The 288,358-nt window shown below is 44.2% G+C and overlaps 1 protein-coding gene and 1 non-coding gene across 5 annotated transcripts; one reads left to right on the forward strand and one right to left on the reverse strand.

Annotated features, from left to right (window-relative positions):
• Positions 1-29,764: 29,764 nt before the first annotated feature.
• Positions 29,765-210,901, reverse strand: ATP10A (ATPase phospholipid transporting 10A (putative)). 4 transcript variants are annotated; one of them, XM_037016467.2, is made up of 22 exons: positions 210,294-210,901; positions 140,760-140,964; positions 93,993-94,078; positions 85,259-85,365; positions 84,746-84,877; positions 69,115-69,245; positions 67,278-67,530; positions 64,371-64,588; positions 62,547-62,741; positions 61,436-61,994; positions 50,958-51,061; positions 50,763-50,889; positions 47,710-47,894; positions 42,672-42,999; positions 40,138-40,214; positions 36,876-37,001; positions 33,758-33,958; positions 32,039-32,119; positions 31,857-31,961; positions 31,369-31,399; positions 31,212-31,236; positions 29,765-31,072 (listed from the first exon to the last, which is right to left on the reverse strand). In XM_037016467.2, the coding sequence occupies exons 1-22, from the start codon at positions 210,755-210,757 to the stop codon at positions 30,454-30,456; spliced, it is 4,359 nt and encodes a 1,452-aa protein (XP_036872362.2). In that variant the 5' UTR covers positions 210,758-210,901; the 3' UTR covers positions 29,765-30,453. The 4 variants fall into 4 exon arrangements, with proteins under 4 accessions (XP_036872362.2, XP_036872360.2, XP_036872359.2 ...); XM_037016465.2 differs by having other exon boundaries at positions 31,212-31,399; positions 33,758-33,844; positions 210,294-210,900; XM_037016464.2 differs by having other exon boundaries at positions 31,212-31,399; positions 210,294-210,900.
• Positions 103,990-104,051, forward strand: LOC118972063 (U7 small nuclear RNA). The gene has a single exon (XR_005060872.2). It is a non-coding gene; the product is annotated as a U7 small nuclear RNA (small nuclear RNA).
• Positions 210,902-288,358: the final 77,457 nt, after the last annotated feature.

The raw sequence follows: 288,358 nt of genomic DNA on the forward strand, positions 1-288,358 counted from the left end.
GATGAGAGCAGAAATTAGGGCTGGGGAGGGGAGAAGCAAGGTCCCTTGCTGTCAGTTATTTGGGCCCCCGAGGCCTTCCCGAAAGAGGCCCTTCATGGGTGGGGAGCTGCCAGCACCTTATCTAGTTAGACTGCTAGTAGCTCCGTTCCATAGCTGGTGCTGTGCTTACTCGGGATGGACATCCTTGAGATGGATGCAATCAGAGCTTCATGTCAGGCACTTGCGCCATATGAAATGTAAGAAAGAGACAAAGATTCCAACATCATGGCGCTTCACAGTGTAGTAGGGGATGAGAGATAAGGACCAAAGAGCATCTTTATAAAGGTGAATTGTAGAATTTACTAGAAGGTGATGGTGGCTCTGGGGGAAAAAGTAAAGGCTGAGCAGAGCAGGGAAGGTGGGTGACAGGTGAGTGCTACCCAGAGTGCAGGGGCCGCAGGGGCACAGAGGGTATTGGCCAAGCGGGCATCTGGGGCCTAACATGCCAGCAGAGGGAGCAGCCCCTGGTGCAGGGGCACACCCTGCTAGGGAGGGGCTGGGGGAGCCTCCAACCCTGGGGAGCTGGGGAGGACAGAGTGAGGGGCTGGTGAGAGGGGGAGGGTGCGGCACAGGTCGTGGGGGGTCCTGCAGGCCCTCCAAGGACTGTGGTTCTTGGGAAGAAGTGGAAGCCCTGTCAGGCCCTAGAGGAGAGCAGGGATGTACTCTGCTTACATACTCCGCAGACCGTCTGTTGGGAAGGGACAGTGGGGCAGGAAGACGGTGCAGGGGTGGGGCGTGGACAGAGGCGGTGGCACCTGGACACATGCAGAAGTGGAAGCAGCAGGACTTCATGAAGGATTAGGTGGGGTTCGGGGAAGGAAGGGGTGGAGGACGACTCAGGGTGTGGGTCTGTGATCCCAGGAAGAGTCTGGACATCACGGGAAGGTCCCTTGTCACTTCTCCAGGCCCCAGGTTGCTGCTGAGCCAGGCGTGATGCTCACTGCAGGTTCAGCAGGGCCCTCTGACATTTCCAGAGCTTTCCTGCCATGGTCAGTGGCCAAAGTCCCCTTTTGTAGTGGGCTTAGATGAATTCAATGTCATAAATTAATTGAGAATTTGAAAAGATGATAAGAAAACTGGGCCATGAAAGGCAGTTGCTAGTGGAAACTTCCAGCCCTTCCAGCCTAAGCCATCCCCACCACAGGGGCAGGTGTTCATTTTAATGTGAAATGTCAGCCGTCAGCCACTGTCTCAGAGGGGGTGAACCTTCCATCTTCCAGATTTTGGGGAAGGTTATATTGAGCCTTATGGAAACTACTTCAGGTGTAGATTTAGGAAGTCTACCCATGAAATGAAAGTAAGTCTATGATACTGTATCCCTATGGAACAGATTTTGATAGATGGTGTGGAATCTATTGTCATAAGGTGAATTAGGAAAACATCCAGTTTTATTCCCTCCTGCGTGTGTCTCCTTTACTGTCACACAGAACACTGCTGACACCTCTGTCACCAAATGTGTGGAGGTTTTTCCACAAACCAAGCAATTCTGCAACATGAACTAGGTGTTCTGCAGTTTCACTCAATTCTGACGCTGTTTACCTGGAAATAGCATCAGATCCCGCAGGTTAAAGGCTTAGTTCTACAAGACTGTTCCCACCCTTCCCCCCTTCAGATGCCAATCAAAAGTAGGTTCTCAGGTTACCCAACTCTTCCGTCCAATTTGGTTACAAATCAGAGGTTCTCATGGCCTCCTCTTTAACTTTAATTTGTGAGAATGGCTCATGGAACTCGGGGAATCACTAACTTACATTTACCAGTTTATTAAAGGAAATGATTAAGGACACAGATGAACAACCAGCTAAAGAGATTCACAGGGTGGGGTCTGGGAAAGTCCTGAGCACAGGAGCTCCTGTCCCTGTGGAATTGGGGGTGTGTAAAATGTAGACAAAATAGAATTAATCTTGACAATGAAAGTAAACTGAAATAGAGTCAGGGGCCATTAAGGAGACAGGGTCTGTGCATGTCCTCCTCACCGAGACTGATTGTTCTCAGAAGAATGTTGAACTTTACATTTTTCCAAACCTTAAACATCTGGGTAAATATCTGCTGTGGGCTGTTGCCTAGCGATTAGTCTTAGCAACCACTTATGTATAGCTAAGTGCAGGTTATAATACTTTAGCCAATTGTAACTCTTTCACAGTAATTCATGGAAAACCTCTCGGAGTTCCCCTTTTTGCCTTTAAAACCCTAAACTCTTTCCATCTTTGAAGCATACATTTGAGCTTCCTCCCAAATCTGTATTCCTGGATTATAATCCCTAAGACTCCAAATAAACACAATTAATTGCTTCACAGTTTTGCCTTTTTTTGATTGACAGGTACATCACCTTCCCGGTATGTGTCTGTTTACCAACCTGGTCACTTTCTTGAACCTCTTACTTTTGGGATTTTTTTATGGAAGTGTTCTCACTAGGCATGATCAATTAATTATTAACTCCATTTCCAACCTTTCTACCCTTGCTGGAGAATGGGCAGGGGTAGGGTGGAGTGGTAGTGAAAATTCCAGAATTCCAAATTCTCGTCATGCCTTCCTCCTTCTGGTGATCAGCCCCCATCCGGGAGCCCAGCCAGAGTCTCCTGGTTAGAACATAAGATGCTCCTAGTGCACTGATCACTTAGGAATTCACAAGGGTTTTAGGAGCCCTGTGCCAGGAACCAGAGGCAGAGACCAGTGTATATATTCTCTACTGTGTCACATAAAGCAAATGCATTTTTCAAAAATAATTTTGCAATTTTAGTGTAATTGGTTTCTTTTGTCATGAATGGACTTCATTTTATATGCCTAGAAACATGAGTCTGAGAAGGAGTCCACGGTCTTCACCAGACAGCCTAGGGGACCCATGGCACAAACAAGCTGAAGTCCCAGCAGGGCAGCTCTCCCGCCTCCCTCAAGAAGCACACAGGTCTGATCGCAGCCCCCATTTCCCCCCAAGGCCAGGACCACTGTGCTGTTCTAGGACCTGCCGACAGACTGCCAGTCCTGTCCCAGCACAGACAACCCTGAACACATGTCTGACAAGCCCTGACTTCAGCAGTCCATGCAAACGGAGGAGTCCCAGCATTTCTCCAGGTGGGGCTGAGAAGCCCCCATTCCCTAGAGAGCTGAAAGACCCCACTCTCCCCCAGAACCAGGAGGCAGCCTTAGGGGCTGGAGGTGGGAATGAGGTGGCCTCCACCTGAGCAGCCCCCAAGGGACAACTCTGATGGCACAGGATGTAAGCTAATCATTCCTGCTGCCCCCTGGGTGAGAGACTAGATGGGGAGAAAGACCAGATTATTCTAAGAAAATCAATGCCATTTGCTAGGCATAGTTGCATAGGGTGCATATGCTATATTCAGCTGTGTATGGGACTGGAGTCCTACAGGGCAACCGTCCACTCCAAGCTGCCATGCCCCTTCCTCCTCCACTGCCGTCAGAGCTAAGGGCCACGCGTGCCCCTGCCTCTGACTGAACTCCCCTCGGCATCCCTTCAAAGCTCTTGGTGGCATGGGCGACACATCTGAGATCAGTCACAGTCCCACCCTGACTCTCTGACCCTTGGGGTAGAAGACACCCTAAACTTTTCCAGGATGGAGCCCAAGAATGAAACCTTGCACTGAGAACCCCAAAGGGGAGCCCCTCAGCTTGGCATATACTTGATGCTTGGCAGACATTTGTGGAATGAGAGAACAGATGGATGAGGGAATTGAATTAAATAGTAGGTGCCACATGAAATTAGAAATAATGTGTGGCCCACCAGAATGCCCTTTGTAAAAATTAATAAAGGGAAATTCACTAAAGTGGAGTCTAGAGCCTAGATGGGGGAAAAATACAACTCCACGTCAATCACAGGAAGCACTGTCAGTTAGAGATGCAACACAAGGAGCCTCCAGTGCAGGCCCTGCAGGGGGAAGACGTGCCCTGCATCTGCCACCAGAAACCGACTGTCCCTGTGGCCCAGCCCATGAGATGCCGTTACCACACGGAACTCATGCTTTTCTCCAGTGGACTTCGATTCAGAACAATCCCTCCCGGCTTCCTCCTTCCCCACAGGGTCCTGTTCCTCTCCTCTGTCTGTTGGGCTTGCCTGTGGTTTTGCTGTAGCTTCTGTCCCCCAAAGTGCAATTTTATACTATTGCCAAATAAATTTTGCTGGTTTTTGCTGGTTAAGTAACTGACAGTTTTATTTTTAAGGTTAACACCTTTAAAGTATTTACATGATTTTAATGTACTTTGCCCACAATTGAAGATGACAATTGGTATGTCTATGTACAAATAAAAATTAATATTCTCAACTTGTATGTGGAAATTAATGTTTATTAAGATTTTCACTCTTCAACCCAGATACCATGGTGTGAGATAAGGCTCACAGGCCAGCCTGCCTGGGCTCAAATCCCAGCTCTGCCTGTTACTGCTGTTCAACCTGAGCATGTTTATTACCCTCGCCAGGCCTCAGTTTTCACCATTTGCAAAATGGGAAAAACTGGAATATACCTCACAGGCTTTTGTGAAGGTTAAGTGTGCCCATCTTCAGAAATCACATAGATGGAAGTCAGGTTCCTAATGAGCATATTTGTAGATATTACCTAATTTAGTTTTGAAATGTGTGGTAAGTGACTGACCTAGTAACTGATCTAGTGGTCATAGTGGATCCCCATCCCCTCTCCACCCCAGCAGTCTGATTCCAAAGCTTAGAGGTGTTGATAGAGATGAAAAATGCATGTAAAAACATATTTAGATCTGGGAATACAGTTGTTTGCTCCTCATGTACATGTGACTATAAGAACCAGAATGCCTGTCAGACTTTTGTACATCTGCTTCAAGAGAAACAAGTGAATATCATCTCCATTTTAAGCATCTTAACTAAAGCCACACTACAGAGTACTTATTGCCATGTGTGTGTGCACACGTGCATGCACACATGTGTGTTTTGGAGTGGGGAGTTCTGTAAAAACTTTTCTATGGGTTCCTAAAGGAACCTTCTTCCTGGGGCAACCCTTCCCATCAGTTTCCTGGATTATGCCTCTGGAGAAATGGAACTTTTTGCCGAGGATTCCCACCTGGTCTCACTAGCACCCATTGTGTATATAATAAGAGTACGTTTGCCCATTTACGGGATGCTTACCAGCGGCAGAGTTCCTGGTCAGTCATGAATTGAGGTCTGGGGCAGGGGGTGGAGAGGAAGCAACCATTATCTCCTCCCCTCCGCTCCTGGTATGGTTGGTCAGGCACTGGCCATTCATCAGGGACCTGCCCTCAGAGGTCCTCCCAGGCCACGGGCAGAGGAACTAGTAAGCGCCACAGCCAGGGAGGCAGAGCTTGGGAGCTGGGTGAGGAGTGGGCGCTGGGAGGCACTGGGTGGCTGGGAGCGGGAGATGGGGCCAGTAAAAGACACCCTTTCATTCCCAACCTTTCGACCTTGTTTTCCTTTGTTCATTGAATTTGTAAAGAACTTGCCCAGAATGTTGGGGCAGGGACCCCCTCCTCCTGGAGCCACAATGCATAATAATCTGCTGTGCTTGTAAATTAAGGACACATGGAGACACTTTTTAAAAAAGATGATTATGATACATGTCACATCATATATATATTCAGGAAAATATGGGCCAGTTGTCTTAAGGACTACATCCTCAGGTAAAGAGATCTATCTCTCTGCAGTCCCTAGTCTGGGTCTCTGTGTAGTTCCTGGTCCTCGTCAGGTTTGGGAATCCTGTCAGAGCAGAGCAAGAGAGGGGGGAAACCACTTGAGGCTGTCTTGATTACTTCCCAGGATCCCCAGCAGGGAGGTTGCCCAGAGAAAACAGTAGATCTGCATGGCTAGTCCATGTGAGAAATTCAAGCTGAAAATAGCCCAGCCTCAGGAAAGCACAGATTTTCATCCAGGATCTTGCATGGCCTTTAGCAGAACTCTGTGCACAGCACAGAAGGAATTGCAGACACCAGAGGCTTTGGTCTATTATGATCTGCACACTGGAAATTACCAATTTTCTTTTAACTCCAGTTCCTTCTGATGCAAACTGGAATATGCAAGTGAGGAAAGCTCGGCCACCCAAGGGGCATCTCCTCAGCTTTGTGGCAGGGAGGACCTCTCTGCCAAGCCCTGAAAGGTGACCTGGCTCTATGCGCAGCACTCGAGCAGAAGGGTCACATGGACTGGACTGTGTCCCGTGGACTCCCTTTTAAGGGATAACTATGCAGCTGTATTTTTAAGTGTAGCCAAGAATCACATTCCTTTTTCACACAATGGAATGTAATATTATACTTCTTTTAAGAAACATGTATGTTATCTCTGCAACAAAATTGCATGGTTTTCTCCTAGGACATGATTTAATAAAAAGAGACCAAAGAAAGGACTTTGGGTAATCTCTATAAACATCCACTTCTTCAAGGTACATCCCATATGGAACCTCCTGTTATTGAATCAGCTAATAAGTGCTTGAGTTGCATGTGTGTGGAAAAGCTAGAATTTTCAACATTGGGCTGGTGGAGTATGTGTCCTTATTTATAAAGAAAAGGTAAAAACCTGAGAAACATATCTGTACTTCCAGATATGTTGTGAAATGTAGTTGATGTTTCATATCAAATATCAAAATGATGTTGATTAGTTATAAAAGTTATTTTCAATTAACTATGAAAAATATTGTGTCATCTATCAGATAATTTCTTCCTTTCTCTCTCTCTCTCTTTCTCTGTCACATACACACACTCACACACAAATACACTTATGGGATATTGGAGAAGGAAACATCCCCCCTTGGTGGGAAGGTGGGGAGAAGGGGGACACAGACAAGTAAGAAATGCTCAAGATAAGGTGATAATCAATACAAAGGAAATGAAGTGTGTGTGTGTGTGGCAGGCAGAGGGTGTGTGGGAAGGTCTCTCGGGGTGACACGCTGCAGTGGCTGGAAGCCCTTGTGGAGCTACCCCAAGAAGGTGGGAAGAGCTCTGGGATGGGCCTTCAGGTGCGCGTGGCCCCCAGGCGGCTCTCCTCGCAGACTGGGGTGGGTGCCCCTAGATTCCTTTGAGATGAGGTGGGACTGGGTCTTGTCTGGGTCTCCATGGCCAATGTGTCGTCCACTTCTGTGGGCCACCACTCAAGACAGAGCTTGTGGATCCTTGGTTCCCTCAAGTTTTTTAGAGCTTCCCACTCCAAGTAAACACATGTGCTGTCGTGTTTCTTCTATTAGATGAAGTCTCAGCCCTCCCAGATGTGGGGCGGGATTTAGGAGCCCCAGCTGCTCAGCCGGCAGGAGAACCAGCCTGTGCAGACGCTCTGAACTCTGGTTCATAATCTCGTGCTATGAAAATACTATAATCTAAAACTGTATTCTCCAAGGTGCGTTTCATGTTCTTTTTTTAATTTTTCTTTTTTTGTGGTAAAATACACATAGCATAAAATTTACCATGCTAGCCATTTAAGTGTAGAGTTTGGTGGTCTTATAATGCATTCTTGTGCAGCCATTGCCACCATCCATCCACAGAGCTTTGTCATCATCCCGAACTGAACTCTGTACTAATTGAATTCTAGCTGCCCCTTCCTCCTCCACCCAGCCCCTGGCAGAATGTTTTACTCTCTGTTCTATGAATGTGACTCCTTTAGGTACCTCATGTAAGTGGAATCAGACAGTATTTGTCCTGTGTCTGGCTTATTTCACTCGGCACAATGTCCCCAAGGTGTGTCCTCCTTGCAGCATATATCAGAATTCCCTCCCTTTTCAAGGCTGAATAATATTCCACTGCATAGCTGTTATGAACCACACTTTGCCTATCAATCCGTCTGTGGAAGGACACTGGGGTTCTTTCCACCTTTGACTGCTGTGAGTAATGCTGCTGTGAACACAGGTGTACCAATACCTGTTTGAGTCTTTGTTTCCAATTCTTTTGGGTATATATCTAGAAGTAGAATTACTGGACCATATTTAAATTCTGTTTAGATTTTTTGAGGACTCTTCATATTATTTTCCACAGCAGGTGCACCATTTTACGTTCCTGCCAACAGCACACAGGGATCCAATTTCTCCACATCCTTGCTATTCTGTTTTATTTATTTTTTTGTAGGTGTGAGGAGGTATCTCATTGTAGTTCTTTTTTAATTGAAGTGTGGTTGATATACAATATTATATTGGTTTCAAGTATGCAACATAGTGATTCGACAGTTATTTACTTTATTAAATCCTCTCCCCAACTAATATAGTCACTATATGTCAACATAAAAAGATGTTACAGCACCACTGACTATATTCTCTATGCTGTACTTTCTTCCTGTGACTAATTTATGTTGTGATTGAGATTTTGTGACTCTTTAACCCCTACCCCTATTTCATCTGCCCCAACCCCTCCCCCATGCTAACCACCAGTCACTTCTCAGTGTCTACGAGTCTATTGCATTGTGCTTTTGATTTGCATTTCTCTGATGATTAGCGATGTTGAGCACTCCTTGACTATTGATATTATGAAATTTTAATATGATTACCAAAGCAATGCACAGAACTCTCATAGGTTATATTTTGAAGTGTAAGTTGAGGATAAGGGAAACCCTGGTATTTGGGAGGGAGAAGGAGACCCTGAGGCAGATGAGATGCCACTAGGAGCTTTGTGCAGAGAGAGAACAGGTTTAAGAGCTAATCTGTGGTTGTCAGCCCAGCACACATGTGCAGGAATACATGCTCGGTCCCACCATGGGGTGGGCAGGACAGAAGAAAGGCCCACAGGGACCGTGGCTGGAGCAAAACACAAGGCCCACACCAGACCCCCAGTGGTGGTGCTAGAGGTGTTTAGAGGGGCTGTCTGTCCCCGCAGTCAGCCACAAGAAGGACCTGCAATCCTCATTCAACCTGGAGGGGCAGCCTGCTGCCCTGAGTGAGGTAGGCCCAGGCGGATTGCGCCCCTGCCCTCCTGCAGTGCTGGGTAGTGGTGGAGGCCCACCCTGCTGCACATTTCCACAGGAACCCCTCAGTGGAAAATACAAACAAGAACGGAGGGAGGGTAGAGCTTCTCGGATGCCTGTCTGGCCAGACTTCCACTCCTGGCAACACCAATGGGACACGGCTGAGCTTCAGCAAGAAAAGAGATACATTCCTGTCAGGATGGCCCTCCTTTGGCCTCTGATGGGCTCTGCAAGCTCTCAGATCATGGTTCACACAAGACTTTTAGAATCATGCACACATGGGGCTGGACAGTGGAAGAGCAGGTGACCACGCAATCCCAGCTGGACGGAGCACCTCCGCGGCCAGGTGGGGCCTGAGTCTGGGCTCCCAGGGCCTGCTTGCTCTTTCTTGTCTGCCTTGGCTCAGTTCTGGAGTTGCGGCATTAGAAAGTCTCAAGAATAGTAAGTGCTTAAAATACTGAGCTCTCTTGTCCTGGTATTTAAAGCAGGGAGGTCTCTTGGCGTCTTTAGGGAAAATGCACCCTTTCTGTTGGGGTCCTTGGCCCAGCTTCAGGTGACTGGAGCCATCCTGAAGTCACCTGTATGCTGTGGGTGTGATGGCCCACATGGCCCACAGATATTTTGTAGCTCCAGTGGTTGGCTGGTTGGTTTTGGTCTGGGAAGTGTGCTGCAAGACAGAGGGTCACATGCCCCTGGGACAGTCACTGTCCTTAGACTGATGAAAAACCTCAAGGTGTTGCATCAGCCTGGGATGTTCTCTGTGGAACCTGATGAGTTAGTGCACGTGGGCATGAACCTCATGACACCCTGACCCATCCGCAGGGCCAGAGGGGCAAGAGGCGGCTCACAGTGTCCCCTCAGGGCCTCTGGGTGAGGAGCCCTCCCATGCAGCGTGTCTAGATGCTGTTCCGATGTGGGCCAGGATTCCAGGTGGTTTTCCAAACAAAGAAACCACTGCAGCCACTTACACCTAAAAGCCCAGGAGTGGGTTCTTGGTTATAGGCCCTCAGCTCACATACAAAGTGGAATTCAGAAGAGAAAGAAGCTGGTAAAACATCTCTACATATCCTGGCTGCCTACCCAATGTTTGGACTTCTGTTTTCAATAAATGGCTAATGAGTCACACCAACCCTTCCTCTGCTTTATTAAGTGTCTGTGTCTCTGGCCAGGTGTCCTTAAATTCATGGCTTCATCCCCAAAGCATAATGGATCAGCCCTGATGGCCTGGAACATTTCTGAATTTCTCTGTAAGTGGATTTTTTGCTGGAGACAGGGCAACTAGTATATCTTGTGTCATCTACTATTTTTTTTGTCATCTAGCTTTGAAAGGCAAGATACAGAGTCAAAAATCTCTAAAAATGAAGAGTAACCTCTTTTAAGATAATTAAATTATAGACTAGGAAATACTGAATTTCTGTGGTAAAATGCTAATTTGCCTGGAGTGTCATAGGGGGCAGCTTCACTGGAAGTATGGAAGACAAGGTAGAGGATGGCCCCTCTCTTTGTGAGCACGGCCTCCTCCCAGCCAGGCCTCCTCCCAGCCAGGGACGACCCTCCCCCAGCCAGGAAGGGTGGGGAAGGGTGGGAACCAGAGAGGTGAGCATTTCCAAGGACTATCAGGATATGCCAGTTTAAATAAGAACTGAGCATGACAGATGGTTCTTGACCTCAATTTACCTAAATGCTGATTTAAAAGACTTGCTATATAAACACATACATGGAATAGCTGTTTAGAGTAAATTAAAACAACAAAAAAATAACTGAAGAAGATGTAAAACCTAATTATACGGAAAACTTAAGAGTCCCTCAAAATCCACTCTGAGTTGAGGTGGTGGCTGAATTATGCTGACCCACTGTGTGAGGGATGGGAGCACAGCTCAAGTCATTTATAAAAGCAGTGAATGGGCCACTTTGCAGAGTGGGAGCATCAGCAGGTGCTAGTCTGGACTGGGTGTGGTTGAGGAGTTTTTTCTTGGTTTTACTTATGCTAACTGATGTCTTTACCATATTATAAACCTTTCCCAGAGGCCTCCAGCTGTGTTTTTATGAGGACAGGGAGAAAGCAATGCCATTCTAAGTGTCTTATGAACAGGGCATCACTATTGTTTCAAAACACTTGCTTCAAGTTAGATATAAACTAAGTTCAAATTGTTCAAAGGAGCTCAGTGCTCATAAGAAAGCAAGCAGGTGGCAACTGTGTTGAAACTGTCCAGGTTGGGCTAAAAAGGAGTCATGACATACAGATCCTTCTGAGAAAGATGCTCCGGACCTGTGTAATCGTCCGTGGGATGGAGATGCTGATTCAGGGCAGGAGAGAAGTGACCCTCACTGAGGTGATTTATGTTCTCAGACAGATGTACAGAGGCTGGGAGGGAGGTGAGCAAGCGCTGTCGTCCTCTCTGTGGCTCGTTCAGACAACCGAAAGTCGTCATGTACTTAGAGAAAAAGAGCTGGTTGAGACCAGGCTGATTTCATAATCCATGAATGGGTCCCAGCCCAAGCACAAGACCTGTGCCCCAGACAGGGCTCTGCTGCAGTGTCAGGACGGACACGTGAGTCTGTTTGCCTTTGAGGACAAGTACAGATATGGAGATTATTCAGTAGAGATGTAGAAAAAGCAGGTCGAGGGTGAAGCTGAGTTGCAGTGCTGGGGCCAGAACACTTCGAAGGTCTTGGGCAAGGGGCTCATGGGGCCCTGCTCCTTGGAGGCACAGGCAAGGGGGTGAGGGCAAAGCAGAGCCAGACGGGTGGGGAAGGCCTACCTCCCTAGAGGATGGGAGTCAGGACCCAGGACCTTCTCTGCACTCACTCCTCTCCCAAGTCTCTGTCCCTGCCTCTCTCTGCTCACTGTCCACACCCTTCGTTCCTCCCTGGCCTTGCTTGGCCTAATCCACTTCTGGCTGAAACAGAGGCGCTCTGTCTACAGGACATAAAACCGCTATAGACTTAGAGTTGGGCCTGGAATTCCTACTTGCTTCGCAGTCACAGTTACAGAAACAAGTTGCTCAGGATATTTCTACAAGCACTGTATTTTCTCCACCTGTTCTATTGATTTCTGAGAAATAACTACTTTGATGTTTACTTCAGACTGTTTACCTGGAAACTGTTCCTTGATTTGGGACTTGGTTTGGGTCAGGATCCTCTGAGACTGTGATTGGTGAGTAGCAAGTCTCCTGGGAAGTACTCTAGAGCGCCCCCTATGGGAGCCTGAGGGAAGCTGGACTGGCAGTGACCCACTGAAGTGTGATAATATGGAAACAAAGGTCTTGGCTGGTTCCACAGGGAGCTTTGGAGAAGGGTTGATCCTTCAAAGCTGGTGAGAATTGAGGTAAGAGTCCAGACCGTGGTAAATCCACATAAACCAAGAGGCAGGTTGAAATCAGGGAGAAAATGTAAGCCTGGAGGGTAGTCTCTTTAGCTGAGGGCAATTTCTAGAAACGGACTTAGCAGAGAGTTGTTGGTACTGACACTGCCAGGATCTGGGGAGTAAGTGCTGCCGTTCTGAGAAGACCTGGGGTGTCTGGGCAGCCCACCGCACACCTATGACAGTAGCTCAAATTATCTGACTTTATTTTTTTAACCAAGGATGGCCTATCCTAAAAGTGGAATTCTAGTAATCAAAAGACTTCATTAATAACTTGCTTGGACTAATGTTCCAACTAGAAAGAAGCTTCTAAGTTGGAAGTAACATTCGTGGGTTCACAGTTACTCTCTGTCTCAGCCAAGATCAGAATTCCAAGTTTGTGACACCCTATGTAGTTTCTACCTCTACACCCTGCTGTTTTTCAGTGAGTAGGATTAAAAAACAAATGCAGATGAAGATGTCCCCAAAGCCTATATATATTGTGTGATGGGGCTCATGTTTTGGTTTAGCATATATGTATTTATAATATAAATAATATGTGCATAATATAAGAGCATAATATGTGCCAGGCTTTGTATTAGGCACTTGATTATATGTAATTAAACATAGAGTAAATGGTTCCTATCCTTTCCATCACAAAGGAGCTTTTTTATTATGTTTCTTCATTGGACCCTATGTTTTAAAATCTATCATTTTGAAAATAAAAGCTGATTTTTAAAAAGTAGCAATTTTGATTTCCATTATTAATAAAATCCACATAAAACAGTCTATTATAAATTCATGTCAAAAGTAAATATATTTAATGTGACACTTGACTTTACAGCTTTATTCCTGGAAAGTATGTATTTTCTAATAGGCTTTTTTGAAATATTAGAAATAACTTGATTTTCCTGTTGTTATATTCTCAGGTAGGGAATTCCCAGGTTGGCAACCATTGCTATAAAGTATGGCAGAATTAATATGCTACATAAACACCCACTCCATACACAGGAACCTGTGAAGTAATAATGTTGTTATTTAATGTAGGTAAAGTAGGCTAATTGCAGAAATTGGGAAATTAAGGGGAAATTACCCACAATTTTGTCACTTTCATAGTCTATCAATCCAATTTTTTAGCATATTTATCAATATCCTTGTTTCATATTTTTTTCCATAACACTCAAAAACTTTGCTTTTGTATATGCGACGTCTCTGCAGATTTCCTCAAAATATATCCAGTGCTATTCACTTGTGTTGCTTCCAAATTTTCACCAATAAATATAACAGATGAATATATTAAATGCAAATAATTGATTATTTTCTTTAGATTTAGTCCCTAAAGTGAAATTATTGGATCAAAAAGAATAAGTTACATTGAAGGTATTTTGTTGCACATAGCCAAGTTTCTTTCCAAAGGATTTCCCATTCAAAAATATGAGTATTCAATTCATCAGTCTTTGGTCAAATAGTGTCTTGATATTTAATTGATCAGGCAGTCGTTTGTCTCATATTTCATCTCTTCATATTTCTTACAATTTTCCCCAGTGGGGTTGGTCTTACAATTTTGACTATCATTTAATAAACAGAATGTTGAAAAACATTTTACTCTAATTGACTGATTTCTTCTTTGGGGATTTTATCTATCATTTATCAGTGGGAATGTAATCTCTCCTGTTAGATTTCTTCAACAAAGCCCTGACCTGGGACTGACTATTGGGATCCCAGGGTCTGGGTGGGATTGTAGTCATGGTCCCATGCTCCGAGGGAATGCTGGTGTGTGGAAAGAATTCTGGGCAGGATTTTCCATACCACCAAGCAGTTCTTGGATACCAGCTGGCTGTCCTAATATTCCACCCAATTCTGATGCTATCTACCTGGAGATAATGTCAGATCCAACAGATGAGGGTACAGTTCCACAAGACTGCCCCACTTTAGATGCCAATTGCAAGCCCAAGTTGTCACTGGTGCTTCTGAAGGACTGGCTATACACCAGAGGTTGCCACAACCCCCTCCTTGCAGTTTTGATTAATTTTCTAGAACAGTTCACAGGACTAGGAAATCAGTTTACTCACTAGATTACCAGTTTATTATAAAAGGATGTAACTCAGGAACAACCTGATGCAAGAGATGCACAGGGCAGGGTATGGGGACAGGGACTCAGAATTCCCATGCTACCTCCAGGTGCACCCCTCTCCCTGAATCTCACTGTGTTCACCAGTCCCAAAGCTCCCCAAACCCATCCTTTTGGATTTCTATGGAAGCTTCCTTACACGGGCCTGATTGAATAAGTCCTTGGCCCTTGGTGACTGAACTCGATCTCCGGTCTCTGTCTCTTCCCCACAGGTTAGGGTGGAGGGTGGATGGTGTGGGATGGAGAGAGGAGAAGGGCTGAAAGTTCCAGGCCTCTAACCACGTGGTTGGCTCCACTGGCAACCAGCCCCCACCCTGAAGTGTTTTCCAAATCACCTCATTAATATAAATTCAAGAGCAGTTTAAAGGGGCTTGTTATGAATATCAAGACACCTTTATTATACTCATCACATGAAATTCCAAGGGTTTCAGAGCACTGTGCTATGAATGAGGATGAAGATTAAATATATATTTTATAAATCACAAAATCACAGTGAACCTAAGGGAAGATTATAGCAGCAGCATACTTGAGGGTCCAGGTTGTTAGTTCCAGATAATAATACAGAACAGTGTTGCCTACTCCAAATAGGGCAAATGAGAAGCCAAGAAGGTTGAGATTGGAGGCATCTAAGGACAAGACTCAGAGGGGCCCTGGGAAGCAGAGGGCTAAATGCCCTGAGCCGAAGGGCAGGCAATACTCCAGGATCTGCCCCAAGTGCCCAGGGTGCCACCCTCTCCAGAAGTTTGATGGTATTTGACTTCAGTTTCTTTTAGTTTTACCATGGCTTTTGAGTTTGTAAACATTTTAATTTATTTGGACTTTACTGGTATGGACATAAGGTAATTAATTATTTTCCACATTGCTGACCAATTGCCAATGAGATTTAATAACTATATCTCGTTGATGCTTAATCTTTTAAAAGCATAAATTAAGTTACTCTATGTAATAAGATACATTCCTGTGATTTCTAGTCAGTTCTGTTTATGTATCTTTTCCTGCATTATTATTACACTGTTGTAAGCATCAGCACTGTAAGATATTTTACTATTTGGTCTCTCTACTTTGTATAGAATATTCTTTGGTGTTTTTGCCTGTATATCTTACCTGTTAAACTCTAGAGTCATTCTGTTAATTTAAAAAAAGATGCCTAAGCAAAAAACAAAAAAGAACCAAAAATTTTTAAAGGCTATAGAAATTGTGTTTGGAAAGCAATAACTTGATAATACTTAGTTTTCTATCCAAGAAATGAAGCAGGCATATAGTTAAGACTTTGGTAATGTCTTCCTAACTCTGTTAAGTTGTCTTTATACTTACTGAGATTACATTTTAGCATTTAAATTTTTGTTAGTATTGATCTTTGGGGGAAAAAGATGGCAGTGTGATAAGTGAGGCAGAAAACTCCTCCCAAAAGCACATGTAACACAAAAATACAGCAAATACAATTAATCCTGAGACTTACCCAAAGACTGTAGAACAGACTGCGTACATGTGGGGAAAAGAGAAGATCTCACAGAAAAGGGTCAAGGAGCAAAGCTGAAATCTGGTGAAGCCAAGCCCTCCCCCACCCCAGCTCATGGGTGGAAGAGAAACGGAGCAGGGAGGGAGTAGAAGCCCAGGACTGCTAAACACCCAGCCCTGGAGATCTGCTATGGAAACATGAACCCACATTACATGGTGCTTTGGAGATTAATAAAGTTGCAAAGCAAAGACAGGTGGAATACTTGAAGAGACTGAGATTTTACTCACTTGTGGAGAACAGGTATGCACTACTGGCCTCCCAGGAAAAAAGAAAGGTGTAGAGTTTTAAAGACCTCCCAGCAGCAAGACAGGTGCTAAAAGGGCAAATATTATACAGAGCTTGCTGCTTAGGAGAAAGGGGAGGTGGACAAAACCTTCCTGGCATGCTCAACCCAGCAGGTTGGGAACTCCCAGGAGCCTTGACACTACATCCTCCTGGCTGGCAATGCACTCTCGAATCCCCCACTGTGATATGCAGCCTGCCACTCCTTCCTTCCAGCAAGCACCAGTCTGCACACCTGCTGTCCCCACCATTGCACCAGGCCACCCAGAGGGTGGCTCTGCCTACAGCAGTTACAGGGACATAATGCAGAGGCACCTTACTGCATGGTTGGCCCACTGGACCTGGCAGGGGAGGCATGCACTGCAGCTGGGAAGCAGGAAAGAACTCTTACTTCCCAGCAGGCACCAGTGCTGTGCACCTGCAACCCCTGCCATTGCCCCAAGTGCTTGGCAGCTCCAGAGGATGGAGCTTCAGGGCACTAGAGGGTGTTGTCTACACAAAATTATTATTCCATAGGAATCACTAGAATAATGAAATGGCAAAAAAAATTTGTACAAATAAAAATTCAGTAGACACCAGAAAGAGGGCTAAATGAAACCGAAATAATCAATATTCTTGATAAAGATTTCAGAATAAAAATCATAAACATGTTCATGGAGCTACAGAAAAATATTCAATATCTCAGGGAGGACTTCAAGAAAGATAGATGCTTTGAACGATACAGTATCTGAAATGAAACATACAATGGTAGGATTTAAAAGTAGATTAGATAAGGTAGGGGAGACGGTAAATGAATGATTTTAGAGAAGAGGAATACAAAGAATCTGAGGCACAGAGAGATGAAAGGATCTCTAGGACGAAATAATAATAAGAGAACTGTGTGACCAATCCAAACGGAACAATATTTGCATTATAGGGGTACCATAAGAAAAAGAGAGAGAAAAATGGATATAAAGTGTCTTTGAGGAAATAATTGCTGAAAACTTCCCCAATCTGGGGAAGGAAATAGTCTATCAGGTGATGGAAGTACACAGACCTCCCAACACAAGGGACCCAAGGAAGACAGCACCAAGACATATATTAATTAAAATGGCAAAGATCAAGGACAAGGACAGACTATTAAAAGCAGCCAGAGAGAGAAAAAAGATCACATACAAAGGAAAGCCCATCAGGCTATCAGCAGACTTCTCAGCAGAAAGCTTACAGGCCAGAAGGGAGTGGCATGATGTATTTAATGCAATGAAACAGAAGGGCCTGGAACCAAGAATACTCTACCCATCAAGATTATCATTTAAATTTGAAGTAGCACAGAACTGATCATCTACATTTGCCCTCTCACAGCACTAACTTATGTTTTCTACCTTTATCTTGCATCTACCTACCACTTTAGCATTTTATTAAAAAATAATAATAATAATAATAAGGGAGTAATGTGGGATTCACATATAAATCAAGTATAAAAATCAAATGAATAATCATATCTGACTTGATTGTTTATAGTTCATAATGTGTGATCAAAACCGAAAGTTTCTGTGATATGACTGCCCTTGCACTGTTCACCATGTAAGAACTTATTCACTTTGTAAGACCTTGTTCACCATGTAAGAACTTGTTTGTTATGCTTCAGAAGATTGGAGACTGCTGAGATATAGGCTTGGGGTTGATTAATGACTGTGCATTGAGTCCCCTATACAGAATTTTATTGTTGTTAACAACCATTTGATCAATAAATATGAGAGATGCCCTCTCAAAAAAAAATTTGAAGCAGGGACTAAACAATTTCCAGATAAGCAAAAGTTGAGGGAATTTACCTCCCACGAAACATCTCTACAGTGTATTTTGGACAGACTGCTATAGATGGAAGTGCTACTAAGGCTAAATAGCTGTCATCAGAGAAAATAAAACCACAGAAAAGGAAGCAGACCAATTAATTACTAAGCAAACATAAAATTTAATTGACTACCTTAAAGTCAGTCAAGGGATACACAATGAGTACAGAATATGATGGCTAAAATATAAAGAATGGAGGAGGAAAAAAGAACTTTAGATTGTGTTAAAATAGCATAATAAGGGAGTTAAGTTAGACTGTTAGATAGTAAAGAAGCTGCCTTTGCATATTTGGTAACCACAAATCTAAAGCCTGTAATGGCAATAAGTACATATCTGTCCATAATCACCCTAAATGTAAATGGACTGAATGTGCCAATCAAAAGACACAGTTACGGAATAGATAAAAAAAAAAAAAGACCCATCTATGTGCTGCCTACAAGAGACTCACTTGAAACCCAAAGACATACACAGACTTAAAGAAAAGGGATGGAAAAAGATATTTCATTCAAATAATAGGGAGAAAGAAGCAGGAGTAGCAGTACTGATATCAGACAAAATAGACTTCAAAACAAGGAAAATAACAAGAGACAAAAAGGACATTACATAATGGTAAAGGTGTCAATCCAAAAAGAGGATATAACCATTACAAATATGTACCCAATATGGGAGCACCTAAATATGTGAAACAAATACTAACAGAATTTAAGGGGGAAATTGAATGTGATGCATTCATTTTAGTTTAGGAGACTTCAACACACCATGCACTCCAAAAGACAGATCAATCAGACAGAAAATAAGTAAGGAGACAGAAGCACTGAACAATGCATTAGAACAGATGGACCTAACAGCTACAGAACACTCCACCCAAAACAGCAGGATACACATTCTTCTCACACATTCTTTTCAAGTGTGCATGGAACATTTTCCAGAATAGATCACATAATAGGCCACAAGAAGAGCCTGAGTCAATTAAAAAAGACTGAAAGTGTGCCAACCAGCTTCTCAGACCACAAAGGTATGAAACTAGAAATTATGCAAAGAAAACAAGCCCACAAACAAACAAAGGCTTAATAACATGCTCCTAAATAATCGATGGATCAATAATGAAATTAAAACAGAGATCAAGCAATATATGGAGACAAATTAAAACAACAACTCAACAGGCAAAAACCTGTGGGATGCAGTGAAGGCAGTTCTAAGAGGAAAGTATATTGTAATATAGACTTACCTCAAGAAACAAGAAAATCCCAAATGAGCAGTCTAAACTCACAATTAATGAATCTAGAAAAAGAGGAAATGAGGCCCAAAGTCAGTACAAGGAGGGACATAATAAAGATCAGAGCAGAAAAAAATTAATTTGAGAAGAATAAAACAGTAGAAAGAATCAATGATACCAGGAGCTGGTACTTTGAGAAAATAAAAAAAAATAGATAAACCCCAGTCAGACTAATCAAGAGAAAAAGAGAGTCTACACACATAAACAGAATCAGAAATGAGAAAGGAAAAAGCACTATGAACACCATAGACATTTAGAGAATACTAGGAAAAATTATATGCTAAGAAATTTAATAACCTACAAGAAATAGATAACTTTCTAGAAAGATACAACCTACCAAGACTGACCCAGGAAGAAACAGAAAGTCTGAACAGGCCAATTACCAGCAATGTAATTGAATTGGTAATAAAAAAAAAACTACCTAAGAACAAAATTCCTGGACCAGATGGCTTCACTGTTGAATTTTATCAGACATTTAGAGAAGATCTAATACCCATCCTCAAGTTTTCCAAAAAGTAGAAAAGGAGGGAATACTTCCAAACTCATTCTATGAGGCCAGCATCACTCTAATACCAAAACCAAAGACACAACAAAAAAATAAAATTACAGACCAAAATCCCTGACAAACATACATGCAAAAATACTCAACAAAATATTAGCAAACTCAGGGGTGGAGCCAAGATGGTAGCGTGAGTAGGACAGTGGGAATCTCCTCCCAAAATCATATATATTTTTGAAAATACAACAAATACAACTAATCCTAAAGAGAGACCAGAAGACACAGGACAACAGCCAGACTACATCCACACGTGCGAGAACCCAGCACCTGGTGAAAGGGGTAAGATACAAGCCCCGGCCCAGCAGGCCCCGAGACCCCTCACCCCAGCTCCCAGCAGGAGGAGAGGAGTTGGAGCGGGAAGGGAGAGGGAGCCCAGGACTGCTAAACACCCAGCCCCTGCCATCCGCACCAGAGCGCAGACACAGTGCATGCGTGGAGGGCTGGAAACTAGGGAAACAGGGCAGCAAGACCTCTGAGCGGGTCCCAAAGTTGATGCCCCTGTGACAAAGAAAAGCGAGGGCTTTTTGAAAGTCTTAAAGGGACAGGGATGCAACAGTTGGATGGAAATAACACAGGTCACAGTCCAGAAGCTGGAAATTCCAGGGAAACCCGGGCACACTAACCCCCTGGGCAACAGCTCTGAGAACCCTCAAGGAGGTAAACAGCCAAACAGTCCCCCATCCATTACCCCTCTGGGGCACAGCCATAGCAGAGAAGCAGCCTGTGGCTGGTCACACCCTCAGCAAGGGAGCTTCCTCCATACCGGCCGGGCAAGACACAAAGACCCAGTCTACACGCAATTGTGCAACACAAGCCACTAGGGGTCGCAGTTGTCCCAGTAAAGAAAGGCCAGTAGCAAGTGGAAAGTTTGGCTCTCCCAGCTGACAGTCAATAGCACCTATCAACATGAAAAGGCAAAAAAATTTGATCCAGACAAGACTAACCCAGACAGTTTTGGCATCTGCTACATCTCCCCCTGAGAAGGAACCTGGGGAGATAGATTTAACCAGTCTTCCTGAAAAAGAATTCAAAACAAAAGTCATAACCATACTGATGGACTTGCAGAGAAATATGTAAGAACTAAGAAAGGAGAATACAGAAATAAAACAAGCTCTGGAAGGACTTCAAAACAGAATGGACGAGATGCAAGAGACCATTAATGGACTAGAAAACAGAGAACAGGAACGCAGAGAAGCTGATGCAGAGAGAGATAAAGGATCTCCAGGAATGAAAGAATTCTAACAGAGCTGAGTGACCAATCGAAAAGGAACAACATCCACATTATAGGGGTACCAGAAGAAGAAGAGAGAGGAAAAGGGATAGAAAGTGTCTTTGAAGAAATAATGGCTGAAAACTTCCCCAAACTAGGGGAGGACATGTCCTCTCAGACCAGAGAGGTACACAGAACTCCCATGACAAGGGATCCAAGGAGGGCAACACCAAGACACATAATAATTAAAATGGCAAAGATCAAAGACAAGGACAAAGTATTAAAGGCAGCCAGAGAGAAAAAAAAAGGTCACCTACAAAGGAAAACCCATCAGGCTATCATCAGACTTCTCAACAGAAAACCTACAGGCCAGAAGAGAATGGCATGATATATTTAATGCAATGAAACAGAAGGGTCTCGAACCAAGACTACTGTATCCAGCATGATTATCATTTACATATGTAGGAGGGATTAAACAATTCCCAGACAAGCAAAAGTTGAGGGAATTTGCCTCCCACAAACCACCCCTACAGGGCATCTTACAGGGACTGCTCTAGATGGGAGGACTCCTAAAAAGAGCACAGAACATAACACCCAACATATGAAGAAGGGAGGAGGAGGAATAAGAAGGGAGAGAAATAAAGAATAATCAGACCATGTTTATAACAGCTCAACAAGCAAGTTAAATTAGACAGTAAGATAGTAAAGAAGCTAACCCTGAACCTTTGGTAACCACAAACTTAAAGCCTGCAATGGCAATAAGTACATATCTTTCAATAATCACCCTAAATGTAAATGGACTGAATGCACCAATCAAAAGACACAGAGTAATAGAATGGATAAAAAAGCAAGATCCATCCATATGCTGCTTACAAGAGACTCACCTCAAACCCAAAGACATGCACAGACTTAAAGTCAAGGGATGGAAAAAGATATTTCATGTAAACAACACAGAGAAGAAAGCAGGTGTTGCAATTCTGGTATCAGACAAAATAGACTTCAAAATAAAGAAAGTAACAAAAGATAAAGAAGGGCATTACATAATGAAAAAGGGCTCAGTCCAACAAAAGGATATAACCATTATAAATATATATGCACCCAATACAGGAGCACCAACATATCTGAAACAAATACTAACAGAACTAAAGGAGGAAATAGAATGCAATGCATTCATTTTAGGATACTTCAACACACCACTCAGTCCAAAGGACAGATCCACCAGACAGAAAATAAGTAAGGACACAGAGGCACTGAACAACACGCTAGAACAGATGGACCTAATAGACATCTACAGAACTCTACATCCAAAAGCAACAGGATACATATTCTTCTCAGGTGCACATGGTACATTCTCCAGAATAGACCACATACTAGGCCACAAAAGAGCCTTAGTAAATTCCAAAAGATTGAAATCCTACCAACCAACTTTTCAGACCACAAAGGCATAAAACTAGAAATAAACTGTACAAAGAAACCAAAAAGGCTCACAAACACATGGAGGCTTAACAACATGCTCCTAAATAATCAATGGATCAATGACCAAATCAAAATGGAGATTCAGCAATATATGGAAACAAACCACAACAACAACACAAAGCCCCAACTTCTGTGGGATACAGCAAAAGCAGTCTTAAGAGGAAAGTATATAGCAATCCAGGCATATGTAAAGAAGGGAGAACAATCCCAAAAGAATGGTCTAATGTCACAATTATCGAAATTGGAAAAAGAAGAACAAATGAGGCCTAAGGTCAGCAGAAGGAGGGACATAATAAAGATCAGAGAGGAAATAAATAAAATTGAGAATAAAACAATAGCAAAAATTGATGAAACCAAGAGCTGGTTCTTTGAGAAAATAAACAAAATAGATAAGCCTCTAGCCAGACTTATTACGTGGAAAAGAGAGTCAACACAAATCAACAGAATCAGAAACGAGAAAGGAAAAATCACGACACACCCCCCAGAAATACAAAGAATTATTAGAGAATACTATGAAAACCTATATGCTAATAAGCTGGAAAACCTAGGAGAAATGGACAACTTCCTAGAAAAATACAACCTTCCAAGACTGACCCAGAAAGAAACAGAAAATCTAAACAGACCAATTACGAGCAACGAAATTGAAATGGTAATCAAAAAACTACCAAAGAACAAAACCCCCGGGCCAGATGGATTTACCTCGGAATTTTATCAGACATACAGGGAAGACATAATACCCATTCTCCTTAAAGTTTTCCAAAAAATAGAAGATGAGGGAATACTCCCAAACTCATTCTATGAAGCCAACATCACCCTAATACCAAAACCAGGCAAAGACCCCACCAAAAAATAAAACTAGACCAATATCCCTGATGAATGTAGATGCAAAAATACTCAATAAAATATTAGCGAACAGAATTCAACAGTATATCAAAAGGATCATACACCATGACCAAGTGGGATACATCCCAGGGATGCAAGGATGGTACAACATTCGAAAATCCATCAACATCATCTACCACATCAACAAAAAGAAAGACAAAAACCACATGATCATCTCCATAGATGCTGAAAAAGCATTTGACAAAATTCAACATCCATTCATGATAAAAACTCTCAGCAAAATGGGAATAGAGGGCAAGTACCTCAACATAATAAAGGCCATATATCATAAACCCACAGCCAACATTATACTGAACAGTGAGAAGCTGAAAGCTTTTCCTCTGAGATCGGGAACTAGACAGGGATGCCCACTCTCCCCACTGTTATTTAACATAGTACTGGAGGTCCTAGCCACGGCAATCAGACAAAACAAAGAAATACAAGGAATCCAGATTGGAAAAGAAGAAGTTAAACTGTCACTCTTTGCAGATGACATGATACTGTACATAAAAAAACCCTAAAGACTCCATCTCAAAACTACTAGAACTGATATCGGAATACAGCAAAGTTGCAGGATACAAAATTAACACACAGAAAACTGTAGCTTTCCTATACACTAACAATGAACCAATAGAAAGAGAAATCAGGAAAACAATTCCATTCACAATTGCATCAAAAAGAATAAAATACCTAGGAATAAACCTAACCAAAGAAGTGAAAGACCTATACTCTGAAAACTACAAGTCACTCTTCAGAGAAATTAAAGGGGACACTAACAAATGGAAACTCATCCCATGCTTGTGGCTAGGAAGAATCAATATAGTCAAAATGGCCATCCTGCCCAAAGCATATACAGATTTGATGCAATCCCTCTCAAATTACCAGCAACATTCTTCAATGAATTGGAACAAATAATTCAAAAATTCATATGGAAACATGAAAGACCCCGAATAGCCAAAGCAATCCTGAGAAAGAATAAAGTAGGGGGGATCTCACTCCCCAACTTCAAGCACTACTATAAATCCATAGTAATCAAAACAATTTGGTACTGGCAGAAGAACAGAGCCACAGACCAGTGGAACAGACGAGAGACTCCAGACATTAACCCAAACATACATGGTCAATTAATATTTGATAAAGGAGCCATACAATGATAAAGGACATACAATGGCGAAATGACAGTCTCTTCAACAGATGGTGCTGGCAAAAGTGGACAGCTACATGTAGGAGAATGAAACTGGACCATTGTTTAACCCCATATACAAAAGTAAATTCAAAATGGATCAAAGACCTGAATGTAAGTCATGAAACCATTAAACTCTTAGAAAAAAACATAGGCAAAAACCTCTTAGACATAAACATGAGTGATCTCTTCTTGAACATATCTCCCTGGGCAAGGAAAACAACAGCAAAAATGAACTATATTAAGCTGAAAAACTTCTGTACAGCAAAAGACACCATCAATAGAACAAAAAGGAACCCTACAGTATGGGAGAAGATATTTGTAAATGACAGATCTGATAAAGGCTTGATGTCCAAAATATATAAAGAGCTCACACGCCTCAACAAACAAAAAACAAATAATCCAATTTAAAAGTAGGCCGAGGAACTGAACAGACAGTTCTACAAAAAAGAAATACAGATGGCCAAGAGACACATGAAAAGATGCTCCACATCGCTAATTATCAGATAAATGCAAATTAACACTACAATGAGGTATCACTTCACACTAGTAAGGATGGTTACCATCCAAAAGACAAACAACAACAAATGTTAGCGAGGCTGTGGAGAAAGGGGAACCCTCCTACACTGCTGGTGGGAATGTAAATTAGTTCAACCACTGTGGAAAACAGTATGGAGATTCCTCAAAATGCTCAAAACAGACTTACCATTTGACCCAGGAATTCCACTCCTAGGAATTTACCCTAGGAACGCAGCAATGAAGTTTGAAAAAGACAGATGCACCCTTATGTTTATCACAGCACTATTTACAATAGCCAAGAATTGGAAGCAACCTAAGTGTCCATCAGTAGATGAATAGATAAAGAAGATGTGGTACATATACACAATGGAATATTACTCAGCCATAAGAAGAGGGCAAATCCTACCATTTGCAGCAACATGATGGAGCTGGAGGGTATTATGCTCAGTGAAATAAGCCAAGCAGAGAAAGAGAAATACCAAATGATTTCACTCATCTGTGGAGTAGAAGAACAAAGGAAAAACTGAAGGAACAAAACAGCAGTGGAATCACAGAACCCAAGAATGGACTAACAGGTACCAAAGGGAAAGGGACTGGGGTGGATGGGTGGGTAGGGAGGGATAAGGGGGGGGAGAAAAAGGGGGGTATTAAGATTAGCATGCACAATGGGGGGGTAGGAAAAAGGGGAGGGCTGTACAACACAGAGAAGACAAGTAGTGATTTTACAACATTTTGCTATGCTGATGGACAGTGACTGTAAACGGGTTTATAGTGGGGACCTGGTATAGGGGAGAGCCTAGTAAAAATAATATTCTTCATGTAAGTGTAGATTAATGATAATAAAAAAAAGAAAGAAAAGGGGATTACTCCCTGATAGGATAAAACTAACTGTAAATCAACGATTAATGCATGCTCTAAATATCCTTAATTTTGATCACTTGAAGGGTGTCAGATGATCGGCTATGGAGGTACATTTTTCTGATAATATTCCTTTCTCTTAATAAAAAAAAGCAGTTCCTGTGTGGTGACCTCCAATGAGTTCTAACTAATGGTATAAAGGACATATCAAAGTGTGGGCAAAGGGTCTGTTTGTGTTTATACAGAGGATCAAAGCCTAATTGGGCTTCCCAGAAAATGAACTAAGATACGATATGAAGAAGAACTTCCAACATCAGCACTCTCTGGAAGAGTCATACCAGAAGATGATCATCAAAAAACCTCAACAGAGATCCAGGAGCTGGTACAGTTGTAGCTGTATTCATCCCATTGGTTCCTGGACTTGCCATGGGAATGAAGAAGGAGATATCTAAGCTGGCCTGTGCATACAGTAAAACAACAAATTTGACTGGATCTATACTGTCGGAACTCAACCAAGAATTAGGAGAAGTGCAAGTTGTAGCGCTCCAAAATCTTACAACTACAGACTATCTACTGTTAAAAGAACATATGGGAAGTTAACAGTTCCCAGGAATGGGTTGTTTTAACTTGTCTGATTTCTCTCAGACTGTTCAAGTTCAGTTGGACAATATCCATCATATCATAGATAAATTTTCACAAATGTCTAGGATGCCTAACTGGTTTTCTTGGTTTCACTGGAGATAGCTGGTAATTATAGGTCTGCTTTGGTTATGTAACTGTGTTCCTATTATGTTAATGAGTGTGCACAATTTAATTAGTAGTTTAAAACCTATACATGCTTAAGTTACTCTACAAGAAGATATGTGAAAGAAATAATCAATCTTCCCATGTTTTCTTCTGTCTGCTACTTCTATAGCTTTTCTTCTTCCTTCCTAATTACAACCCTTAAATAGAATTCGTGCCTCATATCGAATTTACCGAGTATCATAACTCTTCCAAGTGGTAAAGATACCTCAAGACAAAGGCTGAGCATAGAAGCCACAGGGCATAAATCTGCAAAGAAGTAAAAAGCTAACCTCTTCAAACAATATTGCTTCTGTCTCACTTACCAACTTTACATTTCCCTGTATGGCCCCGGAAGATGACTGGTTAGCCAGAGACGGATAAGATTCCTCAGGGGAGGAACAGCCTAAGACAGGCAAAGTCACAAGGGGGCCATCAGGTGAGAAATTGGGGGTCAACAGAGGTGAGGCTTAGAACCTCACCCCCACTGTTTTGACAGAAATCTCCTGCATCTGTGGATGTTTTATTGTCCTTGTCTAGCTTGGATTAACACTTAGTCTACAGGCACACACCTGATCATTCACATTTGCTCTCTTACAGCACTAAACTATGTTTTCTACCTTTATCTTGCATCTACCTACCACTTCAGCATTTTATTAAAAATAATAATTATAATAATAATAATGGGGGATAAATGTGGGATTCACATATAAATCAAGTATAAAAATCAAACAAATATTCATATTTGACCTGATTGTTTATAGTTCATGATGCGTGATCAAAGGCAAAAGTTTCTGTGATGACTGCCCTTGTACTGTTCACCATGTAAGAACTTATTCACCACGTAAGAACTTGTTTGTTGTGCTTCAGAAGATTGGAGACTGACGAGAATTAGGCTTGGGGTGGATTAATGATTGTGCATTGAGCATTGAGTCCCCTATACAGAGTTTTATTGTTGTTAACAGCCATTTGATCAATAAATATGAGAGATGCCCTCTCAAAAAAAAATATTAGCAAACTGAATTAAAAAATACATCAAAAAGATCATCCATCATGATCAAGTGGGATTCATTCCAGGGGTATAAGGATGGTACAATATTAAAAAGTCCAGCATCATCCACCATATCAACACAAAGGACAAAAATCACATGATCATCTCCATAGATGCTGGAAAAGTATTTGACAAAATTCAACATCCATTTATGATAAAAGCCCTCAACAAAATGGGTATAAGGGGCAAGTACCTCAACATAATAAAGGCCATATATGACAAACCCACAGCCAACATTATATTTAACAGTGAAAAGCTGACAGCTTTTCCTTTAAGATCGGGAACAAGACAAGAATGCCCACTCTCCCTACTTTTATTCAACATAGTACCTAGCCACAGCAATCAGACAACACAAAGAAATAAGATATATCCAGACTGGTAAGGAAGAAGTTAAATTGTCACTGTTTGCAGATGACATGATATTGTACATAAAAAACCCTAAAGAATCCACCCCAAAATAGAACTAATAACTGAATTCAGTAAAGTTGCAAGATACAAAATTAAGACACAGACATCTGTTGTATTCCTATATACCAAAGATGAACTTGCAGAAAGAAAAATCAGGAAAACAACTCCATTTACAATTGCATCAAAAAGAATAAAATACCTAGGAATAAACCTAACCAAGCAGGTGAAATATCTATACCCTGAAAACTGCATGACACTCATGAGAGAAATTACAGAAGACACCAATAAATAGAAATACATCCCATGCTAATGGATAGGGAGAATTAATATTGTCAAAATGGCCATCTTGTCTAAATCAAACTACAGATTCAATGCAATCCCTATCAAAATACCAAGGACATTCTTCAACGGGCTAGAACAAATAGTTCTAAAATTCATATGGAACCACAAAAGACCCTGAATAGCCACAGAAATTCTGAGAAGGAAGAATAAAGCTGGGGGCATTATGCTCCCTGACTTCAAGCTTGACTACAAAGCCACAGTAATCAAGACAATTTGGTACTGGCACAAGAACAGACCCATAGATCATTGGAACAGAATAGAGAGCCCAGATATAAACTGAAGTGCATATGGTCAATTAATATATGATAAAGGAGCCATGTATATACAAGGGGGAAATGACAGCCTTTTGAACAACTGGTGCTGGCAAAACTGGACAGCTACATGTAGAGAATGAAACTGGATTATTGTCTATTACAGTGGGAAGGAAAAGATCTCATTCACCCATACAACACCAACACAAGAAAAACATTTTTTTTAGATTAAGGTATCATTGATATATAATCTTATGATGGTTGCACATGAGCAACATTGTGGTTTCAACATTCACCCATATTATCAAGTTCCCCTGGTCCCACTGCAATCACTGTCCATCAGTGTAGTAAGATGCTATAGAGTCACTACTTGTCTTCTCTGTGTTATACTCCCTTTTGGTTTGACTGGTTTGCTGTCCTGTTCAGTGAGTCACATACGCTGGATAACTAGCCATTCCCTGGTATGCTATCCTCAGGCTTAGTCCTGACATCCTCCACCCTCTGTACACTGCTGTTCTCAAGAGATGGGCAGCCACAGGGGCCCTAAGAGCACATCGTGCCCATTTCATATCTCAGGCTGAGCAAACAGGCAACTCAACTATTGGCAAAGAACAGAGGGCTCTGAAGAAGGAATGCTAATATGATGCCTTGGATTTAAAAAATTCTTTCCCCTCCTTTTCTATGTTTACAGGGCAGAAATAACAACACATAGGACAAATGCCTAAAGATACTGAACAAGCTTAGCTTCATGGCAGGAAGGTCCTGGTGGGTACTGAGGGCCTGATCAGGGCGCTGAGGGGCGACACGGGTCAGCCTCGGTGTGCACCTTGAATGCCACTCAGCTGCCTCCTTCAAGGTGTCTACAAGGACTCACCGTGAGGAAGTGCCTGCAACTCAGAACAGGCTTTGCCAGGTCACATGCTAATCACTTCACACAACAGTGGCACCGGACACACTTTCTTTGCAAAGTAAAGGCTGTTTATTGCTTGTTATGGTTTTGACAGGCAGACCCTACACAGGGACTGTGGTAACCACAAGGCGATCTTTACGAAATGCCTGTGTAGAACTGACCGACGGCGTGAACCTCAAGTATGTTTCTCGAGGTCTCATTTCCCTTTTCCTGGGTGGAGGTCCCACCCTTGCAGGTTAGTGGAGACAGACTGTGGGGATTTACGGCTAGGGGCCATGCTTCCCCTGCCCTGATCCCTGTCCCCCAAACCCATCAGCTCCCCCACTGCTGTCCACACCTGCCTGGGCTCCCCATGCTCACACACATTTACACACGGGGAAAGCAAAGGTCACCACGTTGAACAAAACCAGTTAGACTGCATTTTCTTATAAAATGAGATGAAAAAATAAATCTAAACACACTTTTCAAGTGTCACTCTTCTTTAAATTTTCATATATGTTAAAGCTCTTTTTTTTCTTTTCAATATACTCTACTTAGAACTTTTAAAAAATAAACTTTCTTTTTTGGTACCTTTCATTTCCTGCGTTAGCTGTGGAAATATATAAAATACATCTCACTAGAAATCTGTGCAAATAATAAACATAAATAATATTAACACCTATGTTATTTTAAAAAATTGGCCATTTCAAGGTTTTCACTAATACTGCCATCAGTTGCAATGACCAGAAGATGCTCCTAGAAGTAGTCCGTGGTCTGCCCATGATGGTCACACAGGTCCTGTTCTGGCTGAGGGGGGCTGGGCAGGAATTCGCCCTCCTGCTGGTCCGCCTGCAAGCTACTTCTGGAGAGCTGTAAGACACTGCCCAGCCCACTGACCAGTGACAGGGAGGAAATCCAGTTGAGTGAGCTGAAGCTGGGCAGGCTGAAGATGGGTGACAGGGGGACTGCCCTGCTGGTGCTGGTGGGATTCATCTTGGGGTCCCCAGGACATCCTCCCAGGACAGTCTCCCCTGGCCTGTTAGCCCCGGGGGCCTGCCTGCTCAGTCCCTGAGGCAAGGTGTCCTCCCTCAAAGGCACAGTCATGTCTACCACGCTGGGCTCCCCAGTGCTCTCTGGGGAGCAGGCTGGCTGTTGTGCATGCCAAGACACCTGTGAGGTGCGGTCCTGAGAGGGGACTCCAGACATACTGATGCTCTTCTGTTTGGATGTTTCTGTTCTCGGTTCTCCCGGGAGCTGTCCCTGAGCAAAGGTCTCTTTGGGAGCATTGCATTTCTTGGGGGATCTCTTGGCCAACTGGCGCCCCAGCTGCAGCTGGGTGGGGAAGAGGCTCCCCTGCAGTGCTTTGAAAAACAATCTGGAAAGAGCACATAAAAACCTGTCAGCTGCTGTGGGTGGTGCCCTTGAGCTTTCTAAGGCTCACGAAGTGCAAAACACAGCAATAACAATGCTCAGAGCTCATGTAGGACTTGGGGGACGCTATCCCTGATACCCACCTGGGCAGCAGTGCAGCAACAGGTGCTATGAGACAAGTCAAGTAAAACATGGGGTCGCCCATTAATGCTTGCATAGTCCAATAAGGGTTGGATGGAGGATAACACGTTGCACAAGAAGCATTGTAAATCAAAGCCACAGTGAAAAATAAAAGGATACTGAAGCCACAAGCTATCCAGTTGAGCCAGGTCTGAGAGGGAAAGAGAAAAACAGGGCTTTTATTTGAACAAAAATGCACTGGTCATCAGGGAGTGGGTGTCATGTTTTAAGGGCTTAGTGAAAAAGGGCTAGTGATATGGACAGCCACTGGGGCTTAGTGAAGCTCCAGGAACCTGTAGACCAGCCTGGATGCAGGTGGAGAGATGCAAGTCAGGGAGTGAGGGGAAGGAGAGAGGAAAAGGGGTGCATGTGGTGAAGGAGGGCTAAGGCACTCACTGCTGCCATGAGAAGTGTCTGTGGCAGCTGCGGTAGCTCCCTTACCAAGGGCTCCAGCACATGTGGCCAGCCCGAGGGTGCTTTCTTTCTATCTCAGGGAGGCTGGCTTGCTAGTCACCTGTCTGTTCAAAACACCTTCTAGACTCATGGAATCTGTGTGGAGGTGTGGGACCACAGCATCAGCACCTCTGGCCCATGCCCACAGCTCTTACCCAGGTCCTGGTTTCAATACCCAGGTGCAGCAGGAAGGTGAACAGTGCAATCGCAGTGATGGGCGTTCCCCAGGTAAACACGTCTGTGTCTGAGTCATAATAAGCCTGCAAGACAGTGGCATCCCGTGTGTGCCGGTCACTGGAGGAAGCTGACAGAAAGCCTGTGTCACGTGCCGACTTACCAGGTAAGGAATGAAAAAGCAAACCAGGCTCTGGAAGGTAGCGTCAGCCATGTTCAACCAGAAGGTATGTGGCCGATATTCCTGAGACACAAAAAGAAGCACAGAGATCACGGGGAAGCACCCATCTATCTCTTCAAATGACGCCTTCCAGTACGCCACGATGCCATGAATGTGTAAGTCAGGCACCCCAAGGACACTCGGTAATTCAGGACGTCAGGAGGGAGACATGGAGGGCCAGGACGATGCACAAAGCCTGCAGCTGAGATGCTGACTGAGAGCATCTGCCTCAATGGGTCTAGCTACAGCAGCTCTAGGCCTAGGGCAGACAGATAAAACTGCTTTCTGCATCCTACGAGGGGGGATTTCCCTGGAGCAGGAACAGCACCTGAGAGTCCGCAAACCCGAGTCCCTCTACTCCCACCTCAGCAGGGTTTTGCTCCTTTTGCTGGTGTGTCCCTTAGAATGTTTCCTAAAAGTGAGTTTTTCAAAATTAGATCACCATGTGTCCCAATGTTAAAATAAAAAAGCTACCAAGGGCAAAAATGACCAAGACAGGGACTCTTCAAGTCTTTATTATCTGTGTGGCCCATCGGCAGCTGACCAGGCTGAGCTCCCGAGCAGCGGGTGCAGTAAGGGCCTCGGGGGAGTGCAGCGCAAGCCGGGCGAGCATTCACTCCTCTAGGAGGCTGTCCGCCACCTGACCGCACAGGATGAACTCTGGGTCTGGGCCCACACCGCCAGGGAGAGGAAGCCCAGTTGAGCACAGGGACTCCCCCGAGGTGGCGGGTGACAAGCAGAGGCCTCCCTCATCCCCTTATATATAGCTGCCCCCACTCCGTGGGGCCTGTTTTGGTGGGAACCCAACGCCAACACAGGTGACCAGAGGGAGTCTACACGGAAGTGAACAGATTCTGAATCGGAGACTACCACAGAAGCCGGGGGCTCCTCCCCTACGCACACATACAATGATTCCGACTAGCTGAGACAAGATCATAACTGGCATTTTTTTTCTATATTTCTTTAACTGAAGTATAGTTATATAAAGTATTATATTGGTTCCAAGTACACACTGCAGGGATTTGAAAGTTATATACATTATTAAGTGCTTACTCCAACTAGTGTAGTTACTATCTGTCAACACAGAAAGATGATACAGAACTAACTGGCTTGCTTTACCGGCTGGCTAGGAAGAGCTGGTAATTAGCACGTCAACCTATATGGTGTATTGATGTAAACATGTACTTACATCTGTTTGTATTCGCTCGTTCTTTCAACTGTTTCCCTATGGGTTTATCTTCTCATTAATTCCCATTAATTCCCTGTTTCTGGGGGCACTTTAGAAAAATCCCTACTAGGCAGCAGTGCTCTGATCCCAGGTGGCTGATACAGACTCCAGGGGGGATCTCCTTGGGCTCCTGGAGTCTCATAATGTGGACACAGTTTTCACCTCACTATCCTTTTTAAAAACCCTTAACATTTCTTTTTAGCTTTTTTGAGGTAAATTGATACATAAAAACCACACACATTTAACGTGTACACCTGGTGGGTCTGTAGGAGCCCATGCCTCACCTGATGAGCTGCACTTCAGGTAGGCAAAACTCATTTCTATCTCCCACTGGTCAGATTCTAGCATGTTAGTTGGCCCCAGGGTGTCCACTTAAAGGGAGGCGTGAGTCCAGGAGGACAGGGGGCAGAAGGCAGGGTCGGGGGCAGCCTCACCTCCATGTTCTGGCCGCTCCTGTACAGCTGGGGCTGGGTCAGCAGCATGTTGGCCGGCACATCCTTGTCCAGCACCCCAGTCACGAGCTGGGGAAGTGACGAGAAGAGCAGATTAAAGAAGATCAGGTACCACTGGTCAATCATAGCAGATGCAGAGAAGCCACAGTAAAACTGGAACCAAAATAGGAGGCCTACGAACATCTGCAAACAAGAAAGAAAGAATGGGAAGAAAAAATTTGTAGCTGTGCTCGCAGATTCTCAGCCAAGGGTCTAAGGGTTTTAGATTGACTGGCAAGACTAAATTCATAGGCAGAGATTTCCTCCAAAGACAGCCCTAGGCTTCTGCCCTCCACCTGTCCCGTCTCCTTCCCTTTGAGCATGAAGGGCCAACACAGGGTGGATGGCAGCTTAGTAACTACCTTATGCTTATTAGCTGTGCAGCCTGGCACAGATCATTTAACTCCTCTCTGCCTGGTGTCCTTGTCCGTGAAATGGGCAGAGCAGTGGCGCTGAGCTAGGGGTGCTCATGAGGATCGATGAGCTAATGCACGGAAGTGCTCGCTCGGGCTCCTCACCTGCAGCAGGTGCTCGCCTACAGTTTGTCGGTCACTGTCAGTAGCACAGCGATTTCCCTTGTTAGGGGCTCAAGAGTCCCCCTTTAGAAAAAAGGAAATTGAGATCCAAGACGTTAAATGACCCAGCTGTTCGTGGGTCCTGGCCTGGAGGACACGGAAGGTCCTAAGGTGGAACGTGGAGGAGCTTTCTCTTGGCACCACAGGGAATGGCCTGGGCTCTGGTTCTGGAGCTGCCGCTGTCTGCCCTTCAGCCTTGACTCACTCACTTAACTTCTCTGACCTTTGGTTTCTTGGCCTGAAAATGGCTTGTTCTGAAGATTATACAAAATGACACACAACCTCCCCGTCTATTTCAATCTGTGACTGCAGCTTTTCCCTCCATGGAGAGAACCGACGGGCTCGAAGTTTCCATCCACCTTCCTCCCCTTCTCGTGCCCACAGCCGATGTCTCTCAGATGCCCCCACAGGCTCGGCCTGATGAGTCACCGGGGAGCGAATGGAGTCGAGAGAAAGACGAGGAAAAGGACGATAACCGAGAATTTTTTTTCCTGTAATACCAAAAAGCCTTCTTCCCAAACCACTGTTGCCATGGGAACGTTTCTTCTCTGCTCTTATTGGAAAGGAAGGCCAACTTATACCTAAAACTAATGAATTTCTCACTTTGGGAGGCAGAGTGATTATCTTTGAACTTCTCAAGTAGATTAAGTGTTTATTAACAGAGGCCTTGTATCTTACTAGGAATAAAAACAGGTACCCCTTTCTTTTCATCTCCTTTGAGAACAGATTTATCATACCAGGCAGGAGGTTGTGCCCAGCCAGGTGGGCACTCTGACACTCCTTTGCAACTGAAATGCCTTCCCCTTACTCTGAGAAAATTTCACTAGAAATTATGGAGAGCTAAGCTCAACTCCCATGTTTTGTTTTGTTTTGAGATGAAGAAAACAAAATGCATTGAAAGCACATAACTTGCTCAAGATCACACAAGTGATGAATGACAGAAACAGGGCTGGGCTTCCACCCTGCCCAACTCCACTCACCCTTACTCAAAGCACCCATCTACCCCTTCAAGAGCCAGACCTCTAGGTTTGCAAATGTGCACATGGGGGCCTCAGCCTGGGGGGCAATGTCAAGTGGTTAGAAAAAGGGGGCCAATCAGGCAAGGACTGGGGCGACAAGACACAGCCTTCCTTGGATAGGGACCCAGGCACAACCTAATATGAATTAATTTCTAGGCCCCAACCTATCAAATTAGATATGCCCTGATTAGTTCTGAGCACCTGATTATTCACTAGAAACATTACAGAACACGTGGGACAGGAGGGTCTGGGGAAGGAAAGGTAGGTCTGACCTTCCAGAAGAAACAAGAACATGAATAAGAGGCATACTGATGGTAGTTTAGGATTAGCAATGGAGACTTTTAAATGGATTAGAAGAATAAATACACCTTTCCATTTATTTTATTGTTTTTCAGAGAAGTATTGGAAGACCTTGACACTGGAGCTGCGCTCTTCAATGTGGGAGACGTGTGGGACTTCCCTGAAAGGGCGCTTACCCCACGAGTTTATTTACTTCTCCTTGTTTGGACATTCAACCACAAGCTACCAGGAGCAAGTGCACCACAAACAACCCAGCAGCTTCTCAGCAGAATGTCTGTACCTCACTCCCGAGCAGGACAGGCTCTATAAGGGCCACAGCATCTGTCCCCAAGGGCTACAGAGAAAGACGCCTGTCCACCAAGGACTTGGTAATGAAAGGACTCTGAGTTAAACATCAGGGTCCACACGAAATGGCTCAGGGGCCTGGATCAGAGTCAGGCCTGGACATGACCCAACAGAAGGGTCAGCTACACACCAAGCTGGCCAGAAGGGGTGCATCTGCCAGCACGGGAGAGGGTGTGGCAAGCCATGCTGGTGGCCCCTTCCTGCCAGGCCCAACCCTGAGCCCTGACCAGAGAATTCACATGCCTGGCCAGGGTGGCATGTCTCGGCAGAGGCCATTCAATATTGAGATCATCAGTAAGTTCTCTCCTTAGTCCAGGACCACCAATCATACCCTGCTCATCCTATGATTTCTCTGTCTACCTAGAGAAAGCATGGATTAGAGGACTCCTGTCTGTGCCCACCTCAGTCATCCACGCCTAGAAATACATTGACACAGTGGTCACGAGCACAGAAGCTGGAGTCAGGTGGGCTGGGCTGAATGTGGCCTTGACGGCTTACCAGCTGTATGACCCTGTGACAACCGCTGGACCTCCCCATTACTCTATTTCTCATTTAATGCACTCAGTGGGCATTCTTGTCTGATCTACCTGTTTCTACAACCTTCGCCCTTAGAGGTGCAATTACCTTCCTGTGAATGAAGCTTCTGAGCCTATAGGGTGCAGGGTCAGGCCAGGCCTGGGAGAAATTCGTGAAGGTCAAGGGGATGGAAGTGATGGGAAGCCATGGGGTGGTCTGTTGGCTGCATTCAGGTGATGGCCCTATGAATCTCAGGTTGGGCCTTTTACTAAAAAACCCGAGAGACTGGCAGCAACGAATACCCACTGTGTTTTTGTAGAAGAAGTACAGCACCATGTTGGCAAGTCGGGAATAGCACCAATGTCCATGAACGATTAAGAGTCTCTCGAGGTACCGGAATCTCGGCACTGCAAAGTCACTGGCCATCACTGCCTTGAAAGGGAGAGGAGTTCGTTATTGGTGGCACCTCAGATCACCTAAGGTCTCTTTTATCTCCCCAAATACCAGGCAAAACACAGGTGGAGAAATCCAGTTTGAATACAGCATGCATGTGACCAGCCAAGGCTCGCTTTGCCGTTGTTTCCCTTAGTACTTCCCTCAATCAAAAAAATGTCATCTCACTAAGCACTCTAGTTCAGGGATATCATTCTATAGCATTTACATAAGATCTCAAATATATGTAATATATGAATTTTTAAAAGTTCCTGCCTTTTCCATGCTTTGAAGAGGCCAAAACAAAAACAAATATAGAGATGTATGCAGGTTCCTTGTTTTCTCTAACCTGGGATGTTGCATTCATCTAAATCATATTAGGATCTCAAGCCAAAGGTGAACAAAAGCTGCGCCTTTTGTATGTATCAGAGATAGCCAGCTGTCCTGGGACGTCTCTTTTGGGTTGTTCTCAGGACCCACAATGATAAGGAAGGCCAGGCTCACAGCTCTGCTGGCCTCCATGTGACCCAGTCCCAGGTCGGCCACTGCAGCGCGTAGACATCGAGAGGAGGGAATGGGGACAGCAGGTTTCCTCCAAGGACAGGAAAGATGCCTGGGGCCAGAAGCTTCCCGTCACTCATTAAGCATCACGCTCCACACAGTTAAACTCACTGGGCCCAACAAATATGTCAAGATGTCACTTTTTGTGCCCAGAATAACTTGGAACCCATCAAATCACTTTGGAAAATAAAGAACAAAGAAAATGTCAGGAAAAGATAGGTTTCTGCTTATCTCCAGAGGATTACTCCACACATAAATATAAGTTCGCTTTTAAAATTTAACTTGTTTCCCTGTATTCAAATAACACCTAGAAAAGAGTAGCTCCTGCTCAGTCATTGTCCTTTCTTAGCCTGTCTGCTTTTTGAACCAAACATTAAGGATTTCCAAGCAAAGACCATCTCTATACCTCCTCCTGTGAACACAGAGGGGTTGGAAGGGCTTCGCGTATTCTGTGATCCCTCCTTCATTTATTCCATTATTTACCCTCTCAAAAAAACCATTTATTAAGACGGTCTGTTGCCAGGCATAGACCCAGAGACACAGGTACCATCAACATCATCCCTGTCCTCACTGAAGTCAACCTAAAAACTCAAAGGGATGATTGTTAGAAGTTAAGGAAAGGCCTGTGAAGTAGGCCCTTGGCTGTCTGAAGCAGCAGCCCCATCCTTGAGGAGACAGATAAGCTCCTCCTATAGGGCTGCCTCCTCAGCCTCAGCCACTTCTCCCATCTCCAAATCTAGGCCCCAAACCCACTGCTTGTCCTGTCAGGGTGGCTTCCCTGTATGCTCCCAGCTAGGTTAGATCCCCCTGGGAAACAGCCAACACAGAAACTAGTGTTTCTCTTTCTTAGCATGTACGACAGTCAGGACTATTTGCATACACTGAAAATTCGTATCTGTCTCCCTGGCTTTTCTGGACATGGCATGAAAGCTAGACTCACAGACATCATGCTCATCCAATATCCCTAGTTGCCAGTCAGTGCTTGGCTCCATGGGCTGCTCATAAACACAGGGGACCAGATGAACCCACAAACAAGTTTCTTAAAGATGCAGTATCTCTTTTGCTCCCTCTAGATCCCCACCTGGGACAACCTTCCCACCTGGGCTGAGCTGGGAGCTCCAAACAGACTCACTCAGCCTCAGTGACTCAGCCCAGAGACCTAGGGTCCCTGGTAGCATGGCATCCTGCACCACCTCTCTCCCAAAGGGCTCAGTGCAGTGTCCCTCTGAGTACTGGACTGAAAAAAATGCAAGCTGGGTCATAGTCCCCTGGATAACCTGGGCACTTAGAACAGGAAGAAAAGGCATTCAGGCCTTATCACTGATTACATAATGCATCTTCAAGGAAGTGTAGCTTCGAATAAAGATGCATCCAATAACGCCCTGCCTAGAAGTTATGCCAACTCAAAGCTGTGTCTCAGTATGTGCCCTGTGGCTTGGCTGTTCCCATCATCTCTCACAGGACTCAAATCATAGATCCCTCCAACTCCTGCCCTGAGGATGTGAGTGGTGACCAGCTCAGTCCCTTCCCCAGTCACCTACTCGACCTTTCTGTCTTGCATACAAGACATTATCAACTTGATATTTCTCCACATATATGGTTTACAGGCACTGTACCAGTCAGCTTTCCACTCCAATTAGTAGATATACAATGGGAATAATGCCAAAAAGTCAGAATGAATGAACTGTGTGCATGGCGATGCGAACAGGCTAGGTTGGCCTGACCCGGACTCCATTCCCAATTCCACGGAGGAAGGAAAACATACAAGTAACATCACACACTGACTCAGGCCAGAGGAGGGCAGGGGGGAGTAAGAAATGTGCTGAGGATCCCAAGAGGGAACCACTGGGCTTCTAGCTGGGACTTCCTCACTTACTGTTATTTAATATCAAGTATGAAAACTAATGAGCTTTTCACAGGCCTGGCACATGCAAGTTCTCAATAAATAATTACTGATTAAATGCATCAATACATGAATCAACCAATGACTAAATGGTGACCAACATCCTATTTTTTTAAGAAGAAAACTGGAGAAATTGCTCTCTAATCTCCACTAAGTCAAAAAAATGTTATGATTCAAAGTTAATCAAATGTCAGCCACTGAGGTACTATATCTAAAAGTAGTACATTTCTGATGAACTCTTGTTCAATATCTGGGTCACATGTTGAGAAAAATACAGTGACACATGAAAAATACACAGAAGACCTTTCATGTGAGTCAAGCTGGCTATATTCCATTTTTAGAGTGATGTCAGGCCAGTGGTACTGCAGCAGAGCTGACTTCTCAGATGGTATCATTAGTGTTCAGGAACAGTTAAAAACATCTTCCAAAGACGAGTCATAAACAACCGAACAGAAACTATGACTCACCTAGCCTTCTGTTCCACCTATTTCACAAAAATAAACTTAAAGGCACGGGAAGACCTATTTACTACACATTGCTTCCTAAATATGAAGTCACCTTGCATCTTATCTTCTACTACTGGCTTAGCAGAAGGCGAGCATCAGTTGTATTGAAGGCCAACCCTTCAGCTTTGTCAGTCAGAGCCCACAGGATACCCGGGGAGGCCTTTACCTGCATGCCCTCCTGGCCCGAGATCCCCACACCCACATCGGCCACCTGGATCATGCTGACATCGTTGGCTCCGTCTCCTAGGAACAGCACAGGCAGGAAGAACCGTTTGAGTGGAGGTACACAGAATCAAATCAGCTTGATGGATCTTCACGGGTCCCCATGGGACTGAGTCCTGGGAACGGGCCACGAGGAAGAGCAAGGAAAAAGCAGTGCTGAGTCGGTCCAGGAGAATTGAGTTATAGAGTCAGAACAAACACAGTGAGAGGTTGGAAACCACAGTCACACCGAGACATGTTTCAGGAAGGAGGCTGGTGTGGTTGCCTTTTTATTCAGCACTCACTCTACGTTACTGGCTCTTGACCAACAGAAAGCTCTTACTGTGGTGTCTGGTGCAGTGAAAGATGCTTTTGTCACCCTTATCATCGTTATTCACTGAGCTATGCCAGTCTTTATCGCATATACAGCACGTCAGCCAAGGCTATTCCCATTCATACTCCCATAAGTGGTTTTCTACATTGAACAAAAAAGGTTAAATTCTGCCCCCCAAACTGGAGATTACCAGTTTTGCCTGCTGATTACCAGCTAGCTTATTAGCTCTTATGCTCACCTTTGGGACTTTTGAGAGTGCCATAAAGAACTTCTATTTATTTAAACTGCTGATAGAAAATGTTTAGGAACACAGAGCATTAGGTCAGACTTCTTGATATCTTTGTGGAAAGGCAAGCAGAAGCTCAGAGTCATTGCTACTCTGATAGTGACCATTTTTGGAAGAGGGCAGCAGAAGGGTCCAGTCTTGGAGCACTGCCACGGTTCAAACATGCAAAAAGTACAGATATGCAAACGTGCAGTGATTCATATGTAGCTAAATGATGTCTCTCAACTATGGTTTTTCTGTTATTTATTGCACTGGGCTCAGCACAGTGATTAGTCAGTATCTGCTGAACTAGAATTTTGTGAAGCAGTAACTCTGCAGCTTCTCCTAAAATGTTCCATTCAAAATGAGTGGTAGGCAGATATGTTTTCTAAACCATCAGCCGCTGGACACCCAGGACTGGGTCACATTGATGCTTTAACTCTTGGTCAAATAAATGAGCTAAACTTCTGAGGGGTCATTACTTCCCCTTCCCTTTTGAGATTCTATTTTCTTTTTTCTTCTCTTTTTAACCAGCCAAGGCTCTACCTCCATTTTCTTAAGTGAATACCACACACCAGTGATTCACTGGTTGGCCCATGTGCTAACAGGCTGTAAAAATGTGGCTGATGACTCACGTCTTACAAAGCCTTACCAGGGGACACTGTCTTCATGTTACCACTGAGGACAGGAGCTCAGAGGAGCCAGGCAAGCAGTGAGAGTGCAGCTGCAGCCTGCAGACCCCTCAACCCAGGGAGACACAGGGGCAAAGGCAGTCCTGAGGCAGTCTCCCTTGGGAGGGGTCCACCCCAGAAGAGCCGCCCTCCACCCCTCACTCCCTTTAGTGGCTCCCGTGGCCCTCAGGATGTGCAGGGCCGACTCCACAGGGACCGTGCCCAGGCTCTACACTGGCCTTAACTCTGTCCCCATGCGGCATCCTGTGTGACAGGGAGGCAATCCCAACAGCAACAAGGAAAGGCCATCACAGACCTTGCAGAAAATACTGTAATTGTTATTGATTGGCGAGGATGCTTTATTTCAGAGCTAACTCCCACCTAGGTAGAGATTCTACATGCAAGGAACCAAACTGATTTCCGTGGACCATGGGAATCACCTCTGCCCTAGGCTCCCGGCCATTCTTCCCCCTCTCAGCAGCAGGTGGCACTGCTGAGTCCCTGAACCTGAGGGGTGACTGCCTGGAGGCAGCGGTGGGCAGGGATGGTGACTTGGAGAAGTGAGCACCATGCAGCCCTGGAGGGAGCCCTAGAAGGTCTCTGGGCCAACAGTCTGTGAGGGAAAACCACCATTAGATGCACAGTCCTTAAGGAAATATGTGAAATTTAGCAACTATTCTTATTTTAAGATGGATTTACTTAATTAGGTGCTTGTCTTGGAACTGTCAACACAGTTTGGCAATGGGAATTCTCATCCCCATCTAGTCTCTGGGCCCTTACGGCATTAAGAAGCCTTGAACTCCAGTATCTCAGGGCGACTAGGAGAGCCTGCAAAGGGCCTTTCTAAGCTGGCTTAGGATAATGCTTAGTTCACAGGGCTCTGCTGTGCTGTGGCTGCCTGCGATGGGCAGATTTTGTCCCCTGTTTCCAGGGAAACAGTATAAACTCCATCTTCTTGAACCACCAATGTATTACAGGCCTTCTAATAGGTAGCTGTTATTGTTACTACTATATTTTGTGGCTTTCAAATCTAAGCTTTGTATTTGGAATGGGCTGTCTGTTATATTGGGTGTGGTTTTACGAATAGGAAAAAGAACACAGAAGCATTTTCCCACCTTATGACATAGCATGGAAGGGGCAGAAATTCAAGGATGCCTTGAGAGAAAGCAGTTGCATGAGACAGAGGCTGCTTGTTCAAGGGGGCCCTGACTTGCAGGCTGGATACTTGCCGATGGCCAGGGTCATGGCCTTGAGCTTGCTCCTCACCAGCTTCACCACCATGCTCTTCTGCAGGGGTGTCGAGCGACAGCAAAGGACTGACCGGCACTGCTTAGCGAGGAAGAGAAACTTGTCCTCCAGGTTTTTCTCAAGGGCGTAGGCCAGACTTCTCCCGTCGATCACGAGGCTCGGGATGGGGCCAGAGGTGGAGGGTGCAGGGGGAGGGCAGAGGGGGTATAACCCCATGCTCACAGTGCCTGTGATCTTCTCAGGGGTTCTGTGGGGGCTCCTGGACTGCATGTAGTGTAGGCACTGGTCCAGCAGGGCTGCACATGCCTCCTGGAATGGACACGAGAGGACAGGGCAGCTCAGGAGGCTGTGCCACAGGCCAGGGTACCCTCCCCAACACACCGGGCTCTGACAATGTCCGGGGCACGAGGCTGCGGGTTCTGTCCAGGAGGCCTCTCTCCTGAGAGTAGGAAGTTAGCTGAAGAAGATGGCTTCTCACTCAGAAGGGAATGAGTTGGTGTGGGGTTTCTGCAAGGTTTCCCTTGAGTGCCCACTGCACTGGATGGGGTTGGATGGAACGTCCTGACTTTGGGAGACCTGACCGCACTGTGGCTCAATTGCTGGCTGGTCAGGATGAAGGAGCCTTACACACACTTCTCCACAGTTCTCGGAGGCCTTTACTCTGTGTTCTTGTTTCCTAATGAGGTACCAACAATAGGATAAAAAGCTCTTCAAAAGGTTTTGTTAAGATTAGTCCCTAAAGAAGTATAATTATCAGTGTCTCCCTAAGCTCTCCAGTTGACTAGGAAAATGAAGAAGTTAAAAATAAAAGCATAAGTAGTGAGGCTTTTAACTGGCAAGTGCTTCCATAACAGTATCAGAATTCCAGTAAAAAACAGAAGAATGTAGTGGGGAACCCACTGGGTCAGAGAACAGAGGGATGGCTGTTTCTAGGCACAAACACACTCTGGGGAGCTCAGGTGGTTCCTGGTTCACTACGGACAGTGAGCCCACCGGGCTGGTGAATACTTTCCTGAAAAGATCATGGAAATCCAGTTGTGTTCAACAAGTGCTTATTGAGGACCTTTTACATTTAGGAAAGTGAGCGAGACTACAGAAGAGAAGTCTGAGAAACCACAGTTGTTGGACTTGGGACAATAGGTAGGCAACCAGATACACACACACACACACATGGGTGTGTGCACATGTATGCTCATGTATGGGCATGTACACACATACATGTGCACACACACCCGTGGCCGCAGCAAGTCACAGACAAGCATGTACACGAGAGGCATGCAATATGAAGAGGGAGAAACCTGCGTGCATGGCAGAGCTGGGAGCGGTGGAGACTGGGAAGGACTGGAAGAGAATGTGGGCCGCATTGCAGCAGCACCATGAGTGGATGGTCCTAGCACAGAGCACTGGCAAGGTGAGTTGGTGCAAGCATACCCGCGCCTGCCTGCCCCACTGCATGCAGCTATGCAACACGGGCAGAACTGAAATAGCAACTGTTTGAGGCCTCTGAAAGTAAATGGTAACTGTCAGATTAGAGAAGAAAACCGGCATTCGGAATACACTGAACAGGTGTGTGAGTTTTACATTTTCACTCTGGCGGCTCCTGGGCTGGAGCTGAGCCAACAGAAAGCCTGGCAGTGGTGCCATGGCAGGGACAGAGCCCCAGGAGAAGCCCTCTAGTTCTGGCTTGGGGAGTGGAAAAGAGGACTCCCAGGGCTCACAGAGACACAGGAAGTCCTGTTTTGATTTGCTTTTTCCCCATTCCCTCAAGCCCCGCCCTAGGCAAGTCCGCTACATGGCAGTGGAGGACCAGCAGTGGAGCAGGACTGTGTGCTGCTGGCGGCTGAGGGGGATGCGCCTTCCCTCCGGCTGTGGCCCTGTGACGGCGAGGTGACGCCGCCTTCCCACCCTCCCCCAGCGTGGCTTGGATGTAGGTGTCGGCACAGAAGTGCCAAGCAGAGCAGGGTAACTCAAGTCCCAGCTTTCTTGCCAGAGGACTGGCAAGGGAGTCCCAGAGAGTGCTGGACAGATATCTAGAGGGGGGAGCTAGCCTAACAGACCCCACAGTGTGGTTATTTCCTGGGGTCACCCATTCATGCGCATAATCCTAAACAGCATGATAAAGACTTCTGAGCCTTGAACTCTGGATAGGCTGTCGCCCAAGTCCCAAACTGACCTCAGGTGTTAACAGTGCAAGAGATTCACCAGCTGGTGAAGACACGGAACTGCCACCACAGTCAACACCCAGGGACTGTCAGGAGCAGCCTGAACCCAGGGGATCAGTTACCTAAGAAATATCCACACTGACAGAATTTAAAAGTGACCTGAGTGTCATTCAAAATGCCCATGCTATGACCCAAATTTCATCAGTATACAAAGAACCAGGGGATTCTCAGTGCATGTGGAAAAAGGCAGGAACACGAGCCAGGGCCAGCTGACACACACCAGAATCGTCTGACAAACACTCTGCAGCAGCCATTATGAAAACACTCCAAAAGTAAAAGTGGATATTCCAGAAATGAATAGAAAGGAAGTCTCAACAGAAAAACAGAAGAGAATATATATAAAGAAGAATCAGAAATTTTCAAACCCAAAACCACATTAACCAAAATAAAAAAGCTCACTGGATTCCAAATAGTTTATGTAGCTCCCCTGACCTCTAGGAGAGGGAATGTAACTCCACACTCCTTACGCGTGAGCTGTGCAGTGGCTTCCTTCCAAAGAGAACAGTACAGAAAGGGTAAGAAGAAGTAAGAAGAAGAAGAAAGGGTAAGAAGAAGCAGTAGACAGAATGACAAACAGCATCAACAGTGGTGCCTCATGTTGACAGAATATGCCCTCGATATGATGTGATGAAATGATAAAAATGGCGCTTTAATCAAGAACAGTATCAGGAAAATCCCCATCTGAGGGCATTCCACAAACTATCTGACCAGTGCTTCTCAAAACTGTCAAGGTCATCAAAGAATGTTTGAGGAGCTATTACAGCCAGTAATAGCATAAGGAGACAGGGTGGCTAAGTGTAATGTGGTTCTGGGTGGGATCCTGGAACACAGAAAGACAATCTGAATATTGTAAGGATTTTTGTAAGTAATAATAATTGGTTCACAAATTGTAAAGATGTTAATAGTAGAGAAGATTTGGGTGTGGATTATATGGTAGTTCTCAGTACTATCACCACAGTTTTTCCTGAAATCTAAAAGTTTATTTTTTAAAAAGACTCACTAAATGGACTCAGTAGCATAATGGAGATAACAGAAAAAAAACTCAAGAGACCTCAAAGAGCAAGAGAAATCATCCAATTTGAATGAGAGAGGAAAATTACTGAGAAAAAGCACTGGCGTCTGCACCAGCCGCAGACCTAAGATTCATGCTGTCAGCCTTCCAGAGAAGAGGAAGCGCAGCACAGAAAAGGTGTTGGGAGAAATAGTGGCTGAAAGCTTACCGAATTCGGTGAAAGACATCACACAGCAGATTCACGACGCTTAGCACATCCCAGAGTATAAAGCTAAAGGAATTTGTACCCAAATACATCATAAACCAACTGCTTAAAACTCAAGACAGAAAAAAAAATCAAAATCAGCCAGAAAAAAACAATTCATTAGTGGCAGAGTAACAATGACTCACATGACTGTTGATTTCTCAGTGGAAACCACGGTGAAGAAAAGTGAGAGAATTTGTTGTCAGCAGACCTGCTCTAAAGGAACTGCTTAAGGAAGTTCTTCAGACAGAAGGGAAATCATGTTGCAAGCCGCTTGGAGTATCAGGAATGAAAGAGCAACAGATGTAAATATACGTGTAAACACAGCAGACTAGGCTTTCCTGTTGAGTCCTTTTAATACACTTTTTGATTGAAAGCAAACATTACAATATTATCAGATGAGGATGTCTATACATGGAGCTACGTCAGATATCTACAGTTTCTTCTTATCACATGTCTGCATTCCACTTGAAGTAGCAGAATACTGGTTCTAAGTAGCTGTGGCCACTGAAGTATGCACACTATAATCTCTAGGAAAACCACTAAGAAACCTAAGTGAAGTGATGTTGTCAAAACACAACAGACACATTGAAATGGAATACTAAAAAGCATCCAAAGAACCCAAAAGAAAGTAGGAAAGGAAATGGAGGATCCAAAAATGGAGAAAAATTCAGAAAACAAGAACAATGTTAAGACTTGTAAAAAAACCACAGGACAGCAGAGTTTTGGTGAAGGAGTAGACCCACAGATCAGGGGAACCGAATAAAAAGTCTAGAAATAGATCCACACAAATATGACCAATTGATTTTCAACAAAGGTATAAAGACAATCCAATGGAAAAAAGACAGGCTTTCAACAAATGGTGCTGGATTAATTGGATAGCTAATCGTAGAAAAATGAAGTTTGACCCAAACCTCCCACATTATATAAAATTCTACACAGAATGGATTGTGTCTAAAGGTGAAACATTAAACTATATGCCTTTTAGAAAAAAATATAGGAGAAATCTTCAAAGTTAGGCACATCTTTATATGACATGACACCGAAAGTTTCAAATGGGAGCCCACAGCAAGGCCTATGAGCAGAAGACACTGCCCACATATCTCAGGATTTAAAGAGGTACACGTGACTGGCTGACAACCTCAGTGCCCATCAGGGCATCCACACGACACCTCATGCCACACCGAGGACGTCAGTGTGGAATGTACTGCTGCCCTGCCTCCATGTGGCCTCATGACAAAATTTTGTCATATTGCTGACATAGATAGTAAGGCAGGAACAAGCAGGTTGACCTTTGCATTCATAAAGCCTGGATATGTGTTTCTTTCGCATGAAGAAATGCCAGCAGATTCCACACGTTGAAGGTCATGACAAGCATGTGCTGGGTGCTGGAAGCGCAGCACAGGTGCAAACAGGGGCTGGGGGCAGAGGCCCATCTCACCGTGGGTACCAGGCACAGGAGGCATTCCTGCTGAGGTATGCCCTGGGGAGGGGTGGGCTGAGGCTGCCCCAGCAAAGCAGGGCCTCCCAGAAACCCTTACCTGGGATTCAGCATTCAGGGTGATGACCTCCTCATCATGGTCCAGCAGTTTGCAGGCATACGCAATGTTGATGGCTGTTTCCTGTTTGTCCCCGGTGAGAACCCAAATCTGCAGGCCTGCCTGACGCAGTTTAGTGATGGTTTCGGGAACTCCATCCTGCAGGCGGTCTTCAATCCCAGTGGCACCTGGTCAAACACACAGCGGCGTGGGTGAGCCCTCTACTCACATGCCCCCTGACCCAGAAGTGTGTGAATGGCACACAGCAACACAGACGAGAGGCTGGCCCGGCCCGCACCCTGGGGCCTCTGAGGTCTGTCTCTCTGGGAAGCACTATGATGACTCACTCAGGACAGTGGGGGACACTTTCAGCCTCTTGACTTCATAGTCGAGAGTCAGCTGGAACAACTGTGAGGCCCTAAGCATAATTATATCTACAAGAAAGCACCCGCAATGCTTTCTGACAGGCAGCTAACTTTTAACTATACAGAAAACCGGGAAATAAGGCTTGTGGAGGGATGGTGGGAATGGCTGTGTTCTCGGGGATGAAGAAGTTCTAACATTACCTATTCCCTGCACGCTTTCTAATGAATGGCACTCACATTTGCTCTTGGCAATACCGCAGCTGTCTTGACAGACCACACAGGCCTGTGATTTCTTGAAAACATTATCCTGAATTTACTTTTTCCACAAACAAAATGAATAAGAGGTGGGATTCCCTGTGTGGGTCTCCATATATTGGGGTAATTACAGCATTCACTGCAGAAAGGTGCTCTCTAGGTTGGCCTGTTTTTCCCTGCTTCCAATTTGATGAGATGGGCTCCACCTTCTCCCTAGAAATGCGGCATTGACTGAGGGGTCCTCATCAGCCGTTGCTCTTTCATGTCATCTTGCTCCATGTGCTGTATGGAGTGAATGTTCGTGTTCCCTAAAAATTCATATGATGGAGCAAAGGCGAGTGAGGTGAGTTAGCTCACCCTGGGCCAGCATTCCACACATGGCATTCTCCTGCTCCAAACCTCTGAGCTGCTCATCTGTTCTAGACTAATACTTCCACTGTGGGGTGGTGCTTTGTGTAGCTCAACCAGTTATCCACCCTTCATTAGACAGTGACTTCCTGCAGAAAGGCCTCCTGTCTCCCCATCTTGGTATCCTGGCCACTCAGCCAGGGCTCCTTGATAAATGTCCACCAAAACAGAAAGCAGGACAGGTCTCCAAGATATATTCCAGTCCAGAAGGAGTCTGCCTATTTTTAGGGAAAGCAAAACACTTCAAAATAAAGCTTCTTTATTTCAGGAGCTCAACTGGCCAAAGTACTGGGCCCCCTGCTGGGTCACTGCACTGACCCTATCCTGCATAATGTGCAGGTTTGAGGGAAACACTGAATGTTACGGAACTCAGAATACAGTCATGGAAGGTATGTCTGTCTCTGCATGAACTATGGCTGAGGATAGAGAGTAAATCCAAGGGAACAGTCCTGTTAACATGATTTGGAAGCAGAGTGGCTGTCTTCAGCTCTCCCAGGTAGCTTGTTTGCAATATTACTTGACTTTTGAGTAAATGACACTTTCTTTAAAGCATGCTCCTTAGAACCTTGAACTTTGAGTATGGTAACCAGGGTAGGTAGTAGGGTTCAAGCTGGAGCCACCATGCTTCACTGCACGCAGATGTCAGGCAGCTTTAATGGGAGGGGAGATTTAACCCACTGGGAAGTTTCAGATGACATCTGGGGAAACCAGAAAAGGGAGTGAACAGAACGTGGCCTTTGCACTTAGGTTCTTGGCCAGAACATTATGGAAAAGGAAATTTCAACGACACCGTGTGCCTGATGATCCATCCTTTGAGGTCCTCTGGTGTCACTTAAGATAAGAACTTGAATGTAAAGTTTTACCTATGGGTAGTTGCTTTGGGATATTAAAAATATAAGTGATTTACTTTGTATTTCTCAGAAATGAGTTGGAGGGGCTGGCACACAGTTGTGGGTGAAGCTGTGGTGAATGTGAAGGTGCTGGGTCTCCTTTTCTCTGGTTCAGGCTGCAGCATTTGAACCACAGATACCCAGGTTGCAGGCGATCTAAGTGTTAACCACTGGCTTGCAGGAGGGAGGCTGATTTGCTGCATTTGCCCCTTTCTGTGGTGCAAATACACCCACGGTGACTGATTTCAAGCTATCAACAAGCATCAAAAGGCTATGCAGGATTCATGAAAATTTATGCAAAACAGAAACAGTGACAGCAAACTTCCTGAAAATTTATCCATAGGCTCTTGGCCAATGTATGGACTGCTGCCCACCATGGGAAATCGAGTGGCTCCTTCACTGACCTGTCTCAGAGCTATTCTCACACACTCGTGGAGAGAAGCATCTGATTTAGGATGACAACAGAATATGGCTGAGTCAGAATTATGAAACTTTACTAGTCACGACACTGATAAAACCATAGTAGAAAAAGCTGGAACAGGGATAACGTGAAACTACTTTTAGATGTTTACACAGTTACCCAGGTAAAAATTACAGAATCCAAGCCAGGAAGTGATTCCTGTGAAAAAGATAAAGGAAGGTGAGTTGACCTCAAGTTAGGTATGTGCCTGCAGTGTACTCAGGCTGTCAAAAACTTAGGACACGTTAACAGAGATATAACATGGGGGCCAAGGGAGGTGATGGATGCCTGACCACCAGAGTAGCATTTCTGGGGTCCAGGAGTTTCTTTTTGCTTTAGGGGTGGGAATAATCCTTTCATGCATCAATTATTGCAAAATCTTGCTCCTTATCTTGATTTTGGTGGGAAAGCAAGGTTTAAAGGGGAGAAGTTGGGTGCCATCATAGGTAGGGTACCTTGTGGGGTGGCACATGGAACGACACAGAAATGGGCCATGGCAAGAACATTCAATCAAGGAGGGTCCCACTGGGGGCCACTCTGGCATCAGGCCAGGAGGTTCCTTACTAAACCCAGAGTGTGCAGAGGTACCACTGACTGAAGCCCAGTACCTCCCCATCTGAGATGGGCTTTGCAAATTGCACACTACTCCATGTAACAGATGCACGTGAGCATAATTACCCAACAGGTGAAGATTGGTCTCCAGGCGAATGGCAGACTGAAAAAGGAGCTCCTCGCGGTTTTCCAGGGAGGACTCTGCTTCTAAGTGGCTTTGCAACCAACAGGCATACTCTTCTTTACTTAGGACCTAGGGGAGATATGCTGCTGAGTGCTGTGTAGATGTGGGCAGCCCTTGCCCAGGCGGCTCACACTCACCCTCTTGGCAATGCACAAAGTGCGCAGGCCTTCCACTGCATATAGGTTGAGGTAATTCTGAGTCTTGCTTCGGATTTTCTTCTGATGCCTTCCTCTGGCATCATCTACATTGGAGTAGAAGCAGAAACCAGCATGAGGAAGGGTCCTGGGAATGCCCTAGCCCACTCTGAAGATGCCAGGGAGCTCTGTGTGGTGCTGAAAAACTCTGTGTGTGACTGCTGATGGGCTGAGAGCTCAGCACCACCTCAGAGGAGCTAACTAGGATGCTCTTCCCACTCAGCTTCCAGGCTAGCTTCACTTGGAAAACAGCCACATTTTAAGGTCTCTAAAGTTGTCACACTCAGAGAGACAAGAAGTAGAATGGTGGTTGCCAGGGCTGGGGCCTGGGGAGAAAGAGGAGTTGTTCAAAGGGTAAAGAGTTTTAGTTTTGCAAGGAGAGTTCTGGAGATCTGTTACATAACAATATGTTTAAAAATGGTTAAGGTGGCAATTTTTATGTACATACATTAAAAGTTTATTTTTAATAATTAAAATTAAAAAATTAAAATTAAGAATACAATTTTTTAAAAAGCTAGGAAATTAGTTGTCAGCTAGCAAAAGTTCTCCAAACATCCACCCTTTTCTGATTTCTGTAGACACAGATAAGGAGAAGGCTTGTTCCTTATTATAAACTACAGAAGTGCTGACTTTGAACTTTCTCCAGCCATGGAATCCACAAGGTGACATACACCTTCTTAACTATAAAATCTTCTTGGGTAACAATTATGAGTGGGAGCGCAGAAGGGCAGGAGCTTTTGTGTGTGATCAAAGTGTGTTATGAGTATGTTTCAGGGCCAGTGAGGAATACATGGTCCTCACCTTTCTGCCTCACTCTAGTTGGCTGCAACTAGGTCAGAGAATTTTCTTGCAATGAATCAATCAGCAAAGTCACAAGAACATCCTTTCCCCATGATTTACTCCAAAATCCTCCAAAGAGGAACACCTGGGAATCTGAACTACTAGATTTATCCCATGTCTGTTTCGTTGCTTGTAAATAATACACACTCATATTCATATAACATTTAAAGTAGAAGTTAGTTGTTATTTTCAAAAACCTCCTATTTCAGACTGTTTCTATTTGTGCCTTGTTGAAACAAGAAGTTTGTATAAGTAGAACATCATTAAGAGTGATCTGTCATCCCTTTGTCCAGGAGGTGGACATACAAGAAGTGTATATTCCTCCCATTTATGAAAAACTGTCCTTGAGAAAAAGGCAATTCCTATCCCCAAAACACCAGCAGTATTGCCAGAGAGAATATTAAGTGCCCAAATATCACATAGAACATACTTTTACTAAAAATATTATGTGTTGCTTAATCTGAAATTCAAATTTAACTGGACATTCAACATATTTTGTTTGATAAATCTGGCAATCCTACTTACCAGTGGTAAGACCCCTGGTCTGGGGAAGGTTTTCTACTATTTGAATCAACCTCTTATCTCCTGAACGTGTGATCTACATGGAAAAGGCAGTGCCCCCAAGGGGCCAAAGATTGGTTCTTGGGAGCAAAATGTATTCTTATGCATAAAAGCATGGATATATATACAGTACATAAACAGAGGTACAGCATATCTATGCATTAAAATGACATGGAGGTGAGCCAAGATGGTGGTGTGAGTAGAACAGCAGAAATCTCCTCCCAAAACCACATATATTTATGAAAATATAACAAAGACAACTCTTCCTAGAAAAGAGACCAGAGGACACAGGACAACATCCAGACCACATCCACACCTGCAAGAACCCAGCGCCTCCCCAAGGGGGTAAGATACAAACCCCGGCACAGTGGGACCTGAGCACCCATCCTCCCAGCTCCCGGCGGGAGGAGAGGAGTCAGAGCGGGAGGGAGAGGGAGCCCAGGACTGCTGAACACCCAGCCCCAGCCATCTGGACCAGAGCGCAGACACAGTGCATGAGACCGGCGCCTGGGGACAAAGAAAAGTGAGTGGATTTTTTTTTTTTTTTTGCGAGTGCTTTTTGGAAGTCTTAAAGGGACACGGACCGCAAAACCGGACAGAAGTGTCCCAAGACACTTAGTCCAGCAGCAGGGAATCTGGGGATGTCTGGTACTCTGACCCCCTGGAGAGCAGGGAGCAAGGAGGCCCCTCACGGAGATAAATAGCTTCCCAGCCACTCCCCCTCCAATGCAGCTCCACCATATCATAGCAGCGGCCCATGCCAGGCCATGCCCACAGCAACAGCGGAGATAAACTCCATAGCAGCCAGGCAGGAATCAGAAGCCCTGTCTGAGTGCAGCTGCCCAGCACAAGCCACTAGAGGTCGATGTTCTCCCAGGAGAGGAAGGCCACAAACCAACAAGAAGGAAAGTTCTTCCAGCCATCACTCGTGCCAGCTCTGCAAACTATCTCTATCACCATGAAAAGGCAAAACTACAGGCAGACAAAGATCACAGAGTCAACACCTGAGAAGGAGACAGACCTAAGCAGTCTTCCTAAAAAAGAATTCAAAATAAAAATCATAAACATGCTGACAGAGATGCAGAGAAATATACAAGAGCTAAGGGATGAAGTCCAGAGGGAGACTACAGACACCCGGAAAGAGATTACAGAACTGAAACAAACTCTGGAAGGATTTATGAGCAGAATAGATAAGATGCAAGAGGCCATTGATGGAACAGAAACCAGAGAACAGGAACACATAGAAGCTGACATAGAGAGAGATAAAAGGATCTCCAGGAATGAAACAATATTAAGAGAATTGTGTGACCAATCCAAAAGGAACAATATCCATATTATAGGGGTACTAGAAGAAGAAGAGAGAGAAAAAGGGGTAGAAAGTGTCTTTGAAGAAATAATTGCTGAAAACTTCCCCAAATTGGGGGAGGAAATAATCGAACAGACCATGGAAATACACAGAACTCCCAACAGAAAGTACCCAAGGAGGACAACAGCAAGACACATAATAATTAAAATGGCAAAGATCAAGGACAAGGAAAGAGTTTTAAAGGCAGCTAGAGAGAAAAATGTCATCTATAAAGGAAAACCCATCAGGCTATCATCAGACTTCTCGAAAGAAACCTTACAGGCCAGAAGAGAATGGCATGATATATTTAATGCAATGAAACAGAAGGGCCTTGAACGAAGAATACTGTATCCAGCATGATTATCATTCAAATATGATGGAGGGATTAAACAATTCCCAGGCAAGCAAAAGTTGAGGGAATTTGCCTCCCACAAACCACCCCTACAGGGTATTCTAGAGGGACTGTTCTAGACGGGAGCACTCCTAAAACTAAACAGATGTCACCAGAGAAAATAAAATCACAGCAAAGAAAGCAGACCAACCAAATACTAACTAAAGGCAAAAAAATAAAATCAACTACTCACTAAAAGCAGTTAAAGGAAACACGAAAGAGCACAGAATAAAACAACCAACATATAAAGAATGGAGGAGGAGGAATAAGAAGGGAGAGAAGAAAAGAATCTCCAGACAGTGTATATAACAGCTCAATAAGCGAGCTAAGTTAGGAAGTAAGATACTAAAGAGGCTAACCTTGAACCTTTGATAACCATGAATCTAAAGCCTGCAATGGAAATAAGTACATATCTTTCAATAGTCACCCTAAATGTAAATGGACTGAATGCACCAATCAAAAGACACAGAGTAATAGAATGGATAAAAAAGCAAGACACATCTATATGCTGCTTACAAGAAACTCAACTCAAACCCAAAGACATGCACAGACTAAAAGTCAAGGGATGGAAAAACATATTTCAGGCAAACAACAGAGAGAAGAAAGCAGGGGAGATAAAGAAGGACATTACAAAATGATAAAGGCCTCAGTCCAACAAGAGGATATAACCATTCTAAATATATATGCACCCAACACAGGAGCACCAGTATATATGAAACAAATACTAACAGAACTAAAGGGGGAAATAGACTGCAATGCATTCCTTTTAGGAGACTTCAACACACCATTCACCCCAAAGGATAGATCCACCGGGCAGAAAATAAGTAAGGACACAGAGGCACTGAAAAACATGCTAGAACAGATGGACCTAAAGACATCTATAGAACTCTACATCCAAAAGCAACAGGATATACATTCTTCTCAAGTGCACATGGAACATTCTCCAGAATAGACCACATACTAGCTCACAAAAAGAGCCTCAGTAAATTCCAAAATATTGAAATTCTACCAAACAACTTTTCAGACCAGAAAGGTATAAAACTAGAAATAAATTCTACAGAGAAAACAAAAAGGCTCACAAACACATGGAGGCTTAACAACATTCTCCTAAATAATCAATGGATCAATGACCAAATTAAAATACAGATAAAGGAATATATGGAAACAAATGACAACAACAACACTAAGCCCCAACTTCTGAGGGATGCAGTGAAAGCAGTCTTAAGAGGAAAGTATATAGCAATCCAGGCACACTTGAAGAAGGAAGAACAATCCCAAATGAATAGTCTAACATCACAATTATGGAAACTGGAAAAAGAAGAACAAATGAGGCCTAAAGTCAGCAGAAGGAGGAACATAATAAAGATCAGAGAAGAAATAAACAAAACTGAGAAGAATAAAACAATAGCAAAAATCAATGAAACCAAGAGCTGGTTCTTTGAGAAAATAAACAAAATAGATAAGCCTCTAGACAATCTTACTAAGAGAAAAAGAGAATCAACACAAATCAACAGAATCAGAAATGAGAATGGAAAAATCATGACAGACTCCACAGAAATACAAAGAATTATTAAAGACTACTATGAAAACCTATATGCCAACAAGCTGGAAAACCTAGAAGAAATGGACAACTTCCTAGAAAAATGCAACCTCCCAAGACTGACCAAGGAAGGAACACAAAAGTTAAACAAACCAATTACGAGCAAAGAAATTGAAGCGGTAATCAAAAAACTACCCAAGAACAAAACCCCGGGGCCGCACGGATTTACCTCAGAATTTTATCAGACACACAGAGAAGAAATAATACCTATTCTCCTTAAAGTGCTCCAAAAAATAGAAGAGGAGGGAACACTCCCAAACTCATTCTATGAAGCCAACATCACCCTAATACCAGAACCAGGCAAAGATCCCACCAAAAAAGAAAACTACCGACCAATATACCTGATGAAAGTAGATGCAAAAATACTCAACAAAATATTAGCAAACTGAATTCAAAAATACATCAAAAGGATCGTACACCATGACCAAGTGGGATTCATCCCAGGGATGCAAGGATGGTACAACATTCGAAAATCCATCAACATCATCCACCACATCAACAAAAAGAAAGACAAAACCCACATGATCATCTCCATAGATGCTGAAAAAGCATTTGACAAAATTCAACATCCATCATGATAAAAACTCTCAGCAAAATGGGAATAGAGGGAAAGTACCTCAACATAATAAAGGCCATATATCATAAACCCACAGCCAACATTATACTGAACAGTGAGAAGCTGAAAGCTTTTCCTCTGAGATCGGGAACTAGACAGGGATGCCCTCTCTCCCCACTGTTATTGAACATAGTCCTGGAGGTCCTAGCCACAGCAATCAGACAAAACAAAGAAATACAAGGAATCCAGATTGGTAAAGAAGAAGTTAAACTGTCACTATTTGCAGATGACATGATATTGTACATATAAAACCCTAAAGACTCCACTCCAAAACTACTAGAACTGATATCAGAATACAGCAAAGTTGCAGGATACAAAATTAACACAGAGAAATCTGTGGCTTTTCTATACACTAACAATGAACCAATAGAAAGAGAAATCAGGAAAACAACTCCATTCACAATTGCATCAAAAAGAATAAAACATCTAGGAATAAACCTAACCAAAGAAGTGAAAGACCTATACCCTGAAACCTACAAGTCACTCTTAAGAGAAATTAAAGGGGACACTAACAAATGGAAACTCATCCCATGCTCATGGCTAGGAAGAATTAATACAGTCAAAATGGCCATCCTGCCCAAAGCAGCATACAGATTTGATGCAATCCCTGTCAAATTACCAGCAACATTCTTCAACAAACTGGAACAAATAGTTCAAAAATTCATATGGAAACACCAAAGACCCCAATTGCCAAAGTAATCCTGAGAAAGAAGAATAAAGTAGGGGGGATCTCACTCCCCAACTTCAAGCTCTACTACAAAGCCATAGTAATCAAGACAATCTGGTACTGGCACAAGAACAGAGCCACAGACCAGTGGAACAGACTAGAGACTCCAGACATTAACCCAAACATATATGGTCAATTAATATTTGATAAAGGAGCCACAGACATACAATGGCGAAATGACAGTCTCTTCAACAGATGGTGCTGGCAAAACTGGACAGCTACATGTAGGAGAATGAAACTGGATCATTGTCTAACCCCATACAGAAAATTAAATTCAAAATGGATCAAAGACCTGAATGTAAGTCATGAATCCATAAAACTCTTAGAAAAAAACATAGGCAAAAACCTCTTAGACATAAACATGAGTGACCTCTTCTTGAACATATCTCCCCGGGCAAGGAAAACAACAGCAAAAATGAGCAAGTGGGACTACATTAAGCAGAAAAGCTTCTGTACAGCAAAAGACACTATCAGTAGAACAAAAAGGTACCCTACAGTATGGGAGAATATATTTGTAAATGATAGATCCGATAAAGGCTTGACGTCCAAAATATATAAAGAGCTCACCCACCTCAAAAAACAAAAAACAAATAATCCAATTAAAAAATGGGCAGAGGAACTGAACAGACAGTTCTCCAAAAAAGAAATACAGATGGCCAAGAGACACATGAAAAGATGCTCCACTTCGCTAATTATCAGAGAAATGCAAATTAAAACCACAATGAGATATCACCTCACACCAGTAAGGATGGCTACGATCCAAAAGACAAACAACAACAAATGTTGGCGAGGCTGTGGAGAAAGGGGAACCCTCCTACACTGCTGGTGGGAATGTAAATTAGTTCAACCACTGTGGAAAACAGTATGGAGGTTCCTCAAAATGCTCAAAACAGACTTACCATTTGACCCAGGAATTCCACTCCTAGGAATTTACCCTAAGAATACAGCACTCAAGTTTGAAAAAGACAGATGCACCCCTATGTTTATCACAGCACTATTTACAATAGCCAAGAATTGGAAGCAACCTAAGTGTCCATCAGTAGATGAATGGATAAAGAAGATGTGGTACATATACACAATGGAATATTATTCAGCCATAAGAAGAAAACAAATCCTACCATTTGCAAAAACATGGATGGAGCTAGAGGGTATTATGCTCAGTGAAATAAGCTAAGCGGAGAAAGAGAAATACCAAATGATTTCACTCATCTGTGGAGTATAAGAACAAAGGAAATACTGAAGGAACAAAACAGCAGGGGAATCACAGAACCCAAGACTGGACTAACAGTTACCAAAAGGAAAGGTACTGGGGAGGATGGGTGGGTAGGGAGGGATAAGGGGGGGATGAAGAAAGGGGGTATTATGATTAGCATGCAAAATGGGGGGGAGGAAGAAAGGGGAGGGCTGTGCAACACAGAGAAGACAAGTAGTGATTCTACAACATTTTGCTATGCTGATGGACAGTGACTGTAAAGGGGTTTATAGTGGGGACCTGGTATAGGGGAGAGCCTAGTAAACATAATGTTCTTCATGTAATTGTAGATTAATGATAACAAAAAAAAGAAAGGAAAAGGGGGATTACTCCCTGATAGGATAAAACTAACTGTAAATCAACGATTAATGCATGCTTTAAATATCCTTAATTTTGATCATTTAAAGTGTGTCAGATGATCAGCTATGGAAGTACATTTTTCTGATAATATTCCTTTCTCTTAAAAAAAAAAGCAGTTCCTGTGTGATGATCTCCAATAAGTTCTTCACAATGTTATAAAGGGCATATCAAAGTGTGGGCAAAGGGTTTGTTTGTGTTTATACAGAGGATTGAAGCCTACTTTGGCTACCCAGAAAATGAATTAAGATACGATATGAAGAAGAACTTCCAAAATCAACATTCTCTGGAAGAGTCATTCCAGAAGATGATCATCAAAAAGCTTCAACAAAGATCCTGGTGCTGTTGCAGTTGTAGCTGCATTCATCCCACTGGTTCCTGGACTTGCCATGGGAATGAAGAAGGCGATATCTAAGCTAGCCTGTGCATACAGTAAAACAACAAATTTGACTGGATCTATACTGTTGGAACTCAACCAAGAATTAGGGGAAGTGCAAGTTGCAGCGTTCCAAGATCTTGCGACTATAGACTATCTACTGTTAAAAGAACATATGGGATGTGAACAGTTCCCAGGAATGTGTTGTTTTAATTTGTCTGATTTTTCTCAAAATATTCAAATTCAGTTAGACAATACCCATCATATCATTGGTAAGTTTTCACAAATGCCTAGGGTGCCTAACTGATTTTCTTTGTTTCACTGGATATGGCTGGTAATTGTAGGTCTGCTTTGGTTATGTAGCTGTATTCCTATTATGTTAATGTGTGCACGCAATTTAATTAGTAATTTAAAAACTATACATGCTTATGTTACACTACAAGAAGATATGTCAAAGAAATAATCAATCTTCCCATGTTTTCTTCCATCTCCTACTTCTATAGCTTCTCTTCTTCCTTCATAATTACAACCCTTAAGTAGAATTCGTGCCTCATATCAAAATTACCGAGTATCATAATTCTTCAAGTGGTAAAGGTACCTCAAGACAAATGCTGGGCATAGAAGCCACAGGGCATAAATCTGCAAAAAATAAAAAGCTAACCTTTTCAAACAATATTGCTTCTCTCTCACTTACCAACTTTACATTTCCCTGTATGGCCCCAGAAGATGACTGGTTAGTCAGAGACAGGTAAGATTCCTCAAGGGAGGAACAACCTAAGACAGGCACAGTCGCAGAGGGGTCATCGGGTGAGAAATTGGGGATCAACAGAGGTGAGGCTTAGAACCTCACCCCCCCTGTTTTGAGAGAAATTTTCTGCATCTGTGGATGTTTTGTTGCCCTTGTCTAGCTTGGATTAATACTTTGTCTATAGGCACACACCTGATCATTTACATTTGCCCTCTTACAGCACTAAACTATGTTTTCTACCTTTATCTTGCATCTACCTACCACTTAAGCATTTTATTAAAAAAAAATAATAATAATAAGGGAGAAATGTGGAATTCACATATAAATCAAGTATAAAAATCAAACGAATAATCATAATTGACCTGATTGTTTATGGTTCATGATGCATGATCAAAGCCGAAAGTTTCTGTGATGACTGCCCTTGCACTGTTCACCATGTAAGAACTTGTTCATTATGCTTCAGATGATTGGAGACTTGAGAATTAGGCTTGGGGTTGATTAATGATTGTGCATTGAGTCCCCTATAGAGAATTTTATTGTTGTTAACAACCATATGATCAACAAATATGAGAGATGCCCTCTCAAAAAAAAAATGACACAGGTGCATGAGGAGGAAAAAATATCTAAAAAGGCTCAAGGGGGCAATACTAAAAAAAGAGAATTGGGAAATAGTGTTGTAGGTGATTTAGCTGCAGGGATTTAAATTTGACACTCCAAGTCATCTTATTCTTGACTACCATTTACTCCTTATGTTGTGATAACATTCTTAGAAGGTGATAACATTATTCCAGATTCTGATTGCTCTTTGAGCAAAGATGTGTCTATCTGCGGGATGGTGAAATTAAAATAATGATAAAGTACTTTATTGTCTAGAGAGTTGAGAGGAAGGCTGTGCTTCAGGGAAGGGTTCACCTGCAGAGCCACTGCCTTTAACCACATTGGTCAAAACAAAGCTGAGGGCTTGAGAGGAGGGAAGGGTGACCAGGGTCACTAATGTGGCCCAGGCCCTTCCCCCCCAAGCCCCAGAAGCATCTGTGTCTGGAAAGAGGTGTAAGCTCTTTTGCTCAATGAAGATCCACCCTCTATAGCAGTCATTTTCAAACTCCTCTTTCTCAAACCAAACGTTATATGGAACTCTAGTCCACACACACAGGGACCACGGTGCTGCCGCTCTGCCTGAAGCTGGGATGGAGGGCAGCAGGTGGGAGGCTGCAGTCCCCACCCCGGGGCCCCACTGCTGCCTGAGGCAGCTTCACAAACGAGCCCCAAACCGTGGCCTGGGCCTCACAGCTGCCCTGGGCCAGGCGACCACAGGGCTGAAAGGCACGGAGGAGCCCTCCCAAACTGCTAGTCCGGAAGTTCTTAACCTTCACTGTCCAGATTTAAAACAGGACGCTGGGCCTCCCTCCACAGCCCCACAGCCCCCTGCTCCAAGGTGAGCTCGGGCCCAGGCCTCCGGGCCCGCCTTCTAAGGAGGAGCTGGAATCTGGAGAGCAAGTCCCCCATGGGAACGGCTTCCAGAAGGGGTCCATGACAATCCCTCTACCAGTGGGGAGGGCTGGGGGCAGGCTTGCCCTCTTGGGGCTCCACCCGGCACGGGACTGGTACCTGGGGAGCAGGGCAGCAGGAGGTCCATGAGCACCGAGTCGGCCCCCTTGGTGTAGACGCTGATCTCGTCGGTGAGGGGGTGCCGGATGACCACCGACATCCTCTTGCGGACGGAGTCGAAGCCCAGCGTGTGCAGGAGCTCGAAGGTGAGCCTGCCCAGCTGGGGCAGCTGCACCGACACGTGGTCGGGCAGGCGGTCCACCAGCGCGCAGCTGTAGGCCCGGGCTGCATACACGAGCGCCGCCTCGTCGGGGCTCTCGGCCTCGTAGCGCAGCTCCGGTGCCTGCCCGCGGGCCGTGCGCCGCGAGGCCCCACTGCCCGGCTCGCTGATGCCGTTGCTGGCGAGCGCCACGGGCTGGCCCGGCCGCTCCTCGGGCCCGAGCAGAGCGCTGTCGCGGGCCGGGCCGGACAGGCAGCCAGAGCTCGACTTGTTCGGGCCCCTGTTGGCAGCCAGGCTCCCGAGGCCGTTGCAGCCCGCAGCCCGGCGGCTGGGCGTGAACCTCCGGAGGAAGTCTTCTATGGTTTTCACGGGGGACTTCAGCTCAAACCTCACCCTCACCTGCAAGAGAAGCAGGGGTCGGGGGTCTGCTCAGGGGGCCTGAGGCACAGATCTCCCATGTCTCAGATTTCGGGGGTATGCATGGAATGGCAACCAGACCATCCTGCCCCTTTGTCTCTTCTACTTCACTTAAACAAAGGTCATGCAATATTCATTCCTTAGGATATGAATTATAGTTATCCTTAAATTTTCATAATTTTTCCCATGTGTCCAATGTTATAAACTACAGTAATAGCCTCCAGAAAAATCAGGTACTTGGTAAAGCAAGGCCCTTAGGACCAATTTTGATAAAGGTGCTTTTTCTTTATTCCTGTAATGACTTTACATATGCTACATATCTAGGCAGGAGATACAGGTAGGCACACTGGAGCTCCTGCTGGCTCCAAATACGCTGAGTGGTGATTCTCGCTAATGTGTGGGAACAGAGATGCATCCAGAGACATGTTCATTTGCTGAGGGTGGGTGATTAAATATCTGTTCTCTCTGTGGAATTCATGCATGTGTGAGGCGCACACCTCAGAGGTCAAGGGCCCCAGACCCTCCAGAGCTTGCCTTTTGTCGTGGCTGATCTGGTGATGTGACTACTACCGTGTTGCAGATGGTGAGCGCGATGAAGAAGTCAAAAACGTCAGACAGTTCGGGTGAGAGGTGGGCCAGCGGGTGCTCCCGGTGCCTTGCGATGGCCAGGCACCTGTCGCATTCGCTCACCTTCTCAAACAGCTTTGGGTCAGGTGTAATGTTTTTCTCCTGAAGAAAACAGAGGCCGAGGGGTGAGTCTGATCCAGGCACCTGCCAAGTGACTCAGTGCTTCCACTATTTATATACATTTTGACTTTATTCTAAGCTGTAAACACACTTTCATATAACCTTTATGACTGTATAATGGTAAATTATGTAAGATTTTAATTGTATAAGAATATACAACTTACACATGAAACAAAATGCATATATTCTTATATTTACATATAAGATAAACAAGTTCTTATAAAATAATACATCTAAAATGTATGTTGTTATAAAATAATATATCTTACTCAGAAAGATTTGAACAAAACACATCTGTATCTGTTAGATACAGTTTTTGAAACATATGATCCTGCATTTCCTTCCAGTCTTTTTTCTCTACACTTACATTATACATAACCAAATATTTTATACATTTCCTTAGGATATATACCCAAAAGTGGAATTGTTGGATTATATGGTGGTTCTGTTTTTAACTTTTTGAGGAATTTCCATACTGGATTCCATTGTGGCTGCACCAATATACATTCCCACCAACAGCACACAATGGTTTTCTTCTCCCCACATCCTCCCAACACTTGTTATCTCTTGTCCTTTGGTGGTGATGTTCTAGTAGGTGTGTGTTGGTATCTCATTGTGGTTTTGGTATGAATTTGATTTGATTTGCCACCTTAAACTTATACAATGTTATATGCCAATTGTATATTCCCATAAAAAACATGATACATTCACTGGCAGTTTCCATTTTCAGCAAAATATTTTGTCTGAACTTTTATAGGCTTTTAAGAATGATTTGAAAACGCAAGTTCTAACAACTTCAGAATACATGTACCATAATCTGTTTGAACATTCATTTATCACTGGATACATTGTCTTCACTGATAGATTTCTGTGCACAGAAATCTTTGACTGAATCACAAAATTCCTAGGTCAGAAAGTTTGAGCATTTCAAATAACTCTTGACCCACGTTGCTGAACTGATGTCAGGAGAGCCTGTAACAGCCCTCCTCCTGCCAAGTCAGAAAGCCCTCCTCCCATGGGTGCCATATAAACCCACCAACCAACCACAATTCTAACTGCCTCGATTTGAGTGGCAGCTTCTGTATGGTTTCGAAGGATACAGAGAACGAGGCTGCCACAGAGGGAGCAAATGGGTTCTTCCTTTCTGTTCATTTGGGGAGTGGAAGGATCTTTTAGAGTTTGTCACTCACTCGCTCCTGGAAATTTCCCTGCCTGATGAGAATGGTCCACAGTCATCTGGACAGCTGACTAGGCAAGGGAGAAAAAAGCTTCAGTGGCTTTGGGCTCATCAGATTACTTTTTTTTTATTTGGCTTTGCTTTGTCACAGTTGTCATCCTGCTCTGATATTTGATTTATTTTGTTTTGCAGGATGCACTTCCTCTCCGTCACCCTGCTGGGTGGCTTACCAGCAGGCCTCCAGTCTTGGAAGCCATGGCAAAGGGGGCATGTTGATGTTTTGGAACAGATACAATGTGGGGAGAAGGTGGATGCTGCCCAGGAAATCCCCCATGACTGTGCAGAGCCAAAGGCCCCACACTTCTGAAGAGCAGGAGAAAATGACAGGAAGGGAACCATGGGGATGACTCAACATGGGACCGAAGGGGGCTCACCATGGGGCTGCTGAACGCTGTGTGCTGGGACAGCACGCTGGCCTGCCTGGCCTCGGCCCGGCTGCCCGTGCGCCGGTGGGACCTGGTGCTCTGGCTCCTGGGCATGGCGCGGACGCTCTGGTGGCTCCCGGAGCTGCTGCGCTGGGGCAGGGAGCCCCCTCTAGGAAGCACCTCCTCCTCCTCTGAGTCCGCCTCCTGGTACCGGGCCAGACGCTGGGCTGCGGGGAGAGGAATGGTGGGGACACATCGGGAGGAGGCTGGGTAGGCAGAAGGGGCTGACTCGGAGCCCTGGGGGCCCTCGCTGTCAAGGGGCAGGACTCATCCAGCAAAGGTCCCACCGAGGGAACCCAGGCCACGCACTGCGTCTGCCTTGCAGTCACGCAGAAGCAGTGCTTCTCGGCGGCGCTGGTGGTGCTTCCCTGTGGAGGTTCCTTTTCCAGGGCCAGTGGGTGGTGGCTACTGTCCGACTCACCCTGTGTGGATGAAGCGCTGTGCCAGGGGGAGGCTCATAGTCCTCCTGGGGCTGCACAGCGTGGATGAACACCGCCAGGGTTTAGGCCCAGCCGGTAAATCTCCACTGCAGACAGTCATGCCCATGAAAGCTTGAGCCCTTAGGCATGCTGCAGAGCCAGTCTATGGCTCTGTGTTCACGTGCATGCTCAGGGAGCCCCATCAAGTGCACCCTTGCTGCCGTTTCCTGCAGGTGGATGGCTCTGAACCCATCTTCTTTGCTCTGCCCCGTTAGTTCAACTTCTTGCATGAGGGATGCACAAGAAGCAGAAGATTCGTGCGGATTACTCATTCAAAAATAAGTCAAGGGCAGCCCAGTGCTAACACAAGGTATCCTAACGCAAGGGGGCCTGTGTGAGGACCTTAGAGAAAGGGCCTCTGACCTTGATTCACCCGGAGCATAGGTCTGTCCTGTGGGTCAGGCCTTATAATCATCATCTTTCCTCAGAAAGAGTTTTCTTAGGGATGGTATTTATTAGGGATAGAGGTAAGGAACAGAAAGCACCTGCTCTTGGTCACACGGCTGGGTAACTGGCATGCCTGGGTTCCAGCTCAGCAAGATCCTCCACATGTCTCATCCCCTCCTGGCTGATGTAATGCTTACTTTGGTGGCAAACTGATGCCAGGAAGAACAAAGCCCGGACATGGGACTGCCCAGCTCCCAGGCTTATGTGTTAGGAGCTTGGTGTCAGCCCTCTGAAGGGTACACCTGCCCGTCCAACCCCCCCACATCAGGGGCCAGATGTTAGCCCAAAGGAGTCATCCCTCAGGCCACAGCTGATGAATGACTGTGGTCTGTGACTGTGCATCAGTTTATGATCAGCCACGGCCTCAACAATGCCCTCAGTGTCCTTGAGGAAGACAAGGGCAAGGAGCCCACGGGGGCATTCACTGTCACCACGACACTGTCGCCACAGAGTTACACGCACCCACAGCCAGTTACATACACCCATGGTATATGTGAGCTGGGCTCAGCACTCCAAGCCACCCCCACCTGAATTCATCTTACTAACAAGATCTGAAAGCTCAGCTCATGGCAGGAACGCCTAAGACACTCCTGGCCCTGGGTGCACATCAATCACTGAGCAGCACTTCTTCAAAATACACAGCAGAGATGCGTGGCTGTTTCAGCCTCTGCCAGAACTGCTTTCCTGTGTCTTCTGGAGGTGGTTTATGGTAAGCGTCTGACAACTGTCAGAATCTTTCTGTAACCACAGTTGGGATTATACTCATGGAGCCTGAGGTCTAGTTTCAAAGGCTGCTGCTGACCTGACCTTTGACCTGACTCCTTTGCAACGAGGCTGAGTTCTGCTTTCAGGGAGGGGAGCACTTCTGCACATGTTGAGGAGTTACAGAAGGGGTAGTTGAGGGGGTGGGAGGCAGGTGGACAGACAGGATACTGTCACCAAGCATTTCTCTTGAGTGATAAATAAAAAAAATAAAGTGGTTAAGTTCCTCTGCCTTCTGTTAAATATGATTAGTTTTACATGGAGGACATTACTGGATATTACGGTAATTCTTAGTTTTATAAAACTCACAAAAATCCAACAAATCCCCTTAAAGAACAGCTTCCTAATGATGTTCACATGCTGACTGATGTCTACATTTACTTCTGTTTTTGTGGCAAGATTTCCTGATGTTCTCAGGCACAGCTACAGGATGGCAAGGGAGTCCTGGCTGCAGAGCAGGTACCCCTCTTAGGGGAGCAGTGGCCCCAGAAATGCTACTGCAGAGCAGGGACCCCTCCCACGGTGCCCTCTCTTGGCTCAGGCAGGCAGCTGGCTCTGGTCACAGCCTTGGCTTATGAAGCCGATGGCTCCCCTGTGCTTTCATAGAGGACAGAGGCAGTGAAGTGTAAGGAAGGATGGGGAGAGCAACTGCCTAACAAATCCAAAGGGAGGTGACATTTCTTTCCAGCTCCCAGAACATTATATTCCAAGGGAAAGAATGCGGTGTGAATTGCCCACTGCCCTTCTGAGAATTTTCAGCCAATAAGAAGACTGCTGGGCAACAAAATAAACAGAATCTCTTTTCCTCTTGGTGTGGCAAAGAGACAGGTGCCTCAGGAGTGAGCTTCTCCGGGATGCCCTCCTTTGCTCCCTGTCTGGCAGAAAAGGGGTGATTACACCGAGGCCCATGGCCCTGAGACTCTGCAGCGAGCAAAGTGCTGTTAGCAATGTGGAGATGCCTTTTCCTTAAACACCCCAGGCGTCAGGCTCCCAAGTTGCTCTGACAGCCCTCCCTTCTATGTTTCATGCTTCCTCAATACTCAGGAATCCCTGAAGTGTGTGTGTGTGTGTGCATGTGTGTGCGCCTGCGTGCGTGTGTGGGCACGCATCTTCGACCGTGCAGCTCTCTAGTCCAGCCCAGGGTGGTAGCTGCCACCCCCAGACTCACCATTTGCATCATGGGAATATTCTATGCCAGATACAGTGCATCTTCGGAAAACCATCTTATTCTCAGTTAAAGTGCCAGTTTTATCTGAGAAGATATACTGTATCTGCCCCAAGTCTTCGGTGATGTTCAGAGCTCGGCACTGCAGCTGTGAGTCTGTCTCTTCGTCGTATAATTCTATGTCCTGGTTAATGAAGTACACCTGGCATACTTTAACAATTTCAATGGACACATATAAGGAAATTGGGATCAAAACCTAGAAGACACAAGGCACACAAGAGGGAACAGTCATGAGGAATGGGGAACTGTGGAATTGGTCCAATCTGTTTAAATGACAATGACTATGACCGCAAGTAAGTAGGAGCCATACTATACCTTTAAGAGCTTAAATTTGTTGGTTTAGACTCAGTATTGGAAAAGTATTAGGATACTGGCAAAGTGTTTAAACTAGGGCAGCCTATGGTGCCACTGCAGAGCAGAAATCCACTATCGTGTCTGGAAGTATGGTAACCATGGCTTGGATAGAAGGAAGCGTTTTCATATTACTAAGCTGTGCTTGAGAGCAGCTAGGAAAGGAAAGAGAGAAAAGAGAAAAAAACAAAGAACAAACACGGTACAGTCAGAGTCCTCATAAGCAAAGTCACCTGGCGCCACAGCAGCCCTCGGTCCCCAGGCTGTCCCAGGGCCCCAGCAACAGGAGCTGCCCATCCCGAAGACATAACCCCACAGTTCAGGAGAGACAGTCTTTTCAGAGGCTGGTTTTGTGTTGAAGGATAATTTCTGTGATCTTGTACAATGCAGAGCAAAGGAAGAAAAGCTTTAAGAAGAAGATTCAGTTATACTTTGACAATTTAAGACTAAACTCTATGTTTATGGGCTCAGGATATTCTATCCAGACTAACTGGGTTCTCCTGGTAACTTAAGGATGGTAATGCAACAGCTACTGTACTACAGTCCTAACTCAAGCCTAGAACTTGGATTCATAAAAAACCCATTATTTTGGAATGTTAAATAAGGCTGTTTTCCACTGTATGAAGTGCACTTGCTAAAAGACATCAGAGCAGCCCTCCAAGGCGGCTGTTCTCTGTTCACTCTGTGTCCCTAATGACATTGGCAGTGGTGCCCACTGCCCCTTCTCCAGTGTAGCAGCACTATCGGGCTGAGGTTCTCAGTTAGTGATGGGGAGCTGTTCAGGGGGAGCACAGCAACAGGAGTAGTAATGATGAAACAGTAATAGTAATAACAGTTCCACCACCAAGAAAACTAATGCTGCATTATATGCAATGTGACAGATATCCTGAGATGAATCCGGAGCACAGAAAGTATATTAGTTGTCTACTAGTTGGATTCTTCAGAATGATGTCTAGAGTTGAGTTCTTGGCAACATACCAAAGCTGGTTTCTGGGTTTTGACAGTGCACCACAGGAATGTACTATATTCACATCAGGACAAATGGGTGAGGGACAGATGGGAACTCTGTACTATTTTTTTTTTTTTTTTGCAATTTGCTTGTAAATCTTAAAATCATTCTAAAATAAAATTTAAATTGTCTTTTTAGAAGTAATTGAATGGAAAACAAAACAAAAGCAATGACTGAAAACCAACCCCTCAATGACTAAGAATCTTAAAACAGCAAAAGAGAATTTTAACTTGAAAAGTACCCAAGAAAAGACCCTATACATAAATCAGGTGGCGAAATAAAACACAGCAACCCAGTAGGCAGGTATCTTGTGGTTTTTCTCAGATGCAGAATTTGTAGAGAATTCTCAGCAGAGTGTGATGACTTAAAGTTCTCATCAGAAAAGCGTGGCAGTTACCATACGGTGCTTAGAACTGTTACCTGCAGAACTATTATCGTGGTCAGAAAGGAGTACACTGCAGCTGTGACTGGGGATAAAGAGCTGCCATCGGATTCGGGGACATCAAATAATGGTTTCTTCTCTTGATACCGCCACATCCACAGTCCATGTCCTGAAGTAGCATTCAAAGAGAAGCATCATTCATCCATGGAAAAATAAGAACACTGCGAGAGCAAATTAGAGCAAACATTTCAGACTATTCCTCCGTGCAGGCTCATTCTTCTGTACTGGTGCCTTGCTGTGTAAGAAAGCAAAAGCACCCACATGACTGGCACCCACATTCAGAATTGTGGAGGTGCAGGGCCGTGGCCTCTCCCCCATGCCAGGCATTTTCCATTGTTGCATGGAACACCACTGCACAGAACACCACTGCTCTTAACACAGGCATTAGATGTGTCTGGCAGCTGCCCATGGGGAACCCCCAGGAAGGAACTTCCCAACGCACCTCTCACAAAACATGTATTGTCAGTAGGCTGTGGAAACTGCCCCTTACTGTCCCTTTGTATTCTATTTTTATTGAAATAGAGTTTATATACAAGATTATATTGGTTTCAGGTGTACAATATGATGATTTGACAATTATATACAATACTAAATGCTCACCATAAGCATGGTTGCTGTCAACATACAATAGGACTGACTAAATTCTATGAGGTACTTTTCATCCCCATAACTAATGTTTGTACCTCTTTATCCTCATCACCTATTTTGCCCATCTCCCCACCACACTACCCTATGGCAACCACCAGTCTATTTTCATGTTTGAGTCTCTTTCTATTTTCTTTATTTTTCAGATTCCACAAATAAGTGAAATAACATGGTCTTTGTCTTTTTCTGCCAGATTTATTTCACTTAGGGTAATACCCTCTAGTTCCATTCATGCTGTAGGAAATGGCAAGATTTAATTCTTTTTTATGGCCGAGTAATATTCCATTGTATATATGTACTACATGTTCTTCATCCATTTATCTATTGATGGAAACTTTGGTTGCTTACACATCTTGGCTATTGTAAATAATGCTACAATAAACATAGGAGTGCATGTATCTTTTTGAATTAGTGATTTCGTTTTCTTCAGGTAAATTCCAGGAAATAGAATTACTAGGTCATATGGTATTTCTACTTTTAGAGAAATCTCCATACTGCTTTCCATAGTGGCTGCACCCATTTACATTCCCACCAATAGTACAGTACAGGAGGGCACCCTTTTCTCCACATCCTCACCAATACTTGCTACTTCTTGTGTTTCAGATAGTGGCCATTTTGACTGGTATGAGGTCATACCTCATTGTGGCTCTGATTTGCATTTCCCTGATTAGTGATGTTGACAACTTTTCAACTTTTCATGTGTCTGTTGGCCATCTGTATGTCTTTTTTTGGATAAAGGTCTATTCAGGTCCTCTGCCCATTTCTTTCGTTAGATTATTTGGTTTTCTTTGGTGTTAAGTTATATAAGTTTTTTATGTTTTTGATATTAGCCCTTCTCAGATGTATCATTTGCAATTATAACTCTCCCATGCAGTTAAGTTGCTTTTTGTTTTGCCATGCAGAAGCTTTTTAGCTTGATGCAGTCCCACCTATTTATTTTTGCTTGTTTTCCTTGCTTGGGGAAACATATCCAGAAAATAATTATTGATGCCGATGTGCAAGAGTTTACTGCATTTTCTTCTAGGAGTTTTATGGTTTCAGGTCTTACATTCAGGTCTTTAATCCTCTGTGTTTATTTTTGCATGTCGTTTAAGACAGTGATCCAGTTTCATTCTTTTGCACATAGCTGTCCAATTTTCCATTTATTGAAGAGACTATCTTTTCCCCTTTGTATATTTTTGCCTGCTTTGTCATATATTAATTGACCATATAAGCATGGGTATATTTGTAAGCTCTCTATTCTGTTCATTGATTTTTGTGCCAGGACCATACTGTTTTGATTACTGTAGTATAGTTTGAAGTCAGGAAGCATGATACCTCCAGCTTTGTTATTCTTTCTCAAGATTGCTTTGGCTATTCAAGGTCTTTTATGGTCTCATTCAAATTTTAGGATCATTTCCTGTACTGTGAAAAAAGCCATTAGTACTTCTATAAGGATTACAAAGCATCTGTAAATTATTTTTGGTAGTATGGCCATTTTAACAATATTAATTCTTCCTACCTGTGAGCATGGAATATCTTTCAATTTATTTGTGTCGTCTTCAACTTCTTTTATCGCTTACTGACAGTATGCAGAGTACAGGTCTTTCACCTACTTGGTTAGACATGTCCCTAGGTATTCTATTCTTTTTGATACAATTGAAAATGGAGTTGTTCTCTTAATGCAGAGATTCTTGTATATTGATTTGTATCTTGTGACTTTACTCAATTTATATGTTAATTCTAATGGTTTTTTTGTGGAGTCTAGTATTTTCTAAATATTATATCATGCCATCTGAAAATAGTGAGAGTTTTACTTCTTCCTTACCAATCTAGATGCCTTTCATCTTATTTTCTTGACTGATTGCCATAGATGGGATTGCCAGTACTATGTCGAATAAAAGTGGTGAGAATGGGCATCCTTGTTTTGTCCCTAATCTTAGAGGAAAAGCTTTCAGCTTTTCACCATCGAATATGATGTTAGCTGTAGGTTTGTTGTATGTGGCCTTTATTATGTGACCTCTATACCCACTTTGTTGAGTTTTTATGACTGGATGTTGAATTTCATCAAATGTTTTTTCTGCATCTATTGAGACGATCATGTGGTTTTTATCCTTCATTTTATTAATGTGGTGTTATCACATTCATTAATTTGTGGATACTGAACTAATTTCATCCTTGGAGTAAATCTCACTTGGTAATGGTAAATGATCCTTTTAATGTATTTTTGAATTTGGTTTGCTAATATTTTGTTGAGAAAAATTTACATCTACATTAATCAGGGATACTGGTTTGCAATTTTCTTTTTTTATAGCATTTTTGTCTGCTTTTGTATTAGGGTGATGCGGCCTTGCAGAATTAATTTGGAAGCTGTCCTTCCTCTTAATTTTTCTGGAATAGTTTGAGAAGCATAGGTATTAACTGTTCTTTAAATGCTTGGTAGAATTCTCCTGTGAAGTCATTTGGTTCTGAACTTCTGTTTGGAGGTTTCTGATTATCAATTCAATTTCATCACTGTAATTGGTTGGCTCAGAATTTCTATTTTCTTGGAGGTGGGTTGTACAATTTGTTGGCATATAATTTTTCATAGTAATCTATAATAATCTTTTTTTTTTAAATTTTGGTATCATAAATCTACAATTACAGAAAGAACATTATGTTTACTAGGTTCCCCCCTTCACGAAGTCCCCCCCACATACCCCTTCACAGTCACTGTCCATATGTGTAGTAAGATGCTGTAAAATCACTACTTGTCTTCTCTGTGTTGCGCAGCCCTCCCCGTGTCCCCTACGCACTATACATGCTAATTGTAATGCCCTCTTTCTTTTTCCCCGCCCTTATCCCTCCCTTCCCACCCATCGTCCCCAGTCCCTTTCCCTTTGGTAACTATTAGTCCATTATTTAGATCTGTGTTTCTGCTGCTGTTTTGTTCCTTCAGTTTGCCTTTGTTCTTATACTCCACGTATGAGTGAAATCATTTGGTACTTGTCCTTCTCCGATTGGCTAATTTCACTGAGCATAATACCCTCTAGCTCCATCCATGTTGTTGCAAATGGTAGGATCTGTTTTTTTCTTATGGCTGCGTAATATTCCATTGTGTATATGTACCACATCTTCTTTATCCATTCATCTACTCATGGACATTTAGGTTGCTTCCATATCTTGGCTATTGTAAACAGTGCAGCGATAAACATAGGGGTGCATCTGTCTTTTTCAAACTGGAGTGCTGCATTCTTAGGGTAAATCCCTAGAAGTGGAATTCCTGGGTCAAATGGTATTTCTATTTTGAGCATTCTGAGGAACCTCCATACTGCTTTCCACAATGGTTGAACTAATTTACATTCCCACCAGCAGTGTAGGAGGGTTCCCCTTTCTCCACAACCTCGCCAACATTTGTTGCTGTTTGTCTTTTTGATGATGGCAATCCTTACTGGTGTGAGGTGATATCTCATTGTGGTTTTAATTTGCATTTCTCTGATAATTAGCGATGTGGAGCATCTTTTCATGTGCCTGTTGGCCATCTGGATTTCTTCTTTAGAGAACTGTCTATCCAGCTCCTCTGCCCATTTTTAAATTGGATTATTTGCTTTTTGTTTGTTGAGGCATGTGAGCTCTTTATATATTTTGGATGTCAATCCTTTATCGGATCTGTCATTTATGAATATGTTCTCCCATACTGTAGGATACCTTTTTGTTCTATTGATGGTGTCCTTTGCTGTACAGAAGCTTTTTAGCTTGATATAGTCCCACTTGTTCATTTTTGCCTTTGTTTCCCTTGCCCGGGGAGATATGTCCATGAAGAAGTCACACATGTTTATGTCCATGAGATTTTTGCCTATGTTTTTATCTAAGAGTTTTATGGTTTCATGACTTATATTCAGGTCTTTGATCCATTTGGAGCTCACTTTTGTGTATGGGATTAGACAGTGATCCAGTTTCATTCTCTTACATGTAGCTGTCCAGTTTTGCCAGCACCATCTTTTGAAGACACTGTCATTTCCCCAGTGTATGTGCATGGCTCCTTTATCAAATATTAATTGCCCATATATGTTTGGGTTAATGTCTGGAGTTTCTAATCTGTTCCACTGGTCTGTGGCTCTGTTCTTGTGCCAGTACCAAATTGTCTTGATTACTGTGGCTGTGTAATAGAGCTTGAAGTTGGGAAGAGAGAGCGCGCCCCACCCCCCCACTTTATTCTTCCTTCTCAGGATTGCATTGGCTATTCGGGGTCTTTGACAGTTCCATATGAATTTTTGAACTATTTGTTCCAGTTCATTGAAGAATGCTGTTGGTAATTTGATAGGGATTGCATCGAATCTGTATATTGCTTTGGGCAGGATGGTCATTTTGATATTAATTCTTCCTAGCCAGGAGCATGGAATGAGTTTCCATTTGTTAGTGACATCTTTAATTTCTCTTAAGAGTGTCTTGTAGTTTTCAGGGTATAGGTCTTTCACTTCCTTGGTTAGGTTTATTCCTAGGTATTTTATTCTTTTTGATGCAATTGTGAATGGAATTGTTTTCCTGATTTCTCTTTCTATTAGTTCATTGTTAGTGTATAGGAAAGCCACAGATTTCTGTGTGTTAATTTTGTATCCTGCAACTTTGCTGAATTCTGATATTAGTTCTAGTAGTTTTGGAGTGGAGTCTTTAGGGTTTTTTATGTACAATATCATGTCATCTGCAAATAGTGACAGTTTGACTTCTTCTTTACCAATCTGGATTCCTTGTATTTCTTTGTTTTGTCTGATTGCTGTGGCTAGGACCTCCAGTACTATGTTGAATAACAGTGGGGAGAGTGGGCATCCCTGTCTGGTTCCCGATCTCAGAGGAAAAGCTTTCAGCCTCTCGCTGTTCAGTATGATGTTAGCTGTGGGTTTATGATATATGGCCTTTATTATGTTGAGGTACTTGCCCTCTATTCCCATTTTGCTGGGAGTTTTTATCATGAATGGATGTTGAATTTTGTCAAATGCTTTTTCAGCATCTATGGAGATGATCATGTGGTTTTTGTCTTTCTTTTTGTTGATGTGGTGGATGATGTTGATGGATTTTCGAATGTTGTACCATCCTTGCATCCCTGGGATGAATCCCACTTGGTCATGGTGTATGATCCTCTTGATGTATTTTTGAATTTGGTTTGCTAATATTTTATTGAGTATTTTTGCATCTACGTTCATCAGGGATATTGGTCTGTAGTTTTATTTTTTGGTGGGGTCTTTGCCTGGTTTTGGTATTAGGGTGATGTTGGCTTCATAGAATGAGTTTGGGAGTATTCCCTCCTCTTCTATTTTTTGGAAAACTTTAAGGAGAATGGGTGTTATGTCTTCTCTGTATGTTTGATAAAATTCTGAGGTAAATCCATCTGGCCCAGGGTTTTGTTCTTGGGTAGTTTTTTGATTACTGCTTCAATTTCATTGCTGGTAATTGGTCTGTTTAGATTTTCTGTTTCTTTCTGAGTCAGTCTTGGAAGGTTGTATTTTTCTAAGAAGTTGTCCATTTCTCCTAGGTTTGCCAGCTTGTTAGCATATAGGTTTTCATAGTATTCTTTAATAATTCTTTGTATTTCTGTGGGGTCTGTTGTGATTTTTCCTTTCTCATTTCTAATTCTGTTGATCTGTGTTGACTCTCTTTTTCTCTTAATAAGTCTGGCTAGAGGCTTATCTATTTTGTTTATTTTCTTCAAGAACCAGCTCTTGGTTTCATTGTTTTTTTCTATTGTTTTATTCTTCTCAATTTTATTTACTTCTTCTCTGATCTTATTATGTCCCTCCGTCTGCTGACCTTAGGTCTCATTTGTTCTTCTGTTTCCAATTTTGATAATTGTCACATTAGACTATTCATTTGGGATTGTTCTTCCTTCTTTAAATATGCCTGGATTGCTATATACTTTCCTCTTAAGACTGCTTTTGCTGCGTCCCACAGAAGTTGGGGCTTTGTGTCATTGCTGTCATTTGTTTCCATATATTGCTGGATCTCCATTTTAATTTGCTTATTGATCCAATGATTATTTAGGAGCATGTTGTGAAGCCTCCATGTGTTTGTGAGCCTTTTTGCTTTCTTTGTAGAATTTATTTCTAGTTTTATACCTTTGTGGTCTGAAAAGTTGGTTGGTAGGATTTCAATCTTTTGAAATTTACTGAGGCTCTTTTTGTGGCCTAGGATGTGGTCTATTCTGGAGAATGTTCCATGTGCACTTGAGAAGAATGTGTATCCTGTTGATTTTGGGTGTAGAGTTCTATAGATGTCTATTAGGTCCATCTGTTCTAGCATGTTTTTCAGTGCCTCTGTGTCCTTACTTATTTTCTGTCTGGTGGATCTGTCCTTTGGAGTGAGTGGTGTGTTAAAGTCTCCCAAAATGAATGCATTGCATTCTATTTCCTCTTTTAATTCTGTTAGGATTTGTTTCACATATATTGGTGCTCCTGTATTGGGGGCATATATGTTTATAATGGTTATATCCTCTTGTTGGACTGAGCCCTTTATCATTATGTAATGTCCTTCTTTATCTCTTGTTACTTTATTTTGAGGTCTATTTTGTCTGATACTAGTATTGCAACACCTGCTTTTTCCTCTCTGTTGTTTGCATGAAATATCTTTCTCCAACCCTTGACTTTTAATCTGTGCATATCTTTGGGTTTGAGGTGAGTCTCTTGTAAGCAGCATATAGATGGGTCTTGCTTTTTTATCCATTCTATTACTCTGTGTCTTTTGATTGGTGCATTCAGTCCATTTACATTTAGGGTGATTATTGAAAGATATGTACTTATTGCCATTGCAGGCTTTAGATTTGTAATTACCAAAGGTTCAAGGTTAGCTTGTTTACTACCTTACTATCTGAACTCTCTTGCTTATTGAGCTGTTATAAACACAGTCTGATGATTATTTCTTTCCCTTCTTTTTCCTCCTCCTCCATTCTTCATATGTTGGGTGTTTTGTTCTGTGCTCCTTTTAGGAGTGCTCCCATCTAGAGCAATCCCTCTAAGATACCCTGTAGAGGTGGTTTGTGGGAGGCAAATTCCCTCAACTTTTGCTTGTCTGGGAATTGTTTAATCCCTCCGTCATATTTAAATGATAATCGTGCTGGATACAGTATCCTTGGTTCAAGGCCCTTCTGTTTCATTGCATTAAATATATCATGCCATTCTCTTCTGGCCTGTAAGGTTTCTGTTGAGCAGTCTGATGATAGCCTGATGGGTTTACCTTTGTAGGTGATCTTTTTACTCTCTCTGGCTGCCGTTAATACTCTGTCCCTGTCCTCAATCTTTGCCATTTTAATTATTATGTGTCTTGGTGTTGACCTCTTTTGATCCCGTCTCTCGGAAGTTCTGTGTGTCTCCGTAGTCTGAGCAACTATTTCCTCCCCGAGTTTGGGGAAGTTCTCAGCAATTATTTCTTCAAAGACACTCTCTATCCCTTTTTCTCTCTCTCCTTCCTCTGGTACCCCTATAATGCAGATATTGTTCCTTTTGGATTGGTCACACAGTTCTCTTAATATTGTTTCATTCCTGGAGATCCTTTTATCTCTCTCTGCATCAGCTTCTATGCGTTCCTGTTCTCTGGTTTCTATTCCATCAATGGCCTCTTGCATCTTATCCATTCTGCTTATAAATCCTTCCAGAGTTTGTTTCAGTTCTGTAATCTCTTTCCGGACATCTGTGATCTCCCTCTGGACGTCTTTAATCTCCCTCTGGACTTCATCCCTTAGCTCTTGCATATTTCTCTGCAGCTCTATCAGCATGTTTATGATTTTCATTTTGAATTCTTTTTCAGGGAGACTGGTTAGGTCTGCCTCTACAGATCCTTTCTCAGGTGTAACTATCTTGGTCTAGACCAGATTTTTTTGCCTTTTCATGGTGATTGCAGTGGCTATAGGCAGGTTGCGGGTGTGTCAGCTGGGAGAAGCAAGTCCTTTCCTGCTTGCTGGATGCCTTGCCCTTCTCCGCTGCCTGTGATGGCTATCTGCACTCCTGGAGCAGCCACCGGGTTATTCTCCTAAGCTGCTGTGGGCAGGGTGTCCGTCAGAGCAGCGTGGAGCCCTGTGGGGAGTGGCAGGCACGCCAGGTGCGCTCCTCTGTACTAGCGGCAACCCTGCCGGGCAGCTGTGTGATAGCAGCGGCCTTTGGGTCTGGCCTAGGCTGCTGTGCTTTGGGCTGGGATTCTGGCCGGCTCCTGGGAGCGCGCCTGCTCCCTCTGGCTCCACTGTCAGTGTGCGTGGGGCTTTTCCGCGCAGGCTTCTATCGGGCTCTGGCTTCACTGCCGCCGGTGTGCACGAGCCGCGCCCGGGCTGTTCGGTTGCGCCGCTGTGGGCTAGCCCTGCGGTGCACGGATCTGCTCTCAGTTCCTTCTAGAGCTTCCATCCCCAGTGCGCGCTCCCACTCTCCTGCTACTGGGCCCGTATGTCGGGGTCCGCGCCAGTTGGAGGAAGGACTGGCAGGATGCCTAGTCCTGTGAGGGGCTTCAGAGCTGCACTGCCTCTGTTTAGGGTGCCTAAGTTTCCCCGGTGTTCCCAGCTGCCGGGACAACTTCGTCCAGCTATGGGGTCCCTGTCTCTTTAATACTTGCAGAAAGCACTCACTTTTATTTTGTCTCAGGGGCACCGGTTGTGGGGTCCTGCCAACAGGTTTTGCTTTTCCGTTTCTCTAATATCCAGCACCCTGTGCACCTTGTGTCTGCATTCCAGGTGCGGATTTCTAGAGCTGGTTGTTTAGCACTCCTGGGCTTTCACTCCCTCCCCATTCTGACTCCTTTCTTCCCGCCGGATTTTGGGGTGGCGGAGCATTCGGGTCCCACCTGGCCACGGCTTGTATCTTACACCCTTTGTGTGATGCTGAGTTCTCACAGATGTAGATTATCCTGGCTGTTATACTGCATCCACTGGTGTCTCTTTTAGGAATAATTGTATTTATTGTATTTTCATAAATATATACGTTTTGGGGAGGAAATTTCCTCAGAACTACTCACGCCACCATCTTCCCATGGTCCTATAATAATCTTTTGTATTTCTGTGGTGTCAGTTATAATTTCTCCCCTTTTATTGAGTCCTCTCTTGTTTGCTTGATAAGTCTAACAGTGTACACCAGTTTTATTTTTAAAGGACCAGGTCTTAATCCATTGACCTTTTGTATTGTAGTTTTAGTCTCTATTTCATTTATTTCAGCTCTGCTCTTTATTAAATTTCCTTCCCTCTACTACCTTTGTGCTTTGTTCTTCTTTTTCTAGTTCATTGAGGTGTAGAGTTAGATTGTTTATTTGAGATTTTTCATTTCTTGAGGTGGGCCTGTATTGCTATAAGCTTTCTTCTTATAACTGTTTTTGCTGCGTTCCAAGGATTTTTGAACTGTTATGTTTTTATATTTTTATTATTCTCCAAGTACTTTTAATTTCCTCTTTGATTTCTTTTTTGAGCCGTTGGTTGTTTAGCAGCATGCTGTTTAGCTTCCACATGTTTGTTATTTTTCGTTTTTTGTAATTGACTTCCAGTTTTATATCACTGTGGTTGCAAAAGATGCTTGGTGTGATTTCAGTCTTCTTGAACTTATTGAGACTTGTTTTGTGTCCTAGTATGTGATCTATCCTGGAGAATGTTCTGTGTGCATATGAAAAGAATATGTATTCTGCTGAGTTTGGAAGGAATGTTATGTACATATTGTTAAGTCCATCTGGTCTAATGTATCATTCAAAGCTAGTGTTTATCAATTATCTGTCTAGATAAACTGATCATTGATATTTATTAGGATATTAAAGTCTCCTACTATTATTACATTACTGTCAGTTTTTCTCTTTATACATGTTAATATATGCTTTATATATTTAGGTGCTCCTATGTTAGGTGCATATTTATCATTGTTACATTTTCTTGCTGGATTTAGCCCTTAATCATGATGTAAAGCCCTTCTTTGTTTCTTGTTACAGTCTTTTTTTAAAAGTCTCTTTCATCTGACGTAATTATTGCTACTCCAGCTTTATTCTTCATTTCCATTTGCACGGAATACCTTTTTCCATATCTTCAGTTTTACTCTGTATGTGTTTTAAGGTCTGAAATGAGTTTCTTATAGGCAGCATATGATAGGTCTTGTTTTTTTTTGTACATTGTCATCTTATGTCTTCTGATTGGAGCATTTAGCTCATGTACATTTGAAGTATGATTGATAGTTATGTACTTACTTCCATTTTGTTAAATGTTTTCTGGTTGTTTTTCTCATTTTTCTCTGACCCATTCTTCTTCTCTTGCTTTCTGCCTTTGTGCACAATGGCTTTGTTTAGTGTTATGGCTGGATTCCTTTCTGTTTTGTGTGTATCTATTACAGGTTTTTATTTGTGGCTATCATGGGATTGTTATATAACATCTTATGTCTATCACAGTCTATGTTAGGTTGATGGTCGCTCAAGTTTGAACACATTCTAGTAACACTACATTATTTACTCCTCCTCCTCCACATTTTATGTCTATGATGTCTTCTCTTAAACCTTTCTATTTAGCAATTTCCTTAAATAATTTTTAGATGTAATTGATTTGACCACTTTTGTCTTTTAGCCTCCATACTAGCTTTTACGTGACTGATCTACTACCTTTGCTAAATGCTTGCTTTTACTGGCGAAATTTTTTCCTTTCATAATTTTCTTGCTTCCAGTTATGGCCATTTTTTTCCTCTTAAAGAAATCTATTTAATATTTCTGAGAAGGCCACTTTTGTGGTGGTGACCTCCTTGAAATTGCTTTTGTCTGACAAACTATCTGTTCTTCAATTCTGAAGGACTTATCTATCAATAATAATTCTACCTTTCTGGGCATTCTTTGTTGCAGGCTTCTTCTTTTAGCACTTTGAATGCATGCCACTCCCTTCTGGCCAATAGAAATTCTTCTAAAAAATCAGCTGATAGCCTAAGGGGTTTTCATTGTATATGACTCATTGCTTTTCTCTTGCTGCTTTTAAGATTCTCTCTTTACTTTTGATCTTTGACATTTTAATTACTGTGTGTCTTGGTGTGGACCCCCTTGGGCTTATCTTGGAGGCTCTTTGCTTCCAGGACTGGGATGTCTGTTTCCTTCCCCAAGTTAGGGAATTTTTCAGCTATGACTTCTTCAAATAAGTTTTCTATTCCTTTTTCTCTCTCTCCTCCTCTGAGACTTTTTATTGACTTATTTATTTATTTACTTATTTATTTTACTTTGGTATCATTAATATACAACTACATGAGCAATGTTGTGGTTGCTAGATCTCCCCCATTATCAAGTCCCCACCACATACTCCATTACAGTCACTGTCCATCAGCTTAGTAAGATGCTGAAGACTCACTATTGGTCTTCTCTGTGCTATACTGCTTTCCCCATGCCCTGCCCCCCACATTATGTATGCTAATCGTAATGCCCCTTATTCCCACTTATCCCTCTCTTCCCACCCATCGTCCCCAGTCCCTTTCCCTTTGGTAACTGTTAGTCCATTCTTGGGTTCTGTGATTCTGCTGCTGTTTTGTTCCTTCAGTTTTTTCTTTGTTCTTATACTCCACATATGAGTGAAATCATTTGGTAGTTGTCTTTCTCTGCCTGGCCTATTTCACTGAGCATAATACCCTCTAGTTCCATCCATGTTCTTGCAAATGGTAGGATTTGTTTTCTTCTTTGGCTGAATAATATTCTATTGTGTATATGTACCACATCTTCTTTATCCATTCATCTACTGATGGATACTTAGGTTGCTTCCATTTCTTGGCTACTGTAAATAATGCTGTGATAAACATAAGGGTGCATCTGTTTTTTTCAAACTGGGCTGCTGCATTCTTAGGGTAAATTCCTAGAAGTGGAATTCCTAGGTCAAATGCTATTTCTATTTTGAGCTTTTGAGGAATCTCCATACTGCTTTCCACAATGGTTGAACTAATTTACATTCCTACCAGCAGTGCAGGAGGGTTCCCTTTCTCCACAACCTTGCCAATATTTGTTGTTGTTTGTCTTTTGGATGTTGGCCATTTGATCTGGTGTGAGGTGATATCTCATTGTGGTTTTAATTTGCATTTCTCTGATGATCAGCAATGTGGAGCATCTTTTCATGTGTCTGTTGGCCATCTGGATTTCTTCTTTGGAGAAGTGTCTCTTTAGATCCTCTGCCCACTTTTTAATTGGATTATTTGCTTTTTGTTTATTGAGGTGTGTAAGTTCTTTATATATTTTGGATGTCAACCCCTTAGTGGATGTCATTTATGAATATATTCTCCCATACTGTAGGATGCCTTTTTGTTCTACTGATGGTGTCCTTTGCTGTACAGAAGCTTTTAAGTTTGATATAGTCCCACTTGTTCATTTTTGCTTTTGTTTCTCTTGCCTGGGGAGATTTGTGCATGAAGAATTTGCTCATGTTTATATTCAAGAGAGTTTTGCCTATGTTTTTTTCTAAGAGTTTTATGGTTTCATGACTTACATTCAGGTCTTTGATCCATTTCCAGTTTACTTTTTTGTATGGAGTTAGACAGTAATCCAGTTTCATTCTCTTACATGTACCTGTGTAGTTTTGCCAACACCAGCTGTTGAAGAGGCTGTCATTTCCCCACTGTATATCCATGGTTCCTTTATTGTATATTAATTAACCATATATGCTTGGGTTAACATCTGGACTCTTTATTCCACTGGTCTATAGGTCTGTTCTTGTGCCAGTGCCAAACTGTCTTGATTATTTTGGCTTTGTAGTAGAGCTTGAAGTTGGGAAGCGAGATACTCCCTCCCTGTTTCATTCTTCCTTCTCAGGATTGTTTTGGCTATTCAGGGTCTTTTGTGGTTCTATATGAATTTTAGAACTATTTGTTCTAGTTCGTTGAAGAGTGCTGTTGGTAATTTGATAGGGATTGCATTGAATCTGTGGATTGCTTTGGGCAGGATGGCCATTTTGATGATATTAATTTTTCCTACCCAAGAGCATGGGATGAGTTTCCATTTATTAGTGCCCTCTTTAATTTCTCTTAAGAGTGTCTTAGAGTTTTCAGAGTATAGGTCTTTCACTTCCTTCGTTAGGTTTATTCCTAGGTACTCCTCTGAGAATCTTATAATGCAAATGGTAGTCTGTTCGATGATGTTTCAGAGGTTCCTTAATTTATCCTCATTTTTATTTATTTTTTTCTTTCTGCTGTTCAGTTTGAGTGCTTTCCATTACTCTGTCTTCCAAATTACTGACCTGGTGCCTCTGCATCCTCTCATCTGCTGTTGATTTTCTGCAGTGTATTGTTCATTTCATTTATTGTATTCTTCAGCTCTGATTGGTTCTTTTTTATACTTTCTCTCTCTTTGTGGAAGTCCTCCCTGAGTTCATCCATTCTTCTCTGAAGTCTGGTGAGCATCTCTATGATCATTACTTTGAACTCTTTATCACATAGATTGCTTAACTCTGTTTCACTTAGTACTTGTCTTGGATTTGTACCTTGTTTTTTCATTTGGAACAGATTTCCTTGCTTCCTAATTTTGTCTGACTTTAGTTCTTTGAGACAAAAGGGCTACCTCTCCCAATCTGGAAGGTGTGGTCTTGTGTAGATCAATCCCTGGGCAGACTGCATGTGCATGGCAATTAGGGCTGGCTAGAGGATGGGTGAGTATAGACCAGGGGTATCCTAATGCTGGAGTTCTTGGGGCATTTTCCAGATGGCTTCTGGGTAGATGCCAGGCTGAAGACTGGTGTGGCCTGGGTGGACACCTGCCAGGGTCATGCTGGTCCAGTGGCTGGTGATGGGAAGGGCATGGGCAGGAGTAATTCAGGTGAGTGTCATGCTGGTGTCACAGTAGGACAGCTGGAAATCCAGCAGGTGTGTTTGGGTGTGTGCAGGAGCCAGGAGGCTGCCTGTTACATGTGGAGTATGTGATGGGGCCCTGCCCCAATTAGCACTATCAGTGTAAACAAAAGGAATGTAAACAACAGCAATCACTAATCCTTCAGATCTGAGAGAGAATTCTAGGTGATCCCCTGCCATTTAGTGGGTATTTTGGTTCTGAAAATCATCTTTCTTCACTTGCTGTCTAGTTGTCCTTCAAGGTGTATCTTTTTTCTTGTGCCCCAAGGCAGGTGAATTTGCACAGACCCCTCAGTGGATCCCTGCCTGCTACAGGGCCACACTGTGGGTGGTGCTCTCTCCATTATCGTGCCTCTGTCTCTCCTGCCGTTTTTATGTGTTCTCTCCATCCTTCTTGATGAAGGTGTTCACTCAGTCCTCAGTCCTTCCTCGGGAGGAATTGTTTTTTGAGTGTAGGTGTAGATTCAGTGTGTATGTGGGAAGATGGGGGTTCAGGCATTTCTACAATGCCCTCTTGGCCCTCCCCCCATCATCATTCCCTCTTTGAGATTCTAACATATCCTAGACCCTGAGAAGCCAATGGCAATGCACATTATTCCATCACCTGGGTCCCCACCTGTCTGAGAAGGGAAGCCCTCTGCATGTGCTGTACACCTGTATCTTTCACGACTGAGCTCTGAGACCATCTCACACCCACATGGTGTGTGATGGCAGCTGAGCAGGGGTCACGGTGAAGGTCATTTATCCAGAGGCTCAAAATACCTTGCTGTGAGGCATTCCCAAGGCAGCATGCTGGGTTTGGAGGCCATCAGAGACTGGGGAGCACCAGATTCCACATGCAACCTAGCTGCTAGCCCCTTCTTAGGATAAACATAATTTTTTCCCTCTTTTCATGGAGTTCTCAGTAGCATCTGTGTTTCTCCTGTTATTATCAATTCATCATCAGGTTACTAATACTTCCACTGGAATCATTACTTCCAGTGTGACTAAACCATTCTTCCATCCAAGAAGTTGCCAATTTGAAAAAACAACATTACTTTGCCAAGTGCATTTGTCTAGGAATCTCAGTGTCACATGCCTCGAGTTTAGGTCGGTGACAAATGTGTGTGTTCACTTTAGAGCACCGGGTCACAGCAGGTCATGGGAGGCCCGCCAGGCTTGTCTGGAGCTGCCCAGCAGTGCCCACTCATTTGTGACCCATGAGGAGACTTACCAACTGCTGAAAACAGAGACATACAGACGAGGAGGAGGACGCCCCAGAGCACATCACAGTTCATCTGCCTCTCAAGCCGGCTACGCTTGTAGCGAGGCCCACTGTTGTTCAGCAGAGCCTTGGTTTCGTGTCCTGCGGGTGGTGGGAGGAGGGGACGCAGGGGAATCAGTGGGAGGGACTGCACTGACCCACGGACTGAAGTCTGATGCTGCCAGCCAGTGATACCCGTGGGATGGGCTCAGTTGAAAAAGCAGAATATAAAATTAACCTTAGATATATAACTACCTCGGAGAAACACACAGAAAGAAAGAGGCTAAAAATGCTAAGAAAGAACACTTTTGATAGAGATATTAAGAATTTTGCTTCAATATGTCTGGTTGTCTGAATTTTCTGTAATGGGTATGTGTTACTTTTCTAATCAGAAAACAACAAAATAGGGGCAATGTTCCAGAACACACCACATGACATGGTGAACGAGCATCGTCAGTCCGCATGAGACCCAGCCACACCTACCTGCATAGATAACAATGCCGACGATGGCTTCCGTGTTCCTGATGGTGCACCCCCGCAGCAGCAGGTTTTCTTTATACAGCCCGGCCTTCTGCCCACTGTCGTGTATGCTGTCAAGGAACAGTGGGCACATGTCACGTGGATGCTTACATGCGCCTCACAGCTCAAGCCGCGTGTCCTCGGGGAAGGAAGGCCTGGACGCTGGACCAGGAGGAGGGCAGGAAAGCCCGAGCGCAGGGGGCTTGTCTCAGCGGACGTCTGCAAGAGCTGAGAAGGAGCTGGCACTGGCCAGGAACGAGGCTTCTAAAAGCACCGTGAGGGCCTGATGTTTGTTTACTTTCCCGATGGGCTTTGGAAAATAACAGGAAATTCTGGTGTCTGCCCCTGCCTTCTGACACAGGACTCCTGAAACCCTTGTAAACAGGGGTGCTAGGAAAATGTTCTCTTCTAATATTTAGGCTTTTACCCCAGTTCCTGGCACAGAGCTGCTAAAACTCTTGTAAATTCCAAGTGATAAGAGCACTAGGAGCGTGTTTTATTCAAATATTTGGAATTTGAGCTCTGTTGTCCCTGACACAGACTACCAATCCCTTGTCATTTCCTGGGTGATAAGAGTGCCTCTTGTTCTAATGACTCTGGGTGAGCTTGGATGGCTTCTAGATGGGGACTGGTTACCAAAGAGAACCAGCTGTGATTAAAGGCTTGGAACTTTCAGTCTACCACCCCCAAGCCTCTAGCGAGGAGGGAGGGGATGGCATGGAGTTAGTGACTGATCATTCCTACATGAAATCCCAATACTATGGGGTTTTGAGAGCTTCCAGGTTGGTGAGCACATGTTGCGAAATAGTGTGCCCCTTCCCACGTATCTCACTCTGTGCATGCATTCCATCTGGCTGCTTGCCCATATCCTGAATCACGTCCTTTTATAATAAACTGGTAAATGGTAAGTGGATTATTTTCCTGAGTTCTGTGAGCTGTTCTACCAAATTAGTTGAACCTAAGAATGGGGTCATGGGAACCTCTGACTTTAAGCCAATCTGTCAGAAGCACAGGTGACAACCTGAACCTGCAGTTGGCACCTGAAGTGGGGGCTGTCTTGTGGGACCGAGCCCTTAACCTGTGGGATCTGATGCTCTCTGGGTAGATAGTGTCAGAATTGAGTTAAACTGTAGGACACCCAGCCGGTGTTACAGAATTGCTTTGTGTAGGAAAAACCCACATCAGAACTGTGGCCAGGACCATGGGGATGGACCACAGCCAGAGAGGCACGTCTGGGGGCTGCAGGACACACCGGGAAGCTGGCCCAAGAAGGTGGCCACATGGCCTCACTCCCATTTCCCGCTCATCACAGAGAACACGCTCCTCTTCAGCACCTTGTGTTGTCACAAATACATAAATATTCCTAGAGAAAAGGGAATGGTTTTGGTTTCAGCAACATTTTCTGTACTACTGAGGATGGGCACATCATCACCCATGCTGGCCGGGCCTGCCTCATGCTGGGACCACACAGGGACAGGCTTGTTCCTGGAGCCTAAGGAACAAGTCACAGGGAAGGCCCTGGAGGCTTCCAGAACCAAAGTGCAGCTAAGCCTGACCTCCAGAGGCAGTGCCCCCAAGGGGGCCCCTGTGAGAAGTCACTTCATCCCACTCTCCGTGGACAGCCCTCTCCCTCCCTCCACACAGACGCACGGCCCCAAATCCTTTTCACGGCTCTTGAAGCTCACTAAGGACCCCTGAAGGTGTTTCCCTGCACCACCTCCCAGTCTGGTGCCACTGACCTGGGAGCAGAGATGGTCGGGGCAGGTGCAAAGCCAGAGGGGTTCCAGGGAAACAGCACCTCCTGCCACATCTGGACCCTGGGTCACTGGCATGAGGGGCAGAGCTGCCTCAACCTCAGACACAGCCCATGTTCTTCACAACCAGGGAAATGAAACAATAAAGTCAGGGCCAAAATGCATGCTGGTGGGACTCATTTCCTGCAAGCCTGTTACTTCACCAAGGTTCTTCTGCAAAGGAACCCATGGGGGGATGTTCAAACAACACTGGGCTGGAGGCCCCCTCTGGCAATTCCAGGACAGAGAAAGGTTTTGCTTTAAAGAAGATCCAAGACTGCAAACCTCCCTGCTGGCTAACACGTTGAGAGACCAGCACGTATAAGACATTACACACAAAGCACAGCTTCCACGCTGGAGTGCCGGGATGCCCACTGCCATGGTTCTCCCAGCTACAGCCTGACATGGAAACTAATTCTCAGGGACTGTGGTGAAGGATGAATTGCATCAGGCAAAGTTCCAGTTCTGCTTATTCAGAGCAAGAGATGAACTTGATAGAAACAAGAAAATTATTTTACATTAAGCTTTCTTTAACATGACCTTCACTTTTTAGCAACTACTATGCTTTCTGATCAGACCAAGTCACCAGCAGGCCTACGGGCCTATATGAGGACTATGGTTGCAAGGACAGGCAGTGGATGGAAGTAAATGGCCTCCTGAATGAATGGCCCCTGCATAAGAAGAGGGGGGAAGGCAGGTCAAGGCCCAGCAGGAAGGCTGACAGATGGGGCTTAGGGTGTAGGTTTCAAACCCTGCCTTGGACGTCTGAGAGGGAATGTCCCCACCGAGGGTGGGACAAGCCCACCAGGACCGAGCAGATGTGAGACCTGATTCCAGGAACACACACACAGGAACGTGAGCCTACCAAGCTGCCCTCAGCACCTACCCCCTTGTTATGGGTTGATGTGTGTCCCCCATCTGCCCCTGGAATTCATTTGTTTAAGTCTGAACTTTCAGCATCTCAGAATGTGACCATATTCAGACACAGTCCTTAAAGAGGGTAATTAAGATAAAATGAGATCATATGGATAGACCCTAATCCATGACGTGACCTTATGAGAAGAAGCTTGGACACAGAGACAGACAAGCATAGAGGTTAAGACCCTGAGGACACAGGGAGAAGTTGGCTGCCTGCCCGGCAAGGAGAGAGGCCTCAGGAGAAACCAGCGCTGCCAGCGCCTCAATCGCGGACCTCCAGCCTCCAGAGCTGTAGGCAGTGTTTCTGCTGCGTGAGCCTCCCCACCCGTGATCGGCATGGACACAGTGATACAGCCTTTGACATTTAATCTGAGCCACTTAGAAGAGCCCCACTAGTTAAGTCTCCAGGCCTCTGGACTCATCAAACCAATCTCTTCTAAATCAAAAATGTCCAAAAGTGCAGTGATGAGAGAGCCGTCTGGTGACCAGGGATCCTGTGCACTGGGAAGGGCCACATGCAGGCTCCCTGGGAAACGGCAGAGTTCACCAGATAAACATCCTGCCTGGCTCTTCTTTCTCAGAAGACGCTGTCTCCCTGCCAGCACCTGCTGCTGGTCATGGATCTTGCAAGTCAGAGCTTGTTTCAGCCCCGGCACGGGAGGGTGCTGACAGGGGCCTGCACCAGTGCAGCAATGCATCGGTTCGACACAGAGATGCAAGGAGTACTTGCTGCTGCCCAGGCTCTCCTGGGGCCACAGGCAGCGGGTGACAGATTGGGGACCTTGCACAGCAGCCTACAGCCACTCCCTCCACATAGCACATCATCTCCAGCACCCAGAGTCCTGGGCCCTCCTGCCTGCCCCACCACGGGGAGTGAGTCCACCAGACCTGGTCACCTGGACCAGCATCCTCGGGTACCCTTCTTGACCTCTCCACCCTCATTCTTACTTCCACTCAAACATCCATCCTAAGCACCACCCTCTCCCCTGGTTGTTTCTTGAACCCACCTCCTTCTTACTCCCTCTGGCAACACTCTGCTAATCCAGGCTTCCACCCTCCTCTGCTGGATCCTGCAACACAGCCCTTGCAGGCCTGGAAACCACGGGCCTTGGGAGCCCTCTGGCCCATTCCTCACACAGCCATCAGACCAGCCTTTCGGTATGTGTATCAGAACGTCACGTTCTCCTGGGAGCCTTCCACATGGCTCTTTAGGCCCCGGCTTGGCATACGCACAGCCCAGTCCACTTGGCAGTCCTTTGTGGGGGCTTCCTGCCCAGGTTTTAGCCCCAGGTACCCCGCATTTCATGTCTGGCCACCCACACTGCCTCCGGTCCCAGCGCGGCCCGTGCTGGTTCACTGGCTAGAGGAGCTGGCTTAGCTCACCTTGTACAGGAAGCTTCTCAGGAAGAGTCTCTGGGCTGAGCACCCCAGGCCTGGTAGCCAGGAAATCTGCAATGTTCTTCTGTTCTTCCTTATGTCCACTTCTAAATATGGACTCCTCATATCTTACTCCATTTTGCATCCCTGATGCCTACCTTGGTGCCTGGCAAATGCTGAGGGCTCCTTGCTCTTGGCTTTGGGTTGGGTCCCTCCAATGCGGATGTTGGAACAAGTCTGGGAAGTGGACAGGGGGTGGGCAGCTTATTCCCTGGCTACTCCAGGGACTGAGTACTAGGCTGCCTGCATCCAGGACCAGGGACTCACCCTGGCCTCTCCTCTCCCAGGACCACTGGGTCGCCTGGCGGTGTACTAACCCTACAGCTCCTCTAGCCCCGCCCACTCCTGTTCAAATGGACCTTAGCAAACAGATCCCCCCCCACTTATGTGAATCTGAGTGCCCCATCCTTCTCCTAAGGGGACTCTGACTGACATGGGTAGGGAGGAAGGAAACATGGGTAACCTTTGCACTACCCAACCCTGGAGAGAATTTTCTTTTAAACGATAGTCACTCAGATTTTTGTTTATCTAGGTTAGAGCAGAAATAACCCAACTGTGTGTTTTGTGTCGATGGTAGGTTTTCTTCAAATGTAAACGTCAGTTAAAGGTGCCAAGGTGAAATGGAAATATTTCAATTTTAGAGTCTAGTCGATGTGGTTACAGTTCATCCTAAAGCCTGGTCATCGGCAGTGAGGACAGTTTGGACATGTGCCCATGCAAAGCTCCATCCAGACCTGGGCAGGATGGAGGAAGGAGAGTGAGGGCTCTGCTGTTGGTAATGACCCTGCTGCCCCTCCCACAGGGTGACAATGGCCTTCAAGCATGAGACATCTGCTACCCCAACCAGCTTGCACGGGCTCGCAGTGGCGATGAGCACTCTTGCGTGGGTCCCCTGTGGTCACCTAAGGCTCTGAAGCATGCACACAGGAAGCTCAGATTTAGCTCTGCCCAGGGCTTTGGAATAAGAAGTGCCAATTGGAACCTGGCTTTACAATTGAAATATAATTTTCCATCGGATAACCAAACCAAAACTGCTTTGTTCTTTTGGGGTAAGTGAAAATGTTTGATTAACTGGTGGCTTCAAAGGCCACCTACCATATACCATGAAGTTGGCTAAACATGGCTGAGTGGAGTCCCCTTGAGCTCCCAGGGACCATGACACTGAGGTGCATGGAGCCAGTCCCCCTTCACAGGGGCCTCTCTGGGCTGTGATGCCTCCACCCAGGGGCCGAGGGCAGGTGAAGGGGCGCAGGGCACTGTTATTTCAGCTCCTAACTGAGGGTTTCATTCCTGCTTAACCCTGGGGATTGTTAAAGAACTATAAGCATTAAAGTATATGTGAATAATGAAGATCCTAACACTAATTTTAATAGCTTGAGACATATTTCACATACTGTAAAACTCACCCAGTTGAAGTGTAGGTGACTGGGAATTTTTTGTATATTCACAGAGTTGTGCAGCTATTACTGCCAGCTAATTTTAGTACCTATTCACCACTCCAAAAAGAAACCCTGGAACCATTGCTAGTCACTCTCCATTCCCATCCCACACCCGAAACCCTGGCAACCCCGAACCCACTTTCTGTCCCTAAAGACATTCTTATTGTAGCCATTTCATACCAGAGGCCTCGCCCACTATCACCCACGGGCTAACCCACTGCCTTGTATGAGACGAGGCATTCTAATCCAGGGCATGCCTGCCACGGATTCTTTCAGTCCCTTCTCATGCCAGTCCTGTGATCTCCAGAATTCGGAGGAAGCTGGGGTCCAGAAATGCAGATCAATTTGCCTAAGGACACTGACCGGGAGGGGATGAGCTGGAATTTAGACGAGACGCGGTTTTCTTGCTAACCCCAGCTTAGGTCTCCACATGCAAATGGCTCAGGCTGAATGAGGTTCAGGGTGGCTGGTCCAACAAGAGGAACCACTGCCGGCACAGAGGGTGGCTGGGCTCAGCCTGTGGTCCAGGTTTCTTAGGCTGCTGCACAACTCCCCCTGATGTACCTGCTGTGCCCCCACCATCGGGCATCCCTGCCATGCTGAGGATACCTGCTCCTGACTGCTGGATTTCTTTGTCTTCATTCCTTTGCTTTCTTCTCTAACCCTCTGTGCCATGATGGCCAGGCCTGTGCCCTCCCTTCACACAGGACCTCTAGACCTCGGAGGGTGGGAAAGAAGGTCTTCAAATCCATGACTTCAGTTCCTACTCTGAATTCCTGATCCACATTTTTTTTTTCTGTCAGCTGGGTCTCTCCACCTAATGTACCTGCCAGCTCCTCAAACTCAAGAAACCTCAAAATCCTATCTTCCTCCCTCCTGTAGCTCCTCCTGACACATTCACTGAGGGAAAACCATCTTCCCAGCCAAATTTTTGACGGGATCTTCCTCCCCTGGAAACATTCAAGTTCTCACCTATACCTCGCTCCTGACCATTCTCTCCCTGCTTTATAGAATCATCTGCAACAGCAATATTAATAATAGAAGCAGCCATAATAGTGGCCAGTATTTATTGAGCACCCCCTCCCCACTTCTGAAAGCATTCTGTGCATTAAATTAACTTGAAGTTTGCAGCAATGACAAGGTGAGGCCCTGTGATGCTCCACATTACACAGGTGAATGAGGCTGAGCAGTTTGCCCAAGGGTATCTAGCTGCAAGTGTGGGCTCCAGGGTCTGCTGGCCTCAGCACAAAGCCAGGTTCTTTAAGGCCCTGCAGCAAAGGTACTCGCTGGGGGGGGAGCCGAGAGGGGCTACCTCGGGGTGGGATCCCCTTCAGCATTGATGCAGCTCTAGAGCAGCAGCAAAGGTGTGAATAGTCGCTGGAGCAGAGCGGCATGCTTCAGAGGGACCCACAGAGACAGGCCACGGAGGACAGCCTGGAGGAGGGTGTCTACCCTTTCCTTTAGGCAGACTTGGCACCCCATGAGCAAAAGCTACCCCATGAGCAAGCACGTCCACAGAGCATTCTCTCTGGAGGCTGCCCTCACCACCCGTCCCAGTAGTTATGTCAGGGTCTTTGCATAGCAGCACGTGCTCCATGCAGCCAGCGTGGCTCTGGGGACTCACGGGCGCTGAAAATGGTGCTGTACATGTGAAGTGCTGCAGACTACGGGCCAACGAGGCCTGGAGAACACAGCCTAGGGGGCCACAGAGGCCAGAAATCCACAGCAGACCAGTTATGTGTGGGTAGTTGAATATTCTCCTCCTAGATTTCACATATTATATTTTAACATTTTTCTTATAAGTTCTATCCTCCGTTAATTGGTTCCTTGAAGGGATAACTTCCACATTTTCCAAGTTCCGATCCTCAGGCAATCTCAGTGGGTGACTGGGCCGTCTTCCAGCAGCACACGCTTCTCACCATGTGCCGTTCACACTTGTCACTCCTTGATTCAGCCCCACAGAATGGCAGGAAGCCCTCGGGTGCTGGGTACAGGCAACAGTGCTGGACATGCCAGTAATCAGAAGGTTCTACCTGGCACCAAATGCTGTAGGAGGTGGAGCACCCTGCCTCACCTGGGGGGCCACTCTGTGCCCAGACCTCTAAGCAGTGGACGGGTCAGCTGGCACCTTGGAGGGGGCAGTGGCGAGGACAGGGCCCCCGATTCTCTGCACAGCTTATATAGCTAAGTTGGGAGATGTGACGATGCACAAGGTCAAGCAGCGCATCGGGAGTGGACCTAAGGCCCTTCAGGTTCATGGCTCACCTCTGACTGCAGCCTGGCCTCGCCATGCAGACATGCCCTCTTTTCTCCCACTTGATTTTTTCCCAAATCAACTGACTACGACTACACACACACACACACACACACACACACACACACACACACACACAATTGTTACTGAAATTTCCAGATGTGCGTGAAAGTAGTGAGATTAGTGTATACTTCCCATTAGCCACAGCCCAGCTCCAGAAAGTACCGACATACAGCCAAGGCTGTGTCATGTGTCGACTTTTTTGTCTTTTTGTTTTGGCACAAGGGGCTTGATTATTTGACATATTATACTTACTTTTTGTTTATTTCCTGTCTTTACCTAAAATGAAATGAACCTAAGGATAGGAATTTTTAAAATCCTCATCAGTTTACTGTGTTATTCCCAGAGCCTTCATCAGGGCACCACACACAGCAGGTGCTCAACAAATAGTTGTTCAATGACTGAGTGCATAAACGGCTGAATGAATAAGTGAATGAATGAATGAGCTTCCACCCAGGCACCTCCCGTATGGTCTCTCTGCTTCCATTTAATGGGACAACATGTTGTCAACCATGCTTCCTTTTTCTCTTCCCCTCCCAGGATCCCCTAGAAGAAGGAAAGCTACGACTAGTCATCACAGGTGGCTTTGATAAGCTTCTGCTGCTGAAAAACCTTACAAACCAGTCCCATAAGCAACTACGAAGGCTCAGGTGCAGGGCAACATTCTAACAAGGCTGCACAACATAGCAAAGAATATTAAATGCAGGCATTGCAACCATGTGTGTCTGTGTATTCAGAGACACGTATGCGTACAGTTTGTCAGCAGGAGGATAGTTCAGCAGGTGTGCGATACTCACATGCAACCACGGAACCTATTCAGGTCGTTGTTTGGCTTCTCACACTCAATTACGCTGGTGAACGTCAAAGGATTGAATTCGGAGACCTAAAATAATAGCATGTATACATTAGAGAAATCTGGGCTTGAACTGTTCTGTTCTAAGAGACATTGGCTGTTCTGTCTCACATCCACGGCAAGGAAGTCTCATGGAAGAGGGGCTCTGCCCAGTAACCTCTGCAGAATGCCAGTGCTTCCTCACTTCTAAAACCCAGGACAGCTAACCACTGTGGAATGAACAACAATTAGTAGAACGGTAGGACTGTAGTTCTCATGCAAAATAAGAGAAGAGGAGCTAATAGCCAAGGAAGCACTTATAATTGAGAAGGATGAGTGAGTTTTTTAAGACAGACCAGCACCTTCCAATTTCCTATACAGATTTAGAAATGCAAACTCCATCTGGAAAATAGGAACGTAAGATATAATACCATTTCTTCAATGTGTGCTAAAAATTTTTCACAGATTTAAATAGTTAATATGTAAGCCAACAATTTAGTATTCTGCTTGATGAAAAAACTGACAGTTCATGACAAATTCTTTCATTTGGAACTTTGCCATTGACAGATACAACAGTGTCCTTCAACATATGAAGAGCTCAGGAGTGGAAAGAGGGAGAAAAAGGGAGGAAGGAGAAAGGAGGGCAATATAGGGAATAATCTTCAGTATAAGTGACGATAATTAATGAATTTGAAAAAATCAGCTTTCTTGATCAGGCTTATCATTCTCTTTTCTCTACTGTAAAGTGTAGCAACATAGTAAAAAGTTGACCTGTCTTTGAAAAGATGCTCTGCATTGCTAATCATCAGAGAAATGCAAATCGAAGCCACAATGAGATACCACTTTATACCAGTCAGAATGGTCACTATCCAAAACACAAGAAACAATAAGTGCTGGTGAGGATGTGGAGAAAAGAGAACCCTCCTATATTGCTGGTGGGAATGTAAATGGGTGCACCCACTATAAAAGCAGTATGGAGGTTCTTCAAAAAACTAAAAATAGAAATACTGTACAAGCCAATAATTCCACTTCTAGGAATTTACCAGAAGAAATCAACATCCCTGATTTTAAAAGATATATGCACCCCTATATTTATCACATTATTTACAATAGTCAAGATATGGAAACAAACAAAGTATCCATCAGTAGATGAATGGATAAAGAAGAGGTGGTACATATACACAATGGATTATTTAGCCACAGAAAAAAGAAATCTTGACGCCATGGATGGACCTAGAGGCTGTTATGCTCAGTGCAACAAGCCATGTGGAGAAAGACAAGTACCGTATGATTTCACTTATATGTGGGCTCGAAAAACAAAACAAAACAAAATGAACAAAACAGCAGTAGACTCACAAACACCTAGAAGTGACTGGTGGTTACCATGGGGAAGGGGTTGACTGGGTGGGTTGAAATAGGTGAAGGGGATAAAGAGGCACAAAATCTCAATCATAATATAAATTAGTCACAGGGATGAAAGTACAGCATGGAGAATATAGTCAACAGTTCTGTAGCATATTTGTATGTTGACAGATAGTAACTATATTAGTTTGGGTGAGGATTTAATAATGTACATAACAGTTGAATCACTATTTTATATACTTGAAATCAATATAATATTGTGTATCAACTATACTTCAACAGAAAATATCAAAAATATTGACCTGTCTTTGTACACACAGGCAATAACATCACACACAAAAAAGTGGTTAAAAATTACAGAAATGGCACATTCACTGTTGACACCACGTAATTATTCTACCCCAACTATGCAGTCCCTAGCACAGAATACAGTCTAAAGGTAACTTCACAAAAATCAGTTCTTACTGTTTTCCAGTGCACCATGTATATTAAAAGGATAACTCACTAGATTATAATAGTTCAATATAATAGCTGAAATTAAAATGCCCTTTTAAAAAGCTCTTCTTGAAGTGTCATTAGCTATCAGCTCCTCTCCTCTTGGACTGAAATGGCCTCTGGCTCTATTTTGAGAGAGAGGCAGTTTTTTAAGCTACCCTGTATTTATTTAAATCCATGTGGATTATCTTGAAGCCAGTTAGTTGCCTTTTCCAGGGCAGACATGTGCAGCTACAGCATTCGGAATGGCCATGAAGGGAATGAGCTCCTCAGCACACCAGGATTATTCTTGGCAGACATGGAGGGTGGACTTAAAATACTCTATGTTTATTATTCTTTCTCTCCAAGAAAAATTCACTGTGCATGGCTCAGAAATGGTAGGACATTCTGTCTCTGGGACATCGGAGCTGCATTTGTAATGTGCCTTGGGGATGTGCCTGCCACAGCACAGGATGCCTGGTTTCATCGGCTTCGTCTGGAATTGGGGGAGATTCTCAGGATATTTAGAACCAGGGAAATCATTAGAAACTGTAATGGGCTGAATTGTGTCTCTCTATTCCCAACCCAGAATTCATACACTTGAAGCCCTAACTTTAGAATGTGGCCATATCTGGATATCGGGTCTTTAAAGAGATAATTAAGTTAAAATGAGGTAATTAGCATGGGCCCTAATACAACCTAACATGTGTCCTTACAAGAAGAGGACAAACATGGCAGGTTGGCCTTTGGCCATTAGAAGACAAACAGAGGAGGTGGCCTTCTACAGGCCGAGGCGAAGGGCCCCAGAAGAAATCAAGTGGGTGGACACCTTGATTTGGACATCCAGCTCCAGAACTGTAAGAAAATAAATTTCTGTTTAAGCCACCAGCCTGTGATATTTTGGTTATGGCAGTTCTAGCGAAGTAATACAGAGACAATCTTTGAGTTTCTCATTAAAAAAGGGTTTCATATCCACAGCACACCTTTTGGATGGGAAAATTCTATTTACATTGATTGCTTCTAACTTAATCCTCAGTATAATAACACCCCCATTTAAGAAAGATATTTATTTATCTCTCCATCCACTCATCTACTCATCTGCTTCACTCCAAACTGGCTTCCAGGACACTCCCTAGTCCTCCATCAGACACTTTTGCCAACCCTGACCCCCAGAGCATGGCAGAATTAGGAGTTCCCAAGCCACCCTTCCATCCTGACCATGCTAACTCCATTTTTTAATTTTTTAAAGTGGATACACAGTTGTGGAAAATGAAAGAGATCTGGAGAAGGATGGAAGTGATAGTTGTATAGCAATGTGAATAAAATTAATGCCACAAAACTGCACACTTAAAAATGGTTAAAAAGGTAAATTTTGTGTTATGTATATTTCACCATAACAAAAAGTTTAGAAAAAGCAGATATAAACAAACATGGAGAACTGACTGTGGAGAACCAAATTACTCATCAAATAGAACAGCCCAGAAACCCAGGGATTTCATTGCAGATACAGAAAGCCCTGTGCACAGTAATTTCTGAGGGTGCCGCTCTGCCGCATCCTTGTCACTGTCATCAAGCCCGATTATAATGTTCCGATAGCTTGTTAACTGCTAGCGCTGCGCTAAGCGCTGTTCACCGCCATTTATAATACCACTGTGAGGTCCGTTTCCATACTAACTTTAATTTAGGGGGATTAAGGACCATGTTTAAAGTTGCGCCCAAGGTCAAGAGGCCTTAGAGTGATGGATGGAACTTCCCTGGCCTCTCAGACATCTGGTTCAGCTGTTGACACTGACCGAGACACCACCTTGCATTAACAGGAAAATGTTTATGTTTAATAAGCCACAGAGTATAAAATTGACTCTATGGAAATTTCTAAAAAAACTTTAACATGTCTTAAAGTTTTAATGTTTTCACAAATACACTTTAGTTAAACGTGTCCCAGTTTGACAGCTGATAACCCATTCCCATACTCAGCAGGGCCAGTGGGTGTGGAGTTAGCAGAGTTCACCCAAAGAGGGAGTGAAAAATCAGGGGTCCTGGGATTCGTGCTAGTTCTTCTGATGAACAAGTGTGAGACTGGCAAGTGAAGAGAGGACATTTAGACTTGGACCTCTGAGATCTCTGGAGCCCCATGAAGCTGCAGTTCCACAGAACGCAGAGGGGTTTCTAATTCACCCCTGTGCTGTCAGAGCGTCGCTACTAGGCGGTGCTGCAGAAGCGCTGCTGTCTAGGAGAGTGCCCTCAACATGCGGGCCCCCGGAAGCTGCTGGCCCTTCGCGGCATGACCGGTCATGACACACGAGCCTCTCGGGCCAAGTGTAGCTGATGACCCCACTCACTGCAGAGCCCACAGGTCCAAACAAGCACCTTACTGACAACAAAATGCTCATACTTTCTGCTGCTATACTCCAAGTACTTCTCAAGCTTTTTTAGACAAAATGATTTGACCTTTTTAAATGGAAAGGAAGAGGATGTGGTAATGCAGGGGAGACCCTCAGCCCTGACCTTGAATTGCATGTGTAGATACTGCAGCAGCCAACAGCCTTGTGAGCACCCCAGTGGGTAGTCCTTCCCCTCTTCCTTCCACAGATGCCCAGCACCCACCTCCTCCTGATGCTGGCACCTTCTCCAGGTATAACATGTATCTATATGGGTGCTGTGTCCCATGTTCAACCACCTGGGGGAAGCACTGTGTCTCATTCAGCAGTGCCTTGGCCACTGAATAAATGGTTGATTCACATTGTGTTACAATCTTCTTTTCACATTTGCATTAAATCAATTATTAATAAGTATTCAGTAAAAGCAAAAGTGGACTTCATCCTAAAACAATAGCAGTGATGTCTGAAAGGACGTTTGCAGCCCACTAAAGCTGACACCATTAGCTTTTATCATAAAATAGGTGAAATGACCCAGTTTGCATTACTTCCCGAATGGAATAAGCATGAGCCTCCAGCAGGGACCCTGCGGAGCTCTCCAAGTGCACATTTCAGAGTGAGGCTGCCTGTCTTGGTTTCTGGACAACAGGGTCACAAAGGAGCCTGACAAGAGAATGCACAGAGCACAGAAACACCGCCTCCTGTGTAGCAACAAGACAAGGAAAACACACACTACCTCTGTTTCTGCACCAGGAAGCCATGAAAATGCCGTCATGATGTTCCTGGTCACACGGACGTGAGACTGGGAGGTGGGGGGAAACCTCAACAACATTCCCCACGTGGAAGGCTGATTGTCCTTTATCAGCTGTTGGCCTCCAGAATGAAATCCCACGCTGACAGCGGCTGGGCTCTGCCCAGGGTCCTTGAACTGATCTTGTCGGCTGCTACCACTTCCAGCATCATTTCTGCCACTCGGAGGACTCTGGAGGGGTTCATGCCTTTCTGATTGGCTTCCTTTGCCCCCCCCACCCTCCTCCACCTGGTTGACTGTCCCCTGCCTTACAAAATGTGACAGTCCCCTGCCCCAGATAGGGAGGCAGGTGCTGCTCCTTCCAGCTTGCACGGCCCCAGCGCCTGGCTGGAGCTGTTTTATCCATCCTTCACTAGACCTCTGGTTCCCTAAGAACAGGAGCCTTGGTTCCCTTGAGACCAGCACAGAGCCTGGTGAACACAGCCCAGGGGTGGCAGATGTTTATTTTGCAAGTATCCCATGTACCGCAAGCTTCTGCAAAGACACAGAGCTCCACCACCGAGGTGATGACACCGCCAAGGACGGGTTGGCAGGGCTTCTCTGTGGTCCAGAAAGCACAGTCCTTTCTTTTGCAAGTACAAGTGCATTTCATTTGGTAGCAATATAAAATAATGTCTTTACAGTCTTTAATCTAGCTGCTTATTTATTGATAAAAAAATGAATGATATCCTAATTAATTTAGACAAAGCATTTTAGCCCAAATTGATGGAATATTTACTCTAACCCTTTTGTTTTGCATTTTTTAAATCCAATTTGTATTTACCACATTCCTTTCATGCTGTGGAAATTCAAAGGGTGGCAGAAAGGCTGATACTGAATGAGTGAATGTGTGAATGATTGAATGAATTCACTTATTCACTGCAAAGATTTTACTGCCACACCAATATTTTCAAATAGTCAACCTGAAATGGCTAAGAAATAGCCTGTTTCATCTACCCCCGTGCCTCCTGGCACATAGTTGGTGTTCAGTCAGTATTTATTAAATAGATAAAAACCTGAATGAAACTGTAGGCATTCTAGTACTGGTGGTGGGAGATGTCAAACATATAAGGACCCTCAAATCAAAGTAATCTCTTCTCCAGTCACTTTTATAGATTCAGTGTTACACTGGGAGCTTATGCCCTGATACAAATAGAATGCAAATGATCACAAAACACTTTTAACTAATATTTAGTTTACAATTGCAATAGTCGTGACTGTATTACTGAATGTGCCCTAAATATGTAAGTACATAAGTAGGTTGGCACTGCAGCCCATGGTACAGAACTGGATTGCAGGTAGCACAGCTCATGATAGTTTCTGAGTGCCACACCCCTTCCTGATGATGTCGTTGTCTCCAGGGAAACAGAGCTGCCAGGGACGGCGGGGTAGGCCTTACAGGAGGCCTCCAGAAGCTCAACACCTTGACAGCTCGGAGGCTGATCAAGGGGCATGTAGCTTGCTGCCTTCTTTTTCTAATTACAAACTTTCCTGTCGAAAGATCAAATGGACCTCTCTGTTTGAAAGTAGAAAGCCAGTCTTTCACTCATCAACTCTGATTTGAAAATGTAGGATCCAGCCCTGCCTTACTTTCCCCACGTTTTCACCCTTTGTTCCCTTGTCCCTTTGCTGGTTCATCGTCAAAAACGCAAGAAGACTTAGTTTAGATGGTGGCAAGAGTCAAAGGCTCAGAGTACTGGGTTTGGTCTTGAATTCTCAGCATCAGAAGTCGTTCTTTCCCTCAGGGCTACACCTTCCCAGGCTGTAATTGCCAGCAGAGCTCCCTCTACCTTCTGCTTTTCTCAAATGTGTTAAGATTATCTAAGGACAGGCTATATATTCAGACAGGAAGCAAGAAGAGTTGTTTTATATAAAATAAACTTCAAAGACTAAGTGGGGGCTCTTTTTAAAACAGCTCTCTTAAATGGACTTGTACTTAATCCAGTATGGTGCCAGTGCATGACACACGTCCAGAGCAAGGCTGTGTAGCTAATGTGCACTGCCAGGTTATAAGTGAGCCTCTCTACTTCACAGCCACAGGCCTCTTTGCTCCTCTTCCATCACTACAGCTGGGTGTGATGAAGGAAGCGAAGACAGGGCTGCAGTTGTGAGCCTGTCACATGTTGGAGATGACTGAGCAGGTAGCCTAGCAGGAGACATGGAGCTCTCTGTTCACCAGGCAGCATAGAAGGAATAGGACTTGCTGGGGTATTTATAATGAAGTGGACTATGAATGGAGGTCACAGCTGTAACCACATAGGACAGAAGTCTTCCTGCTAGTGTTAGAAGAAAATCATGGTGGAAGACATAATGTGGAGAAAATGGAACTTTCTGACCAGGATTCCCACCTGGTTTTAACAGGTATCCTGTTTGCACACCTAGGGGATGTTTTTCCAGGGGCAGAGTGGCTGGTCAGTCACAGGGTTGTGGGTCCAGGGTAGGGGTAGAGAAGAAACATCCATTCTCCCCTCCCTTCCCGTCCTGGTACCTAATTGGTCAGGTGCCTGCCAGTCACCAGGGACCACCCACAGAGTTTCTCCTGGTGCAGGAGCAGGGGCAGAGTAGCGGGGCAGTGGGAGAGCCTGGGAGATGTGTGAGAGGGGGTCCGGACGGGTGTGAGTGAGGGGAGGCTGGGCCATGAGAATAAATCCTTTAACTCTCAGCTTCTTGCCCTTGCCTTGATTTGGTCTCAGCAAATTCATAGGCGGACTTGCCCCAGGTGGAGAATCCCTCCTCCGGGAGCCACACACAGTAAGAAAAGGTCAGTGAAGGAGCTCCTGAACTAACCTGATGAGCGACTTGGACTGAAATGGCAGCAGGATCATGAAATTCTAAAGCACAACTAGACTAGCCCAGTCATTGGGATTCAAAAGAAAAACTGTCCAGCATTAATGACTGGGCAATTTAGACCAACATTAGGCTGAAGGCAAATAGAAACACTGGTGGAATATTAAACATACCTGACCAAACATACCATAGATTTAATAAAAAGGTAGAGAACAGTCAAACCAAGGTCTATAAAAGACAAAAGTAGAGGGAGTTGAGACTGGTTTTTGGAGTCTCTTTTCCCTTAAAGGGGTCTAAAGTTTCTGAAAAAGGTAGTTGAGAAACTGAGCATAACTAGAATGACAAATGTTGGACTTTAGGACCTGAATTAGTTTCTTCTTGTTGCTGTAACAAATTGCCATAAACTTGGTGGCCTAAAACAACATAAATGTGTTTATCTTTCAGCTCTGGAGGTCAGAGGTTGAAAATGGGTCTCAGTGAACCAATCAAGGTGGCTGTAGGGCTCCATTCCTTCTGGTGGTTCTGGGGGACAATATACTGTCTTGCATATTCCAGCTTCTAGAGGCCACCACATCCCTGACTCAGGGCTTCCTTCCACTTAAAAAAGTCAGCAATGCGAGCTGGGGGCTTTCTGATACTGCAGCACTCTGACCCACGCTCCCCTGCCTCCCTCTCTCACTTATAACACCCCTGTGATTACACTGAGCCCACCTCAATCATTCAGATAATTCAGGATAATCTCCCCACCTCAAGGACATCTGATTAACCATCTTAATTATATTTGCAACCTTCATTTCCTCTTGTCGTGCAATGTAACATATTTTCAGGTTCAGGGGATTAAGACATGGGAATCTTTGGGGGGCTATTATTCTGCCTACCACACAACTCACCATAAGAGAAGCCTGATAAACAGCTCTGGTTTTTAGGGACCATGAAGAACTGAATCCAAGAGAAAGAGTGAGTTTCTGTACAAACTACTACCTTAGAATCAACTGGGCCGATCAGAAAATCTCAACCCCTAAAAGTGAATTAAGGTGATTCCAGATCGCTAGAACCCTAAGATACTTGACAAAACAAACAAAAGTCCTCTCTTAATGATAAAAAAAAGTTATCATAGGCCTCAAATTACTGATAAAAAACATATTTCTTAGTACAATGTCATACACATATTCAAAGATAACCAGGCAATAGAGGATATAAGGCATCATACACTTAGAACTAAGAAAAGTAAGAGTAGCAATATGTTCACAGATTTTAAATGAACATTCTTGCTGTGATTCACGAAGCTAAAGACAAGACTGACATTTTGGGAGAGCTAAAAATTACAAAATATTAACATTTTTGTGGGGAAAGAAGAGTAACTGAAAAAAATCAATTAAAAGCTCAATGAATGGGTCAATAGCAGATCTGGTAATCTGAAGAGAGAATTAACTAGAAGAAAAACTAAAAGAAATATCAGGAAAAGTGTTTAGAATAAAGCATGGGGAGTGAGCTGGTGGGAAACAGCGTTGCAAATAAGAGACACAGGCAGAGAGGGAAGGCTAGCGTCCGTGCAGGTGGAGCCCCAGAAGAAAAGGAGAGAAAGAATTATGCAGGGGCAATATTTGAAGATATGATAGCTTAGAGTTTAGTAAATCTGATTAAAAATCAGCAACCACAGATCCAAAAAACTTAAGTAGGATAAATAAAGGGAGATTATACCTAGGCCCATGATGCTAAAATGCTGAAAACCAAAGGAGATAAAATCTTTTTTTTTATTAATTTTATTTTGGTATCATTAATCTACAATTACATGAAGGACATTATGTTTACTAGGTTCCCCCCTTCACCAAGTCCCCCCCACATACCCGTTTCACAGTCACTGCCCATCAACATAGTAAGATGCTGTAAAATCACTACTTATCTTCTCTGTGTTGCACAGCCCTCCCTGTGACCCCCAACACACTATACATGTTAATCGTAATGCCCCCTTTCTTTTCTCCCACCCTTATCCCTGCCTTCCCACCCGTCCTCGTCCTCCCCAGTACCTTTCCCAAAGGAGATAAAATCTTAAGAGGAAATTGAAGACATGTGCTACTGGCAGACAATAACTAAAGAAAAGACTTAATAGTGTTCCTCAACCAGAAGGAACAATGGCCCTGATAAAAGGGGTGAGATGCAAAAAAGAAAGAAGACAGTGTTACAGCTCTTTTAGAATTTGTCTAGTAGGTTTTCCAGTATTTTCTGGAGAACCCCCCCCAAAAAAAAAAAAAAAAAAAAAAAAGAAAGAAGAGAAACAAAATGGTAAATCAGAGGGTAAATATGAATGCATGGTACCTGCATTAGATAATAATGACAGTATCTTAAGAGATTTATAAACATATAGCATATGACTACAACAGCATATAAATCAGGAGGCATGTTTAATCTTTAATGTGACAATTAAAAATAAAGGAATGCACTTCGTACAAAAATGTACAAAACAACTGAAAAGTAATAAAACTCTCAGTCTAAAAGAATGCAAAAATGGAGGGAAAAGGAAAAACAGATTAGGCCATACAAAAATAAAAGATGGAAGCTTCACAAATGCACCAATATTAATATTAAAAGTAAATGAGAGTAAAATCATTTAATGAAAAATTTAAAACCCAAAACTCAGCAATATTTATAAAAAAAATACCTACAACATAGAGATCCCAGAATAAAATGGGAAAAGACAAAAAAGACATACCTGACAAAGCTTAACAAAAAGAAAGCTAAAAATAGTGTACCTGTAATTAGTATTAGATAAGGTGATTGAGTTAAAAAGCATTTACATATAAATATGCATTATATATAAAAGGTTAACTTGAAATGACAAAATGTTCAAATCATTAGGAAAATAAAAGTAATTATAAATTTATGTAATCTTCATAACAACTTCAAATTATAGATTGCAAACACTGACAGAAACAAAGGAGACATAAACAAATCCATAATCTTAATTGGGGAATTTTAACACTACTCTCTCAGTATCTGATAGAACAACCAACCCAAAACACAGAAGGTATAGAAAATTTGGACAGCTTTAAGAAATTTATCCTAAGGGACATATGTAAAACACTATAATCAAAACTGTAGAATACACAGTCTTTTCAAGGGCTCTCACAACATTTACAAATACTGACCATATTCTGAGCCATAAAGCAAGTAATATATTACAAAACAGAATTCATGTAAAATTCAATGAATCCAGAATTATCAGTAAGAAGAAAATTATTCTAAAAACTTTCATTTGTTCTGAAATTATGGAATACAATTCTAAATGACCAGTTGGTCTAAGAAAAAAAAGTTACAGAAGAAATTAGTACATATATTTCACTAAATGGTATCAAATATTATTATATTGAATTTACCACTTTGTAAATGCACCCTGTTGCATTATATACACATAACAAGCTAAAAAAGTCATTTTGCAGGAATATATCTCACCAGAGTGTGCAAGGTCTGTATGATGAAAAGTAAAGTATTCTTGAGAGAGAGTAATAAAGACACAATCTAGGCAGGAATGTATAATATTTGTGAATTAGAGGACTCAAGATTGTAACTCTCAGATCTCTCCAAATTTATCTATACATTCAATAGGATCACAACAAAAATTCTAACATCTTTGGGAACTTGACAAGTTCATTCTAAGAGAATGGAAATGTTAACAGCCAAGAATAGTAAAGATTCTTGAAAAGGAGAACAAAGTAAGATCTCTAGCAAGTATTAAGACTTTATCAGAAGGCTAGAGTAACTTAACACAATGCAGTACTGGTACAGGGATAGACACACTGGCAGAACAGGACAGAGAGGCCTGCAAACAGAGCTGAGCATTTATGGCCATCTAGCTCATGACAAGGGAGCAGTACTCTGGGAAAGGGATGCTTTTTCACTAAGTGGTTTTTAAATCATTGGGCATTCACCTGGGAAAAGAAAATGAAACTTAGTCCTACCTCTCATCTATAAAAGTCAATTCCAGATGAACTGTGGTCCTGCATTTGAAAGTTAAAAAGTAAAGCTTGAAGCAATTATAAGAGAATCTTCATGATACAAAGATAAGGAAATATTATTATTTAATAGTGACCAAGAGGGTTTAGTCATAAAGGAAAAGACTAACAGCCTTACGGAAACAAGACAAGCCCCTGGTCACCGCCCTCAGCGGCCATGGCTGCCGCAGGGACCCATTCACCGTCACTGGCCACGGAAGCGCCTAGGACGCCCTGGCAAACTTCCTTTCACCGAAGACACCATGAGAAGAGCAGAGAAACAAGCCACGGAGCTGGAGACAATAGCTGCATGGGGCTTTTGTGAGAGAATACATAAAGAATTCCTGGGAAATAACTACAGAAAGACAGATGACCTAGTGGAAATCAGACCAAGGACTTGAATAGGACAGTACCTATGAAATGGAAAAGAAAAATCCTTGGTAATTAGAAACTGCAAATCATACCACAATGAGATACCTCTGCAAGCTCAGTAGAATGATGATGATAAAAAAAAATACCAAGCGTTGGTGGGGAATGGTACACAGTGAACTCCCGCACACTGCTGGGGAACAGAGCTGCTCTGGGGGACAGTGCGGCATTGTCTATGAAGTTGCAGAGCTGTGGAAGTGGAATGGCCCCTCTCATCACTCTGTGATCTCATGGGAGGTCTGTGCCTCCTGTGAACTAGAAGTCTTGGTTCCTAGGGGAAGATGGGGGTGAGGGGAGAAGATTTTCCACCAGGAACCATTCCATTAACCCAAAGCTATACCTCTCACAGGCTCCTCGTCCCAGAACACCCACAGGAGGAAAAAAAAAGACCCTCATCATTATGAGGACAGAGAGCTGCTGCTAAGTCAGCGGGCAGGGAAGAGCATGTCTGAAATTAAAGGATTTGCTAGGGCATCTTGGCGTTTGCATGGCCGGTGACGATGAATGGGCCACTGCAGTAACCATGGCTGATGAGGGCACAGTGACCAGGAGCTTGTTGGGGACAGAGGACTGGGTCACCTCCCCCAAGCAGACGCAGACCAGCGGACCAGCAGGTTGAGATGAGGGGAATCTGGAATGGGTGGCAGAGGAGAGTGATAATGTATATCAGTTATGGCCTCAGGACCAACAATTGCCTTATTTTTTGTTTTCTAAAAGAAATTGTAATAGCTGCCACCTCGAAAAACAGATGAAAGGATGTTGTGCAAATGGATGAGGAAAATAAGCAGATTTGGGTGGTGTGTGGAGAGAAGCCACGTGTACGTCCTGAGGCTCCATCTGCCAAGCATGCTGCCTGCCCTCCACAGCCAGCACCTGCACCTCTGCTTGAGGGCTTTTGAGAACTAACACAGCCCACGCCACCATTACACGTGGACTGGATATGCTGGGGATTGATGTCTCCTGGGAGGGGCCCTCAACCAGGGAATGACAGGGGTCAGTGTATAAACATTCCAGTTCCCTTTCCCCCAAGGCAGGGTGCACGGGAGGCAGCTGTCTGCATTGTCTCCCCAAATTTAATAAATCAGCAATTCAGTGCCAATTGCCCACAGTGGTAATTTACTTGACAACACACCCTTTACCAGCTGCCTTCCCTCCCCATTCTTTCCAACTCCCACGTGTTTCCTAGAATCAGTCAACTTCTTCCAAACTCCTGCTAATGCTGATACTTTGACCTCTCCCATGAATCATGAATTTCTTAATGACATTTAAAATGGTGAATCCTTCCAAGAAGGTTTTCAATTTACTTTGCCCAAATCCATCAGAGGAATTGCTATCTCTGGCAGCTATGGCCTTATGAAGTGTATTTCTTAAAAACACTTCTTGAAAGTTGAAATTACTCCTTAATCCATGGGCTGCAGAATGAATGTGTTAGCAGGCAATAAAACAACATTCATCTCAGACATCTGTACAGAAAATGGAAATTTCCTGGCCAGGATTCTCAACTGACCCTGGCTTTCTCACTGCACATGTGCAATGCTTGCAGATGCATGATTGCACAAGTGTGGGCAATGAGTTGTTAACCGACTCTATAAAGAGCTCTGCCCAGTCAGTGCTCAGGGTTACGAGGTGGTAGAGAGGCCCAGGGGCAGACACAGCCTTGCTGCATGCAGACTTGCCCTGAGGCAGACAGGATTCTAGTGCTTGACCTGCCACTGCAAGAATAAAGCTGGGTATAAACCCTTTCACCCCCAAAGTTCTATTGTCATTTTTCAGTCTTACCAAATCCAGAGTAAACTTGCCTAGGGCTGAAAACTCAGGCAAGACAACTGGCATAGTTGGCAGGATTCGATGTATACCCAAAAAACAAGACAAAACAAAAACAGAACAAGCTGCCCTCATGGGAGGGGTACTTAGGCAGGCTGCCCCTATGGATGGCCCTATGGACACTTGAATATTCCCCAGTGGACATGTGGTCTGAGGTAGCTTGCTTCCTAGAGGACTGGGCCCTCCACAGGACTGGGGGGAGTGGGAGGTGGAGGTGACACCTGAGGCAGTAGAGGTGGTCCACAGGGAATTCCTTGGAGAAACAGAGAAACCACAAGGCAGCGGGAACCGTGGGTTGGCTTTTTCTCACAGTGTTAAGAAAGGCCATCCAGGAGAAGGATGCACTCCTGCTAGAGGAACAAGAAGCAGCAGCCTGATAATGCGAGCTGCGAGGTGCTACAGAGGAGGTAAAAATTTATTGATGACTGAGATGGTATTACTATGAGGTGCCGTGGAGATGGCAGAGGATGTAATGGCAGCACAAGAAGACACAGCACAAGAACGCAGGCTGTGAGGTGCTGTGGGAGAGGCAAACGACACGAAGGAGGACATACTCCTGCGAGAAGCACAAGAGGCAGCACGAGATCGCCAGCTGCAAGGCACCAAGGTGAAGGTCAGAGCTGCTGAACACTGAGCGAGCATCGCTGTGAGGCCCTGCAGAAAAGGGAAAGGGGGTTGCAGAGGAGGCACTCGGGAAAGCAGCGAAAGCTATCGACAGCCCCGCAAGTGGAAGAGGAGCTGGGGTTCGACGAGTGAGTGGGGGTGGAGGCAGCGCTGATGCGGGAGGCACTGGCCCCTCCTCTACTGAAAACCCTCCTGGTTGTAGTCAAGAAAATGAAGACACAGCAACTGCGGGTTTCTCTGAGAGAGGTGCAGCCCCCTCCCCAGGTCATGGAGCACTCTATGCTCTGCCCCTATACACAGGCTAAACTGGTGGATTTGGGCTCCTGGTTTTGGCAGAAGCCCTTGGAGTTTATATCAACTTGGCTCCTACGTCTTTGGGATGTAGAGATTGATAGTATCATTCTGTCTGGATCAGAGATGGGAAAGCTGGCTTCCTGACAGTTCATCCTCTCTTGCAGCAGCAACTGCAAAAAGCATATGATTTTCACCTGACCCTTGTCTGCTTGTCCACTGTGCACATGCAATGCTCATGGGTGCATGCTTGCACACAGATGGGCAATGAGTTATTATTGACTCTATATAAAAAGCTCTTCCCAGTGGTCTGGGGTTACGAGGCTGTAGAGAGGCCTGGGGCAGAGAATGGCTTCCTGCATGCAGACTTGCCCCAAGGCAGATGGGGTTCTAGTGTTTGACCTGCCCCCACAAGAATAAAGCTGGGTATAAAGCCTTTCACCTGCAAAGTTCTGTGGTCATTTTTCAGTCTCACTGAATCCACAGTGAACTTGCCAGAGGCTGAAACCCTCAGGCAAGACAACATCTCCATCATAGCTCATGGGTGACCAGGTGCATCGTCAATGAGCAAGTTGTATTTTAGAAAAAAAATCTTTTTTCCTGAGCTTAAAATATTCAGTAAACCATGTTGTAAGTACACATGCTGTCATCCAGGCCTTGTTGCTCCATTTATAGAGCACAGGCAGAGTAGACATAGCATAATTCTTAAGGACCCTAGGATTTCCAGAATGGTCCATAAGCATTGGCTTCAATTTAAAGTCACCAGCTGCCTTAGTCCCTTACAAAAGTGTCAGCCTGTCCTTTGAAGTTTTGAACCCTTGAGCCAGGCACTGACTTCTCTTGAGCTATGAAAGTCCTAGATGGCCTGTTCTTCCAATAGAAGGCGGTTTGTCTACACTGAAAATCTGTTGTTCAGGGTAGACACCTTGTTTAATGATATTAGCTCGATCTTCTGAATAACTCACTGCAGCTTCTACACCAGCACTTGCTGCTCCACCTGCACTTTTATGTTATAGAGATGGCTTCTCTCCTTGAACCTCATGAACCAACCTCTGTCTGCTTCCAACTTTTTCTCTGCAGCTTCCTCACGTCTCTCAGCTGTCACAGAATTGAAGAGAGTTCGGGTTTGATGTGGGTTAGGCTTTGGTTTAAGGGAATGTTGTGGCTGGTTTGATCATCTACCCAGACCACTAAAATTGCCCCCACATCAGCTATAAGGCTGCTTTGCTTTCTTATCACTCACGTGTTCACTGGAGCAACACTTGCAATTTCCTTGGAGAACTCTCTTCCTTTGCATTCATAATTTGACTGTTTGGCACAGAAGGCCCAGCTTTTGGCCTGTCTAGGCTTTTGAACATCCTTTTTCACAGCTTAATCGTGGTTAGCTTTCGATTTAAATCCAGAGACGTGTGACTCTTCTTTCACTTGAACACTTCCAGGCCATTGTAGGATTATTAATTGGCATTATTTCTATATTATTTTCTCAGCAGAACAGGGAGTCCTGGAGAGAGAGGGAGAGATGTGGGGAAATGGCCAGTTGGCAGGGCAGTCAGGACACATAACACTTATCAACTAAACTCCCTGTTTTGTATGGGTAGGGCCCATGGCACCCCAAAAAAGTTATAGTAGTAACATCAGAGATTACTGATCACAGGTCACGATAGCAAATGTAATAACAATGAAAATGTTGAAATATTGCAAGAATTACCAAAATGTTACAGAGACATGAAGTAAACAAATATTACTGGAAAAATGGCACCAATAGACTTGCTAGATGCAGGGTTGCCATAAACCTTCAATTTGCAAAAAGCGCAGTATCTGCAAATGCAATAAAGTGAAGCACAGTGAAATACAGTGTGCCACTAGTTGCGGCGTATCTATCTAAACAGATACTACTAGCAATGAAAGGAAACGACTTGTTGATACACAAACTTGGATGAATCTCAAAATATGTGTACTGAAAGAAAAAAGTCATAGAAAAAAGTATACACTAAATTATTCCATTTATAGAAATCTTCAGAAAATCCAAAATAATCTACAGTAACTGAAAGTGTATATATGGTTGTCCAGGGGCTCAGAGAGGGGTGGGAGAGGGTGATTATAAACTTTTCTGGATGATGGATATGCTCACTAACTTGGTGGTGGTGGTGATTTCCTTGGTATATACATGTCAGAACTCATCAAATTATCCACTTTAAATACATGCAGTTTATTGCATGTCAATTATACCTCAATGAAGCAGTTTTAAAATGAAAGGGCAGCAAAAGTTTGCAACTGATAATTAACTAACAAAAGATTTTTTTTCCTTGTGGCATACTAATTTTCCCTAACATTCTATTCTTTGAACCTTATAGAGCAGCTAAAAACAAATGCTTAATGAATTGCCTGTCCTCTTGAAACTATACTGTCATCTGACTTCTCCAAGACTATTTTCACCTTAAGTAAAGGAAAACTTCATTTTTTCATTCAACAAATATTTATTCAGTACTAATAAGTATCAGGCATTATTCCAGACAATAGGAATAAAATAATAAAGAATATAAATAAAAATTCTTGTTCTCATGGAGCATACATTTGAGTGGGAGAAGACAGACAATAAATAATTCACTACAATATATAGTATGTTGTGTGGTAAGGACTATTATGAGGGGGAAAACTAGGCAGAAAGGGGAGGGTACTATGAAGGAAAAGGAGTGGGTAAATTCTGCTTTTAATGCAGAAGTCACTGAAATAATCATTGGAAAGATGATATCTGAGCAAAGACTTAAAGGAGGTATGGGGTTAACACTGCAGATGACTCAGGGAATGAGTATCTTAGACAGAAGAATGAGCAAGTGCAAAAGCCCTGGGGCAAGACCATGCTGGCTTCTGGGGAAACTGAAAGGAGGCCAGTGTGGATTGGTAGGAAGTCAGCAAGGAAGAGCGTAGTAAGAGGCAATGTCAGAGATGATAGAGGAAGGTCATAAAGGGCCTGGCGAGCCATGAGGAAGACTGATCCACTTGAGTGAGAAAGGAAGCCCCTGGACGCTTCTGAGCAGGGGATCACTCTGACTGCTATGTGGAGAGGAGACTGAGTGTGCAAGGGGCAGAGAACAGGTGGAGGGCAGGAGGGGCAGAAGCGGGGAGATTGGTTAGTACGGAGACTTGTACAATAATCCAGGCAACTGAGGATAGAGGCTTGGTGCAGTGGGTGGAAATGGTGGTGGTAAAAAGCAGAGAGATTCAAGGCGTATTTTGAATACAGAGCCAAGAAAATCTGCTGACAGATCATATGTGTCATGTAGGAGGAAGAGGGGAGCCAGGGCTTTTGGCAGATAAAACCTTAAAGATGAAGTGGCCATTAAATGAAATTTGGAAAATTGCCATGGAACACTTCTTGTGGTGAAAGATTTGGTTTGGTATACTAATGGGTTGCGTTTGAGGTGCTAATAAGCTGTCTCCTTTATGGGATTAGTAGTAAGGAAGAGCAGAGAAAGAGGGTCTCACCTGAGCATAAAACGACATCAAGGATGATCATTGTTAAGGAGAAACTGATTAGGATTCGGTGATGCAGGCAGAGGGCGAGGCAGGTGAAGCCAGGCAGTGGTGTCAGGTCACTGACAGAGAGCGGCCAGCACCGAGGCCTTTGTGGGATTCCCTCAAGGGCATTCTAGGTGCCAGTGGAGGCTTGTGCTTGTGAGATGGAGAAGAGTGGGCAAATCTAGACACATTCAGGAGATAAAAAATCAGTGAGCTTGGTTGAAGTGCTGTAAGCAACCAAGGATGAAATACTAAGGTAAAACTCAAATAGGTTGTCAAATTTGTTCAGAAAGCAAAAATAGGAAATGTGATTAATTCTTGGTTATTCTAGAGAATGTTTCTTTCAAATCCAGGGACATGGCACAATATTCTAAATGACACGTGTAATGTCAGGTGTCTAAACAAGGAAGGGCAGCATTCACAAACTACTCCATTTATTTATATATGTATGCATTTTTAAGGACATGGGAAATGTCTGGAAGGAGATATTGCCAAATATTTAGTTTGGATAATGGGATTTCCCATGATTTTTTTCATTCTATTTACTTTCTAAGTTTTAATGACCACATTTTACTTGACAACTCAAAAATCAGAATATCAGTTTTGTTCTAGAAGGAGAATGAAAGAGGCAATACAGAACCTCTGAGGCCATTTAAGTTGGTCAAACTTGCTTGGTCACTGGCTCCATTTTTAAGCTCTAAGAAATCAAACACAAAGATTCCGCTCTGAGTAAAAAATCAGATGAAAATTCATTATTTTAAAAAATCATAAACAAGAAATACAAGTTATGTTTGCTGTGCAGATTAACTGAAAGTGGGATGTCTATGTCTGAATATTGTCTGTCATTACGGGGAAGAAGCAAGAAGAGAAGTATTTGTTGTGGCAAAGTGGCCTACAGCTGGGAGGCACCGAGGACTCAGGACCTTGGGAAGCCCTTGTTTTCCCTTGATTTGCATTTGAACTGATGCAGTCTTCAGCCTTCAATAAAATTTATTGCTTTGTTTTCTTGGTCTCAATGAAGCTACCCCAAATCCTGTGTATTTATCTTTTGCAAATTAAGTTTATTTTTAATATGGTAAATGCATGATTCTTTTACAGGCTGAATGGCATACTTTGTTGATGTCCCTGAATTTATTTGTTATTTTTTAACTCAATTTTAATTCACAAACAATATCCTATTAGTTTTAGGTGGACATCATACTGATTCAGTACTTTTTACATTTCAAAATGATCTCCAAAATAAGTCCAGTTACTGCCATCATACAAGTTTTACAATATGGTGTAATATGTTCCTTATTCTGTACATTACATCCCCATGACTTGTTTTTCTTATAACAAGAAGTTTGCACCTCTTAATTATTACCTTTTACCTACCTCACCTGCTTCCCAACCCATCACCCCACAGATAACCAACTGTTTGTTTCCCGTATTTACTTATGCTTCTGTTTTGTTTGATTTGTTCATTTGTTTTGATTTTTAGATTCCAAATATAAGTAAAATTATGTGGTGTTTGCCTTTTTCAGTCTGACTTATTTCACTTAGCCATAATACTCTCTAGGTCCATCTATATTGTTGCAAATGGTAAATTTTCATTCCTTTTTATGACTAAGTAATATTTCAGTATGTGTGTGTGTGTGTGTGTGTGTGTGTGTGTGTGTGTGTGTGTGTGTAACATCATCTTTATCCATTCATCTATTGGTGGACATTTAGACAATGCTTCCATATCTTGAATACTGTAAATAATGCTGCCATAAATATAGGGGTGAATATATCTCTTTGAATTGATATTTTCATTTACTTAGGATAAATACTCAGACGTGGAATTGCTGGATGGTATGGTAGTTCAATTTTAAATTTTTCCAGGAATCTCCATTCTGTTTTCCATAATGGCTGTACCAGTTTACATCCATCCACCAACAGTACACAAGCGTTCTCCCTCCTCCACATCCTCAACAACACTTAGTATTTCTTGTCTTGATACTAGCCAACCTGAAATCGTGAGGTGATATCTTACTGGTTGTGATTTGCATTTCCCCGATGATCAGTGATTTTGAGTTTCTTTTCACCTGTCTGTTGCCCATCTGTATCTCTGTTGAAAAAATGTCTGTTCAAGTCCTCTGCTCATTTTTCAATCAAGTTTTTTTTTTGATACTAAGTTGTGTAAGTTCTTTATATGTTTTGGATATCAATACCTAATTTGGCTATATGATTTGAAAATATCTTCTCCCATTCAGTAGGGTGCCTTTTTTGTTTTGTGGATGGTTTCAATCACTGTGCAGAAGTTTCTTAGTTTGATGTATTCCATTTGTTAATTTTAGCTTTTGTTGCCCTTGCCTGAGGAGACTGGTCCAAAATAATATTGCTAAGACTGACATCAAAGAGCTTACTGCCCATGTTTCCTTCTAGGAATTCTAGGAAATCAGATTCTACATTCAAGTAATTAACCCATTTTGAGTTTATTTTTATGTATAGTTTAAGATAGTGGCCAAATTTCATTCTTTTGTACATAGCCATCCAGTTTTCCCAACACTGCTGATTGAAGAGACAGTTTTTTCCCTATTGTATTTTCTTGCCTCATTTGACATAATTTAATTATGTATATGTGGGTTTATTTCTGGGCTCTCAATTCTGCTCCATTGACCTATGTGTCTGTTTTTAGGCTAATACCATTCTGTTTTGATTATTGTAGCTCTGCAGTATAGTTTGAAATCAGGGAACAGATCTCCAGCTTTGCTCTTCCTTCTTAAGATGCTTTGGCTAGTCAGGGCCTTTCTGGTTCCATGCAAATTTTAGGATTATTTGCCCTTAATCTGTGAAAAATGTCACTGGTATTCTGATTCTTTTAAACCATGAGCACGACATACCTTTCCATTTATTTGTGTCTTCAGTTACTTTCACCACTGTCTTTTCTGAGTACAGATATTTCACCTCCCTGGTTAAATTTATTCCTAGGTATTTTTTTTTTGAGGCAGTTGTTAATGGGATTGTTTTCTTAATTTTTGTGATAGCTCATTATGAATTATTAATGTATAGAAACACAACTGATTTCTGTATGTAATTTTGTAGCCTGCAATTTTAGTGAATTCATTTATTAGTTCCAATAGTTTTTTGGGGGAGCCTTTAGGGTTTTCTATATACAGTATCATGCCATCTGCAAATAATGACAATTTTACTTCCTCCTTTTCAATTTGGATTTTTATTTCTTTTTCTTGCTTAAATGTCATGGGTAGGACTTCCAATAGCATGTTGAATAAAAGTTGTAAGAGTGGGCATTGTCTTTTTTCTGATCACACTGCTGAGTATGACACTACATATGTTTCTCATACCAGCCTTTAGGTTGAGGTACACTCCTTCTGTACCCACTTTGTTGAGAGTTTTTATCATAAATTGAACTTTTGATTTTGTCAAATGCTTTTTCTATTTCTACTGAGATGATCATATGATGTTTATCCCTTATTTTGTTAATGTGGTGTGTTGTGTTGATTGACTCACAAATGTTGAACCATCCTTACATCCCTGAAATAAATCCTACTTGGTTGTGACATATGATCCTTTCAATATACTGTTGAAATCAATTTGATAATATTTTGTTGAGTATGAAAGGTATTTCATGCTCATGGTTTAAAAGAATCAATATTGTTAAATGTCCTTACTACCCAAAACAATCTGTAGATTCAATGGGATCCCATCAAACTACCAATGACATTTTTAACACGTTCTTCAGGAATACTGGCTTGTAATTTTCTTTTTTTGTGGTGTCTTTGTCTGGTTTTGATATCAGGTTAATTCTGGCCTTATAAAATGAATTTGGAAGTTCTCCTTCTTCAATTTTTCAGAATAATTTGAGTAATATTGGTACTACCTCTTCTTGAAATGTTTGATCAAATTCACCTGTGAACCACATGGTTTTGGACACTATACGTTATACAACAGACTTGCGTTTTGGTGTCAGTTTAACTTTTCTTTTTTCATTGCTGATTTTACATATTTGACCTCCTCCCCCATTTTTTCCTAGATGAGTCTGAATAAAGACTATTAATTCTATTTACCTTTTCAAACAACCATCTCTTAGTTTCATCAATCTTTTCTATTCTTTGTCACTACTACATTTATTTATCATTTATTTATCAAGATCTGGTCTGATCTTTATTATTTCTTTATTTCCACTAACTTTGGGCTTGTTTGCTGCTCTTTTTCTAGTTCCTTTAGGTGGACAGTTAGATTGTTAATTTGGGCTTTTTCTTATTTTCTTGAGGCAGGCCTGTATCACTATGAACTTTTTTCTTAGAACTACTTTTGCTCCATCCCCCAAATTTTGGAAAGTTGTTTTTCCATTTTCTTATGTCTCAAAGTATGTTCTGATTGCCGCTTTGATTTCTTTGTTGAACCACTGGCTGTTTAATAGCATGTTGTTTAGTCTCCATCTATTTGTGTTTTCTTCAATTTTCTATATATCAGAAAAGACATCTGATACTATAAATTTTTCTTAGATTTGTTGAAACTTTTTTTGTGGCCTAACATGATCTATCCTAGAGAATGTTCAATGTGCCTTTGTAAAGAAGGTGTCTACTGCAGTTTTTGGATAGAATATTCTATATGTATCTATTAAATCCACCTGGTGTAATGTGTCATTTAAGCCCAATATTTCCTTATTGATTTTCTGTCTGGATGATACGTCCATTGATAAAAGTGGCATATTAAAGTCCCCTAGTATTGAATACTTCCAAACTCATTCTATGAGGCCAGCATCACTCTAATACAAAAACCAGGCAAAGACACCACAAAGAAAGAAAATTACAGATCTATATCACTAATGAACACAGATGTAAAAATACTCAACAAAATGCTAACAGATCGAATTAAAAAATACATCAAAAAGGTCACCCATCATGATCAAGTAGGGTTTATTCCAGGGACGCAAGGATGGTACAACATTCAAAAATCCATCAACATCATCCACCACATCAACAAAAAGAAGGACAAAACCCACATGATCATCTCCATAGATGCCAAAAAAGCATTTGATAAAATTCAACATCCATTCATGATAAAAACTCTCAACAAAATGGGAACAGAGGGCAAGTACCTCAACATAATAAAGGCCATATATGACAAACATAAAGCCAACATCATACTTAACAGTGAGAAGCTGAAAGATTTTCCTTTAAGATTAGGAGGAAGACAAGGATGCCCACTCTCCCCACTTTCATTCAACATAGTTCTGGAGGTTCTAGCCATGGCAATCAGACAACAGAAATAAATAAAAGTATCCAGATTGGTAAGGAAGAAGTTAAACTGTTGTTTGCAGATGACATGATATTGCACTAAAAAACCCTGAAGAATTCACCCCAAAACTACTAGAACTAATAACTGAATTCAGCAAAGTTGCAGGATAAAAAATCAATACACAGAAATCTGTTGCATTCCTATACACTAATGATGAACCAGCAGAAAGAGAAATCAGGAAAACAATTCCATTCACAATTGCATCAAAAAGAATAAAATACCTAGGAATAAACCCAACCAAGCAGGTGAAAGACCTGTACCATGAAAACTACAAGACACTCATGAGAGAAATTAAAGAAGATACCAATAAATGGAAATATATCCCTTGATCATGGATAGGAAGAATTAATATTGTCAAAATGGCCATCCTGCCTAAAGCAATCTATAGATTCAATGCAATCCCTATCAAAATACCAACAGCATCCTTCAACGAACTAGAGCAAATTGTTATAAAATTCATATGGAACCACAAAATACCCAAATAGCCAAAGCAATCCTGAGAAGGGAGAATAAAGTGGGGCAATTACACTCTCTGACTTCAAGCTCTACTACAAAGCCAAAGTAATCAAGACAATTTGGTATTGGCACAAGAACAGACCCATAGACCAATGGAACAGAATAGAGAGCCCAGATATAAAACCCAAGCATATATGGTCAATTAATATATGATAAAGGAGCCATTAACATACAATGGGGAAAAGACAGCCTCTTCAACAACTGGTGTTGGCAAAACTGGACAGCTACATGCAAGAAAATGAAACGGGTTTATTGTCTATCTCCATATACAAAACTAAACTTGAAATGGATCAAAGACCTGAATGTAAGTCATGAAACCATAAAACTCTTAGAAGAAAATACAGGCAAAAATCTCTTGACTATAAACATGAGCAAATTTTTCCTGAATGTATCTCCTTGAGCAAGAGAAACAAAAGCAGAAATGAACACATGGGACTACATTCAACTGAAAAGTTTCTGTACAGCAAAGGACACCATCAGTAGAACAAAAAGGAATCCTACAGTATAGGAGACTATATTTGTATAAGACATATCCAACAAGGGGTTAACATCCAAACTATATAAAGAACTCACATGCCTCAACACCCAAAAAGAAAATAACCCGATTAAAAAATGGCCCGAGGATATGAATAGACAATTTTCCAAAGAAGAAATTCAGATGGCCAACAGGCACATGAAAAGATGCTCCACATCGCTAATGATCAGGGAAATGTAAATTAAAACCACAGTGAGATATCACCTCACACCAGTTAGGATGGCCAACATCGAAAAGACTAGGAACAACCAATGATGGCGAGGATGTGGAGAAAAGGGAACCCTCCTACACTGCTGGTGGGAATGTAAGCTAGTTCAACCATTGTGGAAAGCAATATGAAGGTTCCTCAATAAACTAAAAATGGAAATAGAAATACCATTTGACCCAGGAAATCCACTCCTAGGAATTTACCCAAACAAGATCTCAGATTCAAAAAGACATATGCACCCTATGTTTATTTCAGTACTATTTACAATAGCCAAGAAATGGAAGCAACCTAAGTGTCCATCAGTAGATGAATGGATAAAGAAGTGGTACATATACACAATGGAATACTATTCAGCCATGAGAAGAAAACAAATCCTACCATTTGCAACAACATGGATGGAGCTGGAGGACATTATATTCAGTGAAATAAGCCAGGCGGATAAAGACAAATGCAAATGATTTCCTTCATTTGTGGAGTATAATGACGAAGCAAAACTGAAGGAACAAAACAGCAGCAGACTCACAGACTCCAAGAATGAACTAGTGGTTACCAAAGGGGACGGGCGGGGGAGGATGGGTGTTGAGGGAGGGAGAGAGAAGGGGATTAGAGGTATTATGATTGGTACACATGGTGTGGGGGGATCACAGGGAAGACACTGTAGCACAGAGAAGACAAGTAGTGACTCTGTGGTATCTTACTACACTGATGAACAGTGACTTCAGTGGAGTATGGGGGCGGGGACTTGATCATATGGATGAATGTAATAACCACAATATTTTTTATGTGAAACCTTCATTAGAGTGTATATCAATGATTCCTTAATAAAAATAAATAAATGAATCCCCTGGTAATAGTATGTTGTTGCCAATTTCTCCCTTTATGTCTATTAATATTTGCTTTATCTGTGTAGGTGCTCCTATGTTGGGTGTATAACTATTTATAAATGTATATCCTCTTCTTGGATTGACTCCTTCAATAAGTAAGGATGCCCTTTGTCTCCTGTTACCGTGTTTACTTCAAAGTTTATTTTTCTGATATAAATGCTGCTTCTCCAGCTTTATTATCTCTTCCATTTGCATGCAGTATCTCTTCCCATCCTTTCACTTTCAGTCCATATGTGTCTTTAGGTCTGAAGTGAGCGTCCTGCAGGCGGCAGATAGATGGGTCTTTTTTTATCCATTCAGTAACCCTACATCTTTGGATGGAATTAGACCATTTACATTAAGAGTAATTACTGATAGGCATGTACTTATTGCTATTTTGATAACTGCTTTCTCATTGTTTTTATAGTTCTCTGTTCCTCTTCTATTGGTCTCTTCTATTGTGATTTGATAACTTTAGTGTTATCTTTGTGTTCATTTATCATTATTTTTTGTGTATCTGTTATAAGTTTTTGTTTGTGATTATCATGGGGTGCAAATATATGGTGGTCTATTTTTAGCTGACCGTCACTTAAGTTTGAACATATTCTAAAAGTACTACATTCTACTCTCCCATGTTTTGTTTTTGATCTCATATTTTACATCTTTTTATTCTGTCTATCCGTTAACTACTTACTCTAGTTATAGTTGATTTTACTACTTTTGTCTGTTAACTTTCATACTAGTTTTTTACGTCTGATCCAGTGCCTTTACTGTATGTTAGCCTTTACCAGGGAGATTTTTTTTATTTCACATATTTTCTTATTTCTCTTTATAGCCTTTTCTTTGCTGTTTTAGGAAGACCCTTAAACATTTCTTTAAAGGCCAGTTTAGTGGTCATGAATTCCTCTAGTTTTTACTTGTCTGGGAAATTCTATCTGCCCTTCAACTCTGAATGATAGCCTTGCTGTGTAGAAGAGTATTCTTGGCTCTAAGTTTTTCCCTTTCAGCACTTTAAATATATCCTGCCACTCCCTCCTGGCCTATGAAGTTTCTGCTGAAAAATCAGCTAATAGTTGTATAGGTTTTCCCTTGTATGTGACCATTTGTTTTTCTCTTGCTGTCTTTAAGATTTTTTCCTTATCTTTAACTTTTGCCACTTTAATTATAATATATCTTGATTTGGGTTTCTTAGGGTTCATCTGATTTGGGGCTTTCTGGGCTTCCTGGATCTTGATGTTTGTTTCCTTCCCCAGGTTAGGGAAGTTTTCAGCTATTATTTCTTCAAGTAGGTGTTCTGCCCCCTCCTCTCTCCTCCTTCTGGGACCCACGTAATGCAAATATCCATATACTTGTGTCCTCAAGGTGACTTAAACTGCCAGGGCAGCTCCAGGGTGAGCTGCACCAGGGCCCCCTTTGTGAGGCAGATGGAGCTGGGGCAGGCACAGGCAGGAGGGCCCCAGGGAATGCTGTGCTGGGAGCCCCTTAGGGCACTGGCTGGTGCTGGTGTGCATCAGGCACGGGGAATATCCTGGAGCAGCTCTAGCAGGCCGGCTAGAGTGCCTGGACCCTGTTACCGTCTTTGCTGCCAAGGGGGAGTGGGAACACCCAAGACGGCAGTCACTGGTGCCTCCAACCCCGGAGAGAATTCTGGCAGTTCGCCTACCATTTAGCAGGTGCTTTTGTGTTAGTAAATGGGCTTCCTTCCCTTATATTCTAGTTGCCCTTTGAACTCTGTTTTGTCCTGTGCCCAGGGCACATCAGTCTGTGCACAGGTTCCTCAGCAACATCCCTCCCTCCTGCACTTCCTGCCTTTAGGGGCTCCCATCAGCACTGGGTCTCCATCCCTCGTGCCCTCCCTGTGTGGTCTCCATGCCTGCTGTGGAGAAGGTGCTCACTCAGCCCTCAGCTCTTCCTCAGGAGGAATTGCTGTAAGTGTGGGTATCGATTCAGTGCGTCCATGGGAGGAGGCAAGTTCAGGGTCCTCCTGCACCACCATCTTGTCTCACCTTCCTGCTGCAAATCTTTTTTCTTTAAGAAAATAATTGCACCTCCACTTGTGCTTAATTGATTCTCCAGCAAAATTAACCTGTCCAGAACAAGGACTTGACTTTACAAGACTAAGTTGCTTGCACACAGAATTCCTGAAATAAATTATTTTCACTGGGACTTGACATCCTTTTAATTCTAGTTCATTAATCTAACATCTGCTTGTTTGTCTCTTGAATATTAGCAACCTGTGAGCTCGACTCGTCCCAGATCACAGCAGATGGTGGGGCTGCAGCTTGTAGCAACTCACTCACCCTGAGTCCCAGGCTACCTCTTCCCCTGGGCTGGCTCCCCACGGTCCTTCAAGTTCCTGCACTCCATCACCAGCTTCACTCTGCACCCACTGCCACTCCGTCTGAACCTTTGCATTGCCCACTGCTCAGCGTAGCTCCCTTTCACAACTCTCTGATACCCAGCCCCAGAAAGTGTTCACAGCACACCTGGTCCATTGCAGACCCACCTACCCATTCAATGCAGCACTGTTTTTTACTAAGCAAATGCCATGGGCCAGGAACTGTGTCTTAATTTGTCTCTAATCTTTACAAAGGAAAAAAAATATTCTTACTCACTTGAGACAAACAGACACTGGGCCCTAGAGGGCATGTAACTAACCAGCCCAGGGCAGTTAAATGGGAAGTCTACCACTTTTCAACACATCTTCCTCATCCTTCTCCTTCATGCCCCCAGGGTCAGTGTGCAGCTTGGTGGGAGTGGACAAGGGAGACCCCCACTCACAGAGACCTGCTATGCTGTGCGCTGTTCTCACACATGCCTCCCTTTGCTCCTCTGTGTTGGCAATGCTGGTGTCAAAACCAGCCCGCTTTGCTTTGCCAAGCAGGTCAACAATAGTGCTTAAACTGACTTGGAATGATGCCCCAAATCCCACGCCTAATTGGCTAACAACCCCTATTCTCCTGAACAAATCCTTAATCTTTGTAAGGATTAAAAGTCTGAGCAGGGAAAAGAATCCCCTTTGTTAACCAAAGATCTGAAGTCAGACAGTAATTCTTCTGTCCAAACAGCCCCACCTCCCTGCTTCCTGCCCAGGCGTCTGTACATCCCCCTGGGGGCAGCAGGGAGCTGTTGTCCTGTCTTCCGCAGGCAGAGGGCAGTGACTCCCAGCAACTGCTGGGCATGGAGTCAGTTGCTTGTGCAATTTACCCTAACCCCAGCCAGGTTCACTCTTACATGCAAGGAATAGAAGGAAACAGAAAGGGGTACACCCTGGTTCTTTGCATCTAAGGCTCCCGATGCACCCTGACAATGTCCATTTTCTCCAGGCAGGAAAAGCCCAGGTGTGCCCACACACCCATTCCACCTGTCCTGGCCTCCGGCAAGATCTACTAAGCAGCAGCAAGGAGGAACAGGTCTTCTGTTGATACTCGTTTTTAATCTCATCCTGAAGTGTTTCTACTCTATAACATAGTATATGATTACCTAAAGTATTAGTTAATATATTAGTAATTTGATCCACTAAAACAGCAATGGTGCAGACTAACTCAGAGAATTTATAAGTAAATAGGCATATATCAGGGACGATGTGTGCTCAGGCACTCGTTACCCATGAGAGCATATGCATGAGTTTGGGAACCACTGACCTCACTGGGAGGACTAAGGGCATGTGCAAAGGTAGGAGAACCCGAATGGGTATCCCAGGTGTCCCACGTACTAGCCGTGTGCCTGCCAGCAAATGGCTGCATCTTCCCATTACTGTGATCTGCATGTACAGTGGGGGTGAGGACAGTCCTGTCTCTTGTGGTGAGGGTAAGGGGGATGACAGGCAGGAAGTGATGAGCTCGGTAAGGGTGGCAGTGAAGATGAGGCCCCTTGTGGAGGGTCCAGCTCAGAAGAGCACCCAGAGAACACAGCAGAAGACAGGGTGAGTGAGGCTGCAGGGCACCCAGAAGAAGCCCCAGACAGGCTCTCAGGCCTTCTTTTCCTGGAGGAGGCCAAGGACACATGCAAGGTGCCCAAACTGAGGATGTCCAATCATTTCTGGAGCGCAGGCCCTTCTGGACATTAAGAACCATCCAAGTCCCTCCTTCTGCAGATGAGCACATCCCTCTTCTCACAACTGCTTGCTGACAACACTGTGACAGAGCCGGGAGCGTCCTCCCTGCACAGAAGGAGGTCCTGCTGCAGGGAGTCTGTCCCTGCTCCTTGCCACACTAGGGTAGGACCCGTCATTGCATTGACGGTGCAGAAGAGTCTTGCCCCTCGTCTAATTTAAACCTGCCTTGCCCAAGTCTGTCTTCTGTTCTATTCCTGACAGAACTGGACCTCTCCTGCAGAAAAAATGAGGTAGATGAGATCATGCCTCACTGAAAGCCAGGGCACTTCCTGCTGTGCGTTTCACTCCAAGAAGTGGATTCCATGACCCTTTGTCTCATCTGCTGTATTTGTAAAATGGGGTTAGTGATATAAGCAAACTTGTCAGGTTAAGGGTTACCTGAGATGCCACCCTGGGGGCCTGGCATGCAGTTTGCACACAGGTGGGAGCTGTGGCTGGACACTGGCATGATGCAACACAACTGCCTATTTAGCACTGCCCCCTCCCCCCACCACTGCACTGTCCCTGCCCTTTGTCATAAAAGGCCATCACAGCTGGGGAGCAGGAGAGCCTCCGGACCTTTAGGGGCAAATGGTGTTCACTTCTCGATAGGGAACAGCCATGATCTGGCAGAGTGGTGACTCAGTCGAGAGCCCAGAGCCACGTCACCTCTCTGCCCTGCCTCACTGCCTCCCGAAGCTGTTCCCCAAACTCCATTCCCTCACACTTCTCTGCTCCCTGGGGAGACCCTGGGATCACAGTGTTCCTCACAAGCCGTCAGTCAGGGTCAGAAGCAGAATGGTCCATGCTCACAGGGCAGTCGGGGTCTAAGCAGAAGTTCCAGAACGGCCTTCCCCCGTATTGCTCTTCACATTCTCTTCAAGGGAAACCCCACAAGGTACCAAGTAAATGCATGTGATGAGTAACTTTTCATGTCAACTTGACAGGCCATGGGGTGCCCAGTTAAACACCGTCTCTGTGCGTCACGATGGTTCCAGGCTGTATTAGCATTTCAATCAGTGGACTAAGCAAGGTAGGTGGCCGTCCCCAACGCGGGTGAGCATCACCCAGTCCTTCGAGGGCCTGAACAGAATAAAGGCCGGAGGAAGGAACAATTTGCCCCCTTTTTCCTGCCTCACTGTTGAGCTGGAACAGCCCAGCTCATCTGCCTTCGGACTGGGATTTATACCACTGGTTCTCAGGATTTCAGTCTCAGACTGGAATTCAGCCACTAGCTTTACTGGGTCTTCAGCTTGCAAAGGGATTTCCCAGCCTCCATAATCACCAAAGTCAATTTCAATAATAAATCTCTCTGTATATAGATGTCCACATATATAGATGTCTATATGTCTCTAATATCTCTAGGGACCTACCTATCTATCTACTGGTTCATTACAGATATTGGCTCGTATCTATAGAATACATATGTGTATAAATATATAGGTACTATATATATATATATAAATATATATATGGATAAAGTCATTCATTCATGCATCCATTCTTCTATCCATCCATTCCTTCAACTGGTTCTGCTTCTGTGGAGAGCCCTAATGCAATGCACAACCCTTTTAGGTTGTCACCCTTTCTGAGTACTCTGAGGCCTCTGCCCAGAACAGCCTCATGGTCCTGGGAGCAATCAGTATAAATCCAGCAGAGGTTGGAAAGAACAGTTTCTGTAAGTGTTTCCACCCTTGGTGATCTCTGCCAAAGATAGCCTCCCCTGTTTCCGCTGACCTAGGTGGCAAAGATCACCATTCTTGGGGCAGGTGCCTCCTACTGGGGAACCTGAAAGTCTGCATGCATCTATCTACACGACGTGCACACACACTCACGTGCATACACTTAGGTCAGTCACATGGGTGTGCTGTGTGTCTGTGGCTTGTCCTTACATTTTGAACTTCAAAAACTAAGAATACTTGTTACATATTTCAATCTCATGTTGCAATATTTCTGGAAGCCTTGAAGATAGGGTGTGGTATTTGGAATCTTAAAAAAACAGGCAGAATCTGAAAAGAGGTCAGATAGGGGCAGGGAAAATCCCTGAGACTGTCCAAATTCACACCTGGAGGAAAACCCGGAACACTGAACAAAGGTCTGGGGCATGCTCTGGATGATATTCCACAACACTGGGATCTCCTAAAGTGTGCCCACTCTGAGAGGCGCTGGACTAAAGGAATCTCATACAGGCAGGAGAGGTGGGGAAGCAGAGACACCGGACAAAGAGCCAGCAGTGTGAAGCAGAACAGACAGAGCAGGATTTCAGGTGGGCAGCGGGCCTTCATTTGGGCACACTGGAGGGAACAGAGGCTACCAAGTCAAGGAAGTCTGAGACAAAGCAGCTGCCAGGAAAGGATTCACCCCAGCAAGCGCGGGTCATAACTACTTCTGAGCAGATCAAGTCAGCCAGAACAGGCTCCTCCCACCAGGCTCAGCCCATCAGTAATGCAAGCACAGCATCCCTGGAATTACATCTACATGACAGTATGCAGTTTTATTTTAACTAGAGGTTTTCAGAAGCACATCTTTTGTAGAAGACAACCTGTGACTATTTTAAAAAGAGAAGTATCTTAATTAGTGAATTATGGAAATATCAACTTTTGTCAGAAGGGCAAGAAGAACATAGATGCATAGACATAATGGATTATTATCCACTCATGCCTGCAAAACAGAGAAAATAATTACAGGCAAATAAGTATTTATGTTCAGGTGGAAATCCCACACTACATGGTTTCTCAAAATAGAAGTGGCTTTGCAAACGTGAATCACCAGGGGATCTTATCCCAATACAAATCCTGCCTCTGAGGGCCTGGGTGGGGCCTGGGACTCTGCATTGCTCACTGGCCCCAGGTGAGAGCAATGCTCCAGCAAGGCCCTTGGAACACAAGAATTATGTGCAAATAGCCCGCCAACCTAAGATCCATGGTACAATACAGGTCTTCAGGACCAAGGATGTTCCCTTTCTGAGGATCTCAGCCATCCCTAACTACCCCTTGCTGATACGCAAGTGTTATCACCAAGGACGATTCTGCCTGTGATACTAGAAATCACAGGGGCTCTGCCTTCAGACTTGAGGGAGCTGAGAGTGAATGGCTGCAGCCTGCCAACTACAGGAGTAGCTCTGTAGCATGCCTGGTGAATGTACATAAACTAAGGCTCGCTTCTAGCTTCTCTCTCCTTCTCCTTTGCAAGCCTGGCCTTTACAACAAGTCCTCAGTTTGAGGTGGGGCATCTCCAGTGAGCCCCAGCAGCCACACGGGCCCTCAGAATGAAGTTTGCACTTTGCAGGTGCTGAGTTCAGCACTACAGCCCCAGCTGCTGGGCTTTGGGTAGAGATCTAACAGCCACTGACACATGGAGCCAGAACCCTCCTTTCCTCTGGAACACCTGCCAATAGCCACAATACATGCAAAGGAATGCCCTCTAGAACTGGGGACTTTCCCTGAGGAGTGCAGCCCTGCCTTGCAGATGAGGCGAGCAGTGCCCCACAGGTGTTGGTCATACTTGCCCCCATCCTTGGACCAAGGGACTCCGCTTACAGCCTCAGACCCGGCATTCTGACCCACAGGCCACCACCCTGCCCCTGGGGACCTGGCTCTCCCCACAGTATTAAAGCTGCCCTCTTCCAGGGTAGAGGCAGGTGGAGACTCCTGCAGCCCCAGGCAAGGGGTCAGTGATGAGCTTCCTCCATCCCAGAACACTGGAAAACCCTAGCCAGTGCCAAACTCTGCAGCCTGACTGTGCACTCAGTGAGCCCAAGGCAGTGCATCCTCCTTCAGACAGATGCATGTGCTCATGACCAGGCTCTTCTGCACGGGGAGGCAGACCCTTGTCCCTGGACTTGGCCCACAGGGGCCACTTCCACCCTCCCTCTAGAGGCCCTTCAGGGACAGTGCAGGGGCAGAGCAGCACTAAGCCGCCGCCCTGCCGAGCTGAGTGCTGGCCATTCACTTGGCAGATGTTGAATCTGAGGCCTAGAGGTCATGGGACTCTCCTGGGTCATAAGCTGGCAAGAGTAGGACCCGAGCCTGCTCTCCACGCTGCCCTGCCACTGGACTGTCTCCTAAGTGCCTGGCTGTGACCGGAGCGGCGAGGCTCCTCCGCACACCTGACTGTGCACCTTCCCCGCCAGTCCTCTCGGTGGGCCTGGCCTCTCTGATAACAGCCTTTCCTCTGAGCCAGTGAGAAGGGGTGAGGAGCTGCCACAAGGGAAACAGGCTGGGAAACTGGGAAAGCAGGAGGCCACTTGCCACCTACCAGGCCCTGGGAGGAGCAGCTTTACTTCTACCTCATATGAGCTGAGGGGCTGCGGCGTTAGGTCAGCCTCCCGGCTCAATGTGCCTCGTATATTTGGGTTTTGAATCCTAGAAATTCCTGGAGGGAACAGGACAGACAACTGACACAGCCAGACATTTCCATCTGTCCTTGCTGGTAACAGGCAGCAGGGGGGTGGTCAGGGAGCTGCAGGGAGGCCTCACTGGGGTCTGGCTGGGCCCCACTGACAGCCCAAATTACTTAACCAGCGGTTCCTTGAAGGAAGGGATTTTTTATGTTTTAACTGCAGTGCCTGGCACACGTACGTGCTTAATAAGTCTGTGAACAATGAATGAGCCTTCCAGAGCTTGTTTCTTCTTCCACACACCCTGGACCCTGCCACCCTCTGAGGCATGAGGCAGCACCCTCCACGGCCTTCCCACTCTGCTCTGACTGCTCCTCACACCAACAGGGTGGAAAGCAGAGACACAGTCTCCACCCACATGCGGGTAAGAACCCTAAATGTGATGGGTTGTTAGGCTAAATAAAAGCCCAAATGCAGCATTGCTGGGGCAACATGTGATCTGAGGCACCTCAGGGCCATAACCCCACCGGGGTGCAGTTACTTCCCCCCCTTTGATGTCTGATGATGGCAGCGTGTACCGAGTAGGTGCAGTGGGCCTGGACAGGTCATCTCATTACCCACTCTTACCAGGCTGGGAGTGTAAAGAGAGGTCCCTGCCCAGCCCCCACCAATGATGGCAGAGCCTCCCGGCATGAAGCCAGATGCTGGAACTGCAGCCTGGTAAGGCACAGAGTCAGAACACATTTAGAAATAACCCAGTCAGCATTTGGTCAGCACTTTACACCAGTGGAAATCCTATGAAACAAGATCTTAAGTGGAACCCATACAGATGTGTGCGTGCAGGTATAACTGTATCAACTGTACCTATATTTCCATGAATGTGGATGTATCTATATATGCGTGTGTGCATAGAGGCGCATACGGACACACACACATATATGCACTGGGCCTTGCCTGGTTTCTTGGCATCAGCAGTTCCTTCAGACTGAGCAGTTCAGCTGCCTAGTACACGAGAGTCTGAATTTTGGACAGCAATCAACTTACTTTCTGTCTGTTCTGGCTTAGGGAGCTGCTCCTTAACTTTACAGCAGTGCTCAAAAACACCAGCCACCACTGCTGGCCTCTGAGCCAGACAGTGCCAAGGTGAGAGATGCACTTTGGGTCGCAGATTCCGGCAGTCACTGCCGCAGAATCCAGGGATGACTGCAGTGGCAAGACGCTGCACGGGCACAACACAGCAGCCTTGGGATGGTGCAAGGGGGAGCCAGGCCCGGCCTTTCGGTGGGAGGCAAAGATGGGCATAAGCGCCCCCACAGGCAGGGTAACCCTGATGAGCTGGGGCAGGTAAGGGGCAGGGCATGTGGCGCAGCAAGAGTGAGCTCCTCAGACAATGCCTGCTGTGCAGTGGCCCCTCTCTGACTAGCCGCCTGGCTTTGGATGAGCCACCTAACCTCTCTGGACCTGATCGTACCGCAGGGGAGCACTGCACCTATCTCAGGGTGGTGGTCCTCGGTCCTAGCGAGCTTGGAACATCCCAGTGCCTAGTCACCCACACCAAAGGAGCTGGGCTGGTGGTGGGGCTGGTGGTGGGGCTGGATCCCAGGAACATCTAAAGCTCCCTAGGGGATCTATGGACACCCCATGGTGGGTTCAGTTCAGCCATACTAGTGTGACGCTAAGGGGAAGCTGTGGACTTTTTTTGTGAAATGCGCAATTGAGAAGAAAAGGGCTTCCTCTGCTTAGAATAAATGCAAATGTTTCCGACTCTCCCCATGTCCCAGGTGTGGAATCAGAAGCACGAGCTCCAAGCTGAGTAGGAGGCCCCACGCAGCCAGGTGCGGCAGTGCCGGCCCTGGGGACTGGACTCCCACCCACTCCGCCCCAAAAAGAGCCACCCTCTGACCACCAGGCCTGGGCCTGGTTTTTCCAAATTGACTCTCAGAAGCGCTGTCTTGAGCTTTCACTATCAGTGTAAAACAAGTCCTGAGATTCCCTTTATAATATAAAACAGATGAACAGGAAAAGCATGTGCTATCATGTCTAACGGAAATGACATCTTCCCTGAGGGAAACGCTAAGACCAACAGAAGACTTTAGTCAAGGGTTGAAAGATTTTTCCCTCACTTTTCTAAGGGAAATGATTTAGAAGAAGGGTTTCTGTCATGATACAGCATTAACTATCAATACCTTGACTTACACATTCATGCACACATGCAAACACAAACACTTAAGAACCCTAATCAAATTTTTGAAATCTGCCCTACAGTAAAATTCTTGTTCTTTCTGATCTGTTGTCATTCACAGAGATCTTATACATAATATACATATATATTAATGCTTGGCTTCTTACAGTTGCAGCCAGCCAGAGAAACCCTGCCTTGGCCTTCAGCAAACCTAAGGTCCCAGGGCTCAAGTTTCCATCGATCGGTTTCTCAAGTGAAAGCGTTCTCCTCTTCCTGGCAGTGGAAGGGGAGGGGCCTGGGAGGCAACAGTGGGTTGATCTGAGATGATTGGCATGTAATGCTACCTCAGGAATGGTCACTTTTACTCTGAAACTTGAAGGGTCACAGGTTCAGCTGTATCTTCTCCTCAAATTTATAAGCTAGAGTCCTAACTTCCAGAACCTCAGAATGTGGCCTTATTTGGGGATGGGGTCTTAGCAGAGGTAATGATGTTTAAATGAGACCGTGAGGGTGAGCCCCAATCCCATGTGACCAGTGTCCTTCTACGGAGATGAAAGCAGGGCACCAAGGGGCATGGAGGGAAGAGCACGTGGGGACACTGGGTAAAGGTGCCATCTACAGGCCAAGGAGAGGCCTCCAAGGAGCTCAATGCCAACTATCTTGATCTTGGATTTCCAGCTTCCAGAGCTGAGAATAAATATCTACTTATTTATGCCCCCCCAGCCTGTGGTAGTTGTTGTGGCAGCCCCAGGAAATGAAAAATGCCCATTTAAACATGATCCACGCAGAAAGTGAGAATCAAGCCGGCAAAGCCTTCAGCCATCTCTGCCTAAGGACTGCAGCCAGAAGAATGCCCAGAGCTCGAAGCTGAACCTTCCGTGGTGTCTGACTCTCACAGGCTAAAACTGGAGAGAGCAGGAAGCCCTGTGCATGCTGGACCCTGAGGCCTCCAGGCTGGCGCTCTACAGCTGCAGCACCACAAAGCCCACAGATGCCAGGCCGTCAATTCCTTCCTTCCAGTCTGACACCAGCCTACATGTTGTTGCCATTCCTCAGGAGGGCTCCTTGTCAAGGTCAGGGGAGGGAGGGAGCTCCAGGAGGGCATGGTGGGTGCTGGGCCTGTGCCCTGCGGTCTGAGGGTAGGTACTGGCACACACGGGCCTGAGCATATAGCAGCAAGGGGGTGCTTCTCAGTGGGTGCACAAATGTGTTCCCACAGCAGGCGTGTGTGTCCTTACTGGAGGAGAGACGGCTCCCCTCCTGTGACCAAGGGACTTAGGAATTCCATTCCCCCAACTCAGGCAGGCCAGCGGCACAAGGTGGTAACAAACCACTGAGTTTACCAAGTAACTCTAAAACCTTACAGCCCATCAAACATACCTATGCCTGTCACGGCCCCACTGTCAGAAGTGCCCATGTTTCAGGGGCACCCCAAACTATTGTTAAGTGCAAGAGTGAAGACTTCAGATTTGCAGAAATACTCTCAGTTGCTCATGACTTCCAGACTTTATCGTGGTAATGGATTAGCCCAACATGGGTCACATCAACCCCAACAGGCAACAGCAACGGTCACTGAGTTCCCTGGGGGTGGCCCTGAGTGGGCCTCACAACCAGGCATGGAGCCCCACAGGCCGACACTGGGTCAAGGGGCTGAGCCCCTATGTCTGGATGCCTCCCTGGCTGCACAGGAATGACAGCAGCACCTGCCTCACAGGCTGCCTAGGGAGCTGGGGGAAGCGATGGCCTGTGAAGGCTCAGAAGTGGGCCTGGCACTGAATGCATGTGAGCTGGTGCTATTACCCAGGTGTGTGCAGGGGTGGGGGGTCTTGTTATTCTCACAAGAAGGTTTCTGGGCTTTCTGAACAACAACACAGAGTCCCCTTACCCCCTCCAATTCCAAGTTCCAGGTGGTGCCAGCCCCGGAATTTCATCAACATGCAATGGGCAGGCAGTGTGGCACAGAGACCCCAGCGCCAAGGTGCTTGAGTGCAGGAGTGCTCAGAACAGGCAAGAGGGCCCCCACCTCATGGACATCCAAGTGCCCCAGGCCTCCAGCATCTGATCTCAGCCACAAAACATGGCTCCGCGTGCACAGTCTTTCCTGGCCTGCTGGCCCTGAAAGGCCCATACTCAGAATACCAGACACGGGTTTCCGCGGCCAACCTAGTCTCACTGGACCCAGGTGGACACATCAGCCTCACAAAGTCTGTCCTCACCAAATTTCCTGCATTATGGTCAAGGCTCCAAAATGCTTCATAAAGGCCAGATGAGCCAACCAACTATTTGAAGTTCCATCCAAAACAAACGCGAATCTGTAGTCCTTTGAAGGGGGCCTTCTTACCACTCAGACGGAAGGGCTCTGTTTTCAATGGTAAGTGGGGCCGCCGAGGAGTCAGTTGTTGCAGGTGAATGAGAGTGATTTTATGCCCTTTTTTTCTCAGACACAAGAATTGCACAGATACATTTTTGTTTATAAGTCTTGTGTGCGTGTGTGCGTGCATGCGTGTGAAAGACAAAGAATGATTTTTAAGCTCTGGCCCAATGCTTAACTTCTAGAGCCCCACCTAGATGTACCTGAGCTGCTCTCTAGCAATGGAACAGCTCTCACAGTGGGAGGGGGAGTGCAAGGCATTCTGACAGACAGACCACGGAAAAGGGCTCCCCTGGAAACCCGCAAACTAAGCAGGTTTGTTTTAAGCCCAACCTCAGCTTGGTTAAAACTCCTACCATGACCCTTCAAGTCACATCCTTGGCAGCTTCCACAACATGGATTATTCATTAGGCACAGTGAAAAAGCCCTGAATGTATTTCAGGGCAGTTTAAACCCAGTTTAGATGTCAGGAAGCACAGTTTCCTCTACACCCAAGTAGGTACCAGTGTTTTCCAAACTGTAGTACGTGCTTCCCTTAAAGACAGACTCCCTTATCAGGTCTGGACTGTGCTTACATCATGAAGAGGGTGCAGATGTGTGCGCCATCTCTCTGTGTACACACATGGGCATACGGTGCCCCCCTCATGCAGAGGTGAAACTCCAAGGAGCTCTAGGCTCACGGCAGGACCGAAGGACTGCCTCCCGCTGGAGGAGCACATGCATGCAAACTGGAAGCATTACATGACTTCCCTAGGAAATCTCGGGGAAATTGGGGAACAGACTTAACAATTTCAGAAACAAAATTGGGACAACTCAAAGCATTCAAATGCTGTGGGGAATCAGGGTGTGGTGCCTGGCATCACATCCTGGAAACAGAGACCGTACTTCCTCTTGTTGGGGGCACTGCTCACAAAGCATGTGGAAGGGAAAAGGCAGCAGACACAGAGGCCCCATCAGGGGACAGGGCACCGCAGCCTCCTGAGCGGAGACCAGACCATGGGGCACCTGCAGCCCAATGTGCACGGTGCACAGTAGGTGCTTAATTGCCAGTCGGAAAATTCCAGACTCACCAGGAATGTGCTCTTGCAGATCAACCTGCTTCTAAAGCATGATTTCTTCATCCAGGAAAGAACACTTACCCTCTCCTCAAAGGTATTCGAAGTGATGACTTAAGCACTCTTACTCCATTTCACTTTCTGCTTTGTAACAACATTCACACTTGCACACACCCACTCACACACATACACATGCCTATGCACACAAACACACTCACACATGCTTACACACATAAACATACATACCCATGCCTGCTTGTGAAAAGGACCTCAGTGTCGACTGAACAGACCTCACATTCTCAGCTTCTCTTAATGGGGAAATTCCTGCTCCAGAAACACACAGCCACACACCCACAAATACACACAGCTTCAAACACTTTGCAATTGCTGATGCAATTCAACTACATTTAGGAAAGTTGGAATTTGACTAAATTCCTTTTTTAATATTAAAAATACAAAGAGAAAAATAGCATTTCACATTGTCAACCACAAGTAGAACAAAAACCCCTATTGCTTTGGTTGTTTTTTTCCTACAATAAACATTGGCCACTTCCAACCACACACAAAAAAATGTGAAGTTAAATGCACACAAAGAATTTTCAAGTTTTCATATTATAATAAGGTCTTTTGGATTAATATTTCAGGCTTGCCTGATATTACTAACTTCATGGCATTGAGATGTTTCCATTAAGATCATGTACTTGACTCTCTTGATCTGCAAGACCATAGCTTAAAGGCAAAGAGTCCAGGGCAAAGTCACCAGAATTAGGAACAAAAATATCTTCTTATATACAACCAAATTTACATTCCCCATGAAATGAACACAGTTGATATTATAAATCATGGAAGGGAATGTCAGATAATTTTATCACCTACCTAACAGATTTACTTTGAATACCCACATTTGAATTAAAATTTTAGTCTAAACACAGTTAACCTGTTCTCAAAGTAATTTTCTTTCTCAGTCTTTTCTGTTACATATTTAATATCCCTCAACAAAAAGTATGTGATTGTTAAATTTGAGAATGAAAATGTCCCATAATATAAATGATAAGTTTGGTGACTGTACTTAGATATGTAAAAGAATACCATGAATATTTTTGTAGAGGCTCGGTAGTGGCTGATCCAGCTAACACACCCAGCCAGCTGTCCTTGTCTCCCACCAAATGATAGGTTGTTTCCTCCTTCAGCCACAGCAGAGGATGTAGTTGATACAATAAAAGACTAATACCCAGAAAAGCTTAAGGAAAAAGGAGCCTTTTCGTACTTTTTTGCATCTAGTTTTCCTGCGATAGAGATTATTTTGGGAGCATGTGCAGGTAGAAACAAAAAATATTACTACTTGGAATTTTAAAGTCATGTTTCTAAGCTCCTTGAATTCTGTCAAGTAGTTTAGGGAGGACTGACTCTCCTTGTAAGGAAACTCTGTGCTTTGTCACTGCCCTAGAGCATCTGGCACCCAAGAATACCAGTGGGAGTTAAGCAAAAACACGTGTGCAAAGTGGAGCCACACTTTGTCTCAAGCCACATCACTGTCTCCGTATCCAGGCAGACTAGACATTAGGGACATCTTGCAGAGCTGCTCAGACTTCTCCCAGCCTAGGAAGCTTTCCAGACTAGCTTTAACCTTCCTCCTCATCAGGAACACATGCCAGGCCCACACCCACACGCCCTGGGAAGAGCTAGCGACGGCAGACTTGTGCGTCCAGCTCTTCCTGGAATCCTCACGGTTGCTACTCCAAACAGCATGAAGCAGAGGGCCCCGTGGGTGCAGCCAGGGTTCTGGGCTGTCGTCCCATTAAGTTGATCCAAGAGACAAATTGGAGGAACATTTTTCTTAGTAAATTAACCAACACGAAGCCACCTTCTGGAAGCCTCCTCCCTGACACTGACACGGCTCGCTCAGGGCTGGACTCTCCTGCTGTTCTTGGGACACCTGTCCTTTCCCACCCCATCGAAATTCCAACACCCTTGTGCCTGGTTTAAGCAATGCAGTGCCTTGAACTGTGTTTGAAGCACAGTAGGTGCTCAATAAATATTTGTTAAAAGAATGAAAGTCAAAAGAAGTCTCTGAAAAAATGATTTTTATGTAAAATTACCAGCCCAGGGAACTCTTGATTCTACAGAAATGGCAGTGCAGACATTACAGAAGAACTAGAAACATCTGACTGTAAGGAGCTAAGCACATGCAGGGCTGCGGGTCTGAAACAGGCGTGTGCAGAGGCAACAGACGCCCAGTGCAGAGGGGACAGCGGGGCACCGGCGAACCCCCACCTCGGGAGATGATGAACCCGGGCTGGCTCCCAGCTCTACCTGGACTCAGGGGCCGGGGCGCAGGGTGCACCTCAGGAGAACCTCCTGACTTCACATTGTCTGCTTCTCATCTGTAAAGGGGTATAATAATCATTACCTCACAAGATTTAGACTTAAAAATATGTGAGGTAGCTTTTCAAATGTGTGTGCTACTATAGGTGTGAGGGGCACAGTAAGTCCTGGCACCCAGGGAGCCTGAACATATCTGAGTTGTGGCTGTGAGAGCTTCACGTGCAACACTGGGGGTCCTCTCTTACTTCTGGAGTAGTGCCAATCTGACTCCAACTTTTAAATCAAATATTTATTTTGAATTCCCAACATCTATGTTTCCTTTGCCAGAAGCCAGATGGCTGGGTGGTTTAAGGTCCAGGAACGAGTGCCTGGTGTCTGGGGCCTGGTCCTCAGATTCAAGGTCCTGGGCAGCTCATTCTGCTAGCCCCTCAATTCTGCACAGTTTGCCAAATACCCTTCATCAAATACAATCCTATTTCCCCCTCTGGGACACACTCTGACCTGCATCACTGCCTAAAACACCCAGACCCAAGTCCTCCCCATCGTAGCATTCAGAACACATTTCAAGCCCCTCTTTCTGGAAGCCTTCCTTGGCCTCCAGGGCAGCTACCTTCCAAATCCTGACAGGGTTCTCACTGCTCAATAAATAGGCAGAGTCAGCTGGAAAAGAGGCCTGAGTCCTCCAGGTATTGGTCCTACTGCCCTAAATTGTCAGACTCTGCAGCACAAAGACCACATCCCTCTTTCTTAGACTCTTTCCCTAGACAAAGAAGCACTTCCTAGGTGACTTTTGAAAATGCAGAGTGAAAAGATATACATTTTTGCCTTGCCAGTAGAGGGCGCTGGAAGGACACTGCAGGAGGAAGGGGCTGGCCTTGGCGGGAGGGAGGTGTTGATTTATTCTCAGTGCCCAGCCCCTCCAGGTTTCTCCAAGACAAGGTGCCTGGAGGGCACAGTTTTCTATAGGACCAGTACCACAGCATGCCATCTTCAGCTCTGGGCTCAGGGTAACCAGAGGCCCTGACAGTGGTGGCAAGAGTCTAAACCTGAACCCAGGTGGCAGCTCTCACCACCCTCTGCTGGGCCCTGTGCAGGGAGTGCAGGCCTGGGCTCCCCGAAAGGCTAGCTGTCCTGTGCACCGCCACCACCTGGCCCTTGTCCACTGCAGCAGCCAGAGGTACAGCAGAAGGTGGCACCCTGGGCACCCACTCCAGCACTGCCAGTGGCCTGCAGCTGCCCATCATCTTGCAAGCACCCTGGCCCAGCACTTCCCAAGGAGGGCACCCTACCCAGGGGCCAATTTCTGTCTGGTGCAGCCCCTTGGAAGCTTTTCTGCTATCATGTGAGTGATGGCCGTGAACTCAGCCATGAGAACAAGACTCAGCCTTGGGGCCTCTTCTCTGGGCTACCTCAGCCTCAGGGCCAGGGGCTGCTCCTTATATCAGCAACTACTTTGTACTCTTGCAAGTCTTCACTTCTTACTTCAGATCTAGGGCTATGCCACAATCCCCCGCTGGAATTCTTTGCACCAAAGCTTCCCAGACTGAATCATGCATAATATCTGCCTCTTCACTGGACCCTAATGAATACACCCCACCCTGCATTAATGTAAGGTCTTCTCTTACTGTTCACTTACATTTTGCAAATTGCTTCTAAGTTAAGTTTTCCTAGGGGCCATCACTTCCAATTACCCTTCATCAACCTGGTACAATATCACTTTGTATTTGACAGAAATCAGTTCTTCACCTGAGACATTAGCTGACTCCATTCTACAAAACCCCTCTGAAACAGAGGACTGAAATGTTCTAGACACTGTAGCGTTACAGTCAGAACCCTGCTTTTCTAACCATCAATCTTTTAAAAGCCAGAGACTTCCTATCTTTATTTTCCATGGGGCAGTTCCTGTATTTCAGAATAATAACATACGGGGAATTCAGGTACCAGAAATATCTGGATATTTAGAGAAAGAGGGAAAAAAAGGAAAATAGAAAGTGAACAAATATCCTAGTAATGGAGCCTAGAATGCATGCACACTGAAGAATTTGGATGCTGATAAACTCTTTTAAAAAATGCGAATTATTTTGGTTGTTAATTTTGCCTGTTTTTACTAAATTATGGCTCGATTCCATTTATGTCTTCAGGCATTCATGGGCCCCAAGGGAGGGCGATACAGGATGTGTCTGTCTGCAGCCATCCTTGAACTTTAAACAGCCAACTTACAAAGAACTGGTTTATATAAAGCACCATTGATCTATGAAGTGTTCCAGTTGCTCTTTGAGAAAAAAGTGGGCAGAGGAGGCTTCAATAGTACTGCATCACGACTTGAATAGTCAGAAGATCAAAATAAGGAAGTTGTTCTTGAGAGTTGACCAAGGAGATACACCTACGTGGCTTTCCCCCACCCCCCTCCACAAACATGTACACTCTGCTCTTCAGTTTCCAAATCCCACCCTGTGTGCTACATTGTCTGAACTTTCACCCATTAGATACTCTTTTGTTAGGATCACCCTCTGTGCACACTGGCTGCTTCTCCAGGAGGAGAATGTCCCAGCCTCTACAGCCACTGCCTCCTTCTGACCCTGTGCATGCTGAGATCACAGAGCTAGGGGGGCCACCCAGCCCCCTTACTGATTTCAGGGTCAGTCCACATGCCCACGTGTGCTCTGGAGAAGAGCTAGGAACTTCGAGTTTGGGAATGCTAGGGCAGGCTGGGCGGGGAGGCCTGGCACGGGGGCTACACTAGGAAAACACACAGGCATGTGGGCCTTGGGGTGAGCAACTGGCACTGGAAGGCGGACCCACATTTATTGCCAAACCCTGGAGTACAATCAACACAGAAACTGGACACTTCCAGCACTGGACTTCGAGGGGTGCCTAACAAACCCTTCCACCAGCTCTGATCTGGGATGAGGGCACCCCATTTAAAAAAATTAATTACTGTTTTTAATTTTTATATATGCTTTGCCTTATTCCAAGATTTGGGGCATCTCACAAAAAAACACTTGGCACAAAAGAAAACTAAAATAAAGTGAGTAGTGACTGTAGTTCACACTATCATACTGTATATTTGAAAGTTGCTAAGAGAATGGACCTTAAAGTTGTCATAAGAAAAAAAATTGTAACTATGTATTGGTGATGGACGTTAACTAGATCTATGAGATGATCATTTTGCAATATAAACAAATCATTTCTTTATATACGTGAAGCTAATATAATGTTGTATGTCAATTACATCTCAATTAGAAAAGAAAAGAAAATGAAGAAATCATGGTAGAAATAAGTGAGGGCTAAAGAATAAGCCAAGTGGTGGTGATGACGTCCAAGCATACTGCAGGAGGTGGATGGGTGTCAGGCTCAGAAATGCCCACCAGCCAGGACAGGTGGGGAGCCCTGGTGAGCAGAACTGGATCTGGCCTCTTAGATGCATATCCAGGCACCTTGAGCTGCCGTGGTGACCAAGGGTGAACTGCAGGGACACTCAGGAGCAGGAAGCAGCAATGCCAGCCCCCAAACAATCCTGCCAATTAAACACCACGCCCCAAATGCCAACGGTGCCTGTGATGAGATCCACAAGCTACAAAACAAGCCAACTGCTCCAGCCTGCCTGGTCCTGATCCTAAGGCCTGGTTCTCCTATAGGAACTCATGGAGAGGGCTCATGGACATGGAAGAAAACCCCTACTGTGTGACACTGACGGACAGACGCCAATGGCAGAGGAAGACTCCCCAGAGGCATCCTTCTGACACACAGCAGCTCATTTCTTTGGGCACTTCTTAAAGCTGCCTTCAGTATAGGCTGATGGCAAGACTCCCAGGCAGCTTAGGACAGAGCAGGTTAGGATAACATGGCTCAGGTGAGCCAGTTTTCTTCCCAGACACTTTCTGATCCCTGATGATTCATGCTACTTTACTTTCACCTGACGTTTGCACCCTGCATCCTCTGCACAGACCTGGAGTGTGGGGTGTGGGCAGAAGGTCAGAAACCCTTCAGAGGGTTTGAATTTTCTGGCCACAAGGCTGTTAGTGAGAGCAGACAGTCAGGCCCCACTTCCGTTCCTACTTCTCCCTCCCCACAGGCTGTGCTGCTGAGCTGTGGCTGATACCGCTGGGCAGAACTCAGTTACAGAAGACCTGAGGGCACCGGAAACAGGCTGACATTTCTGCTGTGTTGCCAGTTAGTGACCTAGAGCGACAGTTGGCTGGTCATAAATGCTCATGTAACTTGAAGGGACTTCTACATACTGTTTTGAGAAAGTCAGAAGCATAGGGTAGAAATCAGTCATAAAAACTTGGTCCTGTTCTGCATAGCCACAGGCTGGTCATAAGCTTGGGTCCTCTCAGACCCTCAGTCCCTCAGCAGTCTACTAGGAAAAGCAGCCTTGGCCTGATGGAGGGGTGAATGCAGGTGCCCTGGTGCCCAGAGGGCCAGCATGCAAGCAAGGTTCTGTGCAGACATGGTGCCCAGGATGCCCCAGAGGCACCGGGTTACTTACAAGCTCTGAGAAGCCGCGGACCACCTGCCGTCGCTTCAGGTTGGTCTCTCCATCCAAGTTGGCAGTCTCGATGTGGCACAGCCCATCGGGGTCACTGGAAGACAGCAGCAGAATGTCTGCAGGGATGATTTCATTGCAGCGAAGATGCACAAAGTCTCCCACATGGATTTCTTTCCAGAATCGGTTCACGAATTGCTTCTCTTCCCTGGTAAAGAGAAGTGTCATTATTGAGACTGGGAGGAGGTTGATCGTGGCTGAATCTGGGTGATGGGCACATGGACTCATGTAACAACTGTTTTTACTTTCCAGTATATTGAAAATTTCCATAATAAAAAGTTTTAAAAAGAACATTCATAAAGGCCATATATAGTATGAGTCCATTTGTATGAAATATCCAATAGGCAAACTATACAAATAGGCAAATCCATGGAGATAAAAGGCAGATTAGTTATTGCTAGGGGCGGGAGCAGGGGGGAAATGGGGAGAGACTGTTCACTGGGTACAGGTTTCCAGTTAGTAGGGATGGTCGCACAACACTGAGGATGCACTAAATGCCACTGAATGTACCCTTTAAAGTGGCTAAAAAGTCCACTCCTAGGTGTATACCCCAAAGAATTAAGGGCAGGGACTCAGACACTTGTACACCCATGTTCATAGCAGCATTACTCACAACAGTTAAAATGTGGAGGCTACCCAAGTGTCCATCAATAGATGAATGGACAAAGGTGGTATAACCACACAAGGGAATATTATTCAGCCATGAAAAGAAAGGAAATTCTGACAAATCTTACAACATGGTGAACCTTGAGGACATTATGCTGAGTGAATATAAGCCAGTCACAAAGGAATAAATACTACAGGACTCCACTTTTATGAGGGACCTATAATAGGCATATTCACAGAGACAGAAAGCAGAACCTCTCCACATCTCACTGTCCTCATCTGCAGAATGGAGACAAAGATGATGCATCTTCTCTGCATCATTGAAGATAAAGCAGGTAACACATGCTGGTCACTCAGAACAACGGCCAACACAGCTTCCAACAGCACCTGGTAGTTACTCTTACTAGCATTTAGATGAAAACATTATGTGTAGATTTCTCATTTAGATGTTTATTTTTTTTACTCTGGAAAAATAGGTCAATTAATCCTACAATGACATTTTTAAGAGTTCCTTGGAGGTAGCTTTGCTCATTTTTTTAAGTAGAGGAACATGACTTTTTCTCAACACGATATGCAATATGAGGAAACCTCCTCAAGAAATCTGGGTGATTCTGTTGAAGGAAAAAGAGCACTGGAACACATTTAACTTCAGTCATTACCTCCTTACTGGTTCCTGCCCTATAAAGCACCACCCCTGCCTGAGATCCCAGAGAGCCCAAACTCAGGCAATAAGTCCGGACCTCAGCGTAGACTGAGTTAACCACATCTATCTAAACCCCAAGCTTTGCAGGAGAAGTACTGAGAGTGGCGCTCATCCACTTCGATCCACCGTGTGGACCTGCAGGAACCCATGGCAAACCTCAGGGGCTCCTTGCCATCAGCTACTCCAGACGCAGAAGAGAAAAGTATCCCCTCCCATTTTTAGCCTCTATTTTCTTGTATTCCTCTGACTGCAGATCCACCAAACCGATTATGTGCAAAGCATAGTTTGGTCACTATAGGACCAACAAAGATGAATTAGATACAGCTTTGTCCTCAAAAATAAATCCAAGGCAAGAGCAAACCATTAGAGAGTGTCCCTCAGGGGGCTTAGAATCAAGCCCCCAATGTGAACACAAAGGTATCCTTCCTGGGCCAACCCAACTCTCCCTACAAGGCCAGGGTGCCCATCAAGGCTGCTTCTCCAGGTGTGACAAGGTCCCATCTGGCCCCAGCCCAAGGTCAGGCTGACTGTGAGCACAGAAGCAGCGCTCAGTCACTGGCCACGTTGCTCACTCTCTGCCACAGCCTGTCCTCTTCCCCGTGGACAGAGAGCCTTGACATCTGATAGATGCAACAACATTAAACCATGTCCTTATTTCCTTGTCTAAAGGTCAAACCTTGACTTTAGATTGCTGTAAGCGTTAGCTCATTAGTCTTTCTTCCTTATCATGGCCATATGTTGGGTTCCCATGGAAAGTAAAAGGCATTCTCTTCCAGAAGAGAGTTTCTGAATAGTAAGTCATCATTTAGTCACAGAGGAGGGCGGCGTACGTGCTGACAGTGAGCTGGAGAGGCTCTGCAGGAGGGGAACTGTCAGGGGACAGGTGGTCCCAGCCTGGCCCTCGGGCGGGCAGAGGGCAGAGGTGACAGCAAAGTGTGTGTGGGGGGTGGGGGGCTGTGTACAGCTCAGCCTAACTGCATTCCATTTACAGCATGCATCAAACACAAAGTCAGTTTCCATCTGCCCTGGAATCTTAAAACATTAGTGTGTCTGCCCCATTGTAGCCTGTTTTTGAAACAGCAACTTTGGTGGAGGCATTTGAGCCCAAGTGAGATCCCACCCCCAGGCCCAACAAAGCCCCCAGGCTCCTAGAAACAGCGGGTGAGTACTGGGTAAGCCCTGGTGGAAGACCCAGGTGAGCCACAGACAGCAAAGACAGCAGGAAGCAGGGAGCCCGGGACCTTGAGGAGCACTGGCTTCTGTGCAAAGGCCTGCAGGGCACAGGAAATCCTGTGGTGGGTTGGGCTGAGCCCCTTCACCACCTCAACAGGCCAAAGGCTCCCCAGCAGAGCCCCTGGTCCCGTCGACTGTCCAGCCAGAGCCCCAAGCCCCAAGTCTGCACCCCACCACCGCTGCAATGTCCCTGCCTGCTTTTCTCTTATTTATCTGTATTATATATATATATGTGTGTGTAATATAGCATATATGTTTTTGTATGTGCTACATTGTACACATTGTTATATACTATATTACATAGGTGTGTTTACATAATACATACATTTCATGTAACACACATATTATATATAAGTAGCCCTCCTTTTCATGGGAAGGGTAAATTTTTTTCCCAGAAACTGGACATAGGGTCTTTATAGAGGCAATAAAGATAAAGTAAGGTCATAGGGTGGGTCCTAATCCAACATGACTGGTGTCCTTACAAGAGGAGGAGATACCGGAGACGCCGCAGGCACAGGAAGACCACCATGTGAGGCCCCGGCGAGAGGAGACCGTCCGCAGGCCAAGGAGAGAGGCCTCAAGAGACCGTCCTGCCAACATGCTGATCCCGGGCGTCCAGCGCCAGGACCCTGACGCGATGCAGGGCTGCGGCTCCAGCTGCCCAGCCCGTAGCTGTGCTATGGCAGTCGGACCCCTAGTAAACCCGGTTCCCACGACGTCCGCGGGGAGGAGCAGCTCCCAGGCTGCAGGCACAGATAGGGAGACGCAGCAGAGTCGGCGGGTGGTGGTGGGGCCTCCGCCAGGCAATGTATCCACAAGCGTGTGTCCCACGCTTCCCCCACATCTGTGCACAGGAAAGGCGCTGCACCGAACACAGAAATAAATCCTTCTGACACATGCCATAGCACTGGCCTCTGAACAGCCTCTTCTTCAGACTTCTATGAGCAGCAGGTAAACAATCTGGGGCTGCCTTCTATTTCCTCAGGCCACTGGGGTGCAGTTGCGAGGGGACAGGGTGTGGGGCCTGGACCAGGGTGTGAGGACCATGGGAAAAGGCTCAGGACCGTACAGTGCTCCACTGCTTCCCTGCAGGCCCCCAGCCCCAAGCAGGCAGGTGCCTGCCCTCCTCCTCCAGGAACCTCCTCCAGGAGCCACAGGGTTCTCCTGACACACGTGGGGTGTAGTTTCCAAAGTGGAAAGATTTAAAATCACCCCAGTCCTCAAGACCCTGGATTTGTTTATAGCAATTTTAGGAAGTGGCACTGTTTAGTTTGCCCACATACTAATCCTTCCAAGGACGGGTGCCACCCCATGTGGCAGCAGGACACTGGATGACCCCGAGAACCCCCAGCCCAGCCCTCGTGCACACATCCGTCAGTCCCTGAGTGAGGCCAGGGCAGTGATCGCGCTGGGAGTTACTCCTGCAGACACGACCAGAGTGCCAGGTCCGCGGACTATGAGCCACGACCAGTGGGTGGGCCTGATTGTCTCAGAAGCCCTATGAACGTGGACTTAAGGCCAGAAACTTAGGCACCGCAAGTGTCTGAGAGCCACAGAGGGGACACATACCTGCAGCTGAGAGGGGCCCCTGCCATCAGCCAGCAAAGGCACGTGGTCTCAGTCTCATTACCTCTGGAGCTGAATTACACCACCAACCTCAGCAAGCCTGGAAGAGGCCCCAAGCCTGGACAGACTGCGGCCCTGCCCGCACCTCAGCCCCAGGTGTGCTCAAGCCTGCGGAGACACTGGGCAGAGAACCAGCCAACTGTGCCTGGGCTCCCGACCCCTGGAGACTGATGTAACACATCTGCATGTCTTCAAATTAATTTTTTAAACTGAAGTATATTGACATACACTATCCTATTAGTTTCAGGTGTATATCATGGTGATTCAATATTTTAATATATTACAAAATGATTCCCATGCAAGTCTAGTGACCATATGTCACCATAAAAAGGTGTTTAAATATTAACGATATTCCCCATGCTGTGTACACTGCATTTCCAAGACTGACTTATTTATGATTCAAAGTTTGTTCCTCTTAATTCCCCTTCATGTATCTCCGCTGCCCCCACCAGTTACGCCTCTCTGGTAACCAACAGTTTGTTTCCTGTGTCTATGAGTCTGTTTCTGTTTTGTTTGTTCATTTGTTTCGTTTTTTAGATTCCACACGTAAGTGAGATCATATGGTATTTGTCTTTCACTTATTTCACTTGGAATAATGCCCTCAAGGTCCACACCCATGTCCCAATGTGTTGTTTTTAGCTGCTGAGTTTGTAGTGTTATGTTCCACAGCAACAGAAAATTGGTATGTGCCGTTTCCCTTTTCTGCACAGAAGCAGAGCTAGATGCCTCTCCCTGGCAGGTTGGCCTTCTACGGTGTATAACAGACTACAATTTCTGTGGGCACTGAGTTTCAAAATGTGTTTATCTGAGGAAAAAACACTTCACATGAACAGAATGCAGAGCAAGACTGGTTAAAATCCAAACATGTTTCTCCATCTCCTTCAGAGGGTATGAATAACGTATTAAAAATGTGGGGAAACTCTGCAAATGTGCAGTCTTGAAATGGAGGCTGTGTCCCTAAATACTACAAACCCAGTGCGTGCTTACCCCCCAGGAATGACAACCAGCTCCTCTGATGGTCTGCAGTAGGGTCCCTGCTCACCGCTCCTCAACAGTCCGATCTCAGAGTGTTGATCCAGGAGTTCAAAGGTCATTAGTGAAAAAAGTGCTTCTGAGGAGGCCAGTGGCAGGGTAGGGGGCAAGCTGAAAAGGGGTAGTGGTAAACATGTCTTACATTTAAAAGAACCAGGTATGAGGCTGCGGACAAAAGCAAGTCTTTCTAGAAAAGCCCTGCCACTGTTTTTTTCTGCACCAACCATCTCTCCTCTAGGCTTGCTGTGTGCCCAGCTTAAAAGTGACAGTGTTAAATAGATGATTTTGAAGGTCTGTTCTATGATCAGTTTTCCTCTCCGGAAAAAAAAATCTATTAACATTTTGTAATTAGTCTTAGTCTTGCTGAGCTTTGCAGTTCTCATTTGAGCCTTTTTCATCCAAAAACAACACAGTACTGGTATGAAAGGGTAAGGAAACCTTAGGGCGACTGGGAACAAATTTTATCTAAAGGTGAGCAGTGAACAAAACTTTAAGATCCCCTAATTCATCATTTTTGGTCACTTGTTTTGTGTGAGTTAAACTATATTTATTTGTCCTAGTTAGGTTTTTAAGGTTATTAAGTAAACAGTTCCATCACAGGAGGTAGCTGGCTGATGGAATTTACAGGAATTACTTAAAATAGTTGAAAGCCTGCTTTGACTTGGATGGAGATCACAATGTTACTTTTATGTAGCTCTTCACGAATGCAAGGTTCAAGGACTACTGATCAGAAATGTTTTGTTAACATTTTGTTTTTTGAAATGCATCACAGAACCTTCAGCATTTCAGCGTCCCTGAGCTCTCCAGTGTTTAATGCAATGGCTAAGGGTTTTCAACAATGTATTTTACAAATCTCTCCAGTGTGGTGAAAGTGGGATTTACTTCATAAAACCAAATAAACTTGAATAAAGTTAAAAAAAAAAAAGGCATTTGCAGGAAATGAGGGTATTATACCTTCATATCTAACACCAGGTTTTCAAGTGGATTTGCATTCAGGTTATGGGCAACAATTTGCCATAATAGTTGAGGAACATTTTTTAGGTGAAAACAGATTCCAAATTTGCCCCCAACCAGTTTATGTCCCTAGTGACCCACTACCACTCCTTGTACAAGGACAGTCACCACAGTAATTGGACCATCACTGTCCCCAGTCCCCAATTAGTCTATATATGAATTCACGAGTGAGCTCTTTCCGTGTGTAAAAGTCCTCCTGGGGCTGGAGAAAGAAAAGGAAGGGCACTCATTTCTGATTCCACACACAGCAAGCTACTCTTCACTTGTTATATGACGTGATTATTCAAGTTTAGTGACAGTGTACTCAACACAAAGCAGGAGCAGATGTTTGCAGTGGCCACACTTCTGACGGTGTCCATGAAGTACTGCAGGCCACACACATGGATCTGCTTCCTGCTGGCTTCCTCGGGCATCTCACAGTTGGGCAAGCTTGCCTCTTCTATATTTTTGAAATTTATTAGGAGATGAATAAGAAGTTTGAAATGCCTGTAACATGCATACACATCTGCTTTTCTTACTCTTATATTGTCTAACAACTTCATGTGGCCATATTTTATTGTATGCTTTCTCATGTTCCAAAAACATCAGCCTTAATTCAATTGCAAATTATCTCATGGCTACTCAGGGGAACCTCCACCTCACGCTCCCACCGTTCACCACACCCTGACCCTGCTGAGGTTCTGGCCCTTGGGGGACAGGGGTTACACAGGCATGGGGATAACAAGGGCACATCTCACTCACTTGGTTCCCTTGCTTTCTGCCCCACTTCAAACTCATCTCTCCTCCAACAAAACCAGCCAACATCATGTGTATGCACAGCAAATAGTGATGAAAATAAAGAAAACTTGGAGATTTTTAAGGTTCGGGCACTAATGTTTTTTAAGTCCAATTTAACGCTGCACGGAAGAACCCTTGTTCCCGTGAGGCGATCGGAGCTGCTTCCTGGAAAGAGGGCATCTGACCTTGGGCCCTAAAGGATGAAAAGAATCTTAGCCTGATCCATACCCCACCCTAAGCCATGGGGATCACTCACACTAAAGCATGGACCTTAGGAAGAGGCTGGAAGGACAGTGCCCACTCAGAGATAAGGTTGGTCAGATCAAAAGGATCAGGAGACTCAGACACAGAAGCAGGACAGAAGGTTAAGCGTGGAGTCCAAGTGTGTGATCTGTGTCTGGGCTGCACAGCTGAACAGATGAGAAGGGGCATGCAGGTGTCCAGGTCTCCAGTCCTGGGGGTTGGAATGTCAGTGCCTCTGACCTCACCCACGAGGGGGTCTCCTGTGGGAAGGAAGAGTCCAAACCTGAGAAATTTTGGGTTCAAGGTGCTGGTGGGGCATGTGGGATGGTTTGTGGGGGATGTCCAGCTTTGAGGACAGGGGCAGGTAACCATACCAGTTTAGGGCTCATGGTGTGGAGGTGACAGGATCCCCCTACTGTTGAGGCCATCAGCGAGATTATCAGGGAGACAGTGGCCAGGAAGAATGAGTGATGGGTCAGGGCCAATGGAGGGCAAGGAAGGGCCATGTGGGGGAGTGGCGGATGCTGCTGGCAGGTGGTGTGGGAGAGGGTGGGAGCACAGGGGGCCCAGGCTCACAGTGCCTGCCCACACTGGGCAGCAGGGCAGGAGTCCAGGGTGCCCCACCTTCTACCTCAACACCTCTCCCTCTGCCCTTCCATTGACAAAGGAACACATCTTGAAAAACAGTCTTGGACTGTGTGCATGCTGTCACTATTCTTATTACCTTTTTCTGGAACTGCAGCTTTCAGTGGTGCACACATGAGCATGGGACGCCCATTCCGATCAAAGGTTACCTTTCCCAACAGTCCTGGTATTTCTTCTTCTCTAGGCCTGTTACCACACAGACACGCTCTTCGCCCAGCTCAAGCGAGAGTTCAGCCTTCTGAGAGACTGAGAAAAGTTTTCCACAAGTGTACCCCACATACAAGCTTCATGAAGGCTTCAAATCTTGGGACAGGTCTTCCAGCCAACACCAGGGGGAGGTCAGACACCAAACTGTTGTCAGTACTGAGACATCATCATTATCTTAAGAACAACAGAACAGTAAGTACGTCTTCCCTCCACACCACTAATTACAAGCCAGGCACCATGCACAGCATTTCATTCCTTTATCTCAGGGAGTCCTGTTAACGTTAAAAATAAAAGTCAATTATTTTACCAGCAAAAAATGGGTTTATTTGAAAATAGCAAAGAATGGCAATTCAGAACATACAAGCCATGGCAAAACCACAGGGAAGTCCAAGAAACAAAGGAGAACATTCCAGAGAAGGAGTAAGTTGGAGGGGTTGTTTTGAATGAAGAGTCCATTGGAGAAAAGCAAGAGCTCAGGGGACAACAGTCAGTTTCTTGTAGGCCATGCATAGAAAACCCTGCATGGAATTTATTTTTCAGATCATGGACAAATGAAGGTATGTGTGGGGTGGAGACAGAGGGACAAGGACAATTTTCACAACACTTTACAAAGATCCATCAAGACTCTAATTATCCAGAAAACAACAGGGAGAGAAGTAGAAAGCCCAAAATGGGAGGGCAATACACTGAGTTATAAGAAATACAAATTTGGTAATTCATATGATCAACTATATATTTCCCATGTACACCTGGTATTCATGCCTTCTTCTTGAAGGCACTGCAGAGCCTTAAAGGTGACATGGGTGTTCTGCCATGTTGATGAGAGACTTTTGGACCCCCACCCAAGGGCAGGGGCTGGAGGTGCAATCAGCCAAGGACCAGTAATCTAGTCAATCATGACTATGCACTGAAACCCTCACAAAACCCCTGAGAAGTGCTTATTGGTGGATCCTGCTTGTTTGTCCTCAAGATCTTCTACTCTTGGGGAACCAGAACACCTCCACATGCCAGGGAGCCAGGCCCCAAGCTCCACAAGGACAGACGCTCCTTTATCTGGGACCTTGCCCTGTGTCTCTCTTCATCTTGCTGTTAACTTGTGTCTTTATGGTGTCCTTTATTAAGCTGTTAAACGTAAGTGTTTTCCTAAGTTCTGTGAGCTGCTCCAGAAAACTAATCCAACCTAAGGGGGGAGGTTGCTGGAACCTCCAATCTGTACCTGGTAGGTCAGAAGCACAGTAACTACCTGGGGCTTGCAACCGGCTTCCGGAGCTGGGGGCGGAGGGCAGCCTTGAAGGACGGAGCTCTTAACCTGGGGAGTCTGGTGCTGTCTCTGCGCAGACAGCATCAGAATTGAGTTTTCTTGGACACCCTGCTGATGTTCTATAATTGCTTGGTGTTATGTGTGAAAGACCCCACCCCCACCCCCGACACACACACACACACACATTGGAATCGGGTCCCAGAATCCAAAAGGAGTCACAGCACTGTTACACTGCTGTCTACAACTATTACTGCTGTGCACAATACCAGTACTGCCATATGTGAGAGAATGAACCACAGGGAGAGGCAACAGCTTTAAGGCGCGGTCTCTCCACGTCAGCACAACCGGCATTTGGGGCCAGATGATTCCTTACTGGAGAGGGCAGTGCAGCACTGCATGGTGGGGGGCAGCATCCCAGGCCTCCACCCAAGAGACGCCAGCAGCGCACCCCTCCCTCCAAGCTTGTAATAGCCAAGATGAGCTCCGGATGATGGCAGATGCCTCTGGGGTGGGCACACACAGAAACACAGGTTGAGAACCACCGCTTTAAAACAGCCAGGATAAACATTCTGAAAAATGGCTTCTTAAGTAAACATTGATAGAACCAACATATTTTACAAGCCATATAGATGAGAACTCAGCACTGAAACAGAAATGGCAAAACATGTCTCAGGAACTTGACCCAAATGTTGACTAATGTCCAGAATGTGTTTCTACCCTAAATTGAAACATCTGCTCCTTTCATGAGACATGTTAATGGATTCTAAATCTAAACCTAAAAGTCACAGGCAGTGAGAAAGGATCCTTGCAGTGATTTTTCTGGACTGAACATTGTGATAGTAAAATGACCAAACATACAGTACAGTGGGCCCATGAACAACCTGATTTGAACTGCATGGGTCTTACACACAGATATTTTTCAATAAATATACTGAAAAGCCTTTTGGAGATATGTCCCAAGTTGAAAAATCATTTTCTTTCCTCTACTTTCTTGTAAGAATACAGTATATAATACATACACAATATCTGTTAATCAACTGTGTTTATGTTATCGGTATGGCTTTCAGTGAATAGTGGGCTATTAGTTATTAAGTTTTTGGGGAGCCAAAAGTTATGTGCAGATTATCAACTGTGCAGGGTGCCCACATCTTTCAAGGCTCAACTGTAGTTTAAACCTTATGCCTAAAAACATGTTTTCAAAAATATTTGCTGTTCTAGGTGTCTTCTAAAAGCTACACATGCTGTAAGGAATGTCCCAGATGTGTGTGGAAGCAGAGTGCCTAGAGGACACAGCTCAGATGAGTCAAGATGAATGGAAAATACTGGCTCCTCTGAGGCGACGTCACAAAGGGCTGAACCCTGTCCTGGCAGAACTCTCCCCAGATTACAAGGGCCTCTGGCTTCTTGACAATGAAGGTCAGGTGCTGAGTTTCTCAGTCCACACTGTAGGGACCCCACAATTATTTATTATAACACTGCGTACCCAGAAGTGAATTTTCTTTAGGAAATGTACTAGTTTGTTATCACAAAATGATACCTAAAAACAAGACCACTTAGAAACCTCTCAGAGAGTTTTAACATAAAACTTTTTTTTTTTTTTGGACAAATCACATCTACTGAAGTCTTCTTGGAAACTCACTGGGCATTCTCAAAACGTTCTCACAGGCATCTAGATGAAGGGAGCAGGTTCATCATCTCAATAATAACACTGTCCATTTGTAAAGCATGAAAAATACTTTGCAGACACTTCTAGAGTGTTCAAGGAAATTTTTTCTGACTTAATTCACTTGCTGGTATGACATTCTCACAAAATGGGCAGAAGTAATAAGATCCACATTACTTACAGGTGGTGCCCTAAAGCTGAGACAGGTCTCGTGTTTCTAATAATTATTCATAAACATCTGCAACAACTCCTATTTCTCCATCTGTACCTAAGAGCACTGACCCCTCATTTCTGCAAAAACTGCTGCTTTCTCTCTCTTAAAAACTTCCCTGGCAATTGGATAGGCAGGAAATGAAACTTTACCTTCTAAGCTGCATCTCCCTAACTCCCAGGCCTTTGACTTGTTCTTCTGGGAATTAACTGCCAATTTTCCCTTCATTTCTCTATCCTGTTGTTTGCTTTTTTCTTGGCAACTTAATTTGTGAGAGCTTTTCTATAAAAATATTAGCCCCTTTTCTGTTTTCTGCCTTGAAAATATTTCTCTAAAGAATTAGTTTGCTTTTTAATGTTTTTAAGTGGTAGATTTTGTCATATAACAGTTTTAAATTTTTATATAGTCATCTGACTTTGCAAGGCCTGGCCAAGAAAGTCTCTTACGCTCCTGGATTATATACCTGTTGCTTCTTCATTTTTTTCTTTTTTTTTTGTGAGCAGAGTGCAGAGTTCTTTTTAATATTTAAATGTTAAAACCAACTGGTATTCATTCTTATATGGCACGACTAAAGGGTCCAGGACTGTTCCCTCCAAGGCCAACTGCATAGATGCTATTTATTAAATAATCCTTTTCCTGCTGAACTTAAATACCCACTCTAAAACTCTCACATATTACTTATTTGGGGTTTATCTTTAATGCTCAAGCAATCCACCCATCTTTCTTCATGTGATACTGGTTGGATTACAGTGCATCAGATCAGCTCCACTACGGGGCAGGCCCTGTGGAAGGAAGAAGCCCCAGGGCACCTGCGAGTCACATACGGCTCCTGCTGCACAGCCCTGGGTCCACTAACTGGTACAAAAAGTCACTCTCTTCTTCATCTTTTAAAAAATATCTTGCTATATCGGGTCATTATAAACGTTAAGGCCATTTTACTCAATTCCTTGCAGGCAGCACTGAACAGCACATTCTTCTTAGGAGAACTGGGTCTGCACCAGCATGCACGCTCCCAACCCGAGGCCACGGGAAGCGTCTCCTCGCTAGGCTTGCTCACATCCTTCAAACAGGCACTGGTCTTGTCTTTGTAAAGGTTTTGAGCCCTTCCTATTCTATTTATTCCTGGTTGTTTTAAGTTTTTGTTCCTATTGTCAGTAGCCAATCTCCCCCACTTCCTCCTCTGGGTACCCACTGTGGCTCCCCGAATTACTGTGACTAGTTCTTCTCTGTGTGGTCACAAGTCTTCCAGCCCAGTCCACTCCTCTGAGAATGGGTTTCATTTGCTCTCCCTGGAGGCCAGCCCCTTTGGAGGAGCTTCTTGGCATACTCAGGCTCTGCTCTGCTTTCTTGAGTGCTGGAAGGCCCCCTCCAGTGGAAGGCAAAGTGGTCCCTGAAGCACAGAGCTTCACCCAGTGCTCCCTGGGCCTCAGAAGCAAGCAAAACCCTGTGCCTCTGGTCACCCTTGCATGCACTGACAGCTAACACCAATGACACCTTTGCATGTACCAAGGGCCATCTTCTGTACTGAGGGCCTACAGACCTCTGCAGGCCCGGGCTTTTTCCAAGATGCTCTGCTCTCCAGCACTGTTATCCAAGTGCCTGTGGCCCATGAGGGGGCAGCCTGCACTGCTGCTCTCCATGGACGCAGATGGACCCAAGGCCAGTTCGAAGTGCACAGAGACCCAGCAGCCAACGCATTCAAGCATGTGGAGCTGGAGGTGGGTAGGGTCTGCATGCAGGCCACCATTTCCCCAGAGTCCCTGCTTCCTCTGAATCCAAATTTTGAAGGTGAAAAGGCTTCTCTGATGACAAGGTCCCTTCATTCTGAGGGCACTAAAAGCCAGGAAAGCGTATCAATTTTCTCCCTCACTGGGAGGTGGCAGACAGGGCCAGTGCAGCTCATTCTGCCTCTAACTGCACCAGGGGTCTTCCTGAGACATCTGAAAAGCTCTCACCTCCAGACCAGCTCCTGCCCGCCACCACCTGGGTTTCTCCCTACTATGAAGAATTAGAAATCACACAAGCAACCTCTTCTCTATGTGAAGTCTTTGACCACGGTTGGTAAGAGGCCTCAGGCAGGCACTGCCCCTCTTGGGAGACTTGGCCCCTGCAACAGAAGGAATGTTTAAATACAGGTCCGGCAATGATAGGGTGACATGGCTTCATTTTGATACAGTTTGTGTGGCGACACAAGACGCCTTTGTATTTGCAGCTGGAAAGCCCGATTCCAGTGTGTTCTCCAGTAAAGCAGTAATGACACAGTCACCGTTACAAGTTTCATGGAGTAATTTTTGGAGAACGATCACTATTGTTGGAATTCAGAACAAACAATGAACTCTGATTCCCTCCCATGGGTAAAAATACAGTGAGACCTGCCATGCTGACCGCCACCTTCCCTTTCATGCCGTGCACGCCGGACCCCACAAAGGCCTCTACAGTTTCCACCCTGTATTTGCAGTGCCCCCATGAGGTGGGGCCATTCCCACTTGAAAGATGGAGACACTAAGGGTCAGAGGGGGTTAAATCAGTGCCCAGAGACTCACAGCTGGAGAATGCTCAAAACCATGCACAGAAGGCAGGCCTCACACTGAAATAACCTGTGTTTTCCAATTTTAGGTTATTAAGGAGAAAAAAGTATCGAGGAATGGAAATTGCTAAATCAGAGATGTTTTTGCCTGCCTTTATTTAGAAAAAATAAAACACTTCCTTGTTTGGAAAACTGAGCAGGTTACAACTATATACACATGAATGTTTGCTGCCACACAGTCATACAAAGATAAGAAATGCACCCTTTCTGAGGAACTGAATCAGCCAAGCTGAGCCCATCTCACGGGGCCTGGATGCCACAGATGGGACTGTCCCCTGCACCAATCTGTCACCTCTGGTCCAGTTTTAAACACGTACCACTTGGGCCCCTGTGGTCTCCTGAGATGTAGTGATGGACTCCTTCAGTCCTCCCAGTGATGTGGGACTTAAGGGGCTTGTGAATAGGAGCAGAAAATTGTTTTGGATTTTTAACCACATTTCTAACAACCTAAATGCCATTGAATTAGATTTCTGATTTTGGTTTTAGCAATGTACTATCATCCTTATCAGTATTAGTGGTAGTAGTGGTATTTATTTTCCCAAAGTGTGCTAGAGAGGTACTAGCACTAACATTATTACCTGGAAATATCTCCTTAGACATTTTACTCATGTGTCATGAAAAATCTGACCTGTGAAAACTGTTTCAGAGCTAATGAGCATGAGCTGAGCATCAGTCCACCTTTCCCATGCAAATGGCCGTGGTTCTGGGGTGACCAGCGTGCACACCCACAGCAATGCCCAGGCACCCGGAGGTCACAGCCTGCAGCAGGATGCTGGCCGGGAGTTCGGAAGATGCCTTTGTTCCCATACAAACTCAGAGCTGACAGTTGTGGGAGAGCAGCCAGCCCTCTTCACACCGTGGCATCTCAGCACCCGGGGGTTTGCTCCCGTAATCACAGATCCATCCGGGTGCGACCACGTGGCCAGGCGGGCACCCTGTGTGTGGCAAGAGCCGCAGTGGCCTGGGGGGGGGGGTCGAGTGTTCCTGTCTGCCTGGAGCCTGCCTGGCATCCCTCTGGGACGGGCCCCCTGGGCCACAGGACAGCGTGTCCCTGGGCTGCAGACAGCAGCAGCAATAATCTGAACTCCCCGTGGGGAGAGAGGCCTCTCATGCCTTCAGTGGCTTTGCAAATTTCAGTATGTTGGCAGTGTTATTTTTTCAGAAAAGGATTCACAAAGCACAAGCCCTTGCATATCGGGCTTCCTCAGCAGTGTGAGGCGTGATCTCCCTGCCCCAGCAAGGGGACCCTGAGCCCTGCACTGCGGTGGCCCCCTGCCCCCTCCTCCCTGGGCCCCTGGATGCCACCCAGGAGCTCGGTGCTCCTGCCAATTCAACCCTCTCTCTGACTTCTCTGTTCTGTGCTAAGTTTTCCCATTTAAATTGCACCTTCTCTTGATGGAGACGGGGCACCTTCCGAACAGTGAGCAGATCGCCAAGGCCCCTCTAAGGAGGCCAGCCTTGCAGGACAGGGGCCCCACAGCTGCCAGATTCTCTCTCCCCTGGGCCCAAGACTGGGCCTCCCTTAACAGGACTGCTGTCCACAGGGCGGGGGACAGGAACGCAGCGCAGACCAGACTCACCACCAAACCTCACCCTCAGCCAGGGCGCCACACCCATGTCACATCCTTGGGGGCATCTATGAAATCAGGCTGAATGTGTGTCAGAAACAGGGGTCCTGCTCAACGAAGCTGGAAGCTTTCTGGGAATGGGGTTAAATATAGGACTTCTGTGTCTATTCCAAACTTAGCCTTAAGCTTCTTCATAACAACCTCACTGAACTTGTCAGAGCCACCAATCTGAGGTACAGACACCATTAACTGGCAGAGAGAGGCTTCCAACTGCCCCCATCTGCCTCCCCCTCCCCACTGTGGCTGATGACCTGCCAGCATGCTCTTCTGTCTCACTGACACCGGACACTCCGCTAGTGACAACGGGCCTGCCTTGCTTGGGAGAAACAGACTCTGAAGCCAACAAAATAAAGTATCTGCAAACAAACATCTCGCAGCAGGTGCTTGGTGCTTCAAGGTGGATTCAAAGCTAGGGCGGCTCCAGGTCTGAGGCCAGTGCCCCTTGCTGAGAGATGTGGGTGCTTGTCTAGTCGCCAGTGTCCCCCTGAGGTCCGGAGAACATGGAAGGGCACCACCAAGGCTGGGAGGCACCACCGTGCAGGCCGTTTGCCACCGAAAAGGGGGCTGATGCCTCCCACACTCACCCGGGTGACAGGGTGTGTGCACGTGAAAGCGCAGTGACCCTCAGAGTGGGGGAGGAGGTCAGGTCTACCTCGGCAGCCTGTCCACGGTCACCCTACAGAATGGGGGAGGGCATGTCGGAAGGCAGCGCTAAACAGAAGACTCCAATTGGCAGGAGGAAAAGGGCTTTTCTCTTTCCTGCAAAGGGCAGATTCCAGCCTGGTGAACAGCTTCCAGATCTCCATGGCCAGTGGAATGACACTCAAACCCTGAGTAAGAGAACAAACTCCCTCCAGATTATCAGGGCAAAGCCCAGTTCTGCAGATGCTTCCTGACCCCCTGACCAGCCATCCCCTGCCCCTCGTCAGAGAGTGCCGCCGTATGCGGACGAGCTGGAGCTGGACAGTGACGAGCTGGAGCTGGACAGTGACTCCACGTGGTGCCCCAGTAGGGAGAAGTAAGCCTACTTCAGTGAGGAAGGTCTGTCCACTCAGGAACAGTCCCTGAGGCTTCCCACCCATCCTAATGAAATCCACTTTGTTTCAAACACATTATCATGGTAACTATCTTCATCATCTATTTCTTATTTAACTTGTTTTTCAGTTTTATCTTATTACTAGTATTTCAACACTAGAGGCTGTGTGGCTTTACAGAGGTAAGATCTGTATGTTCACTATACTCCCAGTGTTTGAAAAACTAGCTGACTGCACCATCCTTTGCTGTCCTGCTTAGAGCTTCAGCCACAGGCTGAGGGTTTGGGCGTGAAGGGAAATCTTTTCTCCTTTCAGGTAACTAACTTGAAAGAAAGTGAGCCCTTTGAGGGGAGAGCCTCCCTCAGCTGAAGAGGGCAGTCCAGGGCATGCAGTGGCCCCAGCAAGAAGGGGCTGCATCAGGCGATTCAGCCCACGTGCTGCCACGGGCACACTGGGATTTGAGCAGCCCACTCAGCCAGCATCTCCCCAGACCCCTGAGCAGGAACCCACACACAGTGGACAGGGGTGTCTGGGTGCCCCTCAGCAGCATCTGGGCACTCAGTGTGGGGCAGGTGAGCTGAGAAGAGGAGCCCTGGGCAGGGACCAGGGCCACGGACCAAAACCCCTAGCTGGTATCTACAGGCAGCACACTCAGCCATGAGCTTCGGTGTCCCCATATGCAAAGTGAAGACACAGTGATTGTGCCGGCACTATGGGGGGGGGGGGTGAGCAGTGGGCGTGTTAATGGGGGGAAGCACCCCCATGACTGGAGGGGAGTTTGCTCTCTCATTCGGTGTTTGTCCCCATTAGGAAGCAGCGCTGAGCCAGGTGTCACTCGGCTGTCTATGAACGTGTCTCTGGTGGGAGTCTCTGCGGGGAGGTGCAGCCACTCAGCCTTCAAAGGCTGACTCATATTCACCTCCCGGGCAGCCAACGCCTGGGCCTCAAATTGCTCATTTTGGTAAAATTGTTCCATCTGGCATGGAGCAGCTTGCTTTTAGAGAAAATACACCTTCCCACTCCAAAAAGCACACTCACCCTGACCCCACGGCACCTAAGGCTGACCTGGCTGGCTATTCTCTGCACTGCAGGGCAGGAAGGGCATCACAGTCCACCCTGGGGCATCCCACATGCTCCTCGCTGACACCTCGCCCCCCAGTGGGTCTCCAAGAGCACAAAAGCCATGTAGCAGCAAGTCTCCGTTACTGACTCATCACGCAGATAACGGATCCGGGTTAGCAAGCAGCCAGCCACGGGCCCTGGCCAAGGGCTAAAAGCCTCCCTGTATTCCAAAGGGAAGGATCTCATCTACATTTTTATGTCAACACGGGGAACACATGCTCCACATGACCGAGGTCATGTGGCCTGCTTAGATTCAGTACCACATGCAAAGCCATTTTTGTCCACCAGAGACTTAGTAATTATTTGCCTGTTTTAAGTCAGTAAAATGTTGCTTTGGGGCCAATACTTGGGATCTCTGTCCGGATGCTCCTCTTGTTAGGACAGAGCAGACACTGGGCAAAGCCCACTGTGGAAACACTGGCATAGGCCTGTCCCCACAGGACAGACTGTGTGGTCTTAGCATCGTGAACACAGAGCTGGGCTTTCCTCTTTGAAAGCTGAGACGACCACACCGCTGAGCGTGAGGCAGATTCCCTCGGCCCATGAGCCTCCCTGGCTGCAGGCTGGGCTGTACCGACCACCTACCGAGCCTTTCAGGGCCACAGAACCCCCCACCTGCTCTAACAGATGGCCACAAACTCAGTGGCTTAAAACCACACAAACATGTCATCTTATCATTCTGGAGGTCAGAATCCCAACACAGGCATCACTGAGCTAAATCAGGGCATCAGCAGGGCTGTGTTCTTTTTGGGGGTTCTATGGGAGAACCTGTTCCCTCCTTTTCCAGCCCACACTCCTTGGCTCATGGTCCCTTCTTCCCCACGCAAAGCAAACAGTGGCAGCCAAGTCCTCCCCACAGAGCTGCCCTCTTTATGACTCTTCTGATTCTTTCCTCTACCCTGTGATTACACTGGGACCATCCAGAAAGTCCAAAGTGTCTCAATGTAAGGTCATCAGGCTGATCACCTTGATTTCACTTTGCCACGTCACCTAAAATATTCAGAGGTTCTAAGGATTAGGACGTGGACATCTCTGGACTCTGCCTAAAATGAATCAAACAGAAGTTAGGTGCCACTACACTGTACATATGCAGAGGGTGGCCCGTGTTCAGTGGGGCGTGCTGTTTGCTGTTTGCAGCTGGTGACCTCATGACCAAGGGGTGGGGTCACTCCTGATGTAAGGCACAGCGATCTCGGGGCTCTCAGAGAGACAAACTGTGAGAAGGTGGCTGGGTCACAGCGTCACAGCCCGTGCAGCCTCGTCCTTCCCGGTCTCTGGGACACTGCCTTTCATTCATTTAGCAAGCATCCATTGCTTCTGCTGGGCACAGCACTGTACCCAGGTGCTAAGATACAATAGGGAGCAAGGTGGAGCTGCCAACGTCCCCATGCCCTCTGAGCATCTGCACGTCTTCTCTCTACTTCTTAGCCACAAGACTATCTCTGTAGCAACTCACCCACTATCAAGAGTTCTTCAAAGAATCAAATTAAGGAGGCCAAATTGCTCTTTATGAGTCTGTATGAACCAGGATTTGGCCACAACATAGCTGCCATTTGTCCTCGGGTTGGCCAAACCCAGTCCCCATTTTCAGGTACCTTGGCCGCCAGCACTTGTTCCATGAGGACGTGCATTCTCAAAACTCCAAAACATGTGCTGACCTGTCTGTACTTCCCAGACAGCTCACAGTGGACATGCCAGCAGTATCTGTACACTGACAGCTGATTCAGAAAACCTGACAATGAAGTTCACTCAGTCTTGACCACTGTGGACAATTTCCAAACCTCCATGGGCCTTGGCTTCTCCAGGTATAGAATGAGCCCAACAACTCCCCTCCCAGACACGGGCACACACACACCTCTAATGCTACCTATTGCTGCTGTTTGCACACTGCTCTGGCCCAAGATGTGTACACGCATGACTGTGCATCTGTGTGGGAGTTTGTGTCTGTGTGTATAGGGTGTATGGGTGCACACACACAAATGGGTACACACAATATGCACACAAAGGATAAGCGAAAGGGAGGCTTTGAAGTAGAGCAGAAAGAACATGAGACCTGAAGTAGATAACGAGTACTCAAGTTTGTCTCTGCCATCCACGTTTGCACTGATAAGCCACCCACCTCCTATGACCACGAACATTAGTCATCTTGTCTGTAAAACACGCCTAACAACACAAGGGAAATTGCCTCTCAGAACCTGAGAATCAAGCAAGAATTTTCCAGCACATATCGGGCACTTGTTGACTATTTAATGTACATATTAAAATGTTTCTTGAATAGTTGAATGAATACATGTGAAATTTCTTTTAGAAGTAGAAAACATTATAGAACTATTAGGAATTTTAAGTATTGGCTTTTTGGAGTTGTTTAAATTGTAATAAACTCCAGATAGGTGGATGCTTTTGGTTTGGAAAATAGAAAGGCAGGAATGAAAGAAAAAAACTGTCTTGTGTAACATAAGGCACATTGCCAGAATGGCACATGCAGTGGGTATACTGAGCTGATGGTGGTCCATGGGCTGTTCTGAGAGAAGCCAGGCCCGAAAGCCACACACGGCCCATATGAGTCTGCTAGATCCCCACTCAATCATACATTTTGAACCTGTTTCTGAATGGCTCACTAGTCCCTCTGACCTGCTGAGCAGATGGAACCTGCCATGCTCAGCCACACACTGGCCTCAGAGCCAGTGCTTCACAAGGGACTGGATGAACGCCGCCAGCTGTGTGACCTCAGGTTCATTCTACTGTACCTAAGGATCAGGATTAAGGAAGAGATGTTGTTAAAAAAAAAGGAGTCCTTTATCACAATCAAGTTTTCAATGGTACCATTTACCAGAAAAATGTACCCACCCACTGGAGCACACTTCACACTTATTTTTGTGCTTCTTCTGAGACAGAGCAGTAATGTATTGGCTGATTTATATATTTTGATGGGGAAAGAATGCACTAACCTATGGGTAAGTCCCAGATTAAAGTCTTGTAGACAAAGAAATGTGCATTGTATATCTCTCCTATTACCTTCCTGGGCCCACAGACTAGAGAGTCATGCCTCTCTTCTGGGGTAGAACATTGGAAAATTTGAGATCCATAATAAAAAAATGAGGGCTGGGCTATTTTCCTGCCCCATATTCATCTAACTTCAGGGACTGCCAAATTTCATAATTTGCCTCATGAAAACAAGTTTCTACCTTTACTAAAGCAAAGACAAAAAAAACCCCTGTAATTCCCACAATTCCCAGAGATAAGAGGAAAAGGTATTTAGAACCAAAGATGGAAGGGGCATTTACTATTTATTTCAAATAGTTTTCCAAGACATTTTCCTTAATTATTACATATATCCCCTAACTGCTTTAAGACAGAGCAATTGAAACTGCTCAACATGATTATTTTCTAACAAGGAATATTAAAAATTCTGTTGGCCATGCATCTAAAGAGTGATTTTTTCATTTGGACTACATCAAACAGCCACTGTTATACATTTTCTTTCCCTCTTCCATACCATAAATTCTCCCTGACCCCAAAGCATAATTCATCCTTTCTCTGGGAATAACTGAAAGGCAGGCACATACTTTTCTCTAGTGCATCAAAATAGCACAACCCAACCACAGCTTACACCTCCACACACCCATGTTTCCATCAAACAGGCCTCTGCCACAGCTGGGTGTGCAGCTTTTAGCAGGCAAGTAAAAAAACAAAAGGGGAAAGTTGAGAAGTTCTCAGGGCTTTTAAAAAATGACCATAGTGAGTGTAACACTAGAAACACACCTTTCACGTACTTCTTTGCTTATTGGAATCTCTACACTTTTCAAGAACCAGCCGCAATGCCATCTTCTCTTCTCCAGGGAGCACCTCTGAAGGCTCCAGGTGACCAGATGCCCAGCCTGTGAGCACCTGTACCCCAAGCAGGGTGCAGAGGAGTGGGCAGCAGGGCAGCGCCAGCCTGACCATGTGCCTTCTCACCACTCCACCGGGCATGGCTGGTCTTCAGGCCACCCACCCCTGCAGAAAGCCCAGGCAGGCCTCACAGAGACACTTAAGAAAAGCTTGCTAGCAGAATGAATGAATGCTTTGAAAGTTCTTGTGATGGTCAAACACTCCCTGTGGAATGATAGTTTTAAATGAAGTCCTAATTGGCCAAATACTTCTCAGAGAAAAATGCATTTATTAGTGCCAATTGGGACTCTGAAATAACTCCTTTATGAATCCTGAAGCTGGTTTTAAAGGAGATTAAGGTAAAAATGTGATTGATTTCTTTGAGGAAGACGATACTGCTAGTAAGAAAAAAAGCAATATGCAATCATCAAATAATACTCAAAATTAAGGATGTCACTTTTACTTCTCAAATGTGCCAAAAGTATCAGCAGCTGATAAAACATAGCTCCTGATTTAACTGTTTGTTCCCAAGCTGTAGAATAGGAGGAAGGCCCTTTATTTTGCAATTTGAAAATGTCATTGCTGTGACTCACTCCTGGATATGAAGGTCATGTCCCAGTTCTAAGGTTTGTTCTCACTATTACATTTGCTTTTTGTCAACGTTTCACTATGGCCTTACTGTCCTGTGGGGTTTTGGACTTAGCAGCTAGCCATGAATGAATGGCTACATGGGCAGCAAAGGATGATTTCAACCCAACTGCTCAACAACTCTCATCAAAATATTCTCGAGTTTGTGTCTTGTTTCTCAGGTGGGAGAACAGTTTATATCACTAAATATTGATTCCCAACTTACATATTTTGATTCCAATATTGTTCCCCCATTGGGTGACCAGTATGGATCTGCAGTATTTTTATGCCAAATGGTGTCCATACCTTGGGGTAACCTGGAGAAGTTTCTTGAATAAGGTGGGGCTTGGGTTTAAGATTGTGAATTCCAGGTGCTAACATTTCCTGGGCTTGGGGAAGATGGAAGTAGCAGGGAGGAGGTGATGTGCTCGCTGACTGGCCATGAGATGGGGCAATAAGGTCCTAACAGCTGTGGGGAGGGGCGACAAGATGGCTGAATGCGAGGGTCCATACTGTGTTCCCGGAGGCCTCAGCTCTGCAGACGCTTCACTGGGATGAACTGCACTCTGAGGAAGAGCACCAGAAACAGCCCAGCTGAATGCAGGTGGCGCAGGTCCTGGAAGCCGTCATGGTGGAGAGTGCCCAAGAAATGGGATACCGGAGGAAGCCTATGATTTCCCATAACCCCAAACAGAGCCCGGGGGTGAGTGGCAGTGGTGGGGTGAGACATGAACCAACGGCATTCACTCCCAAAGCCTTCAGCAACGATGACTGCATGCCAGAGTAATGGAGGACACACATTCTATTCTGATTTTCTCTAAGGAATGGATTTTATTTTAACTCAAAGACAAGAAAAAAAAAAATCAACTGGCATACCAAACCAGAATTTAAGAAATCTACCCACTTCATCATAAATTTGCTGGGAGCTAACATAAACAAAGAGCACATTTACTTTATACCCAGGAATGGTATGTGGGGTTTTTTGGGGTAAAGTCTGTCTTCCAGGAAGCACATGATTAAATTTATGCTTCAAGCGTTTCATTTGTATCCATTTTCCTTTTCTTCTTGGGAAAGCCCCAAAGTCACTCATCATTCCAGGGATGTGCAATGTGCCTGAAAACAGAGCTCCTCACCCTGGATGTGCCGGGAAGGCAGGAGGGTATTTATATATAGTAGCTGCATGTTGTGATTCCAGCATGGGACTTGAGACAGAAATGAGAAAGGGAGCAGAGACTCCGAGGCCTCTTTCCCACGGCTGTTCTTCCCAGTCCCACTTCTGGCATGCTGCCCCGTGTGGTCGGATCCGGGCTGGCCACCCGGTGCGGAACTGGCCTGTCCTGAGTGCCCCAAGCTATGGGCTGCAAGCACTTCAGGAATATCTAGGTCATGCATGACATCGATCTAAAAATAAGAAATCAACTACAAGAATTTTTTTTCTGAGAAAAATGACAATGTGTCTTTGAAAGCCTAGTCTTAAAAGTCAGGGTCATCAACCAGAGACAAAGCTTACTGGTGGGTCCCCCGTCACACACAGCTGACTCCCCATGATCCACGGCAGTGTGGGGGGCGCGAGGAAGGAGGAGGCCTCAGCAAACCTGCTAAGCTCTGCTGTCATGATGCCCGAGGGCCCGTTTCCCTGCCTTCCCTGTCCGTGGTCACCCTACAAGGAGGCTGCTAGAGCAACAGTGGGGTTGGCGGGCAAGGAGGGCAGGGAGGGGTGTCGGGGGACTTACCAAGTGCGTGATCATTGCCACCAAGCCATGCTGCCAGGCACTCATAGCCACCGGTAGGCAGTTCAGGTGCAGACCAATCCTCCTGCCTGCATATTTTTGGTGCCTTTAAATCTCAGGCTATTCTAGGAAATGCACATCTAAGTAATCATTTGTTTTCAAAGTGCAGCAATTCTGATGTGGCTCTGGGAACATGGACTATTTTGCAAAAGTTAAAAATACATAATGAATGATGGCCAAAGGAAACAGTCATCAAACTGAACTCGGTTGTGTATTCAATGGGGCTTTACCTCATACTTGCCTACAACAGGCACAAGATCAACAAGGCATGTTTGTACCACAGTCTGAACACTGGACAAATAGTCTTGGGCAGGACTCAGGAGGCAGAGGCTGTCCAGGTCTGATGTGAATACTTTCCACAGAAAATGCCACTCCTGGGATTCCAGGGGGTAGCCCCAGGTGGGTCAGGGCTCCATCCTCAAAGCCAGGAAGTGGAAGTGCTGCAAAGACCCAAATACCATAAATATGTCTACGAACAAAGTGGAGGGCATCCTATGGCCTACCCTTTGACCAGAACCTTACAAAAGCAGAGAAAAAATAAGGATGCCTTGATCTGAGAGTCAGAAGTCTCCTAGCTATGTGACAATAGGTGGAGGAATCGTGTTTTCCAGCAGAGGCCATATATGACCTTGAGAGCAGCTAAGCAGCAATGTTTCTCCACTGGATTAATTACAAACCGTTAACACTCTTTTTTTTTTTTTTTTGAGAGGGCATCTCTCATATTTATTGATCAAATGGTTGTTAACAACAATAAAATTCTGTATAGGGGACTCAATGCACAGTTATTAATCAACCCCAAGCCTAATTCTCAACAATCTCCAATCTTCTGAAGCATAACGAACAAGTTCTTACATGGTGAACAGTACAAGGGCAGTCATCACAGAAACTTTCGGTTTTGATCACGCATTATGAACTATAAACAATCAAGTCAGATATGATTATTCATTTGATTTTTATACTTGATTTATATGTTGATCCCACATTTCTCCCTTATTTTTTTTTAATAAAATGCTGAAGTGGTAGGTAGATGCAAGATAAAGGTAGAAAACATAATTTAGTGCTGTTAAGAGGGTAAATGTAGATGATCAGGTGTGTGTCTATAGACTAAGTGTTAATCCAAGCTAGACAAGGGCAACAAAACATCCATGGATGCAGAAGATTTCTCTCAAAACAGGGGGGGGAGAGGTGCTAAGCCTCACCACTGTTGATCTCCAATTTCTTACCTGATGGCCCCCCTGCGACTGTGCCTGTCTTAGGTTGTTCCTCCCTTGAGGAATCTTACCCGTCTCTGACTAACCAGTCATCTTCCGGGGCCATACAGGGAGATGTAAAGTTGGTAAGTGAGAGAGAAACAATATTCTTTGAAAAGGTTAGCTTTTTACTTCTTTGCAGATTTATGCCCTGTGGCTTCTATGCCCAGCATTTGTCTTGAGGTATCTTTACCACTTGGAAGAATTATGATACTCGGTAATTTTGATATGAGGCACAAATTCTACTTAAGGGTTGTAATTAGGAAGGAAGAAGAAAAGTTTTAGAAGTAGCAGGCCATTTTAACACTCTTAAGCTACCAGACAACGAAGTCCTAGAGGGGTCCATGTGGGCGGGATATAGGGTGTGGGGAAGGATCCCCACTAAAGGCCACTGCATGTCCCTGGAAGGGAGCTGCCAGCATGTCCTGGGCAGACTGGACACCTAGGGCTCTTGCAGGCTTTTCACAGATACCAAAGTTGGGTGATCAAGAGGAAGGAGGAGGCCAGAGTCGCAGGATGCTGACTGGCCCATTCTTGGCCACACAGAGTGAAGCATCCCTCGAGGACATCCGCAGAGTTGGGAGAAGGAAGGAAGGGAAGAAACTAAGAAAGGAACAGGAGCTGAAGACTAGGATGGAAGAGAAAGGGAAAGGCAAATGAGAGATGTAGGGGTGAGGGGGAGGGAGCCCTCCAGCAACCACCGACCAGGACCCCCGCCCCCATGATGGTCTGCCCCAGCTGCCCACAGATGCAGACAGTGCCTGCAGCCATCTCTACTCTTTCTCAAGTGTTTGTGGCAAGACCAGTGCATAAGTGGAAAATCAATCTGAAAATGTACAAGAAAAGCAACAAGAAGGCACTTGTGAAATTATGGGAGGAAAAGATGTGGAATGCAGAATCACCACACGGGTCAGGGGTCAGGCAGGGACATACACTCAGCCCCGGCCCTGCCCCAAGGTGCTCCCTCATGCCACAGACTGCAGATCATCCCTGCCAGTCACGTGTGCCTATCCATGCCGGGCTGCATCCCGCTGAGTATCACGCTACAAGACCACCCGGAGGCCGGGGGAAACTGAGGCACATGGCTGGAAGCTGCAGTTGGGCAGTGTGGGCAGTCCCGGGCCGTGTGAGGCAGCACAGGGGCGCTGCAGGCAATGAGGATGCTCCCCCCGCACATGCTTCCTGTCATCCCCCAGGGCTCCCCTGAAATGGACCAACACCTGGGGAGGATTTTTCAGAGCAAAGATGGCACGGGTCCCAGATGGGTACCCTAAGAAACCGAAGCCTAGGAGTCAAACCAAAATGACTTTGAGTTTGAGGGTTTTTTTTCTTTTTTCTTAACAATTTCCTTAGTTTCTGACTAGTCTTGGGTGAAGCGTATGGTACCAAACACACTTAGAAAATAACAAGTCAGGAAACAGGAACTGCGCTCAGATTCTCACCATGTTCAAGAACACTTTTGTAGTTTGGTATCATGCCCTGCAGTGAGTACAAAGCTCCATTTGTTTCTGCTTCGTAATGCGGCGTGTTCTGTTCTACCGTCTCTACACAATCAGTTTGAGCAAACATTACTATAAAAATAAATAAGTTTCTTTTTTCATTCAAAGCGAGGGAAAATAACAAGGACACCCTTAGCACACCCACAAACTTTTCCAAGAACACTTGCATTTGTCCCTGGGCTGGCAAGAATTCTCTGCTGATGATATCAAAGCCCTTTTAATTTATCTATGATCAGCCTGACTTAAACACAGAGGAAAAAATATTTATTTTGTTCCACTTTAAATTAAAACAAGCTACTTTTTTGGTATCAGGCTGTCTTTATTTTTCTGTGAACACAGGGGAATACACTATTCTGAAATCCTATGGTATTATTCTCTCTTGGCTGTGGAAGGGCAGCAAAACATTGTTAATCTCTGAGTGGGATTTTTAGAAAAGACAAAGTATAATTTCCACTTTCAAAAATGATTGCAAAGTTCTACTTGACCAAAATGGAATAAAGGTACAAGATTTACCTTCCTCTATGAAACAAGTAAGAAACTAGACAAGAATACATTAAAAAAAATGATTTTAAGGTACTGAGCAGCAGGAAGTAAATGACCACTGTGAGAGATGAACAAACGAGGTGAACCCTACGCCTGCACCACTCTACTGTCCGGATTGTCACCAGGCTGCAGACAGGACAGGGAACCAAGTAGAGCCTGCAGTCCCCCTAAGTGAAGGGACAGAGCTGAGGGTCCAGGGAGGCCAAGGCAGCTGTAGTGGGCAGGGCAGAGCACCCAGAATGGGGGCGGTGCCCAGAGTGAGCCCTGGAGGTCAGCGCAGGGTTGCCCTTGAAGTTGACAGTGGAGTTTTGATCAGTGTCGCCGGGAAAGAGCCACCAGGACAAAGCAAAGGGCAGGTCTCTGGAGCTCATAGTGGTCCAGGAACAGTCCTTATTGTCTCCAGCCGAGCAGAAAACCTCCTAACTCAAAGGGCACCCAGGGGAGTAATCTACCGGGTTTTATCAGTCCTGGGGAGAAAATGAGCTCTAGGCTGAAGGCTGCTGTGACCCTGCCTCACAAAGGTTATAGGGAAGGCTCTATAGGACCAAACTGTTTCTGAGTAACTTAACTACATTGAGAACAAAGCTCAAGACTATTTACAGGAACACAAAAATGTCCAATACTTTACAAGGTAAAATTCACAACATCTGACCTCTAATAAAACATTACCAGGAATGCAAAGGAGCCGGAAAATACAACTGATAATGAGGATAAAAATCAGTCAGTAAAAAAAGATCCAGAAATGATACAGGTGGTAGAATGGTAGGACATTAAAAGAGTTGTGATAATTGTAATCCATGAATTCACAAAGCTAGACCAAAGATTAAATTAAGTAGGGATGTGGAATGAATTAATAAAATAAAGACCCAAATGAAACTTCTGAACTTCAAAACTACAAAGTCTAACATGGAAAACTCACTGAGTGGGATTAATGGCAGATTCCTAAAAGAAATCATAAAAGAATTAGTGAGCTTGAAGACATAGCAATAGAAACTATTCACTATGAAACACGGATACTTTGAAGATAAGGGGAAAGTAGAAAAGCATCAGTAAACTGGGGGAGAATTTCTAGTAGTCGAATATATTTGTAATTAGATTAGAGTTTGGTGGGGTGGGGCAGAGAAAAATGGATGAAGTGAAAATAAACAAAATTTCCCCAAATTTGATGAAAATGATATAGCCACAGTTTCAAAACACTCAATAAACCCCAAACACAAGAATCAAGAAGAAAAATGACACCTAGGCTCATCACATTCAAATTGCTTGAAATCAATGACAGAGAGAATCATAAAAACAGGGGAGAAAGATTATTATGCACAGAGAAGCACAGGTAAGAATGAAACACTCCTCACTGGAAACAATGAAGCAAAAAGACAGAGAAGCACAGCTTTAAAGTACTGAAAGAAAACAACCGTCCACCTATAACTCTACATCTAGGGAAATACGTATTTTGAAAACAAACTCATCCTGGGCAGACCTGTACTCTGGGAAAGTGAAGAGAAACCCTTCAGGCAGAAGGAAAATTATGTCAAATGGAAATGTGCACCTAAGAAAGCCCGAGAGGCACCACAAACAGCCTCTGTGCCCATCTGCCTGGTGTCACTTGTGACGCCTGCAGACCAACCCTCCTGGGCCTGGAGTCTAAATCCTTATTTGCCCTTTACCTCAGCACTAACCTACTGACTGGGGCCTCGCTTTTCTGCGTTTCTTTAAAGTTAATCTGGAAAATACATGCTTCTTGTGATCCCTGGAGATTTCCGTGGTCTTAGAGCTGGGCAAATGGGGGGTGTTTACTTCCAAAGATAAATGAATAAGCCTTCTTAGATTTAAATTAGGCTACTTTAGATTTCCCTCGGGCCTATTTCTGGTTTGGGAATTCATTTTGTGTATACAAAAAGGGAAATCTTTTTATATTTCTAACCATGAAGACAAGATGGTAAAGGCGGAGCTGACCAGAACACCTGGAACTGGGAAATTTGTCAGTGTCCGGGACCAGTGTTTAAATATTAGTGGGAAAATACACAAATATTTGTACTTTTCATGTATGGTATATACCCTCTAAACATTTAATGTTCATCTGGCCTGTGAAAGAGATATATGTACAAAGGTTCTCTCAAGAAACCGGGATGTCCTTTTAAGAAAAAAAGATACTCCGATTGAGTTTCCTGCTATTTGTTGAAATCAACTTGATGAAGTTGAACTCCCCTCATCCCTGAGCCTCTCCCAAGTCTGCATCAAACCACTGGGTGCTCAGAAATTCCACAGCACTCATGCTCTGTGCTCCACCCCAACAAAACTCACAGCAGAACAGCCTACGACTCAATGCAATTAGTGGAGGTTACTGATCAGTTGAGATTACCAATGCTCCAAATGATGAGCATAACCCCAAGGTCCAAAACTGGAGAAATCCACGTGGCATTTTAGGGCGGGGGACACAGGGAGGTGACAGGACCGGGAGACACTGCGGCTGTGGCTGCAGACTGCCTACTTGCACACGCCAGGCCTGTTTCTCATTTTATAAGTGCACAGATTTCTCACGGCATAAAAGACGGACTGGGGCTCTCTGTTTCAAGGTTCTATTTCCAACACTTCTAAAATAGTATCTACAGAGCCGATAGATGGTCTGATTTCACAGGAGTGTTGAGGTCCCAGATCAGCAGCCCTCAGTAACCTCTGCCCTCAGAACTGAAAACAAGAAATACATAAACATCTCCAAGTCCCGTGTGTTGTTAAAGCCGGGCAGCACTGTGGCTCCGTGGGAATGTGGGGCACCTCAGAGCCAAGCTGGCTTTGGCCTCACGGTGCCCCGAGGCACGGATGCCTGGTGCACCGCAGCTGGGCCTGCAGCTCCCTGTGAGCACCCCCTTCTTCTCACCTCCCCCAGATCCTCCCTCTGGCTCTTGCACTTCCTTGGCATGGCCAGGCAGTAGGGCACTGGAAAACTCACACGCATCCCCTTTACTATTTATTAGCAGATGGTCTTCAAATGGCAGTGTCTTCTTAAAGGGTGAAGAACCTTAGAACCCACCTCTTCCAGCTCTGACTCACACAGCAGATTAGCCATCCTGGTTATTGCAGGACATGGGCCTGTATACTCAGTACGAACTCTGCAAAAATATTTTATTAAGATTATTTTAATGATGAGATTATCTTATGTGAGAAGTGGCTTTTCCCTAGAAAATGATATCGTGTTGGAAATGTTAAAACAAAAGACTGGTTTTATTTATTACCCATTTTAGAGGAAATGTAACCTTACCAAGCAACTAGTTTCCCTGCTAAGATTTCTTGCTTAAATAAGGATCATATCTTTGTGCTTTAAACTGACTTGTTATTTTAGTCCCAACCCTGGCAAATAAAAGGAAATTTTATCTTTCCAATTCTAGGCTGATAACCTAAGGATTAATCTGACAATTACGTTGAATGGAAAGAGTTTTAAGAAAAGGAGGAATATTACTTAAACCTTTCTTATCAAAAATTTCCATGGTAGGCATCTAGAATGGCTATAATAATTTAACAGGAAAATAAAAAATATTTCTAAAAGTGAAGTATTTCCATTCCTTTATGATCAATAATATTTACATTTTGGAACTTAAAATCTTTGAAGCTGGTGAACAGAACATGCAGAGCAATGAAAATTATGAGTAAAATGTCAAACCTGATGTTGTTTTTTTGGCTCTCCTTTTAAAACAAAGGAGGAAAAATAAGGAAAGCCAACTGAACTCAAAAGATTTTCCTTTCTGACTGTGTCTAAAGAATAAAATTGCTTTTACGTAGGGTAAAAATTCGATTTCTGTTAAGTGATAATCATAGGGAAAATCTATCAAATACAGTGAATTCTACGGGCCTTTTTCTTAGCATATTAATTTAATATTTTAAAAAATACTGCCATATCTTTAATATCACTGCAAAAGATAATCATCAACCACACAAAGGATTTGGCAACATCTTTCCCTGACCTGCTCTGTCAGTCCTCATGCTGTATAGTTGTGGATAGGATGAAACTACCAGGAATTTAAAAATGAGAAAAACAGTAATTTTTTTTTGGCTTATCCCTATGAATTTTTGAGGTGTGACCTACCCAAAGTGAAGAAAAAACATAAGATCTCTGTGTTTAAAGCAATATTCTCCTCATTAGGGAGAAGACAGGCTTATTAAGAAAAGCCTGCTATAAGGGTGGGTGTGAGAATTTCTGCCCCATCCTAGATTTGGTAACAGACAGGTAAAGAAATCCTGCTTGAATTTTACAATTTAGCTAATTTATGTAATCTACTAGTTATTATGTAATTCTTCCTCTCTTTTAACAAACAATGCAGTCTGTATCAGCCCTGGAAAGTAAAACCTTTATTTAGGTAGATCAAAAATCCATTAGTAATAAATCAATTTCCAGTTTTTAAGAGGTAAATAATTTCCAATTTATATAGTATGAAGACCATTAAAATAAAAATAGTACTGATTTTGGGAAGTAAAAATCCCTTAACAGATTTAATAGTACAAAAGAGCCTAAAAATGATGGATGAAATTATTTTCTTAGTGAGAACAGCCACCCAAACGCACATAAAACCATTCATTCTTTCTTTTCTCCAAACTCTCGAATCCGCTCAGATTATAGCCAGGAGGCCACTGGTCCCCTCCATGGGTAAAAGGTGATGGTGAGGTTCAACCGTCAGCTCAATTCCTAACAGACAGGGATCTGGCTGGGGCACCTTTCCCAGGGTCAGATTGCTTCTCTCTAAAATGCAAACAATACCATAGGGGCTCTTTGGAAGATTAAGAGCACTAAAGAATCTGACAGATTACTTGTAGGTAGGTGTAGAATGCTATGATGATGATGATAAAGTAAAATTCTACTTGTAACATACATTTCTTTAGACAGAATACACATTTGCATTTTTGTTTTTCACTGGAAATTAGTTATGCTATTCTACTAAACTGGATTTTCATAGAATTTTTTGAAACAACTGGGAGATAAATTCACAAATATAAAAAGCCACCTAGAAAATGTAATTAATCTAATACCATTATTTATTTGCTCTGAAATCCCATTAAAATGGAAGTTAGGGATTATTTTAAATTGACAATTTAACTTGAGTTTTAATCAATATGCAAAAATAAAAATAGTTAATCCCCATAGGAGATGCACTTAAAGCAAGCTGAAACCGAAATAAATTTTTAATGTTAGAAAGCGCATTAAAGCACAAATATATGAGAAAATATTTTTTTAAAGACAGTGAACTGCTATTAAGCTAACATTTTTCAACAATAGAACATTTAAAGAATAGATCATATTACAGTGATAAATGTACATATGTATAGATGAATATAAATATGATAGAACTATCATGATCATAATAAAGAAAGAAATAGCTAGATGAAACCAAACAACATCCATATGCATCATCACTCATTAGCTTAAAAATCTGGGGAGGGAATTTGTCCAGGGAAGGCAGTTCAATCACAATAGCATAAAAATTACTAATACAAAGGAAAAAACTTAAAACCAAATGTGCAGAATCTATATGGAGAAAATGGCAATGCTTTCTGAATGACTTAAAAAGAAAAGTTTGGCTAATACGAATACCCACCATGACCCTAAATGGAAATACCACGTCATACGGATGTTGATTCTTCTTAAAACTCCAGAGGAACATTTTTAGGGAACAGGGTGGCTTGAAAATATTTCTAATAATTATATGGAAGAATAAATAGGTGAAAATACCCAAGAAAACAATATAAATTATTTTTTTACCACCACATGTTAGAATGTTTACAAATGTGCAGTGTAAAATCAGTGGCCTGGAGTAACATTTTAAAAATGAATACAATAAAAATAGTATTTTAGATTGGTAAGGAAGAGGTAATTGAATAAATTCTTCTTGGAAAAGTATATCTTATGAAGAGGAAAAAACAGACCTCTGCCCTCATAAAATATACTATAAAAAGTTTGAGAGAAAGAAAAACATAAAATCATAAGGAAAACAGCAATTGATATAGGTGGCTATTTTCATGATATATTAGGGTTTGGGGGAACTTTTTAAGTTTAAAAGCATATAAAAGCTAAAGATTGGTGTATTTGACTATATGAAAATTTTCAACTTTAATGTGTCAAAAAACTTATCCTAAACAAAATTGAAGTAATAACTAAGTTGGCAAAAACACTTGCAACATATATAGCAGATGAAAATAAATATACAAGATGGTATATATCTATATAGCTTACAAATTTAATGAAAAATAAACAATGTACATTTTTAAAAACTGGCAGAAAAACAGGTGATTTAAAAAAAAGAAACACATGGCTAGCAGCTTTCAGGAAATAATGTTCAATCTTACTAGCCATCAAAGATACACAAATTAAAAACAAGAAGAATCCATTTTTGCCTGTCTTTACACAAGGACTAAAACTAGGCTGGTGGCCATATCGACAGGGGTGGGAGGCCCTCTGGGGGTGAACGTTTTGACTGTGGCCTTGACTTTGGCAGGGGCTTTGACTTGGAGAGTCAGGCGACCCACAGGAATAGGTCCCGAGGAAATAACCAGAAGAGTGCATGAGTACAAGGATGTATGACCAGTTCAAAAATTAACAATGAAGTGAATTGTGACAGCCCACAGAGCAGAAACTTTGTAGTCTTTAAAAATCCTATTTTTGGAGAATATTTCATGACATTGGAAACATAATTATGATGTGACAAAGATGAGATACAAACCTATAGCTACATCAGGATGATAAAAGTATCTCTGAGTGGCAGAAAAGGTATGCACATGACTGTATTTTCTTCTTTTTACATTACTACACATTCCAAACAATCTACAGTAGATTTTAGAACCATAGCAAAGATGTGTTATTTGTAAATACATATTGTGTGCTAAGTTGTTATGTAGTACTGAAAATATAGTTAATGATACATAATAATCTATGTTTATTTCAGTATGACACTAACATTTCAGCCTGGCTATGTAACTTTAGGAACAGTGTGTGACCTTTATTTATCTGGCCTATGCTTTTCCTCTATCCCTGCTACCAGTCACATCACAAGAACCTGACAGGCTACAGCATATCTCATAATAAGGCTATGAGGTAGGTAATATTCCTGTTGTACAGAGGAATGGTTTTAAGTATCATGCCAAAATCAATATAGCTAGCCTCTAAGCAGAGCAGGGGCCAAAACACGGATCTGTCTCATGCCAAAGCTATATATACCAAGTCATGTACTCTTGCCCCCCACCCCCACCCCATCTCTCTCTCTCTCACACACGCACACACACACACACACACACACACACACACACACAACCTATAGCTTAGAAAATAATGGTGGTAGGGAAAATAACCTCACATATAACAACTTCCTTTCATCTTTTTTACCTGACACAGAATAGTGTATTGCCAATTCACAGCTGAATAAATGTTTAAATGTTGAACTGTGGTAAACCAAAGTTTAAGCCAAACTCAATTGCTAATTCCAACCTATAATAAAAACAAATCTAGATTCCTACATAATGTCTTTCCTATATTAGACTTTCCATCTAAGGTTGTAAATTTCACCTTCATTAAGTTATGAATTATGTAACCTAAATAAAAAATCCTGATGCCTTTGTAATATGCAAACTTTCAGAAGTTAAGCAGCAATTTCAAGAAACATCTCTTCTTTTGCATAGTCTAGCAGACTTTTAAGTTTAGAAACCTCAAGAGTGAAAGACAAATTGTGATTTGAATTTGGAAAAGCCTTTGTTTTTTAAATTAATGGAGAGCTTGATGATTAAAAAATCCTGGTATACATTAACATCAGAAAAAGTTTCTTCTCCATCTCTATTAATATAGTAATAACAATATTAATAATAACAATAGTAATACACAATTGTTCAGCTCTTAATAGTTTATGATGGATTTTCACACACATAAGTACATTTTCATGAAGCATTTTCAGAAGAGTTGAATTATACCCATTTAATAGAGGATAAAACTGAGTCTAGAAAAGGAAAGTCACCTACACAAGTTTATACAAATGGTCAGGACTTTTTCCAGGTGCCCCTCTGTAGGGTTAGTGCCCTTAGGCAGGCATCCTTCCTTCTTAAGGGTCAGAAATTTTTAATACTATTATTTCAAATGCTGGCCTAAATTGTTTCCAAGATTTTATAAGGAAGTTATTTACAAAGTGCACACACACACAAAAAAAATCACTTGAGTTAAATGGATTATTATTGATCTTTAATTTCTTTAAGGCAAGCAAAAAATTCCCATAGCATAAAATAACTCACAACCAAAGAATTCCAATAATCTCATTCTTGACATTTGAGGTTTGAAAATAACCATCTAGTAATAGCATTCTTTAAGCTAATACCTTTCTCAATTCATTAATATATCAAAAAAAATTCTAATTTAATAAAGCTACTTACTTTGCTACATTCCACAAGTTGGTAAATGTTTTCTGTAACGGACCCTAACCGTACATATGTTAGGATTTGCCAGCCATAAGCTCTTTCACACTAACTCAACTCTGCCACCATAGCACAAAGAAGACACAGACAATGAATAAATCAAACAGCATAGTTATACTCCAAAATATTTTGTTTATAAAAACAGGCCATACTTTGCTTACACTCACCAGTTACCAATAATTTCCTGCCAGGCAAGCATACTTGTGTGAACAACAAATTTACAGATAACACTACCTATGTTGAGAGAAAAAATAATTTTGTTATAACTTCTAACTGAAAAACATGTCTCAATTCATTCTTCCTATATTTTAAACGCTTTTGTATTTTTAGAATTTTAAAAAAACATTGCCAAAAAATATTTTTAACATCCTCTATTGAGGTTGTCAATGAAAATGGTAGTATAAGGGCCCCATTTTCTCCTCCATATTAGAGGAAAACTCTCCCTTCCACATAAGCAACAAGAATACTGATACAAATTGTCAGAATCAACTTTTTCAGACCTCTGAAAATGCATCAAAGGCTAGTAACAATCTGGGAACATGATTCAAGAAAAATGGCTGAAACTCAGTAGGAACAGTGAGCTTTTGGCATTTTAAGTTTCCTGATTTCCTATTCCTCTCATTGGGCTCCATGATAGCCTCTGAGATCAAGGGCGACAGAGTGAGAAGCAACAGCCTGGCCTTACAAGAGCAAGTGAAACGCAGCTGGAGCTCCTTCAGAGCCCCCGTCCCAAAGAACTGTCATTATTTGACCAGTTCGTTCCGTGGAAGACTGTTTTTTCAAAGCTGTCTTTACTTGATCTGACTTAGAGCTTAGTGTGAATAGCCTTTTTCTTAGGTGTCTGTTAAAAATAACTAGAGGCAATTACTTGGGCTGCCTGAGATGGTAAGAGTCGGGGCCAACAACAGGATGACCTAGAGCTCAAAAAAAAATAGTGGATAATAAGATACTAGCAGAAGGCTTTGAAAAACTCCAACATATTCCTGGGGATCTAGGAAGCCACATGCATGCATAGGGATGTGCATGCACCCACACAGCTGTGAGCATGCCCAGGGGCATAGGAAGGCCTTAAGCTCTCCCTTGCGCTGACCATGAAACTCCATGCAAGCAGGAAGTGAAGGCTAAGACAGAGTAAACTGCCTGGCTGGGGGCTGAAGACATGCCCCAACATGCACACAGAGCCTATCAGCCAAGACTGGGAGACTATTCCATTGCTATCCGGCCACTCAGCAATCATGCAGTCTTCAGCGTCTGCACAGAACAGACTATGGACTTCAGAGAAATGATTCAGGCAAGTCACTGAACAAACAGAGACAAACCTTGGGGAGGAGGGAAAATCAGACTTCCTGACTGTTATTTCAATGCCATTTTCAACAACAAAAAAATATGAGACATGCAAAGAAACAAGGAAGTACAACCCATATACGGGAAAACCTGTTGCCAAGGAAGCTCTGATGTTGGACTTATTACACAGACTTCAAAAATTTTTGTTAAAATATTAAAATATGTTGGATATGGCTAGTAATTGTAGGTCTGCTTTTGTTATGTAGCTGTATTCCTATTATGTTAATGTATGTGTGCAATTTAATTAGTAGTTTAAAACCTATACATGCTTAAGTTACTCTACAAGAAGATACGTCAAAGAAATAATCAATCTTCCCATGTTTTCTTCCGTCTGCTACTTCCATAGCTTTTCTTCTTCCTTCCTAATAACAACCCTTTAGTAGAATTCGTGCCTCATATCAAATTTACTGAGTATCATAATTCTTTCAAGTGGTAAAGATACCTCAAGACAAATTCTGGGCATAGAAGCCACAGGGCATAAATCTGCAAAGAAGTAAAAAGCTAACCTTTTCAAAGAATATTGCTTCTCTCTCACTTACCAACTTTACATTTCCCTGTATGGCCCCGGAAGATGACTGGTTAGCCAGAGACAGGTAAGATTCCTCAAGGGAGGAACAACCTAAGACAGGCACAGTCGCAGGGGGGCCATCGGGAGAGAAATTGGGGACCAACAGAGGGGAGGCTTAGAACCTCACCCCCCTGTTTTGAGAGAAATCTTCTGCATCCGTGGATGTTTTATTGCCCTTGTTTAGCTTGGATTAATACTTAGTCTACAGGCACAGACCTGATCATCTACATTTGCCCTCTTACAACACTGAACTATGTTTTCTACCTTTATCTTGCATCTACCTACCACTTCAGCATTTTATTAAAAAAATAATATTAATAATAAGGGAGAAATGTGGGATCCACATGTAAATCATGTATAAAAATCAAACGAATAATCATATCTGACTTGATTTGTTTATAGTTCATGATGCGTGATCAAAACCGAAAGTTTCTGTGATATGACTGCCCTCGCACTGTTCACCATGTAAGAACTTGTTCACCATGTAAGAACTTGTTCGTTATGCTTCAGAAGATTGGAGACTGTTGAGAATTAGGCTTGGGGTTGATTAATGACTGTGCATTGAGTCCCCTATACAGAATTTTATTGTTGTTAACAACCATTTGATCAATAAATATGAGAGATGCCCTCTCAAAAAAAAATATTAAAATATGTTAAATGTGCTTAAAGAACTAAAGGAAACCATGTCTAAACAACTAAAGGAAAACATGAGAATGACATCTCATCAAATAGAAAATACCAGGAAAGTGAAAGAAACACAAGAAGCAAAAGCCTGGTAGAATTAAAAGATGAGAAAGAAATTTAGTGGTAATAGTTGGAGATTCCAGTGCCTCACTTTCAATAATGAATAGAACAACTATCAGGAAATCAGCAAGAAAATAGAAAAGTTGAACAATGACACAAATGAATCGATGAGACAACTATGGGCCATGTCATCCAACAACAGCAGGACACATTCCTTCCAAGTACACAGGGGTGCTCTGCAGCACAGACCATATGCTATCCCATAAAACAGGCATCAGTAGGTTTGATTTGATATTATGCCAAGTTCTCCAACCACAACTGAATGAACTTAGAAATCAATAACAGAAGCACACCTGGAAAATACATAAATATGTGGACATTAATACACTCTTGAATAACGAATGATTCAAATGCAAACAGAAACACAACAAACCAAAACTTATGAGATGCAGCTAAAAAAGTGTCTACAGGGAAATTTACCCCCTTATATTTAATATTATTTGCACTGTTTTTCAAATGGTATTTCCATGTAATTAGAAGTATTTTAAATATGATTCAATAGATAAATACTATTTCAACAAATGAATGTGCCATACATTTCACTAGTATGCTAATTTGGCAGTATTTAAGTTGTGTCCTATTTTTGCTATTGTAAAAATTGGTTATCTTTGGGCACTTTAATCTTTGGCTCCATTAATGATTAATCTCCCCAGAACAGATTTATAGAAGTGGAATGTTCACTGAAAAGGTAGGTGCTTCTATGACTGGTGATATCTGGCAACCTTGTTTGTAAAGCTATGTTCAGTATCATACATAATGCTAGGAGACTTGGGAAGAAAGGACGGGAGGTAGACACCATAATTCCAATATGCTTGTGAGAACTAACTTGGTAAGGAGAGATAAGCAGAAGCCAGTTGTATTCCCTACTTACCCATTTTATAATAACACAAGTATTTCAAAAGAATGTCTTTATAAAGCTTGGTCACACGTGTCTGGGAGAGAGGGAGGGTCAGTCCATATGCCTTCATGGCCAGGTAGTCATATTACCAATGATCAGGATAACCTCCGGCAGCACTTGATGTGCCACAGCTCCCAAGGCTTTGCATTTATTAAACCTAAGTTTATTCTAAGGAGGTAATATCAGTTCCATTTTAAAGATGCATTCAAATGGGGTACCCAGTAAAAACATTTTTTAAATAAGTGAGTCCATGAGTATTAAGTGTATTGATGATGCTATTTATCTGCTCCTTGAATAGTACCTATACATGTACCTTAAGCACCTTTTGGGCGGCAGGCTCACTCTACTCTGGGAGCCAGGTGTGCATCAGCCACACAGGCAAGGGTTCTTGCTCCCTTGGAGTTCACATTCACATGGGAGGGAGGGTTGCAAGACAGCTAAAGGCACCAACAGGTAATAAGATGGTGTTAAATGTTGTCAAGATAAACACAGCAGTGTAACAACAGAGCCAAGGTGGTCAGGGAAGGGCTTCCTCAGAGTGGGACAACAGAGCAAGGGAGCAGTCGGGGGAGGTCCCAGAAAGAACCAGCGGTTTCCAAAAAGGCCCTGAGACCAGGTAGGAGGCTAAAGTTGGGGGAGCGGGGCTGGTGAGGATATGAGGGAAGGAGGGGGCAACTAGCCAGGGAGGGGGCCCTGTAAGCCCAGGAAAGGGGCAGAGTGGAGGCAGGGCCAGGAGGTTTCCGTGCAGAGCTGCGTGTGATCTGCTTTGGGGGAGGCACTGGCTGCTGGGTGGAGGGTGCACGGTGTGTGTTGGGGATGGATGGAGGCAGGAGCTGGCGAGAGCAAAGGCAGGCAGGCCTGCAGAGTGGCCACGGTCAGGATTGGAGGGCGTGACAAGTGGGGAGCAGCAGGAGTTAAGGCTCCATCTATGAAGGGAAGGCGGCATGAAGAGAGGCCACATCCCTGCACAGGTGCACAGGGCCTTGATGGCAGGAAAGGGACGGATGCCGCCAGACCGCACCTGGCCCTGCACCTGCATCCCTGCCAGCCTCGCTCTGCTGCCGCGCTGCTGAAGGACTGCCGTCTGCTCTGGCCCGCCCCTTCTGCTCACACCAGGGGTCTGGGGTGTTTGGTCCAGAACTCTGAGATTATGACTAATTACCCACTCCTGAGCTGGCTGTCTCAGGAAGGCATGCCACTTTAAGATGATCTCTTTCTTTAAGCTTTAAGAAACTCCTTACATGATAAGGCCTTTAATATCTAACAGCACATGGGAATTGCTATTTCAAATCTAAGGAATTAATTTCCTAAGACTTACAAAAGACACCAAAATCCAATTTGCTGAGCTAACAGCACTCTCTGAGGGAGACATCAATACTTCTCTGGCTTCACAGCTTCACAATGCACCAGACTTTCCTTCATCTGACCGCCCATCCACATTACTTGAAGCCAAAATTTTATTTGGGGTGAATGACGAACCTGTAACAAATGCCACCCCCCACCCACTTCTGCACCACGCCCTGTGCTCCCCTCAGCAGGCACGCTGGACACTGTGCTTGACCCAGCACCGCTCTGCTCTGTCCAGACGTCTGGACGTCTGGAATCACGGCCCACACACTCCCCCTCCTGAGAAGGCCCTGCTCATTCCAAAGCCCTGGGTGGCTCCGGGCCCCCAACGGCTCCTCCCATACGAGGAACCCTGCAGCAATTACTGTAACTGTAACGGGTCCTGCGTGTCTATGCTCCCTCAGAAAAATGCCAGACTTATTCACGGACACAGTCTCCTGGATAACTCTTTCCAGGGGAATGCTGTGGGTGGGCAATTCCTAATAGGGGATGGAACCACACTGGCAAGTTCTCTAAAAACACACATTCAGCTCATAGAGATGGGAAAGTAAAGCTGACCTGGCAATCCTCAAGATACTTGGCAATCGATGACAGTATCTTCAAGGATTTTTTTCCAAATAGCACATGGGTTGATATGCTGTGTTTTTTATCCATAAACTAACGGAGCTCATATGATGTGCCAGCGATCATGGCAGACCACGGAGCTGTGTAACCATGAGCCCTGAATTCAGGGTCCCTGTGCACCGACCTCACTGCCCAGCCCAGGTAAAACCACTAGAAGACAGCACTGCCATTTCCAGAGCCACACAGCCTGCTGTTCTTAGTAACACATTCTTCACCACCACAATGGAATCCTTAAGACAAAAAAGAAAAGCCTTCTTACAAAGACCTGCAAGTGTCAGTAAGTGACTGTGGTAATTATACTGTGATGAACAGCGTTCCCCCAAAATATCATGTCTACCCTGAACCTCAGAACGTGACCTTATTTGGAAATAGGGTCTTTGCAGATATAGTTAAGTTAAAATGAGGTCATACTGGACTACAGTGGGCCCTAATCCAGTGACTGCTCTCTTTATAAGAAAACAGACATACAGAGAGAAAACAGCATGTTAAGATGAAGACAAAAATTGGCACGCTGCAACTAAAAGCCCAGGAATACTATGGATGGCCGGCCTCCACCAAAAGACAGAGAGGCAAGGAAAGATTCTCCTCTAGAGTCTCCCGAGGGAGTGCGGCCTTACTAACAGCTTGATTTCAGACTTCCAGCCCCCAGAACTAGGAGAGAATAAATTCCTGTTGTTTTAAGCCACCCAGTTTGTGGTAATCAGGAAATTACTATAGCAGTGGTAGAGAAATGGGGGCTGTTTCCTATGCAGGCTGGACATGCTGAGCGTGCTCTGCAAGACACAGTCCTCAAGCGACTGAATACACTGGCCCATTACTGGAATTCCAGACTGGCATTTTTATGTCCTGGGGAGCAGATGTGCAGCTTCCATTCTATGTCCACACTGTCTTTGTTATGACCTCAATTTTTTTTTAAAGAATCATTTCACAAGTAGACAAGTGTGACCAATGACCTCTCTTCACTTCAGAATCGAAAATCAAAAGTAATAATAATGCATGATCACACCCTCCAGATTCCCACAACGTCAATATCCCAGGGAAGGGGTCCCAGCGAATGCAGGCCTTCATGCAACAGCCTCTACAGCTGCTCTCTGGGCTCCAGGGGGCAAGGCAGCCTGTCCTGCATGGCTCTGACCCAGTAGCTTGGGTGTGGGGAGCAAGCACATACCCCCCCCAAGCCACCCCAATAATCCAATTTCCACTTTCTCTTCCCTTATACTGCCCTGCTCCACCTTTTCCAGGTGCACCTCTTCACTTCTTTCTCTCTGGACCCTTTTCTCTTTGTTAGTTCTCTTCCCCTCCTCACTTCCTTGCAGGTTATCTGAACCAGTTATCCCGTAAGTCTGGCATAGCAGGCGGAGCAAAGGAAACACTCCCTGACCATGGAGGTGGCAGGGCCAACATCCAAGGGAGAAGTGTTTACGGCACATGGTGTGCCAGAGCCGTAGCCAACACTGAAGAAGACCATCCAGTACAGACACACTTTATTAAATAACCTCATGTCTACTATTCAAAGAAATCCCCCAGGCCCCATGTAAACACCACCTTTTCCCGGAAGCCTTCCCTGCAGTGCAGCCAGGGCTGGCCATCCTCCCTGCTGTCTCAGACAACTGGATCTCCACTTCTACTTAATTAATGAATGCTAACCATGCGCCAGGAACTGTCCCAAGAATGCTGCAGGTATTGGCCTACGTGTGCCGCTCGGCACAGCAACCCGAGGAGGCAGGTATCATCATCACCCTCGGCTCACAGAGGAGGAGAATGAGGACAGAGGTCATCTACAGAGAGTCACACACCCAGCAAATTCCTCCTCCTGCCACGCTGTAAAGTCCCTCAAGGACAAAAACCAGTGTTTCACTTTCCTGTCCACACGGCACCTGGAACTGGGCTTTCTAGGTATAGATGATATTGCTGAGCTGAAGCACAAAGGAGGAAGGTATAAAATGCGATGCTCTTTCTGCGCTAAGAACTATTTATTTAACACAAATGAGCACCAATGAATCAGGGACCAGAAAATTTGCACACTCACAAACAGCAAATTCAGTGGAAATTATCTGCCTTCTTCCACTTAGCAGGACGGCTCCTAGGAAACAGCTGAGAACACGTGGCAGGCTTCTGGCAAACAGAAGAGGGGACACGTGGCAGCTGGGTAGCGGGAAGATGCGCCAGGGAGGGCTGAGCTAGGAGACAATGCTCTTGGAAGGAAGACCCTGGCTGGGGCAGCCCTCCAGAGTGGTGGTGGAGGAGCAGAGAGAGAGAGAGCGGGTGGCACCAACGCTGGGGCAGGGAGCTCATTTTCAGCACGGGGCAGCATTGAACACAGATGGCTGCACCCACCACAGACTCTGATCAGCTGGTCAGGGACAGGGCATCCGAATGCCTGCCTCTGACAAGGTTCCAGGGAATGCCGATGATGCCATCCCAGGAATGTTTTGGTTTCTAGCCATGATGTGAGCAGAAGTCTGTCATGTGTTTGTCACTATACCCCAAATTTAGCCAAGGTGAAACTCGGTCTGCTTAGGTCTGAGCGCAAACAGCACAGATCCAGCTGCTTTCCGAAGGAGACGTGTGCTTCTGTTGTCATCTGCCTTCCTCAACAGGCCCCACCCCACTCTGCCAGCAGAAGGAAGCAAGCAAGTTTTCCCTTGAAAATCCTTCCAGGAGACCAATCTTGCAGCGGTTGCTAATGCAGGCAGGAAAGGGGGTGGGGTATGGGTAAGAGGGAATATTCACCCAAGTTAGCAAAGATACTGAAAAACACCCCTCCAGGTGATTCTAATATGGGACTCCTATTTCATTCAGTTGAGAAAGCTAATTTGAATTATATAGTGTATATTATATTATATATATTAATTATATAGCATATGACTATAAGAGTCACTGTTTTATCAAAAACCCAAGTATACTGAGATTTTAACTTTGATGTATTTCATTAAATATGAATAGTCAAGTTTTAGACAAATGGTGATTATAGAGAGGAATTACTTTGTCAACGGGTTACCTTTAAGTAAAAATGTATTGAGTTTATGAAAGACACAAAAGAAAACTAAGATGCTACAGGGGAGAGGGAGTGACCAGTATAAAAAAGAAAGCTGAGACTATCTAAGGGCAGATGGCTGAAGCATTTGATTCTTCTGAGTGGTACTCATCAGGGAAGTAGGCCAACCGCTTGGCTCTGCACCTGGGTCTCCCGGGCCCCCACATTGCCGGGTGCTAGTTACATGTGAAGGCTCGATTAGGAAGCAAATAACCCATCCAGGCACAGTATTCAGCAGGTTCTCGTTTGACCTGATTCAGATGTAACAGAAACTGTAATACTTTATTGCTTATAAGTCAGCGATAAGTCAGAGAAGACAAACACTTTGGAGTGCACCTTGTGGCTCAGGCACAGGACACCCAGCAAGCCGAGCTTTTGCACAGCCCTCCCTTCCTTCAGGGAGCCAGAGACAAGGCACTGGGATTGTCAATTCCAAATGTGCCTGTGAGCAAATGTGCCCAGTACATGTGACAAATGCACATCCTTGGCAAAGCCACACTCTTTGCGTGAAAGCCCAGAGGCCCTCTCCTGATTACAGCCTCAGGGCTTGGCTCGGTGTGCAAATCTCCTTCAATCTTCATTCTAGAAGAGCTAGTATTTTATTAATCCAACAACTGGGTGTTGTTACTCAAACATAGATCAGGTTTCATTTGTCTGCATCTTTAAATTCTGCCATGGAGTCCCTTGCTGCTTTTTACGGAAGCATCCTGTTGAGAGTTCCAGTTCTTGAAAATAATATTGCAAGTAGCATTTCCTTAAAACCTATTTCCCATAAGCCAACAGGGAAAGGGCAGGCATTACTCCAGGATGCTATTTCAGTTCTAGAAGCAATCTTTATGTCTAGAAATCTGTGTGTCTGCAGAAGCATTTCCTATTAAGAACTTCCTGACCTTTCCGTACAAGTGCAAGACACCTGCCCTGTGTTCAATATGTTTTGTCTCATGGGAGTGAATATCTCTAGCCAAAGTGTATTTATTTTAGGAACATCCCATAGTGGTATAGTATTTCTCCACAGTATCCATTTCTTGTAAATGTGTTAAAAAATGCATATAAGAATATGCATAAGGTGTGTCAACTGTGATATAACAATGTGCTTTTATCCAATAGACATCCTTTCTAGAACACATTGGCTGTCTTAACTTCAGGGTATGTGCTTTAGCACATCCCTTCCAATTGTAATATTCTGAGTTATGAATAGCAATAAAAGTACACTAAAATAAAATATTGGTGGATATTTCTATGCATTAATTTAAACTAATATTCCCAAGCATTTTATATATCCCTTATAACCAGAGAACCAAGTGTCCCTAAAGTCAGGTCTGGAATAATAGCAAGATTCCTCTATTTGCCCTTAACTACAGTTATTGTACATTTGATATGCTTATGTCCACACCCATAAGAGAGATGTTGTTACCCCAAGTGCTTCACCGCTTTCGGAAAGAGTGTGAACCTCTCATGCTACCTCTTTCTAGAAAAACTGGCTGGCACATCTTTTTGCCCACTTGTATCTGCAATATCTCAGCACCCCAAGGACCAGGGCTCTCTCTTGAGGCCATGGTCCTGGCAGCCTCAGGTTTCCATTATTTACACACTGGGCACATTGAATTTCTGTGTCTCCTTATCATATTTAATAATTACTTAGTAACAAAATGATCATTTTTAAACTTTTTATTTTGAAATAGTTATGGATCATATGAAGTTGCAAAAATGTTCAGGGACGTCCTGTGTACCTTTCACCCAGCCTCCCCTTATGTTAACATCCTGCATAACCAGAGTATGATATCGAAATCAGGAAATTAACATTGTACAATTCACAGAGCTTATTCAGATGACATCAGCTTTAAGCACACTTGTGCGTGTGTGTGTGTGTGTGCACATGTGTATGTCTATGCAATCTCTCACACGAGGGTAGCCTCTTGTATCCACCACCACCTCAAATACAAAGCCCCCTCATGCTACATCTTTGTAGCCACACCCACCCTCCCCATCCCTAATCCCTGGCAACCACTATCTACTCCCTATCTCCATAATTATCTCACAAATGTTACACAGTGGGATCATGCAAGATTTCCTTTTGAACTTGTTTTTTTGCACTCAGCAAAATTTCTTTTAGGCCCATCCAAGTAGTTCATTCTTTTTTATTGCTGAGTAGTATTCAACGGTGTGGATGTATCACAGTCTTGGTGTTGTCAATATCTTTGTCAGTGATATCTTCTTGTGGTCTTCATTTGTAGTTCTCTTATCTAAGGATGTTAAATATCTTTTCATGTGCCTGCTGCCATCTGTACATCTTCTCCTGTGAAATGTCTTCTGGGTCCTGCTCATTTTCAAATTCGATTTTTTTTTCTTATTGTTCAATTTTTAGAGTTCTTTATACATTCTGGATAGAAGGACTTTGTTGGATATGTGAACTTCAAATATTCTCTCAGTCTATAATTTGCATTTTCTTCTTCTTTACAAGATCTAATGTTCTTATTCTGATGAGACCTAATTTACCACTTTTTTCTTTATGGTTCATTCTTTTGGCATCAAGTCTAAGAACTCTTTGCCTGGTCCAGGTTCCAAAAATGTTTATTTTCTTTTAGAATTTTTATAGTTTCATATTTAAATCTATGATCCTTTCAGAGATATGAGGTGAGGCTTAGGTGACACTTAGGTTTTTTTTTTTTTCTGTCTTGTTTTGGCCAGTTACTCCTGCAACATTTATTAAAAGCTGGAAACATCCTCAATTGAATTGCTGTTGTCTCTTCATCAAAAATTAATTGAGTATATTTGTGTGTGTTTATTTCTGAGTTCTCCATTCTGGTCCATGGATCTGTGTCTATCCTTTTGCCAATGCCACAGTATCTTGAATTCTGTAGCTCTAAAACAAGCATTAATATTAGGAGGGTAATTCCTCTTTATTCCAATTTATTCTTCTTTTTAAAAATTGTTTTAACTATTCTAGGACCTGTGCTTTCTCCTTTAAATATTAAAATAAGCCTGCCCATGTTTACAAAAATCTTTACGGAGATTTTGATAGGACTCTTGTTAAACCTACAGGTAATTTTAGTACAATAGACATCTCTACTATGCTGATTCCTCTAATCCATGAGCATGGTATTTCTCTACATGCATTCAGATCTTTAATTTCTTTCATCTGCATCTTGTACTTTTCATCATACAGATCTTGTATAAGCTTTGTTAAATTTATACCCAAGTATTTCACTTTACTTGGAACAACTGTAAATGGTATTGTTTATAGATTTCAGTTTCCACTTACCCATTGTCATACATAGATATGCAGTTGACATGTACATGTTGACCTTGTATCCTGCAATCTTTAAAAAAATTTACTATCATTTTCTTGACATGTAACTGACATATAACATTTGCATTACTTTTAAGTATATGATACAATGATTTGATCTGTGTATATATTGCAGTGATTACCACAATAAGCTTAATTGACATCCATCAGCACATATCATTACAAATTTTTTTCTGTGGTAAGAACTTTTAAGATCTACTTTCATATACACAATACAGTAATGTTAACTATATTCACCATGCTGTTTATTACACCTCAAAACTTGTTTATCTTACAACTAGATGTTTGTAGCTTTTGACTACCTTTGCCCACTTCACCCACCTCTCATGCCCCACCTCCAGCAATCACGTCTGTTCTCTGTATCTATTGATTTCAGATTTTTGTTTTGTTTGTTTTGTTTTAGATTCCATATGTAAGTGAGATCCTATGGTATTTGCCTTTCTCTGACTTATTTTACTTAGCATCATGCCCTCAAAGTCCATCCATGTTGTCACAAATGGCAGAATTTCCTTCTTTTTAATGGGTGAATAATATTCCACGGTACATATATACCACAGCTTCTTTATCCATTCATCTGCTGATGGACACAGGTTGTTTCCATGTCTTGGCTACTGTAAATAATGCAGCAATGAACATGGAGGTGCAGATACCTTTTCCAGATGTGATTTTGTTTTCTTCACATAAATGACAAGAAGTGGAATTGCTATGTGTATACTATTTCTATTTTTAACTTTCTGAGGAACCCCCATACTGTTTTCTATAGTAGCTATACAAACTTGCCTTCACACAAACAATGCACAAGGGTTCCTTTTCTCCTTATCCTTGCCAGCACTTGTTATCTCTTACTATTTTGATAATAGCCATACTAACAGGTGTGAGGTAATATCCAACTGTGGTTTTGATTTGCATTTCTCTGATAATTAGTAATGTTGAGCATCTTTTCATGTGCCTGTTGGCCACCTATATGCCTCCTTTGGAAAAATATCTATTCAGATCGTCTACCCATTTTTTAATCAGATTGTTTATTTTTCTGCTGAGTTGTATGAGTTCTTTATATATTTTGGACATTAACCCATTATCAGATACATGATTTGCAAATATTTTATACAATTCAGGAGATTGCCTTTTCACTTTGTTGATGGTCTCCTTTGCTGTGCAGTAGCTTTTTAGTTTGATGTAGTTCCACTTGTTTATTTTGGCTTTTGTTGCCTTTACTTTTTGTTTGAAATCCAAAAATATCATTGCCAAGACTGATGTCAAGGAGCTTCCTGCTTAAGTTTTCTTCTAGAAGTTTTATGGTTTCAGGTCTTACATTCGTCTTCATCCATTGTGAGTTAATTTTTGTGTCTTGTGTAAGATAGTGGTCCAATTTCATTATTTTGCATATAGTTGTACAGTTTTCTCAAAACCATTTATTGAAGAGACCATCCTTTCCCCACTGGTATTCTTGGCTCCTTTGTCATAAATTAATGGACCATGTATACATGGACTTATTTCTGGGCTCTCTACTCTGTACCATTGTTCTCTGTGTCTGTTTTTATGCCAATACCGCACTCCTTTGATTACTATGGCTTTGTAATGCAGTTTGAAATCAGAAGTGTGATGCCTCCAGCTTTGTTCTTTTTAAGATTGCTTTGGCTATGTGGGGTTCTTTGTGGTTCCATACAAATTTTAGGATTATTTATTCTATTTCTATGAAAAATGCCATTGGATTTTTGATAGTAATTGCATTGAATCTGTAGATATCCTGTAATCTTAATGAGCAAATGTATTACTTCTAGGAGGGGGTTTGGCTTTTATCCTGGTAGATTCCTTAGGCTTTTCTCCATAGGCAAACATGTCACGTGCAAACTGAGTTTTGTTTTCTGTCCAATCTGTATTTTATTTCTCTTACCTTACTGCAGTGATGAGAACTTCTAGTACTGTATCAAAGGGAAGTGATGAAAGCACACATCTTTGTCTTTTTCTTATTCTTAGAGGTTAAGCATCAGTCTTTCACCAGGAAGTATGATATTAACTGTCGGTTTCTTTGTAGATGTAATTTATAAGAGAATGGAAGGCACCTCCCTGGGCCACCTTCTGCTATGGTGTGGGTGGGTAGGCAGAAGCCCCTGGGCCTGTCCTTATGCCCCTGGATGGGAAGCAGGGTGACACAGAGCTCTGCTGACACTGCCCCCTGCAGGAAGACCAGACTGCCCACTGGCAGTGGGTGTGGAGTGGGACTCAAGCTCTCACTGGGTCTCTGCTGGTCTGCCCCTTCAACCAGATGGGGCCTTTTTTATTTTGCTTTGTTTTATTTTTGTCTATGCTTGTTGGCAGTGCTGGTTACAGGCCTCTCCCTGAACAGTCTGGCATAAATGGGCGAAGAAATCATTACTCATGCCCTGCATTCTCCAGCCAGGGCACCTTCTTCTTCCAGCTTTGGGTGTCCTTTTATTGGTTGTCATTCAATTATTTCCACAATTTGGCTGTATTTATGGTGGAGGAGCTGGGAAAAGTGAGTCTACACCATCTTGTTCTGGAGTCAAAAGTTTCTGTTTCTCAATTTTTCTATCATATTTCAATGAAACACTAAAAACCAAAACATTCATCTATATTTAATTGTATTATTTGAGCTATTTCTAAGAGAGTCACATCAATTTTGTACTGTGATGATGAGAATTTATCTAATCCAGATATGTGATTCCTGTCAACAATCTTTTTAGGCGTCAGTTACAAATGTCATCTCTGATTTTATAAATTATTTTACAGTTAAAAGTCTGACTCTGTGATCAATCAGTTTTATTTAAAGATTAAAATTAGCTTCCTCCATTATCTAAAATTTCCAAACCTAGTGCTCTCAACGGCTATAGGAAATGCCAACGATTTAATGTTGAAGAGAAGAATAAAGTTAATTTGTGTCAGCTCATGCCCAATGTGGTCACTCCAAGCCCTCCCGTCGGGTGCCAGAGGGCTGACAGGAACCGCAGGAGCGGCAGGCTCATCTTTCACCCCCCAACCCCCCCCACCGGGCGTGCCTGTGCGTTCCAAAGTTCTTCATCACCGCTGTGTGCGGAGGCTTTCAGGGAGCACAGCCCTGCAGATGCTGACCTTTCAAAACAGAAATGGAAGGAAAGTCTTCTGTGTAAGTGGAGAGAGATGTGATTTAAATGGTAGAGAGCATAATTAATTCTCTTAAGCTACTCACTGAATGTTGCTTCTTTAAAGACAGAATGATACATTTTTCCAAGTCAAGACCCAGATTTGGTGCAGAAAAGAGTTAACTCCTCTCTGTACAAGGAACTGTTATTAGCATTCCACATCATAGCAATCACAGGTGCACACATACATGCATATTAGTTCTTTCCAACATCCATGAATGAACGGAGCTTCTTTCAATGTCCCTCCTTAAGCTTTAACCTCACAGATCCCCATCTATTCAGAGTTCACCCAGGAATCCAAAATAGGAAAGGTCCTTTGGAGATATTCAAGGAGAATTGATCCCCAGTATAAAGACAGATACATGACTGGCAACATGAAATCCCCAACATTTGAGCTATTTGGATAAATCCCACCATGCCCACGGCTATTGCCACAGGTCACATTAAATCTAGAAGCCATCTCTAGGTGTTCTTTCCAGATGACACAAGAAATTCTGAATTCAAAAATGCTCAACAGGCAGCTGTCAGAGAGGGCTGTGACCCTCTGCCCCACCCCATGCACCCTGAGTGGCAGTGGGGAGAGGGGTCTCCCTGTGGTCCACGTCTGATGGTCCCATGGGGCTGAAGGTGGGCAAACCTGGTCTGTCCCAGCCACAAAGCAGCCAGTGTGGTGCCCCCAAGGACACCCACTGTGGCCTGCTGAGCCCTACCTGTGAAGTAACAGTGGACTGGGGCTGGAGCTACAAGGTCTGGGAGCCGCTGTGACATCCCCAGGGACATGTGAGATGATCTCAACTCCTCCCTGTCTCCAGTGACAGACTGCAGGTGTGAATGACCTCCCTGTTCCTGCGGTTACCAGTTACCACGCGCCTCTGATTTGACTGAAAGAGGCACAGTCCTGAACAAGGGCCACAGTCCAGTCAAAGGGCTGGGCTCACCCAGGAGAATCCCAAAATGCAAGGAGAGAGTGGCACCTTTGTGTGACATGGAGACACTCACCAAGCAAGACCTCAGCTGCCAACACCCCGGCCGGTGATTCGCAGGGGCTAAGATGCACTAGCAGCAACTTCTCATACTGCTACATTGCTGTGACTCAAAGTGAGAACCAAGCCCAGGAGCTGAGTAACAGTAAAGGAAGACAGAGTGCGAGTTGACAAAAGGCAACAAAGACCAAGCCATGGCTTCAAAATCAGGTGGTCAGCACAGCCTCCCCTGTGAGGGCGTCAGGGGCTTGGTGACAGGCTGCTGACGATGAGGCTGGCCTGCCCTTTCCGCTGCAGGGAGCCCCCCACTGTGCCCCTGCGGCCAGCCAGGAGGGCAGCCTCTGGACTCAAACGGAATCTCAGACTCCAAGACAAAGGGTAAGATAATACCTAAGCAATGAGAGCACAAAGGAGCACTTGGTCCAGTCTAAGCTAACAGCAATTCCCCCAAGCTCACTGTATGTATCTGTCTGGTGGGACACATGGGAGGCCCCTGGAGACCTGTCCACTGGCAGTGCCACCCTGAGGTAAAGAGCTGAAGTAACAACTTCTCAGTTCAGGAGAGCAACACAAAAGCCAATGGTGGGAAAAGACTGCATGGTCCAAAGACTGCATGGTCCACACTCTTCTAGCCACCACCCCAACTGCGCCATTCTGGGTACAGACCCTGCAAAGGGCATCCAAGTGAAATCTGTGCAAAACATCCCCATAAATGTAAAACTCAAGCAGCATCTATACACCCACATTCACAGCAGCATTACTTCCAAAGGCTAAAAACATGGAAGCAACCCAAGGGTCCAACACCAGATGAATGAATAAACAAAATGGGTATACAACAGGGCCCTAAGTATTATTTGGCCTCAGAAGGGAAGGAAATTCTGACACATGCTACAATATGGGCGAACCTTAAAGACATGACACTAAGTAAAATAAGCGAGACCCAAAAAGACAAATAGTGCATGATTTCACTTATATATGGAACCTAAAGTAGTCAAGTTCATGGAGACAGAAAGTAGGATGGTGGCTGCAGAGGCTGGTGAAGGAGGAAGGGGGAGTTATGTTTAACTGAGACACAGTTTCAGCTTGGGAAGATGAAAAAGTTCTGAAGATGGACACTGGCAGCAGCTACATGATAATGTGAATGCATTTAATGCCACTAAATTGTATACTTAAAAAAGGTAAAATGCTATGGTAAATGGTAAATGTTGTATATATTTTACCACAATAACATTTTTTAAATAAGGTACAGGAAGAAGCATGCTCAAAGGCAGGTGGCTGGTGGGCCCAGGTGGCACAGCTTGGGCTGCGCATTGTGAAATGACATTAGCACGCTGTCGTGCCAGTGGTGACCCACCCAGACTCAGGAAGTGGACTTGACTGACGCCCAGGACCTCATGGGCCCTGAGCACCAGAACCTTCCCCACAGCATACAGGAAGGGCTGACCCTCTGCACACACAGTGGGCATCTGTGGTGCCTGAGTTTCTTCAAAACTTCATAAGTAGCGCTGGATAAAAAAAGAAATTATGAGATCGGACTGGACAGATGTGCATCTGAAAGCCTGCAATATTCTTTCAGTGGGCTGATAACACAACATGAAGCTACCAGGGCCTGCTCCTGGGCAATAGGCCCTGAAGGGTTCTCGTGCACAAAAAACATACCATTGCTGGGGTGCAGGAAAACATCACAACCCTTATTTTTAATTGCTATTTATCTTACTATGTATTTGTTCATATATTCATGCACTGCATGTCTATGATTTATACATAAATAATACACATTGAATACACATGCACAAATGCTTTTTACTAGTGGGGTGTGAGATCAAAAAAGTTTGGAGACTGCTCCTCAAATCCACCAGCTACACTGGAAAGAAAGTCTGTAACAAGATTTACATTTTTCTAAAAAGCAGACATGTGGACTCTTTGGCATTTACTATTGATCATTTACCAGTCTGGGTCTTGGCGTATATCTGGTTAACTTTCTGGTTTTAGACACTTTCTCAAAAGCCTGAAATATTTTAACAGCTGGTGCTATTTACACACATAGCCAAGATGAAAATGGCCCAGGATGCTCATGCAGGGTCACAGTGGCCCTGGGCCACATCACCTGGCGCTGCAGAGCCCAAGGGCAATCTGGCCCACTCCCCAACTCTGCCCTCTGAGCTAAGACCTCCTTCTCTGGGCTACCATTTCTGAGTGGATTGATGAAGGATATTTAAGTACCTCACAAGGCTGGCTGGCAACTTTACAAATTCATAAAAAATTCTGAAAAGCACACAGTGTTAAAGAAATGTGTGATGTTTTATCATTGAATATTTTTTACTTAAATAAACAAACACCTCTTTTCCGCCACATCATGTCTTCATTACCCCACTAAGCAATGGTGGGATTCTCATGTATTCTCAGCTTAATTCAAATGGTTACAGATGTTTTTAACTGAAACTCTATAAATCAATAGTAACACACAAAAAGCTATTTATTGTTCAAGAACTTAGTATTTGTTAGATCTTCAAATGAACACAGTTGTATCATTTCTCACAGCCGCTGTACCAAATCACCACACGTCAGTGGCTGGCAACAATACAAACATGTTATCTTACAGTTCTAGAGGTCAGGAGTTTGAAATGGGTCTCACTTGGATAAAATCAAGGTTTTCAGCAAGACTGGGGTCCTTCAGGAGGAGGTAGGATGCCTTTTCTGGCTTCTAGAGGCCACCCACATTCCTTGGGTTGCGACCATCTTCAAAGCCAGCCTCAATGTGTGTGATTTTCTTCTTACACTGCCTGTCTGCCCTCCTGCCTTCTACTTTTAAGGATTTGTGATTAGATTAGGGGCTCACCCAAATAAACCAGGATAATCTCCCTTTCTCAAGGTCAGCTGATTAGCAAACTTAATTGGCATCTACAACCAGCCCTCATTCCCCTGTGCCATTAACCTAATACAGCGACAGGCTCTCAGGATTAGGACTTGGGCAACTCTGAGAGGTCATTATTATATCATGCTCATCATGCCGTGACTCAGATATCAGAAGCATTCATATGTTCATCCATTTAGAGATGCCGAGGCCTTGTTCTTAGGCAAGAACGACAGGGACAGTAAAAACTGGCTGGTCCCATAGTGACCCAGAGGGCAGGACAGAACAGTCAGCCTGTGGAAACAGCTGGAGCAGGCAAGGGCACTACCATTTGGGATACAGAGGAACTCCTGCTCCTGGCATGGATGGCAGCAGGAGGAAGCAGTTACCAGGCCTGGTAAAAGGGCTGGAGATGGGGTGAGGGTGGCAGAGTGCAGGGCACTATAGGTGTGCACAGAGCAGTAAGAGGACATGCCCCAAAGACCCCATGCACGGAGGTCCAGGGCTACAACTCGGCATGCAGGGTGGAGATGACACGCAGATTCACCAGAAGACTCAGAGACTCAAAGAAAACCATGTAACATATTTATAAACTGAGGGAGATAGCTCAGTTCTGGTGGCAACGAGGAGGAGCAGCCAGGGGTGAGGCAATGATGAAGCAAGAGTCCTAAGTTAGGAGCTGATGTCAGACGTACAAGGAGGGTATTGAGGGGCTGTGCTGAGTAGCTCTGGGGACCTGTCTTAAAATGCAGAGTTTGTTGGCATTCAGGTGCGGTGAGGACAACAGATCAGATGACTGCCACTGAGAAGGTAGTTTGTTATTCACTTTCCAAGAAGAGAGGGTCACGCCACACCACAGGGGGCCACACAAGGAAGTGCCAGGGTTGGTCAGGAGGCAAGGGGAGTGGGGGAAACTTGGGCAAAAGTGCTTGCTATGGTTTCCAAGGGAAGGAACAGGCAAGACAGGATAACAGGTTTGGAAATAATTTCAGGGACTCTGGGGCACAGGGGCTGTCCTTAGAGTGCTCAGGGCCCCAAGTGTGAGAGCCCAGTCCAAGGGGAGGCTGCTGGGGGTGTGGGCTCTGCCTTGGTTGGTTTGGACAGGAAAAGTGCCCTCCCAGGTGAGTCATTTGCTGTCTCCAGGAATAGACTAGTCCTGGAGAAGCCATCCCTCCATAGCAGCAAGGCCTCAAATGTCAAAGCCTCAGAATACAGACAATAAAACGATGAGGGTGACCCTGGACTGATTTAAGATGTCCCTGCATGCACCAGTTGGGAACCGAGCCAAGAATCACAGACACGATGCTCCCTCCACCCATCCACACCCCTTTCTCCCAGGCCCACAGGCACAGTATGAAAAGAATTCCCTTGACATCTTTCCAGATCGTCCACAGAGGAATTAACAGGATGGGAAACCAACAGGGGAAAATCAAGAAAATAAGACAAGCGGCAGGGAGGTTTACATGGTCAGCAGTGCGTATATGCAGAGCCCATGACCGTGTCCCCGACCCCGGGGCGGCTGCAGCCCCGGGACCCCGTGCTGACCCTCAAGTTCGCGTGAGGAAGCCCCGGGCACCACTGACAGAGCCACCCAGCCACAGCGGGCTCCCCGCAGTGAGAGGCGGCAATGCAGCAACCAGATTTCAATGTAATGAATCAGAATTTCCGCCCCACTTAAAAATAATGACTTTCTTTAAAAAAAAATCATAAATGGAAAATGTTACAATGCAAGTCACAATGCCAGTCAAGTGCCAGGAAAAGTCACACACATCTGATTTGACTAAAGTCTGTCATGGCAAAAATGAATAAAGAAAAGAATGTCAATGATGACAGTGCATATGAAATAGAATTGCCTAGGTTTCTACCAATTAGTGATGAAGAACAAGCCATATCTGGTATAATGTCACACCGTTTCATGAAAGTACTCTCTCTTTCAGAACATGAATGCCATATATATGTTGAGGCTGTTGAATGGAGAGAGAACATCTGTGGTCCTTGTTTGTCTATAGGAGATATTCTGAAAGAGCTCACTTGGATTTATGCTTCAAAACATGGCTTGTTTGTCCATAGAGACCAAAGCTCGGAGTACTCCGCGAGGAACTCCTGCCTCTCCCCGATAACCGGCTCTCCTCCTGTGCTGTCTTTTTACCTCAGACCATTCTGAGTTTTCTGAGTCAACAGACGTGCTGAGCCACTGGGCACTGAAGACGGCCCAGACAGAGGGCAGATGGATTCTGTAACGGAACCGGAGACGCATCCCAGCTGGGCAGAAGGCAGAGGGGACGCCCCACCTGTGTGTCTGCCTGGGTGAGAGCCAAGTGCAGGAAAGGGTCAGGTCACACCCTAGGAGGCAGCCCGGGGCACCCTCTGCCACCCACTCACCCAACTCGAGAGCTGGAAAGGGTAAGACCCGTGTCTGGGCAACAGCGAACAGGCTGGCAGGAATGGGAGCCGGGCTGTCACAGGGAATGCCACCGCGCGGCCACGCTTGCTTCCCCACCTGCCACTGGCACCCTCTGCCCATACCACCCACAGACCTTTCACAAAGGATAGAACTTGGAGCTTAAATTAACTCTCCTGAACTTGCCTTTTTAAAAAAATGTTCTTAGAAGTACCCCAGAACAAAGGGCAGGATGAGAAAGTAGTGAAAAATGTTTAAATCAACAAAGGACTCAGTTCAAATGTCTGCTGACAGCTTTGTTTCCTTTTTTGTCATTAACCCCTCCGGGACTGGATTCCTTTGGGGCAGAAGTTTCCCGTCAGAAAATGGCTGGTTGCGAAACAAGAAGAGCCAGGGAAGAGGCGGAGGACTGGGGCTGGGGAGGCTCTGGAGCTTTGAAGGGACAGACTTTTAAAGACCAGTTGCCCTCAGATCTATCACACAACCTGGGGCCTTTTTAGGAAAGTCACAGTCCCGGAAGAGGCAAAGCTGATGCTAAAGGGAAAATAAGGCAGATCCCTGTGCTGCTGTGATGCGTCACTGTTGTAAGATCACAAGCCCATGTAGCCCTCTTCTAAGGGGTCTGCAGGCTCATCTCTGGAAGGAGGGGTGCCGGGGCTGCTTGAGCTTTGCTTTCCTTTCAAAACCTAAATTCTTTTTTATAATAGTTGAAAAGCAAAGACACCATTAAATGGGTCAAAGAGTTAAATTTATTTGATGTTTTAAAAGAAAAACAAAGGGCTATTACCAAATCCAACTGGATTTATAAAACACACTACACTGCTTTCAATGAATAATGTCTTAATTTTACTACTTCCCTAGAGTGCTTTTCTAGTGAAGTGCATTCCTAAGAAGATACTTGAGCAAACCAGGGGTACCCCTGGATTATTGGAGGTCCATGAAGTTAGCAATGGGAGTCCATGAGCTATTTCCAGTACTTCAAAATGCTTTTCTAAAACTTCCATTTACCCATGATAGAAGTACGCAGACTGAACACTTTAAATTATTTGTTTAGGCTTGAAATACATGTACATCAGTGCAATAACAATGCTAAGAAACATTTTGACCAAAAGATCTTAGTAACAACAATGGTAACAGGACTGGTAATAATCATAGTAATTATTATTATTACCTTATTATTATGACTTGCAGTTTGCATTGGCAAACACTCCCCTGCCTGCCTGGCATTGCTCTTCCTCTCTGTGTACTGTCTCATTTAATCCTCAGAGGCTTCTGTCCTCCTGAAGTGAGAAAAGTGGGCTGAAGAGAGATACAGTCTACCTGGCATGTAACCACTGACTGAGGGGGTTTAAATTATCTCTGATTGACAACTTACTTAAAATGGGCAAAAGAATTTGTCTTTACCTAATAAATATAATTTGGTAAGTAAAGCATTTCAAAATGCAGTATCTCCAGTTGAAATAAAACCAGATGGTATGTCACGGGCAATGTATACAAACTGCACTCTGGGAAAATGCAAAACCAGATAAACATGGAAAGCCAAGTTAAGAGTATTCTAAAAAAGCAGAAATCAAAACAGCCTTTTCATTTTTCCTGTGAGTTCTTTCAATGCACTCTATGCAGGCAGGTAAGTCTTATATAAGTAAGTACATTGGGCTCCCTTCTTACAGGAATTTAAAAAAGCAGCTGGACCACCCCACTAGGAAAGGCAGTACCCTACTAGTCACACAGTAGGGTCATCCCAAATTAAAGACACAGAAATGTGGACCAGCTTTGACTTTAAATGGACTTTCAAAAGTTCATTTCAATGAGGGTCTGACTTGCCTTGGGGACAGTGCAGTTCTTAACAGGGTGGGATTGTTCAGAGCAAGGCAAGGACATCACATACCATTCAGTAGCCTGGCCCAGAAGCACCATGTTCCAGGAGACCAACAGTCACTCTGATAACTAAACTTTTGCAAACATGACTAGAGGCAGGACTTCCCCCCATAACCTGCAGAGTCGATGACTACCATATACGTAACATCAAATGAGGACCCAGATAGGCCACAGCATGGCAAACTAGGAACAGACACACTGGGCTCCAGGGGCCACTGAAAGCCACAAGAGGATTGCAGTAAAAATAACATGACATCTAATCCAGTTTAAAACTGGGCAATGGACCTGAATAAATGTTTTTCAAAGAAGAGAGGCAAATCGTCAACAGGTACATGAAAAAGTGCTCAACATCACTAATCACCTGAGGAATATAAATCAAAACCACAATGAGATATGATCTCACATGTGTTAGAATGGCTATTATCAAAAAGGCAAACAATAACAAGTGTTGGTGAGGATGTGGACAAATGGGAACTGTTGTACACTACTGATGGGAATATAAATTACTGCAGCCACTAGGGAAAACAGTATGGAGTTACTGAAAAAATTAAAAATAGAACTACCATATGATTCAGCAATTCCACTTCTGGGAAAATATCCAAAGGAAATGAAAACATTACGTTGAAGAGATATCTGCACATCCACGTTCACTGCAGCACTATTTACAATAGCCAAGACATGGGAACAGCCTGAGTGCCTACTGACAGATGAATGGGTAAAGAAGTTGGCATACATGAATATTATTCAGCCATGAGAAAGAAGGAAATCCTGCCATTTGAGACAACATGGATAAACCTTGAGGGCATGATGCTTCGAGAAATAAATCAGACAGAAAGATAAACTCTATATGATATTACTTGCATGGAAACAAGGGGGAAAAAAACTTCATAGAAATCAAGAGATCAAATTTGTGGTTGCTAGAGGCAGAGGATGGGGGAGTTGGGGAACTGGGTGAAGGTGGTCAATAGGTACAAACTGTCAGTGAAGATAAATAAGCAGCAGAGATGCAATGTACAACATGATGACTGCACTTAACACTGCTGTGGTGTATTTCAAAGTTAAGAGAATGAATCCTTTAAGAGTTCTCACCACAAGGGAAAACAGGTTATTAAAAAATTGTGCCTATATGAGATAAGAGGTGATCACTAAACTTACTGTGATAATCAATTCACAATACCTGTAAGCCAAGTCATTATGCAGTGCACTTTAAACTTACAGAGCGCTGCATGTCAATTATATCTCAATAAACCTGGGAGAAAAAAATAACAAGCACTCTTTTAGTTCCAGAAGTGGGGTAGGAAATGTTAAATGCCTGGAATGTGGACCAAAAGAAATGGTTATAGCTTATGTCAAAAGGACTCAGGAACCAATCTGATTGACACCTACTGACCAAAAACCATCAATTACAGTAATAACTACAATGAACCCCAAACCAAGATATTATATTTAAAGTTATGAATTCCATATTAATAAATCCATTATAATAATTTTAAAAAACTAAATACCCCTTAATAAAAGTGGTCAATTCCAGAACCAGGGCAAAGAAAATAGAAGATAAACTTGGAAATCTTATAGAGCCAGAAGGTAAGGAAGAGCTCTAGAAAAGCTGGGCATGTGTCAAGGGCACAAGATCCAGCCAGAGTGAGCTCCCAGTCACCAAAGCTGGAACAATGTAAGCAACAGGATAAATTATAACAGTACTAGACTTTAACCCATAGAATAAAATAAATAGCCATTAGTCTGCAATGATACCAATAAATACTTGGTGAATAAATCAATGAGGAGGAAAAAAAATGTCTCTTCTAAGAATTCCAGTTCATAAATATAGAAAAAATGAGAGAAAAACACCACCGGGGTAATTACTGTAGGCAAGATGCATCCGTGAATCCTAATACTGGAAGGCACAGTATGAGGAGAAATAAAATAACTACCATAATCTCAAAGCATCTACTTCAATATATTTATTTTTTATAAAAGGAAAAAAAAAGTATAATGCAGAAACACAGTAGACAGCATCCTAACCAAGTGATCAAAGTTACCATCATCTATTATTGATATATCTCAGCATATACCTCATGATATCAGGTGCTGAGAAGGGTATCACTTTGGTGGCATTACTGCCAAAAAATCCAAAATATCAATCCAACTATGAGAAACAACAGACAGATGAATCCAAACTAAGGACAATACTACTGAGCAGCAGGTAGGAGCACCAGAATGGTGGAGTGAGGACCTCTGCAAATCTGCTTTGCATAAAAACAACACTGGAAAAAATTTCCACATCAATTTTTTCAGCCTCTGGATATTAACAAACAAGGCTTGCCACAATCTAATGAGAGTTCGTTTAAGAAAAACTGTGGAACCTCAGTAAGAACAGTAGCATTTGTGTGTTTTCACTTGGCCGACTCCTGTCTCTGTTTCCCTAGCTCCACAATACCTGTGAAAACCAACTGACTTGATGCCAGTGGAAGCAGCAGGCTGAGTTCAGATTTCCTCAAAAGTCCCAAACCCCAGAACAGTATTGATACAGGAGCTAGTTGGGATTTTATTTTGTGGGAAAAACCCTATACCCAGGACATACATCAAAAACAATCAGCAGCAATTGTTTAACGTTGCAGCTGCTTCTGCTGTACCAGTCAGGACAAACAAGACAAGTGTAGTTTTTGATAACTGTTTTCTCCTACAATCTGGATTTAAAACATGGTAACATAAAGCAACAATTATAAATCTATGTTGGTGGACTTATAATGTATAAAGATGTAATATATATGAGAATAGTAGCACAAAAGAGAGGGAAAGAACAGAACTATGTTGGAACAAAGTTTCTATATACTATGGAAATTGTTGGCATCAATCTGAATTAGACTATTTTAAATTAAGATGCTATTTGTAATCCCCAGAGCATCATTGAAAAAGTAATTAAAAACATAAATATAGTAAAAGAAACAAGGAATTAAAGTATTATACTATTATACTATATAATATTTATTTAAATAAGGCAATAATGGAAAACTACTAAGCAGAAACACATAGGACATATAGAAAACAAATAGAAAACTGGCAGTCATAAATCTTACCTTATCAGTAATTATATTAAAGTATTAATAAAGATGTAGCAACATATTAAATCAACTAGACCTAACAGATACCTATGGAACTTTTCATACAACAGAATTCCCTTTTTATTCAAGCACACACAGAACAATCTCCAGGATAGATTATGAAACAAATCTCAACAAATTTAAAAGATTGATGTCATACAAAGTATTTCAATAAAATAAAATTAGGAATCAATAACAGAAAGAAATTTGAAAAAGTCATGAATATGTGGCAATTAAACAAGACATTCCTAAATGACCAATGAGTTAAAGAAGAAATCACCAGGGAAATCAGAAAATAGTTTGAAAGAAAAATGAAAACACAATACATCCAAACTATTGGGACACAATTGAAGTTGTTATTACAGGGAAATTTATAGCTATAAACCTCTAAACTAACAAAGGAAAAAGATCTAAAAAAATTAACCTAGCTTTCCATGTTGAATAAGTACAAAAAGAAGAGCAAACTAAACCTAAGGTCAACAGAAGGAAAGAATAATAAATATTAGAGCAGAAATAAATGAAAGAGCATAGAACAATAGAGAAAAATTAACAATACAAAAACGTTGGTTCTTTGACAAGTTCAACAAAACTAGAAAACCTTTAGCTAAAATGACCAAGCAAAACATAGCAAAAGCTCTGAATTATTAAAAGAGGTCAGTAATAAAAGAGAATCCATCATTACCAACTTTACAGAAATACAAAGGATTAGGATTACAGGGGTATGTATGCCAACAAATGAGAGAACATACATGAAATGGACAATTTCCCAGATAAGATACAAAACTATCACAACTGACTTAAAAACAAATGGAGAACTTGAATGGACCTATAACAAGTAAAAAGACTGAACTAATAATTTTTAAACACTCCCACAAAAAAAAAGACCAGTCCTAGACTGAAGTTCAATCTTGAATTCTTCCATTTAGTGAAGTATTAATACCAGTTCTTCACAAACTCTTCCAAAAAAGAGAAGAAACACTCCTCAACTCATTATATGAGGCCAGTACAGTATTTTCCTTATAGCAAAACCAAAGATATACACACACACCCCCACACACATGCATCCAGACGCACACCAATATCCCATATGAATACAGATGTAAAAATCTTCTGTAAATTCTAGTAAACTGAATCCAGCAAATTATAAAAAAGATTTTATATATATACCATGACCAAGGAGGATTTATCTTAGGAAGGCAAGATTGGCTTAACATATGACAATTAGTCAATGTAATATATATACTAATTTAATAAAGGACAAAAGCTACATAATCATGACAACAGATGAAGAAAAAGCATTTCACCAAATCTAAGACTCTTTCTTGATTTAAAAAAAGAAAAAAAAGGACTCAACAAAGTAGCAAGAGAAGGAAACTTTCTCAACCTGATAAGATCACCTATAAAAAGCCATAGCTGGCACCATCCTGACTGGTGAGACAAGGGATGTTTGCACCCTCAGATCAGGAACAAGATATGACTGCATGTCAAAACCCTAGGGAATCTACAAGCAAACATTAGCACTAACACTGAGTTAACAAGGTGGTAGGATACAAGACCAATATGCAAAAGCAGTACAATACTCATTAATGCATCAAGGGGAAAACTGTGTTGAAGAAAGAATGTAGTTCAATTAATAGTTTTATGCTAATATTAATGTCTTAGTTGTGGTCATTGTAGTATAGGTAAGTAAAATGTTAAGATTAGCGGAAGGCGGGCGAGATTTGTACAGGAATTCTGTACTAGTTTGGCAACTTTTCTATGGATGTAAAATTATTTCAAAATAAAAAGTTAAAAAACTTTAGAAAGCAAACTGGTTCCCAATGGAAGATGCTAGTGATCCAAATCAATCGCTTCTCTCTCCTTTCCTATATGAGCTGCACACTGGGAAACCAGGTAGAAGAGGTGAGGAGCATCTTTATGGAAGTACTCCTGATAATAAACAGAAGAGTTAGACTACTGCCATGTTGCAATCTCGAACATACTAACGCAATTAGGCCATGATCCACGGCCACTGCCACCACAAACAGAGGGGTAAGGAAACACTACGTTCTTCTCGATCAAAATGCATACCGCCATCTATGAAGGAAGCCTCCCACCCACCAACCACTGCTCAGGAATTACAATAGAAAGGGACATGTTACATGATATCAAAGGAGACTGAAGGCACATGAGCCAACCGTAATGAAGAGACCTTATCTGGATCTGATTCAAACATGCAAACCGAAAAAAAAAAAATGAAGACAAGTAGAAATGTGAAATCAGATAGGGTGTTTAAGAATATTAAGGAATCATATTGTAATTTTTCAAGTATGATAACAGTATTGTTTTAGTTTTAAAAAGAGGCATTGCTTTCTAAAGAGAAATACTGAAACATTTACAGAAGAAATGTGAAGATGTCTGGAACATGCTTCAAAAGGGAAAGAGGGAGTGGGTGGGAGTATGGATAAAATAATGTTGGCCAGGGGCTGCTAACTGTTGAAATGGATGATGAATGCACAGAGGTGTGTACATGTGCAGGTCTCTGTATGTGCGAATAGAACAAAATTAGAAATCAACAACAAAGAAATTCAGAAAACTCACAAATACATGAAAATGAGACAAGACAGTCTTAAATGACCAACAGGTCAAAGAAGAAATCACAAGGGAAATTAGAAAATACCTTGAACTAAATAAAATTTAATTTTTTTTTTTTAATGAAGCCTATCCCTCTTGTGGGCAGGGGTGGCAGGTACAAGAATAACTACAAACACAGAGTGAGGGCAGGATGGCTCGGGGCTTAAGCTATGGCACAGCCACAGGGAGACCGCAGGCAAGCTATCAGGTCCTGGAGCCTCAGTTTCCTCATCTGTGAAATGGAGATGTGAAAAGTAATGGGATGTTGGGAGCTAAAGATGGAATTGTGCATAAAGAACATATGGCTCATGTCAACAAGTAAAATAAAAACTGCCCCATGACCAAGTCTACCTTCTGAGGGCAGCCAAAGTTTTAGGGAAAGAAAGGTTCTTTTTCTAGAACTTGACCCCATAATAAGCCCATATGACACATGACAGGCATCAAAGAAAAATGATTTCCAGAAACCTTGTCCAGATGCTATTCTTCCAGTGCCTACCCCACTCCCCTCGTGCCCCAGAGGGATGGCCCGGCTCAAAGAGGACTTGCATTATCCTGGCTTGTTCCTGACCCTCGGGTCTTGTCCTTGTGTCTCTGCTTTTGCAAATCTTCCACTCTGAGTAAGACAAAGATGCTACGCTTCCCAAAGGGAAAGGTGTTTCTGGCGCTGGCTAGGAAGAGATGCAGCTCTCCAGGAAAGGGAGGGAAGGGAGGGAAGGAGAGGGGAGAGAAGATAAACGAACAGGAAACCAAAGGAGAGCTTGGTTGGGTGTCATATCAGGCTCTTCTGAAAACACAAATCATGAAGCCCAGGGTTAAGGGGGTTGACCAATAACCCCAGTGAGTTGGGGAAATGAAGTGAGAATCAGAGGAAAGGGAAGGGACAAAAATTACAGTCATTCCAAGATAAGCATGAGAGTACTCCCTAACTACCTGTTTTCCCAGAAGACAATGGAAAGACACCAAGACATCACACTCAAATCCAAACAGAGCCCAAAAGACTCAGGGCAAAGTCACCCCAGCTATTGCAGGCACAAACACTACTGCTTCCATCGGCCGAGACAAAGACACTGAAAGGTGTAAGACTGCATTTAAGTCATCACAAAGCATAAGAAAGCAAAAGGCAATTGCATGACTAAGATCAGCAGGCTGTGAGGCAGAGAGAGAAAGAACCAGAGGATAGGAGCTCTGGCCCCATGAGGGCCACAGGGTCAGGGCCAGAAGGGGCGTGTGGACGGAGGGAGGTCTGCTTGCCTCAGCGCATGTCACTCACCGGCCCCTGTGGTTGGAAAGGTGGTGACAGTGCTTTCCACAATTCACCACTCACGCCCCCTGCTTCCTCCCTTTGCCCTTCTAGAAAGCTTTCTTCTTCAATTTGCTGACCTACCTCCTCTGATAACTATTCTCTGTGTTTCCACCACCAGAAGCATTGCTCTCTGGACTGTGTGTTCCCATCCCCTCCTCTTCTCTAGTCCCACCAGCCTTGGACCCTGTGGTCATTCGCTGCCCCCTGCAGCCCCGGCTCCTTGTGGCACCTGCCTTAACCCAGCTGCACACTCTGTGTTGGAGGCCAATGCCCATCAGCAAAAGTGAAGTACAAGCTCCTACCAACGGAAAACTGAGCAGTGTTACCCTCGTGTCCCTCCAGGGTGCATCAGGCCCTTCCCACCTGTGGGAGGCGGTGTCTCCAGCCAGCCTATGCCAGCCCCAAGGAGGTCTGTGTGACCAAGGAGAGCTTTCTTCTCCCACCCCAACGAATCAGACCACAGCCAAGGGATGCTCCACTGACCCCGCCCACTGGCCCTGGCCACAGGCAGGGCCCAGGCCTCTGGATCAGCAGTGCTCTTGCCCGTCCCACTGGGTGTCTCAGGAGGATTTTCCTAAATCCAGTCTGACATCCTTGAGAAGACACAATGAATGGGCTCAGGACATGGAGACAGAGGGCCGCTTCTCAACCTTCTGCATGTTAACAGAGCTACGGTGGAGAAACCAGCAGCCTAGGGTGGGGAGGGAGTGCCTGGGAAGTTGCATTTCTAACAAGCCTGTTGGGCATTCTCGTAGAGACAGGACCCAAGGACTTTTATGAGAAGGGACTGGACCTGGCCTCAGAGCATAATGGCATAAATAAGTGATGCTCTGCAGGCTGCAGTCAGAATACAAAGGGCTGCCCATGAGAAGCTACTGTCCAGAAATAGTGTCAGCAAGTCAAGTTTTCTCAGCTGAAGTTTGCACTCCCTCCGCGTTTACATGTGCTTTGACCGGACATCCCTTTGCACATTAACCAGAGCAATGACACAATACAGAGCAGACTCTGACTGGTCACACTGCACTTCCCACTGTCTCTGCAGTAGCCAAAGGCACAAAACCTTGGCTTGACATAAAGTCAGTCATATCTGGGCTTCTCTGCCAGTCCCGAGGCCAGCTCCCGGGGATCCTGGGTTTCAAGCCCGCACACTCACACAGGTTACCACCTGGATGCAGTCTCAGGGTGCCTTGATCCTGTCAGATGCCCCTCCACCAGCACCCTGTGGTTTCTCACCTGCAGCACTATCTTCCCACCCCTTGTCTGGCTACATCCTCCCTGGTCCTCAGACACATGCTGTCCTCTGGACAGCCTCTCCTGACCTGCCTTCTGCATCCCCACTCAGGGGCCCCAGTGGACAGAAACCACTGTGGCACTGTAAGCTCTGGGTGAGACCCATCCACCCCCTCCTTCCATCTCCAGGAGCTCAGAGGAGCTGCTCAGGGCACTGGCTGAGCCAATGGGCAGGAGTCACAAGGCAGCTACATGCAGCCTGAAATGCACGCACAGATCATGGAGGACAGGGGAGGGCTCAGAAATCCACACAACTCACAGCCCAACCTGAAACACCAACCCCTGGAAAGGAAAAGGATTGGACCTGGCCTCAGAGCAGGAATGACTGTCCTCTCCACACACAGCCACCAGCCTTCTCACACCCATGCAGCTGCACCCACAGATCCTTCCCAGCGAGAAGGCCCGCTCTCTCCCCAGGAAAGCGGTCAGGGAATTCAGCTTGGGAGCTGGCAGGTGCTGGGGGCTTCTCCTGAAAGCACAACTGTCCGGAGGACCTGCCCAGGAGGACTGGGCTGAGGCTTTAAGAATCCAGGTTGGGTCAAGGCAAAGGGGATGAGAATGCTGATGGGTGTGCTCCAAGGAGCAGACGAAGGTTTCAATATCCCAGGAGGCCTCTCACGGTCATGGAGGCCAGAGAACTACTCCTGGGTGCTCCCCTCTCAGTTCTTTCATCTGCATGTTGGGGGTGATGGCTGTTATAAGAGTCAAATGACTTAATGGATTGAAAGCACTTTGTTAACTGAAAATAAACCCTATTTCTTGAGGCCTAAGACTTACTTAAAAGGATGCTACAGGGGCTCCTGGCTCAGTGATAGAAGTGTTACGGTTGCTGGAGTCCTTGCACCAGGGCCACTGAGGACGTCTGTGTAAGCGGTAGATCCTTCTGCCTCGGCTTCAGGCTTCTGGTGAACGGGAACCTGGAAATCTCACTGCCTTTTCCCCTGACATCATGCTTGCTAACTGGACAGTAGGCATCCCTTGAGAGCAAGCAGGGCAGCTTATGCACAGTGCAGCCAATAATAGAAGAATTACCTCTGTGTTAATTATTCAGATTCCTGGACCCAACCCCAGATGAGCTTGGTCAGAAACACTGGGGATGGAGCCTGAGAACTGTTGATTTTAACAAGCTAACCAAGTAATTACTATATAAAGTTAAGAAGCACAAGCAGCAGAATATTGGAAAAACTGTGGAGTTGGGAAGATCTGGGTTAAGTTCTAATACTACTACATAGCAGCTGTGTGGACTTGGACCACTTACTTAACCTCTCTGAACCTATGTTTACTGGTCTGTAAAATAAGTATGAAGTACAACCAGTGTTTTTGGGAGGGGAGAGTCAGAGATACTCAAAGGCATTGTGATCTTCATCTAAGCTATCCTAAAAGGCAGGAATAACTGTGACCCCCATCTTTTAGGGGAGCAATTTACCACTAAGAGCACAAAAGTCCCCTCACATGCTATGGAGGCTGGACAAGGCTAATGTCCTCCACCTTGGAGGCCCATATTAGCCCCAAAACCAGAACTCAAGCAAGGTGAATGGAAGGGAAAGGTGGGCTGTGCTCTGGAAGGAGGTCAAGGCTGCTTGCCTTACTGAGGTTTGTGACCCTGATGTGGCCTCAGGTAGTAGACAAAATTTCCAAGACAGATTTGCAAGAAGCTCTCTTGGGGTGGGGATTATAAAGGGAGAGAAGACCGCAGTCATCCTAGACAGGTCCACCCTGAGGGTCCAAAGGTAGGGAGAGGTGCAGGCAGAGAGGAGCAGGAAGACCCGGTGGGGGGGGAGAGTCTCTGAAACAAACTACAGGCAGGGCTTGACAACCCTCCAAGCTTCAGTCTTTCCATCTGGAAACTTGGATTAATGTTAAGATAATTAAACAGTCAACTATGGGCTGGTGCCCAGCTGGGTGGCCCACTCACAGCAACGGAGAGACGTGGCTATTACTCCTCCTGCCCTTTCATCTATCTGGTCTGTGCCGGGCACATGAGAACTTAGCGGCAGTTTCACTTCTGTCCCAAGAAGAGATGTTTTAAGACTGAACTTTACATTCCTGTGTGGATTGTTAAAGTTGTTAAACATCCTGGCCCACAGTCTGGCCAAAGGCTGAGGCACGGACTTCAGGCCAGGGTGCCTGGGAACAGATTTCCCTCCTTTTTACTTACAAGGAGGGCGCAGTGGTGAGGACGCCCAGCGGCCGCTGGATTCCAGCCCCTGGATCATTCCGATTCAGTCAGGACGGGGTCCCCGGGCGCGCCCCAGCATCTAGGGCCCTTAGCCCCCCGGCGAGCCCCTCTCTGGGCCACCCAGCCCGGTGCCACTCACTCCGCGCCCAACACCAAGGTCCAGGACGCGCGCCCCCGCCGGGCCCGCCCGGCTCACCTGCTGAAGACGAGGCAGCCCAGGTGGTTGATCTCGTGGTCAGAGCGGTGGCGGCTGTAGTCCTCCCACAGGTCCTTGAAGGCCGTGACGGCCAGGATGAAGAGCACGGGGGCCAGCGCCAGCCCCGGCTGGAAGGCGTTCACCGCCGGCACGAAGTTGAGCAGCGCGATGAAGACGAAGTACACGTTGGCCAGGCGGTGGAACTGCTCGAACAGGTTCTTGGGCAGGAAGGACAGCAGAGTGTACTTGGTGGTCTTGAGCCGGTTGTCGGCCAGGTGCTGGGCGCCCGCACGAAGCCGCCGCCGCCGCGCGCCCGTGGCCGCGCCCGCCGCAGGGTCCTCGACCCCCGGGGGCGGCAGCAGGTTGGAGCGCACGGTGCGCGTCCAGCCCTCGCGGCGCCGCTGCCGCCACCGCCGCCGCCCCGGGGGCCCGGGCTCCTCCGCCGCCGCCGGCTCCCACTGCATGGCCGCGTGTCGCCGCGCCCGGCTCCTCCGTCGCTCGCGCCCGCCTCCTAGGTGATCATCGCCGGCGGCCCGGGCGCGGCGGCGCGGGCTCCCCTCCTGCGGGACGCGCGGAGAAGGCGGTGAGCGCCCGCCCCGCCCCGCCGGCCGCCCGGCCGCCCGGCCGGATCGGGGCTGGGCGCGGGCGGGGCCAGGCGCGGAGCCTCCCAGCCTCCGGACGCGCGCCCGCCGGCGTCCCCGCCCCGCCCCGCCCTGGGACCCCGCGGAGCGCGGGCCGCCAAGAGAGCGAGCGCTGCGAACTCTACAGAGCGCCCTCGATTCATGTCCTAGTAGTGTCAGTTCGGGCCCAGAGCTCTGCAAGCACGCCCTGCCTCCGGTAGGAGAGGTGTAGCTGCAGCAGGAGGGGGAAAGGCCCCGCAGCCCCCTAGCAGCTCTCCGGGGCAGTCCGGGGCCAGCCTGCTCCCAAAACCAGCTGGAATCAAAACCCAGATAGAAATCGGAGCACTGGTGTGCCACCACCTAAGTTTATTTACCGAAGACACCTGCCTCTAGGAGAGCCCAGAAATTCCATTCTGCTTTGCGTCTACCCCCTTCCCCTCTCCTGCCCAGCCTCCAGCTGCTTCCAGATTCACTTCTTGGGTGAACTAGACTTTTCCATGACCATCACTGCCTTTCCTTCCTTTCCAAAATAAGGTTTATTTTTTAACTAAAGAGAGGAACATCTCTCCGCAGCAAAGTCAGGCTTTGGTTTGCATATATTTAATATGACCCAGACAGTGACAGGGAATCGAAGACGGTTGTTGGAGAGGGGAGGGGACAGGGAGGGTGTCACAGAAGTGCCAGAAGTGTCTGTTGGGGCAAACTGCTCAGCATTCATGGGGAATCAGAGAGCAGTGTGAGAAAGGTAGGTGGTGGCAGAATATGCTAGGCAGGACAGAAGGCCTTGGGGAGTCCACACATGTGCAGTGAGATTCTCCCCTAGAGGTACCACAGCTGTGACTTGAGACATACAGAGACAGAAGCAGGGGTCTTCTGCCCAAGAGAGGAGCACTTTTGCTATGGCCTGTCTGGACTCGGGAAGCTACTGGCCTCCCCTCCTGCAGCCAGCCCCTCATTTCTCTTCCTGCATCGGCACATCATCTCCCAAGAGACCATCTCAGCAGCCTCTGCTGATCCTGGCTTCAGGGATATTTTGGCCTGCAGGGTTTACCGGAGAGGAAAAGAGATGGAAATATATGCAAACCAAAGCCTGACTTTGCTGCAGTGAAATATTCCTCCCTTCAATTAAAAATAAACCCTATTTAGGAAAGGAAGGAAAGGCAGTGATGGTCATGGAAAAGTCTCATTCACCCAAGAAGTGAATCTGAAAGTAGCTGAGGGTTGGGCAGGAGTAGGGAAGGGGGTAGAGGCAAAGCAGAATGGAATTTCTGGGCTCTCCTAGAGGCAGGTATCCTTGGTAAATACACTTAGAAATTGGAGCATTGGCAGGCCACAACTCATTTGGGTCATTCCTCAGCTTTGCTCAAATCACTTACCTCTTCCCCATGATCCTCTCAGGATTATCTTCACCTTTTGCACCTGCCTTACAGCCCATCCAGCCAAGCCAGGGTCTTACATCTCTATAGGGAGCCTTGCCACAGACCCCTGTATTTACCAGAATCTGGCATAAGGAGGGTAGAGTGACAGGTCCAAAAACAATGACCCGTGGTATATTCCAGGCCCCTCGTCTGCCTGCCATTCCAGGAGTACTATGTTGATGTGTGGAGGCTGGAATCAGAGAGAGGTTTGGCTGATACCTGCATTTCAGGGAAAGCAGTCAGATCTCAGTGTGCCAATGGAATCCCATACCGAGTAGGAGCAGCAAATGAAGGGCCACAATCTCCCTGGTCTCCTAAGACATCACTGATCATCCATCCCATAAGTCCCCAGGGCCGGCTGGGTCCCTCATGCCTCCGACTGCACAGGTATCTCCAGGGTTGCCCCAGAGGTCTCCCTGCCTCCCAGTCTCCTTGCTTCAGCCAGTCCACACTGTTGCCAAAGTGGTTACTCGACTGCCCCATTTGTTTTCCTTACCCTGGAGCTTCCCAGAGTCCCGTGCTGCTTACAAAGTCAAAGGCTGACTCCTCAGACAGAGGTCCCTTAAGGCCCTCAGGGGAACCAGCACAGCCCTCTGTCCCCACAGCCATCCCACACAACCATCCTCTGGGCCTCTCTGCACAGTCGTCCTGCACAGCCATCCTCTGGGCCTCTGTCCTCGGCGCTGCCACCACTCCAGCCTCTGCTCTGCTCTCCTGCAGCCTTGCACCCCTGCCACCATGTCGCGCCCAGAGCACTGGGTGGAGCTCTTTCTATAGTCAACCGCCATGTATTGCCCACAGGTGTGCAGGGAGCTAATCAACCATGGCCAGGTGAGAATCCTGGTCACAGAAACTCTCATTTTATCCACAGCTCCTTAACTCAGAATCTTTCCCTACCTGCTCTTCACCAAACCAAATTCAGTATTTCCCACAAGGCCCCACTCTACCCTCCTCCTGGGAGGTTCCCACTCTGCATGATAGTGAACCTCATGGGTCACTTCTGCTGGACCCATGTGCAGTGGTACGTGAACCTTCCTTAGATTGCTCCATACAGACTTTGAGCTTGGATGTCTTCTGCCAGCCAAACTCTCAGACTCCTGAATGCCTGCTAGGGCCAGGCTTAGAAGGACTCTGGGCTGGCCCTTGAGACCACTGAGGCCTAAGGAGACCCTGCTGCTCACCCTGGGCAAGTCTCTTGAATTTTCCTGTTTTAACAAATACTCATCACCTTGTGTTCCCAGCAATATTCTAGTCACTGGGGACACCAGGGAGAATTGTCAGCAAGAGGTATTCTCCCAGATCTAACATTCTAGTAGGAAAAGGCAGTGTGATATTGTGATTTATATGAGAAATATATATTTGGTCTTTCTCCCCATTTCTGGCACAAAGCTCCTAAAACCCTTTGAATTATCTAAGTGATGACAACAATAAAGATGTCTTGATATTCATAAAATTTCTTTCAACCCACCTGAGTTTATGCTAATGAGGTGACTTTTGGACCCGCCTAAGGAGGAGCCTGGTTGCCAGGGGAATGACCATGTGATCAGAGCTTTGGAACTTGCAGCCCCACCCCCTGACTTCTGGGGAGGAGTGGGCACTGGAGGTAGAGTCAATCCCCAGTGGCCGGTGACTTACTCATGCCATTAAAACTAAAAAGGATGGTGTTAGGAGAAATTCTGGTTGGGGAACACATGGGGATTCTGGGAGAGCTGTGGGCTCAGAAAAGACATGGAAGATTCTACCTTTTTCCAAGTTCTTTGCCCTATGCCTCTCTTCTATCTGGCTATTCCTAAATTATATCTATTTATAATAAACTTGCAATACAGTAAGTAAAATGTTCATCTGAGTTCTGTGAGCTGCTCCAGAAAATTAATCAAACCCAAGGAGGGGGTGATTGGGAACTCCCACCTATAGCTGGTTGGTCAGAAGCACAAGGGACAACCCAGACTTCGGATTGCTGCCTGAAGTGGGGCCAGTCACGTGGGACTGAGCCTTTGATGTTGAGGGGGGGGTCTGACACTACCTCCAGGTGGATAGTGTCAGAACTGAGTTGAAAGGCAGGACCCAGCTGGTCTGGGAAAACTGCTCGATGGTGTGAGAAGACGGCACACACACGCATTGGAGCTGGTGTCCCATCACATAGGCAACAACTAAACAAGGCAGCTGGGAACCCCACTAAGTCCCTGCTCTCAGGAACTCTCTGTTCTCCTGGGGGAATTCCAGCAAAGAGGGCATAGGAAATGGAGGGATGTAGGGACCCTGGCAGGGAGGGCTGTGCTCTGGCTACTGCGGCCTGGGCTGTCAGAGGAGGCCTGTCAGGGCCGCCTGAGCAGAGGCCTCAGGAAATATGCGGCACAGATGTCTGGGGGAAGAAACAGCAAATTCAGAAGAGTCCAGGGCCAGCCCAGTTAGGTGGGCTCTGCGAGTAGAGCAATGTACATGGGCAGAGACATAGCCCAGAGTGGGCTCAGGTAGGGTCTGGAGGGTCACAGGATTTGGCTTTGAGCTGGGTGAGAAGGGGAGCTCTGGAGGATTCTGAGCAGAGGACTCATGTGACTGGGCTCATGTTCAAAGATCTCTGGCTGCTGTGTGAATGGAATTCAGGGGATGAGGTCAGCACAGGGAGACGGTAAGATGCATCACCTTGAGCCTAGGTGTACAGGAGGGCTGGTGCTCAGGCCAGGGTGGCCGTGGTGGAGGGTGGCCTACTTACAGCAAGGGGGATCTGTTGCTGGGCTGCAGCGGGGTACGAAAGGAGGAAGGGAGTGGAGGACAGCCGGCGTACTGGAAACTGGAGTCACTGAAGCAGGAAGACAGCAGCAGGGGCAGGCCTGGTGGTGGTCAGTCCTCGGGAGTGGAGGTCCAGCACAGGTGCACACGTTAGAGCTCAGCAGGGAGGTCCAGCTGGAGATGTCAGGCTGGGGTCAAAGAGTGGGTTTAGATAGAGGAGAGCGACAGTGTCGGGGAGGCAGAAGGGGGGGCCAGTCTGCAGGATTTCACCCCCTCTGGGAGCGACAGACCTGCAGATGTACAGTAGGAAGCTGTGAGCTGCCCCGAGATGGCATGAGATGAGAGGGTCTGGTTTTTCCTTTTAAAATATGGAAGATAGATGTGGAGCCCAGAGGGAACAGACAAGGCACTGAATGGGAGGTGACTTAGATCCCAAACAGTGGGTAGAGTAGAAAAAACTGGAAGTTTGTCTTCCAGATAGACTCAACATGATCGGCTAACAGGTTGCACGTTTGCATGAGGAAAAGTAGTGGATCAAGAATAACACTCAAAATTTAGTTAATGACTTGGGGACAAAGCCGGGCAGAATATGCCATCCCCAAACATGCCATTTTGCCATTGATTATTCTGAACTAAAGTTACTTGAGAAGCTGGAAATACATCTCCCCTGCGAAAGGGGCCCTCCCTGAACAGGCATCCTTACCACCAGCTACAGGGAACTCAGGACTGAAAGGCCGCATAAACAGACCCTGTTACTTTCTCACTAATTTACAACTCCAAGCCTAAATCCCTTTGTCTTGTCAATTCGTCACAAATGTATTGTTTCTTTGTGTAAAAAGGTATAAAAATTCCTGCCTTGGTCACTTCCTTGAGTCCCATATTTTTATGCGGCTCCTGTATGTACAAAATTAAATTTGCTTTTCTTCTATTAATCTGTTTTATGTCAATTTAATTATTAGACCATCCAAAGATCCTAGGAGGGATGAAGGGAAAGTTTCTCCACCCCCACAAGAAATAACGAGTTTTGGTGGAAAATACAGAGATAGTAGAAGCATGTTAAGTTTGAGGGGCCTGTTTGACATCAAAGAGATGTCAGGGAAGCAGTGGGTTTACAGGAGAGGCCAGCCGGAGAGATACAGATCTGGGCTACATTAGGAGATACCTGTGACACAGAGGGATGTGGTGAGAAGATCACACCTACAGATAGAGGGTAAATGGAGGACACAGAAGAGGTTGTGCACGACTTTCTCACTGGAAAATGTAGGGAATTGGATGAGGCGATCATGAGAACTGCTTTCACCTTTCCTGTATCAAGAATCAGCAGCTTCAGTGGTACATGTTTGCTTAATAAATACTTAGAGAACAATTTAGACTCACATTCTATGACGTTTTAACCTCACAGTGTTTAATATTTACTTCTGTGATTATCCCTAATTTTAAAAAATGGCATAAGAGAATTTGAAAATTTTATTATATTATGTAAAGTTAGGCACAGATGCTGTCCATTTAATTCACTTAAAATTATCAAAGTATAGAGCTGTGAAAAATTAGGTTAGATTAACTGGCTAATGATTCAATAAGCTAAATGCTCCAAATCCCAGAAATGCCAAATTCCAGAGATTTAAGTAAAGATCTCTGTTTTAGGATGCCTGCCTGAGCACAATTGTTCTCCTTTTCTCCAAACGAAATTCCTTTTAAAAAGACAGATGATTTTTTTTAAACAATAAATGTATAAGTTGTGCTGGAAAACTGGGGAAAGTATCTTCAGAAGATAAGAGAATGTACTTCAGAAGACTGATGCAGAAAACGTGGAAGTGGATTGGTGAGGAAGTCAAGTGAATATGAGAAAATGCATCATATCATTAAGTAGGCAAGGGCACTTAAAAAAAGAAAAGTGAATTTCCCAAACAGATCTCCTGAGAAAACCCACAGTCTGCCGGAGCAGTGCTGGGAGTCTGAGCCATTCCAGGGCACTTGGGGAGATAATGAGATTGGTAATTCGCTGGGTCCAGGATAAGTGTTCCACTCCAGGCCCCAGGCTGGTTATTTTTACTTAATTGCTCTCACTACTAGCTCCTCATCAGGGTCCCCTGGTGAGCATCAGAAGCTGCACCAACTCCCAAGTTTTGCTCCAGGCTAATTATACATGTGTGATTCTAATGTGCTGGCAGGTTTAGGAACCTCTGATCTATATCTGCAATTTAAGTATTCATGTATTATACAGTCAAGAGTCACCGGATTTTTGAGTAGCATGAAAAAAGAAAACAAACTCCTCGGCAATGAATTTTTCCTTTGTGAGACTTTCAAGCTAATGCAGAACTCAGAAAATAACATTAAAAACCATTATTATTCTTAAAAAGCAATATACCCCTTTATTACTTTGCAAGAGCTGAGGGCTGCTGTAGCAAAGTATCACAAATTGGCTTAAACAACAGGTATGTTACTGTTTCATAGTTCTGAAGGCCGGACTCCAACATCAGCAGGGGTGGCTCCATCTGGGGGCGGTGAGGGGAAATCTGTTCTGGCCTCTCCCCCAGCCTCTGGTGGTTTGCTGGTAATTGGTGTTCCTTGACTTGTAGGTTTCTGCTGTCATCTTCACTTACTGCTCTCCATGTGTACCTATCTCCAGATTTTTCCCCTTTTATAAGAACACCAGTCTTACTGGATTAGGGTCCACCCTTCTCCACCATGACCTCATCTTAACTTAATGAATTACATCTGTGATAACTCTTTCCAAATATGGCCACATTCTGAGGTACTGGGGGTTTGGACTTCAACATAGGAATTTGGGTGGTGAGGGGGACACAATTCAACACATAGTAATTCCTAAAAGGGGAGATTAATTAATTAATGATTTGTTGAGTAGATGCTTTCTCTAACTGGGCTGAAGGAGGTCATGCAGGCAAGAAGGGAAGAAGGGACATCCAGTTTTATCTTACAGAATAAGCAAATTCATGTTTGGACAAATAATATTATCTTTATGATAGATGATAGATTGATCAATAGATAGATACAGACATAGGTAATAATCTTCCACCTTACTGATGAAGAGGGGTTTAAGAGAGGAAAGTGATTACCTAACAAGAACTGCTTTCCCAAGAGGGCCTTGGTCCTTCTATGATTGACATAACGGTCAATCATTCCACACCAAAAACTATTTCACAAAGTGAATCACCAATTATTAAGCACCTACTATGTATTACACACTGTAATAGCCATCAAGATAATTTTAAGTGCTTCTTAAAATGTGTTCTGTGGACCAGCAGGTACTGCTTATTAGACAAAACATTCTCAGTGAAGGAAATTACATTCTGGTGCACATTTTCTATCTTGTTGCGGACAAGCCACAGTGACGGAATGGCTGTTTGAGTAGCATTAGAATAGGGCTTTGTCTCTGCCCTCCGAAGCCCATGTTGAGTGGGGAAACAAATATGCATCATGACAATGTACCATCTCTGTCCAGCCACAGTCAATGCTGAAGCTGAAATTTTCCTTTCCATACCTGCTGCTGCCCCTTTAATGTCAGGGATCCCACCCTTACTTTAGAAGGACACAGATGTGCCCTCTGCTATTGAATAGGAAAAGCTGTCTACCAGGACAGTTCTGAGCAGGTTCAACATAGCATCTGACCTGGGGAAAACCTCTCTGCTAGCAAATTCAAGATGGCAAGTACATGGCAAGCCCACAAAGAATAAGTCAGGGCAGCATTCAAGGTTTCTGGCTCTGTGACCTGTCTGCAGGTACTGACTCTGCTCCTACTGGCTTTCAGGAGCTGCCTGCAGGAGCTGTGGTGGATGAGGCCCGGCAGTGTCCCAGTGCCCCCAGTGGTTCTCCACAATGCCTACCAGGTCAGATGCTCAGCTGCCTGTCCAGGCAACCTCCTCCAGCCCTCCAGCCACAGGGCAGTCTTGCTCTCCCCCAGCTGTGTTTCCATTCCTACTATAATGAACCACCTCAGGCATTCCTTTTGTATTTTTTTTTTTGAAGCAGAGTAAAAGTTTTATTTAAAGTTATTTAAAGAGAGAAGAAGTACAGCAGGCAACCTCAGCAAGGACAGGTGCCTTGAAAGGTTGGATAGAGAAATTTTAAGATTAAATGGTTATACACTTAGAAAGTGTGGGCGACCTCAGTGAGAGAAGCCCCTTTTGTATTCTTAAAAGCATGTTTTGGAAGTAAAAACAAAAAACAAAAAACCTGAAGATACATTCTTCCTCATTTTATGCTTCCTGTACCAGTTTTACACCCAAATGATCAAGGAGTTCCAAATACGGAAAGACAGGAAAATTTCCAAAATTCACAGCTTTAGAACCTACCTCATCCTACTCATAAACACCTGAGCACCCCTATGCTACCCACTACCATGAGAAAACCTTCTATAGGGTTCTGTCAGAGGAATGCTACCTGGACAGAGGTAGTTGAGAAAAGCTTCAAACAAGACATCACCTCTGACTTGTCTTGAAAGAAGAATAGGAGCTTGCCAGCAAGAAGAAAAATGGGACACAACAGGGGTGGTGGTGCAAGCAAAGGGTCACACGCCCACGTGTTTGGAATGTCTGGAATTCAGGGTATGAGATGAGGAAGGGCAGGGGGTGTGGACCACATTAAAGAGCGTCTCCTTTGATTCACATCAGCACGATTGTCCTGCATCTCGTATGTGGCGAGGAGTAGCTTGATCCTCCCAGCCTCTGTCGCACTCTAGCAATCCAAACAGAATCTTACATCTATTCTCTAGCTGCAGTTGGATCCTGAATGCTCTCTCCATCCTGCTTTAGACAATCCAGACATGACAAAAACATGCCTCATTAATGACAGTTAAGGGGAAATGATTTCCATACAACAGAAGCAACTTTGAGTAAAAAACAACATGCTCATCACCTCATGTACCTCATTCAGGTAGACGTGTAGAAAACTGAGCACTTCTTCCTTTTCTTTTGTCTATAGTCATTGTCTTCTGGCTTCGTCAAAGCTCACATTGAAATAAAACATAGCTATATTTTAAGTAGGTCTCATTGATAGTGTCTGGATTGTGGCTATAGGAAGTACAACTGATTATAAGCTCAAAGAGGCTGGGGGAATAGATATATTGAATGTATTGTATGAATGAAGAAAATGTATGTATCTTAAAAACATTTCTTATATTACACTGGATGCCTGATTTTATTAACACTACTCCAATGTGTGTTTTCCACACAGCCAAACAGTGAACTCAGTTCTGACACTGTCTACGTGGAAGCAGCATGAGATCCCAGGGGTTACGGGCTCAGTTCCTAAGACCTCCCCCACTTCAGATGCTAATCACAAGTCCAGGTTGTCACCTGTGCTCCTGATGGACTGGCTATAAATTGGAGGTTCTATTAACTTGTTAGAAAGGCTCACAGAACTCAGACATTTACTTAGGCTTACCGGTCTGTTGTAAGGGATGCAGATGAACAACCAGATGAATAGGGCAAAGTCTGGAAGGGTCCCAAGTGCAGGAGCTTCTCTGTCCACATGTGGATAAAATGAGAGCTCCTGTGGCCAGGATTCTCTCCTGGCCCTGGTTGACTAGCTAACTGCACACCTGTGGGCTATATATGGCTGTTGACTCTATGTAAAGAGCTCCACCCAGTGCTCTGGGCACGACGTGGTGGCAGGGCTGCAAGGCTGCAGGAGAGCAGAGCAGAGGCTGGAGTGGTGGCAGCACGGAGGACAGAGGCCCAGAGGATGGCTGTACAGACAGAGGGGCCCAGAAGCAGAGACCGGCTTGCTGCATGCAGACTCGCTCTGAGTGAACAGGATTTTAGTGACTGACCTGCCACCTGGAAATAAAGTTGGGTATAACCCTTTCACCCCAGAAACGTTTTGCTGTCAGTTTCTTTGGTCACACTGAATCCATAGTGAACTAGCCTGGGGCTGAAACCCATTGGCAAGACACCACAGATCTGGGGTGTGCCACCCTCCCAGCACATGTATGTGTTCACCAGCTTGGAAGCTCCTCAAATCTTGTTGTTCAAGGGTTTTTATGGAACTTAATCTTCAGTTCCCACCCCCTTTCCCAGAGATCAGTGGATGGGCTTGAAAGTGCCAACCGTCTAGTCCCATGGGTTTTCTGGTGACCGGCCCCACCCTGTGACTGCATTAGCATAAGCTCAGGTGGGCTCCTTAGGAATGACATCACCTATCGCCTGGGAAGGTTCAAGTGTTGTAGGAGCTCTGTGCCAGGACTTGGGGACAAAACCCAAGTGCATTTCTTATTACACCCCAGCTCCACATGTATTCTCATCAGGGTTTGCCAAATGCATTTGAAATCCCAGAGACTCATGTACAGACATGGCAGAAGGTAGTACTTGAAGCAGAGTCAGCAGAAAGCTTTTCAGTTACTCTGGTTTCCTCAAAATGAATTTCAAAACTTGCTTTCATACTTTAAATTTATTCAAAAGCTTTTCCTTGTCTTAAAGCTTGTACAAAACTTCATAAAGTATAACCCGTAGGTGATGAAGTTTGTAATTACTGAAGTACAAACTTAAAAGAAAGAAACCTCTTGGCAGCTTCCACCTTTAGCCATGATGGTACCAGACTGACCCTCTCAGGAAAAACAACTATACATATGGACAAAACACACAAAACAATTGTTTTCAGATACTGGACTATGACCCCTTCATGAAGGAAAAAACATAAAGTGAATGCCAAGATTTTCTGGCTCCCTGAGGGCATTTTTCAAACTGCAGCTGGAGGTGGGAGGAGTTGGAGCCCATACGTGAGTGATTTCACTGAGAGATAGAGGCCTTGTTCAGACAGCAACAATTTGAATGGCAGAGTATCTGAGAGAGCAAAGGACTAAAGGGAAGAAGTTTCAGACATCTGCTTAGTGTCCACTTAAAGCCACTGGCTAAATCTTAAGCCGTGCAAATATAAATCAATTAGCTGCAAGACCTGACTGTTAAGTCAAATACAGAAATTCCAGAGATTACATAGCGTTGGAGGTGCTGGGAGACACAGGAATTCTCACCCACCAGAAAGTTCAGTCTTCAAAGGCACAATGCTCAACTCCCTGAATATTCAAACTCCCTCAGTGAGGCCATGCCACAGGTGCAGACATCATCAATCAAGGAGTAAGGGCCACTCCAGACCTATGATATCAAGACTAGAAATAGTCCCAGCTGGATCAAGTTGACAACAATAAATTAACTGCCTACCAGAAAATAACACTGAGGTCTAACAGAAGACAAAGAAAGAAAGGAAGGAAAGGAGGAAGGCAGAAAGGTAGGTGTCTGTGGGGTGAGAGGGGGTGTAGAGAGAGAGGGAGGGAGAGAGGAAGGCTGGGAGGAAGAAAGAAAGAAGACAGAATGAAAGAAAGAAAGGGCTCTTAACCTCACATACTGAATGTCATGGCAAATACGAGATGAAACAGGAAATGTGTACATAACCAGCAAAACACAAAACCAAAACCAAAGAAAAAATAGCCAACATTTATGACCCAAATTTAAAATCAGAAGACTAGGATGTTACATTAGGTATTGTAAATATGTTCAAATGCAAAAAAAATATTGTCGTAATGAGTTTAAAAATAGGGGATATCAGCAGAAAAAAAATTATTAAAGAAACCAAATGGAAATTCCAGTACTGAGAATTACAATGTATAAAATGAAAATTGTAATGAATGGGTTTAACAGTAGGTTGAAGATGACAGAAGTGTACTCAGTATATAAATTATCCAAACTGAATAACAGAGAGAAAGAATATTGAAAACTTTAAGTACAGTCACTGATCTGTAGGACAAAATTCAGTGGTCTGATATATGTATAATTAGTTTTAGAAGGAGACAAGAAAAAAAAGAGATCAGAAAAAGTATTTGAGAAAATAATGGTCAAGTATTTCCCAAACCTGCTAAAAACATAAGGTTCCACAGGCCTCCAAGGAGTTCAAAAACCTTCAGGCAAGATGAATAAAAGAAAAACACAAATAAATCATTAGAGACAAATTGCTAAAAATAAAAAATAAGGAGAAAACTTTGAAAGCGGTCAGAGAAAAACAGACACATTACTTACAGAGGAATGGCATTATTTATAGCTATTTCTCATCAGAAACCACGAAGACCAGCAGAAAAAGGAATAATATCTTTAAAGCCCAGCAGGAAGAGTATCTATGAATTCAGAATTCTATAACCATCAAAAATATCTGTAAAAAAATGAAGGTGAAAAAAGACAGGTTAAGGTAAACAAAAGCTGAGAGAATTCATTCCTGGTTGACCTGAATTAGAAGAGAAGCTATAAGGAGTTCTTTAGCCTGAAGAAAATTCAGATGAGCAGAAAGCTATAGAATACTGGTTATGATAACTATAAATTATTAAAGGCACTGTATTATTCTTCATTTCTTACTATCTTTAAAAGGCAAATGATTGGTTAAGCCAATTTATTGTGAGGTTTATAACTTAATTAAAAATATATGGCAACAATAGTCAAAATTAAGTAGAATTACATTATCACTGAAGCCTTCAGGTATTAGTAATGAGGAAACATTGCAAATAACTTTACATCAATACATTCAACAAATTAGATAAAGTTAATAGTTTCCTTGAATAACGTGGCTTACTAAAACTAATACAAAATGAATGGGAGATTGAATAGCTCTATATCAATGAAAGATCTTAAGTTCATAATCAAAATCCTTCCCACAAAGGAAACTCCAGCCCCAGGTGGTACAAGTACACACACACTAGAACGGCTAACAGGAGAAGGAATGACAGCACCAAATGCTGAAAAGGATGTGAAACAACCAGAACTCTCATACGTTGCTGGTGGGAGTGTCAAACTGGTACAGCCCTTTGGAAATACAGCTGGTAGTTTTTAATTTTATTAGACCTCTATGATTGGCAATTCTACCCCTAATCATTTGCTCTAGAGAAATAAAATACATGTCAGCAAAAGGCTTGTTCATTGCAGTTTTATTCAAAATGGTCAAAAACTGGAAACCACCACAATGTATATCCATATAGTGGAAGCCTATCCAGCCTCTGCTCATTGTCCTTGGTCTCTGTGTCCTTTGCACTTACCATTTGGCTCTGCATCTTGATTCTGCTTATCAGACTGCCTAGCACTTGCCTCCCCTGCCACATGGTTCCTGATCGAAGAGAGAATGTGCAGCTGGCCAGGGCCCATTCAGAGGGAGCATAGAGGGGTCTGCTGCTGAGCTTTCTGGATGCCTTCCCAGGCGGCAATTTTTGGCAAAGATGCATATCCATATTTTAATGCTGTTGCTGTATGCAATACATTGGGTACTTCTCCGTAATGACCTACAGATCTGTAAGCACTGCCATTGGGTCCCATGCTTCTTCTTAGCAATCAAACTCTGTTTTACAGCCACTATCAGTGTACAAGGCTAAATGAACTTTCCCAGGACCTTTCCATACATTGACATTCAAGTCAGTCTTAAAATGCTACGTTATTTCCCTGTATTCACTGTTTTAAAGTATAATGAGTGGTTTCCATAGCGTCCTCCAAAAGTGACCGGTTTGGGCATATTTGTTTTGTATTATAATTAGCTCACAGATTTCAGCAGAGTTGATATCTTTCAATCATTGCAGATAGCATTTTGATGCTTCACTTGTCCTGCTATTGCACAGGGAGGGTCTCTTCAGGTTGATTTGAGTCTTTTTGTTACAACTCTACTTGGGCTTGATAGATTCCCTGCTCTCTTGGAGAACATGGTATTCTGGACTCATCTGGTACATTTCCTACCTTAACCCTGAGTAAGCCATTTTTCCCAAGAGTCCTAATGGCTAAGTGTGGGAAATGATATTTAGAAACTGCTGTCTGGGTGATGGGGCATTTGCTACTGCAATGCTTATTGTACGTACTTCCTTAAATATGCAGCCAAAGAAGTGTTCAAAAGAGGCATTTAATATTAAGGCATGAAGTTTTTTCCAGAAAGATTAATAAATACACCACACTTAATTCATACCTTTATTTTTTAAAACCTAAAGTACAGAAAAACAAGGGAGAAAAGAGAAACTTGAGTGAAACAGGAGTAAAAGCACAGAGAGAAAGTGCTAACTAAGCATTTTCTCTTGTGCCCCACCCCCACTATACAAGCAAATTCTCCAGGATCTATCTTCAAAATGTACTCTAATCTACTCCTCCTCACTTTTTTCCACCTCTATTGCTGTCACCCAGCCCAAGCTGCTGTCTTTTCCCCAAAGCACTACGGTAGCCTGCTGCCTCCAGCTTCCACTCCACCTGGCCCAGAAACCACCACTCTATCTGTTTCTTACATGATCTTTTAAATACATACATCAGATGACGTTACTTCTTGCTCAAAACACTCTTTTGCCTGTACAAAATCCTTTCCATAATCTATAAAGCCCAGAGTGCTTACCTTCAGATGTGTGCATGTGTTTTGCCAATGAGTTTCAGCCCCTGGCAAGTTCACTATGGATTCAATGAAAATGACAGCAAAACGTTCTTTAGGGTGAAAGGGTTTATTACCCGGCTTGTTCTCCTGGCGGTAGGTTGAGCATAGCATCTCTGCCTCTGCCCAGAGAACTGGGCTGAGCTTTCTATAAGTGCAATAGCTTATTGCCTAAAGGTGTGGAAGCAGTAGCCTAGCAACAGGCCAGTTACATCATCAGGTAGTTTAAGTTCAGTGAGGATCCGGGCCATAGAAACCCCAACTTCCCCAAACTCCACCCCTCCAGGATTCTCGCCTTACAAACTACATGCTCTCAATCTTCTGCAGTGGTTCCTGTGCGAGAAGCTGGAGCACTGTAACCAGATTCTACAACAGCAACAGAGGATAACAACTTAGAGATAATAACAAAAATTAAGATACAATAAGATTTTGATACAGGTAACAAAAATTATAATAATTCTCAAGCCAGAGCAAGTTTCCAATCCACAAAGACTTTAGGGTCGATAAGACACATGTTTTAATGACATCAGCATAGGCAAATCTTGTCCATCAGGTAGGATGCTTTCAAAAGAGTGGTCCTGTGATAGGACTGTAGCAGGAAGGGGGCCCTTCCAGTCTACTATATCATACTTTTACTCCTTTCCCCATGGGGGTTACTGAAGGGCATATACTGTTACTGGAGGTTATGCACTGGCCATAATGATAAAACAAAACTTCCAGTAAGATGCTCCTACCTTCTGGCCGTTCAGGATATAGTACTGTGACCTTTGGGGGCCACTCTGCTGTTATTCCAGGAATACACAGGAGACAGCTTCCAGGCCTTGTCCCCAAGGTGCCAGGAGAGCCAGCTATTGTTGGTCCATGTGTTAAAAGGTCCAAGGCCAAGTCCATTCAGTGGAGTCTCGGGGGTTCAGTGCATTTGGTGCTGGCAGCAAGATGTTATTCTGGTGGCTGAACCTTGGCTTCAGTGCTTCGTCCTTGGTTTGTACTTGAAGTTGTATAGAGGAGGCAGCCATATGTGTTCCCATGTCTATGGGGCTTTCCCTCCTGATACGGACTCTGCTACTAATGGTTCAAAAGCAAGTTCTTCCTGCTTTTCACTAGTATATGTCACTGGCCCTAATAAGCGTTGGAGTTCTTCACTCAAGGAGCCACTAGAGAGGGCACTATGCTGCTGTAGGTAAGCACCCCACTTGACCAGTGTGGGCATTTGTGCCACACCACTTCTTGGCTTTTGGGTTCAGTCTTGTACCCACCCCAAGATGGGATAGGTGGTTATTACATTTATCAGGGCCATTCCAGTGATGGGTTCTGTAGCCAGCAAAGTGTGATACATAGCAGCCAGCTGTTTTTCTATCAAACTGTATCATACCTCTGCCCCTTTCCAGAGTTGTGACCAGAATACAATAGGTTGGTGAGTTCGTTCAAGCCACTGCCAGAGACCCCAGCCATCTTCAGTCACATGAACATCCAGCTCACAGGGCCTTGATGGGTCTATCACACTCAAGGCCTGCATGGTCTTGACTGCCCGTTTTGCTGTAGTAAAGGCAGATGCACATATCTCATCCCAGTCCCAACTGATGCCCTTTCATACCAACTGGTATAAGGGCTTCATAATTTGTGCCAAGTGTGGGATAAACACTCTCTAGTAGCCTAGAAGACCCAAAAACTCCTGTAGCAATACTACAGTTGTAGGGGTAGGAAAGGCCTGGACTTTATAACTGCTTCTGGTATAACTTTGGTCTTACCCGACCAGATGACCCCCAAGAATTTGACAGACAAACCAGGTCCCTGAACCTTGGTGCTGTTCACAGCCCATCCTTTCTCCTGTAGATGATGCAGCAGTCTAGGTGCTACACCTTCTAGATCTGAGAGAGAATTGGACATGAGCATGACATCATCACTACAATGGTACAGCCGCACTGTTGGCAGTTTCTCCCATGTAGCCAAGTCCTGGGCTACAAGTCCATGGCAGATGGTGGGGCTGTGGAGGTATCTCTGTGGAAGGACGGTGAAAGTCCATTACCGTCCTTCCCAGTTTCCCAACAGGCAAACTGTTCCTGACTTTCCTGCTCAATGTCAATGGAAAAGAAGGCATTGGCAAAATCTACCACATAATGGTATGTTCCTAGTTCATGGCTGAGGGTATCCATCAGGCCTGCAATAGAGGGGACAGCAGCATGCATAGGGGGTATGATTTTATTCAATTCTCTGTAATCCACAGTTATACTCCAGGAGCCATCTGGCCTTTTTCCTGGCCACACTGGGGAATTGAAAGGACTATGGGTGGGCTTTATAATACCCACCGTTTCCAGCTCCTGGAGAGTTTCCAGGCAGTTTGTATTGTTTGGTATTAGTCACCCACCAAGGCACGGGCAAAGTTGTGGGCAGGTGCCTAGCATGACCCCTCAGAACTGCCTTCACCACACATACTCTCAGTCTGAAGTCACCTGCAGTGGTCTGGAGCCATAGACCCTGCAGGATATCAATCCCCAAAATATACTCAGGGATAGGAGATATATACACAGTGTACTCTTTTGGGCGTAGATGCCCTATTACCAAAGGGATTTGGACTTGTTGCACTCTGATAGCCTTACCTCCATATCCATCTATGATAGTGGGGGTCCCGGGAACTGCTCAAGGTTACCATGAATCAGTGAATGTTCAGCCCCTGTGTCTACCAGAGCCAGGAAACGTTGTATGTTCACTGGGGACCAATGGATAGCTATTTCAATATGTGGCATCACTTTGGCCCTCATCCCTCAGGGCAGATACCTCAACCTTCCTCTCAGTTGAACCATGTTCCCAATCATCATCTTGTGTGAGCTCAAGTGAGGTTGGCTCGCTCTCCAGCAGGAAGTCTTGCAAATGTACAGGCTGGACTTGTGGCTCTGTCTCTGACCTCTGCCTCTTTGGTCTTAATGGCTGGAACTCCTGCTCTGCTTCAGCTGTTGCCATAGTGCCAGTAAGATCCTATTGGACTTTCCATCTAATTTCCTTCCATCTGCTCCTGCCCACATCTGGGTCCTTATAACCTTCATGGGGCCCTTTAAAATCTTCTTGTGAGTAGCAGACTTATTTGTTACCATATTCTCATTGCTTCAGCCTCTCCTAAGTCTGCTACTGTACGTGTCACCTCACTTATGGGATGCCCTAAGTGAGGGGAAAGAATGGCCACTAGAGACCCAAAGAGGGATGTGGGAGCCATTTGAAGCACAGTATTTCTCATTCCAGTAGTGAAAATCTCTTTATCTGGGCCATGATTCTCTAGACTATAGATGGCATTTCTTATGCATTGTTCTTGTAACACCTGTTGGAGCTCAGCACATGTCTGCCATCTAACAGGAGAGGATGGTAGATCACCTGGATTGGGCCACACAGCATAACATGCAGCCATAAGCCAATCGAGGAGGGAGTGACTCCCTGGGTCTGATTTGCATTTTGTAATCGCTGCCTCAAGGTGGGCTGCACTGTCAGGGAAGCCAACTTTCCCATCTCTGATCCCGACAGAACAATTCCATCCACCCCTAAGTCCCACAGGTGCAGGAGCCAAGCTGATACTGACTCCGAGGGCTTCTGCCTAAACCGGGAGCCCAAATCCACCAGCTCATCCTGAGTATAGGGGCGGAGCATAGAGTGCTCCACGGCCTGGGGAGGGGGCTGCTCCTCTCCTTGGGAGCTTTCAGCTGCCCCATCTTTGTTTTCTTTACAACCACTAGGCGTGCTTTCAATACAAGAGGAGTCAGTGCCTCTGGCACCACCCCTTCATTCCCCAGCTCCTCCATTTCCGGGGCTGCTGGCACCTTTCTCTCCCCTCCCCCAAGTGCCTCCTCTGCTACATCCTTTACCTTTCCTACAGGGCCTCACAGCAACGCCAGCTCAGTCTTCAGAAGCTCTCTTACCTTCACCTCAGTGCTTCGCAGCTGGCATTCTCGTGCCGCCTCTGCCTGTGCTTCCCTCGGGAGTTCTCTTTTTCCTTGATGGCCTCTTCCTCCTTCAGAGCACCTGGCAGCACTGCTGTCTCATTCTGTAAGGAGCCTTTTACCTCTTCAATGGCACCTCGCTGCCAGTGTTCTCATGCTGCCTCCTCTTGCATCAGTGCTATTTCCTTCTTCAGGGAATCCACAGAAGCTTGCAGCTCATGTTCCCGTGCCCCCATTTCTTGGGTTTTTTCAGGGGCATGTCCTTCTCTTCTGTAGACATTTTTAATACTGTGAGAAGAGGCCAACCCACAGTCCCCACTGCCTCACGGGCTCTCTGTCTCTTAAAAGACCTACTTACTATACCAAGGGCCACCTCCACTTGCCTCCAGTCCTGGGGTGGGGCCCAGTCCTCTAAGAGGCAAGCCACCTCAGACCACATACTCATTGGGGGACAACCCACTGTTTCCCCATTCACAGGGGCAGCCTGCTGAAGCACCCCTCCTATAAGGGCAGCCTGTCTTTTTCGTTGGTCAACAATGAACCCTGCCAACTTCACCAATTGTCTTGCAAGTTCACTGTGGATTCAATGTGACCAAAGAAAATGACAGCAAAACGTTCTTTGGGGTGAAAGGGTTTACTACCCGGCTTGTTCTCCTGGCGGTAGGTTGAGCACTAGCATCCCTGCCTCCACCCAGAGCACTGGGCTGAGCTCTCTATATAGTACAATAATAGCTTATTGCCTAAAGGTGTGGAAGTGGTAGCCTAGCAACAGGCCAGTTACATCATCAGGTGGTTTAAGTTCAGTGAGGATCCTGGCCATAGGAACCTCAACTTCCCCACATCATGGCACATTTGGAACCTCTACCCCTGGTGTACATACCTGTGGGAGCACCCCAACATCCTTGAATATGCTGAGCCTGCTCCCAGCCAGCCCACATGTGTGTGTGTGCTGTCCCCAGCTTAGACGTCCCTTCCCCTACATCTCCAGCTGCCTGCTGTCCTGTGGAATCCTTCTTCCTCTCCTCTGTGCTGTGCTCACTCCCTTGATTCACACCTGATATGATGGTGTGTGTGCCTATTGGTTTATTGTAAGCCATTCCTATTCCACCCCCAAACTATTTGAATATAAAGTCTGTGACAACGGGGGGGGGGGGGGGGTAGAAATCATGTTCGCTCTGCTCACTTCTAAAACTCCAGTGCCCAGGACAATGTCTGGCACATGTTATGTTGGCAATAAATATTTGAAGAATGACTAAGAGAGACAGCTGGGAAGGGGGAATAAATAGCTGAGAAGTTGGTGAACACATGCAAGTATGTGTGTGCAAACACACATATAAAATAATAATAATAAATGACCGAGAAAAGGGCAAGAGGTCATGGGGGTAGGAAGTAAGACTGAAAGATAACAGAACACAAATGTGACAAAAAATATGAATAAAATGGGAGAATGGGAAGCCGGTGTGAGAAGGACTGCGTCTCTTTGCTCCATGTCCCTCGGCATAGCCCTGTGGCCCCATCTCCTCTCTGGACGCTGGCATCTTTGTCAGGCTGGGTGCAGAGTGGGTGAAAGGCATGACTCTCAGTCATGAGATTCCCTGAGGTCTCTCTCAGCTTGTTTTCTCTGCACAAAGTTTCAAAAGTGTGCCTTGAGAAGCCAAGCATTAGCACCTGTTGGCCGCTGTTCTGAGCTGGGAAGACAAGACTTCCCAGGTTGCTGCTGAAATGGGAGACTGCTCTTCCCCATCCCTCAGGAAAGACAGAGAACATGGGGTGGTGGGGTTGGTGTTAAAGAAACAGATCAGTGATGGGAAGCTCAACCCCTTCAGTCTGTTTCACCACATCCCTGCCCAGGCTCTTGTCTCTGCTTCCTTCTCACCCCAAGTCCTGTCCAAGGACCCTCTTCCATGCCAGCAGGTCTGAAGCTAATGCCTCGCTTGGGGAAGTGTTTCCAGTTTGGGGAAAGGGTATGAAGTCTGGATATGTACACAGCAAGGCACAAAGCTGCTTTGTTGCTTTAATATGCATTTTTTTTTTATCAGTTGCAGCCATTTTCCCAAATGGCTGTCATTCTTGGAAGTACTGGCTGCTTCTCATGCCTGACCCACTCTTGAGTGATCAATGAATTTTTCTTTTGAGGCTCTTTAATTGGCTTTTTTACGTTTTTTAATGCATCACTCAGATTCTCTTAAATATTTAATTTCTAGTTTGTACTTGACATTTCCTAATGTTTGTATTTCTAGTTTTAGAAACCTGAATTCTTTTTTGGTCAGCCCTTTGATTACCCACCATTATAATCATGGTGTCCCTTTGGTAATTACAGTACCTGATAGTTTTGAATCTTAGTCCACTATATTTTTGTTTTTAAAAAACATATATCTGTTCCTTTTTTTTCCTGCCTCAGTGTGTAACTTTTATTTTCTGAGCTGGAATCATGATGCTTCTTGGTCTTTTGGAATGAGAAACGGGTGGGAGTCAGGGTAGGAATCTGCAGGCAGGGTTGGCAGGTGGGGACAACAGTAGGAGATGGAGCCCAGCCACTCTTCTGAGGACGGTTTTGAGGCTGGTGGGAATCCTGATGCGACGACACCAGGCGGAACTGGGGGAGTGTCAGAATATGAGTGACACCTGGCAGAGGACTGTCGGAGGTACATATATAGCTACATTACAAAGAAGCATATGATCATGAGCACATTGTAAACCTCCCAACAATACAGAAGGCCACTGAATAAAACTGCAAGCCTTCTTAACCCATTGTCTACAGAAACACTACCCTTTCCTGGGCAGTGAATTAACAATGGGAAAGCCAAGTTTGTGGTCAGTGCATCCTCAACGAAGTATGACTTTGGGGCGAGAAGAAAATCTTTGCTGGTCCTACACTTGCTTTATGGTTTTGGAAAATTATGATTATGTAAGAGAAAGAGGCATTTTAATGGTTTGGTGTTTGGTGCCAACAAAAGTACTTAATAGGGTCTGGCCAGCTGTAAGAATGTAGTTGTATTATGTAAGTGGTGGTCATGTGACTGACGCATGTCTTGGCTTATCATATGACACTGGGAGTGTGATATGGGATATCTTTCCCCAGGGGACATACAAATCTAGCCTACCCTTTTTGATAGCTCTGTTGTATTCTCTCCCAAAGCTTTCCCAACATGTTTGACATTTACATACTGCTTTTAGATCGTCTGTAATGATTTCCTATTGAAAATCATGTGACCATAAACATACAATACACATGCTTCTTTATGCACAGTGTGAAGAACTGATATAGGTTAGATTCCTAGGACTGGTTTCTCAGTCAAAGGAAACATGCATTTGGATTGAGAGAGACACAGCCTTTCCAAAATGCTGCACCCCTGTGCGGAGGGAGCTGATTTCCCCACATCCAAACCCATGAGATACTGTCTGTCTGTCTACTTTTGCTCATCGGATGACAGAAACTGATATTTCATGGTTCCTAAACAATTTGGAATGCTGAGGGATTTCAATTTTGAAGCTGTCATTTAAACAGCTTTCCTGGTGATAATATTGAAAGCAGATTAAAGGGAAGGTGTCAAGGATGGATGCACATCAGAGAGGGAGGGTGAAAACAGAAAATATTATCTAGGTAAGAGGAAAGCAGGGCCAGACTTACGGTAGCTATGGGCCTGGCAGAATGCGGCAGGTGTGAGAAACTTGCAGAAGGAAGGATGAGAAAGGCATTTGCCTTTATGCCCCAAAGCTCCCTCCTTGCCTGGGCCTTCTGTCTCCATGCTCTTCCACACGTAAGGCAGATTTGTGTCCTGACATGTTGCTGCAGAAGTGGACTGCATGCACAGGAAGACCTGAGGTCTGGTGTCTTCTCCACTAGCCAACCTCCAGGAGGTCCCAATCAACCAGGAGGTTGGACCAGATTCTGACCACCAAGGTTATCTGCTGCCCCACAGTCCGGGCACTGAGTGTAAAGAGCTTTGATCTTTTGTGGGGGTCAGTGAAGAAAGCAGATTTTAATGTCGCTTAAATCTTCTATCTTCAATGCAGAGAAATGTGTAGATTCATAAGGTGCCAAGAATTTTTTCAAAAGTGAGTTAGATGGGAAATTCCTAAAAGATGCTAAAAGTACTACCTTCAATTTACTTCTCTTAAGCTGGAGAAGGAAATAAAAGATCAGGAAGATTAAGGGGAAGATGTTTAGGCTAGAATGGAAATGTTTATTCATACTGGTTACAAGCTGGGTAAATGAAGCTATGAGCCAAGCCAGCCATTATAGGAATTAAAAATCTTGGGATAGTGAAACTATGCGGTTGGCATTTTTACGTAACATACCTCCCATCTGATTAGCACTGAACAATACCTTAGCACTTTCTGCTTACCAACACGATCTCATTAAAGTTTATTTATTTATTTGCAAGGTTGTTCTCTAGTGCAGGGCAGGGTGGGAGGGAGGCTGGGGGAGTGGGGCAGGGTGCAGGTTTGGGCTGTGGAAGGGCATCTAACAGTCCTACTGAACCTTGTAATGCCCTCACCCCATGAACAGCACTGCCCTGGACCCAGACACAGACTTGGGGCTGTGAACCTTGTAATGCCCTCACCCCATGAACAGCACTGCCCTGGACCCAGACACAGACTTGGGGCTGTGAACTCTTGAAAAGGCAAGAGATATCTCAAGTTGTAGCAACATTTCACTGCACTGCAGGCAGCCAGGTTCCATACCAACTGAAGTGGATGCAGCCAATGGAAGCCTGAAGGGCGGCTAGGCAAATAAATATGAAGAGTGGAAAAGAATTGCGATGGCAACAAAATATTTCTCTGTAATATTTTGTAACTTAGCTAGGCATAAGTCTGGCAGAGCAAGGGCCTTCAAACTTTAGAAGCACTCCGGATACCCAGAATAGAAGGTTGCTGCAAGCTCCTGAGAAGCACAGACCAACCTCACATGTTTGCCTTAATGAAAGAGACTCTTGGGGTGAATAATAAATAGCAAGATCTCTATTGACCTCTTTACAGCTAATGGGCAGTATTTAACATTTTATGATAAAAAAAACTTTTAAACAAATAGAAAAGTCAAGAGAATAACACAACAACCCTCACACAACCACTGCCCAGATTCTTCCTTCCCTTTTACCTTATCATGGAGGTGTATTCAGTCTCCTGCGGTTTTGACATGTGGGCCATTTCTGGTCTTTTGCTGCAGTGAATACCCTTTGACCTATATCTTTGCACATTTTTGCAAGCTATTTTTAACTAGATTCCTAGAAGTGTGATTGTAGGGCCAAAGGGGAAATTCATATGCAGTTTTGCTCATATTGCCAAATAACCCCTCCAAGACATTACCACCTCCAGGACGTGAGAGGGCCTGCTCCCTCGTGGTCCTCAGTTTGTTGTTGATCTTCTGTATTTGGCACCTGGTAGGTGAGAAACGGCATCTCAGTTAAGTTTTAATTTGTATTTTTCCCATTTTTTTTCCTGTTGTTCAGAATTTTGAGGACTTAAACACCCTTAGAGAGACCATGTATGTCTTCTTCTACTTCTATTTAAAGACTGTTTTGCAAAGGCTGGGAATGGCAATAGATGCTAACGGATGAATTGTTGGGACTGTCTTTGAGTGCTAGGTTGAAAAAGATTCTGTGGCTGAATCCAGATTAAAAAGGACTGAATGTTTTATGATTAAAGAGTGTCTTCTGCTTTGGGCAGGGTAATGTCCTGCAATATATATGCACAACTTAGCCACTCCTGTTAGAAACTCCTGCTTCAGTCAGAATCAGAACAGTCAGAAAAACCTATAGAAATGTTTTTTCCCTCCATGTGAAAGTAAGTTTCTTGGTTTGAAGAAAAATTATATTGTATATTTAGTATGATTTTAGTATTGTACTTTTCGACTGTCCTAATTCATTAAACTCAAACACTTTTCATGTTGAAAATGATATCTCTTGGAGGGGAATGCAAACTGATTATATAAATGGAAAATTGAACTTGAATGTCAACATCTATTTTTATCTAAATATTTACAATCATTATCTGAACTCGACTACCTAGAGTTCAATCTTATTAATAACATATATCTCCAAATACAAAATTTGCAAAAGTATTTCCCAAATTCTTTTTTAAAAATTGAGATATAATTGACCTATATCATTGCTGATTTGATACTATGTATATAATTTGAAATGATCACCACAATAAAGTCTAGTTAACATCCATCATCATGCATAGTCACCACATATTTTTCCTTGTGGTGAGAAATTTAAAGATCTACTCTCATAACAACTTTGAAATATGCAATACAGTATTGTTAACTATATTCACTATGCTGTACTTTGCATCCCCAGGACTTGGTTATTTTGTACCTGGAAATTTGTGCCTACTGACCACTATTGCCCATTTCGCTACTCCACCATCCCTTGCATCATACTATTTTGAGTGAGGTCAATCACTTTTTCATATGGTTAAGGGCTGTTTACACTTTTTTTTCCTTCTGTGACCTCTCTATAAATCTTGTCCAGTTTTCTATCAGGCTATTGGTCTTTTCTTTCATTGCTTCTAAATTTTGAATTTTGAGACATAATTGGAAAGGCTGAATTTTGAACCATAGTTGGAGAGGTTTCCTTACTACTAGGTGGTAAAGAGGTTTACTCTTATTTTCTTCTAGAACTTAGTTTCAAAATTCTACATTTAATTTCTGATACATTTGTAATATATTCTGGCATAGAGAGTGAGGTATGGATCTAATTTTACTTTTTCCAGATGCTGTCCGGTTGTCCTAACAGCCCTTATTTGTGCGTTCTGTCTTTTACGGGCTGATTTAAGGAGCCATCTTTATAGTTAGCACCACACGTACTTGTTCTACCTCAGGACTTTCTGTCCTTTTCATTGGTCTGCTGTCCTTTTACTTTCCAACACCACCCTATTTTAATTTGTGAAAGTTTATAATATATTCTAATATCTTGTAGGGATAAGTCTTCCCCTATTATTTTCTTCCATGATTTTTCTTACCAAGATTTTTCTTACTGTTCTTATTTATCTTTCCATATGAACTTTTTAGTCAACTTGTACATTCAGGTCTTCTTTTACTGCTAGATCATTTTCTGAAGGCAGGGTGTCTGCAACCCCACAGGGGCCAAGAGCAGACCCCTGGGAGTGAGCTAATTTGTGGTTGCACTGGTTTCCATTAACATTGGCCAGTAACCCGCCGCACAGCTAAGTAGAAGAGTCTTTGCCCTCAGTGAGCTTATAATCTAATGAAGAAGAATGAATACAAATTACTATGACACAAAGAAGAAACCCTAAGTTATTAGAGGGCAGGGACATTAATACAACATTGCCTAAACATGTAGGCAGCCTGGTAAATTACCAAGGCCTAATCAAGTTCGTAATCAGATTGACTGAATGGAGGTGATGAAGATTGGACTAAAATCCCAAGTTCCAAGGGTAGACAGCAGAAGAAGGTATTCATTAGGAATTGGAAACTTTTGACAAGATGGTGGCATTTATTATTGGCTTTGAAGAATCATTGTATTCACTCCCGGCTGCTGGGGTTGTAGACACTTGACCTAGTAAATGGCTGTGTGGACGAAGAGAGACCCAGGCAGGGGAAGAAAGTATGTAAAGACCAGAAGGTGGGGGACTTATGGTATGTTTAAGCAATGGGCATGAATCCTTGGTGCCAGAACTAATGACACTGGGAATGGGCAGGAGAATATGGAAGAGCAGGGGTACCATGGATATAGCAGGAAATGGGATTGGAAATAAGAGCTGGACCCTAAAGATGGAAAAGAATGACATGTTTGGAAAAGTTCATATCTATTGTCATTATGAACCTTTGACATCTTGGGGCAGGGAGGAGATATCAGTAACATGGTTAAAGTGCGTGGGGAGTTAGGGTTTGGACATGGTTAATTTCAGGTATGGCAGGTAAGTGATTCTTTATTGTTTCAATTAAAAATAATGTTAAAAATATCATCAATAACACAAGGTCCTCTGAGCCTTGTATTCAAAATTAAGGTGAAACAAACTCAAAGCAGGAAAGCTCACTCTGGATTTCTTTTAAGAAAAGTGAAATGAGTAAATTTATATCTGAGTTGGGGTCTTTACAATAATTTAGCAGTTCTAGAGAACTGGGCCCTAATCCTATCAGAATTTGTGAGCTGATTCTCTGTTATAACATGATAAAAGGTGGCCTTCTTTTAGAGAAATGTCACCTTTTATACTTTCAAACTCTCAAGGTCGTTTTTCTCAAAAGAATCCATTTATTTATCCTATATAGTTGGAGGGAAAAATGTCCTTTTTAATCTTTTGCTCTCCTATGAGAAAATACGGTGTGCCAAACTATCAGCATTTATTACTTTTGAACTTCAAACTTTCTATTTATTGATCTTAAAAGCATACATTTCATTAAGAACTGCAAGTGAATTACAACTCTTTCCCAGGATCGCTGGAACCAAATAACCATGGTGTGTAGTTTCTGTGGACTCTATGAGAGTGGGATGGGGGAAGGAGGAGAGACCTGCTTATTCACTGCACAGAGAACAGCTGAAGAAAAGAGTAGAGAAAGACAAAATTCCACAATCGGATAATAAAAAAAGTCATATTTTAATTAAGCACTAGGGATTCAAGTCAAAATGATCACAAAGGACTATTATTAGTTCAAATTTCATTCAGTCATTGCTAGTATATAGGAAAGCAATTGACTTTTGTATATTAACCTTATATCCTGCAACCTTGCTATAATCACTTACTGGTTTCAGGAATGTTTTTTGCCAGAATTTTTACATAGACAATCATGACACATGCAAACAAAGACAGTTTTATCTCATCTTTACCAATCTGCATGCCTTTTTTTTCATATTTTGGAGTGGCATATTCTGCCCAGCTTTGTCCCCAAGTCATTAACTAAACTTTTGAGTGTTGTTCTTGATCCACTACTTTTCCTCATGCAAACGTCCAACCTGTGGCTCTGGCTTTGCCGGTGGTGGGAGCCCTGGGCAGCTTCTCTCCTGGAGACTGAGCACTCCAGCCCATCAGCCCTGAGGTCAGGGGTGTGAGGAGAGGAGGCTGCCCCGACAGGACAGTCTTGAGGTAAGTTGAGTTCAGAAACTATAAAGACTTTCAAAAACTGTTTTCCAATAAAAAATACCTTCTAGTACTTCTCTCTATCATTCTTATATGCAAACTTTTGGTTGTTGATTTAGAGCAGAGCTTCCTCATGCTGTTACATCATTTTCTATTTTCCACAACACACTGGGCTCAGCCTTTAGGAGCTACGGTTGTCCTATCCATTACAATGTTCACCTGAGCTATTGATACCATGTTTTGTAATATATAATGACAGTAACAACAACAATAATAATACTCCTTCAAGTCCAACAAGACATAAAAAAGATTTAAATATCCTGGCAAATGTAATTTATCCAATCTATTTAAGACTGGTTTAAAGCTTGAAAATCAGTTGTGTAATCCATCACTTCAACTGATGAAAGAAGAAAAATCACATGATAATATCAGTAGATGCAGAAAAAGCATTTGACAAAATCCAATACCCATGCATAATAAAAACTCTCAGTAAACTAGCAATAGAGGAAAACTTCCCCAGTTGGATAAAGAACATCTGCAAGATGCCTACATCATATTTAATGGTGAGAAACTGGAAGCTTACTCACTAAGATCAGGAACTGGGCAAGGTTGTCCCTTCAAGCTTTTCAACATCATATCCGAAGTCCTAGCTAATGCAATAATGCAAGAAAAGAAAAGAAAAGGCATAGGGAGTCAGCTGTGCTGGCAGCCTGGGCTCCGGGGTCTGAAGAGCGCCCTTGTGTTCCTTGTGGAGAAGCTGTCCTGTTCACAGTACAGACTCACGGCAGCAGCAGGGGAGGTCACAGGATTTGAAGAAGAGAAAAGAAAAACTCAAATTTCCCTGAAATTTCATTAAAATGTGAAATGCAGAAGCAGAAAATAGGAATTGGACATAAATATTTCCATACTTTTCTAATTTTTTCACAATCCCACATTTTTACATTTGTGCAAGAAGGAAAAATTTCCTTGATTTTCAGAATTACCATGCTTAATATGCTCTTCCTTTTCGTCCTGCGTTCCCTCCTTCTTCTCTTCCTCCGATAAGATCACTTTCTGCAGAGCAGACCTTCTCCACACTGACATCCGTTTTGTCATGGTGTGCTTTCATCTTTCAGCTCCAAGACAGGATCAAAGAAAAAGGATATATTTTGGAAAAAATCTCCTTTCTCTTTAGAAGAGTTATGAGCCAACAATTTAAATCAAGGTCATTCTTTTCCTTTGAAATTTATCAAGATGAACTGTGACCCACCTACTCTGATACACGGAATCAGCTTTCTTTTCCAACCACTGACATTCATGTTAGATCAGAAAGCAAGACTTTTTCCATTTCTTCTATATCCCTTGATTTATCACCAGTTGATGTCTCATCTTTTCAAAGTAGAGTAAGATCCTATTGCTCATTTCTGCAGCAGCAAGATTCTGGTCTCTGATTTCCATTCTACATATAGATGCAATTTTACATCCAGCATTCAGGGGTTACATAAAAAACTTTGGAACTATTATCCAACTTGACCTCATCATGGAGATACAATATATAATATGTCACAAGTTGTATATGAGTGTTAGTAACAGTATAGCTTTTCATGTTTACTTCATGGAAAATTAAAGTGCTTATTACGGAGAATAGGCATTTAACAAAAAATATTTGGTGCTGAATAGAAGTGAGGTGCCCTGTAGAGCACACTGTCCTGCTGAGGCATTTAGAAAAGGAAATGCACGCACAGAGGTGAGGGAGGCTGGACACATCACATGCAGCATCCACTCCGCCCAAACGATCAGCCAATGAGATAAAAGACTGAATAGCCTCTACTCTTTCTGCTAAATTGGGCATAATTCTAACATAGTTGTTTGGTTTTCTTCAGAATAGTAGATTAGCAACTGCAAGTTATCCGGGGGAGTTAGAGATCTGTGTCCTGCCTGCTGAAAGAATTAATGGCCGAAAGCCTACCACTCAAAGAAGGGTCAGAATGCCCTGAAAAAGCCAGAAGGATTTAAGTGATGTGCAGCCAGAGTCTCTTTATGAAGAAATTCATTGCCTTCCACACTCCCCTGGCTCCTGAAGACATCACACAAATGACACAACTGGAACTCCATGGCTTGAGAGGCTGCAGCTCAGGGCAGCCAGCTGAGGGCACCATGTGCGTGCGGTGGAGGGGCCCAAGCGCCCCGCCCGAACCTCAGTGCTTCTGCCGTCTGCCCTCTGTCCTCTGCTGCCTTTTGCCATTCAGTCATCCAGTTGCACCCATGAGGGAGGGACTGCAGTACTCTCCTTGGCACAGCTTGGAGATCAGGGCCACCCACCCAATAAATGCTGGAGAAGGCTCACACCCGGCCCTCCTGGCTCCAGAAAGGCGATCACCCAGAGAGTGGTCAGACTCTTGTAATGGAATCACCAGGTGCCTGTTAAAGTCCTGAGCTCCACCTTGACCCACCGGATCAGAGCATTTGAATGTGGAGTCTGGGGTTCCACTTCCTGGGGGACAGCATGGCATTCCAATGCCTGAGTGCAATAGGGTGTGCAGCCCCGGGGCAGCAGCTGAACCTCAGGAGACAGGGTCGACACGTTGATGCCTGGAGGAGATGATTATGGCCATGGCAAGATGCAGCGTGCTGATGATGGAAGACATGGCCAGGTGGCTCTGTCCCCTCCCTCAGGAGTCCCACTGGAATGACAGAAAAGATACAGAAAAGACAGAAAAGTAAGGAAATACGTGGATGTTGGAACACAGGAAAGGGGCCATCAGTGGGCCATTCATTTTGAGGAAATCTTGAGAGATATACTGTTTGAGGTGGGGGCATCTGGGCAGGAAGAGACTGTAATCTGAATATTTGAAGGGGACCAGGGGCTCTCCCCTGGAAGTCGTGGGAAACAAGCTTGTGTCTCTGTACAAAGGCAGGAGTGGTGGAGAGATCTGGTGGGTTACCTCACTGGGCTCTGGGGACTCTGGTCCCTTACTTTCTGCTCTTTGGGCTGCACAAGGCCCTCAGTGGAAACCTCAGTGCTGGCAGGAGAGGGCTGTCAGGAGGGCAGAGCTCACTCCCTTTGGGTAAGGCTCCAGCAGCCTGTGTGTGCCAGTGCTTTTGGGTGGCCTGATTGCCCGTGAGCTCGGCCCTCTCCCCACCATCTGTGCTAATCCCTGCAGCACTCTCTTCAAAGGACCGCCTGGGCAAACCGACCTCAGAGGAGAAAACCAGAGGGCAGGAGAAAGCGTAACTGGGTGTAAATATTAATTGAGTATATGTGCGTACCTAATTATATAAATATTGTATGCATGCATACATCATATTATGTTTCTGTAACATGCATGTGTAAATAATGTCTTTCATATACATGCTATTATATATTAATACATAGGTAAATATATTAATATACAAAATGTTAATATGTATTAACAGGAAATTATTAAATGACTTGTACATTATTTTATATACATATATTATATACTACATATTTCATACACATACATGTGGAGTGTGTGTACACATTCTTTGGGAAGATTAAAATGATGGACTGCTATGGAGAAGGAGCCTTGGAGAACACGAATGTGTTTTTAGAGTTGAGAGAAATGTAAGTAAAATGACAGGAAGGCTAGTAAGTTGGGATGGACTGAATATCAAGCGCAGACCTGGAGGCTGAAGCTGGGGAATCTCCCAGGACTTGGAGCAAAAAGACGTAAAAGGGAAATTCCCAGAAGACCCAAGCTGGAAACCACCACCAGTGCCCATACCAGCACAGTGTGACTGGAGGAAGAGACGGACTGTGACTTTTCACTGTGGACCCCTTTGAACCACATAAATTTCGTCCCTTACCAGATGCTGACATTACTTAGTAGAAATGGTGGATTAAGCTTGCATGCTGTCCAGGTTACAGCTGGGAGGCTCTGAATAGGAATACTGAATCAAACTTGGTGCAGTACTCCTGAATTTTTGTTGAACAATAGGAGACAGGAGTCAAATCTCATTTAAGAGCTCCCTTTGTCCTCTGGGGCCAGAGGAACCTGGTCTCTCTTCTATCTCAGGTCTGCCTTTCCTTTGCCCTGGTCGGTGTGTGGCTTGGTGGGCATTTGAACTCCATCTCACCTTTGATGAAGGCAGCGCACGTGGCATGGTTGGTGCTGAGGTGCTGAGCAAAGCCCTCATCTGTCTGGACCAACTTCAGCCCTCTCGGGCAAGCGGTTCATGCCCAAGCTGCATGAATCTCTGAATGGGGCAAAGGTCAGGCTGGCAGCAGACTCAGTCTGTGATGCAATGATGGTAGTAAGGGAGGCAGGGCAGGGAGGGCCTCTGTTCCTGTGGCCTCAGTGGAGTGCACCTCTTTGACTTATAGACCTGCTCATTCCTATGTCACCAGTTGGTGTCAGGTGGCCACACAGCTTCCTGAGCTCCTGCAACACCCAAACACCCATTTGGCTAGTTTTCAGGAGGGAGGGAGTTCTCTGCGTTCAGTGGCCTGAGTGGGAGTGAAGGATCTCAGAGTCAGCGTGGGCCCCCGGCAGGATCCAGGAGTGGGGCCTGCGGCAGGCAGAGTTCTAAGACAGTTCTCGAGACCCGCGTCCCTGGGGTCCATACTCTGCATAACCCCCTTCCCTTGAGAGGGGGCCACACCTGGAGTGTGGTGGTGGAATTTCTCTCTGTGCCTGTGAGTAGGGCAGGTCACATAACATCGTTAAAAGGGTCTCTTCCAGTATCATCAAGGTGCCTGATCTGGTTATGTGGGTTGATCAGGAGTGAGATTACCGTGTGTGGGGGTGAACCATCAGGTGAGTCCATAAGAGAGGCAGGAAGCGGTAGACATCCTCCTGCCGGCTGTGAGGAAGCAGGTTGGCCATCAGGCTACACGGCCCGGACCTGAGAGTGACCCTGATCAGTAGCCAGCAAGAACTTGCAGATCTGCGACTAAAACCATGAGGGCTTGAATTCTGCCAAGACTGGTGAGCTGGGAAGAGGCCCCCAGCCCCAGATGCTGTCTCAGTCCAGGCTGACACCTTCATCTCAGCCTGGTAAGATGCTGAGCCGAGGACCCAGCTAACCTGTGACCAGAATCCTGACCCAACGGAACTGAGATAATAAAGAAGTGCTGTTTTCGGTAACTAAATGTGTGGTAGTTTGTTCTACCACCATAGGAAGCAAATTCAGGGCGAGATGCCCCAGCACACCAAATGAGGTTCCAGAGTGGACTCCTTCAGCTGGGGCAGATCCAGCATGCCGGCCACACCTGCACGGGCATCCATTTCTGCGGGAAGCCCCTCTGCGGGAATGAGGGGTTCCTTGGGGATGCACTGCAGGGTGGCGCCTGGTTCTGGAGCCAGATGAGGTGGGAGCACCCTGGCTTGATATCACTGGTTCTGTGCCCTTTAGGAAATGGCTTCACCTCCTTGAGACTTTCACCATCTGTAAGATGTGGATAAGCACATCCTTCACTCCTGGGGCTTTTGGGTTGAATGAGGTAATTCTAGAAGCTGTAGTCACAGTGCTAATGCCTAGAAAGGGATAAAGCGCTGGTGCTTTATTAGGGTTCCTGGAACACCCTGGGTGCGGTCTCCAAATGTACTCACCACTGGGCTCACAGGGACCTGGGTTCTGAACAGGGGTGAAACCTGTGGGTATCTGACCAGAACCAGCAGATGCCTATGGGGACTGGGGGTGCCTAAGAAGAGCAAAATAACACCTGTTTTTACATGATGACCCAGGTGCTAAGGAAAGGGGCAAAAGAGAGGTGCTTGACTCATCTGAAAACATTTCCTTATGTCTGGAGAGAACGGACGCACAGGGCAGGGGTTTATGATGAGGGCTGCACACGTTGACTAAAGTGAGACCCAGATTGAGAGACCAACTAAGGGCTGAGACGCCTGTGACTGTCCCTGGGGGACTGGGACTTGGGCGTGTCCATGAGGTGGGGCTCCCCAGCTGCCCTCCAGACAGGGTCAGCTGCTGGCGTGGGCTGGCCATGGTTACTGCAGGTATGTGAGCAGGGACTGGAACTCATGAAAGCCAAAAGACCACAAGGAACCCAGGAGATGGAAAGGAACAGGCGAGCTGGGTAGCTGGTGGGGGGCATATGGGTTCACACCCACCACACCCTCATCCCCAGCAACAAAGACAAACAGAGTCAGACACTGAAGTGGTAAGGACAGATTTTAACAGAAATATGTTACTGCAATAGGGAAAAGGGTCCAACGTGACTGAATTTGACCTTATTTGCTCAGAGGTAACTATGCGCTTTAAAGGAAGAATGGGGAAATGGGGGAGGGTGAGTGGGGGCTCAGCAGAGTCAGGGAAGTGAAAAATTACAAAAAACGGGAAGGGAGGTTTTTTTGGTCCAGACATTACCCATCTGGCTGTGCTAACTAACACTTAGCCAGGTTAAGCTCCCACCTTCCCATGGAGGCAGGGATGGGGCCCCATTTTCAGGATTTGGCTGGATAAAAAAGCAGATTCTTTTGGCACCTTTGGGTTTCTCATCCAGGCACTTTAGGAGGAGCTAAGATCGTCCTAGGGATGTGGGCTTGCATTATTAAAAATGGTAGTATTTTTCAAGGCTTTTTAGGCTAAGGGTGGGGCCTTGCTGGAAAGAGGGCTCAGAGGAGCCTGGCTAGAATCTGGTCAGTGGGGGGGAACCATTGTTCAGAGCCCCACGCAGCCCAGGACCTGCCTGGTACCCGCCCACACCCTACCCCAGGCTCCCAGCACAACTGGCTCCTGTGGGCCTCCCACCAAGGAGACCGAGACGCCACGGAGTGAGGGTGTCATACTGCACATTCCACAGGGAGTCCTAACCGCCTGAGAAACACTGTGATGAGCCAGGCTTTTGATGTTGGCCCAGCATCAAGCCCCTCTTCAGGCTCTTTGGGCTGCTGCCTCTGCTGTCTTCTTTATAACCACTAAGAATGCTGCCCCACTGAGGGTTCTTCAACATGGTGCTGTCCCACTGGGGGCATTCCCTCCGGGCCTCGCTGTGTTCACCCCAGCAGCATGTCCTTGGGGTCACAGGCCACAGTTCCCTGCAGGGACAAGCAAGCTGGCTCTCTGGTGTGGAGGTAAAGTGACTTTACCCAAGTGTATTCTAGTCATTCATTAACTTCAAGTATGACATCGAGATGCTCCTGGCAGACAAAACAATTGATCTCTAGTGCCCCAAAATTTCAAAATCACCTCTTTTTAGGAAAAAGGCTGTATGTATGTATGTGTGTGTATATATAGATGTATACACACCTTATATATACATACCATATATGCATGTATATATATGTAATTTTTTAACATCTTGCAATAGTGCAGGCGTGACTACTAAGAGCACATTGTGTTTAAAATCAGACATGTGCTGAAAACAGTTTTGCTAAAATAGAGTCTATCACCTGTTTTTAATTGTTGAGAGAACTGGATCTGTGACAGAACAAAGATGTGGCATTTGCCTGTCTGGAGCCCGGCCTTCCAGATGGCTGCTTCTTGCGTGCTGTGTTTGGAAAAGCAGCATGGTGTGATATGGGCTCTGAGGACAGTGGGCTGGCCCTCCCCAGCATCTCGGGGTGTCCCTCGTCCCTGGGGTCCTCCCAGGCCAGCTTGCTCTGTCTCTCCATTCCCCTATGCTGCACCACCCCCTTCCAGGCCAGACACGAGGCGGGACCCTAACAGAAGGACTAGCTATGTGGTATAGGGTCCCAGTAGCAGTTTGCTGATTGTGGATAGATAAATAATAAGACTTTAGTGAAAAAAAAAAAGAAAGAAAAGAAAGTTTGAGTGGTGAAATTCTGTCCTCACCTGAGATTTGTGCAGTACTCTAACATATAGAGCCCTTATATGTACACAGCATATGTATATGATACATTGGCCTACCACAGCGGGCACAGCCGTCCAAGCACACAGGTCGATTTAGGGGAACCGTGTTCTGGACCCTCCTTCTGGAAGCCAGCTGCTTGAGCAGGCCCTGGTGGCAACAGGAACTCTGCTCCCTCCATAGTCACCCCCTTCTCCAGGCAAGGGTGGGGCAGTCATTCTGGGCCTCAGGGAGAGTGAGGCCCTTAGGGCAGCAGAGAGGATGTTCATTGCTCTGGGGAAGCATTGGGAAAGTGAATGACTAATGGTTGTGTAACAAATCCTTTTGCAAATCAGCGTTCTAGTCCTTTGCTTTCCAAGAACTAAAGGAGGATCCAGCCAATTTATAAAGCAATAGATTGGATCATTTACAATAATTGTTCATGATCAATCAACAGATAATTTCCAACACATAACTTAGAGGGAGTGGAACCTTTATAGCAAAACTCCTTCCATTCATGTGTGAAGTTTCTCTCCACGTTTATATCTATGAAAAAGAATAGAAATATAGTTGATACCAAACTTTATCTCATGCTACCAAAAAGTAGCTTCCATCCATGGAGACATGAAATAATTTGGAAAATGTTCAGTACGCTTCATCTCACTATGCAATATGTTTCTGATAAGCATATATTTTCAGTAATTTTTAGTAATTACCGAAGTATTTATACAGTCATTTTACTTTAATGAATTGAGTGCTAATAATAATTATAATGATGACTTAGTCTGGAAAAAATTCATTTAACATTTAGAGACTTACGTTTATAGAAAATTTAAGTGTTAAGTTTCTATACATATTTTTGTTGCAGAAAGCTCAATCATGTGATCTACAAGATAATTTAGATGAAAGTTATTATAAAGTTATTTAAAAATTATAAAAACTGTTATTTAAAATCCTGTGGGAGAAGGGGAATGAAAATCTGAGTTGAAGGAGAAAAATTAATAATATAAAATTAAACTGTTAAGGAAGAGCTTGTTTACATATTTTGAAAATGGATGATGGTAGGTTTCACATTTTTAAGATATTTAGATTCCATTGGGCACATTTAAAAGAGTATGTACTTTTTGTAATGTCAACATATGCTACGTGCTGAAAGTGAAGTCTTTTGAAACTATTTCAATGCACGATAAAAATGTTAGATGTCAACTTAAAAATATATGTGGGGGAACTTGGTAACTTCACATTCATCTAGGGAGTGACAGTGCAAAGGTTGCAGACCCCATGGAGAGCTAGGATGTAGAGGGAACATTCCCTGAGGTCATGAATAGACAAAGGCTTGTATTCCTAGAAATAGTTTCCCAGACACTGGGGGAGTGCTTTGCTAAATCCACTCCTCGGGAGCTGTTAAAAGCCCTGGAAAATATAACTGGATGAGAAAGGACTAGCTAAGCATTATGACAGTGAAATTGCATGGGGGAAAATCACAGGATTTGAGCCTATGGAAGATTTAAACTTCTGTGTGTCAGAAAACACCCCAACTAAAATTAACCATCAATGGTTATAGTAATGGTTTTCAAATTTTCCCTCATAAATTCCTTAAAGTGCACTGAAAAACTACATACCCTTTACACATTATGAAAATGGCTTTTGACAAGTTTCATTCTAAATTTACATATTTCAAATATGTAAATTTCTGGCATGTTGAAAATATTGATGTATAAATCTCTCTTTATGTTGTGTCACTCTTTTAAATGTATGCAATGAAATCTACTTCCTAAGTAATATGAAAAGCACTATTATCCTTAAAAAAATAAACATGTGAAACCTTTGACAGCTGGAAATTGTAAGCTTTTTTCTTTGTTTATTTCTTTTCCCTCTACACAATTTTATCTTAACAACTTATTTTTTGCTTTAATGTCTCTTGTTTATTCTATCATACTCTATCAGAAAACACACATGCAAATTGATCAAAACAAATGCACTGACAGTGTTGTTACATGATTATGAAAACCGTATTGGAAATGTATCACTTAATGAAACGGATGAGGATTCTTTTCCAGTTAGTCCATGCGGTGCACGCATGGATGAACACCCACAACCCTACGATGGATGCTTAATGCTAGAATGTGGTGGAGTCCAGCACTGACTCTATTCCTATTTTAGCTTTTTATTGCTATAGCACTGAAAAGTTCTGATAAAAATGGGCCAATTTTCATTACAGCAACAATGTTCAGTTCTTTGGTTGTCTTTGGAGTTACATGCCCCAAATCACATAACAATCCACCATTACAAATTATTTTAAAAAGTCTGTCTGCTGACTATTTGACTTAATTTTGTTAGGAGGAAACATTGGAAACATACTTGTCATGGAGTTTGTTCCCAATTAGTAAAGTCATTTACTTTCTCAGTTTCTGGGAGATACACAAGAAAAAGGCTTTATCAGGATTAACAATGTGGAAAGGTAATTTATTTTTAAAGGGTGAAATCATGAACTTTATACACATAAAATGAATGCATATTAAAGATCTTATTTAACTTGTTGTCAGTGAGGAACTAGTAAGATATTCCAAGCAGTTCAAAGAGGACTCCAAGAACAGACACATTTGCAGATCAGGAATATTGACAGGAACATGCAGACAGACTGAGGCAGACGGGCCGGCCTCTTCCATTCTGGGAAGGAAGTCAGATGGACTGCAGGAGCGTGAGTTTACAGGCGACAGGAGGGAAGCATTTTGTATTGCAATCAGTTGTGTACAATTTACTGGGATGTAAAACAGCTGGTTGGCAAAGAAAGGCAAGAATTAGGTACACTGGCAGGGTGTGCTGTGGGTCTACCTGGTGCGGAGCACTGCACTGGAACACACACCATCTCCCATGATGGCTACCCTTATTTCTTTTGCACTTTTAAGTTCCTAATAAAGTCTTGAGAAAATGAAAGCATTTATTTCACAAGCAACTTTATACAATATTTTTGACAGAACACTTGTATCACATAGGTATCTATGTTTTTGTCAAAACTCTGAAGATATAGATTTAGATTACTCAATCTATGGAGAATGTCTGCTACATTAACTTAATGGCCCACCCATCATATCACAGTCAACTTCTGTTAGAAAAAGAAGGCTTCACCTTTATAGACAAATAAGTGAGTTAACATGCATTTTGAGGAATATTGCAGAAGACACTGAGAAATAAATCATTGTTTTTGAAGGTAGATGGCCAATTGCAGTCAAGATTAAAACAATGCTGATTAAATATAACTCAAATATCCATCCTACAAAGTTATAAAGAAAAGATAACAATGCTGTTTAGCATCACTTAATTTGTAGTAATGAAATGTTATCTGTTTTGAGGCTTACATTCATGGATGGGGAGCCATGGTATTTTTTTGATAAATTTGGTAGGAAGGCATGAATTGAACTCCTGTGTTTAGCATAAAGAATAATTTAAAAAGACTTTTTTTAAATTAAACAAGAATAATTATACAGAATTATTTCTTTAAACACCAGAAAATAAATCCATTATTTTTTTAGACAATATGGTCTCACCCCTAGGGAATAATTTTTGGTTTTTCATAATAAAAGTCAGAATATATTGAACATCATTCTATCTGATCAAATAAAAGTGAGGATTTATGATTGGGATAAATATTTCACGATCTTGTATAACTACAGAGGTCTGATTCCCTTATTGAGTGCAACACCGAATCTGAAAGAAAAGCTCATGAACTATTTATTTGCAGGTCTTGCATTTTGTGAAGGTTCTGATAGTCTTGAGAAAACATCCATTAACAACAAAATGAATCGGCGTCATTAACATGCACTGTTCCTGCTGTTTGGGGAGACTCCATTTCCTGCTAATGGTCTCTCTACTAATGCCCTCTGAGTAAAAGAACAAGAGAGATTTTTAGAAACCAACACTTTCCTTGTTTTGCTCTCCCGGGACCCTCCCTCAGGAGCTATGCATCCTTTGACAATTGGGGAGGGGGCTTGTAAGAGGTGAGGTGACTCTTCAGGCTGTGCTTAGAAACCCTGAATTCAGAATGTCTTAACAAAGACCAGAGAGAGTGTCAGCTTCTGGAGACAATGTCAGCAGTAACCACTCCGTGGGTGACAGCAGGGACGAAGTGCCTTAGGACTCCTTGAAGTGCTTCATCAGCTCAGGGATGATACTGAGAAGGGCACTGGTTGTGTTTTACACTCTTACATGACCCATGACGGGGAGAGGCACGGGCCCTGCCTTTGTTCCCTGGGAAAGGTTCAGGGGAAGGAGAACCTGTGAGAAGGAGGCAGGGGCACTGAGACTTGAGGAATTGCTACCTTATAACTGCCTGTACCCACGTTTTCCTTGGGAAAACACCGCCTACCTGCAAGGTCAGTGTAATGGGCTCTGCGCATAGGGAGCCAAGGGCTGGTGACGGTTCGGTGTGGCAGGTGCCTCTGCCCTGTGGAGCCGCCCCGCTAGGCACGCGCAGCGGCACGCCCATCCCTCAGCGCCACCCACGCCGCCTGAATCCAGCTCCATGACTATAGGTCCTTCCCTGGCTGCTGAGCAAATTCCTCAATTGCTAGAGAATTTGAGGTGGGGGAGGGAATGTCATCCAGGAAATTCTAACAAAAATAAGGAAAATGCCAAATATTCCTAGAACTGATGAACAGATATTGAACAAAACACACAAAGGATGCAACACAATCTCCTAATAAGTATAGAGAAATTTCTACCTCTCAAATATAACAGCAAAGGAGAAAAAGAGCATTTATCCTGCTGTCCAATAGTGAAGGAAAAAAAATGAGATAACAGCCAGTACTGGCAAGTATTGGAGAAAAGATGAAACAGTAGCTTTATATCCTACTCATGTGACTACACATCACTAAAAGACTGTATTTCTGGAGTAGAATTTAGCAAAATGGATCCAGAATCACACAAATGCTTACCCTTCAAAGTCATATTTTATATCTAAGCACTTCACCTGCAAATGTAATGCATATATGTTTTCTCTACAAGGATATTAATTTTAGGATCATTTACTTATGATAAAATTGTCCATAACTATGAATTAAAGAGGCATATTTAAATTTACTAAAAAATTCATCAGATGGATATTATGCATCCACTTCCAATCTACATTCAAAGAAAATTTAATGATGTGGCAGACATGCCAACAATGTTATGTGTAAACAGCAGGAGCTAACACCTCACACATAACATATATTTCATTGAGAGAAGAATAAAACCTTTACTTTCTTTTCTTCTATTTGCACTTTCCTCCGGCCCTTTACACATCAAATGACCAGCATTTTGAACTATTGCATGGGGACATCACTTGCAGGCCAAACATTTAATTCTGGCAAGTTCATTGCTGTGATGTTTGAGCTGTTATTTGAATATATTTTATTCCATTTTACCCTTATTATTTTATAAAATAGAAAGGAGACTTGAGCCATTAAAGTGGGGTAGCAAGAGATGCCTTCACAAAATGTAAGGAAATCACTGTGGAGTTGGAAATCTGAGGGGGACTTTAGCCACAATCATACCTGCTTGGACTTGGGCTTTATGCCTTATTGATGAGGAAAGATTCAAAATTAATGATGATGTTTATAATGCTGAAAATAAACTTTGAAAATTGTGTCTGGAAGGCTCGATTTGTTTCAGAATTTGTGATATTCTTTGTATTGTGTTTGAAAGTAGGAATCTGTATGCATAGAAAAATATCTTAGAAGGCAATATAGAAGAACATTAAAATATTAAAAATAGTGTTTTCTGGATGGTGGGACTATTCTCATCTGTACTTTCTAAATGCCTTCAAGAGAGTGTGAATACCTTTATAACTGGGAATATAGGAAACATCATGTTTACGGAGAAGAAAACTCTCCCTATTAATGTTAGTAAATGTCACTGAATATAATAACATTGCTCACAATAAGATGATGCCTTTTCTGAGCCTGTTCCAGTTTGTCAGAATTTCTTTTGAAATATGGCCCTCAGAGCTGACCCCAACTCTTTAGATACTGCTATCCCCGGGGGGACATGGAGAGACTGGATAGACTCAGAAATCTCAGAATCATTTGGAGTAACAGCTCCCCTGACATTTGAATCCCCAGTGCTATTTATCCGTTAGCCCTCATTTGCTGTTAACGAAAGCCTTCAGTTTGGGAAGGTAGCTATCCTGTCTCCTGCTTTTATTTTTTCCTAAAATTGACCGACATTCATGATGCACTCAGCACAGTAACACGCCACAGGCTCTTTCACAGTATTCAGTGACAGTTCCTTTTTTTCAGACTGTGTGTCAGTTTTTCTCTGTCATCTCTCCTACGACACAGTGTGGCGCTCTCACGAGATCTCGGACACTGTCTCATCCCTGGGTTCCGATTTGTTAGTGCCCCATATGACGACCAAAGGAACACCGAGGTGGCCCTACATGCAGCGTGCAAGGGAGAGTGGCCCTTGTTTCATCCCTGCAGCCGCCATGGTCGCCACGAGCCTGCCGTGCAGTGGCACCGTGCAGTCTGCTGCACGCCTCTGCCGCTGAGGGGCATGCTTAGCTCAGAGACGCAGCTGAGCCCGTCATCACCGATAAACACTTCAATCGACCTTCTGCCTGTAGTGCTCACCCTTCCCATCCTAAGGGTGTCCCCTGGAGGGTCTCCCAGCCCAGTTCAAGGCTTAGCCCCAGCCAACCTTCCTGCCGGGCACGTCCTGCCTCGTGGCACAGCGGTTACCCTTGGAGGGCATTGACCATGCATGGAGGCAGTTCCGGTTGTCATGACTTGCGGAGGGGACTGTGCTGACATGTAATGAATAGAGCTAAACTGCCGACAACAAAGACTTATCCAGCCTAAAATGTGGATCCTGTTAAGACTGAGAAACCCTGCCATAGGGCATGAGGAGTAAAAAAATTAATAGATGTAAGGTGCTTAAGGTCTCTGAGTCAACAGTGAGCTCTCAATAAATGCCAGCTAATGTGGGGCTGGTTGGAACAAGGGTTGGAACAATGTTGTACCCAGTTGCTTACTTTTATAGGTGCTTCACAGAGGCATGAGAACCTCTTCGGGACACCAACCCTCCCCACAACACGATCCTGAGGGCCCAGCGGGGCCTCGCAAGTGAGGGCGGGGAGGTGGGGGAGGAACATGGTGTTCATCCCCTGGCAGGGAACCAACACCCACACTTTTCAAATTTTAAGGCTAAGTAGGGAGAAAAGGGGTTGTTGGAACGCATTTATGATTAATTTCAAAAAGTTTAAAATTCCTACATTTAAGTGAATTTGAACTAGGCAATAGAAAAAGTATGTAATTAACCTATTCTAGAAAGAAAGTACACATTCTCTGTTGTCTTTTTCCTGTATAAAGTTGGCCTGTATAAAGTTCCTGTATAAAGTTCCTGATCTACAGAGGTATGAAGATGCCGTTTCCACACCAAGAGTGGACCTTCTCAGTGAATTCAGAATCTGGGAGTAGAGGGAAAAGCCCTATGAAAGGTGGTCTTATCCCACACCTGACCCTCATCAGAGCTTCTGTGGAAATGTGTGATCCTGATCCCACCCCCTCATCACTGTGAGCCCACGTCCCTGCCAATCAAAAATGTCTGCACCATGAATATCGCTTTCTCTTGGGATCCTGGGAACTACTTACCTAGGCAAGAAATTAGACGGTTCAGGGAGAAAGTTGAATACTGGCCTAACCTTTAAAGGACAAAAACAGCTTTCTTTGAAAGTTCTCAGCACGTTTGGGGTTCTGGGAAATTTTATATCTTCAAATAGCACTATAATTGCCCATTTGGTCTCCAGGGAGCCTGCATGCTGTGGAGGTTGAAGGGTGGAGAGGGAAAGCCTGAAATGGCTGGTCCATCTCTAAACTCCACTCAAGGCTGTGGTTGGGCTTTTTGGTTACTGATTGCCCAAACTGGAGCGTGCTTCCCTCCACTCCAGGGGAATGTGTTAAGGGCTCTTCACTTAACGCTCATTTCCCCGTCTGAAAGGGGGATTGTCCTGGTGCACTGTGGCTGCCACCTGATGTACTAGCTGTCCTGTTCCCAAACTGTAGCGAAGCACAGTGCTATGAAAGTCAGTGTGGGCTGCAGGGCAATGCACCCCAGAGGCTCCAGGCATCTCTCTGGCTGCAGGCTAATGAACCCCAGAACTGACCTGGAGTGGGGTCTGTCATGGAGCATACCTCTCAGGAACCACTAAATCCCACCTAATTTAGGAGCCAGGAGAGTGATTCATAGGTTTGAGCAGCTTCTGAGATGCTGTTAAAAGCTACTATCAATATCTGGGATGGTAACACACATGTCCCACACTCTTGCTGCCCAGCGGTCTGCTAGCATCTGTGGACACAGCCGCCTGCAGTCACCCTGTCTCAGGCCCCAGACCTTGAGGCTGTCTTCCCCTGAGACCTTCTCTCCTTCAGCTAAACGCATTATGCACGTGCTCCCTACCTCTCCCAAACTTTGCAGTGCCATGTGCCCTGCTTCTCTCTGGAACAACGGCCACTGTTCTCTCTAGTATTTGGTCCTCTCCTTGGAATCCTGTTGATCCAGCTGGCACATGAGATGCCTTTACACGTTATGGACAGCTTAATAGCTTAAGCTGGTATCTGGTCTCCACCCATTTTCCAGGTCCCGGGGAAGGCTGCAGAGGGCACAGAGCTCCATTAGGGGTCTCTGGCAGGTGGAATACGGTTCCAGGTGAAGACGCATTGTTGATTTCTTTAATGCTGAGCACAGGACAGGGTGTGGGGGAAAATTGGGATTTTTCTTTGTCCTCAGGAAGGCAAAAGGTGCAGAGATAGAGAAGGAGCTGCGGGCATCAGTGCCATCTAGTGGTATGCATGCAGCCTGCACGGCCAACTGCAGGACTCAAAGATTGTTGGAAACCTCACATAGGAGGATGCAATCACGCCTTGACTTCAGCTGGTTGTGGAGCTGTTCTGGGGTAAACCATAAAAATGGCTTACTCCCAAAACACGAATTTGCTTTCATTGGGATTCCTTTCCTGGATTTTAAATTAAGATGTAATTTTTATCATATATCTAGGCCCATTTTATATATTTTCTCTGACAATTTTATCCTTATTTACTAAAATAAGAAAGCAGCTAATGTTTTTAAAATGAAATCACCCCCCAATCACTTACTGCCTAAATGGTAGCCTTTGCCAAACTCAGTTTTCCATGTTTATGGGACAATCTCATAAAGAAAAGCCTCTTCTTTCAAATTTGTTGATAAACAGGTGGTCTAAGAAATGAGCATGCTCTGTGTCTAAACCTAATAGTCAATCATCAAACACTCGAGGCATTTAGGAAAAGCAAGACTGAGGCATTGACTGATTATCTGGCATGGAAGTTGATGGGCCCCTTGCATGGAGGGCCACTTCAGGCGTGGAAAGCCAAGGAAAGGCCTGAGGATAAGGACACTCCAGACAGTGCAGTTGTCACACAGACACACAGAGAGGGAAAGAAGGGCCATCAGCAGGCGAGACAGTCAATAAAGCCTTGAATTTTAAAACAGGGGCCTACTTCTTGGAATTTCATTCAGGAGCAAAATGTGCACCCAGCTCAACAGGAGTTTATTCTCAGCCCCTTATTTTTCAGCCACTTAAAATGTGAAGAGAATTCTAACTTATGTGGAAAAGCAGTTAAACTTCATATTGTGTTTGGAAGATCATAGACAAACATGTTCTAATTATATTTATTTTTAATAACATTATTCTCTAAGCCAAAGAATTATTCTTAGCCACAGCCTGGTTTATAGTGGGAGGGTTTAGAAGGCGAGCATGGGCTCTGTCCTGGCTCTGGAAATGCTGTAAGAGTCCAGGGTATCAGCTGGAAGGTTTGATGTCTTGATGACATAACCGTTTGTCAAAGATCCTAAGGAGAGTCACCGGCGTACTGAACGTGTAACTCATGTGCTTCGTGATCCCATTTCCCTGAACACTTGTGACTTTCCTACAATCTTCACTTCATAAAAATAGATTTAACTTGACATACTCCAAATAAGAGCAACATGATATTCCACGCCAGTATGAGGAGCTGCTATTAAGAAGTTTGTGCTCTAATAGAGCTTTCGACAAGCAAGTGCTATCATTTGGACATTTACAAATGAAATGCAGTTCTATACAAGGTGAAACTTTGATTCATGCAGAAGGAAGAAAGGTATCTCTTAATTTTCCCCAGTTTTGTTTGTATTTGATATATTATGGCATCACGGTACCAAGATATATGCACTTAGTCCAATGAATTTATTGGGAAATGTATTTTCATGAAAAATGAAAAGAGATTTTTAGGGAGTGAGAATATTATGTCACATTGGCCTGGAGATTAATACAGTTCAGCAATTCAACAATATAACTGTCCAGGGTTTGTCTTTTAAAGAGTTTTAATTCCCTAAAGTGTCTCAGCATCTTATCTTTCATTTTTATTTGAGGCAATAAAATCCTGTTTGTTTGAGATGGCTTAGATTCAGGAAGGTCAGACAGACCCATCCTGATGCCTCTGCCAGACCCCCTCTGCCCCCCTGCATACACATTGGGGTCGCCTTTCCCAGTCCTGGGCTGAGGTCCCTTGGCTGCCTCCACACAGAACCTTTAGACTAAATGTCTTCCATTTACAAGTACTATTTTGTAAGTGCCTACAGATCTTATTTAGATGAACAAACTATAAAATAATTCGAAACTATTATTGAGTTATGGTTTTTTTCTTTTTATGTGCAATCTTTCTAGCTAAAACCACTAACAGTACATGATGCTCACTCTAATATAAAAATATTTGGCTGGGAAAGCTCTGGCTTCTTTTAAACACAACCCTACATGACTTCTTACATAATTTTTACCATTGTTTTCCTGCACATTGAAGTCATGTGCCACTTTTGCTAGTGATTTTGTGACAAGTAAATTATGATACTCATTGGCATTCGGCTCCTAGTCATGGAGAAGTTACAACTCAGTGGACATCGTGGCCTGCCTGCACGACTGGCAGATCATATTGGAGGCTATATCCTGAAGCACCTTTAGGACCCAGGTGTGCTGTTTTGCATATTCTTAGGGATCATATGAGGCTTTCTCTTAGCCGTCAGCAGCTCAGTTCTCTGAGGAGGCAATCTGAGGGCTCAGAGCTGATTACAAGGGGATCTGGGGCGAGGCTGCACCTTTATGGGGTATTGTCTTCACCTGACAGGATTCAGAGCCAGGTGGAACTCCAGTGCCTCCCACCTTGACATGGGGAGAACCACCTATTTGGTTTTGGAGTTTTAGAATATTACAAGCCCCAGATGACAGTAGTGGCTATAGCAGAAAACCTGACAGGTTTTAACAGGAGAAGCTTCTCAGATGGGGTGGTTGTCCCTGAGATGTGACTTGGTTGGAGTGATGGTTAGTTTTGAATGCCAACCTGCCTGGGCTAAGGGATGCCTGGACGGCTGATAAGCATTATTTCTGGGTGTGTCTGTGAGTGTCCCCAGGAGAGATCAGCATTTCATTCAGCAGACTGAGTAAAACAGATCTTCCTTCCCAGGGAGGGTGGGCACCAGCCAGTCCACTGAGGGCCTGACTAGAATAAAAAGGTGGGGAAGGGGATTTGCACTCTCTGCTTGAGCTGGGACATCCACCCTCTCCTGCCCTCAGATGTCGGTGCTCCTGGTTCTCAGTCCTCAGACTTGGCTTGGAACCTCACTACCAGCCTCCTGGGCCTTCAGCTTAGACAGCAGCCCACCGGACGACTCGGCCTCCATAATCACATGAGCCAGTCCCTCATAATAAATCTCTTTCTGTGTATCTATATGCATCCTATTGGGTCTGTTTCTCTGGAGAGCCCAGAGAAATGCAGGTGAGTCCTCCATAAAGCACCTGAAGGGTGTTAGAGAAGTCTGTGTATGAAGAAACTTTAATCAAAGCTACAACCAATGTATTAAAGAAAGAAAGAGAAGCCAGAAAGGGGGCTCTCTTCTGGAGCCTGTGAGCAGCCTGCCCCTTGGTGGGTAGCCCAGCTGGGCAGGAGGGGCTGCGGTAGGCTCAGGGCCCTTTCCTCTCTGTCCTACCTGGCCCTTCCCAGCACCTTCCTCTTGAGAAGCAGCTTCCCCAGACACTCTGACCCACATTTTTCCCACTTTCACTCGGGTGTCAAGATCTTTCTGTAGAGCCAGTATTGTTTGGAGTGGAGCGAAGCTGGTATCCTAATATGCTGTGCTACTTTAAAATACTGAAGCATTGCTATTTTCATTGGTGTAAAACTGCTTTTTCAGTATTTATTCTGAAACATTTTCATGTGGAGTTATAAACTCTGTTATAATTTTACATCTCACAGAGGTGCACTCACTTAGAAATTGCTCTGACCACATGCTTCTCTGTTAAAAAACACTTACGGGTTCTCCTGGGGTTCTAATTACCAGCTCTCAGCTGGTGAACCCAGCAGTCTTCTCTCGTCCTCATTTTCCCCAGGAGCCAGCCGGGCTGAGGCCTCCTTGGACAGGCCCCTCACCCCGAGGGTCACCCCTTACAGCTGGGTGGGGTGCAGTGGGGCTTGGAGGACAGGACGGAAGGATCCGCGGCATATGAGGGGCCAAGGTTGGGTGGGGGCTTGGGGAGCCGTCCCAGTGCCGTGATGGGAAGGCCGATCAGAGTTCAGATGGGCCAGAATTGTTTCTCTGCTCAGTTTAGAGAGAAGAAAACTGAGAGGAGCAGGAGGCCTAAGTCCTCCTGACAGGCATCAGATGGAGGACAGGACCCCCTGTCTTGCTGTGACATCCCTTTCCACCTTCCAGAATGAGAGCATCAGTGTTGTGATGTGGGAAAATGACGCCACTTTACCGCTGGAGTGCTATGCTCCCTGAAGCGTGGTCTGCGGAGTTCTGGGGCGGCACAAGCTCAGGGAAGGACACGGGTTAGTGGGGATGATGAAACGGGTGTGTGTGTGTGGGGGGGATATTTGTGATTCTTTCTGAAACTCCAGTTGGTTTTTGTAAAGGACGTGGGCAGAGAGTCAGGTGCAGGACCCTTGGTTTTCCTAAGCAGAGCCCATGAGGACTCCTAACACAAGGCCTGCTGTGCTCTAGCCTCCCGACACCTGGCATTTGAGATGCCAAACTAACTCAGTGGAGTGTGCAGAAAACATTTTATTAACTTTCACAGGATCTCTGAGCTTCACCAGCTGGGCAGAAGCTGCGACTGGGCCACTGCGTGGGCTCCTCACCATGGTGTTTGCAGATTTGGTGATGCCCCTCAGTTCCAGTTCTGAGTAGCTGCATTACACTCCAGATGCTTCACGTTGCATTTCTGTTCAAGCTGTCTGTCCGGTGAGTATGACCTGTCCTGGCTATGTATTTCCTCTTACTAACTGACAGTGGCATCCTGGCATGTATTTATAAATATGAAAGAGAGAGAGAGAGAGAGAGAGAGAAGTGGGCAAGAATTATTTAATAGTATTGTATATATTTGGCATAGATACAATGTATATAATTATGTGTGTGAGTGTGTGTATATACATAGAGTGAGAGAAAGGGAGAGAGAGATTTAAAAATGGTTAACCGTATTAAACCTCTTCTAGTCTCTGAGAGCCATTCTTTTGCATATTCTAGATCCTTGCTACACAAAATGGAGCCAGAAGCTAGTTCCATCTGTATCCCCTGGGAGCTTGTGAGGAAGTAGGGCTTTAGGCCACACTCCAGAGTCCTGAGAGGCAGTGATCCGTGGGCGACACCAGGTGACCTTGCTCCCCCTTGATCTGACTCCAGAGCACAGGGCCTTTGCAGGACTGGCTTCTTACACCAACACCTACATGTTCTTATTACTATTACAGTTCCTACCAGTACGTGCTGATGATGGTGGGGATGCTAATACTTGCTCCAATCTTTTAGTTTTCCAGCTATTCGAAGAGGCAGGACTTTGTGATTTTTCACAGTGCTCTACTCTTAAAAATGCTATAAGCTTTGACTGTTTTGGTGTCATTTCTTGTCTGTTTGGTAGAGAAGTGATTTATCCAAGCCCTGGATGTGCGACCCTTTCCCAAAGTTTCAAAGATGGCTAGCATCAAAACTAAAGGCCCATTTCTTGTGTTCCTGTTTGTCATATGACATGGAAAAAACTTAACAAAGACCCATTTGGAGAGTGGCAACACAGCTTCAGAAAGAGCTAAAAAATTGCTTTCCTCTCCCTATAGTCAAGTTCCTGTATTGCTCCTTCAAATAGCTGTAGGAGGTATCATTATTTATATTGGTCTCAGGGATGATTGGAGAAGCTCATTTCCCCCATTAAAGGCCGTAATTGTATTCTCACTCAGGGCAATTCCCTGTATTGGATATATGGAGTTTTTCATTTCTAACACTATTGGTAACACATCAGTCTTACTACTGGTGTAGAAAATGGAAGGATAGTTGAATTCTCCATTCTTCAAGGTGTGGGTGTGCTCCATTTGTTACTGTGAAATCAATCTTTTTCCAAAGAGCATTAAAAAAGGAAGAAGTGAAACAGACTAGAACATATCAGAGCACACCATATACTCATTTGCTAGACCTGCCATGATAAAGGGCCACAGAGAGGGTGGGTCACCAGCAGAAATTTGTGATATCACAGTTCTGGAGGCTGGATGTCTGACATCAAGGCACTGGCAGGATTGCTTTCTGCGGAGGCCTCTCTCCAGGGCTGGCGATGGCTGTTTTCTCGCTGTTCCTTCACACGGTCTTCCCTGTGTGTGTGTCTGTGTCCTGATCTCCTCCTTTTAAGGACATTGAAGTAGGGCCTAGTCTAATTTTTTAGCTCAATCAGCTCTTAATGACCTTATCTTCAAGTACAGTCACATTTTGAGGTACTGGGGATTAGGATTTCAATGTATGGTTTTTGGGAGATCATGATTCAGCCCGTAAGATGTCATGTCATGCATTTTCCATGAAACTTTGCCTTCAAATATGAATGGGTATGTGTGTGTTTGTGTATTGCGTTGCAAAAGTACATTTCCTATTGTGTGGGTTGAGGTCACAAATGTTCGACAACACAGGGCTGAGGACTCACTGGTAGGCTGCCTTTCCTGACACCTGTTCTCCTTGCAGTGGAGCAGAGATTGCAGGATCAGAAGGAAGGGTGTGAGTGGATAATGAGATGGACTCTTTTTGTACTCTTTCACACAACTGTTTGTTCACCTTTGATTTTTGGTAACATCCAAATTGTAGGCAGCTACCTGAGGTTGTAGGACTGGGGTCCCATTTCCTTGCTGGTCATTGGCCTGGGACACTCTTAACTCCTACAAGGGCCTCTCCGGTCCTTGCCCCATGGTTTCCTGCATCTTAGCAACCCAGAGCCTCTCCTTATAAATCCCCCTTTCTGACTTTTCCTTTTGACACTAGCTAGAGAAAACTCTCGGCTTCGTGATTAGATGAGGCCCACCTGGGTAGTCTCCCTTTTGATGAACTCAGTGTCAACTACTTAGTAGTCTTCATTACATCGGCACGTCCCTTTTGCTGTGTAAGGTAACATCGCTGCGTGCTCTTCCATCACGTTCACTGTCTTTGGGGATCAGAGTGGGAGTTTTAGATGCTGCCCAGTAGAGGCCAGACCCTGCAGGGTGACCAGTGAACGTACATTTGCTCAGGAGAGATGCAAACCACTGGTGTCCGGTGGAGATCATACAAAAGGTTTCAGTGTTTTCTTTTTCCTTTTGTTCCTTTTGCCCCATTAGGACATTAGCTGGATTTGTCTCCAAGTTGGCAAACTTATTCAGTGGCCCTTTTTCCCTCCTTCCTTCCTGAGTGATGCTCTAGACCTTGTCCCATGAATTCTCTTTGAACCGGCTCTGCTGTACCTCTGGGCCCCGCACTGTTGGGTCGATAAAGCGTTGACACTGTTCTATATTTGTGTGGAGTCATGGGTTTAGCTTTCTGATGAGGGTGATTCAGTTTTCCAGGAGGCCGGGCCTTGCAGCTTCTGAGACTTTCTATTCCCTCTTTTTTGTACCAGAAATCCCATACTGCCTGAGCTCACCTGTAGTTCTGCCTTTTGAATGAAGAGGTATAAAAATTCACCTCATTTATGGCTTTCTGTCATTAAAAGTCATTGAAAGCTTAAGACTGGCATCTTTAAAAGGAACCTGCTACATGTAGGATATTTTGGAGCAGAGAATGATGGAAAAGTTGAACAAAGGCAAAAAATGACACATATCATATAACAATGACTTAAATGTCTTTCCCTCTGGGTTGGGCCGATGGGCAAAGAGAGGGCTGGGACAAGGCCTGGGCTGACCAAGTAGGGGCCTTTCCAACACAGACAATCGCCAGGCCTCTCTGAGACAGAGCTTTCCTTATCCGCAAAGCCAGGAATGCCGCTTGCTGTACATTTCAGGTCTAACGCACACCCATGAGCAGTGGATCAGTCAGTCTAGTGACTGAGAGAGGATACGGTGACTCAACAAGTTCCCCCATGTACCCCAGCATGGCCATTATCACCAACCAGCCAGAGATTCAGAGTACCAGGCTGAGCCTGGCGTTTAAGATGGATCTTCTCTGACACTGCCGTGAGAGACCACTCCGGCATGTGCCGGGTACCCTAGATCTGCCTTAAGTGCAGGAGGAATCCCCAGTTCTGACGTGGGTGGAGTTCCCCACACCGCCAGGCAGTTCTCCGACACCAGCGGGTGTCCTACAGTTCAGCTCAGGTCTGACATAACCTACCTGGAGATGGCATCTGCAGGCTAAGGGCTCACCCCACAAGATGCCCCCCGCCTCAGACACCACTTCAAGTCCAAGCTGTCGCCTGTGATTCTCTTGATCTGCTGTGGATCAGCGTTTCCAACGACCCCTCCGTGGTTAGAGCAGCTAGAGCAGCTCACAAAACTCAAGAGAAGGATTTTACTGACTAGATTACTAGTTTATTATAAAGGATGTAACTCAGGAATAGCCACATAGAAAAGATGCATAGGGCAAGGTCTGGGACCAGGGGCCCGGAGGTTCCAGGCCTTCTCCAGACACCACACGCACCGGCACCTCCCCACACTCACCAACCTGGAAGCTCCCCATTCCACCCTTTTTGGTTTTTGTGGAGGTGGAGGCTTCCTTTCAAAAGCATGACTGTTTAAATTATTGGCCATTGGTGATTAATTTAACCTCCATTCACTTCCCCTCCCTGTGGCCAGGGGGTGGGACTGAAGGTGCTAATCCCCTGAATACACGGCGGGTTCCTCTGGGGACCAGTTCCCATCCTTAGGTGACCGAGTAGCTTCTTAAACCTGCCTCAGTAACACAGCAAAACACACCTTTATGGTGCTCATCACATAGCATATTCCAGGGTTTGGGGAGCTCTGTGCCAAAAATGAGAACGGAGACCAAATACGCACCTCTTATTACAAATCACGATAACACACCTACCTTCTGGGAGCTTCCCTCAGCCACCAGATACTCTTTGAAGCCTTGACCACGTGTGGAGAAAGGGAAATTTACTCATTCCCGTTTGGCAGGACCTACTTTCTGAGTCCTCGTCCTCAGGATGTTTCTTTCCCCGGGCCGTGCAGCCCGTGAGCACAGGCTAGGTATAGGGATTGGTGGGGACCAGGGCTGGTGGGCACATGGAGGAGGGTCTTCGGAGGTAGGGTGGTCAGGTTTTGTCTTGTGCCCACAGGGGACTCACAGACGGCTTTTGGGAGGAGGAAGGAAATGAGTGGCGCTGGGTTCTAGGAGGGTGGAGTGAGACTCAGGGCCGGGCTGTGAGCACTGGATTAGGGACAGTGACCTTGGCAGGGCACGGGAGGAGCCGATCAGACCCTCTGGGCCAGAATCGCCTGCCGGACTGGACTCTCATTCTGCTGTGTCAGGGAAAGAGGGAGACAAAGGGGAAGTTTGGGAATGAAAGAACAGAGCTAGAATGACGGACAGGGAGGTCGATGGAAAGAACAGATTTGGGCACCAGGTAAGAAGGCAAATAAAAATAATGGTATTGGCAATGGCAGCTAACACATCTCAGCATTTGTTCTAGAAATCTCGGGAGGCTAAGGGTCTCGACGCTGGCCGTCCTGCTGGGTTGGGCAGGCTGGGCGGAGAAGCCAAGCTCACTGCGCTCCTCCTCTGGCCGTGTTACTCGGTGCTCTTCCAAGCCTCCTCCTGCGTTACCTGGATCGCTGGCCGTGGCTCTGCCCAGACGCTCTCTGCTCAGGGGGGCTTCCAGACAGCGGATTCTGGCTCCCCCTGACCATCTCTGACTGTGCCTTCTCTGAGTTTTTTGCTCTCTCTCTTACACTCACTACATGTGGGCTTTCTCTACCCTGATGCTTATCTTCAACCCTTTCCTGGGGAAAGTCTACTCACTTTCAGGGCTTCAGAGACGACCTGCAAGCAGAAGTGCCAAAATAGGAACCTGTACCTTCCTCCTTCCCTCCTGGTTCATGCCCAAGAATCCCACAGTCAGCCAGCTACCACACTCACATCTCAGATGGAACGTGCTCCCAAAGGACCTTACAGTCCCCTCCCACTACACCCATGTTGCCTCAGTGTGACTCTCTCTTCTTCTCACTTCCAGTTGGCACCAAACATTTCCCCGGGTGAGCCTCCTCCCCACCCATGCTCTAACATGACCCAGAACTCTCAAGGAGGCAGCCCAGGCCTCTGCCACAGTCTCAGGCAAATCTGACCTTGTCATCCTTTACAGAAAACACTGGAATGGCTCTCTTCTGCCTAAAATAGGAATCCTCAATAGGGGTACTTTCTCCCAAGGGAATACTTGGCAGTGTCTGCAGACATGTTTTTGGAGAGACTTGCTACTGGCATCTTGTGGGTAGAGTCCAGGAATGCTGCTAAACATCTTATAATACCCCAGGCCGGCTCCCCACCACAGCCATCCAGCCCCAGGCACCAGCAGCACTGAGGATACGCAGCTCCGACCCGTGGCACCAGAAACCCTCCCACCCTGAATGGCCCACACCATTCCTGCCCTTTGGCATTGTCTGCTACGTCCAGCAATGTGGATTTGCTTGTAGTTCCCTCCAGTGGGTGCCTGCAGGGCCTTCCCTCCTGCCTTTGTCCCACCATCTCTTCTGCTTGTGTGACCCTTTCTTTCCCCTCCTTCATGCCTGGCTCTTTGCCTTTTGCATGAAGAATGCTTCCCACATTCTTTGAGGTTCATTTCAGGCCATACTCTGCATGAACTGTTCCCTGATGCTCTGGTCACCCCAGCACCCATGCCAGGCTCGGGTGCCTGCTCTGTGCTCTCCTAGTGCCCTGCACAAAGACAGTTTTTTCTATTTCGGTATTTGTCCTCCAACTCAACTGTGAGATCCTTTTTGATGGGATATGCCTTTTGTAAATCTAGCTGTATCCCTTATGCCAGGCATACAATGGACATTCTAAACATAGACTGGAATCATTGATTTCTGTTCAATTATCAATGAGTAAGTAAATGAATGAATGGCTGAACTGAATGCAACTCCATATTGCAGTGTGCATATCAGGAACATAGTCTACTTTTTGGTACAGACACCCCAACAGTGGGCAACTTATATTAAATAAGTAAACAATAGCCACTTACATTGAAAATGAGTCCTTTATTATGAAAAACTATGATGCCTGTCAAGCTGTAGGACACTGAGTTGACTATCATCATACTTTGGTGGCACATAGACTCTATTGGGAGGAAGCAAGTACATATGAAATGAAATGTGACCAACTTGGAAATGTCAGATGATTATTACATATCATTATAAATCATTACAGATCCCTGAGCTTCTATGATGTATAGAGATGCTTGAGTTCCAGGATGCAGGTGCAGTCTGTCAACCACTAGCTGTGTGGTTCTGTACAAAGCCCTCTGTCCTTCTGTTCTTCTGTCCCATTCACAAAATGAGGTCTTCACAATATCTAGGGCTCCTCCTGCTTTTTATTTTATTAAACCCAGTTGTTCTTATTAAGGACATTGCTTTATGTAAATACATCTATGAAACGTATTTACCCATTTCTATTGGGTGTAGATAGAGAGAGTAAGGATGTTCAATTTAATCACGTGTCAGAGGCATGACTCAGTGGGTGTAAATGGTGTACCACCGACAGTACATTAGGTTGGATTACTTTGGTGGGGTCACGAGGAGGGAATGCCTAATTCGAGCAGCCAGGAACAAAATCCATAGGATCAAAAATGGAGGAACCAGCAGTGTCTGTGTGCATGACAGGTTGGATTGAACACACAAGCCAAGGAATTCAGGCAAACTTCTCATAAATTTCAAGGACTTCAGTGGCTATGACTTATTTCCATTTTATCCTTTGGAACAAAGCTGCTTGCCTGGGCAGAGCTGCAGCCAGCAGTGGGGTCTGCAGGCTTTCAGAGTCCAGGTCCTGTCTGCAAACTGCCTCCTGTTTTCTGTTGCATGGGAAACGCTGAGTATGAGGTGCTCAGTGAAAAATAAGACTCTGGCATTGAATAGATGTGGGGGATGTGGCACGCTCTATTTTCCTCTTCCAGATTCCCAGTGTTGGTTAGTATGTTAAAGACCCAGAGAATTTCAGCAGCAAAGGGACCTGCATGAGCATTTACAAAGCAGCTTATTAATAGGAGTTTATTATTATTATTAAATAGGAGTTTCAGCAACTCATACGTCAAGTTCTGCTGAAAACCTGCCAACCCTTTGTTGCCTCTGTGTGATGACCTAAGCATAGAAACAGAGGATGTATGCTTAGATATTTTTATAGAAACTAGACCCTGCCCCAGTATCCCCATGTGCTGTCTGGTGACTTGTCTCAGTGAGGGGATGGACCAATTCAGGTGCCGTCGGTCTCAGGGTGACACGCTTGTGGCATAAACTGCAGGTGAGTCATGTAACGCAGGGACCACATTACAGCATGCAACCTTTATGGTCGGATTTTCAACTATAAACACACTTAAGCATCTGAAAAAATGTGAGCATTTAGTTTATGACACCTTGTTTTTACAATCATTATAATTTAAAATCAAGCCAGTGTTAATGTTATTATCTAAGGTAACTAGTGAAGTTTGTATTATTTATTTTTAGTGTGAATTTGCAGATAGTGAAACAAGTTTTACAGGGATATTTTTTTATCAAGAAAAGACACACCTTGCAAACTTAAGTGGTGATGGTGGACATGAATCTGAGGAAATGAAGATCAAATGCATTTTGTCTTTGCATTACTCAGAGATATTATTTCTCACGCACTGAATTTTCACTTTTTAAAAACTGAGGTGAAATTCACATAATGTAAAATTAATCATTTGAAGGAGTACACCGCGGTGGCATTTATACTTTCATAATGTTGTGCAGCCTGAATTTGGTTCTATGGCCATGATTGAAGGTGGGAGGACAAAACTGCAGTGTGTGCTTTGCACAGATGCACTGGCTGGTGAATCAAAGTGACATTGCAAATTTAAAAGGCATTCACATAGCAAACAACCAGGTTAAAACAACAAAAAGCTAGAGGAAAACAAGGAATTTAAAGGCAATAGAATCAGGTGTTTAATATGACAAAGCTAAACATTAGTTCTTTGCTGGTTTCGACAAAGCTGAACTTCAGGAGGTAGGACTAAAAGGTGACACACATGAAAAATCACATCGCTATGGTTTCATGGAAATGCTGGGTCTCATGGAAATGAGACCAAGAATATACTTAAGTGCCACTTTCCATTGACACACATGTTCAAAATTTTCAAGAGCTGGCGAACAGTGTGGGAGGCCCCCAAGGTGGCCAGTGCAGCTGGTGGCATGCTTCTCATCCACTCTTGATGAAAGCACAAGTGATGTAAACAGCACCACTTTTGGCAAATGTCTAATTGGTATGGTGCTGCAGGAACCAGAGGAAGATGCTTGTGCCGGGGTGTAAAACAGTTCACAGCTCTTTTCACTGAGAAAGTTTTTCTCACCCTTTAAAAATTTCATCAGACTTAAGCTATGTGTTTAGAGATGGGGAGACTAATTAGACAAATGGACCCAATTTCAGTATCCTTGCTTTGTGCAAGAAATTGAGTCCTTTTTCTGCTTTCTTGTGAATGTGGTTTGGCCTTTTAGCGTGAGCTGGCTGATGGAACATTGGGGAGTAAAGGTAAGGCAATTTGACTCCAGGTCCAAGAAAAATACATGCCTCTCTCTTGGACCCCTGCCATGCCTTGGCTGGTCTAATGGCCCATGGGAGACACCGGTTTCCATTACCTCCACTGTGCAGGCAGCCTATGCACTCCAGGCACGTGACGCCCTCCCCCTCCCCCCCACAGCCAATCCCTCAACAACCAGCTGGGGCCCAGTGCCGAGTGAGGTCTCACCAAGCTGGACTGAATCTGGCCCGAATCTGGCCCAGATGTCAGAGGCGACTAGCTGACATGAAGGGTGGCAACCAACAGTAGTTACTCTAACCTCTTATGTTTTGGGATCATGCAGTGAAAACTGTGAATTATGTAAAGGTTGAGGTGTTAACATTTGAGCTGATTCTTTTTATGATGTGGTAACTGATAAGAGTTGATCACAAAAGACCTGATATTGCCTGCTGCTCAGTGGTGACTATTGAGGGGGAACAGTCTGCCAAGAGTGCTTAACAGAACAAATTCTGAGTGTTTCTCAAGATGAGAAGGCAATTTGGTTTCCAACTTTTCCATGATGTAAGCTGGAGAGCTGAACTGCCCATTCGCCTTTATCTTCATGATTTTCCATGATCTTTATAATTCCCTGCAAGGAATAAAGGCAATATGCATTCCCACAACAGATAATATCGAAGGGCAGATGTATAAGTTAAAAGTGTGGAAGGCCAGGGTTTCTGCCAATTGTATGTGGTAGGGCTGCCAGAGTTAGTTCATGGGGAGTGACCTACTCACGGGAGCCATGCAGTGAGAGGCTGGGGCAGAGGGAAAAGCTCAGCCGAGTCCACCTCTGAGGCAAGAGCCTGGGAGTTTATAGCCCCGCTAGCGGCCAGTCACTGGGAGTAGGAATGACTGGACATGTCCATTTCCCAATGGATGGTTTCTCTGAGTACACAGCCCTAGGGCCCTTCGGGGAAGGGCTGGGTATGTCATCACTGCACACCCCTGCCTCGCGACGGTGCTATAGGGTCTTTCCTCACGGGGACCCAGCCTTCCGGCCAGTGGTGTCCAGATTCAAGTTTCTAGAATCACTAGCTGAAATTGATAGCTGAAGATATATTTTTTAAGTGGGTGTTTTGCCTCAGAGAATGGATATACTATTTTTAAAGGTTTTACAATTTTTTTCAGAGCAATTTCAACATAGAGAATGAAAAGTAATGATCTTAGCTTCAGTACAAGAAATCTTTTTATATGTTTTAAGCCAAGAAAACGAAGTCTATGTATTACATGCTCATGCCCACTAAAGTCTACATGTGCATGTGTGTGTGTGTGTGTGTGTGTGTGTGTAGGAGAATCAGGATAATCTGCTGCATGTGATTCTGCATGTGAAAATAAACCTGCCCTAGGAAGAGTTCTTATTGCTCAGCTGTAAATCTGAAAAGTCAGGGACTTGAATGGAGGATGCTACCTCAGCCCGCTGGGCATAGCAGATTTGCTGAAACTTCTTTGGAAGGAGTGTCATTTCAAGCTCAGTGAAAACATCTCCTTCCCTTCCTCCCACATATCACACATCTTAAAAGAGGAATATGCTCCTGAATATTGAGTCTACAAGGCTGTAGACACCTTGGGTTGGAAGAATTAGGTATGAGCTTGTAAGAGGCATGAAATAGCATGAGAAGAGTGTATGTGCATATACATGTGCGTGTGTGTATGTGTGTGCACATATGTAAATTTTGCCCTGATGAAAAATAAAAGTGTTTATGGTGTCCCTGTTCAATTCTGGCTTATTACATGAAACAAGTGCCATTCCTTCTTGCTCACATCTTCTTCCCCACTATCATTCTAGACCCCAGTCCTGTCTAGGTGAACTTACACCAGTGAGCACGTGTGCAGTGGGTCGCTCTGCAGACAGCACTGTTTGGGGGCAGACCCCTTGGCTTTTGCCCTGGTCCATAGGGTTATGAAAACTTGCAGGGAAACCAGGATCATAGATAGTGAGTTACAGGTGTGATTTAAAAGTATGAGATAAATTAGGTATCAGGTTTTCTGTGAGCTTTTAATAAACAGGGATAAATGGAAGTTTTCACACAGAATTTTCAGGATTTCCCACCTGGCCTTAGTCCATTTACATACCTATGGATGTTTACCACCACAGAGCATCTGGTTGATCCGGGGCATGACTCCTGCAAGTAGGTCACTCCCCACAGACCCCTTTCCAGTCCTTTTGCCCCTCCTTTGCTAGAATAATCCTTCTAGAAAACAGATCTGATCATGTTTGCCGTTGGCTTGGTATTGAGTGGCAACATGGCCCTCATTGCTGGCTACTCACCCAGGGTGGTTTTCAACACGGAACCTACGGAACCTGGAACAAGTCTCCTTTTATCTGTTTTTCCTGAGCCTGAAGAAAGGTGTCCTTGGCTTCAGAACATTGGCAACTACTGTGATGTATTACTGACTACTCGTATTTCCCTCAAATACCCAAGGTTGTTTCATCATATATACATATTGACTGTCACACAGACAAATTAAAATGGCATGTATAGCTTAGTTTTCTCAGCAACTGGTACTTGTAAATAGAATTGCTTGAATATATTTGTTCATCATATTACTGACTCAGGGGAGTTCCTGTGAAGTTGATTTCGGTGATGACCTAAAACTCCAAGTCCCTGCCCTGCCTGCTGGACTCCTCACGGTCAGCATCTAACCATCCTCGAGACAGACCCTGGACTAACACGCATTGCAAACACATCCTTTGCTTTGTGAAATAGATCTACTACTGTTTTGCCCAATCTATAAGAGGAGATCTGGGGCAGGAACAGAGGGAGTAGTGGAATCTTCTCCTCTCTCGTTCCCAGATGATGACAGATAGCTCTCTGCTGCCTGAAGTAAACAGCCGTCTATTGTGGGTAAGAACACACTGTTCCCTTATGTGGGCAGGGAGAATGGCTGGGGTATGCTGCCTTTCCCAAGGTGGGCGGTGGGGTGGTGGTGGTGCTGCTAAATATTTGTTTAGGTGTTGAGGCAATGTTCAAGATTAAGCATCTACCTAGAACTTCCAACTTTTTCTTCATGTGTTAAGTTTCTACTGTGCACTTAAAACTGGTGATCTCACAGATAATTTCAAATTCAATGTATTCCCTAATAAACGCAGTCCCTTTGCTCCTGATTGTGAATACCTGTACTCACCTTGTCCCCGAGTGAAGAATCTGGGAATTATTCCAGACCTCGTCCTCTCCCTATCCTTCTGCCAACCTCTGATCTATTGTCCAGTCCTATGACTCTGTCCCCTGAATATCTCTGAAATACATCCCTCTGCACTAACCTCAGAGCCACTGTAAATTTCAAGACCTCACCCTCTCATGTTCTGACCTATTAAAGAGCTTCTTATTCTATCCATTTACTTCTAGTGGCCCCCTTCTAAATGAGCTTTGAAAGAGCCTCTTATTCTGTACATTTACCTCTAATGACCCTGTAGCTCCAGGAGCAAGGGGGTTCCCTGCCAGGGGCAAATTCGCTATGAATACTCAGTAACTAAAGGAGGACAAGGGGAATAACAGGCTGGGAGAAAGTGTTTTTATTGCTCACAGCTCAGTCTCTCACTTGGCATGCCCCCAAGTCCTTCCTCTCCAGCACTGTTAGCAAAACCAGCTCCACCTGTCCACTGTAGCTGGGGCTTGCCCTCTACTCCCTCCGCCTGCCCCTGCCGACAGGAACTCCATGGGCGTGTCCCTGGTGACTGGCAGGCAGGCATCAGACCAATTAGGTACCAGGAACGGAGATGGGGAGAGAATGACTGCTCTCTCTCCACTCCTTTCCCCAGACTAAGGCCAGGTGGAAAATTCTGGAAATTCTGGGTGAAAACCTCCATTTACCCCACAGACCCCATTCCAGGTCTTCTGTCCCTCCTTTGCTAGAATAATCCTTCTAGAAAACAGATCTGATCATGTTTGGCTACTCACCCAGGTGGTTTTCAACACGGAACCTACGGAACCTGGAGCAGGTCTCCTTTTATCTGTTTTTCCTGAGCCTGAAGAAAGGTGTCCTTGGCTTGAGAACATTGGCAACTACTGTGATTCAATACCGACTACTCATATTTCCCCCAAACACCCAAGGTTGTTTTACAAGTATCTGCTCTTGTACATGGTTTCTTTCTGTCTGAAATGATTTTCACTATGTTTACAATTCCGTAGGCCAATGATTACATTTCAAAATGGAGCTTGGAATTCATGCCTTTTTGAAGTCTTCCTGAACCAAGTGCCAGAGCCTGTCACTCAGAGGCCACCTTAGTTTTATCTTTCACTGCTTAGGACTGAGAAGTTGCCTCTTCCAATGCTGCAAACCCATGAGTTTTTAGATTCCATTTTTAAAATTCTAACTTGCAAGCCAGATGATTCTTTTTTGAGCTCATATTTTTTTCTCATAACAATCAGTGTAGACTACTAATGTTCCATTTTCCAATCTCTTCACTAGTTATGCATTCATTAGGCATGTGATCTGACTTGTAAATGATTGCAGGCAATGGTGTCACCACATATTTTGCCACTGCATTACATAGATTATGATCCTTTTTTGATCTCCAATAACAGTTTCCTCACCAGTGTGCTGCCTGGCACCTAAGTTAATGCCACATATTACGAGTTCTTCATGATGTCCCAGTCCTGGCATTCATTTTTTGTATTGGCATGATAGGTTAGGTCTTGCTGTGCTAGTCCAAAATTCCATGGCTTACACGGTAGGGATTATTTCTTACTCCACATCTACTGTTAGTTAGGTTTGTACCTCATGCCGTTGGCATGTTGGTTTCCAGGCTGACAGGGCATGCCATCTGGAGTTTGGATGGATTCTGTGGCAAGAGACAAGGGCCTGTTGTGAATCCTACCTCAGTCCTTAGACCTGCCCAGCAGTGACATCCATCGCTTCTGTTCGTGCTTTGGTGGTCGAAGCATACTGCATGGCCATACCTCACCTCAAGCTGCGGGGAGATTGTCCTACTCTGGAATGTGCAATATTTGAAGCACTGACCTCCTGGCTACCATGGCACAGTTCACTGGTGTAGGAGGTGCAAGAATTTGTTTCTGAACTGTTTGGGCCTGGTGACTTTGGGTGAGGCATCTTTTCAGCTCCCTTTCTGATAGTTTCTATGGTTACAAATTTATTCAAATGTTTAACTTATTCTGATTCTATTTAGTAGTTTATTTTTTCTTTTTAAAAAGATCTTTGAATTGTTAGATTATTCTTTTTTCACTTCAAATTATGATTTGGAACTCATCCTATTTCTAGTTTATCTAGCCCTGCCATTAACCTTTTAGCAAACATGTTTAAACGTATTTTTCTATCAACACTAAGAAGTAATGAGAGCTCTCATACATTGCTGGAGGGAATGTTTAGCTGCTTTAGAAAACATTTTGGCAATTTCTCAAAATGATAAACAGAGTTTCCACATGACCCGACAATTCCACTCCTGGGTATTTAACTAAGATTTGAATACATCTTTGACACAAAACTTGTTTGCTAATATTCAGGGCAGCATTATTCATGATAGCCAGAAAGTGGAAATAAACTAAATGTCCATCAAGTGATGGGAAGAATAAACAGGATGTTGTATATCATATAAGGATTATTATTCTGCCCTAAAATGGAATTAAATGCTGGTATATACTACAATATCCTGAACTTCTAAGCAATAATCAGAAACAATGAACACTAACTGAAATAATCAGACATGATAGACCATATATGATATGATTCCATTTATGTTAAATGTTCAGAATAGGTAAATCCGTGGCAACGGAAAGTAGGTTAGTGGTTGCAAGGGGCTGAGGAGAGGTGGGCATGGAGCATGACTGCAAGTGTGTGTGGTGTTCCTTCAGGCAGTAATGAAAGTATTCTGGAAATAGATAGTGGTGATGGTTACACGACTCTGTCACTGTAATCCAAACCAGTGAGTTGTATATTTTAAAAGGGTAAACTTTATGATATGTGAATTATACCTCAGTAAAACCATTATTTAAAGAAAAGAAATAATCAGAACTTGTAATCTTCATATCCTGAGTAAGACAAGACCTTTCATATCCTTCCAGGCTTTTCTCCATTCTTCTGCTTGGGTTCATTCAAGGGGCTTTCCACCTACACTGGCCCTGCCCTGTGCCATATATACAATAATACCTACAAGTTTCAAGATGTTGTTTGTGATAACATACTGGGAAACCAAAACAAGAATAAAAATTTTAGGATCCTTGCTGTTTTAAAGCAAGCATTTACCAGGGCAAATGCCAAATACTAGCTTTGTAGTTGTACCCACATTTCAAAAGAGAAAAAGTGTTACCCTCCATGATTCTCCACAGCATGGATGGGACAGATGGAGAGCAGAATATGTTGCTTGAAAAATCAAACTCCAACTTACCATTGCTTTCTTGTTTTCAGTCATGGTATTCATTTAGATGTCCCAGATAAAACAAAGGAGGACATGGACTGTTTGTTTGTCAAAAGGACTCATGGGTCAAATTGCATTATGCAATTTTATCAGTCTTTTGTGTGTACCTACGAATGCATGTAGCATATAAATGTCCTGTTTTCCTGTTAAATAACACACTTCCAGTGGACAGGGGTCATTCTTCTGTGTCTTCCATTTAGAGTCCTAGAAAGCATGGAATATATTTATGGTACAGCTTAGGTTTCTTTGCTTGTAAATGCTGGATAATAGCTCTCTCTCACACAACAACCAGCAATGTGGGTGATTTTAATTAAGAATATCCAAGAGAAAGTATACAAGAGCCCTGAGTTGGGCCCAGAGGTTTGGCCCTGATGAATTGTCACTAAGAAGAAAATTAGTGAGGAAAAGAGGTTGAGGACTCCTACTATGTGCATTCAGCACTCGAGGTCTCCTGTAGCCAGTGTACCTGTGGAAAGGCAGAGGGCGCTGAGCAGGTGAGCGGCCAGACCTGTGAGGACGATGGCACTGCACACCCCTAGGGGGTTAGCTTCCTGAGTGATGTGAGTTCAGCCTTTAGCTGCAGGGACAGCCACAGCCATTGTGGCCATTTGGTCCTTGAGCCACGTGGTCCTTGCTCACTATCCTGGGGTTCTGTCCATGGCTCTGCCTTGGGGAAAGCTGTGGCTGAGCCCAGTACGGCCTGTTCAGGCAAAGACCTGGATGATGAAGATCAAAGCTAACATGGATAAATTTGGGCTCATGTTAGGGACTTCCTGGTTTTTCAGTGCATTGACTATAGGACTGCCTGACAGATTTAGTAATAAAAATGTAAGATGCCCCATTACATTTGAATTTCAGATAAATGACAAAAAATATTTTAGTATAAGTATGACCCAAATATTTCAAATTTAACTGGATATCCTTTATTTTAAATGGCAGTGTTAATTGGCTGATATTTCAATATCAGATGTAGCATACAATCATAGAGTTATGGAACCGCTTTAGTCCAACTTTTGAACCGCTCTAAGCAAGATTAGATCCTACCTCTCTTAAATAACTCCTTTACTTCAAGGAAGTTCTAGCATCTATCCTAAGTGCACTCTTTCGGTGTCTTTAATCTGGGTGTGTGCACATGCAGTGTACATGTTTATGCACGTGTGTGCACATACCTGTATGTGCATACATGGTTGTGCATGGTTATGCACATGTGTATGCACATGTTCATGTGGCTGGTAGAAAGAAAGAGCACCTGAGTCCGGTCCCTCTGTAGAACAAAAAAGGTGTGCGCTTGCAGACGTGGAGTGGGCCCTGTGTCAGGCTTGCCTTGTCTCCTGTCATGTGAGAGCTGAAATTGCTGGTGAGTCATAGGGCCTGGCAGAGTAGGACACTTTGTAACAGTCTCAGAGAATAGAAGATGATCTTAACAACGGCCTATTTATTTCAAACTCTCAAGCAAGATATTTTCAAAAAATGAAAGGGAGGATGAAAAAATATGCCAAATGATACTTTTAAAGAAAGGAGTATTGTGTTTCTTACTCATTAGCATATGATTTACCAAACCGAGAGGTCAGTCATTGTAGAAGCACGTGACTTTTTTTTGAGGCACATAAACCTAAAATGAACAATGAAGGAAGCTCTCACCTCACAAATAACTGCTTACAAAGAAATTTTTTGCATGTTATAGTGTAGGTGCTAGCAAATTTGATAGAAGGTTATTCCTTTATATGGAGAAAGAAATGTATAGTTTGACCTTAAAAGGCAAAAAGGGCAAAGAAAAATCTTTCTAAAATAGAGACCACGGGACACAGGACAACATCCAGACCACATCCACACCTGCAAGAACCCAGCACCTTGCGAAGGGGGTAAGATACAAGCCCCGGCCTGGCGGGACCGGAGTGCCCCTCCCCCTGGCTCCCGGCGGGTGGAAAGAAACCGGAGCGGTTTTTTTTTTTTTGGCGAGCGCTTTTTGGAAGCCTTAAAGGGACGGGCCCCCGTTGCTAGGGAGGCACGGTGGCGGGACCTGTGAGCAGGTGCCTGGGACCGGCGCCTGAGGACAAAGAATATCCTGCGTTTCTCCCTGTGGGACCAGCGGGCGGGTGCCTGAGACCGGTGCCTGAGGACAGAGGAAATCGCGCGTTTTTCCCCTTTTTTTTTTCTCTTTTTGGCGAGCGCTTTTTGGAAGCCTTAAAGGGACAGGGACCCCAGTGCTAGGGAGGCAGGGAGGCGGGACTGGTGAGCGGGTGCCTGGGACCGGCGCCTGAGGACAAAGAATATCCCACGTTTTTCCCTGCGGGACCGGTGGGCGGGTGCCTGAGACCGGCACTTGAGGACAGAGGAAATTGCGCGTTTTTCCCCTTTTTTTTTTCTCTTTTCTGCGAGTGCTTTTTGGAAGCCTAAAAGGGACAGGGACCCCGGTGATAGGGAGGCAGGGCGGCGGGACTGGTGAGCGGGTGCCTGGGACCAGTGCCTGAGGACAAAGAATATCGAGCGTTCCTTCCCTGCGGGACCGGTGGGTGGGTGCTTTTTGGAAGCCTTGAAAGGACAGGGACCCTGGTGCTAGGGAGACAGGGCAGCAGGACCAGTGAGCAGGTGCCTGGGACTGGCACCTGAGGACAAAAAAAGAAAAAAAAAATCGCTTGTTTTTTCCTTTTTTTTTTTTTTTCTTTCTTTCTGTTCCCTCTCTCATTGTTGCTTTTGTTGTTTTGGTTTGGAGAGTGCTTTTTGGAAGTCTTAAAGGGGCAGGACAGGTCACTTAGACCAGAGGCAGGGAATCTGGGGATCTCTGGGCACTCTAACCCCCTGGGCAGCAGGGAGCACAGAGACCCCTTACGGAGATAAATAGCCTCCTGGCCGCTCCCCCTCCAACGGGGCTCCACCATTTTGGAGGAACAGCCCCAGCCAGACCAAGCCCACAGCAACAGCGGAGATAAACCCCAAAGCAACTGGGCAGGAAGCAGAAGCCCTGTCTGCACAAAGCTGCCCAGCACAAGCAACTAGAGGTCGCTATTCTCCCAGGAAAAGGCTTCAAACCAACAAGAAGGGAAGCTCTTCCAGCGGTCACTTGTACCAGCTCTGCAAACTATATCTATCACCATGAAAAGGCAAAACTACAGGCAGACAAAGATCACAGAGACAACACCTGAGAGGGAGACAGACCTAACTAGTCCTCCTGAAAAAGAATTCAAAATAAAAATCATGAACATGCTGACAGAGATGCAGAGAAAAATGCAAAAGCAATGGGATGAGATGCAGAGAAAAATGCAAGAGCAGTGGGATGAGATGCAGAGAAAAATGCAAGAGCAGTGGGATGAAGTCCGGAAGGAGATCACAGATGTCAGGAAAGAGATCACAGAAGTGAAACAATCCCTGGAAGGATTTATAAGCAGAATGGATAAGATGCAAGAGGCCATTGAAGGAATAGAAGCCAGAGAACAGGAACGTATAGAAGCTGACATAGAGAGAGATAAAAGGATCTCCAGGAATGAAACAACACTAAGAGAAATATGTGACCAATACAAAAGGAATAACATTCGTATTATAGGGATACCAGAAGAGGAAGAAAGAGGAAAAGGGATAGAAAGTGTCTTTGAAGAAATAATTGCTGAAAACTTCCCCAAACTGGGGGAGGAAATAATCGAACAGACCATGGAATTACACAGAACCCCCAACAGAAAGGATCCAAGGAGGACAACACCAAGACACATAGTAATTAAAATGGCAAGGATCAAGGACAAGGAAAGAGTTTTAAAGGCAGCTAGAGAGAAAAAGGTCACCTATAAAGGAAAACCAATCAGGCTAACATCAGACTTCTCGACAGAAACCCTACAGGCCAGAAGAGAATGGCATGATATACTTAATGCAATGAAACAGAAGGGCCTTGAACCAAGGATACTGTATCCAGCACGACTATCATTTAAATATGATGGTGGGATTAAACAATTCCCAGACAAGAAAAAGCTGAGGGAATTTGCTTCCCACAAACCACCTCTACAGGGCATCCTACGGGGACTGCTCTAGATGGGAGCACCCCTAAAAAGAGCACAGAACAAAACACACAACATATGAAGAATGGAGGAGGAGGAATAAGAAGGGAGAGAAGAAAAGAATCTCCAGACAGTGTATATAACAGCTCAATAAGCGAGCTAAGTTAGGCAGTAAGATACTAAAGAAGCTAACCTTGAACCTTTGGTAACCACGAATCTTAAGCCTGAAATGGCAATAAGTACATATCTCTCAATAGTCACCCTAAATGTAAATGGACTTAATGCACCAATCAAAAGACACAGAGTAATAGAATGGATAAAAAAGCAAGACCCATCTATATGCTGCTTACAAGAAACTCACCTTAAACCCAAAGATAAGCATAGACTAAAAGTCAAGGGATGGAAAAACATATTTCAGGCAAACAACAGTGAGAAGAAAGCAGGGGTTGCAGTACTAATATCAGACAAAATAGACTTCAAAACAAAGAAAGTAACAAGAGATAAAGAAGGCCACTACATAATGATAAAGGGCTCAGTCCAACAAGAGGATATAACCATTCTAAATATATATGCACCCAATACAGGAGCACCAGCATATGTGAAGCAAATACTAACAGAACTAAAGAGGGAAATAGACTGCAATGCATTCATTGTAGGAGACTTCAACACACCACTCACCACAAAGGATAGATCCACCGGGCAGAAAATAAGTAAAGACACACAGGCACTGAACAACACACTAGAACAGATGGACCTAATAGACATCTATAGAACTCTACATCCAAAAGCAACAGGATATACATTCTTCTCAAGTGCACATGGAACATTCTCCAGAATAGACCACATACTAGCTCACAAAAAGAGCCTCAGTAAATTCCAAAATATTGAAATTCTACCAACCAATTTTTCAGACCACAAAGGTATGAAAGTAGAAATAAATTCTACAAAGAAAACAAAAAGGCTCACAAACACATGGAGGCTTAACAACATGCTACTAAATAATCAATGGATCAATGAACAAATCAAAATAGAGATCAAGGAATATATAGAAACAAATGACAACAACAACACTAAGCCCCAACTTCTGTGGGATGCAGCGAAAGCAGTCTTAAGAGGAAAGTATATAGCAATCCAGGCACGCTTGAAGAAGGAAGAACAATCCCAAATGAATAGTCTAACATCACAATTATTAAAACCAGAAAAAGAAGAACAAATGAGGCCTAAAGTCAGCAGAAGGAGGGACATAATAAAGATCAGAGAAGAAATAAACAAAATTGAGAAGAATAAAACAATAGCAAAAATCAACGAAACCAAGAGCTGGTTCTTTGAGAAAATAAACAAAATAGATAAGCCTCTAGCCCAACTTATTAAGAGAAAAAGAGAGTCAACACAAATCAACATAATCAGAAATGAGAATGGAAAAATCACGACAGACTCCACAGAAATACAAAGAATTATTAAAGACTACTATGGAAACCTATATGCCAACAAGCTGGAAAACCTAGAAGAAATGGACAACTTCCTAGAAAAATACAACCTCCCAAGACTGACCAAGGAAGAAACACAAAAGTTAAACAAACCAATTACAAGCAAAGAAATTGAAACAGTAATAAAAAAACTACCCAAGAACAAAACCCCGGGGCCGGACGGATTTACCTCGGAATTTTATCAGACACACAGAGAAGATATAATACCCATTCTCCTTAAAGTGTTCCACAAAATAGAAGAAGAGGGAATACTCCCAAACTCATTCTATGAGGCCAACATCACCCTAATACCAAAACCAGGCAAAGACCCCACCAAAAAAGAAAATTACAGACCAATATCCCTGATGAATGTAGATGCAAAAATACTTAATAAAATATTAGCAAACAGAATTCAACAGTATATCAAAAGGATCATACACCATGACCAAGTGGGGTTCATCCCAGGGATGCAAGGATGGTACAACATTCGAAAATCCATCAACATCATCCACCACATCAACAAAAAGAAAGACAAAAACCACATGATCATCTCCACAGATGCTGAAAAAGCATTTGACAAAATTCAACATCCATTCATGATAAAAACTCTCAGCAAAATGGAAATAGAGGGCAAGTACCTCAACATAATAAAGGCCATATATGATAAACCCACAGCCAGCATTATACTGAACAGCGAGAAGCTGAAAGCATTTCCACTGAGATCGGGAACCAGACAGGGATGCCCACTCTCCCCACTGTTATTTAACATAGTACTGGAGGTCCTAGCCACGGCAATCAGACAAAACAAAGAAATACAAGGAATCCAGATTGGTAAAGAAGAAGTTAAACTGTCACTATTTGCAGATGATATGATACTGTACATAAAAAACCCTAAAGACTCCAGTCCAAAACTACTAGAACTGATATCGGAATACAGCAAAGTTGCAGGATACAAAATTAACACACAGAAATCTGTAGCTTTCCTATACACTAACAACGAATCAATAGAAAGAGAAATCAGGAAAACAATTCCAGTCACCATTGCATCAAAAAGAATAAAATACCTAGGAATAAACCTAACCAAAGAAGTGAAAGACTTATACTCTGAAAACTACAAGTCACTCTTAAGAGAAATTAAAGGGGACACTAATAAATGGAAACTCATCCCATGCTCATGGCTAGGAAGAATTAATATAGTCAAAATGGCCATCCTGCCCAAAGCAATATACAGATTTGATGCAATCCCTCTCAAATTACCAGCAACATTCTTCAATGAATTGGAACAAATAATTCAAAAATTCATATGGAAACACCAAAGACCCCGAATAGCCAAAGCAATCCTGAAAAAGAAGAATAAAGTAGGGGGGATCTCACTCCCCAACTTCAAGCTCTACTACAAAGCCATAGTAATCAAGACAATTTGGTACTGGCACAAGAACAGAGCCACAGACCAGTGGAACAGATCAGAGACCCCAGAAATTAACCCAAACATATATGGTCAATTAATATTTGATAAAGGAGCCATGGACATACAATGGCAAAATGACAGTCTCTTCAACAGATGGTGCTGGCAAAACTGGACAGCTACATGTAGGAGAATGAAACTGGACCATTGTCTAACCCCATATACAAAGGTAAACTCAAAATGGATCAAAGACCTGAATGTAAGTCATGAAACCATTAAACTCTTGGAAAAAAACATAGGCAAAAACCTCTTAGACATAAACATGAGTGATCTCTTCTTGAACATATCTCCCCGGGCAAGGAAAACAACAGCAAAAATGAGCAAGTGGGACTACATTAAGCTGAAAAGCTTCTGTACAGCGAAAGATACCATCAATAGAACAAAAAGGAACCCTACAGTATGGGAGAATATATTTGAAAATGACAGATCCGATAAAGGCTTGATGTCCAGAATATATAAAGAGCTCACACGCCTCAACAAACAAAAAACAAATAACCCAATTAAAAAATGGGCAGAGGAACTGAACAGACAGTTCTCCAAAAAAGAAATACAGATGGCCAAGAGACACATGAAAAGATGCTCCACATCGCTAATTATCAGAGAAATGCAAATTAAAACTACAATGAGGTATCACCTCACACCAGTAAGGATAGCTGCCATCCAAAAGACAAACAACAACAAATGTTGGCGAGGCTGTGGAGAAAGGGGAACCCTCCTACACTGCTGGTGGGAATGTAAATTAGTTCAACCATTGTGGAAAGCAGTATGGAGGTGTATCAAAATGCTCAAAACAGACCTACCATTTGACCCAGGAATTCCACTCCTAGGAATTTACTCTAAGAACGCAGCAATCAAGTTTGAGAAAGACAGAAGCACTCCTATGTTTATCGCAGCACTATTTACAATAGCCAAGAATTGGAAGCAACCTAAATGTCCATCGGTAGATGAATGGATAAAGAAGATGTGGTACATATACACAATGGAATACTACTCAGCCATAAGAAGTGGAAAAATCCAACCATTTGCAGCAACATGGATGGAGCTGGGGAGTATAATGCTCAGTGAAATAAGCCAAACGGAGAAAGAGAAATACCAAATGATTTCACTCATCTGAGGAGTATAGGAACAAAGGAAAAACTGAAGGAACAAAACAGCAGCAGAATTACAGAACCCAAAAATGGACTAACAGGTACCAAAGGGAAAGGAACTGGGGAGGATGGGTGGGCAGGGCGGGATAAGGGGGGGGAGGAAGAAGGGAGGTATTAAGATTAGCATGCATGGGGGGAGGGAGAAAGGGGAGGGTGGGCTGCACAACACAGAGAGGACAAGTAGTGACTCTACAACATTTTGCTAAGCTGATGGACAGTAACCGTAATGTGGTTGTTAGGGGGGACCTGATATAGGGGAGAGCATAGTAAACATAGTATTCTTCATGTAAGTGTAGATTAAAAATTAACAATTAAAAAAAAAAAAGAAAGAAAGAAAGAAAAGGGGGATTACTCCTTAACAGGATAAAACTATTGGTAAATCAAAGATCAACGCATGCTTTAAATATCCTTAATGTTGATCACTTAAAGGGTGTCAGATGATCAGCTATGGAGGTACTCTTTTCTGATAATATTCCTTTCTCTTAATTAAAAAAAAAAAAAAAAGCAGTTACTGTGTGCTGACCTCCAATGAGTTCTGCACAGTGGTATAGAGGGCATGTCAAAGTGTGGGCAAAGGGTCTGTTTGTTTCTATGCAGAAGATCAAGGCCTAGCTTGGATACCCAGAAAATGAACTAAGATACGATATGAGGAGGAGCTTCCGGCATCAGCACTCTCTGGAGGACTTGTGCCGGGGGATGATCATCAAAAAGCCTCCACAGGGATCCGGACGATGCTGCGGTTGTGGCTGCATCCAGCCCACCGTCTCCTGGACTTGCCATAGGAATGAGGAGGGAGATGTCTAGGCTGGCATGTGCATACAGTGAGACAACGAATTTGACCGGATCTGTACTGTTGGAACTCAACCAGGAGTTGGGAGGGGTGCAAGTTGTAGCACTCCAAAATCTCATGACTATAGACTATCTATGGTTAAAAGAACATATGGGATGTGAACAGATCCCAGAAATGGGCTGCTTTAATTTGTCTGATGGTTCAAGTACAGTTGGACAATATCCATCATATCATAGATAAATTTTCACAAATGCCTAGGGTGCCTAAATGGTTTTCTTGGCTTCACTGGAGATGGATGGTAATTATAGATTTGCTTTGTTTATGTCACCATATTCCTATTATGTTAATATGTGTGTGCAAATTAGTTAGTAGTTTAAAACCTATACATACTTAAGGTACTCTACAAGAAGATATGTCAAAGAAATAATCAATCCTCCCATGTTTCCTTCATATGCTACATCTATAGCTTTTCTTCTTCCTTCCTAATTGCAACCCTTAAATAGAATTCGTGCCTCATATCGAATTTACCGAGTATCATAATTCCTCCAGGTGGTAAAGATACCTCGAGACAAGTGCTGGGCATAGAAGCCACAAGGCATAAATCTGCAAAGAAGTAAAAAAGCTAACCTTTGCAAACAATATGGCTTCTCTCTCACTTGCCAACTTTACATTTCCCTGTATGGCCCCGGAAGATGACTGGTTAGCCAGAGACGGGTAAGATTCCTCAAGGGAGGAACAACCTAAGACAGGCACAGTCGCAGGGGGGCCATCAGGTGAGAATTTGGGGATCAACAGAGGTGAGGCTCAGAACCTCACCCCCCCTGCTTTGAGAGAAATCTTCTGCATCCGTGGATGTCTTGCTGCCCTTGTCTAGCCTGGATTAATACTTAGTCCATAGGCACACACCTGATCATCTGATCATCTACATTTGCCTTCTTACAGCACTAAACTATGTTTTCTACCTTTATCTTGCATCTACCTACCACTTCAGCATTTTATTAAAAATAAAAATAATAATAACAATAGGAGAAATGTGGGATCAACATATAAATCAAGTACAAAAATCAAACGAATATTCATATTTGACCTGATTGTTTATAGGTCATATTGCATGATCAAAACCGAAAGTTTCTGTGATGAATGCCCTTGTACTGTTCACCATGTAAGAATTTATTCACTATGTAAGAATTCGTTCACCATGTAAGAACTTGTTCGTTATGCTTCAGAAGATTGGAGACTGACGAGAATTAGGCTTGAGATGGATTAATGATTGTACATTGAGCGTTGACCCCCCTATACTGAATTTTATTGTTGTTAAGAACCATTTGATCAATAAATATGAGAGATGCCCTCTAAAAAAAAAAAAAAAAAAAGTAAAATGAAACAGTTGAAATTAAAAAAAAAAAAAAAGGCAAAAAGGGCAATTTGTGGCCTTATCCAATTTCATGGCAGACATCTGTATATTATGCAACTTGCTCTTGAGAGCAGCAGGGTGGTCTCAGTATTTCACTTTCCTTGGCTTAGTTGCAAGATTAAGAAGTTGGTATAGCTGAGTGGAAAAACTTTTTCATTATTACCTTCTTCAAATTCTTATCCATGTAAATTGTTTACCCCAAAGAATAGAAAAGAGTGATAAAAATCACTGGCTGGTTGCCGTGGACTCTCCAGCTATTTCTGTAATTTCAATGCAATCTGAGGGATACATGCTCTTATGGTCTCCTTTTACCCCACTCTTGGTTAAGCTAGATTTAAAATAAGTGAAGACCTTTCTTCTAATTCAAAGATAGTATTTCTGCTTTGAATTCTGCAGAGGCAATTCCTCAATTCTCCCTGTACTCTGGCCTCAGTGACCAATTTCCCTGAAATTTTCAGTTGGTCTTTCATGAGTGCAGCTTCTTGCTGGCATTCAGGGACCCCTTTTTTAAGTTGGACACTATGCCTCAAATGGCAGCACACTCAAAAAGTAAAGGATACTTGCCTGCCTCCAACCCCCTCCTTTTTTTTTCAGTATTCAATAATCCGTAATTCTACCAATTTTTGTTCAAGACCAGACATTTTGCTCAGTTCTGGGTTATAACAGTGAAAGGATGAAACAAAGACTTGGGTCCTGCCCTCTTAGAACTTCCAATCATGCATAGATAAGACACAGATCCAACAATCACAAAACTTATTTTTGTGTGGGAGGTGAAACCCTCTTAGAGGCCCATGAGAACCTTCCTAGGGAGAAATGCATCATTAGCTGGGAGGCGAAGGAAGGTGATTTAGCTTGGCCAAGGCAGGAGAGGTGGGTGGGAGAGCATCACAGACTGTTTCACAGTGTAGGCCAAAGCCATGCTGTAGGACAGAAAATTGTTCAGAGTTGGGAGAAAGTTGGCATTGCCAGGGCAAAGGCTGGAGCAGTAGGTGGGGTCCAGGCTGTGCAGGCTTCATGGGCACATGAAGACTGACTTAGGGGCTGGGTCGCTCAGTTTGCTTTTGAGAATACAGCTTTGGGTGGGTTACTCTACCCTCCCGGTCATCTGTGTATCTTGGTCACATGCAATGTGGGAGCAGACAGCCCGGCTGGTATGGTTTCTCCTTCCTCTGTGGTGATGATCCAACACACCGCCCAGAGTGGAGTCAGTGAACAGGCACAGGAGACCTGCTGGAGAGTGGCTTTCAGATAAGAGGTGACAGTGACTTCATCTCTCCCCCAACTCTTCCTTTTTCCCTACAGAATTGGGTTTCTGCCTGGTGTCATTTCTCTTCAGCTCAAATAGCTTCCGTTAACAATTCTTGAAGTAGAGGTTAGTAACAATTTTGCTCCATTTTTGTTTTTTTTAAAATGTCCCCCTTCTTTTATTTTGCCTCATTTTTGAAGAATATTTTCTCTCAGTATAAAATTGTGGATTGATAATTTTCTCCTGAAGTACCTTAAAGATATCATTACATTGTGTGCTAGATCACATTCTCTCTGATGAGCTGTCAGTGGAAATTCTCATTGTTTTTTCTCTGTTGGTCTTGTTTCTTAATCACTAATGACTTTTTCTTACAGATGTTATATTTTTTTATTTTAGCATTTTCACTGGTTTATTCTTAATTTCTAGTTGTTTCCAAAAATTCTAATTATTCTCTTTCATTTTCTTTTTTAAAAATTATTTTATTTTATGAAATTACATCAAAGTGGTTCAACAGTTCCTTTTCCCTTCATTCCCACCCCCTTCTATTCCCTTCCTCCTTGGTAACCACTAGTGACTTCTCAGTGTCTGTGAGTCTAATGCTATTTGGTTCCTTCTGTTTGCTTTGTTTTTATATTCCACAAATAAGTGAAATCATTTGGTATTTGTCTTTCCCCATATCATTGTGTATATGTACCACATCTTCTTTATATCCATTCATCTATTAATGGACACTTGGGTTGCTTTCATATCTTGGCTATTGCAAACAGTGCAGTGATAAACATAGGGGTGCATATATCTTTTTGAATCAGGGATCTTGTTTTCTTCTGGCAAATTCCTAGGAGTGAAATTACTGGATCAAATGGTATTTATTATTTTTTGTTTTTGAGGAACCTCCATACTGCTTTCCACAGTGGTTGCATCAATTTGCAGTCTCAGCAACAGCGTAGGAGGGCTCCTGTTTCTCCACACCCTTGCCAGCATTTGTTATTTCTTGTCTTTTGGATAGTGGCCATTCTAACTGGTGTGAAGTGATATCTCACTGTGGTTTTAATTTGCATTTTCCTGATGATTAGCAATGTGGTGCATCTTTTCCTGTACCTGTTAGTTGTTGGTATTTCTTCTTTGGAGAAGTGTCTGTTTAGGTTCTCCACCCACTTTTTGATTGGTTATTTGTTTTTTGGGTGTTGAGGTATATGAGTTCTTTATATATTTTGGATGTTAACCCCTTATCAGATGAGTTATTTATGGATATATTATCACATGCTGTAGGATGCCTTTTTGTTTACTGATGGTGTCCTTCGCTGTACAGAAGCTTTTTAGTTTGCAGTTCCAATTGTTTATTTTTTATTTTGTTTTCCTTGCCTGAGGAGATGTGTTCAGGAAAAAGTTGCTCATGTTCATATTCAATAGATTTTTGCTGAGATTTTTGCCTATGTTTTCTTCTAGGAGTTTTATGGTTTCATGACTTACACTCAGGTCTCTGATCCATTTTGAGTTTACTTTTGTGTATAGAGCTGGACAATAATCCAGTTTCATTCTCTTACATATAGCTGTTCAGTTTTGACAACACCAATTGTTCAAGAGGCTGTCTTTTCCTCATTTTATATTCTTGGCTCCTTTATCATATATTAATTGACCATAGATGTGTGGGTTTATATCTGGGCTCTCTATTCTGTTCCATTGATCTATGGGTCTGTTCTTGTGCCAGTAACAAATTGTTTTGATTGCCATAGCTTTGTAGTAGAGCTTGAAGTTGGTGAGCTTTGTTCTTCTTTTTGAGAATTGCTTTGACTATTGGGGATCTTTTGTGGTTCCATATGAAATTTAGAACTATTTGTTCTAGTTCTTTGGAGAACATTGTTGGTATTTTGATAGGGATTGCATTAAATCTGTAAATTGCTTTGGGCAGCATAGCCATTTTGACAATATTAATTCTTCCTATCCGTGAGCACAGGATGTATTTCCATTTATTGGTGTCTTCTTTAATTTTTCTCATGAGTGTCTTATAGTTTTCAGGGTATACTTCTTTCACCTCCTTGGTTAGGTTTATTCCTAGGTATTTTACTTTTTTGATACAATTGTAAATGGAATTGTTTTCCTGATTTCCCTTAGGGTTGTTCACTGTTAGTATATAGAGATGCAATAGATTCTGTGTATTAATTTTGTATCCTGCAACTTTGCTCAAGTCAGTTATTAGTTTGCAATTGTGAATGGAATTGTTTTCCTGATTTCTCTTTGGGTTGTTCATTGTTAGTATATAGAAATGAAACAGATT

The sequence above is a fragment of the Manis javanica genome, chromosome 18 (genome assembly GCF_040802235.1).
Source record: "Manis javanica isolate MJ-LG chromosome 18, MJ_LKY, whole genome shotgun sequence".
In the NCBI taxonomy this organism is placed as follows: domain Eukaryota; kingdom Metazoa; phylum Chordata; class Mammalia; order Pholidota; family Manidae; genus Manis; species Manis javanica.

What these genes read in the sequence shown, in the direction of transcription:
- ATP10A (XM_037016464.2), bottom strand. Translation starts at nt 210,757, where the DNA reads ATGCAGTGGGAGCCGGCGGCGGCGGAGGAGCCCGGGCCCCCGGGGCGG. An exon ending in GGAGCGGCCAGAACATGGAG is followed by an intron (nt 32,120 to 33,757) that starts GTGAGGCTGCCC and finishes TTTGTGTCTCAG; the next exon opens with GAATATCGGCCACATACCTT. An exon ending in GTATTGAAACCAGGACCTGG is followed by an intron (nt 31,400 to 31,856) that starts GTAAGAGCTGTG and finishes TTTCCCTCTCAG; the next exon opens with ACCTGGCTCAACTGGATAGC.